The sequence below is a fragment of the Triturus cristatus genome, chromosome 10 (assembly GCF_964204655.1).
Source record: "Triturus cristatus chromosome 10, aTriCri1.1, whole genome shotgun sequence".
NCBI classification, from domain to species: domain Eukaryota; kingdom Metazoa; phylum Chordata; class Amphibia; order Caudata; family Salamandridae; genus Triturus; species Triturus cristatus.
The window spans coordinates 442,715,226-443,003,583 of record NC_140593.1 but is presented as its reverse complement, the minus strand read 5'-3'; the positions used below and the strand labels follow the sequence as shown (position 1 = coordinate 443,003,583).

Sequence of the window (288,358 nt, the reverse complement as noted above, 5' to 3'; positions counted from 1 at the left end):
AAGGAGAGTAAATCTACCTTGTCTGTCGCACACAACAAAGTGCATTCACCATGGCAGCTCCTTTCTGATGAGGAACGTAACTCCAGGAACATAGCTGGAATAATAGGCTACATGTCGTTCCCGAACCCATCTAGCATGAAGTCGTGCTTGTGTTCCCTCTGTAAGAGGTACCTCCTGCCGGAAGAAAATGTCTATAGAGTGACTTTGCAGATATGCAAAGACTTTGTGCTCCTTACATATGTCATTTATGCCATGGATGATCCACTTTACAGCTTTAATTGCCTGCATGAGTGGTTAGGGTGGTGACAGTGGAGCATCTATTTTTTCTCCACATTTCAGCGTGCAGTACCAAGAAAAGGTTATGGCTGAGTGCCACTAGGAAAGGAAAGTGGAAAAATATTTAGCAGCCAAAGGTGGCAATTAACAACGTTAGTGAACATACCCTCCCACCACCCACTTTGGTTCCCCAAATGAACCAAATACCCCGATGCCTCCAGCCCACAAATTCCCAACAGCATTGTAAAAATATGTTATTGGGACTCATCCTGTGAGGGGGAACTAGGAGTCTGGCTCACTACCAAACCAAAGAAGGCTGGGTGGCTTGAGATACAGTGTGAGAAAGAGCATAGGCCCTCCTGGGCATTATAGGCTTAATCAACATGTTGCCTAGGGTATCAGCAAGCAGTAGGAAACGATCGCAGCAAGATAAGCAGAAGGATTGCGGCCCGCGGCAGGCATCTGCCATCCATCTGATTCAGCCCCACAAAGGGCTACCCCGGGACATCACAGAGGTCAATGTTACATCATATAGATCATGTAAGGGTAGGTAAGTGGCGAGCGTACAATGATCTTAAATGTCATAAGGTGTCATAAGGACTGAGGGGCAGATTTATGAGGCCCGTTGCGCCATCGGAACATCACTTTTTGTGACGTTCCGTGGCGCAGAAGCCTGCGTGATATTTATCAGGCAGCACTGAGCCACTTTTTGTGGCTTAATGCTGCCTCATAAATATCAGTCCCTTTATCAGTTGGCGCAGGCAGCCCATTGTGCGCCGGCGCAGGGGAAAAGGACAGGAATGCGCCGCATTTTATAGATACGGCGCAACCCTGCCCTTTTCTTTTGCTGCAGGGAAGCGCAGCAGGAAGGCCTGCTGCGCTTCCCTACGGCAAAACCTCATAAATCTGCCCCTGAGTGCGTAGGATGGGGTTATTCAGTTTCACTGAGGTGTGCAGCTTCAGTCTCTCGATCTCTTGAAGGTGATCCTCCTGCTCTAATCGGGATGGTTTTGACAAACGTGGTGGCCTTTTTAGGATCAGTGAACAAGAGAGTTTCCCCTGGGTGTGTAATCCGCAGCTTGGCAGGTTACTGGAGTGAGTACTTGGCTTCATTACGTTGGGGGGCACGCTTGATGGGTGAAAAGTCTCTCCGTCCAGTCTACACCAACATAGCGAAGTTCGGGAACATGAAAGTCTTGATCCATTTATAGTGGAGTGATCGTTGCTCCCTCGCCAGCCGTAAACCTGTGACTCTATCGCGATAATTCAATAATCGAGTGATGATGGGGCTAGGATATGTTCAGGGCAGAGGTCTGGGACAGAGTGATTTGTGAGCCCTCTCGACCGCAAGCATTGCAGAGAGGTCAGCTCCAAACAGTGTGCGTAACATGTCTTCAACTTTGCCATTTTCTATTGACACCAGCACTCCAATTATGAGCTAATTTTTCCCCTTGGATCTTCCAAATCCTCATTTTTATTTTGAGTTACTTCCAGTACTTTCGCCATAATCAGGGGCTTTTGCCTTGCCACAGAGTGCTCATCTTCAATGTCAGATGGGCAACGTTCCAGTACGATGCGGTCATCGTGCTTGACAACCTTTACTTTGAGTCAATCGAAACTGCCCGCAAGTAGGTTAATGTTGGTGTCGATGGAGCCATGCTCTACTTCAGATCTAAAAGAATGGTGCGGCTATCGAGGTCGAGAGGTGGTCCCCCCTTGCCCTGTACAGCCATCTATGCATCGTCAGGGGGCAGTTGCGATGCACGTGTATGCCTGCCGTTATAAAATGAGATGTTGAGTTGCTTGGCATGTCTTTTCCCCATCTTCGGATGTAGGGCTTGCACTGGGCTTAGATGCCCACCTAGTAGCCTCATTGGTAATTGGTCAATCAACGTATCAGTGTCAGCAGGGCCATATTTGCTGTGTTAGTGCTCAAACAAGAGGTAAGATAGTACCTCACTTGCTCTGCAACATGTAGTGGCGTTCAGGCACTAGTAAGGTACTCCAGTTGTCTCAGCTCAGTGCGAGAGTCAAGTATGGAGTTCTGACCCCGCCACTCCTTGAGGTGCTGCAGGGGGCATAGAGCAGGTCAGTATGGGAGCTGTGACAGAGTGTGAGGGAATAGCGCAGTTCAGGGTGCCTGTTGTAGTGTGAACATTGGCAAATCAGATTTGGGTGCAACCTTGTGGTCTTTTGGAGCATGGTAAACTAGTCGGTTTCAGGCACCGCCACGCCCCAGATTGGGGGGGGGGGGGCATGAGCAGGACCACTGGTGTTGCACAGTATCACAAGTTCAAATCCAGGACTCAGCAGGTACCATGCACTGAACTAGGGGCAACTTGTAGTGGGAGGCAGTCCATCATATAAGTCCATTGCCAAGAAGTATATGCTCTTGTCTGTAAGTAGGGGCCTGGTCAACTTGGTCACTGTAGTTATATGGTGCTATGCAGCGCTCACGGGGTCAGTGCACTTTATAATGTGCCGTTACTACCAAGATTGGGTCCCATGCCCACCCTCCAGCTCTAGTGATCCTCTCCTGCTGCCTTCTCAGCCTTCAGGGGTGGTCTTCCTCCCTATCCGCATATGGTCCCCTCAGGCAGCCAGAAGTTGCAGCGCTCCTGGGCTAGGGCAGTAGCAACCGCGCTTCAAGCTTCCTCTAATCGCAGCATGGTCTCCGTGCACTTACCAGGCAGTCCCAAGGAGACATTTGCCATGTAGATCCCAACCGGGGGGACCACGTTGCCATGGCATCCAGGCAGCACACTGCAGGGAAGGACTATCCCCAAAGAGTGAGCACAGGTAAGGTGCCAACCAGGAGAGGTCATGGGGGAGCGGCTGATCACTCAGCAACCAGCAATCTGAATAGCTCAGTGCACAGCCTGGCGGGCCGCAACCAGCCGGAGTCTCAAGCCAAGCCTAGGGCTCAGCTCGGGCCGCAGTGAGAGGTGGCGCCAATATCGTCCATAGGTGTCAGCATCCACTTAAAAAATCGATTAAATGATGAGGCCAGTAGCTGGGACTGCACAATCAGTCAGCGGGGGTCTTGATGTCCCCAGGAAATTAGATTAAATGGCAGATAATTATCTCCAGCTAACAGAGCTTCAGATGTGTGCGACCATCTTGCAGCTGGGCTCTCTAGCCCCCCCATGGGCACAGAGGTTGATATGAGAATGCCCTTAAATATATATGGTGGACATTAGGTAACATGAAATCTGGTGATTCCAAGTTATTTCTTTCTTTTATGGATAGTTGGTTAAAATAATATAGTTTTGGGTGTGTATTGCTTTGGTTCTAGTTTGTCTCATTTCATAGTGGGATGGAGTTACTGTTTTTGTCAGTATGGTGGGTCTCAGAATCTTTGGAATTATTAGTCATCTCTTAAAAAAGATAACTCTCAGAATCCCAAGGGGCCTTAATGCACAAAGAGCCTCGGGCTGGAATGGTGTGTCCGCTTGCTGCACCCCCAGGGCACATTGGTTTTACAGATGGGGCTGTAGATGTTTAGCCAGTTCAAGTTCCTTCTGTAATACAGATGACATGGTGCGACATGTGTGCCAGCTTGATCTCAAGGATCCATCATGTGCATGGGGCATGCCTTTATGCAAATGAGAAAACACTTTGTCTCTGTACAAACACTGAATTACGGATGCAGGGGCAGAGGCAAAAGAGGTGTCAAAAAGCACACTGACTGTGTGCCACAAAGAGGTGACACATAATCAGTGCACCCTCTGGGGACCCCCTTGCCAGGGAAACGGGAGTCCCAGAGAACCCCTCAGGCATCTCCCTGCAGGCAGCTGCAGCCACTCAATTAACCCTCTTCAGTTGCAGCTCTGCCGCCCCTTTCAAAGGCAAGTTGCATTCCTGCCTGCACAGTGTAATCAGGAACCAGCTGCTTCAAACTGCTTGTTCACCTTTGAAAATGTGCTGCCACCAGGGCAGGCAAGAGTTCATTGCTGCACTGGGGGAGTGCATTAACTGTAATAAGACACATTGGTCCATTCTGCACCAAGCACACCAAGTTAAAGGTGCACCTTAAAGCAGAATGAGGCAGTGCCCTCTATACACAATATGGACGTAGGTGAGCAAACAATATGCTCCATTTGCTGACCATAAGTTAAAAGGACACTAGATACAACTAGTGTTCTTTTGTTAAAACTGAGTTATTGGATTTGATAATGTATTTTTATGTTGTGCTGTACTGTTACAGCTGTTGTGGCCCTGTCTCACAATATTGCTGACTCAAACTTACTTTCGTAATTTGTTGTTGAATGGTGTTAGTGAGAAACACTTCATTATTTGCTATTTACCACAAGGATATGTAATGGTACTGAGCAAAACTGTTTTTTGATGTGGCTCATACTTGTTTAACAAAAGTGTTATTCTGGTTTACTTTATTAGTCACGAACAGATCCCGTTTTAAGGCGGGTTAGGGAGTTTGGGCATATGTTGCAGACATCTATGTATCCATGAAAGTTTCAGGGTTTAATGTTAGCAAGATAGCACCGATGGCTAATAGACACTATGCACCCTCTCTGCCAAGTCTGCTTGATCACCACATCACCCTATGTGCTCATGCCTTCAGCCTGCCTGTTCTCCCAGCTCTTCTTACATTTGTACCTCTCTCTGCCATTTCTCCCCACAGCCTGGCAGCTCTCCTCCCAGTATACCCAGTCTGCTTGTTCTCACTGTTCTCTGCACGCTTGTCTAGTCTCCACAGTTTACCTGCTCTTCTCGGAGCTAGCTGATATAACAGGAATGGCTCCTGTATAGTATTATAGAAGTGAACCCCTGACATGAGTAACTCATCTGTATTATTTACTGGTATTTTGATTTTTGGGCACAGCTTGCACAACAGCCTTATGCACATGCTGAGGCCTTGACTGTGTGAAAGGTTCTGAGACCCAAAAAGTGGATCAGTGGTCAGAAAAGGCACAGCAAGCATGCCCTGCTAAGGCACAGGACTCCTGTGCATGCCCCAGGATATAATCTTAAAGCTGTGGTGGCAGCATTCCGTGTTTGTGATCTTTAATGCAGGACAAATGGCAGCATTCTGTTTTTCTAAGCTGTAATGCAGGACACACCTTTTTCCTGTCTTTGAAAACTGATGCCCATTAGTTGTATGCAGGTAAATTGCTGCTACCATGAGTGGCCAGACCCTGCGCGGTCCTTTCTGACTGTGAGGTGTCTGCACAGGTAGTATTTATTTTGATTTGTGGTAGCAGGTTGTGCAACTCCATGTTCAATGCAAGTGTGTGAGATTCTGAGGCCAGTGGAATCCATTTTGGATCGGTCCTAGTAAAACCCTAGTGACAGCCTCCCTAGACTGGGAATAGTGTATTACTGGAATTCCTGAGCTTTGTGTTATGTATCAGGCATTAAGGTGTGGTTTGGGAAGATGAAGACTAGGTTGCTTTCGCTATGCAGCAGTGAACCTTTAGTAAAGGCCTGCTAATTATCTCTCCCATAGCACCATAATGTGGCTTGATGAAAGCTGCGGAGGGAGTGGAGACAGCAGTCCCCTTTGTCATGCAGAGAGAATCACTCAGGCAGCACCTGGTCTGCTCCTTGGTCTCTCCCAGAAGCGCACGCGGGACCGCAGCCAGGTGCAAGCTCTTCATGTATGACTGTGGTCATGTCTTGGATGCTCTAGTTTGAGACACCACTTGTCACTACTTACTGTGGTTATCATCTCCTAAAACAAAGATGGAGTCTGCTCTACTGAGGAGAGATACACTAATATAGAGAACTACTTTGGTGCAGTTCCAGGACCCTGACAGTGGAATCACCATTAAAACAAGCATTTGTAATGCAATCGGTCTCGCCTTTGGGACCTCATATGTATTTAGCTATAGCCTTTCAGCGGGAAATGGTATAGTCCAAAACTCTGTTTTTAATATAAAATCAGGGCCTTCGGAGGTCATATCACTGAAAATACAAGATTTGAAAAATATATTGTCTACGGGTGCCCGTGTTAGACAATTTCTATGGAGTGGAATCTAGAGAATGCTAAAGTGATTCTGTTTTTTTACTGACCTCTGCTGGTCGTTTTCCATCAAGAAAGTGAAATAGAGGCAGTTGCCATAAAATTTAAAAAAAGAAAGTCCCTAAGCAGAAAGTAATTCTGGTATTATACTGACCTCTACTGGTTGTTTTCTATCAACCAATCAATCAATCAACGGCATTTGTATAGCGCACTACTCACCCGGAGGGTCTCAAGGCGCTGGGGGGGAATGTTACTGCTCGAACAGCCAGGTCTTGAGTTGCTTCCTGAAGGCGAGATGGTCCTGGGTTGTCCGGAGGTGGATGGGGAGGGAGTTCCATGTCTTGGCCGCCAGGTAGGAGAAGGATCTTCCTCCGGCGGTGGCTCTGTGGATGCGTGGGACAGTGGCGAGAGCGAGGCTGGCGGATCGGAGCTGGCGGGTGGGCTGGTGGAAGGTCAGGCGGTTGTTGAGGTACTTGGGGTCCAGGTCATGGAGGGCCTTGTGTGCGTGGGTGAGGAGTCTGAACGTGATCCTTTTGTTGACGGGGAGCCAGTGGAGGTCTCTCAGATGTCCGGAGATGTGGCTGTGGCGGGGGATGTCCAGGACGAGTCGAGCTGAGGCGTTCTGGATCCGTTGGAGTTTCTTCTGGAGTTTGGTGGTGGTGCCGGCGTAGAGGGTGTTCCTGTAGTCCAGCCGGCTGGTGACGAGGGCCTGGGTGACCGTCTTCCTGGTCTCGGTGGGGATCCACCGGAAGATCTTTCGAAGCATTCGCAGGGTGTTGAAGCACGAAGACGAGATGGCGTTGACTTGTCTGGACATTGAGAGGGAGGAGTCCAGGATGAAGCCCAGGTTGCGTGCGTGGTCCGTAGGCTTGGGGGTGGCGCCCAGGGCAGGGGGCCAACAGGAGTCGTCCCAGGCGGAGGGTGATGACCCCAGGATGAGAACCTCCGTCTTTTCTGAGTTCAGTTTCAGGCGGCTGTTCTTCATCCATTCGGAGACGTCTTTCATCCCTTCGTGTAGGCTGGCTCTGGCGATGTCCGGGTCGTTGGTGAGTAGAGGATCAGCTGGGTGTCGTCGGAGTAGGTGATGATCTTGAGGTTGTGTTGGCGTGCGATGGCTGCGAGGGGGCTCATGTAGACATTGAAGAGGGTGGGGCTGAGCAGGGACGCCGCAGACGACTTCAGTGGCCGTTGACCGGAACGAGGGGAGGCAGACTCTCTGGCTTCTTCCAGCGAGGAATGAGGTGATCCACTCTAGGGCCTTCCCCTGGATTCCGGTGTTGTTCAGGCGTTGTACCAGGGTGATGTGGCAGACGGTGTCGAATGCTGCGGAGAGGTCCAGGAGGATGAGGGCTGCTGTTTCCCCGTTGTCCAGTAGGGATCTGATGTCGTCTGTGGCTGCGATGAGGGCGGTCTCCATGCTGTGGTTGGCTCGGAAGCCGGACTGCGTGTGGTCGAGGAGGCAGTTGGTCTCAAGGAAGGCGGCTAGCTGTCTGTTGACGGTCTTCTCGATGACTTTGGCAGGAAACGGAAGGAGCGAGATGGGGCGGAAGTTCTTGAGGTCGGTGGGGTCTGCTGTAGGTTTCTTCAGCAGGGCGCTGATCTCGGCGTGTTTCCAGCAATCCGGGAAGGTGGCGGTGTTGAAGGAGGCGTTGATGATGTCGCGGAGGTGGGGTGCGATGATGTGGTCGGCCGAGTTGAAGATGTGGTGTGGACAGGGGTCCGTGGGCGATCCGGAGTGGATGGTGTTCATCGTGCGAGTTGTGTCTTCGGTGCTGACCGGGGTCCAGGTGTGGAGGTATGCGGTGGGGGGCGTCGGTTCGGTGGTGGGGTTCGTGGTTGGAGGGCCGAAGCTGTTGTGTATGTCGGCTATCTTGTCGTGGAAGAAGGCTGCGAGAGAGTCGCAGAGGTCTTGCGAGGGAGTGATGTTGTTGTTTCCGGCGTCGGGGTTGGAGAGCTCTTTGACTATGGTGAAGAGTTCTTTGCTGTTGTGGGTGTTGTTGTCTAGTCGTTCCTTGCAGGCTGTCTTCTTTGTGGCGCGGATCAGTTGGTGGAGTTTGCGGGTGGCGTGTTTGAGGGCAGTCATGTTGTCTGTAGTCTGGTTGGTGCGCCAGGTATTCTCCAGGGAGCGGCAGTTCTTCCTGGAGGTGATGAGTTCGTCGGTGAACCAGGAGGTTTTCTTGCTGCCGCGTCTGCTGGGGGGGTTCTTCAGTGGTGCAAGGGCGTCTGCGCAGTTGGTGATCCATTGAGTGAGGTTGTTGGCGGCTTCGTTGGGGTCCATTGAGCTGGTGGGGGGGTTTTGGCTGAGGAAGGTGGTGAGCTGGTCGATTGTGGTCTTGTTCCAGTTCCTACGAGGGGGTTGTTGCGGGCGGTGGTGGGTCGGCGTTTTTCTGAAGCTGAAGTGGATGCAGCTGTGGTCGGTCCACTGGAGTTTGGTGGAGTGGCTGAAGGCGACGTGCTTGCTGGATGAGAAGACTGGGTCAAGCGTGTGGCCGGCGTAGTGGGTGGGGGTGGTTACCAGTTGCTTGAGTCCGAGGTTGGCGAGGTTGTCCAGCAGGGCGACGGTGTTGCGGTCCTTGTTGTTCTCCAGGTGGAAGTTGAGATCCCCCAGGAGGATGTAGTCGGTGGAGTTGATGGCGTGTGGGCTGACGAAATCAGTGATGGCTTCGCTGAATTGTGTGTGTGGTCCCGGTGGTCTGTAGACGAGGGTGCCTCTGAGAGTGGTCTTGGGGTCGGTGTGTATCTGGAAGTGGAGGTGTTCGGCGGAGGTGAGGGTCAAGACAGTTAAATAGAGGCAGTTGAACAGAAACAAAAGTCACTTAGCGGAAGCAGACAAGTCTTGATTTAGAGCTGGAACCGGCATGCCCAGTGGGATATAAGGCATTCCATAAACCAAGATCCAGGGGTCGGGGGGGGGGGGATTGGAATTATTTTTAAAGAGGCACTGAATATTGTCCCGCTGGACATTGATGAAATCACCTGCGCGGAAATATTGGGCTTCTCTGTTAAGGATCCAAAGGGACACTCTCTCACAGGCATGGTCGGTTATAGGCCACCGGGAGTAGCCAACGCACAACAACAGCAGGAATTGATTGATGCTATTAATAACATGGCCCTTACCGACAACATGCTTTTAGTTTTGGGAGACTTCAATCTGCGGGCTAATGGAAGAATGGACATTTAATAACCTCATTCAGTCTTGCACAAACCTGAGCCTGATACACTGGGTGACAGAGGCCACATCCTAGATATGATATTTACTGAGGAAGGCCTCATTACTATGGGGAAAATGCTGCCAGTGGGGTGGTCGGACCACTATCTGGCCAATTTCAGCGTATCTCTTATGAGTAGGATGAGGCCCTTAAACAGGCAAGAAAGGACCTATCGTGGTAGGGACTGGAAAGGGCTATTAAGAAAAGCAAATATGGGCTCCCTATTTCAGACAGGGACCCTGTTTAACCCTGAGAAACAGGTAACAGAGAACTACACAGCCCTCTGCGAGTACTTAACCAGGACAACCGACCAGTTTGCCCCTGTAAAAGATATTAGGAAAAGAGGCAGACCCTCAGCTCCAAGGTACACGGAGACATTAAGGGATCTTAAGCTGATCTGTAAAATGGCAGAAAGACAGTGGAGAAAGGATTACGCGCAAAACGATAAAGCTAGCTGGAGGATTACTTTAATAAAATACAAAAGTGAAATAGCAACCTCTAAAGCAGAATTCTTCGCCTCCACTATTCTCAAAACTTCCAATAAATCTAGGGACATCTTCAGGATAGTTAGAGAGTTGACCCATCCTGACTGTATAAACAGTAAAATCCAACCCACCCAGGAGTTGTGCGATGGGCTGGCTCTCTCCTTCCAAGAAAAAACTACTAAGATCGTGGAAGGCCTGAAATACGTGACCCTACCAGGTCCCTCAGACCAGGAAAAGGGGGAAACATCTAAGAATAATCTTAACCGGGATAACAATTTTAACCCAGTTATCCCCAAGCCCACCTTGGAGGTATTTCAGATGCCCTCGGAAGAGGAGTTTACCCGAGTGGCCCTAGGAATTTCCTCAGGATCACCCTTGGATCCTATCCCTCATAAGATAGTGAAAGAACTCGGAACAGAGACCTTTCCTATCCTACGTCAGCTGTGCTGCCAGTCCCTCAATAGTGGAGAGGTGCCACCCAGCTGGAAGCAGGCTATCATTACTCCGCTCCTGAAAAAACCCACACTGGACCCAGGTTGCCATAAGAACTATAGGCCAATCTCCCTCTTGCCATATCCAGTTAAGATCTTGGAATGTTTGGTAAGTAGGGCACTGTCCCTCTTCTTGGAGACAAACAATAAATTGGAAGATGAGCAATTTGGGTTCAGGCCTGGGCACGGAACGGAGACAGCCTTGGTGACCGTCTTAGATAATCTCAGAATGCGGGTGGACCGGGGACAATCGGCAACCTTAATACTGCTAGACCTGTCCGCCGCATTCGATACGGTCAATCACGCTATTCTCCTCTCGAGGCTGCAAACCCTGGGAATGAAAGGTGTGGCATTGAGATGGATGCACTCCCACCTATCTGATAGATGGCAAGCAGTAACACTTCCATCGTATCAATCGGAGTTTGTAAAAAATGAATATGGGGTACCTCAGGGGTCCTCAATCAGTCCCATTCTGTTCAATGCATGTATGCGCCCACTGCTGGAGATTGTAAAAACGCATAACATCATTGTGGTCAACTACGCCGATGACACCCAGCTTATGGTGTCTCTGGACGGCGACCACACGGACTCCCGGGAAAGTTTTCACACATGTATGTTTGAAATGGTGAAATGGCTGAGGGACAACTCACTACAATTCAATAGCGAGAAAACAGAGATTCTACACTGTAAGGTGGGTGGGATCCCTCGAGGATTACCAGATGATTTTTGGCCAATAACCTCAGATGGCCCTCTGACACCAGTGAGCAAAGTACGCAATCTCGGGGTCAGTTTTAATGAAAAGTTGACTCTGGAGTCCCATGTTAATAAATTGGTAGGAGGTTGTTATACTCTTATCCGAGGACTCCGGAAAGTGCTACCATTCTTGCCAGTTCAGGCAAGAGCTACGGTTGTAAGGAGCATTATACTGAGCCGCCTGGACTACTGTAATGCTCTGCTCTTAAAGTCCCCAGGTTATCTGATTACTAGACTCCAGAGTATCCAGGCGGCAGCAGCAAAGCTTGCTCTGACTCGAGCATGCCGCTCCTCGACGACACAAGCGTTGGCGGAGCTGCACTGGCTTCCAGTGACTCAAAGGATTCTGTTCAAATCCTTATGTATTGTGTTCAAGGCACTTCATGGACAAGGGCTTAAATTACTCCAAGACAGATTTAAATGGTATGAACCTATACGCAACCTTCGCTCATCCTCTGCTAGTCTTGCCAAAATTCCTAGGATAAAGAAAGCAACCCTGGGGGGAAGAGCTTTTGGAATAGCTGCTGCCCGCCTTTGGAACCGTCTTCCACTGGAGATTGGGAGTATACAGAACATAATGCTGTTTCGTAAGAGAGTCAAGACGTGGCTCTTCCCCAAAGTATGATCCTCTGATCTAGCCATGTAACCCTTTACATCAGCTCTCTCTCTTTATGTCTCAGTGCCAGGATGCCCGCAGGGTTGCAGTGCGCTTTATAAGTGTTAAAAATAAATAAATAAATAAGTCCTAGGGCTGATCTCCAGAGCCCACAAAGTACATACACATTTAAGTATATACTGAAGTATTGTTGTGTGTAGATTTCGATTCCGTATACAGGTTTCCCGATTTATGCCCTTATATAGGTACAATTCATATTGCCCTTACTTAGGCATAAAAAATCCAGCCCTTATTTAGGCATTGTCCATGCTAACCAAATACAGGCATGGTCTCTTACATCCGTCCATCCACGTCACAACGAGTTGTTGGAAAACCAGACTCTTAAGCCTTTAGGAATTTCCCTTGCTTGGATATTGATTTCTCCAAGAACTCATTTAGTATGCATGAACATCTATTCCTTAGGGGTTCGTACATGACGTTCCGATGCCTGACTCTTACGTCAATAAAGGTATTCCTAAACACCTTCAAGGTATAAATATACCTGCACTTGCCCTGGCAAACCCTTGGTTCCGGTACGGTCCAGCTCAACTGCCTACTTGCGGTTCGCCATGACAAATTCGGAAGGCGATCGAGTCCCAGCCTGATGCACTGACCAGACGCTGTCATCCTCCTCGCAGAGAATCCAGCTCCAGTGTTTCTGACTCCCCTTGCGGGGTGCTAGATATCGAGTCCCGGAAAGAGATTCCAACCTCGCAAATTCTAAGGTATGGAGCAGACTAGAACTTAGAGAAAAGTTTGGCAACTCTTGGCAAAACTATAGCTATAGCTAGCTATACTTTGGAAAACAGCACCTACTTCTTACCTCGTACTACACTTAGGTTAGGTACACTGGGGTAGAACTATTTAGAAGCATCAGATAAGTATTCACATTTTAGCCTGTGTTATTTATGTATGTATTTTATAAATATATGTCATAGCTACAAACCTTGCTATTGCAGTATTATTTTATCTTACTGCTAACTCTGTACATATTGTACTTCGCAGCCTGCCTTACGATTGTAGCAGTTCATATCTCTTGCATGAGAAATAAGACTGTTAAATAAACCCTTTTTATTGAAACGCCCAAGAACAGTACTTTTGCCGCCCCTTGCTGGTAAAAAAGGAGAAACGATTTGTGTCCATCGACCTGATCAAACTACACTATGTGGCCGATACTAAGCAGTAGGCCAAGTGGACTCCGCCAATGTAGCAGACGCACTCCTCTAGCTACAATCCAAGAGGTTCAAACTGAAAGACTCATCACCTTTGAAGATTCTACTGTGAGAAATAAAGGACTAAGCAACACAGCTATGGAACTCGTCCCTCTTGAAACCCAAATAACAGTTTGTCCTGATACATCTGTCTACAACGAAGTAACAAGTGATCAGCTGGTTCCATCGAATTCAACAAATCCTGATGCAATTTCAACCATTGACAGAACTGCCTCTGGCTATTTCAGTAACTTTGATACGTTTTCAGAGGATCCCAGCGAACCTGAAACGACACCAGCACAAAGAACTTTCAAAGAACAAGCAACAGAGTTTTTTCATCTCCTGAAAAAGACTTATCTGGTTTCATCATGGATTGAACTATGAATTGTTTTGGGAATATTCTTCTTTCTACTTTGGTTAGCTCTGGTATTAACTCTGGGTATGCTGATAAATGGAAGATATATTCAAATGGACACAGCAAGTAAAAAAGTGAACTTACTTCTCCAGCCACACAAATCATCGCATTGTGAAGCAAGAGACTTGTCAGCAGTGAACATCACAGCCATTCCTATACATGATGGTATAGTTTGGGACCAAACTCAATATGACATTTGTGGCCCGTCGGAGCTTTTGAAGATTCCACATTTATTTAAGATTTCATTAAGTGACTTTATTACCTCTAGTACCTTTTCTGATGATTGGGACTTCGAGACTGTTAATAACATGATGTCTGATCTAGAGATGTCTACTGTATTCACAAATCATGAATATTTAGAGGGTTCATCAGACTATGAACAAATGTATTGTTATAACCACTATGGTCATCATTTCTTGCATAAATCTGCAACACCTAGAAAGGTATTTATGTATAACCAATGGGAACATTGTCCTACACCTCCAAAGGGTAGTTCGAAAACTTTTGCTATGAAATTTCCATATTTTTCAGGCTACAATTTGTCTAATCGAGAAACGTTTTACTTTAAAAATGTGAACAAAACAGGAACGAAAAATATGTTAACCAATACAAAACAGATTTATTCTGCAGCCTTTATTGCCCAACTGTCTAGACAGGGTTTCGACTTTTGGAAAGACGACATTAAGACAAAAACTGTCTGGGGTACAAAAGATTGGCAAGTACAGGGGGTAGAAGCTTTGTTTAGAGCCTGTATCATCCCTGAGCAAATTATGTTTTTGAATGACACTGTCCAGCAAACGTCTTGCCTTGGATTAGCCTGGATCAAAGACATGAACACACCGACCATACCTATACCTGCAAGTAACAGCACTACACGGGGGGAGGTTGACGTACATAATATTTTGCATCACAACAGATCAGATCCAGAATGGAAAAAATGGTTGCTCTGGCCCACAGACACAAACAACTGTCAAGATCGATTCCTGAACAAAACAAAGGGTTTCACTGTCAATAGGCCAGACCCGCGCTATGTTCAAAGACAGCATCCAGGGGTAGTAACAACATACAGTGTAGGGAAACTCTGCGTTGATTGGCTACAGAAAGCTACACTAAAGGATGTAAAACAACACTTGACTTTACTTCAAGAAGGCGCAGACCTTAGGGAATTCTTGCTAGGACCAAAAAACCTGTGTCAAAAACGTTTCATATATGCCGGTATCTACGCTGCTTATAATGAAGCATGGAAGGTTATCCAAGCAGAGACTGCAGAACGAACACGAGAAATTTATCGTATTAATTTAGAGAAAACTCTCTCTGTAGTAGACAATGGGTTAACGACTCTGTCTTCCACAATATATTCATTGGACAGCACTGTGTCTTCTGTCATAGACATCATGGAACAGGACTTGGTCATGTTGCAACATGTTCAGTCTCAACTGCGTTCTATCATGCTATTTGGCTGGACGCTACAAAACTTGCGTGCGGGCTATGTGCCTTGGCGTTTAATCAATACTACGTCACTGTTTTCAGAATTCATTCTCACTGATAAACAGATCAGACTGGCACAAAAGAGCGCAGACTATACTATGCTGAGCATTGAAAAACTGGAAAACTTACCATTCACAGTGGCAGAAAAACCAGCTACTGAGTGGATCATACATGGTAAAATTACTCTGCCTGTTAAAACTTTCCATTTTCAATATTGTCTAAAACATCTACCAGTTGGCAAATATGAAGGTTGGGTAAAGGATACATCAAGACATCCTGGGATTTACCTTACATACATAGATGTTGGAGTGGGGAACGTGAAGTGTTTCTTAGTGGTGAAAACTGCGAACACACACTAAGTGGTTCTCTCCTTTATCAGGGTATTAACTTACACGGGCCTGTGATGGTTCCACGACAAACTTATCCTGTCACCTGCAAGGTTCACCAGCTGCAGTGATTAATCCAATTTTTGGCCAACTTTCTAATGAGAGTTACATTATGTTGAATGATCACAGCTGCTGTGGCATGTAGCCAGGTATTCCATATCTAGTTACGGTTACATCCAGGGTCACTTGCTGTATGCAAGTCTTGTTTCCACAAATAGAGACAGTCAGGGAGTCGCCTCTATGGCCTTCACTGAACATTTCTTCTATACGAATTGATACTCTAAGCAGAATGAAAGCCATTCTTTTACTAAAAACAGTGCCATTGACCTCGGCCAAAGAAACCTATGATCTCCAAGTCGCAAGGACTTCTGCGGAGATACATACCCTTTTGTATACAAACTGCCCTGTACATTTCACAGAAATGTTAGGTCGTATCTTAAACATGTCTGATACGAGCGGTATTATACATGTATTTAAGAAAAGTGTGTGCAGGACTGTTAGCACCTTTTCAAGCAGTCCTCTGAATTTTTCCAAACTTCGTGCACTCTGTGTTTGGTGGACTGCCGCGCCTTTTTAGCACTCGTTGCAGGAATCCTTTTTTTGCTTTTACTGCTACGATATGGCAAGCCAACTCACCATCGACACCCAATTCACCATGGAGAGAGCTCTATTGGAGATGAAGTGTGGTGAGCGCATCGTACAAATTTTGGGTTTACCTCGTCTACGAGAATTAAACACCACATGGTTTCTGTCATTCAGACCAATCTGGCAAGATTGCATCTTACCTGTTCTACGCTGCCTGCTCTGCGGTGAAGAATGCGTGCCGGACATCTGTCTAACACTCCCATCAGTCATGTCTACGGATATCGATACTCTGCTGGACCCGGTAACGGCCCATGCTCTGTGTTGTCCCCAGCGGCTACCAATCCTGATGACGGCATTCATTGAGATCTCACAGATTCAAATTGCTACTGCTGAGGTACAAGAAGAAACATCATGCACCAGGTAACATACGATTCGAACATTACTGATGCAACCAATGCTGAAGGCAATAGTTCACATCTAAGTGCAGTTAATCTTCTAAACGAGGTATTCCAACGTTCACCTACAACGGTAGACGACTTTTTGTCTACAGGATTAGAAGATTTCATGTTTTCTCCAGGCCCACAAACTGACTTTTGATTCAGGCACATAGACATAGTGTTCCGATGAGACTCTGAATTTGGCCTTCGTTCTTTTCAGACAAGGGACTAACTTTGGAACTTTTTCCTATGATTAATTTTTTTTTCAAATTTGTATTTTTTTCATTTTTTGGCACAGTAATCTGCTTATAGTAGAACTATTCATAGAGAACAGAATTCTTTGAAAATCTTCCAGGGACATTATGTCACCTTATCACATCAACAATTGATTTGTGTTAACCTGATATGAAATGGTTTCGGCCACTTTTTCTTCTGTTTTAACGAACCATTACATCATATGTATATATTTCTGGTTCATTCTTGTTGGCATCTCCAATGCACACATATGGTTAGAATGAAACATTGCTTTTAATATGTACAGCACCGTAAGCATAGCAATGTTTTTTGTAATGCATTCTTAGGACATATGTTTTAGATATGTTTTAGCATGTTTTAGATTATCACGCGATACTCTCTTTTAGACATGTTTAGTATGTTTAGGATTTAGTAATGTCGTTCATACGAAACTGGAGTGGGTGTTGTGTGTAGGCATTGTCCATGCTAACCAAATACAGGCATAGTCTCCTACATCTGTCCATCCACGTCACAACGAGTTCTTGGAAAACCAGACTCAAGCCTTTAGGAATTTCCCTTGCTTGGATATTGATTTCTCCAAGAACTCATTTAGTATGCATGAATATCTATTCATTAGGGGTTCATACATGACGTTCCGATGCCCGACTCTTTCGTCAGTACAGGCATTCCTAAACACCTTCAAGATATAAATATACCTGCACTTGCCCTGGCAAACCACGGTTCCAGTACGGTCCAGCTCGATTGCCTACTTGCGGTTCGCCACGACAAATTCGGAAGGCGATCGAGTCCCAGCCTGATGCACTGACCAGACGCTGTCATCCTCCTCACAGAGAATCTAGCTCCAGTGTTTCTGACTCCTCTTGCGGGGTGTTAGATATCGAGTCCCGGAAAGAGATTCCAACCTCACACATTCTAAGGTATGGAGCAGACTAGAACTTAGAGAAACTTTTGGCAACTCTTGGCAAAACTATAGCTATAGCTAGCTATACTTTAGAAAACAGCACCTACTTCTTACCTCGTACTACACTTAGGTTATGTACACTGGGGTAGAACTATTTAGAAGCATCAGGTGAGTATTCACATTTTAACCTGTGTTATATATGTATGTATTTTATAAATATATGTCATAGCTACAAACCATGCTATTGCAGTATTATTTTATCTTACTGCTAACTCTGTACATATTGTACTTCGCAGCCTGTCTTACGATTGTAGCAGTTCATATCTCTTGCATGAGAAAAAAGACTGTTCAATAAACCCTTTTTATTGAAACGCCCGTCTCTATGCAACTCTGTAGAAAAGAAGCATGCACGATTGACTGAGTGAAACTGTTATCTATTGTTTCCACGGTTCTGAGATTGTTCCGACTCTAAGGGAAACAAAGTTGTCATGTTTATGCGGTTGTCAGAAGTTAATTCCTTCTTGTATATTCGAGAAGTTTCTAGTGACCTCTGAGTTAGCTGGCACACACCAGTAATTAAGTTTAATGTACTCGATAGAGACATACTGACCTCAGTCCTATGTCAAATTATAGTGTATATTATTCCAATGCGCAGAGCCTATCAGGGATATAGTATCTACACTGCAGTATATACAAGAGGTCTCGAATGCTCAACCTAAAAACTGGGTCTGAAACATCCCTCAGTGAACAAAGAGGGCTACTCTACAGATGATAGTCTGAGATCTAGGGCAGATCTCACTGACAGGCAAGCTCCCAGAGGTGCCCCGAAAGGTCTGCAGATAGCTGCTGGGGAAGCTGTGGGACTGCCTTGGTGCCACCGCCAGAGTGGGCTGCTGAGAGGAGAGCAGAAAATATGTCTACAGAAGAAGACTACTCATAAGAGCAGGCTAGCAGTGGAGCAATTCAGGAGTTGATAGATGTTCTAGAGTGGTTTTCTGTCTCCCTGATTGCTGTTAACTCACTGCTCCCAAAACAAAGGAGAGGGAGCAATGCAGAAGCTTCCTTGTGTACTTGTATAGGTCTCCCTGGCTCCAGATAATTGCTTAAACAATAACCATTATGCTATGGCAAACAAAAGAAAAGAGCGAAAAAGCATGACTGTATCCGTGGCCTCCAAAGACTGTGCCTGACACCCTATGTTCTCTGTTGACTCTGCCAACGAGAAATGGATCAGCAAAGATTGAAAAATCATTGGCACCTGAGGTGGGCTCCCGTTTTGGAGGGGGATTTGTTTTAGGGCTATTCTGACATTGGAGCCTGGCGCTACATCCACTCTCCAGTCACGATCTGCATGGAGCTCCCAAATGTGGACGTTGCAAATGCACTCCAGAGTGAGAGCATTGTTCTGGGGAACTCATTGCTCCTGCTCTCAACTCTGACACTTTTGAACTTGTGCTCATCTGACACTGGGGCTCATTTGGCTTCTGAAAAAGCTATAATGGCTGTTGCCAATATCTAGGGCAGTGAAGGACTGGCACATGGGTCACCAGAACAGAAATCTGCTTACACTAATCACATAGACAATTAGCCTAGAGCTGTGAAATTATTCTAAGCAAGGTACATTGTGCCTATTTTCCCTGTAGTACCTGTTATGGCCCCCCTGTGCAAATCCTCCTTTGAGTGGTATTTAATTTTAATTAAATAAAGTATTTTTTTTCATAAAAGATAAGCACTGAATTGGACAATTATTATTGCATGTTATTTGGTTACTGTTGAGTTGATTATCTGGTCTGGGATTACTTTTCTGCTGTTCGGGGCTGCACCAGGCACTACAGCCCCCTATTACCACTACGAGCCCAGGATGAGGGCTCCAATGACCAGGGAAGCGCTGTTCAGTGCGCTGAGCTCCAGCGGGATGACTTTTCTGCTGCTGGGGCTGCACCAGAGACTACAGCCCCCAGCTACCATAACGAGCTCTGGAGGAGGGCTCCAATAACAGGGGAAGAGCTCTTCAGTGAACTGAGCTCCCCCGGATGCAGGACGCACCTAGGGGCCGTGCCTGGGCCGAAACCAGGCCAAGCTGCACTTGTCCATGGCCTTATGAGACTTGACTGGGCCCTCTCTCTTAGCCCCTCCATCAGCACTTATAGTTGACACGTGAAAATTGCCGCCATCTTAAGTACAAGGTAAGCCCAGTTCTTCAATTTCAAATTATCTGATAAATGTCACGGGCGCCCTCGATAAAGATATAACCACTATCAAACAGAGATTAGGATCTTGTATATTGGATATGCCCAAGATGGCCGCCCAGTGAGGAGCTCTGGCCGGGGGCTCCCGGCCAGCCATAGCCTTTTGGGCTAAAATCCCTGGATTCCCACCTCCTCATGGGATAAACCTACTCACCTGGGTTTCCGTCCTCAACTGCTTTCCTCGATGCTCCATTCCTGCGCTTGTGAGCATGAGATTCTCGTCAGAATTTGCACTTGAGGCTTTCTCCCAGGGAGTTCCAGGACCAGCATGGCCGATGTCCGGTGGAGCCGCTCTATTCAGCTAAAGGGGGGTCTGGCCCAGGTATCTCGCCGCGGCCGAGACCTACCCAGCCGGGCATCGGGCACAGCTCTCCTCTCAACTCTGGTGCTCGTCTTCCTCCTCCCCCGTCTTCTCTCTGAAGTCCCTGGTGACCAACGTTCGGCGGAACCCTTTACAACGCTGCCGATGCCTCTCTGATCTCTCCGGATGGCCGCAGAGGAGCCGGGCGGAAGTTCTACCCTCCCGACTCTCCCCCTGCCTCCGAGCTTGATTACCGCTGCCTTCCCCTTCAGTTAACTTGCCTACTGCACCTCCCGCAAGTCAACTGGGACGATTTGGGATTTAGCGGAGGTAAGAACTATCAGCACAGCTCTGCGTGGCGTTCTGAGCATGTCACTTTCCCGTCCGTGCCTCTGGGCTTAGCCCCCCTGGCTTCTGGACCTGGACCCTTATACTCCCCGCCATTTTGGGACTATCTCCCACTGCCTCTCCTACCCTCGATCTGCCATTTTAGCAATCCCTGTCCCATCCTCCGTCCCCGCTGGTCTCCTGCTGGGCGACATCGCCATTGTCTCTCGTTTGCCACGGACCTGCTCCTCGTTTTTCTATTTCTGTTGACATCTCTGGTGCTTTTCCGTTTTGTTCCCCTCTCACCTTCCTGTCCTTATCTGCTATCCTTACCCTTTACTTTCTGTGCTCCCCCTTTGTCTTCCCCTGCCCCTTAGGCTGTTTCTTGCCACCGCTTTTACTGTTATTCCTCTTGTTGTTTGTTGCCTCATCATGTGTCTTCTCATTGCCATCCTCGAGTATTCTCATATCCTTAACTCATGTTCTTTTTTCTATTGTGTACCGTTGTGTTATTGTTTTGTAACTTTATGTAACTTGCTTCGTGCTGATACTCTGTAAAGCGCTCTGATACCTCCGGGTCTAGCCAGCGCTATATAAAACTCAAAAAATAAATAAAATACAAAATAAATAAAACATTGGAGCCATTGAAAGCTCCCCTTACATCGCTGCCTCTACCACGAAAGTTCCTGGGGACATTTCTGTTCATATGGTCTCCAGCTCAATTCAGATGTAGCTAATTCAATTTCTCCCTCTGAATCATTTTCAGATTCCACTTAAACGCATGAAAATTCCGGATCCCCCTATGTTTATATTAACCAGGCCTGTACAGGAAGGACTTATGCAAACCACCAAAGCTGCTGTTAAGCCACGCATGACTGTTACCAAAAAGGGCAAATTGACCAACACCCCAGCTGCCAACGCAGAGAATTATAACTGTTTATTTACTCTAGTGCAAGCATTAGAAATTTCTGTCAAATCTACTTTGGATTCTCTGTCTGCTAGACTAACTTTAGTAGACAAAACTACCACCAGTTGCCTTGAAATGTTGCAAGCCAATGGCAAGCATAGTATTCTGCCAAATTCAAGTTTGTCTACTATGCCTCTTTCTGTCGCTCCATCTTCTAGTTCAATTGCTTGCAGCAACCATCTTCCTTCCTGACACACTACAGGATTGAGCACTAGAACTCCATGTAATAGCAACTATGCTCAGCAGACCTTGTGTCTTAACATCCAATCTGCTAAACCTAAAGTCACTTCGTTTGATACCATGATAGGGAGACCATCGAGAATTCTGGAACTTCCACCAGAAACTACACCCTTTGTGGTGAGTCTTGGGAATGTACCAACTCTTACCTACCCCAGTTCCGAATCCTGGGAGAGCCTGAAAAATAAGTAAATACACTAGGTGGGTAAGAAAAAAAGCATGATTAATGTCCTCTTTGAGAATTTAAAAATGGTCAGAAGGATCAATTGGACTGGCAGAGTCAAATCTCTACCCAGTGACTATACATTAACGTCTTTTACATCTCCTCTTTTGGTACAGTCTGTTTTGAACAGACCCAGAGTCAATTCCACACTTCCTTCTCAACAACAAGTGATTACCCTCCCGTTGAGGTATTTCTACCATCCCCCGAATTTGGAGGGGGGATTCTATCCATCTCAGGGGTCAGATCTTGTCATGCCTTTTGTTTGTCATCCTTCTATTATGCAGAATCGTTTTTCTTTGTTGTCTGAGATGGATGATACTGATTGACTTTTACCAGTGACCGGGAAGACTCCCCTCCACGTTGCTTATCTGTGTATGGATCCCGAGTCCCCCACGTCAATTGCAGAGATTTAATTGACAACAGTGTTTAGCCACGCTCCCCTAGTTTCCATGCCTGTGACCACGACCTCCGATTTGTCCCGTTTCTATAATTTCCTCTTTCAGCATGTGGTGGGAATACGTTCCAAGGTTCCTCTCTCTGCCTGGATGAACTTTGTCATTAAGTTTTGGCTTCTTTGCTTTCAGGAGACCTGCACATTGGAACCTACACATATTAACAGATACAAGACCTTCCATCAGCCTGCAGTCCCATCTACACTGGCAGACCTAAGGGGGATTGTCTATCTATGTTTCAAACTTGTTTCCTCATCCTATCCACAGAGTCGAATCATCTTCTCTTTACTTTTTGATAATCGTTTGTGACCTTTTGCTTATCAAAAGCCTTATTATTGTGGATTTTACAACAATATTCCCCACCTTAAAATCAACCGGGTTCCCTCCCAGCTTGAGCAAGAACTGGAAAAAAAGAGTTGCTGTGAAGGGAAGGAATCTTTTATATTGTGGGAAAGTGATTTTAATATACATTTATGTTCTTTTCCAGCTAAAATGGTTTGTGGTATGGTGAATTCAACTAACAATGATCAATTTAATTGTTTACATAGTAATTACTGGCTGAAATTGAATGATTTAATGTCAAAATGTAACCTTTTTTTTTTTTAATTGTGTTTTTCCCCTATTCCCTTCAACCGGACATTCTTTGGAGGTGGACATAATTCTGTTATTGATTATATTCCATGTTCAGTCAATTGTGAGCATGTCTTGATGATTTTATGGCCCATTCCATTTGCATGAGCAAATATTTTCACCAGAACATCAAGGTTATACAGGAGTAAAGTTGTACAAATATCCATGTTGAACACATCTTTGACAACTCAGTATTAACAACTCGTAATAGCACTTCTTTGCAGTGGTCTCTGGCAAACCAGACAATTGCCTTGATAAGTTGGTTATCGCCAACTGGGATGCCTTTAACATGTTTGGATATTTCCTCAAGTGACATTGATATTAAGGTTTCATTTAGCCCGATTTCTGGTGGTATCAAAGCCACTCTAACCAGATGTCATGATCAGTCCTTGAATGCCTGCACCTGAACTGAACATCAGTGGACTACCTGCATGCCTACATTTCTTTGCACCTGAACTGAACATCAGTAGACTACCAGCAAGCCTACATCCCTTGGTACCAGGCACTGAATAGTTAAAGCCTGGACCTCAGTGATAATGCCTATGAATGCAAATGACGACAATGCCTGCAGATTCATAATGACGACCGGTACCTTTTTGATTAGTGATAATGAGCAGGTAAACTTGGACATCAGTGGTAATGCCTGCAGATGCATACCTTATTGCAATGCTCAAAGATCCTGAGTAAGTGCTAGCCAGATCCTGCTGGATAAAGGGTTAATGGAGGACATAAATAGAATGCCGTAGTCCTCTTTCTATGTTGTCTCCTCAGTAGTGGTTACTGATTGTGTCCTTTGTCAGTTTCAGTGTTTACTTGTGTGGACGTCAACGTGCCTAAATCGCGACTATAAAGGGAAAACACGTCCACTGTTGGATGCGGAGTATTGAGGTCCCGAATCCAGGAAGCCAACACACCCCGTTTGGTTGCGGACCTTCGAGGTAAACACACCTGTTGGCGTAGTCTTAGAGAAGAGTAAGGCGCCTAGGAACTATAGAGAGGAGCAGGTAGAAGTCGCCTGTTTGTTTATTTTTGTTTACGTTCCGTGCTGCAGAGAACGGACCAATGGCGTAATCATCCGGTTCTTGCAGCACTTAAGAATGAATGTGAGTTCTTGAACACTATTGACAGGTGAACTTTGAGACTTGGCCAACGTATATACACAGAAGATTCCTAACAAACTTTTCACCTTTGGGCATTTACGGTCTTGTGACATACCTCACAGGGATCATTGGGATTTCCTGTGTCATTATTATTACACAATGTTTATGAACGTGATTATTGGCACTACTTATTGGCATAAGCTTGTTTCTTGGAATAATCTGAGCAAACTGTGAAATCTCTGTGAAAACCAACTGTCAACATTGTGTATAAGGAGAATTTCTAATTGATGATAATATATAGAAAACCCAAGGCGATCCCTAAAGAAAAAAAACAATGAAGACTTCCATAGTATTCTAACTTGAGTCATAGAAGCAGTTTTTCCTCTCCTTACAGGTAATAGTTCTCCCTCTTTGCCTATGTTGTCGAGTCAGTTATATATTTTAAGACGTACTTAACTAGTTATCCTAATAGCCTGCTCATTCTGTTCCAGATCTCCCTCCCCGTGTTACCCTCCCTAATTCCCTTCCCCACATCAAGCCATTCTGAACCTGTTTGTATACAGACGCAGAGTTAAAGCTGCTGAAAGGTGGGCCTCTTGATGGTACTGCTCCTGAGCAACAGTGATCGTGAATACAGCACCATTTAAATAATGATAGGCCTCGGTAGTTCATTGGTAATTGTTCAAAAGCCCATAAGCACCTCAAGATAGCCCTTCTTAAGCTGCTCCATTGTCCCACGGAGGTGAAAAGGTGCAAATTAGATTGTAATTTAGCATTTCAAAAAGGAAGGATGAATTTTGCCCGGGAATCCATGATTGTCACTAGTGCATCTAAAGATACCTCTGCTTTTGGCGAGTTATCAATGGCCTTTTTTTAAAGTATGATTACGCCCCCAGTTTGGAGGCAGCAATGAATGAGACTGAGCGGGTTGCCCATTTTTCCAAGATTTCTTCTAACTCTAGCCCTTTGTCTATGGGATTAGACCCTTCTTCTACTGAAGTTTAGACCTTTGATTTCAGTAATTTATGCTTCTCTGTAGACAAAATCAATATGACAATAGCAAGAAGCAAAGGCGGTAAAGCCCCAGGCCCAGGCGGCATTCCCATTGATCTGTTCAAGGCCAATGCGCCACTGTGGGGTCCATTTTTAACTAGGGTATTATGGGCTTGCTCCACTCTGCCATCATTGAAACCTGGTCAGAAACTATAATTGTACCAATCTTTAAGAAAGTGGATCGTGCCAATCCCGCTTGTTACCACTCTTCAACTCCTTGGAAAAGGGACAGGGAGAATTTTACTGAATTGTTTAGAAGAGTGCGCTGAAACCCACAACATTTTCTCCGACCTTCAGTACAGTTTCCAAAAAGGCCTGGGTACTACGAAGCAGGGTTTAAATCTTAATTCAGTTATTGGCAAATATACCGTTTTGAAGAAGGGCCATTTGTTCTTCGCTTTCGTCGACTTATCGAGCACATTTGATTGCATCCTACGTAATACATTATGGGCAATTTTATTAGAGCTCAGGTTGGGCCCACCGATTATGGCCCTTCTTAGAGATATTGGGCCATATGTTTCAAGCAATATTGAGGTCACAAACGCTGCGAATCGCTAAAAAACGGTATTTGCGATCGCAAAATTGCCTTCTCCAATGTATGTCATTGATTCGCATCGCAAAATAGAGATTCGCAAAAATAGCAAATTCCAATTTTGCAAGGCCACCGTTTTGCGAAAAATCAATTGCGGATTTGCAATTACCGTGCTGCAATCTGCAAATACGCTAAATTGATTGTCGGAAATTGCAAATTCGCAAACAAATGTATCAAAAAATCACAATTTGCGAATAGCTAGAATTCACAATTTTGCACCTGGAAGTTACCACCAACTCAAGCCAGGTGGTAACCAAGTGCCACCTATTTAAACAGGCCCAGAATGCCCCAGTGACGTCCACAATGGCAGCGCTGTATGTCATAGCCAGGAGGATGCGGATTGCAGCAACACAGAGAAAGAGGGGACAGGAACGGGTCTTCAGAGTGCGCATCACTCTGCTCCAGCAGACAGAGGAGGAGATACATGAGAAGTATAGGCTGGACTCAGCTACCATACTAGACTTGATTGCTGAGCTAAAACCTATGCTTGAACACACAACTCGCAGGACACAAACAATTCCACCACATGTGCAGGTCCTCTGTTCACTGCACTTACTGGCATCAGGGAGCTTCTAGGGGGTGATAGCTACAGCAGGCGGGGTGTCCCAGAGTTGCCTGTCATGCTTCTTCCATGTATTCTTGGATGCAATGGTCCAGAGGATACACCATCACATCATATTCCCCAACACACAACAGGCATTGCGGCAGACCAAACTGGACTTCTACCAGATTGCCCAGTTTCCCCATGTCATTGGTTGCATAGATGGGACACATGTAGCCCTCTCACCCCCCTCTGACAATGAGTACATATTCAGGAACCGAAAATCATTTCATTCACTAAACATACAGGTCATCTGCAACGATAAACACATCATAACTGATATAGGTGCAAAGTATCCTGGCAGTACACACGATTCCTTCAGTTTTAGACACAGTGGAATATACACACGTCTCACTGGGGGCGAATTTGGCGAGGGATACCTGCTAGGTAAATGCATGTCAACCACTCTGATATACACTTTAGAGCTGCAGTGATAGGACATTGAGTAACCATATGTCTTTCAACCCGTAGGTGACAGTGCATATGCTGTGCGTGCATTCATCCTCACACCGTACCTCAATCCGGCTAATCCGAGTGAGCGAAGATGCAATCGCGCACACAAGTCAACGCGATGTGTAATCAAGCGGACATTTAGTATACTGAAGAGTAGTTTCCGCTGCCTGCACAAGAGCGGAGGAGCACTGCAATATGGGCCAAAGACCTGCTGCAAGAATGTGGCTACTTGTGCCATGCTGCACAACATTGCGACGAGGAAAGGCATACCAGTGGAACTCACAGATACAGAATCAGATGAGGTTGAGGTACCAGGTCCACGTCGCAGACCAGGAGGTGGTGTAGGGGCAGCTGATGGCCGACACAGATGTGCAGAAATAACACAGAACTATTTCTAGGTGAATAATGATGACACAAAGCCAATAATGATTTGAGATTGACTGTGTTTTAATGTACCATAGCATCAGGTAAATTGCATTCACACAGCCCACAAACACGTGTTATATGTGGCACTTGCTGTTGCATTTCACATCTCATGTACACAGGACATGAGTAATGTTATGACAAATGTACATATGCCATGGGTTACTTCACCCATTAGCATCCAGCTGTGGCAACACTGTCTATTTTGTCTGTCCACGTCCTGCAGTTGCACACTCAGTGTGCTGACCGACCTCCCTTGATGAGGCATCTGATGGAGTTCCCTGCCTCACACTACGCCGTCTGGGTTCTGTCATTGGTGGTGTGTTGCTGCTGCGGCTTCAGACCTCCTCACTGTCCTCTGCCCCCAGAAGACCTGTACCACCTATATTTGCTGTCTGCAGCTGGTCAACTGCATTTGTGACCTCCAGCAAACCTTTAACAACATCCTGGCTGCAGGGTGCCATTTCTATCTGCATCTCCACTGTGCGCCTAGACAGTACAGAGGTGGCATTGCACAATCGGTTTTCCGCCTCACTGTAAACATCCAGACGGGTGAACAGACGTTGTTTTTCCCTGCGACTGGATGCATGGTCCTTTTGCATAGTAGCACAGAGCTCTTTGATTGCTCCAGTCATTTAAATAATGCTGTCTGCACAGGCCTTATTGCCCTCTGCAACCGTGTCATTGAGCTCTCTAATGCCCTCCTTCATGTCTGTGAGATTATGGTTGACAGACACCAGCTGCCTGTTTATTGATCTCATGCTTTTGGCTTGCAGACACTAGACCTTGACCAATGTGCCTTCCAAGCCTAAGAATACAGAAGGATCATTTCCTACCACCGTGCTGGTTTGTGCCCTGGGCCTGCCTCTCCTGCAACTGTCTTCCCGACGGTGCATAAGGGGCTGCTCATGTTCCTGGCGTGCCTGCTCGCCTTGCTCTGGACGTGCCTCATCCTGTGTGTCTTCGAGTTCTACCTCCAACTCCGGGAGTGGAGGCACAGTGTGACGGTGTTTACTTGGCAGAGGTGTTGGCTGTGTGGTCTGATCTGTGTCCTCTCCCCCTGCCTGGTACTGTGGCTGTTGTGCCTCCTCAGGTTCTGTGTTATCACCCTGTGTTGCAGGTTCACCTGTAAATACAAAAGCACTACTTATTGTGTGTCCTGCTTTACGTTGTTCACTGAATAAACTTGGTAGCAATTTGGGTACCTACGTACTGTGTTACATTTTTGGTTGTACTATTTAATGTCAACTGCAGAATCATTGCTGTGTGTCATTGCTCAACTGTGTTATATGTGTGATTACATCTCCCATGATGCATTGCTGGGTGGGCAGGAAAATGTGGAATGGAGTTACATCCTAACTTTGAAATTGGGACTTTCCTGAGTGTGTTCTAAAGTGGGCAATGTGTCAGGGCTGATTTAGCATGCATCTTACCTTGACTGGTGTTGGCGTGGCGGAGCCGTCGATATCTGCGACCCCGCTGATGCTTTCAGTCCGTAGGGTGGACTCCACCAACTCCTCAAGGGGTGTGGACGCAGGCTCTGTGGATAGACCCCCACCAGTTTTCTTCGCCTCATCAAGCCTGGTGTCAACTTTGTCCTTAGACCTTGAGCGCATGTCATACCATCTCTTGCATAGCTCACCGATGGAGCATTGTGTCACACCTATGGCATTCACCTTAGCCTTAATGTCCAGCCAGACTTCGCGCTTTTCAGACTCTGGAATGTGCAGGGATTTCTTTCCAAAAAGCACTTCATGTCTCTTAACCATCTCCTCAATGAGGACCTACTGTTCCTTCTCACTAAATTTCTGTTTTCTCTTCCTCCCAGCTGCCTCCTTTTCCTTCTCCTGTGGGTCCATTGTTTTTTGGATAGTGTTGCAGTTCAGAGTGATGTGCTCCTGCTCCCAGCCTCTGAAACAGCCTCAGACAATCAGGAACAGCATGGACAGTCCCACTTACTGGTTGTGATGTCATCAATCTGCTCTAGGTTAGCAGATTCACAAATTTGCGATTTTTTAATTGCGATTCGCAATCAAGAAATCACAATTTTGGTAATCGGTAATAGCAATTGCGATTATTACCGAATCGCAACATTTTTGTGAATATTTATTTACATTGAGATTGCCGATTTCATTACAAGACCGAAGAGGCTATCATTATGCATTAATCCTTTAATGCAGTCACAGACAGCCGCACTACATCATAAAGAAAGAAACAGTTCTAGAATGTAGTGATCAGGATACAAATGGCATGAGGCACAGACTGCCTCTTTTAAATGCGGATCACAGAAAGATAAGTAACATTTCTATAACTCTCTTATTACTATTGTCCTTAAGACTTTGTTTAAACTTAAAAAAAAATAAAAAAGATCTACCTTTTCATCTTAATTACCCTTTGATTTTAATGCTGAATGTTATGCCAATTTCTCTCATATATTGTGTTTACCCCAACTGCCCCGCTATATGCTCAACCGACTAGGGGCTCTACCCCCCCTTTCCCCTAACCCCCCTCCCATCGACTTCCTATTGAGGTTGTCCTTCCTTCACCCACAATTGTACTTCATTACATATTTTTTTTCAAATAAGTAAGCCTTTATCTCCGTTACCTTACGAAGCCTTCCCTTTCTTTGCCCGTTACAACGCGTTAACTATTTATGACCAATTTTTTACCGGAACTCGACAAGACGACATCCAAGCGAGCGCGTCACTACCTTGGAGGAATGCACCTTAAGAACGGTGCACGCTCACAAGCCTGTATCTAAGGGTCTTTCCTCTAATTCCGACGACTCCCTGACAACAGCTGATCTCGAGCGAGAGGTTCAGTTACTCCGCTCGGATCAGCTGCTGCCAGAAAACGCTCTTCAAGCAATTCAATGGAAATACTTCTTAATAACAACGAAACAAGCAAATCAATTCAAATTCTACCAATAATTATTAACAAATTATTTCTCCAGCCTTGCTATCTCCAAAAAAAAAAAGGGGGAGATTTAATATTCATCTAATTAATTAATTAAAATAGATAAAACTTTAAAAAAAAAAATAATAATAATATATAAATAATAATCTATATAAAATCTTTAGTATTTAACTTATCTTACCTCCTTACCAGCCAAATGTCAGACCTTGACTCGGACGATGCTACTGCTAGTTCACCCCTCCACAATAATGATTCCTTTAAACAATTCCTACAAAAAGAAATGCGATACTGCATGCTATCTACCTTTAAAGAAGTGATGTCTTGCAAAAGATCTCTCCCCTCTGGTCAGGATGACCCTACCTACGACACCATTACTCACGGAAAAAAGAATAAAAAATCAAAATACTGCGAACATCCTGCTGATTACATCACAAGAGGTCGTAGTGCCTCAGTTGACCTAGCAGGTCCTAGCACCTCATCTATGTCGGGAGGCCCTCGCGCCTCAAATGAGAACGGTGCCCCTCGCGGCATAAATTTGATGGGTGCCCCTAGCGGCACAAACTTGACTGGTACCCTTCGCGGTACAACCCATTATGAAGGGAAGGATGACGCAGACTCTGATTCAGGGGAAGAAAATTTCCACAACCCCTACAATGAATTCGTCTTGGATCTTGACGACCCAAACCAAGATCTAGATAATTTTGGCAAAGGAGAATCCCCCTCTTCTTCCGATAACATTATACTCAATCCGTTAGGAGAAGAAATGTTCTCCCCCCTAAGTATTTCCCACCCTAACAGCTCAAAGTGGTTCCCTCAAGAACACGTCTCTAAATTCATTAGGAGATGGCTAAGGAACTCTCTGGAAAGAGAAACTAGAAATACTCTCAAATCAGAGTGCCCGAGACCCACAATTCATGACAAGGTCTCTCAACCCCTAACCTCGACCCGACCTAATATAATTCCTATTTAAACTGGGAAAAGACCCTAGAAGAGGTCTGGAGAGAGCACTCAAGGGCTGCCAGGACCGCCTCCTTGACGTCCTCGGCCACCTCACAAGGATCCTTGACCTTGCAGAGGAGTCACACATTTCAAATACCCCCCTGGATACAAACCTCCTTCGCGGATGGAGCCAAAGAGCTATTGTTCTCCTTGGCAATGCGAATTCAAGTCTAAACATCGAAAGAAGGAGAACTATCCTGACGAAGATCAACCCCAAACTCAGTGACATGGCAGAAAAAGAACCATCTGACAACCCTAAAGGCCTTCTCTTCGGAGAGGACATGATCAAATCAATCGGGAAATATGTTGCCACCTTTACCGCCCTGGACAGGGCTCAATCAAATATGAGGCGTGTCTTCAACACAAACCTTTTTGGACAGGCCGGAAGAAGGGGCCGTTCTTCCAGCCGGAATAGCCAGCGGCCCTTCTCATCCTTCAGAGGCTCTGGTAGAGGCTTCTACCCCTCAAACCAACAATTCTACACCCATCCTGCCAGAGGACCTCGTAATAGAGGCTACAGATCCCGCGGAAATCCAAACATCTCCAACCCTCTTCTTCCTCCTCTTTCCTCTTCTTCCCAAGTAGGGGGCAGACTAAAACTATTCTACCATATATGGGAGTCCCTAACTCAAGACCTTTGGGTTCTAGAGACCGTCCAGGGCTTCAAAATAGACTTTATAGAAATTCCCTTTCAATCTCATCCCCCAAATCCTATAACTCTTTCAGTCGATCATCAGAAGATCGTCGAAGAGGAAATCTCTTCAATGCTCAAAAAAGGAGCTATCATACAGATTCCTTGGTACTTAAAAACATTTATCAGCACCCTTTTCTTAGTTCAAAAAAAGGACAAAGGATGGAGACCAGTGATAAACCTTCAAGAGGTGAACAAATACTTAGTTTACAGACATTTCAAAATGGAAGGTATTCACCTTCTGAGGGACCTTCTTTTGAAAGGAGACTGGTTGGTAAAATTAGACCTCAAGGACGCCTACTTTACCATTCCTATGGCACAAGAACACCAGCGCTTTCTCCAGTTCTCCTGGAAAGAACGTCTGTACCAATTCAAAGCTCTCTCTTTCGGCCTCTCATCCGCCCCCTGGTGCTTTACCAAGATCATGAGAACTATTGTCTCTATTCTGAGAGAGAGGGGTATCCGCCTCATTATTTACCTAGACGACATTCTAATCATGACTCAAGTCTACTCCCAAATTCAGAAAGACCTCAATACCACCATCCACCTTATCGAAAGTCTCGGTTTCATTATAAACAGGGAGAAATCTATCCTTACACCTTCCAAATCCATAGAATTTCTCGGATTCACTGTAGACACTTCAAGCTGTCTCCTCCTTCTCCCTACCAAGAAAATCGCCAAAATTCGGAAAGAAATCAGGTATGTTCTAAAACAAAACTCTATAACCCTACGAGAACTAGCCCGTCTTATAGGTCTCCTCTCCTCCAGCATCCAAGCTATCTTTCCCGGACCACTCAACTATCGTGCCCTTCAGAGATTAAAAGGGAAAGCTCTCAAATCTGGTCTGTGGTACGAGGACTCTGTGACTCTCGACAAAGAAGGGAAATTAGAACTTTCCTGGTGGCTAGAGAGCCTAGATGCCTGAAATGGCAAAGCAATTTTCGGCTCCGTCCCCGAATTTGTCTTGGAATCAGACGCGAGCCTCCACGGTTGGGGCGCTCGCTTCCTCGATCAAAACACTGGTGGCGCATGGTCTCCTGCGGAATCTTCCCACCACATAAACTTCTTAGAACTCACAGCCGGTTTATATGCCCTAATGAGCTTCAGACACTCTCTTCAAGGCAGATCTGTTCTTCTCAAGATGGACAACATCTCTGCAGTATCGTATATCAACCGCCTTGGCGGTACCAAATCTGCAGACTTATCTGCTTTAGCGAAAATACTCTGGATGTTCTGCCTGGAACACAATATTTCTCTGAAAGCGGAATACCTCCCAGGGAAATCGAATCTCTCTGCAGATTGGAACTCAAGATTCCTCTCAGACCGTACGGATTGGAAACTCAATGTGAGCAGTTTCAATACTCTCTCTCTCTTTTGGGGTCCACTAGATGTGGATTTGTTTGCAAGCAGATTGTCTTTCCAACTCTAAAAATATTTCAGCTGGATGCCAGACCCGGGAGCTCTAGCGGTGAATGCCTTTCTTCAATCCTGGTCAAACCTTCAAGGTTACGCCTTCCCTCCCTTTGCTATGATACAAAGGGTCCTACAGAAGGTCAGAATAGACCAATGCTCCTTGGTCTTGATAACCCCATTCTGGCCCTCTCAGGCATGGTTCCCCACCACACTCGAACTTTCTTGCGACATCCCCTTCCTCATTCCAGCGACCAAGGGTCTGGTCACCAACGCAGACGGAGAAGATCACCACCTAATCACTTTAGGGAATTTGAACCTTCTTGCTTTGAAAGTGTCAGGCAATCCAACGAACTGTCTGGCCTTTCGTCATCAGCTCTTTCCCTCCTCGGAGAATCATGGGCACCCGGAACACACTATAGATACAATAACATTTGGAAAAAATGGGTTTGTTGGTGCATGGAGAGGAATTTGGATCCCTTGGATGCTCCTATCGTCTATATAGTTAATTTCCACGTCGAACATTTCGACAGGGGTTTATCTTATAGATCTATTAATTGCTACAGATCAGCAATCTCCGCTGGACACTCCCTAGTCAATGGTAAGACGGTAGGTAAGAACAATATTATTTGTAGAGTGATGAAAAGTATCAGACTAAAAAGACCTCCCAGACCCAAATACCAATCCATGTGGGATGCTAAAGCTATCCTAGACCGTTTCTGTTCTTGGCCAGATAATGCACACCTCAACAGAAAATACCTTTCTTTTAAACTTGCTCCTTTGTTATGCCTAATCTCTTGTCGTAGAGTTTCAGATGTTAAATGTCTGGATATTTCCTATAGATCTTACGATATGTTTGGAGTTAAGTTTGACATATTTAGAAGAATTAAAACCATGTCGGATTCTATTTTTTATCCTCGTTTTGACCTTTGCAAGAAATTGTGTGTCATAGACTGTATGAGAGAATATGACTTGAGAATGAAGGACCTTCGTCCTCTAGATGCCAAACAACTCCTTATCTCATTTGTTAAACCCTTTAAACCAATTGCTTCCTCCTCCATCTCTAGATGGGTCAAGTCCATAATGAATCTAGCTGGAATTGATCTTTCTAAATTCCAAGCTCATTCTCTCAGAGGTGCTATGGCAAGCAAATCCTTCTAGTCTGGAGGTAAGTTAGATGATATTCTTAAAGCGGCCGATTGGTCTAATGCTTCAACCTTCGCTCATCATTACTGTAAACCTATTGAACACATGTCGGATGTAGTACTTCATGGCTACCAACATGCATAATGTAGCCTCCGGTCTTGTAATGAAATTGCGATTCTCCTATTAACATGACCAGAGAATCTGGATTTCATTAAAGACAACGGAGGCTATCATTATCCCCCCCCTTTTTTTCTCATCCACTCCCTTGGTTGGTATAATTCTTGAACTATATACTTTTATGGTGTGTATTTGCACTGTATATCAAGTCATGACTCTTCTTTTATATTATCATATTACTACTCTCCTTTTCCTTTCAGATAATTCTACATGATCATCTAACCTTCATCTTACCTCTCTTCGGACTTCTCACCACCTTCAGTTTCAAGATCAAATTGGACCTTACCTACTTCTGAACTTTATTTACTTCGTTGCATTTAAAAGAGGCAGTCTGTTTGTGCCTCATGCCATTTGTATCCTGATCACTACGTTCTAGAACTGTTTCTTTCTTTATGATGTAGTGCGGCTGTCTGTGACTGCATTAAAGGATTAATGCATAATGATAGCCTCCGTTGTCTTTAATGAAATCCAGATTATCTGGTCATGTTAATAGGAGAATCGCAATTCTCAAATAGCGATTCCTTAAAAATCACTATTTGAGACTCGCAAAACACTTTTTTGATACATATGCCCCATATACTCCAGTGGCAAGCCTAGAGTAAGTTTTGGTCTCAGGGGTGAATGCTCTAGCACTTTTGATATCGGGAGATGGGGTCAGATAGGGCTGTGTACTCACACCCTTTTAATTTACCCTGTATATTAAAAGGCTAGAGTCTGCCCTAAGTACTACTTGCAGGGATACTCCCGAGATTGGTCACAGACCTATACCTTGTCTGCTTTACGCCAACACTGTACTCCGCAGGGGCTTCAGCTGCTACTTAATGGCTTAGTCAGATTTATGTCTGATCTCGGCCTGATGGTTAATACAGGGAAAACTTTTGTAGTAAATTGTGGGAGGCAAATCCAGAAGTGTAGTGATTTTATTATAAGAATGTTAAGTTCAGTTTCCCCCCAAGCTTTTGTTACCTGGGTATTTTATTTGACGATTGTGGTTCCTGGGCCCTAACCGTTGACATAAGACAGCATTATTTTAATAAATCTATCTCTGCGTTGCTTCTTTGCTATCAAGTTAGGCAATAAGCCGATTAGAGAAATGTTAACCATCTACAATACAAAATGTGAATCTGTGTTTCTAGTTTTTTATGGTCTGTGGTACTGTTAACCCCTTCAGCGCTGGGCGAATTCCGCCGCGGTGCTGAAGGGTTCGAGCGCGGGCGGGCTCATGACGGAACGGTTCCGTCATGAGCACAGCTCAACCGTGGCTCATGACGGAACCGTTCCGTCATGAGCATGGAAGGGGTTAAGGAAAAATATGATTTGCAGTAATTATGACTATCAGTCCTTTTTTATGTTTACTGTTTTATGACTATAAAATGCATATTTATTCTGTAACTTTTGCTTCTATAGTTTCTTTTAAGATAATCGAATAAAGTTGACTATGAGTCTCCGCTCTCCACACTATGTCCTGAGAAGCCTTGGAGTACTTGCTGTTGAGCGGCAAACTCTAGAGTGTTTAGTTTACAGTGCAATAGAAGGTCAGACATTGGGGCAGCAACAGAAAAAGATGTCAACCACCACAATTGTGGCCCAGTTACCACTTTTGGCACATTGGACCCTTAACAAATTCTGATACGAGTCCACTCACGCCTCAGCTAGACATCTGGGACAGCTCATGTAACAGTCTTCACTCTCCCCTCAATCTGCTGGCTCACTGCCAAAGGCTGTCCCAGCTGTTCTACCATGGTGACCACTCTCTGCTACTTCTTCCCACATCATGTTGGTTCTCCTCCCAGTAAACCTGCTCTCTTCCTACTCACTCCCAGGCTTGTTTGCCCCCCATCCTACCTGCTGCTCTACAGCCTGCTCACTTTATCCCTCAGCCAGCCCACACTTCAACTGTTGAAATAAAGTGCCCACTTTCTGCAGTCTGATATCTCTTCTCTCAGCCAGAACACTCCCTGTCAGCCTACCGAACCCCCCAATCTACCCTCTCTCCCCTCAGCCTGCCTGCTATCATCCTGAGTCTGCTTATTCCAATACTCTCAGCCTCTTGGTCTCCTCAGCCTGCCCTTTCACCTCCTCTGTGCTCCTGTTCGCCTTCTCAGCTAGCTGTTCAAGCCAGTCTGCCCCATCTCCCAGCTCTTCTTACACTGTGCAAACGCTACCCAACTAATGCTTCTTCCCTTGGTGTGTCTGCTTTTCTCCCACTATGCCCTTTGTTGTCAGAATAGGCCAGTTCTTATACCATTCTGCTCTCTCTTACAAGCCAACCTGCTGCCGTCCAGCCAACCTACTCTTCCCCTCAGTCTGTCTGCTTCCCCCTCAATCTGCCTGTTCACCCCTAAGCCTGCCCATTTGCCCCCTGGGCGAGCCTTCCTCCTCGTCATGCCTGCTCCATCTCAATCTGCCCTTCCAGTCATCTTGTTAGAGCTGTGTGGTATTCTGCTTTTATGTCCATCCTTTCTGTGCCTTGTATTGCACAGAGGTTGCTAGGTTGTGTTCTATTGTGGAACTCTCCCCCTTGAAAGAGAATGTTATTATTGGAAAGCTTTTGTCAGTTCGCTTGGACTGTTGGTGGTTGAGGTCCCTTGCATGAGATGTACACTAAACTTATGCTGTTTCCTCAACTACTTTTGGTATCCTGCCCGCTATTTATCCTGAGGAGAACACCTCAAGCTGCTCTCTCCCAACTTGCCTGCTCTGTCCCAGACTCCCCAGTCGCCTATAAAATTGACTCCTCATCCCTAGGCTGCCAACTCACCTCCTCATCGAGCCTGTTTTTCAAGCTCCTCTAACACTGTGCCTACTGCTAAGTCTTAACTAGCAAAACTGCTCTCCCCTCCACCTGTCTGCTCTCCCTTTAGCACGCTCACAAATTCCCCATTCATTCTGCCCATTTTCTCCCAAGTATGCCCACTCTCTTAATATGTCATCTTGTTTCTCTGTCTGTTTGGCTTCCCTGTGCTCTCTTCAGCTAGCCCGCTCTCCTACAGCCTGCATGATCGCACCTTGCCCTACCCCCTCTGCTCTCAACCTGCCCACTCAGCCCAACAGCTTACCCACCTTACAGCTTTTATAACCCTTTGCCCCCTCATCCCACCACCCGCCCACTCTCCTTCCAGTATGCCTGCTCCCACCCTTGCTCACACTGCTCCACCCAAGCATGTCTAATTTCCCCTCCCTGCAGTGTGTTCTCTCATGCCCTCTTGCTGCCTCCTCAACACTGCACTGACTCCACTGACTCCACTCCCAGATCTTCTAAAGCTGTGCCCACTCTCCGTCACTCTGCCACTTCTGCCATCACCCTGCCCACTCAGCTCCCAATCTGCCGAGACACCTGCTAATCTCTAAACTCTCCAGCTGCTCTCTGCCCACTTTAAACATTCTCCCAAGCAAAACTTCTTTCCACTGCATGTCTGCTTTTCTCTTCAGCATGCACACATTCCCTTCAGCCTTCCTGTTTTTCCCTCAGCATAACACCTCTCCAAGATGGTTTAACACTGTGGAAACATCTTCATACATCCTGCCTGCTCTGCTCTGCGGGTAAAAACACAAAAGAGAGAGCCTCAAGAGTCCAACAATTGTATTGTAGAGTCTGTTCTCTTTTTTTCTTCTTTCATGAAGTACACACAGTTCAATGGAATCAATATCAATGTACTCATCAAGTATTCTTCTTTAAAAGAGTACATTGATATTGACACCATTGAACTATGTGTACTTCATAAAAGAAGGAGAGAAGAAACAAAGAGAACAAACTCTACAATACAATTGTTAGATTCTTGAGGCACTCCCTTTTGTGCGTTTTTTATGGTTTAATGTATTTATGGTTTTGGAGTAGTTTGGCCATTAGAGGGTGAGTGACGCCCACTATTACTATGTGGAACTAGCACCTGTGCAGCTGTCTTTAGCCAGAGCTACTTTTGCTTTGGGATTATTTCTTCACTGAGGGTGCCTGCTCCCCACAGTCTGCCAGTCCTTCTTCTCTCACCTCAGCCTTCTCATTCTCCCACTCAGACTACCCCCTCTCCTCTCCGCCACCCCGCTTGCCCCCTCAGAAGATTTACTTTCTGCTCTGTCTGCTTTTTCTCCCTGCCCTCCTCTCAGATTCTTTTCTCTCCCATAAACCTTCCCCCTTCCCCCCTGCATTCCTGCTCTCCCTTCAGCCTACCAGCCAGTGCTTAATTGTATCGTCGGTTGGGCCCATCAGCACTCGCTTTTGGACACCAGGACTTACTTTTTATAGTCACTTTGACCCAGAGCAAGTGAGAGAAAGGCACAAGAGGGATAAAGGAGGATGAGAAATGACGGAAAAGAGTGAAAAATGGAGGAAGAAAAGATGAAAAACAACTTGCAAAAGTGAGATAAAGCATCAGAAAGGTGAATCAAAGAGGAATGAGGTGGAATCATGATTAGAGACTAGACAGCCTTGGTTATCGGCAAACCTGATATTCTGTAACCCTGGTGATGGTCTTCAGAGAGAAACTTTGGACCCCAGCACGTTTTTTGTGTGTGTGTGTTTTTTTAACAAATTAAGCTCTGTACACGCTCTCCCCTGGGAGTAACGGCTCAACCACCAAGCCAACCTGCTCACCCCCTCAGCTTGCCCTCTCAGACTACCTATTTTCCACCTTGTCTGTTTCTTCTTCCTGCACTCTTCCAGGTAGCCTACTCACGTCATCGGACTGTCCACTCTTCCATCTCTTCTAGCACTGTTGATTCTGTCTGTCACTTTTTTCCTCTGCTTGCTTACCTGCCTATCCCTCAGCCTACCACACCCCAGCCTAACACTCACCTCAGCTTACAGCTCACTCCCTCAACATCTGCTTGCCAACTCACTCTCTTACTTCGTCTAACACTCACCCAGTCTATCCATTGTCCCATTAGCTCTGCTCCCCTCCCGTGATGCCTGTTCTCCTCTTAGTATGCCAGGCCTACTGGTAGTCACTCAACTCCCCTCTGCTTGTTCTACCTACCCTGTCCTCCACTTGCCCACTCTTCGCAGACTACGGGCTCTCCCTGAGCCTACCCATTCTGCTGAGTCGTCATGCTGTCCCCTCAACCCAACCACTCAGTCCACCTATCATCCTTCCAGTCTTTCTGCCCACTATAACATAACATAACGTGTATTTGTAAAGCGCACGTTCACCCAAGGGTATCTTGGTGCTGAATAACAGATGTTTATTGTTACCCTACTCAATGGTACTCATTTAACGACCTAAGAAGGATGAAATGCTGAGTGGACCCGCCCCAGTCTCTCTCCTCATATGTCAGCCTACCTGTCACCCACCCACTATGCCAGCCATTCTAGCACTGCTCTCCCCCCAGTCTGCCGGTCCCCTTTGCTCCAGGTATACGCGCCCTCACGCCAGCCTGCCTGATCTTCCTGCTCTCCCTTGAACTTGCTCTTATTCACCTCACCCTGCATGTCTGGAGCCTAGAAATCACAGAGAAGGAGGAAGAAGAGCACTCACTCCAGCTATATAACTTGATATGTTTCTCACAGGATGCTGCTTTGTTAATATGTACCCCCGAGAGTTCCTTCATTTGGAATTGGATGCTCCACACAAGAATTACTTTGGAAGTAAAAACACATCAATTGTAACGTCTTAGTGTCTGTCTGAAATTATTACGATCGAAAACGAAAGCATTTCGAACTGTATTAAACTGCATTCATTTTCTCAGAAATGCTAAAGGCAGGAGGAGATGCTTTCTTTTTCCTTAAACCGAAAATGACAGGTGATCATGTCCCAAAATAGAAAGTCGCTACTGGATGAAATGCAGCTCCTAAAAGTGTGCACTTTCCAGAGAATCTCTAATGGGAGACAGATTTTTGGACTACTTTTCGTCTTTGATAGTGTTTCCTGAGCCAGCAGTCAGATGCTGACTTCTGTCTGCTATTTTCCCTCTGGCACAGAAATGAAGAATCCATATTGATTATCCAGTGACCAGCTGAGTAGGTACTCGACTGTGAGATTTCGTCTGATGGTCGTAGAAATAATGTGGCAGTGAACATATTTAGCTGTTCGGAGGCAGAATAGAGACATTCTCTCTTCTTTCATTCCCAATGCTATATCTTGTTGGATAATCCACTACCTATTGTATATACCTGTCAAGTCAAATTCTGTGGTTTTTTCACTCATAATAAAATGCGTAATCTGAACCCTGCTGTGCATGTTCCCCGGCTGGGGGCAGTGGCGTCCTGAACGCCCTGCTCTAGCAACTTAAGTGGGAGCGTCACAAGGTCTGGTTAACTCGTTCCACTAAACATGAATGAAGGCTTGATTTAGAGTTTGACGGATGCGTACGCCCCCCCCCCCCCCAAAACGTGTTTATCTGCTTACCCCTCCCCAGCCATGGAGGTCCATCTGTCCTATTTAGAAGGGGGGTTTGGGGGACAGCCAAGCACTGCGAGGTCTGCCCCCCGGGCAGATTGGGAGGGGGAGGGGCTGGCCGGGTAGCAGCCATTTTGGGATACTTTGGGCTACATTGGGATTAGCCCAATTGTAGCCCAATTTCAAAGCAGAGCCCAAAGTTATAAGGGGTTTTTGAGTGCTTTCCCAGCCACCATTTTAGATTTGGTGACCTGGTGGCTGGGAGCACTGCGCAGTGAGGTTTTTGTCAGAGCCTAGTGGCAGTTAGGGAGTGCTAAATTGTATTTGTAGGTGTTTAATTGAATTTAGTGGCATTACGGGAGCGGTATTATGGCCGGTGAGGATTACTGCGTTTTGGAGGCGGTACGGTTTCTTAGTGAGGCCGGCCGGCTGGACCTACTGATGCCGGAGGCCTCGAGTGGAGCACGCCCTGTGAGGCGCGTCAGCGGGGTTGGCGGCCGCCATCGTGGCTTGTTCGCCCCCCCCCCCCGGTAGACTGTTACGGGAATGGTGAGTCTCGGGGGCCGCGCTGAGGTATTGGGCGGGTGGGTCTGGGCCTTGTGGGAGCAGGGAGGGGCCCGTGGTGGCCGTTTGTCAAAGTAAAGGGGCCCGGCGGGGGAGCTCTTCCCGCGTCTCCCCGCCGAGGTCTTAAGAGTGCAGGGGCCGCTCGTATGCTAGGAGAGCGGCCCCACAAGGTGGGGGGAGTTTGTAGCGGCCGGGTATAGTTGCACCGGCACACAGGGGCAGGGGGCCCATACGGCAGGGGGAGCGGGCTGATGCAGGTGTTCTGGGGCGTCAAGGAGTGGATTCAGAGGTGCCCCTGGCGCCCGCGCAAGTCACAGAGCACCTGGGGGCTGGTACTGGGGGTCATCAGGCCCAGAAAGACATGGTGCTGGCAGCTGGGGGGTATAGGCAGCAGGAGAAGGCAAAGGCGTCTGGGGGCTCTGTTAAAGGGGCGGAGGGCAGGGGGTGTGGGCAGGGGGGTGTGGGAGGTATATCTGGGACAGGGGGAGTGGTGCCTGGGTTGTGGGGGGAGGTTTGCCCCCTCCTGTTGGACTCGGATGGCAGTGAGAAGGATTGGGAAGGCCTTGATATTTTTGCTCAAAGGGCTGAGGAGGTTGGGGGTTCGCAAGGGGGGGCGGGTTGGAGGGGTGCCACCGAAAGGGCGGGGTCGAAGGGTTCCGGGGGAGGACGAAGGGTATCCGTTAGAGGGAGCTAGTGGGGGGGTGAGGAGGGTGCTCAGGCAAGGTGGCCAGGCCGAGTTGGGCGGGGGAGGCAGTGCGCTGCAGGTTTGGAGTGGGGCGACGGGGAGGGGGATTTGGGGGAACGTGAGGAGGTGGTGGTTCTTAGCATGGTGGGGCGGGCGTGGGTGGCTAGCACATTAGGGACAGGCAGCAAACGGAGTTGGGATGGGAGAGAGAAGAGAGGTAGACCTGGCACACCAGACCATGCTTTTCTTTTTCAGGCGGTGGAGCAACGCGGGCGCCAGACTTGGCAGGGCTGGGAGCAGCCTGTTGGCACCGAGGAGAAGGGAGGGTGGAGCGTTGTGCGGCCTACCCAGTACCAGCGGCTGGCATTAGTAGGCCCAAGGCGGGCTCACCGGCCCCACCACCCACTGGGCCTCAACGGTCCGGGGGACACCCCAGAAGGAGGAGCACCGAAGACGTACTTTTTAGTAATTCTAGGAGGGTGCAGTCTGCACCCCCGGCTGTGAAGGCCGGGGTTCCAGGGAGGAGGAACTAGACTATGAGGAGGATAGCATGGAGGAGGGAGAGTTGAGAGACATGGAAGGCAAGGGAGAGGGGGGCCGAGTAATGCTGTGCATAGGGTTTTCCAGGTGTCACGATGCCAGGCGGAGCCCACGGGTCGGACATCGCGCTTGGAGGAGAGGTCGGCCCCCTTGGCAGGACGGGCAGTGGAGCAACGGGCGGAATCCTTAGTGCCAGGTAAAGAGGCGGCGAGATTGCGTCCTTTAATGGTGTCAGTGGGTGTGGGTGGGGTTGACGAGGAGGGGGGCAGGGGGTAGGTTGAGTAAGGGTACATATGTGGTAGATGTGGGAGTAGGGACGGATGACTCAAGTAAGGGGTCAGCTGAGGGCGCAGGTAAGGCGTCCGGGAGCACAGGAGACAGCGCTCCTGACACGAAAGTGACGGTGGAATTAACGACAGGGTAACCAGAGACCAAATTAGAAAGTAGAGTTCAAAATAAAACGGTTGCCTTACATGGGCATCACTAAGCCATTGGATGCGCATCTAATGCTGACCACTAAGGTACATATATGGAAGGGGGAATATGTTGAGATGCTTAAACACCTTCACTGAGAAGTTAGGACAAAAGAAGGGTCGAACGAGGAGGAATTTGAGTTGGCCAAAAAGCCGAAAGTACCTCTGACAATAGAGAATTGGACGGCGGCATTCCTTATATATGCCAGTGTGTACTGCGAGAAATACCCAGAAAGGTGTGTTGCTATGTTCAAGTACATGGACTTAATAAGGAAGGCCCAGATTACGGGGGTGGCTATGCATGGGCCCAATATGATCAGGAGTTTAGAGCACGCATGGCGTTGGACCCAGAGGCCAAATGGGGAGAATTGGACTTCATGGCCAGCGGCCTCCTGCTCGTGTATCGGCCCTTTGGCGCCCCACCTGGGGAGGGGTGGGTGGCGCTGGAAGAGGATAAACAGGATCTACAAGCGCTTGCTGGGACTACAACAAGGGATTGTGCACATGGGAGTAATGCAGGTTCAGGCATGACTGCTCGAGTTGCGGAGGCAGACATGCGTTGGTCAATTGTTTTGGGGGAGGGCAGGGGCAGCAACATCGGCACCAGCAGTGGCAGTTAGGGGGGCTGAGGACGGGGGGACAGCAGCAGCCGCTCGCAGGAGGGCGGGGGGCTAAGGGGCCTGGGCCAAAAGGCTTGCACTCCAGTTAGGACTGACAAATTGATTGCAGCCCTGCAGGATTATAGTGACATAGAGCTGCAGAACGACTGCGGGTGGGGTTTCTAGAGGGGTTTCGACTGGGGTATGACAGACCTAGGACAAGAAGGTGGGCATACAATTTAAAGTCAGCAAAAGAGCACCCGGACATAGTGCAGGAAAAACTGGATAAGGAGGTGCGTGAGGGCCGCATGATGGGACCCTTTGAGGATTGGCCTCTAAAACATTTGATCGTGTCACCCATAGGAGTGGTGCCGAAGAAGAGCAAGGACAATTCTGCCTCATACAACATTTGTCGTGGCCAGAAGGGGTTTCGGTGAATGATTTCATCCACGAAAGTGAGGCCACTGTGTCCTATTCATCAGCTGACGTGGCCATGTCACTGTTAGTGACCGCAGGCGCAACGACGATGATGGCAAAGTGCGACATAAAGTTGCCTTTCCGGTTGCTTCCAGTCCATCCAGATGATTGGGATCTTCTTGGTATCTTACTGAACGGTCACTGGTACGTGGACAAAGAATTACCTATGGGCTGTTCTATGTCTTGTGCACTTTTTGAATGCTACAGCAGGTTCCTGCAATGGTTGTTTTCCGAACGGACGGGTCACCAAGGAGTAACACACTTCCTGGATGACTTTTTCTTTGTGGGTACCTCAGACTCCACGGATTGCCAGAAGGTGCTGGACAGTTTCAATGAGATCATGAGGGAACTGGGCGTGCCGTTGGCACCGGAAAAAACAATGGGGCCCTGCAAGGCTCTGTCCTTTTTGGGCATTGAGTTAGACTCTCAATTGATGGAGGCACGCCTTTCGGCGGACAAAAAGCAGCAAATGTTGGGGCTGCTGGCGACAATGTTGTCGAAAAACAAGGTCACTGTGAAGGAGATTCAGGTGTTATTGGGCCACCTTAACTTTGCTTGTAGAGTGGTGACAGTAGGGAGGACATTTTGTAGGCGACTGGGCAGGGCAATAGCACGACAGAGACCTCCGCATCATCATGTGCGTCTGTCTGCGGGGGTGAGAGAAGACTGGCGAATGTGGCAGTTTTTCTTACAGAACTTCAATGGCATCCCCTTGATGCGGGAGCGTAACATGGTTTGGGATGTTTTCTGATGTGGCAGGGAGCAAGGGCTTTGGACTTTATTGGCAAGGGAAATGGTATGCGGAGCAGTGGCCTCCAGAGTGGGTGGTGGGGCAGGAACATAGCCTTTTTGGAATTCTTCCCTCTGGTGGTTGCGGTCACACTATGGGGAGAGCAGCTGGCACACAAAAAGGTAACTTTCAGAATTGACAACATGGCAGTAGTAGAAATTGTGAACCACCAGTCAGCCAGGGATGAACAAGTCTTGAAATTGCTGAGAGTGTTTGTGTTGGGCTGCTTAAGGCATGATATTGCCTTTCGCGCAGTCCATGTGCCAGGTGTGGACAATGACATAGCGGAAGCTTTGTCTCGTTCACAGTGGGGGAGATTCCGTGAGAAGGATTCCGACCAGCATGCCGTGGCATTTGTGGTACGTAGGCAATACAGGATGTTGCAGCTGGTTTTAGGTTCTCTGGTCCAAGAAGACAGTATACAGGACAGCATGGGAAGAATTTCACTCAGGTGCTAAGCGGCGGGACTCACCAGCGCGCCGACGGGAACACGTGATTCAGTTTATTCGGGATCTGATTGAGAGGGGACTTACTAAGGTTACGATCACAGGTATACTGGCAGGGATTGCCTTCGTGGGGAAATTGTTGTGGGGTTATGCACCATTCGCGGGAGAAATCGGGACGCGGATGCTGGAAGGTTGGGCCCGTGAATGTGGCCGTGCAGCCAGGGTAAGGAACCCTCTGTCTTGGAATCTGTTGGGGAGGGTTATTCAGATTTAGCCTGGGATATGTACAGACGAATGTGAGTTTGTCTTTTCTCCACTCTGATGTCGTGGATGTTTTTTGGGGCCTTTCAGGTCTCAGAACTGTTAGGGTCAAAATCTGGGGAGGGGCTGTTATGGAGTGAGGTGTCCGTTTTCAGGGATAGGATCTGCATTTGGCTGCGGAAGTCTAAGACGGATCAGAGGGGAGGGGTTAAATGGGTGTCGCTGCAAGCTGCAGATCCGCAGCGACTTGCCTGTGCAGGTGGGGAGTGAGGTGGAGGACCTTGGCCCCCGCTACAGTAGGGTTAGTTTTCATGCATGCAAACGGGCGGAGTGCAAAAGCTTCCCAGCTTTTAGCAGTGTTGAGAAAAGCACTGGCCGGGCTTGGGATGGAGGGGAAAGGTTTTTGGACACATTCGTTCAGGATTGGGGCGGCATCAAATGCGAGCAACGGGGGTTGGGGGCGGGGGGACATCATGAAGTTGGGGAGATGGTCCTCTGATTGCTACCAGCGTTATGTGCACAGCGCATCTGAGGTGTTGTAGCGCGGTTAAGTTGTTTTTCTCTGTGTTCATGAATGTTTCTTGTTTCAGGTTCGGTGATGGGTCCCCTCGCCAGGGAGATGTCTATATGGATTGTTGGACATTCCTTTGTGAAGTGGGCACAGGTCCAGGCCCGCGCCAGTTATTTTGGGGAAAACCTTGGTTTTAATAAAGATATGTTTAAAGTTTATTGGAGGGGCAAGGGGAGTATGCGATGGAAGGAGTTGCTACAGGTTTCAAACAGGATTTTTGTGGCTTGTAGGTGCCCCGACATGCTGTCATTCATCTCGGGGAGAATTACATGGTGAAGGAAACAGGTTTGGTATTAATGAGACACATGAAGCATGATTTGGCTTTACTAAAGCAAAAGTGGTCCGGCTGTGCTCTCATATGGACAGAATTTGTTCCTCGTAGAGGCTGGAGAGGAGCGGTAAATCCGAGAGCGGTGGACAAGGCCAGGAAAAAGCTCAATACGGAACTGGTGCATTTTTGTCGACATTTGTTTTTTTTTAGTATCACTCACAGGGACATCAGGTATGATACGCCGGATTTTTTCAGGGGGGACGGTGTCCATTTATCCAGGCTGGGCATACTAGAAATCAGGGAAGTCCTGGCCAGGTTATTGAATGAGCAAAGACGCTAACGGGTCAGACCTAGGAGGCTGGGTGGGCAGGAAAATGGGGAGGCGGCATTTCCGCCTACCCTCCCGCCTTTTCCTGGGTGGTGGGGTTGTTGAAAGTTGGCCGAGATTGACTGTAGTTTTTAGTTAAGTGTTGGTAGTTTGTGAGCAGGCGCAGGGAAAGGGTAACCAGGTAGGCTAAGTTTAGATTAGACGTTTGATAGTTACAGTTGCACAAAGGCAGGCAGGGGTTTGGGTCATTGGAGGTTAGGATTTGTAAATGCTATATTGTGTAAGATTGTGTAACATGATTGTTATGTAATGTTATTTTGTATTTGGCAGGGTGGGGGGATTAGATGTGGGGATCGTAGGTGTGGGGGGAACAAGGGGTCAGGTAATTCATGTATAGTGAGGTTTTAGTTTTGTAAGGCAGTTGCCAGTGTTAATAAATTGTGATATGCACCTGTTTCAATAAAGCGGCCTTTTACACACACACAAATTGGTCTCGGTTTGGATTGCCCCCTCCCTCCCAAGGGGACCTTGGGGGGGGCAGCCGAGCACCGCAAGGTCTGACCCCGGACAGATTTGGAGGGTTAGGGGCTGGCCGGGTAGCGGCCATTTTGGGATACTTTGGCCTACATTGGGATTAGCCCAATTATAGCCCAATTTCAAAGCAGAGCCCAAAGTTATAAGGGGTTTTTGCACAATGTCCCAGCCACCATTTTACGTTTGGTGACCTGTTGGTTGGGAGCGCTGCGCAGTGAGGTTTTTGTCCCCACCCTCCCTCCCTAGTTTTCGGGTTTCTGGGGGTGTGTTTTTATTCCTGTTTGGGTTTTTACCATAGGCCGTTATTGGAACAGGTGCATAGGGGTTTTGATATGTTGTATATTTGTTGCTTGGAACAGGTGCTGGCGGGGTTGTTGAAAGTTGGCCAAGATTGGCTGTAGTTTTTACTTAAGTGTTGGTAGTTTGTGTGCAGGGGCAGGGAAAGGGTAACCAGGTAGGCTAAGTTTAGATTAGAGGTTTGTCAGTTACAGTTGCACAAAGGCAGGTAGGGGTTTGGGTCATTGGAGGTTAGGATTTGTAAATTCTATATTGTGTAAGATTGTGTAATATGATTGTTATGTAATGTTATTTTGTATTTGGCAGGGTGGGGGGATTTGATGTGGGGATCGTAGGGGTGGGGGGAACAAGGGGTCAGGTAATTCATGTATAGTGAGGTTTTAGTTTTGTAAGGCAGTTGCCAGTGTTAATAAATTGTGATATGCACCTGTTTCAATAAAGCGGCCTTTTACACACACAAAAATTGGTCTCGGTTTGGCTTGCTCCCCTCACTCCCAATGTGGCAGTTTGACAGACGAAAATCCGTCAAATGTCAACCAATTCTGTCACTTTTTTCTTCCTCCGTGGACAGAGTTATATTCAGGACCACTGAAATTATGCGGCAGGGTTGAGTAAATCATGGGGCGAGAAAAGCCTGATTATGTGGCATTATGCAGCACATTTTCTTGTAGTATTACTTCATTATTTTAATATTTGGGATCCCTGTCTGGGCATTGGTCCCATCTCATTAGGACCGGTTTACCACCCAAATATAGCAATAAGCAACAGAAAAATGAGCAGTCAACCTTTGCAAAGGGCCTTCCACTGTGCTGCAACACGTGTTGCTCAATTTTTAGTAACCGGTTAATCATCTTAGCTATAAACAATTTTTGTTTGTTAAAATCTGCACATTAAGTGGCAGATGATGGATGATGTGGCAGATGCGACAAATGTATAATTATGCACAAAATGCCATGGCCGCACAGTCCCATAATTTGAAACGCAACAGATGGAGTATGTAAAGCCATAACTCTGCCCACCGTATTAGAGTTAGCTTTCCGTCAGTGTAATGATGGTGGTTGACCCTCCAAACTTAGTTGGCAGAACAAATCTATAAGTAGCCAAACCTTGTTAAAAAAAAACATTAGAATGACTCGAACAACATGTCCCTGATACTGCAAGGCATGGGTCTCTACCTGGGACTGCTTTATGCAATCCCCAGAAAACAGAACATACTTCTTTTTTTGTTTCTTTTATACACACAATCTTTAATGTTAATGCTAATAGATGCAACTTTTGAAAATAAATTTAATGAAATGCAAGGTAGCCATTCATCATGTCTGGCCACATATTTCATATTACAAACCTATATAGAATATACACCTAAGTCATTTGTACTGCCCCCTACACCCTAAGTAAGTTTGTGAACTAACATTTTCAAAAACAATTCAATGTTCACAATTTAATATTAAACCTAAATTATTGAAACGTATTTCTTTATAAATTTCAACATGAAATAAAATATTTGTTAATCTCTTGTAGGTAGGACACAGAGCAAACACCCTTTACTTCTGGGAGTCAGTATGATTTTACACTTTCAGAGCATGCAAAAGTAAAAATATTAAACATGAAAATGAATATAAACAAATGTTTTTATTTTTATTTAAAGTGATACCAAATGTGAACATTCTATAATTTGAAAAGTATATTTTTTAAAACAAATAGAATTAAATAATGCCAAAAAAGTATAAGCACCAATGTTAGTCTATAGAAGTGTTACAACTGGACCTAGGTGCCATTTCAGGCCGACCGTGATGGAGCCCAGGTTGGCTAGAGAAAGCAGGTTCATACTGGTCAAATATTTTACCATCATACTTTGTCATATTTATAGAACTGTAAATCTTCCACCTGAAAATGTATGCAACAAAGTACCATCGAAGTAAGACATTTCTTTTCCGCATGGTCCAGCTGACCAATCAGTTGGGCTTAGAAGTCTAAACTTTATTTACGTCCCAACTTTTAGTTTTTTTTTAGCAACTCCCCATCGTTACTTCTTAAGGGACAACACTTTTGTGGCAGGACTTATTCCACTAGAGATCACCAGCAAGGTCCAATTCAGGTACAGTTGAGACTGGTCAACATATTGATTCAGGAAAAAGGAAATGTACATATTTTTAGGTCTCTCTAGCCACTCGAGAGGTCAGTTAAGTGACACTTATAGTCCACTTCTGCATCCTAGCTACAAGAGAGCAGGTCCAGTCCTTCAGGGCAACTCTCAGTTGTCAAACAGCAAGTCCAGTCCTCTTCTGAACTTCTTCAGGTCCACAAAGTGTTTGCAGAAAGGTGTCTTGAGATTCACATTTATGATCTACACTAACCAATGGGTGGGGGTTCATCTTGGACCCTATCTAAACAACGCTGAAAAAGGTCTTGTAGCCAACCATCTTTTGTACTTTTGCAGCACATCCTGTTTGCCTTACCACTAACGTTTCCACATGGTACCATTCTCAATCAGGAGTGTAATTATTGAAATGAGCAGTCATCTCATGTGGGTCCACCCCAAACCAGTTATTTGGGTAGCTTCACTCCCAAGGAGTTTGGGGGCTGCCTGGCTATTTAGCGCCTTGGGGACAAAGGTTTTCCCTTCTTCATGTATCACATTACACTAAATTATAAATGGGCAGGCTTCACCTCTGTCCCTTTCAAGTTAATTATGCTCATGGCTCTAACCCAAATGCCCAAGCTGGGCTGACAGGGATCAATTTCATCGCGCGTAGTCCATTCCGTCACCAACACTAAGCCTTTGTTATCCCCCAGAAGCCCTTTGCACTGAAAAGCTAACTTCATAAATATACAATTTCATTTTTAATTTTTAATTCTATCATTCACAATGAATTATATTTTTAATACATTTCAAAAATCGTCTTTTGATGTGTTTCCTGTCCAAAGGCAAAGGTTTCTAATGTGTACTTTCAGATTTTCTATTATCCAGCTACAGCCATGCCATTGTAAAGAGCTGTTGACGGGTAATCACAGAAGAAACATGACAACTTGAAATTCACACATGTACCAGTTTTAAAAATCGAGTACCCTCCCTTCCGGCCAAAAATATAAATTTAGGGGTGACTTCTTGAGGACTAAAAGCAGGGTTTACCCACTATCAAAAAAATGTTCTTTTGACTGTTTAACAATAGGTTTTTATTCATGCTGCAGTTTCACTACGCATAGTTGACCTAAACCATGTTTTACAGGCCAACTTTGAGTATGGCACAATAGGTGCTGAAGTTGGCATTTAACTACCAGGTCCTGTGTGTATTTTCTACACCATTTACTAGGGACGTTTAGGCAAAATAAAAATACCAGTCATGGCTAACACAATGTAACTATTTGTAAATGGGAGCAAAGCCACTTTACTCCTTCTTAGCAGGGGTAAAGTGCACAATGATCACAAACCAACAAAAATAGTGTTACGAAAAAGTAATACAATCTGGAGTGACCATGCCGAACAGGGGGATTTATTAACCATATGGCACATTTTAAACGTTTTTCACACATAATATATCTTGAAGGAAACAGCAGATTATTTTTGCAAGATTTAATTTTTAATTTGAAGAAATGGGAGTAACTAAAAAATGTATCCATTGGGAATTCTGGAAACAAAACAAAAAAGCAACGTCCGGGGTGGAAATCAATAGTGCCCTATCAAAGTTTGAAAACAATAGTTCAGATTCCTCCAGGCGTGGTGCTGGCCTTCCCAAAACAGGTAGCTCCTCCTCATTTGGATATCCATTTCCCTGGAGCTGAAGTCTTCTGAGCACCTATTCCTTAGGCAAGACTGAGGTCTTTAATATTTTGGGTGTTTTGGTGTGGAAGGGCCAGGTTGTTCTTGAGAAGTAGGGTAATGGAAATGGTTAGGTTTGGGTGCATGTGGTATGGGAGAGTTTGGGGGTAAGGGAAAGTTTGCTATATGGGAGAGTTTGATGGTATGGGATAATGGAGGTGCATGGGAAGGTTTTGTGGGATGGGAGGGTTTTACTGTATGGGAAGGTTTGGTGGTATCGGAAGGCTTAGAGGTATGGGAGGATGTAGATGCAAGGGAGGGTTGGGGTGTATAGGATGGTTTGGGACATGGGAGGTTTTTGTGTATGGGAGTCTTTGGATGCATGTGTGGGTTTCTGAGTATGGAGATGGAGGGTTTATGAGTTTTGGGTCTGGTTGGTGCAATTGGAATGTGGTGAGAGGTGAAGAGATGGTATGAGAGGTGGCAATGGGGTAAGAGGTGGAATCGGGTCAGGTGTTTGGATGTAGGCTGGGGGAATGTTGTCAGGGGTCAAATGTGGGCAGTAGTAGTAGTAGGTATAGGTGTGGGGAAAGCACTGGTGTAAGGTGAGGCTCTTGTAGTAAGCAAACCTCTCTGTAAGGCACACAGTGCAGACTGCATGCCATCCAGGATGTTGATTACTTACATCAGCTGTTGACTGACACCCTGAATGTCATTCAAGAATGCTGTCTGCCCTACAGAAAGGCTCTTTAAGACTTCAAAGGCCTCCTCTGAGACCAGTGTTGGGTGGATGGGGGGAGGGGGCGAGGTGCCTGTACCAAAACAGCCCATCTCTCTACTGGGTGTTGGCTACTTTCTGGAGATACAGGAGTGAGGATGCTGGTGGTACTTATGGTGATGGCAGACAAAGGACAAGATATCACATCCTGGGATGTTTTCTCTGCATCAACAAAGTGCTGGCCCTAGCCAAAGTCCTCAGATTCTGTAGATGTTGTGGCCTCCTGGCCAACCCCATCTGTGTTTGTAGATCCGCCTTCAAACTCCCAGTGGCTCTCCTTTTGCTCCCAAGAAGTCTTGCCAATGTCTCCATTGCTAGCATCAGAAGTAGCTGAAAACACACATATGCACCATCAGTTACAGAAAACCTAGAAAAATAAAAAGATTTAGACATATCACAGCGGTGTAAACATACATACTTTTATTAGCAAAATCAATTTAATGGACACACAAACATTATTAAGGCCATGATCACAAAAGTGAAATACTGCTTGTTCATTCACAAATGTCAAGGATATTCTGATACCCTTCTTCTAACTCTTTTTAATGCTATTGCACTTATATTAATGCTGAGAGGATATATGTGGCATTTGTGAAGGAGTGACCCAGCAAAAACTCTATAGGTAGATCATATTATTCTTAGTTTTTTTTTTCATGGGAAGCGTCACAACCAAGTGATTCATCACTGCTCAATCAGTCAATACCCAACAAATAAGCTGAATGGTCCACTTTTAAACTAGACGACCACAAGGACATCCTTAAAACCTTATCAGCCATTAAGCCTAGCAACCACTACAAAGATCCACTCCCTGCAAAACTTGTGCCATACATTAACCAGGAGATCATCCCCAGTTGGACATTGATAGTCAATGCTTCCTTGTCTCAAGGATCCTTCCCAGACTGTCTAAAGATGGGCCAAGTCATTCCCATCATTAAAAAACCGACAGAGAATCCCGCTGATCCTAGCAATTTTCGACCAGTATCCAACATTCCACTATTAGCTAAAGTGATAGAAAAATGTGTTCATCAACAACTAAGCCAGCACATCTCTAAATTCCCACTACTAAACGATTGCCAATCGGGATTTAGACCAAATCGTAGTACGGAAACGGCAATACTGCACATTGTAGATGACGCATTACTCACGCGGGACCAAAACAAATCATGTTTTTTAATCCTTCTTGATTTATCATCAGTGTTCGACACATTGCTAGAACATCTAGAGAACAGAATGGGTTTTTCTGGGAATGTTCTTGACTGGTTCAAGTCTTACTTGAGGAACAGATCACAAAGATTTCTGGTGAATGAAAACCTGTCAGCATCCTCCCCCATTCAGATAGGGGTCCCACAAGGCTCAACCCTCTCCCCTTCACTATTCAATTTATATGTGGAACCACTAACGGATATACTCCACCATGCCAACATCTTTTTCCACATGTACGCTGATAACACCCAGATTTACATTAAGATTTCCTCTTTGGAGGAGATCACAATAATGAACAAGGCTTTAAGGGCGAGGATGCTATGGTTAACAAGCAATCAGCTTAAACTAAACGCAAAAAAAACTGAATTCCTCCTAATATCCCCCACCTAAAGCCCGCCCATTTTAAAAGAATGGACCAACTTGAACACCGCACTCAACTGCACCCCGATCATTGTAGAATCAACCAAATCTCTAGGAATCACTCTAGACCAGAGCCTAAACATGCAATCACACATCAACACGTTGGCTAGAAATGCACGATTTCACCTGAGCTATCTTAAGAAACTGAAACCATTCATCAAAGCAACAGACCTCAAAATGGCAGTTTAGGCATTAGTAATATCGAGGATCGAATACGGATGCACAACACTTTCTGGGCTCCCCATATCTCTCCTCACCTAAAAGCGCAGAATTGGCTACCTTATGAAGCCAGAATTCAGCTCAAACTGGTGTGTATAACACACAAAGCGCTACACTTCAATTCACCGAGATATCTAGCTCAGAAATTGGAAATTTCTGAAGGAAGCAGACAATCAAGGAGCCCCAGAGATCTAGTGCTGAAGCCACTGATTTTCCGCAAACAAAACAACTCATGACAGAGCGCTCTCAGGTGCTGCACCGAGAATATGGAACTCACTACCTCCAAGCATCAGAAGGTTACCCAACCCCGCAACATTCAAGAAAGAAACCAAGATCTTTCTAATGAGCTCATTCCTACCGTAACCAATACAGATCAACGACATAAGATTCACCTAAATCCTTTCGCTTAGAGACACAAGAGCTTTTTGCCACGAACCAAGTTCACCGGTTCAATATAGGTTCTTGCTTCTACTGACGATGTGGTTCCTCTAGACTTACATTCTGTGAATGTGCTAAAGTATTTATCAAGGGAAGTGGCTGTAATAACTCAGAACTTACAGTAAGTTGCACACGGTTGATATCTCAGCATTACAACATTCGTCTAAATAAAGTACATTTTAATGAACAACATGAGACAAAAATTACAAAAACTGAACAAGTAGTCTAATTTTGCTAATGAAACTTTACTCTAGTTTTAAAATTTAGTTTGGGATGTTTATTGTTTGGTGTTTTGACTTTATATGTGTTTTACTGTACCATAAATACTTTACACATTGGCTTAAGTTAAGCCTGTCTGTCCTGTGCCTTAGCTACCAGCGGGTTGAGCTCATTTAAATTAGTGACTTTAAGGGTCTACTCTAAACAGAGTTGTTAATTATTGCTTGATTTGGGCAGTCGGTCACCCAAATAATAATCCATTATCTTACAATACTTATATTCAATGTTCTACATGAACTTTCTGACATTTCTGTTCTCTGACTTCAGTGGGTATGGGAGATATTTATATTTAGGCAGACTAATGTGACACATATCCCATTATTACTAGTGCATAGTATTTTAATGCACTTGTAGTAAACTGGATGTCAGATTGTTCACATTGTGAATCACATCAGCAAACATTCAAACGGTGTTACAATTCTGTGGCAATAAGCATTTTAAATAATGCCCCTTCACTTTTGAAGATTTGATATGTGTCAATATACAGATTCACAAACATTTTGAAATTTTAGTCCCTCACAAATGCTAGATGTCACATAATTATTTTACCTACTGCATTCGATCCTGTGCCATTTTGAATAAGGTGAAGGTATATGCATGATGCTCGAGATAGAGTAACCTTTGCCAAAACTCTATATCAAACCATAAATACCAGGCTCACATTTCTGACATGAGTGTAGAAGCAGCAAAATGTAAAGAAAGTTAAATAACAACATGGAAAGTATTATAGCTTACTCCCTTAACATTGCTCCATGGCCTTCAGTTCTCTATCCAAGTCAGCGTAGGTCACCACCAGAATGTGGAGCAGCATTGGGGTCTGCAACCGCCACACCCACTTCTTTTGTATTACAATTTATTTTTCATCAAAACACAATAAGTAACACACTTATGACTATATATGTACAATTGCTAACAAAGAAGAATGTTTTTGAATGGCAGTTGTTGTTATGTATTTGTTTGGCATACCTAGCACAAATACAATCCAACTTACTGTACATATATGGTGTGCAATATAGTTTTCTTCTGGTGGATGTGATACCTGTTACCTTTCAATTCAATTGATTGTCAAATATTATATACAATTACCCAAAACATATACTTAGCATTTTATTTGCCAAATGTTTGGTAACTCTTTATGTGACCATAACCCAATGTAGTGTCATGACATTTCTGTGCAGATTCATGCATAAGTATTAATTTTTATTTTAATGTTAATGCATGCATGAATGTGTGATTAACGGGCACTATACCATACTATTATTGCCTTTAAAATGTTTTATTATTTGTTTCTGTGAATGACCTCTATGTCTCATTGTGATGTAGTAGGCTTTATTTCTCTAAGTGACTATAGATCAGTGCTTTCCAAACTATGGGTCGTGACACGATTTTAGGTAGGTTAGGAAATTCAGAGCAATAAATAACAAGCATTTGCAATGCAATAGGTCTCGCATTTGTAAATGCGAGACCTATTGCATTGCAAATGCTTGTTAATAATGCTTTGTGATGGTGGGGGAAAGGAGGCCCAGTGATCTGAGATCACTATCGGACTTGCATGGCAGCGTAATGATTCAGGAACAATCAGATGTGCGATACAATGACGAAACGCGCCAACATTACTATCACTGAACCCCGTTCACTCTAACCGGGAGCGGAAATAAGAGCCACGGGGGAGGGCTGCAAAAGCTACATTCCAATTTGCCTGGTCAACAGGATGTTGCAGTAAGTATCCGGCATGAGACCAATCCGGAAGTAGGTGAGCGTGCTAGTACACACAGAGGACGTGAAACCTCTTGATAAAGGGACACAGCGAATTAGCGTTGCTGGTGCGGCAACAGCTTTGCGTACATGGCGAGCTCACCGGAAAGGAAACCAAGGGTGTTAAAACGCGTATACCGCCTCGAAAAGTGGTTCTGGAATTATATTACGCTGGGGATCACCCGTGTTATGACCATGAATAAGAAAACTGTCTAATTCACACAAACGAGGTAACAGAACATTGACGCAGTTAATTCGCATACCAAGACGCCCCAGAGAACAACCCAATACAACGCGAATCAATGGAGAAACCTTCATTTTGGAGGGCAGGAAGGCACGAACAATGGGAAGGGAGGCACGGGAAGAAATTGTGCACATGCAACATGAAGTAAAGGGGCCAGTAACCATTGAAGTGGGCGTGGCTTCTCCCCCGTACTGTACTACCACAGATTAACTCCAGAGCAGCGCTTGTGCGCTGGCTTAAGGTTCAACCTAAAAACGACTTATAATTCTGTGTTTATCTCTTCATATTTGCCTATGCTAAAAGACTGAGGTCAAATGTCATGCTATTTCTTCTGACAAATTGCTTATTATTCTTTGCTGTTCCATTTCTTTTCTCTGACAGCAAACTGAGATGTGATTTCAAAGGCAATTATTGTACAATTTTGCTGGGTTACAGGATGTGTGAAAGGAAAGGCTGTAGGGTGTCTTTTTTTGCAACACACAATGAAATATAAATACTGTAAATGAATTGCATGAATTAAGCAGTTGGAAAGCAAAAATGAAGACACGTTACTTGGTGATACATAAATGATAAATATTCACAGAAACCTGATTCCCAGGTGTGCTATTAGTCTTATCAGTTAAACATTAAACCTGGGCAAATTATATTACCCATATCATTGGAAAATGCGCTGTCCGTAAATGACAATGTACTACCATATGATGCTTTAGTTACATTCAAATATGTCCTGCCACATGCCAATTAAAGGTAGGAGGGTCGCAAAAGCGTGACATTCTAAAAATTGGGTCGAGGTTCTAAATAGTTTGGGAAGCACTGCTAAAAACCCTTGTATTTTCTGTATACATGTTTGCTTTTAAAAATGGGACTACAAAGAACACTTGTATCGTCATTGTTAAGTTGAGTTTAAAAACTTTGATTGGCACAATAAAAATTATGTTAAGTAGAATAACATCATTTTCCACAACCAAAGTATCACTTGACTCATCTACTGCCACTTCAAACAACATATAAGTCATTTGAACAACATTCACAGTTGGAAATGCAAAAATATGCAACCCCATGGATTTTCTATTTGTATCACTGTTATAGCAGCTCTACATATATAATACAGAGCTAACCCATATCACAGGCTTGGCCGCCATGCCCTCAACAATGTTCTTCTGTTCTCATATTCAGTCAATCATTTTAAAAACCAATTTGGGACGGTGGACACCCTAAAAGGTGGGTAGAGGCCACATTTATTAGACCATTGTCCATGACGGATATGTCAGTTATCTGCCATGTTACGTCTGCCAACATAAACCTATATTGTCATGTTTGGTTAGGCATGAAAACAAGGTGGACCAGTCTCCCTAATTCGATGCAAGCATTCACCATCCGTGACATTGTTTCTGTCAAAATGACATAGAACGTCTCCCTTAAAAAATATACAGGTAAATCGTCCACAGTGTAAAGTATGTCTACCTTGATGGACTTAAACCCCCCAAAAAAATTTTTATTACAAATAAGAAGCTTTAGTGTCGGAGGGATGGGCAGAAACAAAATCTAGGAGGCCGAATGTAGTGCTAAATTTTGACTGGTTTATTGATTTTATGGCAGTGAATAGTATTTCTCTACATGTTCTTTTCTTTTTCTTCTCTGGTTTCTTTTTGTATTTTTAATTTTCTGATTCCTTTGGTGTCTTGACTAAAACTTGGCCCTGCTGTTCACGCGTTGATTTTTCTCTTCTCTCTTTCTTTACTTTCCCAGGTTCTCAGGCGGGAGAGGGACGCACCCCAGGAGGCTCGAAAGAAAGGAGAGATGACAGTGAGTAACCAAGGTAATTTTGACCCTTTCAGGATAGGCCTCCACCACACTGATTACGTGTTCCAAAAAATAAAACAAAATCTATATAACTCTTTAGTGGGAGTGGAGAAGGGTAGGGAAGTGATAAAGTATTTTAAAAAAAGGAATGTAATGCACACTGAGGGAATTCTTTACTTCTCTTATCCCGCTTTTGATCTTTCTCTCTTCTCATAGATTGTAGTTGCCTTCCATTAAGAATTCGAACTGGTAATAGTGCTTCCCCAAGAAAAGAATTTAAAAAAACTAATTCTAATCGCAGACATACGATAATAAAGGATCTCCTCCCCCCCCCCCCCCTTTTTTTGTTGTTGTTCTACAGCCACAGACAAAATAAAAGAAAAGGAGCAAACATTGAGAAGGCACCAACAACTCCCTTTTCTGGTTGTTTGGTGCTTTATTCTATTAGCCCCGTATCTTGTTTGGCATCCGAGAGGATGTTAGACAGTTGCCCACCCTCCTCCCTTTCACGGTCACTCACTGCGGTAGCCGCAACTCTCCTGAGTTGCGGCAGCGTTGTACCAGCTATTCTGAGGTGTCCACCACTCCTCAGACCAGCGCTCTGTCATCTCGTCTTCGGCGTCTTCTCTGTCCTGGACTCGCTGCAGGACTTCTGTTTCTTCCGCGGCTCCTGGCGTCTTGTTCCCGTCGTAGCATGACAAATTTGAAACAAAGTATCTCAAGTATGTGAAAAAGGATTTTATATAATATATATATATACATATATATATATATAATTTTGAATTATTGTGATTTTATTATTTACAGTCCAACACCTGTGTGTAAACATACAATATTTACAGACTATATTTTGCAGATATGTCCATCCACCAGTACACAGAAGACTACAAAGAAGGCAGCGTAAGGAGTCTACAAAGCACGTCCTGATCTGGAAACCATGCAGGAAAAACACATTATTAAGAAGTACATGCTGAACCATGCCACAATTCAAGGCTAAGCTCTACAATTTAGACATTAGAAATCCAATTGGCATCCCATCTATCGTGAAAATAATGGCAGTGATACATTTCTGTGCGACTGATTCCTTCCAGTGAGGTTAGCTACTCCAATGACTACATCCAATTTCCTACAGATAATGCTACACTAAACAATATCAAAGCCAAGTTCTGTGGTGTGGGAGGTGCAGCACATATTGTTGGTGCCGTAGATGGAACTTACATTCCATTGGCGTCACCTCATTACCGGAAGCCAGTGTACCATAATAGTAAGTATTTCCGCTCCATTGATGTGCAAGTGGTTTCTATATCACCAGTGTATGTGCACGATTTCCTGAGTCAACCCATGACTCATTAGTGTTACACAACAGCTGCATAGCACAGCTGCTGGCAGACCTTGCAGCAATGATGACCTGGATTTTTGGTAGGTGTTAGCATTAGTGTTGAAGTGATATTAGTTGTTCAACTTTTGCCATTCAGTCATAGTTAAAGTTATGTTTCTATTTTGAATTACATTTTTCAGGAGTCTATCCTAGCTGCACATGGCTTTTAACATCACTGTGAAACCCAACAAAATCTTGAGAAGTCTGCTTCAGTGAAGCCTATTTGGAAACAAGTGGTCTGCTGGATCCTGAAGATCAGGTTCTGTGCCTAGACAAGCCTGGAGGGAGCCTCTTCCACTCCCCTGGGAAGGTTTACAAAATAGTTGTGTTGTTTTGTATGCTACACACCACTGCCCTGCAGAGGAACAACCCCTTTATCCCTGATCCCAGTGGGAACACCAGGGTGATATTGGTGAGATGTTCCAGCAACCTCAGGTGTGAACTCATTGAAAGCATCTTTGTCTTATGGAAAATGCAATAAAGCACAATGACAATATATAATTTAAAAGCACATATTCCATTTTACAATGTCTGCTACTAATGCTACAACGCTTTTCAGGTTATATTAAAAAAACGTTGTGTATATAAATGAAAATAGTATTGTAGTTCTATTGTCATTAAATCACATTATGATATAATTAAATGTGACATATAAAGATGGACTTGTTATGTGAGATGGTATATGTTATAGCTGTTCATGTGGATTATTTATAATAAATTGCTCATTTAATTTTTATAGGGCAAACGTTTTTCACAAACATATTCATATATATTCTTAATCCATCCAAATTCATCTCATCCCTTCATCTGCTGGAGCACTAGCAAGTAATTGGTGGGTTAATTATAGTCTTGCACAGAAAGTGATGATGGAGAGATGGTGGCAGGATCTGGGTTGCAGGTTGCTTGAACATTGATGTGATTTGTTTGTAAATAATATATGTACACTTCCTCTCAGTCATAGAGTGATTCCAAAGTTATTTAGTTTAATCTAAGGTACATGTGTATGTCTCAAACTACAGATCTGGTTCTTGAGTCATTACTCTGTAACATATCTATAGAAATCAGATTTATTTTATGACTACATCTAAACATAATTTGTATGAAAAACATACGGACAGACCCTAACTGTGGCTGAAGGCTCCCATTGGTATTGCTAATGTATTTGGAGGACTAGTTGCTACAATAATGTAACAATTACTTATTTCTGCATAACAGGTGTTTTTCTTTTCATTATAGCATCTAAATCTTTTGTTAGTGGAGTATTTCATAATGTTGTGTCTTTAATGTGGCCAGTATTTGTAAAAGTATACTTCTCTCTCGCTGGTGAAATTTGTACCACTAAGACTATTATATTCACAAACATTCAATCAATCCATATAGCTGAACTTCTAACATATGAGATGAAGTCATTTATTGTGTTATTTGTGGTGAAATGTGTCAACTTTACTACACATTTGGTATGTGTAAAATATTATGAAAGACGTACTTTCCATGAATCAGAATAATTTCCCAACACACATTATCTTTATTATCCCAAATTATGCAAACAATTCACACTCAGAAAATGAGTTAACATGTATGGTAGATGAAAAATGAAAGATACAATTGGCTAGAGTCCTTTTTCAGGCAACAGTTCATGAGTGGACTGCAAATGTAAGGACAGAAGGCGGCTAGGATGAATAGTCCAGACACTTTCTGTAGGAGGTTGGCTTAGTATATGGTGCAAACTTATTCAAGTGATACACCTTACACTAATCCAGGCAACCCTTATGGTGATTTTAGTGGTCTTTGATAACTATAGAAAATTCTCAATGTGGTAGCTGTGGAGAGCAGCCTTCAGGCTTATCCTCAAGGAGTGTACAGCACCTTGTTTTACCACATTTAATCAACAGTGTAGATTAGATGAAAAAGAACCACACAGTGTCTTATAAAAAAGTATATTTATTACACAACACTATCACTAACACAGAGATATCAACAATACACACAAGAATACTTCAACATAATCAAGTAAGCAGCACAAATATACAGTGATCCCCTGGGGGAGACCAAACCCTATACTAAGAAAGTGGAATGCAATCTGCAAAGGAGAAAAGGACTTGGATCAGATGACTCAGAGGAGCTGGGGACACAAGGAACCACTCAAGGTAAGTACCCGGAGGCTATGTGCAGAGTTGAAAACCAGCCGTGTGCCCAATGGAAGTCAATGGAGAAGTTATGGTTGCAGTTTTAAAGAAGAAGGACTCTTCCCAGAGGACCCAGAAGAAACCCTGTGCAAGACAGAAGGTTGGCGAGCCACCCCACCCGTGGATGCCCCTGGAACCAGGTTACCTGCACCAAGGAAGCCGGGTGCATAGGGGTGAAGTGACGTCGGAACCTGCCATAGACGACAATGCGAGACTTCGAAGAAGATGTCCCTAGAAAAGCCTGTGAAGGAGTCCAGTGGAACCCAAAGATGGATTCTTGAAGAGGAGAACCTGCAAGCAGAGGGGACAGAGTCTATGCCACTCAGAGGTGACCTGGAGGCACAGAAGCACAAGCCCCACCGATGTAAGGAGGCTCAGAAGTGAAGACTGTGACCTTGTAGCTGCAGCTGTGAGGACCAGGTGACGCTAAGGAAGACCAGGAGCCATGCATGAGTTGTCCCACGTAGGATGTCAGTGTCTAGGTGAAAGGTGTATGGCGGGAGCACCAAAAAGCCTTAGTAGCCGCAACTGACAAGGAAAGCGAAAAGATGCGAACATTGGGACCAGCAAGGTGCAAGGGACTCACCAAGTGCAGGAGAGTCAGAGTAGGCCCGAGCAAACAGGGAAGCCCACTAAAGCAAAGGAAGACCCTCAAGAGGACCCAAAGGCTGAAGGCAGAGAAGTCACACAAGGACCTCTAGCAGCTCACCAAAGATGGACCCCCACTGTGCAGAGGATGCAGTGAGGATTCTGATCTTCACAGGATGAGGTGCTGGGTACTGGAGGCTGGAGCTTCTTGTAGCCCGAGGATCTCTAGAGCGCAGAGCCAACAAACCTTAGCAATGGCAAGTCAACGTGGTGCACAGGGGTTGGGTCCCAGTGGCTCCGATGAGGGATACTATCCTCACAATTGCAGAGAAGACAGTCAGGCGTCTAGGGAGCTGCAGAACCACCACCTGTGTTGCTGAACCTCAGGAATTTTGTAGGACGACAGGAGTAGCATACCGGTCAGCTTCATTGCAGTTCCTGCAGAGGCAGGGGAGTGACTCCTTCACTCCAAGGGAGATTACTTTGGATGTCCTTGATGCCCACAGGCCTTCTGGAGAACCTGAATGAAGCACAGACACAAACGGCGGGGAAGACTTGAAGAACAGCAAGACCAGGAGCAGCAGGAGTCTTCCTTGATGTAGTCTTGGTTCCAGTCGAAGTCCAACAAAGTCCAAGTGTCCAGATAGTCGAAGAGTGTCTTGGTTTCAGAGGTGAGTCTTCTTCCACGATGAATGTAAGGACCCACCCACAGGGGTGGCCTTAAGTACCCTAAGGAAAGGGTTGGAACAACTTGGGGGTCCCTTCCAGAAGAGGGGCTGTCAGAGGGCAAGATGCTCCCCTGTCCTTTGTCCAGTTTCACACCAAAGCGGGAACCAAGGGTTCTGAACTGGCTCAAACCAGAAAATGCAAGGAGGGCATCAAATGTGCCCTTCAAAGCAGTCTGGTGGTGCTGCAAATCACCTCCACCCCATCCCAATACACTAAGTCCTGTCTGGATGGTGGTCACACCTCTCTGTGACAGGAAACCTATTGTTCTACCTTCCCCATCTCAAGCTCAGCTCAGCAGCAGGAGGGCAGAATTGTGTCTGTGGTCGACAGCATCACTAGCTTGCTGGTAGACCTTGAAGGCTGTTACCGAGAGTACAGTGGGTCCCTTAGGGAGCCCCCCAATACATGGGATCATACCGAAATTGGTGCTGGGGTTATGTTTCCAAAATGTTTGATACCATATATGACTAGGTTTGGTGCAGCCATTATAAAGTTAGACATCTCGTAATGAGTGATGTCCACTACATATCTTAAAATGGCTGACCGCACTTACAACGCCTAGAAAATCGACTTTGGGTCTGGGGTTTGTAGGGGTGTCCTACTCTTGGGGGGCACCCTCACACTTGTAACCAACCACCCTGACCTCATGACTAAAGAGCCTGCCAGAGGGGTGACATATAGCTTTTAAGTGCAGTGACCTCAGATGTAAGGAAATTGATATCAAGCACCAATTCACACATGGTGCAATGGCAGACCTATAGTCAAAGTTTCAGTGGACCCTCATGGGTGGCACAATGCATGCTGCAGCCCATGGGAGACTACTGGTATACCTATGCCATGGGTACCTCCGTACCATATACTAGGGACTTACAAGGGTACAGTAGTAGCCAATTGTGGAGGCCCTAAAGTATTTAGCAGAGCCAATTAAGGGGACAGAGCACAATCGCTGGGGTCCTAGTTAGCAGGAACCCAGCAAACTAAGTAAAAAACATACTGACACCAGGCAAAAAGTGGGGGTAACCATGAAAGCCGTTCCTACTTTCCTACAATTACAGAAGTTTATTTTTGGTGCTTCTTGATAGTGTTTTGCTCGGTGTTGTCCTTAATTGAGACAGATAAACAACCCCTCCTATGGTGTGTCAACTTGGGAAGATGTGACATGGGGAGCAGCCAGCTGGAGATGTTTCTGGAACCAAGCTGGCAGCAGATGTTGCTTGACCATGGAAAGGGACAGCTAAATTGGGCACTGGTACACATGATGATCTAAAGCCATTCTGCACCACTCCAGAATGAAAGTTACAGACAATTGTGCCTCTCAAGTAGATCATTGTGGCTCCTCTGGATCTCATACTGGGCCCTCAAAGATCAAAGATCATGGACCCTTAGAAGACCCATAATCTGGCTCGCTGGTCCTACTATCATGTAGCAGCACAGATCAGGTTTTGGCCCATGGTGCTCACATTTAAATCTGCTCCTTCAGCATCCCTCCCCCAGCAGGTTCTGCCTTAGTCCTGTTACAATGGCCCTGTGACCTTGACAGTCGCAACAGCTGTTGGCTGTCCTGGTTACACAGCCGTTGTACTGGCTGTTGCTGTCACAGGAGGGGGCAGTTGATGGTGGTGTGAAGACACAAGTGTCTTGTGGGAGCACAGATGTTTCAAATGGGGACAGGAATCTGCTGCCTGTAACATGATAGCATCTTAATGGAGGACGGTAGACTTGAGGTGCTTAGCACACAAACCTGATGGACCCAGCTGCTTTTCAAGATGTTCTTTATTGGCAGGAGAGCTGCTCCCACTGAAGTCTTCGGGAGGTAGAGTGTCCACTAGATTAGAAAATGTTGAAACAAAGTTGGAGTGGTGCACTACTCAGGTGAATGCTTCGTTCTGCACCTCAGAACCTATATTTGCTGGCCCTTATCAGGGAGGCCTTCGCTATCGCATCAATTTGCGTGTCCCCAACAAACATGTTTGGCAACTAACACCACGAGCACACGTGAACAAGCTCGTTTTTTGCTCTTGAGATAACATATGGGGATCTAAGGACCATCTCTCCCCACCGATCACACACCATCCATTGCCCTGAAGAAGTTCATTTTCAAATGAACGAAACGCGTTGGCTGGAACTTTTTACTGTCGGATGGCATTGAGAATAAAGGATTTATTGACACAATAAAACAAGTCTACGTGACTTATTGAGAAATTCACCTGAGTAGTGTACCACTCCAACTTTGTTTCAGTTCTTACTCTGCCTGGCAGCTGGCACCCAACGACGGCAGGTACAGGAGTTGCATATGCACACTGATTTGGACTACCTGTGGATATAATTACAACGGGAACATAGCAGGGAAGTGCGGTTACCTGGTCTGCCGTTGCTCGCCTTTGTTTTCATTTTAGATTAGAAAATGTTGTTTATGATCTGGAAGGTTGACCTTGAAAAAGAAAACAAAAATTAAATGATACTCTATGATTGATTTAAAAAAAAGTATACTTCTTATCACTTGTGGCCTGATTTACAGTTGGCAGACATGTTAGATCATCACCAACAGAACATGTATCCACAACTGATCACATTGAGTATCTTTGCTGATGTTTTTTTAAATAATTAATCTTATTATTAAAAGATTTACTATACATTTATAGGGGCTGATTTCCAGTTAGGTGGGGGCTTGCTCCTTCCCCAAAGTGAGGCCTATCCCATCAGCATTTTTAAAAGTGACATAATGTAGAAGGTATATCCCTCATCTTTGCACAGGCAAAGCTATCCAACATATTCTAAATGTTAGCCATTGTGAGTGTTTTGATTTGAAATGTGGTTTCACAGTTTGGGGCTGTAGGGGTGTTTTAGGGCTTTAAAAAGACAGTTTTGTTGACTCTCCTGTCCAGGCTCTATCATACTATGCATTAGCAAACGTCTGTGAAGGAGAATCACTGAACCATTTTTCAGTCAATAATAATATTTGTAACCCATCCTAGCCTGGATATGTATTTCATATAGGACATTCCACTCTATGGGATAGTTAGGCTGATGTTTCTAAAAATGTTTTTTTCAAACTTAATGAAAAGACTGACATACGATTTTGGATTATTTGGGGTGTGTGACTGCCTACCTCAAGAAATAAAAACACTTCTTGTCAGGGTAAACCCCTAAGTCACTAAATTACCCTGTGTGCAATACCCTGGTAGCTATGACACCAAGCGGACAGGCTGCACCTAAGGCAATGTGCTAAGTATTTACGCAGTACCAAAAAAGTAATACAGTCAAAGCTATAATCAATAAAAATATAAACCTTAATTATAAAAATAGAGTGATAATGAACAAAACGAGACCGAAACAAAAAATCCACTGAGTGGAACTGGAGATATGATTTTTTTTAAATTCTAGTTAAATATGGTGCCAAAACGGGAATGTGCCAATTAAATTGGCACCTGTAAGCAATTTGAGGCTGTCCACGATGGACCACAGTTTGGATACCCCGAGTAGATTGGTCTCACTGAAGCTCTGTAATTTTTAAGGTTTTTGTTGATGATTTTTCAAGGTCCTAATTCAGAAAAGGAATTGGTCGCTTTTTTCAGTTGTGCAGGGACCTCTAAGTGGGACGAATCTGAAATTCAGTCCAATGCTGTCGGACTACCAATCTGGTATTTTTTTGTGGCAGGCCTCCCTGAAGCTCTTGAGGGAAGCTCTTGAGGTTTTTGTAATGTGATTTTGCCATATTTGTTTTTAGAAAAATGCTGAAATTTCTCCAAAGTCCCTTCTCCCATAGGAACTTTGACATTATGTGGAAAATTGTGACTTCCAGACTTGCACTGGGACCAATCAACTTGGTGTATATGACCAGAGCTTCATCGTGGTCGGCTTCAAATCATGTCGAGGGCCTGGCCTTCCAATTCCATAGAATACCATTAATGCTTTCATGCTTTCGGCTTTTTGAGGCTATTTTCACTTAAATCTTTTAAAAGTCCTAAGTTCACCCTATTGATATTTTGTCATTTGCTTATTATATTTGTCACTATTTTGAAGAACTGGAGTGGAGTTTTTACTGTGTTGTGGCTTTGACGTCTTAGCTCTTTTGGTACTTCTAAATTCTTTACGCATTTTCTTCAAAATACACCTGTCAGCTCGGTCATAGCTATCAGGGGTTGAGCTCAACCTTATGGATCAATTCTGTTTGTTCAAGCCACATCAAGTTGTGCATATACACAGCTAGGTGCCTACAACCCAGGATGCCGGCAGCATCCAAAATAAATGTACAGGCCGAAGCATACACAGCTGTCTGCCTACAACCTTGGGGCCAGCAGCGTTATGGAGGCAATTTTAATGCAGTAAACAAAATTAAAACCAAAGAAACAACCCACATCCCACCAAATTCCTTTATCAGAACCAGCAAAGTGGTTGATGGCAAAAGTATGTCGAGGAAAATGGTGAAGATTTAATCAGTCAAGAGATTGGGAGACCTAGGTTGGGGCAGACTTATCGTTAGGCTCGGTTGTTGGGAACAAACAGAGCAGTTTAAGGTAAAATGGACATGTTAATTTGTTGAATTCGGGTAAGGGTATGAGAATGAATGGAGCCCACAAGTCGGGTAGGAGTCACTCTTTTGGTCATTAGTTAGAGACAATTTTTCCATTCCAAATATAAACCATGATTTGTGTAGGCAAGCAGAGTAATCAGAGACCTTCATGCTGCCCCAGAGGGCGGGAATCACTTGGTGGGCCCCCCTAGTGCCAGGGCAATTTGCTTGCCACGGGAAGGGAGAAGCAGATATGCCCGGGGATTGGGAAGTCCCAGAATGGTGTAGGCTGGAAACCTTGATTTGAGGTAGCGATGGCTAGGTCAATGTCATTAAGTACACGCTCGCAATAGCGGGCTAGTTTTGGACAATGCCACAGAAGTTGGAGTAACGTGCCTGGTACCCCACAGCCCCTCCAGCACTCCTTCGAACGTTCAGGGTTCGAAGCCTGGAGCCTTGCTGGAGTCAGATACCAATAGGACACTATCTTGTAAGCCATTTCAATGCTTGCCATGTTATGGGCCATATGCCGGTCTCTATAGCAAATGTCGTCCCAATTGGCGTCAGAGAGCACAGCCGCCCATCTAATTTGTCCCGCAGACCTAACGGGTGCCCCCCCTTTTGGTCCAGCAAAGTGTACAGCTCGGTTATGAGGCATTTATTGTCTTTTTTAAGAAGTAACTATTTTTCCAAGGGTGTGAGGGTCCTCTCTGCATGCGGCTTGAAAGAGGGCTGCATCACCCAGTGGCAAAACTGTAGATATTGGATACAATCTCATTCTTCAAGGCTATAGTCAGATTTTAGGTGCTCAAATGGAATAATCCTTTGGAGATCAAACATGCATCCAATTTGTTTGCATTCAACCTCCTGCCAGCGCCAGAACCTGTCCAGTTGCAATCCGTATTGGCCACGATTAGGGTCATGGGGGATGGAATGAGATCAAGCCTGCCTTATTTGCCACTGCATCCCACACACGGAAAACAGAACTTGTCACAGGTGAGGAATAGAGTCCCATGCCCTATGTTTCCATGGGATCCAAGGTTCTTTCCAGATATGTGAGCTTGCTACTGCCTGTTCCATGAAGCACCAGTTCTTCTCAGAGAGCAGCCAGCTCCATGCAACTAAAAAATGGAGTTGAGAGGCTTGGTAATATTGGAGCAAAAGGGGCACTGCAAGTCTACCCTCCTGTGTCGGGTAGTATAGTAAGTGGTTCTGAAGGTGGGGTTTCTTCCCATCCCAGATAAATGTATTAATTTCTGTTTGCAGGGACTACAACGTGTGCCTCAGTAGGGTCAATGGGGGGGTGTGAAGAGGTAAAGGATACGAGGGAAAATTGACATTTTGATGGCTGCAACTCTGCCTAGCCATGACAAGTGAAGGTGGTGCCAAGTGTTAATAGCAGTTAGAATTTGCGAGGAGAGGGCCATGTAGTTGAGTGTGATGGTTTTAGAGACAGAGCGCACCAGTTTGATCCCGCGGTGGGGTATAGAATCCTTCATCCACTCAAACTGGAATAATGAACGGAGAAGGGTTTCCTTTGGTGGAGTTACCGAGAGGTTTAAAATCTGCGACTTTTGCATGATTACTTTAAAATCGGATAGATTCCCAAAAGTCTGAAGTTCCGTTACGAGTGTGGGGAGGGATGTCATTGGATCAGTGATAGCTAGGATCACATTGACTGCATATAGGCTGATAAGATGTTGATCGCCGCCTAACTGGATTCCAGAGATACCTGGATTGGACTGCAGCCGCTGTGCCAGGGGTTCTTTGTATGAGGCAAAAGGGAGAGGAGAGTCTTGTGTTGGACAGAAAAGGGCTGGGACGTCACCCCGTTAACTCAGACTGCTGCCTTAGGTGCCTTATAGACGCTGTGTATCCATGTACAACATTTATCGCCAAAATCAAAGTGTACCAGAGTCTGGAACAGATAGGCCCAGTGGACTCTATTGAACGCTTTCTCAACACCTACAGAGAGAAGGGCATCTTTCTGGGATCTCCGGATTTTGTCCAGTAAGTGGAGAATGCTTTTGGTGTTTTCTCCGTATTGACGGACGGGTATAAAGCCAGCCTAATCTGGGTCGATCAGGTCTGGCATTAAAGGATTAAGGCGGCAGGCGAAAATGCTAGTAAAGATTTGGCATCAATGTTTAGAAGGGAGATGAGTCTGTAGGACCCACAGAGAGCCAGGTCCTTACCGGGCTTCAGAATGACGGAGATTGAGGCTTCGAGCATGGACTCATTGAGACAGCCGGTGTCAGCAAAGGAGTTATATAGGCATGTGAGAACAGTGACTAGGTCTTGGCAAAAGACCTTGTAGAAATGTGAGGAGAAGCTGTTAGGCCCAGTAGAATTCACCTGTTTCAGGCAGGCAATAGCCGATATGACCTTCCCTATGTGTATGGGTTTGTCTATCGCCTCTGAGTCATGCGTTGTAAGGGGGGTAAGCAGGCTGTCTGCGAGGTTAACTGAGAAATGTGTGGAAGTGCTATTTGAGGCTGTGTATAGAGTGCTATAGAAATTCCTAAATGTGTATACAATTTGGGGATCCATGCGCGCCTCGGTGGACGGGCTGGGACAAATCACTTGGACTGACCTGATATGAATTTTAGCCCGGAGGCAAAGCGCAAGCATCCGGCCACAGTGGTTACTCCCGAGGTAGAATTTGTGTTTTAGGCGTGCCATTACATACTCTGCTCTGTTTCAATCTAGGCGCTTGAGGAGTAGTTGTGTTTTTTCCATTTCCCTCAACACACTGGGAGTTCTGGTGCTATTATGTATGTCCTTGAGTTCTAAGACTTTCTGCTCAAAGCTCAGCTGCTTCTCTATGAGTTGTGATTGTCAGACGCAGATTTGGCTACGCATTACCCTCGTACTACTAGTTTTAGTGTCTCAAAAGAAATGCCATTGATGTGTCCCCATTGTTATTGGCTTGGAGGTAATTGGTGATGACCTTGCGAATGGATGTAACTGTGGATTGGGATTGTAGGAAGATCTCTGGAAGGTGGCAATGCGTTGTCCTAGTTTTAGCGGTGTCAATACGTGCCACCAGGGTCAAAGGAGCGTGATCCGATAATGATCTGAGTGCAATGAAGACATCACAGACAAGGGCCTGCAGGGCTGGGGTTGCCAAGAAATGGTCTATACGGGCATAGGATTTGTGGGCTGCAGAACAGAAGATATAGCCCTGTGTGTTGGGATGAGAGAATAGCCAAACATCGCTTAGGCCACAGTCAGCTAACCATGGGAGTCCTGAAGGTGAAAAGGCACCAGCTTGGTCAGAGCAATTGTCCATCACTAGATTTGCCAAATGTTGGCCAGAGTTAAATGGAAAGTGGCCCCTAAGAGCCTGTAAACTAGGAGTTGGTCCTTGATTTTGGCAATTTTGGTAAAGATCTCCCCTTTAAAAATTGCTATCCCCACTTCGAGAAATTGGAGGCCCATAATTGGCATGGGGTGCCGCTCGAGCTTGGGACTTTGTTTTTGCCATTTCCATCGACATCGCCAGTGCTTGTTTGTGGGCGTGAGGGACTGCGAGGCCTTCCAGCGGAGTAATTCTCATCACCTGAGGTCTCTTCCCGGACACTCCCCCCTCTTCCTATTGGCACGCTATAAAGATTAACTAGCATTACGCCCCGCGGAACGCCCGCGGGACGCGCGCCGGGCGAAGCCCGCGCCAAGGGCGGGCCCGTTTAAGCCCGTTAAAGACCGATTAAAACCGGACCGGGCTATCCCCCTAACATTTTCAATTCTATATACTGTAATTATCTTATTTTCTCCCGCTTGTATTTGGCAATCTGTTGTTTTACCATTTATAGCAACTATGGCAACCACAAGAGCAAGAGGTAGTAGGAGCAAAACAGCAGCGGACTCAAGCAGTATAACTGGCCCTTTGGATAACTTTATTGTTAGAGCTAACTCTGTCATTGACCAAGGGATCGCACTAATGGAACGTAGAGTCTCCCAGGAGTTGGCACTAGCTAAACGTTCCTCTATGGGTCATTTCGCTTCAGTTAAAACTCCAACTAAACAAATTAATGATTCGGTTCCCATAGATACTCAGGCGGTACGCCAGAGCCTCCCTAACATGGTGGACCTGTCAGTATCAGCTTCCGAATTCATTTCGGTCTTAGAATCAGACAGGTCTTCGATTTCTTCTTGTGATCCTTTGATAGAAGTTTCAACTGATATTCAGCGGAGGGGGATTAAGGAGGGAGCCATATCTAAATCTTTAAAAAATGCCAAGAAAAGAAAAACCAGAAATGTTAAGAAATCTAGGAAATACCAGAAACTGACAGTGCCCGTGGAAAAGGCGACCCACGAGCTACCTTCAAACGTTCAAGAGGGGGGACAAAAACAATCAAAGGTTGTGCGTAGCAACTCTCGGCCAGACATGAATAATGTTACCATGGACACCGAACGTATAACCGTCTCCCCTAGTTTGACTCCAACTACTACGGTCACCGAGGCAGATACTAAAACCTTTGACCATATGAGCAAATTATTTAAATCGTATCTCTCTCCATTAGAGGCTAGACTAAAGAGCGTTGAAAAACAGTTAATTGAATTGACTGCTCTTATTAAGCCTCTGATCAAGTCCGGACTACAAAGAGATGGAGAAAGGAAGCTAATTATTAATAATAATTCAACGGGGGATATGCGGTCAAACAAAAGTCCACTTTTAAAAGAGCCTATCTTAATTATTGATCCCATCATCCCAGAGACAAATTCACCTAATAATGTTAGCAAATCTATTCAAATCATTAGGCAGAAGGCTACCTCACCTAGAAATACTGTTCTGGCCCCTAAGGGAAACCATATTGGAAGGTTATCGTCGCAGAAACTACCTATGGACTTGCCCCCGGAAGTAACCCCATACCTGGTGATTCTGACAGGGGTACCAGAGCTGAGGGAGGATGTAGAGGAACCTATAGGATCTTTGAAAAACAAGGTACAACATTGGCTCAATTCACGACGGCCATTGCCTCCCAACAGGTCAAGTAAGATCCTAATGGTACGTAGAGTACCATGGGTAGGGCAAGGTAAAAAAACTATCGAGGGGGACTGCATCTTGGTAAATTTTGACAACCCGGATACGGCCGAGTATATCTGCTCATGGGACAACCACTTTAACAACGAAGGTATTGCAACCAAGCGTTTGTCCTTCTTTTATCCACCTAGAAACTGCCATGAACCAGCCTTCGACCAAAACAGGGGAATGGTAGGCCCTCAAGATAGAGTAGCAGATAGATGGGTCCGGGGTTGGCAAACAACCAGACAAGTACGCCCAATGGATACTTGGAGAGGAATACCGACCGAAAACAGGTTTAGTTCCTTGGAACTGGTCGATTGACTCCCTTTGTCCACTACTTCCAAGGGTATCTCCAGCGGGGATTCTAGCGAGCCAACTATAAGAGGAAACCACTTACCAAATGAAAATCTAGGGATTATATCCGAGAGGCCAGAATCCGAGGTAGAAGTGAGGTTTACTACTCCACGTCCTCCCGCAGGAGAGTCATCTTGTGGTGACCTCTCAGGACCCATAAATATTGGCCCCGAATATGTACTGCCTAGCCAACAATCTCGATCATGCCGAGGAAGGGATACAGGAGCTATACCCCTACAGTTAGAATTAGGTGGTGGGATCGATAAACACCCTGTTATGGAGCAGATAAGAGACCCCCAATGTAGCAAACTAACCTTGTTATCATGGAACATTGCGGGTCTATCAAATAAGGTAATGGACCCAATTTTCAGAGACTTCATTGATAGATTCGATGTTATTTGCCTGCAAGAGTCTTGGGAAAATAAAGAGATCCATATCGAAGGGTACCGCACATATTCCACTCCTGCAGTTCAGTCTAGGAGGGGCAGATCCTCGGGTGGCCTCTGTACATATATTTCTAACACCGTAAACGTGACCATAAAGCTCCTGACTAATGACGGTCATGTTTTTTATCAGATCCTTTCCCTCCTTTTTGGAGGGAAACGACAAATCATCCTAATAAATTTTTATAATAACATTCCAAAGGAAGATTTTAAATGTGTTTTTGAGGATCTAAATAATTTGCTTCATTATGGGACAGACGTGGACCATAAAGACACGTGTATTATTTTTTTAGGTGATTTTAACTGTCATTTATGCCAACATAGTAGTACGGGTGCCTGTGGATTGTTAAATCAATCTGGTGAATGTTGCACTCATTTTGAGCACTCCTCGTTAGGCAATCTATTGAACGTTTTAATTTATGATTGGAACTTGGGAATTGTGAATGAGCTTTGCAACCCACAAATTAGTTTTCAACCCACTTTTAATGGCCATGGACTGTGTTCTACAATAGATTTTATACTAACTACTACTAGCCATTGCCACAAGATCCTCACGTTTAATACCGAAGATATTGCTATGAGTGATCACTTTCCCATTAGCACTACATTTGATGCGGGGTTGAGCAATGGAAAAATACCAAACATAGTAGAAAATCTCTATGGTTATTCTATCCAACTGGCGAAAAGAAACGGATACGCTATAAAATGGAAAATGGTTGATCCTGTTAACTTCCTGCATAGCTTAATTACTGATCAATATCTTAATATACTGACATGCCTGGATGATTCCCCAGACCCCAATGCGGTCATTAGAGCTTTCCAGGAGATCGCTACGCAAATATCCAATAATTTGACCGGAACGCTTAGAGGAGGGGGAGGATCAAAAACAGAGGGCTGGTTTAATTCTGAATGCAGTAAAGCCCACGCAATCTTGAAACAATCCCTAAAAAAAACGCCTAGAAATCAATCAGAGGTCAGAGAAGCCAGATTAGCATATAAACTTACATTACGCAAACGAAAACAAGAGATCAAGGAGAATGCCTGGGCTGCCTTAGTAAAGGCGTCTTGTTTGAGAGATAACACTGCGTTTTGGAAAGCAGTAAATGCTCCCTTTTTCGTGGATAGAAAAGTTGACGTGATAGACCTGGCAATTGAACAATCTGTTTGGGTCGATCACTTCACTGAACTTTATAAGAAGGACGATTTGCCTAATCCACTAACCACCTACCAAAAAGAGTCGAATAATAGCGTGTCCACTTCAAATGTTGGCTTCCCTCTAGAGATCTCTTTTTCTGTCACGGAGATGGAATTAGCTTTATCTGAAAGCTCAAAAAACAAAGCCCCGGGACCGGACGGGATCCCCATAGATCTTTTTAAGGAAAATATCCCCCTTTGGGCCCCGCTCCTAACCAACTTATTAAACAGCTATAATAAAAAGGGTTTTCCTACGACTTGGCAGGAAGCGATAATTGTCCCTATCTTCAAAAAGGGAGATCGTAACGATCCTAAATGTTACAGACCTATTTCGCTGCTCGATTCGCTGATGAAAGTAGCAGGTAGACTCATCCTAAACAGATTGCAAATATGGGCTAATGATAGTAACATTCTTTCTAAATTTCAATATGGCTTTAAGGAAGGATTAGGCACAGTCGAACAAGGACTCAATTTAGCTATAATAACTGCAAAATACACTATAGCTAAAAAGGGCAACCTCTTTATGACCTTTGTCGACTTAAGTTCAGTCTTTGACTGCTTAAGCCATGAGGTTTTATGGGCTACTCTAATCGCACTTGGCATTGATTTGAACATTTTAAATTTTATTAAAGAGTTGTATCGAGGAGCAGGAGCAATGGTCCGTTTTGGCAAAAAAGGGGAATGCACTAATAAATTTCCAATTATGAAAGGTGTACGCCAGGGTTGTATCCTGGCTCCCTTTCTTTTTAATTTATACATAAATGGAGTGGCGGATTTTTTACTAAAGCAGAAAGTAGATTATCCCCAAGTTAATGGTGAGGCTGTTCCTATCTTATTATATGCTGATGATGCGGTTATCATGGCTAGAACCCAATTAGGCCTCCAAAAGGCGTTAACCAGTTTTTCAGCCTTTATGTCATCTAGGGGTCTAAAAATCAACATTGGGAAAACTCTTACCAAGAGCTGTACATCAATGACTAAAGTTGCTTGCAATACTTTTTTAAATCAGTCGAAGATAGAAATAACACATACCTTTTCTTATTTAGGGATTTTATTTAATTATAGGGCACTTGGACACCAGCAGTTAATACTAGGAATTTAGCATTTGCTCGATCAATTGGTGCTTTGAAACAGTTCGCAAATAAACTGGGAGGAAGACCTGTCCGTATTTTAATGGACATTTATAAGGCTAAATGTGTTTCAATTGCTACTTATGGGGCTGGTATCTGGGGCATTGCAGACTGCCGGGAAATCCAAGTAAGGGAAAATATTTTCCTCCGGTATTTGTTAGCAGTTCCCAAGTCCACTTCTACGTATGTGTGCCACAAGGAATTGGATATAATTTATATATCTGATCTGATCAAAATTAGTCCTTTGCTGTTGTGGTATAAGATATGGACTTCATTAGCTACCACCTTAAATAGAGCTGTTTTATTTGATTGCATTAATCTTGAAAGAGCAAAATATATTCAGTGGCTATCATACATAAAGGTCTTTTTAACAAACATGGGCCTACTAGATTACTTTAATAACCCTATTTCACTTTCTACGATTTTGAGAAAGGAATTTAAAGGCCGCTGCCTTGCCTTCTTGGAAAATCAACGGTGGCTTAAAGAAAGGACTAAAAAATCGGTCTCACAACATCAGTTACTCCTCCAGGGATTTGGACTACAGTTTTATTTATCGCCAGACCAAACTTGTTATGACAGAATGTTATTGGCCCGCTTGAGAACGGACTGTTATTATAGATTAATAACATTCCCTGATATAAACAACTGGTCGTCACAATTAATTAAATGCCCATGTGATGACCTCTCCGACCAATCAACTATTCATAGTCTCTTGTTTTGTAAATTTTATGCGTGGGGGAGGAAGAGACACTTGATTCCTTTATTAAAATTCTGGGGCTTAAGGCAGTGTAGACCAGCTTTTATAAAACTGCTTATGCTCGAAGATGAAATGACTATTAATGCTGTATCTAAGTTTTTAAAATATGTAATTAGATGCAGATCTTCTATGTCCTAGTTCCCTTTAATTTTATGTCTAAATAAGAATACTTTATTATGATGTAATTAATTGGACTTATCTGTCTACTTTTTTTAACATGTGAATGTTGTATTTACTGTGCTTTTATGGTTTTAAATATGAAATCGAATAAAGCTATCTTTGACTTGACTGGCATGGGAACCATCGTGACTGCATCTGATGAATATCTTTGGATAGCAAGTGGGTCTCCTGTAGGAGACATATGTCGTTACCCAAGTGTTCCAGAAGGGACAGAACTGCTGCACGTTTGGCAGGATTATTGAGGCCTCTTACATTGAGGCTTTTTACTTCCAGGAAGGTTGGTCAGAGGGATGGGCAGAATGAGCAAGTGTGGGGCCAATGGGTGTATCGGGCTATATGGGAGCGACATGTGGAATGCCTGATCATTCAAATGTGTCATTCGATGCGAAGAATAGACCACGTGGAGTGAAGGTATAAAAAACCTCTACAAAAACATTTCCCTAGAATCAACATGAGCATAACTATAGCTTGAAGACGTCCATTGTCGACGGTAGCTTGCATGTCGGGCAGGGCCAGGAATATTGAGGCGCTAGGTCAGTAGGCATGTGTGGACAGTCGGCCCTCCACTACCGCAGGCAGTGTAAAGAAAAAAGGGAACTGGCCTGGATAATGGTGCCCAGAGACAAGCTGAAAGTGGAGTGCTTGTTATGAGATGGCCCCACCTGTACCAGAGGACAGGCTGTTCAGCACAGCCCGTAGCTCCTGTGTGCTCTCCACCGGTCCAGGATGAGGGTGCTGCTTGCGCTTACTGTCCTTTTGCCAGGCTGGGGTTTGGGGAAAGTCCCTTGGGGAGAACCAAGCATGAGTTGCGGAGATGACTCGTCTAACAAGCCATTGACACGGCGGGCGTCCCTGAGTGTTTTGAGATGGTGGAGCTGACCCTCCCATCGAAAAACCAGTCTGAAGGGGTGCCCCCAGCCATAGGATACCTCTTTGGAGTCTAGGGAATCGGTTATCGGTTTAAACTCCCGCGGCACTGGAGGGTGTGAAGTGAGACATCCTGATAGAGCCCGATCATGTGGCCGCAGAAGTGGATAGGCTGCTTGCTTCTGGCTGCAGTCAGAATGTCCTCTCCTATTTGGAAGTCATTCACACAAGTCAGGATTTCAGGCAGCCTGTCATTGGGGCCCCCTGGATGGCCAGGCCGGTGGGCTCAATCAAGCTGTAAGTCCACTTCCTCCTCCCAATCCAAGATGGAGTGAAAGAGCGCCCTGTATATCCTCAGTTGTACAGCCTTCCAATCCCGTAGGGACCTCCCTGAGGAAAATATTGTTGTGCCGTGACCTATTTTCGAGGTCCTCTGCTTGGGCTACGATGTCCGCCTGTTGTCATTTAGGCAGATGATTTCCTGGCACAACATCTCCACTTCCTCGTCTGCTGTGATTTCACTATCCTCCAGGGTAGAGACACGTTCCCCCACTGAATACAGGTCCTTTCATAGATCTTACAAATTTTGGGTGAGGTCCTTTTTGACGGATTGGATGTCAGACCTTACCGAGTCAAAAGAAAAAGAAAGAGGCTAGGAACCAGGGCTTGTTCGGAGTCAGATACCCTTTCTGGTACATACTGCATGAGGGGCTGCGAACTGGGGACTGAGTCTTTGACAGGAACCAGAGTGGAGAAGGTGAGCATTTCTCATTGCTGACTGGTCCCGTTTATTGTTAGCCGTGACCATAGAAATGGTGAGGTCATGCTGCGCATCCGAACACTGTGCGCTCTGGCAGGTCTGAGGGCATGCCCGCAGCACTCTCTTGCAGGCTGTCGTATGTAGGAAGAGTCGGTGGGGTGCGATCCTGAAGTGGTCTATGGGGCTGGGAGATGTAGCCAGCTCCAGTTGTGGGCAAGAGCCCAGCTGGTGGGTCCGCTTCTCCTGCTTGGAGAGGAGAATCTGGCACAATGAAAGTGGGAACCTGATTCCACAACTGTAATGATTCCCACTTGTTATGAATTCTGCACAGTGTACTGAAGATTACCCAGAGCCTGGGGCCCCACTCCGGACTTGTGGTTACGGCACCGTGTGCTCTGTCCAATCATGGTCATTTGCGCAACTCCCTCAATACAAGTACAGAATGTCGTGGTATCAAATCCAGGTGCCCCAGGGCACTACTTCGGGCAGTATGGGCCACAAGCAAGATGGGGCCAAAAGGGCCTGTTTATGTCCCTTTTCACCGCCTTTGCACATTGAACTACCCTGGGTAAAAGGGCTTTTATAAGTGGGCTCAGGGTGGTAGGCAGGGAAGATGGAATCTAGGCTGGAGCCCCTTCCGTAGCACAGTGAATCTGAAAACTGCCCAGGTGTGTGTAAGGCCCTCACTTGTCAGCAGGACAGTGTCGGTATTCAGCAGGACCCACTCCAGAAGGGAGTGCCTTCCACTCATTGCATTCAAAGGGGCAACGAGAAGCGGACAGCAGCGGCAAATGACAGGGCTAGCGGGTTGCCCGGATGATCCAATTGGGGGAAGGGGTACATCAGAAAGCAGCAGATGCTCTTGATGTTGTGCTGGAATGTTTTGATGCCTGCGAAAATGTCCTCAGACATCGGGCCCCACGCCCTCCAGGCATGACTCACCGGGCTCTGTGCGTGCTCTATCGCACTGGACGTGGGCCCCTTCCGTGGGCAACCGGCCACCAGCACAGCTTAGGAGGCAATCCCCACTTCCTCAGGTGTCACCAGGACGGGGTGGGCCACAAACCCATCCGTCGCTCACCCCAGGGGCCCTCGATCAGCAGTCGAAGTTGTGGGGGCATTGTACTTGATTTGGAATGGTGCAACAGTGATCTTCTTATCTATAATGAAGTTGAGGGGGCAGTCGGGATGATAGGGGCCCCACAGGGCCCTCCATCGCCCCTGTTGCAGATGCAAACTGGTGGGGCACTTGCCAGAATTCCAGTGGGCTCTCAGGAGGTAAGACCGGTGCCAGGGGTCTCACGGCTTCGTGCTTGACTATAAGATGGCTGGGCATGGACCTTCACTGTAGCTTATGTAGGTGCTGATGGCCGAGGTGCTTAGTTGAACGATGTCCTGGGAGACGCCAGGTGTCACCAGGTCATCGCCGTGGCAGGAGAACAAGGACAGGTGGCAGTTATGAGGGAGGGGAGACATTGTGGTGAGGTCGCCAGCTCACATACTCGTCCCTCGGGGGCCTAGTTGAAGGGCTTCTCGCCGCGGGGACGGGCCAGGAAGACTCGGGCATCTGTCATCTTAGAGAGTGCGTGGCTCGTCTGCCTGTCCGTAGCGGGAGTCGAAAAATGGCTCAGCAGGGAAGTGCACTCTACCTCTAATCACTGGAACTTTTCTGCAGTTCGGGCTGAGAAATGCAGTGGCTAATGTGAGCCAAGAACACTGCTGGGCACTGTGAATGGAGGTCTGGGCAGTGGAGGAGCGAGAAGCACATCTTACTCTGCCACTATCTTGGCGACGCCACCTGATCTCAGCTTTAAATTACTGAAATCTTGGACTTGACATGACAGATTAGTGCCTTTATTACTTGTGGTGAACTATCATCCACTCAAATTACTAATTTTCTTTCTTATAGTGAATAGTTCTGATGCATATTAGTAGTGACAGACGTCATGTTTGAAAGTTGGGTTAATAGGTTGCCATTAGTTGACAGCTTTGAGTTAAAGAATAAGGTGGAGACAGTGTGAATTGGTTAGGGCTAGAAAAGTATTATTTGGACATACCAGTCTCAACTTCGCCACGTATTCCTACAATGCCTTCAGTGTAGAGTTTGTACAATACCTACTCTTCTCAGGGCATGAGGTTGAGGGGCCTGGTAGGGCCACCCACTAGTTGTCAGGGCATTTTGGTATGCCCTAGAAGCGAGTGAGCATACTCTTACCCTCATACCATTCCAGCACTTGTGAATATCCTCCTTTGAATGCCTGATGTTGGAAACAGCATTCACCTTACCTACAATTCTATACCACATTTGCCTTATCTGACCAATGTTTCTTCTCTAATTATCTCATCCACCATAACTGTTAGCTTTTTTTTTTTTTTTAATTTTAGGGGTTCTTCTACCAGATATTTTTGAAAAAAAGAAGAAAACATTACTGAAGTGGCTGTGCAGCTGCAGCTAGTCTGAGGTAAGAGTAGTAAATTGTGCCTCTGGTTAGAGTATTGGCTTTTGTAGTGTGAGTTGCAAATGTGGTTGATAAGATGATGTACGGCAGCTGTACGTGTTGGTGCACGTGTCCAATGTCTGGAAACATGCTCCACATTGCTGTACTCAGTTGTGATGTTCCCAACATCCCTCTCTGACAGCAGGCAAATCTAAATATGATGCCCACATGTACACCAACACTGATGGAGTGTTAACCATCACTGTAGACTGTGAAAGCGACAATGAAGTACTGAGGATCAACTGACGGACCCAGCTCTATTAAGACAGACTGCGGTCCTTCAACATTAGCTTTAAATATGCCAAACAGTATTCCGTCTGTTTGATGGACAGATCAGCTCTTCCGTGACAGAGGAACGACAGCCCATACTCAAAACTCTAAATCAGGCCCATAGTTATTTACAAGACTACTCTGTCCGCAGCTTGGCAGGCAAATTATTATAAATAACATTGTCAGGGAATGTTATGATAGAGGGCTGTGGTTTTTGGGCTGACATGTACAGTGAAGAAAACAAAAAGAGAAATTATGAAAACAGAAAAACAGAAAGAGAGGATAATGGAAAAAAGTAACTGTGAGAGAGAAAGAAAAGAATATAAAAGTAAGGAAGGGACAAAAAATAGTAAGTAGATGAAAGGTAGACTGGAAGGTTAAAACAAAGGGAGGGTGATCTAATGGAAGGGAGGGTGAAAGGATGCATAGATCGAAGGAAAAAAGAATGGATGGAAGAGTGAAAGGAAGAATAAAGGTTAAACGATGGACTGAAGAGTGGAAGAATCAATGTGAAAGTATGGAAGAATTTAAATATGGGTGGAAAGATGGAGGAGGAAAGAAAGGATGAATGTGTAGAAAGATACATGGATTTATTGATGGGTGAAAGGGTGTGTGTGTGAGTGAAAAGCTCATTATTTGAAGTATGAATAGACAAATAGATCGAAGAAAATACAAATGGGTGAAAAAATGGCAGAAGAAAGAGTAAATAGATGGATGGTGGAAAGATAGATATATGGATATATTGATGAGTGAAAGGATGGACGTGTATATGAAAGCATGAAAGGATTAATGGAAGAAAGTATAGTTGGATGAGTGACTGGATGGAAAGGTGAAGGGAAGAACAGATGGGTGGGTGAAAAGATGGACGGATGACAGTATGGAGAGATATATGTTTGGAAGGAGGGAGAAACTGTGAATGGAACTGTTCTGAAAGGATCAGGTTCGCTGGCTTTGCATGCTCAGTGTGACAACAGGTATGATTCAAAGTGGGGGGTATTTAAATTTTCTGGCTACTACCTTGCCCTTGCTGTGAGGTGTCAGCTGCCTACACTGTCTTGTTGTATATGAGATCAAAGCAACATATGGGGCAACCATAATATACCTAGGCACCAGGGTGACTTCAATCATTAAGAACACAAAGTTCCACAGGATTCATTTAACAAAAATATTTTGGGGGGAGCCTCAAAAGGTCCTATTTCAATATCCCAATTTACAACATAACAGAGACAAAAGCAAATTTCACATACCATACATATATTGTGGACATACTATATAACCAATATTACTGTAGGATAGTGAAGTTCAAAACATAATGTGCTTCCGGTGGTGGCGCAGTGCAAGTGCAATGGTGTAATAAAAGTGAACATGTGCACGAGAACAATTTACATAGAAAGAAATAGTCCACTGTTCACTGAAATTGACCAGTTCCAATGCCTGACAAAAAACCACTCCAGAAATGAAAAGTTCAAAGCTTGTACATAAACCGTGGTCATCAGTTGACATTTTGACTCTCTTAATTTCTGATACCAGGTCTTCTTCAGGACAAGGTACAGGTAGCATCCTATAATTAAAAAAAAAGTTTCAATCCCATACATTTCAAAATGTCCATAATTGTGGTAAGTAATTGGATGGTTCAGCTGCATATCAATAAGTACCTGTATAGTGTTAAATTCTGAACAGAAAGCTAATAGGATATCTTTGTCCCATGTCAGATGTGAAAAACTCATTTTGTGTTGTCTTTGCATTTTATTCATTTTCTTTCTGGCAATTTATTTTTTTTACAATCTTTTATTAAACACGTCAAACATGCTTCAGATCAACATCATATAACAGCGTATATTTGAAGGATTAACGGTTACAACAAGTATCATAAAGTGCATAAGATATTGTTCCCAGAGGTCCACTGCTGTGATCAGTACGATCCGAATATCGGGCCACCTCACAGATTTGTCAGGAGTCCTTGACATTCTTTATAACACGGATCATTGGCCTCTGTACTTTGCCCATGCACCCCAAATCTTTTCCAATTTGCGTGGGCAGCCCCATCTCTGGTAAATCGATTGCTCCGCCCTGTGACACCAATCCATGTCTCTCTTCCAGGTTTCCAGTGACGGGGATTGCCCTGCTCCCCATGCCCGGGTCATGTTTCTCTTGGCCACCCCACCTGCTAAGGCCAGCCATGTCCTGGCCCATTGTGGCCATACACTCTCATCCTGTTACTCCCAGGATATGCTCCGTCGGGACCGTCGCTCCCACCACTGTTGTCATTACTCGGGTCAAGCCCTCCCAGTACATTTGAATTCTGGGGCAGGACCACAGTCTGTGAAAGAATGCCCCTTTCTCACCGCAGCCCTTCTTGCACTCTTCGGACACACAACTACCCATATGAAATTGCGCCATTCGGGAAGCATAGGATCAGTGTAGAATACAGAGCTGAATATGCCTGAATCATGCCCTAATAGCTATTTCCCTGGGGCTCTGTAGTGCCTCGAGCCAATCATCGTCCTCAAGCAGACCCACATCCGACTCCCAGGCCTCCTTCAGAAGTCTCATGCAGTCCGGAGAGCTATTCACAAATTTTCTGTATGTGAGGGATATAGCTTAGTCAATCATGGGGTCCAGGAGGAGTCAGTCCTCGAGTGGTGCATATTCTGGTAACAGGTCCCCTTCCTTCAAATAACAGTGAACCGCATGTCTTAACTGCCGATATCGAAGATACTCCCCCCATTTGGAATTCCTCCCTCAAGGTGTTGAATTCAATCATTTTCCCTCCCTTCCAGACGTCTCCCAGTCGGTCGATCCCTATGAGGCTCCTTTTTCGCAAGCCCTCTAGCCGCTGCACGTCCCCCAGGCAATTCCCCTTCCATAGTGGTGTCTGCTCTGTGAGTTTAGTCTCCCAGCCAGTCATTTTTGTTGCCTTGTGTCATACCTCTATTACTATCAATGTGTGTATCAGGAGATGTGTATTTCCTCTCTACCTTTGCGCATTGCCCATCGGTCCACCCTATATGCCGACTCCTCGAGTGGTGCGAATACCCAACCATTGATATTAACAAGTTAAGAGGCCCAATAATATTGTCTAATATCCGGAACGGCCAACCCCCCTTCGTATACTCCTTTCTGAAGTTTCTTGAGTGTGATCCTGGGGCTGCACCCCCCCCCCCCCCCACACACACACAGCAGCGCTCGTTGCTCGGACTCAATAGCTCAAAAAAAAGTCTCCGGTATCTGATATGGGGTGTTCTGTAATACACTTTCTGGCAATTTTAGTTTTCCCATTATAAATGTGGGTTTCTAAGTATCAGAACACAAAGGAATAGGAGGGCTGGGCAAGCTACTCAATCCTGATACATGACTTCTTCTGTAGGCCGAGCGCTTACAAGCGGTTAATAGATGTGTTAACCAAGGCATTACTAACATTGTCAAGCTTTCTGACTTCATGTAGGAGTAGCTCACACAAGAAAGCTTTCCTCTATGCATTCTAGCTCTTGTAGTCTTGTTCTTCTATATTATTATGAATTATATACTTCAATTACTAAATTGTAAAGGAAATACTGCACTCCATGACTTATATATGCAGGGAACTGCGTAGTTGGAGTCTTCAGACATTGCCTGTTTCAGCTGTGTGCTCAAAGATTGTTTCAACATTACCCGTATGAGAGAATAATGAGAAAATAAACTACAGATGTATGCTCAGGGCCCTCATTAGTCATTTCTGTGCACATCCGAGGGGAAAGATACCCTCCCACTGCTGGATGTGCAACCCCTAATCTAACTGATATGCATGTTTTCATTCACAACACTTCCTAGTACATAGAAATGCTAAGTTTCATTGTGAGTTGTAGGCATACAGTGAGAGGCAAAAAGTAAGCAATTCCAAACCATTCTTTGTGTGAGTTTTTATAAACATTATTTAGGGGTGGCCAAGAGTAATCAGTGGCTTTTCCTTTGGTACAGATGGCACTGTCCTTGCCTACCTTGGCCTCAGGGGCTATGAAGGAATCAAAATTACAGAAAGCACACAGGATTCTGAGTTTACGTTTGGTAGTTTCCACACCTTGCTTTTCCCATAGAACCTTAAATTAGATAGGAGGCTGTTTCTAGGATAAGGGTTGGACAAGAGGTTAACCTTTTGTATGTGGAGGCCTGAGGCTGGCTACAGAAAAACAGCCAAAAACAGGGTCCGTACACAGCTAGATCAGTGACAGCCACGGATGCTGTGTACAGGCATGACCACTTCATTTATAGGTTTTGTGAAGACACACTTGGAAGAGCCAAAGTGTGTCATATTAATAAGGGTGGCGCTGTATAGGTATCCCCAGGACATTTCATCCCTTCCAACATTTCAATCAACACAAAACATCCCTAGAATGAGAATGAGAGAGAGAGAGAGAGAGAGAGAGAGAGAGAGAGAGAGAGAGAGAGGCGGGGGGGGGGAAGGATGTTTAAAACAAATGTGGCACAGTCAGGGTTGATGGATGCTCATAGTCTCTGTTCGACTGAAACTGTGTTGGATTGGGTCTCAGCCAATAAGGGTGCCGGACAGCTTGTGGACTGGCCTTTCCCTCAGTCAAAGTTGAAATCTGACCACACAAATCATCAGTTGGGGACATCCTCACACTGTGAATGGTTGTGAAGTGTCTTGTCCAGATCCTGTTGGGTGAGACTGATAGATTGTCAACCTAGGTAAATGGAGACATTGGTGCATGATGGTGGTCCGATTCTGTTACTCCACTTGTGCTGAAATTCTTTTAAAATTAGAGATGTTTCGAGTGATGTGTGCACCACCTTGAGTTGCTGTCACTATGATCCCAGTAACAAACCACGGATGGGGTTTGAAATGCGGTTTGAACTTCTCTTTTCCTTAACGGATGCGCAGCAACACAGGGTTACCAATACTGAGTGAGCGAGTCTTTGCATGCCGGTGCCGCCTTGTAGCTTCATTGTTCCTCTATCTGCCAAGTCTGATGGCTTCTGAGATATTAACTGGGGGAACCCATGACGGGTGGTTCAGGACAATTGCATGTTTGTCATCTCCAAGCATGGCAGCTGGGGATGTCTTTGTGCTTGCACACAGGGTGTTTCAGTAGTCTTGTAAACATGGTATATTGCCAACTAGTCATTGTCTACTTCTGCAATCCTAATCCATTTATTGAGGGTCCACATGAACCTCTCTATGCCCCCGTTCGATGGGGCCACCTCTGTGTAATCCTCTGCTGTTTAACACCTATAGGGCCAAGATATGCCAAAATATGCTGCCATTTCATTCCGCTGAAAGGGAGACCCATTGTCAGTTTTGATATTTGTTGAAATCATTACTACCAGGAGGGGTTGACCCTCTGGCAAGGTTGTGAAGTCTGCACACAGCTGGGTCCACGGCGAAGTGGGAGCATCCTTGGAGATGATAAATTCTGGTGGGTCTGGCTGTCCTACTACTTGGCATCATATACAAATTCATCAAGTGTCCACATACCAATCATAGTCATATCACCATTTAAAAACACAAAGGTGTGTTCCAGCATACAAAATGTCATCATACAAAATTTCTTGAAAAATATTTTTTGCAATAAGTACAAAATAGGCATTCAAATACATATAATTCAATCATAAGACCACTTATCAAGCATTAACATTTTTTAAAAGAGCCAATGGGGCTTCCTAAAACCATTTCAGTTAAACACTACATTTTCCTAATTACAATTTTAAAAATGTCTTTCAAAAGGTTTTTCAACCTATAACAAACTTTTATTGATGGGGGATTCATCATATGGATTAACGTCTCCTCATACATTTCACAAGCATATTTTGCCAGCATTGAGTTAATTTATTTATTTCTCTAGATCCCAAGAACAGACAAAAAAACAGTACATGTGTTACATCTTGCATCATGGCATTGCAAAATTGACAACTGGTGACCATGTGTTCCTCCGTATTTTACCCACATATTAACTCCTAAAGGAAGCGACCCAAATTAACATTTTCAAAAAAGACTCACAACTCGCAGGTATAGGTTTGCCCTTAAATAATAATTGCTATAAACCACACCTAGTGAAGAAACAATTAATTTGCAGTCTTGCAATCTGCCAGCAGTAACCTAGATTGCTTTGATAACTTTTAGACTAATCAATTTCTTCAAATTAAAAGACAGAAATTTGATTGAGTTGTGTGCAAAGATTTCTTCTCTCAAGAGATTTAACTTATCAGTGGAACAAAAAAATTATTTTATAAAAGTAAGAACTGTATGTGAATAGTGGGTAAAAACTTTCCAGATGTATTTTTTAAAACAATTTTCCAGGCTAGAGAACAGCTGATACCCATAACGTAAAATCTGACTTTATACTCTAAAATTAACCTGCTAAGGATAATTCTAAGTGAATCATCTCAATCGTAATAAACTGCTGCATACCTAGATACATTTTCCATAATTTAGATTCAAAGCTAACATACATTTTAAGGGTAGTGATTGAAAAATATTCTGCTGCATATAAAGCTAGAGAAGGAATTTGGGCTATAAAAACCTGTAGTACAGAGGGGATATCACTATTCCTGACAGAGCTGGAAAACTTCTTAAGGCCAAACATAATTGTTGTTGCTTTAGTACTTTGGCCATCCTGGTTAAATTGTTAGAAATGTGCACCCCTAAATAGTTACAAACTTTTCCTATTTGGATCCCTTATAGTACCACTGATTTTGGGAATTCAAACCCTAGGCCCCCATTATCATAATGTGTTATGTTTACCATTCAATTGTGATTTTCTGAGAAAGGCGCTAATAACTCTAGCTCCTTTGAAGGCAAATAGGAGTAAGCAACATCAAAACTAAATCATCTGCATACATTACTAATAAAACCATATTAGTGCCCAACGTTGGAGGATGTGCATTAACTTCTTTAATCTTTTTAGGTCAGGAAATACAGTGAAAATTACAGAGGAGATAAAATGCATCCCTGTTTCAGGCCATTAAGAAGAGTTATTCTGGAAGTGAATTCTGACTCACATCCTAATAAAACGTTAACCAATTTTCAGAATGCAAATTAGCCAATAGGCGGAATAAAAGAGTGAGGGCTGACCCAATTTTTTTGTTTTTGCCACAGCATCGATCAGTCAGCTTTATCAAAAGTGTTACGAAAGTTGACAAATGCCACATGTCATTTTTGACTTTCTTATATTACTGTATTTTTCAGCAATCATCATTAAACATAAAATAATAGCCATCGTAAACATCCCTCCCTAAAGCCGCATTGTTCGATTAAAAGAAGATCATTTAGATTTGCCCAGGTGGACAGTTTTGTTAAAAGACATTTGCATTTATTTTTCCTGTTATGTTCAAGATGGCTATCGGATGATAACTTTTAGGGTTGTTCTAATCGCCTTTTTTTATATAAAGGTATAATTTTACACCCCTGCCAGGAATTTGGAATTGAGCCAGTTTTTAAACAGAAACCAAATAATCATCTATGATAGATTGCCCAAGAATTGGGACACGATTTTTATATGTGAACAGAGATTTAGTCTGGGCCTACAACTCTTGATTTTTTCAGCTCCATAATACTTTGCAAATTACTTTTATCAATATTTAGCCCCATAGAAAGTTACTAGATAAAGGTTTCATTATTTCTAATGATGAAAATGTATGCTGGTTACTGTGTACCACTGTCTACCACTTCTCTATATGCTTTTCATCTAATGGAGTTGGGTTTTTTCTAATGATCTTTTAGTTGGTGGCATTCTGGAGATGGCATGGGCTTTTCAGTTTTTTTCTCAAGGTTCTGTCGTATCAATTGGGACATTAGCAATGGCTCAGTGTGAGCAGCTCTTGTGTCTGCTAATTCATGAGCATATCCTGAGGCGATAATCGATGCTAGCGTCATCTTGGCATTCTTCAGAATTTATTTGCAGAGGACAAAGGAATGGGACCCTTGATTGATATGGTTCTGTAACTCCTACTCCATGTTTGGAAACTCACATGTGCTCACCAGACCTCTTAAGAGCTTGTAGAAGACATCTATAGACTTATTTGGGCCATGTTTCACCCGGTGTAGGATTTCATTGCTTGTTGAACTGCAAGTTTAGTGCAGTCAGCAGTGCATTATACTCATTGTCTGGGCCAATATTACATTGCATATTGAGCACCAGGAACATTTTGTGAACTTCTTCCCCTACTAGGTGAAGGAGGATAGACTTTTTTTGTTGATAGTATATTTTCAATCGTCACAGTTACGTATTTTTCAAATCTTATTATTCACATATTCCATTGTCCTAGCCTTTTGTTCGGGCTGGACTGTTCCCATGAGGCACAGGGTCATGACTGATTTGAGTATGGTCAGGTCTAAACTGGGGTGGCATGGTGAGCAAAATAATGATGTATTTAACCCAGATCTCTTGAATGGGGGTGAATGTTTTGATTTGTTCTGCATTCCATCCATCAATTGTGTGTCTTTGGCCCTAAAAATGGTGCCGGCAGTATGTCTAACGACTTGAGGGCATTCACAGCCTTGTAAAGCATAGTAATCAAAAACAGGGGGCCTCAGCAGGCATCACCATCATGACCCGTTCTTACCTACTTCTCCAAGATGATGCCAGGTTACAGTGGTAAGGTTTCCAATGGATGTTGTCACTGTGTTGGGTGGCAGTCATTGTATTGAGTACACTAGGGACAGAGTTCAGATTCAGGTTGTGGGGGGGAGGCTGGACTCATATCATCCCGGTTAGGATCACTGCTGAAATTTCATTGGAACCGCAGTACCTGGAGGCACCACTAGGGGGAGTCAGGGACAAGATCCACAAGTCTGCAAGGTCTCACAGAGGAGAAACGTGACGTGCCAGATGGGAGAGCACCAAAAGGCATGCTGGATGGCAGGCACTGCTGTGAGGAGAGCAGGGTGAGGTAGCAAAGGGCCTTTAGGTTTGTGCCCTTGTCGATATGCTGTTGTGGAGGCTCGGGTCTGGTCGGCAGGAAGACAGCTAACAAAAAGGGTCTTCACACAGCTTGGTCAGTGATAAAAGTAATGCACGGCTGTGAGCAGGCTTGCTCAATTTATAATTTCTGTGATACACACTTAGGAGAACCCAGGTGTGTCATATCAATAGGGGTGCTGTTGGTCAGCTATCCACAGGACATTACGCCTGTGGTGTCACATGTGGTAAGATGATGAGTGATATAATATCGACTACCATTTATGTTTTTTAATGGGGTGAGATCCTGGATGTTTCCATTCTTCACTGTAAAGTTAGTTCTAATGTTACTGACCCAAGCTGTTTTAAATGCACTGTTTTCCCAACATTTACATAGGAGAATCTTGCAACTCTTATAAATAGTCTTTAAAGCACATCAGTTTTGATCAGTTATACTGGTCAAACTGACTTTAAAATGTTAAATTTCCCCAAATTAATTCTATAAAGCACCTTGAGAGGACACACACCCTCCTCCTAAAGTGGTCTTAAAATAAACATTTGGGATCATGTCACAGGGAAATGGAGAATCCAAGGTTAGGATTTCATTGGAAGGAGTTAAAATATTCTGGTAGTGGTAGTCTTGTTTCCCTTTAATAGAACAAATTGAGTAGCAAAACCAATAGAATTTGATTTGAAAATGACACCTGCAACAGAATAGGACATATGGCCAAATAATTGCAGCTGCCGACCTTGGAATTGGGGAATTCCAGCATCGGTACAATATCCAGTGATTCTGGGCAAATCACTTAGGGCCTGATTTAGATCTTGGCAGACATGTTACTCCATCACACCGGTGCCGGAAATTCCATCCACCAAAAAATAAATCCCATAGGATTCAATGGGATTTATATTTCGATGGCACGGAGTAACCATCCCATCCACTGAAATATAAATACAATAGGATATAAAAGGGTTTATATTTCGGCAGACAGATTATCTGTCACCAATGTGACGGAGTGACCTGTCCACCAAGATCTAAATTAGGCCCTTAATCTCTCCGTGCCTAGAAAAAAATTCATCTAACCATGTGTAATGTAATGTGGTTAGAGTTGCCACCATTCACAGGGAAAAATTTGTTTTCCGGTAAAGGCATGGACATGATACTTAAATAGAACTTTACATAAAACCGCCTGTATTCATTTTCAACATGGCTTTTCTGTTTTGTTTACTTTTATTATCAATCAGGGATTGTCAAGGAATCCCTAGAACACATTTTGACGTGCTTTCTTCTTAAATGTACATCTTGAAGTACACAGCTGCCAAGTCTTTGAGGTGCTTATGTGGGTTTTTTGCATGTTTACAATGTGCTTATACATGACATTTCAATGCCTTATGTGTGACACTCTGAATGGCATTTTAACATAAGTAGAGCAAGGTACTCAAGTCAATGTAATTTGATACATTTCAGAAATTGCCCCACATTTTTGCAAAGGAACAGTTTAGAATTTATTTTAAAACAGCCTTCATGTTCCTGAAATGCCTATGCAAGTGGAGCAGCATGTTGTGTCCGTTCTGTAGCTTATTACCTATCCCTATTTGGTGCCATTAGGGATGAGCTTTAAACAGTCAAGGCCTATCCATTTCCCAGAATGCAGCAGGTTATGAAAGAAGAGGCCAGTTGTAAAGAATGTGGCTTGCTCACATGGACTGATCTGCTTCAATGGGCAGCAGCCAACTAAACAATCCTGTCAAAAGATGTCAACTACAGATTACTGAAACAAATAGTGCAAACATTGCTACTCGAGACAACGGGCTCAGATACATCATCCAAATTCCACAATGGAATGCCAGGTGATGTGGCAGAGAATGCAGGAGGGTGAAGAGGCAGCTGCTGATGGTTGATGACAGTGGGCTGGGGATGGCTGAAGTGTTTAATAAAGTGTATACCACCCACCATTTCTGGGCGCTCTCTTCTCTTTAGGGATGGTTACACAACATTACACTGGCGACAAGTTCGACAGAACACCTCAACATGGAGGGATTTGGCAACAACGGTCGGATCAGAAAACATACTGCAACTGTGCCATTTTTCAAGAAATAACAAGTAACTGAGCTATAAAGAGATTGCAACCTACCGCTTAGAGGCAGTGAAGGCTTTTCAGTGTAATAGACGTACTCTTTTGAATAAACCATAGTTAATGATTAAACATGAATTGTCTCTTGACAGAGATATACTATTAAGGGGAACCAGAACAGTACTCCCAGAAAGTGAAAAGTTTTTACCCACTATTCACATACAGTTCTTACTTTTGAGAGGTTGATTGGTAGTGTAAGCACAACTAGGTCACCTAGGAATAGTTACGACCAAGGAAAGGAAGAGCAAACTTTTGGTGGCCTAGAGTGGCATTGAAGTGGAAGGGTTGATCACAGGTTGCCCCAAATGTAGAAATTGTGATTTTTTTACCAGGTTCACCAAAGAACAGAAAGTGGTGAATGTATTTTAAAATGCCATCAAGACCGAGAATGGTAGAACCTGCAGAGAGCCGGGTGGTTGTTCTTGATAATGTCTCTCCTAGTATGAGTCGGAGGAACTAGTCACAGACAAATGCAATTGAGTCCTGTAATTTGAGCTGTGAGAGTGAAGACTCGCACAATGAGAGTTGTGTGTCAAAAAGGAGTGGTAGGGTATGCAAAAGATCAGATCAGCAAGACTTTATTTCGATCACTTTAAATCAAAAACGTACTACACAAGACACAACACAAACAATCATATATAAATAGCACAACACACTCTTGAACAGATAGAACTGGATACATAAAAAAGAAAGATCTTAAGTATTCATTTGGTAATCCCTTTGAGTAGCAGCATATGAAAAAGACTCCTCTATAAAACTTTAAAATTACATCTTTTAGACACATTTAAAATAAGAACATATAAAAGATAACATTCTTCTACAAGAGCTAAAACACAGTATTAGCAGCAGGACATTAAGATAGTAGTATAAGCGAAATGGTACCCAAGAGGGGTGAAATTTAAGAACTATTATATACATATTTCTTGCGTCTGATCCACATTGCCATCAGAAATTTAGCCAGGCAGAATACCACAATTCGGCTTGAATCTGACTGCAATATTCTGAACATTTCCTGGTGCTTCCTGGTTCCCAGCCTTCTACAAAGGGAGGCAATCCATTTAACTTGAGACCGTTTATAAAAAGGACAAAAGAACAGTACGTGGTTAAGCGACCCGGCCCCCTCTCGACAGAACATACAGGATTCATAAACAGTAACCATTTCTTTGTGCCAATTCCTTCTTAAATCAAAGGCAGGGATCCATACCTAAATTGTAGATATAGTTTCCTTGCCAGTAGAGGAACCATTTCATCAACAGGATTTTCATATAGTGGCATAGATTTAAAATCAATAAAGTAGCAGACAATGAACCCTTACATTTCAAAATATTGTCCACTGCAACACTTTGCTAAATACAGGTTGTAATACTAGACTTTAGGATTGAGCACAAGGTCTCCAGAGAGACCCAGTATGTATTAAGGCTTAACCGCTGGAGAAGGCCCTTTACAGTGCAAAGCCATAAGATGATCTTCCTTACACATTTCAGAATCATGAGGTCTCTAAGGCCCAGCCTGTAAGTTTATAGAGCTGTTTTAGACCAAAGCTGATGACAATACATTAGGAGTCTGCACTCAATCTTTTGAGTATTTTTAGGTCTCGGCCTGGCGAAAAGCAGCGCATGCGCTGCTCTGCCATGCAGAGGACCTTTTGGAATCAATATGATTCCAGCGTGCACGCGGGGAGACAAACGAGACAGAAGATGTCCACGCGGGGATTGGCCCCTTTACTGGCGGCGTGACACTCTGTGGACTTTTTTTTTCACCGCCAGTAAAGCCAGTCCCCGCGCGCACATCTTCTGTCCGTCCCATGATGGGCCGCGCTTGTTGTTGACTTTGTCATAGCTACTGTGCAATGTGCTCATATTGTCGCTAGATGGCAGTGAAGGATAGCGTCCTCTCATAGCAACCCCAAGAGCTTCTGCCACGAAACGTAACATCCCTTCGGAAATCGACGAATTCTGTCATGATATTAAACGCCTAGCCACGGGTATCAGTTAGACATATCTTCAAGCAACAAATGATAGACAAGTAGACGCTAAATGTCAATATCAATAAGTCTGTTCATAAAATGCGTTTAAATATTCAGTCAGGTGTTTTCCAAAGTCCAGGTATTTCTATCTTTTCACAGTTCTTTCTTTCTGCTAGGCCTGCCACCGCTAATGATTAGTAGAATGTCATTCCGTTGACTATAACAAGAATCTCTCCCCGTCTGCTTTCAAATGGCTTGTTTACATTTCTAAATTCGCAAAATAGATGTGAGCACGTACAAAATAAATAAAATGTGTGTGTACGCGTATGTTGGCTCTCGCACATCTCGCCCAATCGCAGATTGGAACTTCTTGTCGAGCCGGGTCGCGAGGCAGGTGCAGGACTGTGCCCTTCTCACATTCACAGTCCTAGGCACAGATCGCCTGACACCCCGCTCGCTCCTGTGTGTGACCAGGGATGACGCAAGGCTACCACAGGAGAAGGAAGGGCACGTTTGGGTCGGGTGGGAGTGGGGAGGTACAAGGTGTTTGAGTTCAGAGGCAAGTCACTGCTTTTATATAGCCAGCCAGGGATTTGGCATTTGTTTTCTAGGGCGCTATGGCAGGTAGCCGTCGTTGTCTCCGCCCTTCTGCAAGGCTCTTGGACAGTGTTGAAATGTAAAGCAGTGTCCATGTTTCTTACCTTAACATAAAGGATAGCCCAGAGAAAGGCAGCTGCCAGCATGACCCGGCCCCTAGATCCTTTTATGACGATGGATCTGCATGTCATCCCTACCAGGTGCATACCTCGCTACTAAGAGCCCTCTACATGGAGTGAGATAAAGTGAAAGGTACAGTAAAGAACCCTGCTAGATTTAGCATCGCGGTTAGGATATGCACTAGTACTGGGGACAGGTAGGAGTCCGCTTTAGATTAGGTTTGGGGTTAAAGTATGGAATAATGTTAGGATTTGAATTTTCCGGTATAGGAGATTTTGAATTTAAGATAATGTTTCGTTTTTGATATGCTGCCAATTTATCCCTGTGCTTAAGGTTAGGCTTTTGCTCACGCAATGTCATAGTATTCTCAGTAATAGTATTGTATCACTGCCTATATCTGACCATTTTGTGTGCGTATTGAAATTGGCACCTATTGCAGATTGAGACTTGCACATTTGATATGTAGAGCTGAGCAGACTTGCTCAATAAACGAGAGGTGATTAAATGCTGCCTGGAATTTAATTCATAGAGCTGTTGTGAAGTTCATAGGCTGCATCTTTGTGACACTATGCAATCATTTAAAATCTGAGGTCTTAGGCCAGGTTTCTTAGAATGTCCCCTAAGTGAAGCAAGGCCTAGACCCCAACATTCAGACAGATGCTCTGTTCATGGTAATAGATTGGTGGTTTCGGATTCTTGGGTGAAATGGTTTTCTTAAATGGAAACAAAAACTGCTTAAAATACCATCCCTGTGTGAACAATTAAGCTTAACGAAACTTGCTTTAGTGAATTTGTTACTGTACCGTTTGTTGTGCCTTGTTACTAGCCAGGTACTGTGTCTCCACTTACTTGCGAGTGTGACTCCTTTCATTAGGGACGCCACAATATGTGGTGACTAGGCTCATCCCTGCAGACCGATGCTCAGGGGTGGACACCCAGTGAGTGCCGAGCAGCTGCCACTCACGAGGGGAACTACAAAGTTGGATGCAGCACAGTGGGGACAGCTTGCTACTTTGAGGAGCTTGAGAGCGATGAAAGTGAGGGTTGCACAGGTGCTGATTTTCTCAGTACAAATAGTGAACAAATCCTGTACTCATGCACTGGATGCTGTATTTGGAGGAGAAGTGGTTCTCGAAGCATCACCAATGGACACAATTGATTCAGTTGACATCGGGTGTGAGTTGTTGTACCCTGCAAGGAAAAACTCTTGCTTAACGTTTACGTTGTATGAGGACACTCAACATATTTTTTTTGTGCTGAGAGTATGCTGTTTCATCCCTATTGTTGTGCTGAAAGCAATCAAGTGTCGCTGGTGAGGAAATAGTATGACACGGCACCCAGGCCCTGTGGGTGTTAGAGTTCTAAGCTAAACCAGGGAATTATGTTCTGAGAGCGGAGGGTATACTCTCATTGTATGATAAGCTGTTGCAGACGTGTTTGTACCGGATTGCTTACCAACGACGGTACATGGTACTGAATTGTCTAAGGGGAGATTTTCTTGGAAGGAAGTTAAATTGAACTGGTGGTAACTTTATTAGGATTAACTCTCTTTGACCACCTAACTTGTTGTTAAGAACTTTAAGGTGCTACAATTTACACAAATGGAACCAATATTGAGGATTGACAGTGCATTTAATTCCACACCTGTGTCCTACACAACTCTCGCATTATGCCTCCAAACCATTCCTTACTACACCTGGAGAATCCTTATTAAAGTGGCAAGAAAGGAAGAAAGACTGTTTGCATTGCAATTGATAGATTTAACTATTTTCAGGAGAAAGCAAAATAAAACGGCATCTAGAAGTTTTGATTTTTGATTGAGCTAATTGTGTGTCAGATAATGATGCAAGTCAATAATGAGTATGTGCAATAAAAGCTATGGGTGCATGGTGATCTGCGGTATCTAATAAGTACGGACTAAGGAAATTATTGGAAGAGTTGAGCTCAAGAGAGAAAAGGGAACGAATCCGAAGGTAAAACAAGCATTTGCAAAGCAATTGGTCTCTTTTGGGACCTTATAAGTGTTTAGCTATGAAGCAAATTATTGTGGGTACAGCAACAAAAATTCCAGATAAGCCTGAAAATAATAGTCAATCAGAGATTATACATAGCGACATGGTGATTTAGGGCAGTGGTCGAATTGCATTAAAAAAAGTAAAGGGATCTTTGATATTGTGTGCAATGGGGCAGGGTCAGTGCGTGAGGGGGCAAGGTTAAATGTGTGGTTAAAAAAATATGCAAGCAGCTTGCATGTCATTGCTCGTTTCTGAGGCAATACTCCATGGGAGTTAACTTGTAAGAAAAGGTGGGGCATTCCCAAACTATTAGCCATTTGCAGGCTATGATTTTGGAACGACCCAGACATAAGCCAATCCAAAGCAGTGGGATGGGTCAGACCCCACAAAGTACATACAACGGACCAACTGACAGCTGTGCTGTCTAGGCTTGACAAAAAACAGCTTCTCTGGCGATGTAAAGTTAATGAAAATGGGACTTCAGCATTCCTACAACGCTCTGGTTCACAGCCGCAAATGTGTGTAACGTCATCAGCATGGGGGTAAGAACTGGGGGAGGGGAAGCGAGCTTCAAGGGGGGGATTACCACCCCACATTTTTTAGGTCTCGCCTGGCGAAAGCAGCGCATGCGCAGCCCTCGCAATGGAGAGGACCTTTTGGAATCGATTCAGCCAAGGCTGAATGCACGCGCTTCCAAAAGGACAAAGATGGCTGCTCTCTCCATCTGCAAAGCTAAGCATGCACGCGTAGGGACAAAAAAATGCATGCGCATGTGGACAGCTCGACGCCATCTTTGTGCACACGCACGCGCATTTTTTTGTCCCTACGTATGCATTGCGGCGTGCTCGCGTGCAGCCACTGCTCGACCCCAGGAGCTGGCGCGAGGCTTCCAGCGAGCATTGCTTGTTGGTACTTAAAAAGGAATTATTTTTATGTCCATGACCTCGATTTTTGTCTTTGCTCTATTGCTTGCACATTTCATCAGGTAAGCAAACTGCCCCGCATCGCTTGAACGAGATTTGCTACTGTAGTACGAGAGCCCGCTCACGCTCTACTAGCCCTACGCCTCGATTTAAAGTCTTCACTTATTGCATGATTATATATTGTTGCAAAAGCAAGCTCCCACTCGACCTCTATTGCTTTACCACTGGCTTATTAAAGCTCGAAACCTGGGGCATATTCAAATATTGGTCTCCACACATCAACTTTGTTAGTTGTTATTTCATGTCTTATTTAGAAAAAAAAAATTGGGGGGACTTCATATTTTTTTAAATATTGGAAAAACACATGAAATAACAACTAACAAAGTTGATGTGTGGAGAGCAGTATTTGAATATGCCCCAGGTTTCGAGCTTTAATAAGCCAGTGGTAAAGCAATAGAGCTCGAGTGGAAGCTTATAATTGTTTTTTTCCCCCTTCTCCCAGACCTATTGAACAGGGGGTTGCCTTTCCTATATTGATTGTTCTTATTGCATATGATGCCATGTCAAATTGAAGCAGATTCCCCAATCCATGATGGCTGAACATAGGAGGCAGTTCCTTGCTGTTGATCTACGCCTCATTTTCAGAAATTGGTTTCGCAGCTATCCATTGGTCGGCTATGAGAATACCACGCCCCACCGTGGATGCTCACTCCATGGGAGCATGGCTGTGCATGGGTGTTGGTGATGTGGCACTATCGCGCAGGGTTGCTGTGTGTTAGTGACTGATGGCTTCTCCGGCGACCTCACCTGGTGCCCTCCGCTCCGGATCTCCGGTCGTCCCGCTGCCCGCCCACATTTTCGGTCCGGAGGAGGAGGCCTCGGATAGCAGTAGCTCGGAGGGCGAGGGGGCAGGGGGAGGCAAACCCGACCTCAGTTCCAAGGTATTGGGGGAGGGGCATGGGGGGGCAGTTGGGGGTGAAAAGGGGGTGGGGGATGATAAAATGGGGAGGTTGGGGAAAGCCGTGGAATTACACACATATGTGGATGGGTTGATAGCGGAGAGAAAGAGCCCTAGCGAGAGAGGGTGCAGAAAAGAGCAGGGACCTAGCATGTGTTTCAATGTAATTGTGTTTATATAGCACTAACTAACACTGACGAGGCGTTGAAATGCTTTAGGGTGAGTATCCCGCTATTCCCAAGGTTAGCAGTTAATCTAGTGGTTACTGCGATTAGTTATGTGCAAAAAAATACAGGTATTTACTCCAGTTACTTAGTGATACATTATATTAATAATAGTTAGGTGTGATCATTAGTGAGGATATGTGGTTTCAGGTGAATGGTTGGTTGACATAATTTAGGTAATATAAGGTTACAGTGATAGGGTTTTGAAGATGAGGGGATGTGATCTATGAAATGTGTTATCAGCCAATTGAAGAATTATAGTAACAAGCATTGAAAATGCAATAGGTCTCGCCTTTGATTAAGTTAAAGCTATTTGCTTTGCTAATGGTATTGTATAGCAAAGCAAATGGCTTTAACTTAATAAAAGGCGAGACCTATTGCATTTTTAATGCTTGTTTTATCTGTGCCAAATCTAGATACAGGGGAGTCAATGGGGTACTCGCTGGAAGGTTTAGTAAGGATCTCAGAAATGTGTGCTCCACTACAGACAAGCTATGGGTTTTTGTACTACCCCATAGCCCCACACTATATAAGACAGGCCGTAGAGCTTAATACTGTAAATCTCTAGTGCATGGGCCACCCTTCTAGATATAGTTTTTCTATTAATTGTTGTTGCTATATTTGAGGTGTGCCCTTTCCACTTGCATAGACCAACATAAGATTTCTTGTGAATTTTATACCTAGTCAAATTTGGCCGCAGCTTCAAAGGGGGTGTCACCCTCAAGCACCCGTCTCTTGCAGTGGGTCGTCATCTGTGAGGAAAAAATCATACATTTGGTCTGTAGCTATTGAGCTTCAAGCCCCACGCAAGGCAAAATAACTGAAAGCCATTTAAAAGCTGCTGGAGTCCTTTCGGCGATGTAGAGATTAGCAGAGTGTCATCTGCAAAATTGAGTGAGCGGGCACCCCTGTCTTATCCCTCGATCTATGTGGATGGGTTCCCTCAATGCCCCTTCCTCCCCCATCCCACTTGAGCCAAAGTATCTGCATGTAACCTCAACAAAATGTCTAGGAGAAGATCGGGAACACCCATGTCCTCGAGTACTCTACATAACTTGTCTCTGGGGACCATATCAAAGGCTGAAAGAAGAGCGACAAAGGTAAAATATAGTTTACCACTGTTGATGATCATCTCCTTCCCATAAATACAAACAAACCAAAATATCTGATCTACAGTACTCACATTGGATCTAAAACCTGCCTGCCAATCCAATAAAATATGCTCTTCACTAATCCAATCTTGGAGATGCTCCAACACCTGCTTACAAAACGTTTTTTATAATTAGCTGGTAATGCCTGTTCACCCTTCATGAATATAGTAAGAATTTTGGCTAGTTTCCAAGAATGGGGAATGTTCATACCAGCTAAAATACTGTAGGAGAGCAGATATATATATATAGCCTCCAAATCTGGTGTTTTCTCTATACTGATAATTTGGTACTCTATCTGGGCCCAGGGCATATCCTGGGATTCAGAAACTGATCGCGTTTATTGTTACGTTTAACAAGAATTTCAGACTAATAAAGATGGGTAGGGCTCCACTATCTAGTGGCATACCGTAAACCTTTGCAGTCTTACACTTGTCCGTATAAAGCTGACTAAAAAGCACTGCCCACTCATTAGGTTGGATACAAAAATTCAGCTTTGGTTTGCAACCATTTATGGTCACCGCAGCTGTTCTCCAAATTGTCTTGGCAGTCTTATTGACCAAAGCTTCATACAGATTCATAAATAGTGAACTCGACTAACTCCCTTTTTGCATTTGTCAATACTTTCCGATAGCGAGTCCCAGATTTAACTACCTCTACTTGAGATTTTAATTTATTAGCCACAGGGAGCTCCCTTTTGGCCACTCTACAATCAGCATTATACCAGGTATCAGGCTTTGGGGAGAACTTCCCTTTCCCTCTATCTTTGCCCAACACTTTCCATATCTTGTTAAATAGCTTGTCATGACTAGATGCCAGCTCCTCATTTTTAGACTCAAGAGGAAGTTTGCACAGATGCTCATAGTCTGCGTTGACACTTTACTTTACAATATCCAGACCTAAAGGGTTCATTAATACCAAGTCCCACCTAATAGATGTTAAGTTGTTATTGGGCAAGAGTTCTCCTAGCACTCTATTGCCTCTGCTTCCATGAACTGGAACTGATTTAACACACATTGTCAAGCTAAGGGTATTATAGTCACTATCTGCTCGATCTATCACTTCCATATCCAAGATGGCAGGACAAAGCTTAACATATGCCAAGAAATAGTTGATTCTACTACTGTGGCCTGGCCCAGTGAATCTCAACTTGCTCTGTCGATCTGACGAACATCTACCATTAGTGAAACTAAGGTCAAAGTTTGTGTTGGTTCCATCAACTGACCAGCTTTATGTGTCCATATCACTGTTGGAAGATCTATCTGCGTTATGCCCCACTGGTTATCCAGTTCACAGGTTAGCTCAAGGGGTGTAGCATCCATCTGCTCAAAGGTAAAGTTAAGATCTCCTACCGCCAGAGTTAGATACTTCCCCACATTTTTCAGAAGCACTTGCTCTAATTGGTTAATAATAATTTTGTATCCACACTGTTAGATCTGGGGGTCTCTAGTTGGCAGGGTAGGTACCACTGTCCAAGTAGGGACCCTTGCTTCTAGTCAGGGAAAGGGGGATACACTGTTAAGATAACCCCTGCTCACCCTCTAGGTAGCTTGGCCTGAGCGGTCTAGGCTATCAAAGGCAATGTGTAAAGTATTTGTACCAACACTCACAGTAACACAGTGAAAACACCACAGATTTACTCCACACCAGTTTTAGAAAAATAAGGTATCTTTACTAAAAACTTCACAAGACCAAATACTACAGAAAAACCAACATACAATTAAAAAGGTTACTTTAAAGATAGTTCAAGAGTTTGCAGAAAGTACTCCAGGATGTAAAAGTCAGTGTCCTGCACAATGCGACTCTCAATGCACAAAATGCGACACTCTCGTGCCCAACAGTACCTGTAGTTGCGATAAGGTTCCCAAAAGCTATAACAAGGAAGATGGCAAAGGCGATGCGATACTCCTGAGATCCTGGGGAGGATTTGCAGCAGCCCTGCTTCACGCAGCAGAGGTGGATGCGCCGGCTCCGATCTGTAGGGGGAGGATGCGATGACTTTGGCTTTCGTTGCGTAGGTTTCTTAGGGGGAAGCTTCACGCACAGGTTCGATGCGACACTCTTCGATGTGGCACGATGCGCGGCGCAGCGTTGACTTCCGGCGCCGCAACTCTCGATGCGCCACGGAACGGGACTCTGCGTCGACGTACGCAGCGACTGGATACTTTCACGCACCGGCAGTGGTGCGGCCCGCAAACTGGTTCTGCGATGACCCTCGCAGCGTCAGGAATCTTCTCGCACCGGGACGATGCTCGACGCACTCGGCGATGCGGGGACTCCGGGTGCTGCGATGACGCCGCGATGAAATTCTCCTCACACTCTCGTTCTTGCGACACGCAATCGGATGATGCATTGGGTACCAGTTACTCTTTTTCACGCTTCTGCTTCCCAGCTCCCAAACACAACAAAAACGACCTCCTGAGGCCCCAAGACTGGGCAAGCACTCCAAGGCAGGTCAGAACTCCTTCAGCAGAGTTCCAGGGGAGCTGGTGGTGAAGTCCTTTTGTTCCTGGGACTTCTTAACAGGAAGCCAGCTCTTCTCAGGCCCTTGGAGATCAGAATCAAAAGAAGGGGACACAGCAAATTCCTTCCCCTCTCCTTGGCAGCAAAGCAAAACAGCAAGCAGGCAGTCTTCTCCTCTTCAGTCCTTTTCAGCTTTCTCCTTGGCAGAGGTTTCTTCTTAGTTCCAAAGTGATCTAAAGTTTAGGTGTCTGTGGTCCTCTTCTTATACCCCTCCAAGTCTTTGTCTCTCTGTGTTTCAGTGGGGGGGATTCCCCTGCTCAAACCGGTTCCTGGGTGTGCTCTGCCCTGGAGCACCTGGTTCCTTTCAGAGTGAGGGGCAGGGTCGTTAGACGCTCAGCAGGAGGTGGAGCCTTCTTTGTGCCAGCAGAGGCAGAGTCCTCAGCCTGGCCAGCAGGAGGTGGAGCCAGCATGGTGCTGGCAGAGGCAGCCCTATTCAACCCCAGGGGCTACTCCTCCCACCCATCTAAAGCTGATCTCCCTATTCACCCTGCTGCTGACTCATCCAGGCTCCTGGAGCCACCTAGCCCATCACATGACACCAGTCAGCCAACCAGCACACAGGCACATAGGAAGGTTAAACAGGAGAATGGCTACTTTCTAAAAAGTGCTATTCTCACACAGTGAATTTAAAAACCATCTTGCTAAAAAGATGTATAATTAAATTCTGAACACAAAGATACCAAACTTGGATTTTCTATCTTGCCCTTATGGGAAGATAGGCATGTAAACAGCCTCCCCCATTCTATCCTATGGGCAAGATAGCCTCTCATCAGTGAAAAACGAAAATGGCTGTAATTCACTACCAGGGCATGTTACACACCTCAGTACATGCCCTACCTTTCAGATACACTGCACCCAGCCCAGGGGGGTACCTAGGGCCACCATAGGGATGCCTGACATGTACAGAAAGGGAAGGATAAGGCCTGGTCAGTGGGTGCACTGGCCAGGTCGACATGGCAGTCCTGGACTGCACATAGGCACTGCAAGCAGGCCTAAGACATCACTTTAGCGCTACTCCTGTGGGTGGCACAATCAGTGCTGCAGCCCACTAGTAGCATTTGAATCACCAGCCCTGGCACACGCAGTGCACTTTACTAGGGGCTAACAGGTGAAACAAATATACCAATCATGGATAACCAATCAATATAACAATTTACCAAGGGAGCACTTGCACTTTGACACTGATCAGCAGTGGCAAAGTGCCCAAAGCATCTAAACCAGCAAAAACAAAATCCAGCATAGCATCAAAAATACAGGAGGTAGAGGCAAAAAGTCAGGGGTAACCACGCCAAAGATGCCAGGTCTAACACGTGTCCCCTCCAGCTGAAAGTGGGGAGAACTACCCACCCTCTTGGGAGTTCTCATCGCTAAGGCGGAAAAACCTGGACAGACCATCAGCGTTGGCGTGTTCTGTACCGGGGCGGTGTTCCACCGTAAAGTCCATCCCCTGTAGGGAAATGGACCACCTCAACAGCTTAAGATTCTCACCCCTCATCTGCATCAACCATCTGAGGGGCCTGTGGTCCGTCTGAACCCGGAAGTGAGTCCCAAACAAGTAGGGTCTCAGCTTCTTCAGCGCCCAGACCACAGCAAAAGCTTCCCTTTCAATCGCACTCCACCTCTGTTCCCTGGGAAGTAGCCTCCTACTAATGAAAGCTACAGGTTGGTCCAAGTCCTCATCATTTAGTTGTGAGAGCACCGCTCCCACTCCATGCTCAGAAGCGTCTGTCTGCACTATGAATTCCTTGGAGAAGTCAGGCGCCTTGAGTACAGGTGTTGTACACATGGCCTCCTTCAGGGCATCAAAAGCTTCTTGGCAGGCACTGGTCCAAATCACTTTCTTCGGTAACTTCTTGGAAGTTAGTTCTGTCAAGGGAGCAACAATGGTGCCATACCCCTTGACAAAACGGCGATAGTACCCGGTGAGTCCTAAGAAGGCTCTCACCGCTGTCTGGGTCTTGGGGGGTTCCCAGGCCCGGATGGTATCTATCTTGGCTTGTAGGGGCGCCACCTGGCCGCTTCCTACTTGGTGTCCCAAATACACCACCGAACCCTGCCCTATCTGGCACTTACTGGCCTTGATAGTGAGGCCTGCACTGTGCAGAGCCTTCAACACTGCGCAGAGGTGTTGCACGTGTTCTTCCCAAGTGGAGCTGAACACAGCAATGTCGTCCAGATATGCGGCACTGAATTGCTCCAGCCCGGACAATACCTGGTTGACCAGTCTCTGGAATGTGGCAGGGGCGTTCTTCAACCCAAAGGGCATGACACGGAACTGGAAGTGCCCCTCTGGCGTTGAAAACGCAGACCTCTCCTTGGCCCCATCAGTTAAGGCAATCTGCCAGTACCCAGAAGTTAAATCAAACGTACTGAGGTAGTTGGCAGCTCCCAACCGATCCACGAGCTCATCAGCTCTGGGGATGGGGTGTGCGTCAGTCTTCGTGTCCGCATTTAGCCCACGGTAGTCCACACAAAACCTAAGTTCTGGAGTGGCACCTGGCGCAGCAGCTTTCGGTACAAGTACCACTGGGCTAGCCCAGGGGCTGCTGGAGGGCTCAATCACCCCTAGTTCCAACATCTTAGAAACCTCCTTCTTGATGCTGGCCCTGACCTTGTCAGCCACCCGGTAAAACTTCTGTTTCACAGGCATGCTATCTCCCGTGTCCACGTCATGGACACACCAGTTGGTGATACCGGGGGTCAGGGAGAACAGAGATGCAAACACACATGGTGACAGTCCCTCTGCTGTTCTGGGGTCAGGGTGGGCGAGAGGACCACTCCATCCACTGACCCATCTTGCTCCTTCACTTCCAGGAGGTCAGGAAGAGGATCGCTATCCTCCTCCATCCCTGCATCTGTAGCAAGTAGCATTGTGATTTCAGACCTCTCAAAATGGGGTTTGAGGCGGTTCACGTGTAGGACCCTCATGGGGTTCCTGGGAGACTGCAAGTTGACCAGGTAGGTCACTTCACTCTTGCGCTCCACCACCTCATATGGCCCAGTCCACTTGTCTTGGAGTGCGCAAGGCTCCACTGGCGCCATCACCCACACCATCTGCCCAGGTTGAAATTCCACCAGAGTGGTATGCTGGTCATACCACCTCTTCATCTCATCCTGGCTGGCTTCCAGGTTCGCCTAAGCGAGGGCCCGGAAGCGCTGTGTCTGGTTGCGGATGGCCAGCACATAGCTGAACACATCCTGGGGGGTTTTCCCCGGTGTCAGAGAAGTTGCGCCAGAATCCCACGGAGGCAGAATGCTGCTAGCTCCCAATGCCCACCTCCCGGAACGCACTGTGTATACAATGGCTCCAGGCAGGGGGAAAGGGGAATGGGACAAAGAAGAGACACTCGAGCGTTTCTGGACTCCTTCTTCTATTCTTGATGAAACTGTCTTGGAGTACCTAATGCACAGAGGGAGATATCACTTCAATCTTATTTACTCTAATTACCTGGCCGTCTCTGCTCTAAACATCTTTATTACCTCCCCTACCCAGATTCGCTGGTGTTTGGGCTCCTCTTCTGATTCAGCTGACTAACCTCTGGTAGATGTGATTCTCAACCTAATGCACAAAGGAGATATAAGTTTGATTATGTGGTCACCTATTCTACTCACTCTGTATTCTAACTGATCTATCTCCCTTTAACTCTTCTCTTACCTTGTGTTAGTCTGTCTGAATGGCTATTTAGTTACTCCTGCCAGAGAGGACTGCGTAGCAGTTGATAAGTTGATCTCAAAGTCTTTAGTGAACCTTAGTTCTGGTCAAGGCGGTGTGAACAACTGGAAATATTTGGCTTCAAGAGGAAAACGCACAAAAGGGAAGTATAGGAAAACAAGGAAGGAAAGAATAGGTAAGTACGCCAGGGAAGGACAGGGAAGAAGCCAGCGTGCGAGAGTCCTTTCTTCTGTCAGCAAAGTCTAATACATGAATTCAAATCTTATTTAGAATCGTTCTTACTTGTTTCCTTTCTTGTTCAGTCTCAAGTTCTTGGCCTCCCTTAGCTCGACGATAATCCTACCGGAGCAGAGTGAGAGCCCCTGTATACCTTCTGGAATCTTCTTCGGCTTCCTGAACTCCAGGAAGACTGTTGCTCTCTTCTAAAGTGAATCTTTGCCTCACTCGAAATTCCTCTGGAGAATAGTTCCACTAGGGGAATATAGGAATTTATTCCCCACAATACCTTGACTCTGGACTCCTTCTTGCAAGGACGACTACTCCTTCGCAAGCGGACAGTAACTCAGCTGAAAGAACGTGACGCGCACTAGAATTTACTCATTTTCTGCAGCGCGCGCCAAAATGCAGCTTCCCTCACTGGAGTCAAATTGAATTGCGCATTAGAACGCTCGTTGCCGACGCACGAAACCTCGTTTCTCACGAGATCTCGAGCGTCAATCAGTCATGTGGATAGATCTTGGGGAAACAAGCGGCCATCTTGAAATGGTGTGGCTAGACCTAATAGGCAGTCATCCAGACATTGCAGCAGGAGGGCTTAACCGTTACTCGAGATCTTTTCTCATTCCGATTAAAAGAAGCAACGGCATTTGCCTTTTTCCTGACAGTACCCCCTCTCAAAGACCGATTTATCGGTCCTGGCCTCAATGGGTATCGCAAATGAAATTGTTTTATCAGTCTTGGGGCATATACATCTTCTGCAAGTTCCCAGGTTCGTTCTTCTGGTCCATAACCTTTCCAATCTATTAGATAGACTAACTTGCCTCTCACCTTCTTAGAGTCTAAAACCCCTTTTACCTCGTATTCGAGATGCTCTTTGATCTGCAAAGGAGGTGGCGGTCTGTCTACTCTGAGATTAGGAGCTGTCTTTTTTAAGAGGGATACATGAAAAACTGGGTGAATCCGCAACTGCTTGGGTAGCTTCAGTTTACAAGTGACAGGGCCAAGAACTTGTTCTATAGGGAATGGGCCTAAAAATCGAGGCTGAAATTTTCGATTTCCCTTCAACCCAAGATGTCGGGAGGATAACCATACACAATCTCCCACCTGATACTGTGGGGCCTTTCTCCTATATCGGTCGGCCTGTTTCTTGTAACCCTCTTTTGCCTTCAATAGATTGGATTCCGCAGCCTTGCGAGCAGAAGCCAATTCCATTAACAGGTTACTAACAGCAGGAACCCCGAAATCTCCCTGATTACAGAAGGGGTTTGGGTGTCTCCCAGAATTTAAAAAGAATGGAGAGTAACCCGTTGAAACATTCTTTGCATTGTTGTGTGCAAATTCTGCCATCCACAGTAAATCTGACCATTCACCACCCCGATCCAAAAGATACAGACGCAGATACTGTTCTAACTCTTGGTTCACCCTTTCAGTCTGGCCATCTGTCTCAGGGTGGTAACTGGTAGAATGTCTGACTTCTACACCAAGCCCTCTCATAAAAGCCTTCCAAAAGTGAGACACAAATTGAGGGCCGCGGTCTGAAATCAGGATCTTGGGGACCCCATGAATCTTTACAATATTTTCCCTGAAAAGCTTAGCCAACTCAGGGGCGGAAGGAACTCCTTTTACTGGGATAAAGTGGCTCATCTTGGTGAAGGTGTCTACCACTACCAATACCGTGTCATATCCCTTACTCCGTGGAAGGTCTACAATCAAGTCTAACGTGACCGTATGCCAAGGGTGTCTGGATGTGGGTAACGGTTGCAAAAACCCCTGAGGGGCCTGTCTACTTGATTTCCCTCTGGCACAGAGCCCACAAGACTCCACATACTTCTGAATTTGAGGCTTCATATTTGGCCACCAAAAATAACGCTGGATTAGGTTGATAGTCTTCAAGGTACCTTTATGGCCAGCTAAAGGTTGATCATGACAGTCTCTTAGAACTTGTTCTTGAATCTCTTTAGTGGGCAAGTACAGAGCCCCCTGTCGATAAGGCAAAGAATCCTTGATGACTCTTCCTTCCTCTTGACTTGCCCATTCGGTCATTTCTGCTGCTGACATCTGTCTGCTAATCTCTTCTTTATAGTTCGTAAGAGAAAGGGTGCACACAATCTTAGACTCTGGAATGATTGGTTGTGGAGTTACCAAATGTTCAGTACTTTCTGTCTGGATTCTGGACAAGGCGTCCGCCTTGCCATTCTTACTCCCGGGGCGGTATGTGATCACGAAGTCAAAATCTGCAAAATAAAGGGAGCAACGCAATTGGCGTGGGGTTAGTGTCTTTGCAGACTTGAGAAATTGAAGGTTCTTGTGGTCCGTAAACACTGTTATTGTGTGTCGGGCCTCGAGTAAGTGATGTCTCCATTCAGTGAATGCGTCCTTCACAGCCAACAGCTCTTTTTCTGCAATGGTATAATTAATTTCGGCTGGATTCAGTTTCCGAGAATGATACGCCACAGGGTGCAGCTGTCCAGTTGATTTGTGCCGCTGAGACAGGACTCCTCCAATAGCTTGATCAGAAGCATCTGCTTCCACAAAGAAGGGCTCACTTGGGTCTGCATGAAGCAAGATGGGTGCTGAAGTAAAGCTGGTCTTAAGATATTCAAAATCTTGTTCCGCCTCTGTCGTCCAAAAGAACTTCACTCCTTTTTTGAGCAATTTCGTGATGGGGATGATTTTCTGCGAGAATCCCTGGATAAATCGACGGTAAAAGTTAGCAAATCCTAGAAATCGTTGAATCTCCTTTACATCTTTTGGTGATGGCCAATCCACCACCGCTTGAACCTTCTTAGCATCCATCAAGATTCCTCCTGGAGATAAAACGAATCCCAAGAACTCTACCGTCCGGACACTGAAAGCACACTTCTCCAATTTTACATAGAGCTGGTGCTTACGAAGTCTCTCCAATACGGCCTTGACGTGCTCGGGATGTTCTTCAGTATTCTTAGAGTATATCAAGATGTCATCTAGATAGATCACTGCCACCTTATCCACCAGATCTCCCATAATGTCATTAATAAAGTGTTGAAAGGCGGCCGGGGCATTACATAGGCCAAAGGGCATGACCTGATATTCAAATAGCCCATATTTGGTCCTAAAAGCGGTTTTCCATTCATGCCCTTCTTTCATGCGAATCAGGTGATATGCCCCTCGAAGGTCCAACTTGGTGAATATTTGAGCATCTTTTATCTGGTCTAGGAGAACGGAAATCAGTGGCAGCGGGTAACTGTTCTTGACAGTGACCCGATTGATTGCACGATAATCGATGCACGTCCTCAGAGAACCTTCCTTCTTCGGAATGAAGAAGAGTGGAGAAGACACTGGAGACTGTGACGGTCTGATGAACCCATTGGCCAAATAGCGATCTAAGTACTCCTTGAGATAGCCATTCTCTGCTTCCGTCAATGCATAAATTCGACTGCAGGGCAGTGCTGCTCCTGGTTCCAAATCAATGGTGCAATCGTAAGAACGATGTGGCGGAAGTCTTTCCGCTTCTTTTTCGCTGAAAACTTCTTGGAATTCTAGGTATTCTGTTGGAACTTCTAAGGTGTCTATGACCCCAATTGATTCTCCACTGAACGATAACAAGGTGGCCATGGATGGTTCTGGAACCTTAGATGGGGAAGCGAAGCAATGTTCAGAGCAGAAGATCGAATCCATATCGACCGTCCGATTTTCCCAATCTATCATTGGATTATGCAACGTAAGCCAAGGAAGACCCAAGATTATCTGAAACTGTGGGTCGTCAATCAAATTAAATTGAAGGATCTCATGATGACCATTTGCCTGGATCAGTTCCACCAATTCTGTGTGATGCGTGATTGGGCCTGAAGAGAGGTTAGTCCCGTCCACTGCTCGAACTGACTCCTTTTGTTCCTTGCGCATAGCCTGAATTCCCATCCTTTTTGCATATTTAATGTCGCAAAAATTGCCTGTGGCGCCTGAATCAATCATAATGGCCACTCCATCTATCTCTTGATCTCGGAACTTCAAAATCATTTGCAATATTAAATGTGGCGTATGGGTCTGAAGGGTATTCATAATATGATGAATTCCTGGAGTCTGGTCTTCTATTTTCGCCACCTGAGCGACTCCGCCTACAGATGGTTTTGAGAGTTTCCCGAATTCGTGGTCTTCGGTCTTTTCGGACACTCTTTCACAAAGTGTCCAGAGCCCCCGCAATACATGCATAACTTCTTTTGTCTTCTTTGTTCTTTTTCTTCCTTGCTTAAAGGCCCGCGAACAGATCCTATCTGCATGGGTTCACTATCCGCTGCTCCTCCCAGACCCTTACTCGTATCCGGCTTCGTTCTGTCAAACCGAGGAAGGTTCCAACGAAAATCTCTCATTTTTCTTTCTCCTCTTCTTTCCGAACTTCGAAAGTCAATTTCAAGGACTAGATCTACCAGCTCAGAGTATTCTGTGGGTCTATTAGGAATCTGTGCCAGAGTATCCTTGATTTCATCTCGTAATCCCCGATAGAATAAGGCTGATCTCTTCTCCTCGGGCCAGTTGGTTTCAACCAATAATTTATTAAACTGGGTTAGGTAGGTAAGAAGATCCCTGTTCCCTTGGCGCAGTTCTAACAACTCATTATCAGTGGCCTGCGAAATTCTGCGCCTATCAAAAATTCTAAGGAATTCTGTCTTGAAACGTTCAAAATCATATAGGAAGGGGTCATCTCGAGAAACTAAAGGCATGGCCCAATTCGCGGCATCGCCCCCCAGGTAGGATAAAATAAAAGCTACTCGTGACTGGGCATCAGGGAAAAGAGTGGAGCTACACATGAAGTGTAATGAACATTGTGTTAGAAAGAGTTGAGCCTTTTGGGGATCGCCAAGAAATCTTTCAGGGGGGGCCAAGGGAATCAAGGGGGAAACCGAATGGATTACTTGAGCTACAGTGTGCGGATCTTGAGCTGGCTGGGAACTACCAGAAAAAGTTGGGGTTGGAGGTGTTCCAGTGGAGATTTCACTAACTCTCTGTGACAATTGCAGGGTTTCTTGACGGGAAGTTAACAGTTCCTGTCTTAAATTTTTATTTTCTTCACTTAGGGCCCCTAACTCCCGCTGAATTCCCTCTAACATTTCTCCTAATGCCTTTAAACTAAAACCCTCAGCCATTCTGCCCAAGTGGGGAAATTTTGAAGGCACTTCAATCTGTCAGAGAAGTTGCGCCAGAATCCCACGGAGGCAGAATGCTGCTAGCTCCCAATGCCCACCTCCCGGAACGCACTGTGTATACAATGGCTCCAGGCAGGGGGAAAGGGGAATGGGACAAAGAAGAGACACTCGAGCGTTTCTGGACTCCTTCTTCTATTCTTGATGAAACTGTCTTGGAGTACCTAATGCACAGAGGGGGATATCACTTCAATCTTATTTACTCTAATTACCTGGCCGTCTCTGCTCTAAACATCTTTATTACCTCCCCTACGCAGATTCGCTGGTGTTTGGGCTCCTCTTCTGATTCAGCTGACTAACCTCTGGTAGATGTGATTCTCAACCTAATGCACAAAGGAGATATAAGTTTGATTATGTGGTCACCTATTCTACTCACTCTGTATTCTAACTGATCTATCTCCCTTTAACTCTTCTCTTACCTTGTGTTAGTCTGTCTGAATGGCTATTTAGTTACTCCTGCCAGAGAGGACTGCGTAGCAGTTGATAAGTTGATCTCAAAGTCTTTAGTGAACCTTAGTTCTGGTCAAGGCGGTGTGAACAACTGGAAATATTTGGCTTCAAGAGGAAAACGCGCAAAAGGGAAGTATAGGAAAACAAGGAAGGAAAGAACAGGTAAGTACGCCAGGGAAGGACAGGGAAGAAGCCAGCGTGCGAGAGTCTTTTCTTCTGTCAGCAAAGTCTAATACATGAATTCAAATCTTAATTAGAATCGTTCTTACTTGTTTCCTTTCTTGTTCAGTCTCAAGTTCTTGGCCTCCCTTAGCTCGACGATAATCCTACCGGAGCAGAGTGAGAGCCCCTGTATACCTTCTGGAATCTTCTTCGGCTTCCTGAACTCCAGGAAGACTGTTGCTCTCTTGTAAAGTGAATCTTTGCCTCACTCGAAATTCCTCTGGAGAATAGTTCCACTAGGGGAATATAGGAATTTATTCCCCACAATACCTTGACTCTGGACTCCTTCTTGCAAGGACGACTACTCCTTCGCAAGCGGACAGTAACTCAGCTGAAAGAACGTGACGCGCACTAGAATTTACTCATTTTCTGCAGCGCGCGCCAAAATGCAGCTTCCCTCACTGGAGTCAAATTGAATTGCGCATTAGAACGCTCGTTGCCGACGCACGAAACCTCGTTTCTCACGAGATCTCGAGCGTCAATCAGTCATGTGGATAGATCTTGGGGAAACAAGCGGCCATCTTGAAATGGTGTGGCTAGACCTAATAGGCAGTCATCCAGACATTGCAGCAGGAGGGCTTAACCGTTACTCGAGATCTTTTCTCATTCCGATTAAAAGAAGCAACGGCATTTGCCTTTTTCCTGACAGTACCCCCTCTCAAAGACCGATTTATCGGTCCTGGCCTCAATGGGTATCGCAAATGAAATTGTTTTATCAGTCTTGGGGCATATACATCTTCTGCAAGTTCCCAGGTTCGTTCTTCTGGTCCATAACCTTTCCAATCTATTAGATAGACTAACTTGCCTCTCACCTTCTTAGAGTCTAAAACCCCTTTTACCTCGTATTCGAGATGCTCTTTGATCTGCAAAGGAGGTGGCGGTCTGTCTACTCTGAGATTAGGAGCTGTCTTTTTTAAGAGGGATACATGAAAAACTGGGTGAATCCGCAACTGCTTGGGTAGCTTGAGTTTACAAGTGACAGGGCCAAGAACTTGTTCTATAGGGAATGGGCCTAAAAATCGAGGCTGAAATTTTCGATTTCCCTTCAACCCAAGATGTCGGGAGGATAACCATACACAATCTCCCACCTGATACTGTGGGGCCTTTCTCCTATATCGGTCGGCCTGTTTCTTGTAACCCTCTTTTGCCTTCAATAGATTGGATTCCGCAGCCTTGCGAGCAGAAGCCAATTCCATTAACAGGTTACTAACAGCAGGAACCCCGAAATCTCCCTGATTACAGAAGGGGTTTGGGTGTCTCCCAGAATTTAAAAAGAATGGAGAGTAACCCGTTGAAACATTCTTTGCATTGTTGTGTGCAAATTCTGCCATCCACAGTAAATCTGACCATTCACCACCCCGATCCAAAAGATACAGACGCAGATACTGTTCTAACTCTTGGTTCACCCTTTCAGTCTGGCCATCTGTCTCAGGGTGGTAACTGGTAGAATGTCTGACTTCTACACCCAGCCCTCTCATAAAAGCCTTCCAAAAGTGAGACACAAATTGAGGGCCGCGGTCTGAAATCAGGATCTTGGGGACCCCATGAATCTTTACAATATTTTCCCTGAAAAGCTTAGCCAACTCAGGGGCGGAAGGAACTCCTTTTACTGGGATAAAGTGGCTCATCTTGGTGAAGGTGTCTACCACTACCAATACCGTGTCATATCCCTTACTCCGTGGAAGGTCTACAATCAAGTCTAACGTGACCGTATGCCAAGGGTGTCTGGATGTGGGTAACGGTTGCAAAAACCCCTGAGGGGCCTGTCTACTTGATTTCCCTCTGGCACAGAGCCCACAAGACTCCACATACTTCTGAATTTGAGGCTTCATATTTGGCCACCAAAAATAACGCTGGATTAGGTCGATAGTCTTCAAGGTACCTTTATGGCCAGCTAAAGGTTGATCATGACAGTCTCTTAGAACTTGTTCTTGAATCTCTTTAGTGGGCAAGTACAGAGCCCCCTGTCGATAAGGCAAAGAATCCTTGATGACTCTTCCTTCCTCTTGACTTGCCCATTCGGTCATTTCTGCTGCTGACATCTGTCTGCTAATCTCTTCTTTATAGTTCGTAAGAGAAAGGGTGCACACAATCTTAGACTCTGGAATGATTGGTTGTGGAGTTACCAAATGTTCAGTACTTTCTGTCTGGATTCTGGACAAGGCGTCCGCCTTGCCATTCTTACTCCCGGGGCGGTATGTGATCACGAAGTCAAAATCTGCAAAATAAAGGGACCAACGCAATTGGCGTGGGGTTAGTGTCTTTGCAGACTTGAGAAATTGAAGGTTCTTGTGGTCCGTAAACACTGTTATTGTGTGTCGGGCCCCGAGTAAGTGATGTCTCCATTCAGTGAATGCGTCCTTCACAGCCAACAGCTCTTTTTCTGCAATGGTATAATTAATTTCGGCTGGATTCAGTTTCCGAGAATGATACGCCACAGGGTGCAGCTGTCCAGTTGATTTGTGCCGCTGAGACAGGACTCCTTCAATAGCTTGATCAGAAGCATCTGCTTCCACAAAGAAGGTCTCACTTGGGTCTGCATGAAGCAAGATGGGTGCTGAAGTAAAGCTGGTCTTAAGATATTCAAAAGCTTGTTCCGCCTCTGTCGTCCAAAAGAACTTCACTCCTTTTTTGAGCAATTTTGTGATGGGGATGATTTTCTGCGAGAATCCCTGGATAAATCAACGGTAAAAGTTAGCAAATCCTAGAAATCGTTGAATCTCCTTTACATCTTTTGGTGATGGCCAATCCACCACCGCTTGAACCTTCTTAGCATCCATCAAGATTCCTCCTGGAGATAAAACGAATCCCAAGAACTCTACCGTCCGGACACTGAAAGCACACTTCTCCAATTTTACATAGAGCTGGTGCTTACGAAGTCTCTCCAATACGGCCTTGACGTGCTCGGGATGTTCTTCAGTATTCTTAGAGTATATCAAGATGTCATCTAGATAGATCACTGCCACCTTATCCACCAGATCTCCCATAATGTCATTAATAAAGTGTTGAAAGGCGGCCGGGGCATTACATAGGCCAAAGGGCATGACCTGATATTCAAATAGCCCATATTTGGTCCTAAAAGCGGTTTTCCATTCATGCCCTTCTTTCATGCGAATCAGGTGATATGCCCCTCGAAGGTCCAACTTGGTGAATATTTGAGCATCTTTTATCTGGTCTAGGAGAACGGAAATCAGTGGCAGCTGGTAACGGTTCTTGACAGTGACCCGATTGATTGCACGATAATCGATGCACGTCCTCAGAGAACCTTCCTTCTTCGGAATGAAGAAGAGTGGAGAAGACACTGGAGACTGTGACGGTCTGATGAACCCATTGGCCAAATAGCGATCTAAATACTCCTTGAGATAGCCATTCTCTGCTTCCGTCAATGCATAAATTCGACTGCAGGGCAGTGCTGCTCCTGGTTCCAAATCAATGGTGCAATCGTAAGAACGATGTGGCGGAAGTCTTTCCGCTTCTTTTTTTACTGAAAACTTCTTGGAATTCTAGGTATTCTGTTGGAACTTCTAAGGTGTCTATGACCCCAATTGATTCTCCACTGAATGATAACAAGGTGGCCATGGATGGTTCTGGAACCTTAGACGGGGAAGCGAAGCAATGTTCAGAGCAGAAGATCGAATCCATATCGACCGTCCGATTTTACCAATCTATCATTGGATTATGCAACGTAAGCCAAGGAAGACCCAAGATTATCTGAAACTGTGGGGCGTCAATCAAATTAAATTGAAGGATCTCATGATGACCATTTGCCTGGATCAGTTCCACCAATTCTGTGTGATGCGTGATTTGGCCTGAAGAGAGGTTAGTCCCGTCCACTGCTCGAACGGACTCCTTTTGTTCCTTGCGCATAGCCTGAATTCCCATCCTTTTTGCATATTTAATGTCGCAAAAATTGCCTGTGGCGCCTGAATCAATCATAATGGCCACTCCATCTATCTCTTGATCTCGGAACCACAAAATCATTTGCAATATTAAATGTGGCGTATGGGTCTGAAGGGTATTCATAATATAATGAATTCCTGGAGTCTCGTCTTCTATTTTCGCCACCTGAGCGACTCCGCCTACAGATGGTTTTGAGAGTTTCCCGAATTCGTGGTCTTCAGTCTTTTCGGACACTCTTTCACAAAGTGTCCAGAGCCCCCGCAATAGATGCATAACTTATTTTGTCTTCTTTGTTCTTTTTCTTCCTTGCTTAAAGGCCCGCGAACAGATCCTATCTGCATGGGTTCACTATCCGCTGCTCCTCCCAGACCCTTACTCGTATCCGGCTTCGTTCTGTCAAACCGAGGAAGGTTCCAACGAAAATCTCTCGTTTTTCTTTCTCCTCTTCTTTCCGAACTTCGAAAGTCAATTTCAAGGACTAGATCTACCAGCTCAGAGTATTCTGTGGGTCTATTAGGAATCTGTGCCAGAGTATCCTTGATTTCATCTCGTAACCCCCGATAGAATAAGGCTGATCTCTTCTCCTCGGGCCAGTTGGTTTCAACCAATAATTTATTAAACTGGGTTAGGTAGGTAAGAAGATCCCTGTTCCCTTGGCGCAGTTCTAACAACTCATTATCAGTGGCCTGCGAAATTCTGCGCCTATCAAAAATTCTAAGGAATTCTGTCTTGAAACGTTCAAAATCATATAGGAAGGGGTCATCTCGAGAAACTAAAGGCATGGCCCAATTCGCGGCATCGCCCCCCAGGTAGGATAAAATAAAAGCTACTCGTGACTGGGCATCAGGGAAAAGAGTGGAGCGACACATGAAGTGTAATGAACATTGTGTTAGAAAGAGTTGAGCCTTTTGGGGATCGCCAAGAAATCTTTCAGGGGGGGCCAAGGGAATCAAGGGGGAAACCGAATGGATTACTTGAGCTACAGTGTGCGGATCTTGAGCTGGCTGGGAACTACCAGAAAAAGTTGGGGTTGGAGGTGTTCCAGTGGAGATTTCACTAACTCTCTGTGACAATTGCAGGGTTTCTTGACGGGAAGTTAACAGTTCCTGTCTTAAATTTTTATTTTCTTCACTTAGGGCCCCTAACTCCCGCTGAATTCCCTCTAACATTTCTCCTAATGCCTTTAAACTAAAACCCTCAGCCATTCTGCCCAAGTGGGGAAATTTTGAAGGCACTTCAATCTGTCAGAGAAGTTGCGCCAGAATCCCACGGAGGCAGAATGCTGCTAGCTCCCAATGCCCACCTCCCGGAACGCACTGTGTATACAATGGCTCCAGGCAGGGGGAAAGGGGAATGGGACAAAGAAGAGACACTCGAGCGTTTCTGGACTCCTTCTTCTATTCTTGATGAAACTGTCTTGGAGTACCTAATGCACAGAGGGGGATATCACTTCAATCTTATTTACTCTAATTACCTGGCCGTCTCTGCTCTAAACATCTTTATTACCTCCCCTACGCAGATTCGCTGGTGTTTGGGCTCCTCTTCTGATTCAGCTGACTAACCTCTGGTAGATGTGATTCTCAACCTAATGCACAAAGGAGATATAAGTTTGATTATGTGGTCACCTATTCTACTCACTCTGTATTCTAACTGATCTATCTCCCTTTAACTCTTCTCTTACCTTGTGTTAGTCTGTCTGAATGGCTATTTAGTTACTCCTGCCAGAGAGGACTGCGTAGCAGTTGATAAGTTGATCTCAAAGTCTTTAGTGAACCTTAGTTCTGGTCAAGGCGGTGTGAACAACTGGAAATATTTGGCTTCAAGAGGAAAACGCGCAAAAGGGAAGTATAGGAAAACAAGGAAGGAAAGAACAGGTAAGTACGCCAGGGAAGGACAGGGAAGAAGCCAGCGTGCGAGAGTCTTTTCTTCTGTCAGCAAAGTCTAATACATGAATTCAAATCTTAATTAGAATCGTTCTTACTTGTTTCCTTTCTTGTTCAGTCTCAAGTTCTTGGCCTCCCTTAGCTCGACGATAATCCTACCGGAGCAGAGTGAGAGCCCCTGTATACCTTCTGGAATCTTCTTCGGCTTCCTGAACTCCAGGAAGACTGTTGCTCTCTTGTAAAGTGAATCTTTGCCTCACTCGAAATTCCTCTGGAGAATAGTTCCACTAGGGGAATATAGGAATTTATTCCCCACAATACCTTGACTCTGGACTCCTTCTTGCAAGGACGACTACTCCTTCGCAAGCGGACAGTAACTCAGCTGAAAGAACGTGACGCGCACTAGAATTTACTCATTTTCTGCAGCGCGCGCCAAAATGCAGCTTCCCTCACTGGAGTCAAATTGAATTGCGCATTAGAACGCTCGTTGCCGACGCACGAAACATCGTTTCTCACGAGATCTCGAGCGTCAATCAGTCATGTGGATAGATCTTGGGGAAACAAGCGGCCATCTTGAAATGGTGTGGCTAGACCTAATAGGCAGTCATCCAGACATTGCAGCAGGAGGGCTTAACCGTTACTCGAGATCTTTTCTCATTCCGATTAAAAGAAGCAACGGCATTTGCCTTTTTCCTGACACCCGGGGATTTCTCCCAACCCTCCTTCACCAGACTGAGAGGTCCTCTAACAGGGTGCCCGTACAAAAGCTCAAAGGGACTGAACCCTAGAGACTTTTGTGGTACCTCCCTGTAGGCAAATAATAGGCATGGCAAAAAGACGTCCCACTTCCGTCTCATGGGCTCTGTCAGCCCCATGATCATGCCTTTCAGGGTCCGGTTGAACCTTTCAACCAACCCATTTCCTTGAGGGTGGTAAGGAGTGGTGAACTTATAAGTTACCCCACACTCCTTCCACAGAGACTTCATATACCTGGAGATGAAGTTGGTACCCCGGTCAGATACCACCTCTTTGGGGAAACCCACACGGGAAAAGATCCCCATCAACGCACGGCCCACCACCGGGGCTGTGGTTGTCCTGAGAGGGATAGCCTCCGGGTACCGGGTGGTATGATCCACCAGGACCAGGATGAACCTGTTGCCTGAGGCTGTCCTGGGGTCCAGTGGCCCCACAATATCTATTCCCACCCGCTCGAAAGGGGTGCTCACTACAGGAAAAGGCTGGAGAGGGCCTTTGCATTTTCCTCCAGCCTTGCCACTTGCCTGGCAAGTCTGGCATGATTTACAAAAGGAAGCGACGTCCGTCTTCATCCCGGGCCAGTAAAAGTGGGTGGCAAGCCTTTGTCGGGTCTTGTCCTGCCCGAGATGTCCTGCAAGAGGCACGTCGTGAGCCAGACCCAGTAGGAAGTCTCTGAACCCTGCGGGTACCACCAGGGTACGTGATCCACTGGGCTCAGCAAACCTAGGCTCACTGTACAACAAGTCATTCTCCCAGTAGAGAAAGAAGTTCTTCGGATCAGCACCTGCTGCCTGGTCTGCAGCCTGGTGCCGCAGACCTTCAAGAGTAGGGCAGGCCTTCTGCGCTCGGCAGAACTCCTCTCTGGAGGGACCACCCTCTTGCTGCCAATGGGTCAGCTCAGGTATGTCTCCCAGCTCAGCTCTGTTCCCCTGTAGGCTCCAGGGCATCCCCAGCAGGTTCTGCTCCTTCCTGGACCATGGGAACAGTGGGGGTGGACGCACCACGCCCCTTGCCCTTCCTCTTTCTGGCAGGGACCTGGGCCACTGTTTCAGGCTCCAGGTCTGCTTCACAACCCTGTCTGGCTGCCATGGACCGGGTGGTCACACAGACCCACTCAGGCAAACCCAACATCTCCAAATGAGCCTGGCGTTCCACCTCCTTTCATGGGGAACTCTCCAGGTCATTACCTAGCAGACAGTCTACTGGCATGGATGGACTCACAACAACTCTGAGAGGACCTGAGACCCCCCCCCACTCAAAGGGAACATGTGCTACCTTGCAAAGGCGCACAGAGTTGTCAGCTGACACTAAAGGGTGAAGTACATCGGGAATGATCAGATCCTCAGGGACCCACTGACACCTGACCGTGGTCACACTGGCTCCAGTGTCCCTGAGAGCCTCCACCCTCTTCCCATTGATGGTCACCCACTGCCTGTACTTCTTAGTGTTATCAGGGACAGGGGTTTCCTGGACCATCTCTGTGTCTCCTAAAGAGACAAGGGACATAACTGCTAATCCCTCCAAATCGCTAGAAATTAAATCTCCACCAAAAGCTACACTTGCTATACCCGGTGTTGGAGCACCAGAGGGTGCCTGGGATTTCTTGGGACACACAGGAGACTTGTGACCCAATTCCTGACAGTGATAACACCTAATGGGACCCTTGTTATCCGACCTGCCCTTAGGGGGCCAGGTTGGTTTGGGTTTTGACTTGGGGGGCTGGGACTGGTTACCCTGGGAACTGTTTTGGGGCCCTTGTGAGAACTCCTTTTGGTTACCCTTGTCCCCCCCACTCTTCTGCTGGGGACCCTGCCCACCTTTGGCAATGGTACCCACAATTCCTCTGTGGACCCTGGTACTGGTCCAGCGGTCCGCCTCCTTAGCAAGCTCAATGGGGTCCGTCAGCTTGCTGTCTAAAAGATGCTGGCGCAGCTCTGGAACACATAGACTACTCAAGTGCTCCCAACTAATTAAATGTAACAACCCCTTATAATCAGTTACCTAGCTGCCCTTCATCCAACCTTCCAGTGCCCGCGAGTACAGATTCACACACTCCATCCAAGTCTCAGACTCTTTCTTCTTGGAGTTCCTAAACTGCAGTCTATACTGCTCTGGAGTAAGTCCATACCTGAGACATAGGGCCTCCTTCATATTGGGATAGGTCATGGCACCTGCTAATTCTAAGGGCTCTAGAGCACTCCTCCCAGAAGCCTCAAAATGTTTCCACAGGCCCGCCCCCCAATGCTGTTCAGGCACACCATTCATTCTCAATGCTATTTCATACGATGTAAACCAGGCATAGATATCTTCACTCCTATTGTAATTCTGTACTAAATCCTTGGGGATATATACTTTACCCCCCTGCACTGGCTGTGCGCTGCCACCATTCGAACCGGACTCCACCTGCTTGGCCTTGATGTCCAGTTCTCTCATGCTCACTTCATGAGCCAGAAGCAATTTCTTCTCTTCCAAGGCACGGGCATTCTTGCTCTCCTCCGCCGCCTTGTCCTTCTCTACTTCCAATTGCTTCATTTTCATTATTTCCATTTCATGGTTTCTCATCCTTTGATTCTCCTCCAACTCCTTTGGAGTGAGCCCCCTACTGGAATGGGAGCTGCCAGCCCTTGAGACTGCTCTGCCCACGGGCAGATCTTGGGGAACAAAACCATCCTCTTCATTTGCACCACCTTCCTCTTGGGCCTCCCACCAGGCCTTCAAGATTCTTTGTAGAACATCTTTTCTAGCTCCGCTTTTCACAGGGCAACCAAGGTTTTTGCAGAATTGTTTGAGCTCCTAAACTTTGTATGAATATAAATCCGCAATGGAAAACTCCAATTCTGCCCTCTCACTTGTTGCCACCTGAGACATGATGCTCTTGAAGAGTTACTCAAAAATAGAAAAATACAGTATGTGGTTGTCTATTGGTCTGCACTCCTAGTGATGTACACCAATTACTGTGGGTCAAGTACAAATATAAGTTCAATCCTCACCGCTGACCACCAATGTTAGATCTGGGGGTCTCTAGTTGGCAGGGTAGGTACCACTGTCCAAGTAGGGACCCTTGCTTCTAGTCAGGGAAAGGGGGATACACTGTTAAGATAACCCCTGCTCACCCTCTAGGTAGCTTGGCCTGAGCAGTCTAGGCTATCAAAGGCAATGTGTAAAGTATTTGTACCAACACTCACAGTAACACAGTGAAAACACCACAGATTTACTCCACACCAGTTTTAGAAAAATAAGGTATCTTTACTAAAAACTTCACAAGACCAAATACTACAGAAAAACCAACATACAATTAAAAAGGTTACTTTAAAGATAGTTCAAGAGTTTGCAGAAAGTACTCCAGGATGCAAAAGTCAGTGTCCTGCACAATGCGACTCTCAATGCACAAAATGCGACACTCTCGTGCCCAACAGTACCTGTAGTTGCGATAAGGTTCCCAAAAGCTATAACAAGGAAGATGGCAAAGGCGATGCGATACTCCTGAGATCCTGGGGAGGCTTTGCAGCAGCCCTGCTTCACGCAGCAGAGGTGGATGCGCCGGCTCCGATCTGTAGGGGGAGGATGCGATGACTTTGGCTTTCGTTGCGTAGGTTTCTTAGGGGGAAGCTTCATGCACAGGTTCGATGCGACACTCTTCGATGTGCCACGATGCGCGGCGCAGCGTTGACTTCCGGCGCCGCAACTCTCGATGCGCCACGGAACGGGACTCTGCGTCGTCGCACGCAGCGACTGGATACTTTCACGCACCGGCAGTGGTGCGGCCCGCAAACTGGTTCTGCGACGACCCTCGCAGCGTCAGGAATCTTCTCGCACCGGGACGATGCTCGACGCACTCGGTGATGCGGGGACTCCGGGTGCTGCGATGAAATTCTCCTCACACTCTCGTTCTTGCGACACGCAATTGGATGATGCGTTGGGTACCAGTTACTCTTTTTCACGCTTCTGCTTCCCAGCTCCCAAACACAACAAAAACGACCTCCTGAGGCCCCAAGACTGGGCAAGCACTCCAAGGCAGGTCAGAACTCCTTCAGCAGAGTTCCAGGGGAGCTGGTGGTGAAGTCCTGGGACTTCTCAACAGGGAGCCAGCTCTTCTCAGGCCCTTGGAGATCAGAATCAAAAGAAGGGGACACAGCAAAGTCCTTCCCCTCTCCTTGGCAGCAAAGCAAAACAGCAAGCAGGCAGTTTTCTCCTCTTCAGTCCTTTTCAGCTTTCTCCTTGGCAGAGGCTTCTTCTTAGTTCCAAAGTGATCTAAAGTTTAGGTGTCTGGGGTCCTCTTCTTATACCCCTCCAAGTCTTTGTCTCTCTGTGTTTCAGTGGGGGGATTCCCCTGCTCAAACCGGTTCCTGGGTGTGCTCTGCCCTGGAGCACTTGGTTCCTTTCAGAGTGAGGGGCAGGGTCGTTAGACGCTCAGCAGGAGGTGGAGCCTTCTTTGTGCCAGCAGAGGCAGAGTCCTCAGCCTGGCCAGCAGGAGGTGGAGCCAGCATGGTGCTGGCAGAGGCAGCCCTATTCAACCCCAGGGGCTACTCCTCCCACCCATCTAAAGCAGATCTCCCTATTCACCCTGCTGCTGACTCATCCAGGCTCCTGGAGCCACCTAGCCCATCACATGACACCAGTCAGCCAACCAGCACACAGGCACACAGGAAGGTTAAACAGGAGAATGGCTACTTTCTAAAAAGTGCTATTCTCACACAGTGAATTTAAAAACCATCTTGCTAAAAAGATGTATAATTAAATTCTGAACACAAAGATACCAAACTTGGATTTTCTATCTTGTCCTTATGGGAAGATAGGCATGTAAACAGCCTCTTCCATTCTATCCTATGGGCAAGATAGCCTCTCAGCAGCGAAAAACGAAAATGGCTGTAATTCACTACCAGGGCATGTTACACACCTCAGTACATGCCCTACCTTTCAGATACACTGCACCCAGCCCAGGGGGGTACCTAGGGCCACCATAGGGATGCCTGACATGTACAGAAAGGGAAGGATAAGGCCTGGTCAGTGGGTGCACTGGCCAGGTCGACATGGCAGTCCTGGACTGCACATAGGCACTGCAAGCAGGCCTAAGACATCACTTTAGCGCTACTCCTGTGGGTGGCACAATCAGTGCTGCAGCCCACTAGTAGCATTTGAATCACCAGCCCTGGCACACGCAGTGCACTTTACTAGGGGCTAACAGGTGAAACAAATATACCAATCATGGATAACCAATCAATATAACAATTTACCAAGGGAGCACTTGCACTTTGACACTGATCAGCAGTGGCAAAGTGCCCAAAGCATCGAAATCCAGCATAGCATCAAAAATACAGGAGGTAGAGGCAAAAAGTCAGGGGTAACCACGCCAAAGATGCCAGGTCTAACACACACTTTCCGCCACCAATCCGTGGTAAACGTTTAAAATGTTTAGGGATAAGCCAGAGGGAAACACCAACCTAAGCGCAAAGATGTCTGGGTAGTCATTGAGTACTGTATTAATTCTGCATTGGAGTACTGTTCTAACCCAGATGACCAACCCCCCTGAAGGTCTATCCTTTGCAGACTTGCCCGCATTCACACAAGAGATTGTGTACCCACTTCTATGAAAGGATGATTAACACCATGTTTCTTCAAATAAACAAATATCGAAGATATCAATAAATTGGCGCCACTCAGCCTCAGACAGTAATTTAGATAGTCCCGCTACATTCTATAAAGTATTTTTTATCAGTGCTTCCGCCAATAAACTATTTTTGTCAGAGACTTGGGGAATAAAATAAATATTGGTATTCCTTTCATTACTGACATCGGGGGGATTGACCACCTGTAATGGTACCTGTCCCAAGGGGCAGTTACTATAGACCCCTGCATGATTCCCCCTATCCAGGGTATGTATTTGTTTTGGGAGCGGGTGTGCCAACATGCCCTTCTTACAAGCCCTTACACTCCTAGTAATATCGCAAGGGGTCTTGATCTCCAGTCAGGAAAGGGCCCTATTGCATCCACTGTTTCCTTTTCCAACCCCTCTGTCTACTCTATTACTCTGTGAACCCAATGGCTCAACTGGGTCTCGAAATTTAAGCTGTATATCGGTACTTGCATTACAGATTGTTCAGGCATCAACAGCCATTAAACTCTCAACTAGATCTATGCTTATAAAAAGGACCTACACCTCATCTTGCAAATCATCAGGAGGTGCAATTCTCTCTGCTTTAATGTCACTCCTAATAACTGAATAATGTGTCTAATCTCACGAAACCAACAAATAACTTTATTTACTAGGGAATTATTATCTTCTCTAAAACCAGGAGACAACTTAGGGAAATGGACAAGGAATACCACTGCCATAGTTTCCCGTCTCTTCCTAGGAGCATAAATGACATTTTGGATCATCCCTCCGGAACAGGACCACCAAGATCTATCAGTGGGGTTTACACATGTCCCCTGTTTTCCTCACCCCTGCCCTGAGTTTACAACTACTTCCTTTTCATATTGTCTCCCGCTGCATGAGGAATGTCATGAACACGCCCTTTCCACATTTGGACCTAAACAATGATAAACCATAGACAAATCAGAGGGAGGCTGGGCAAGTGTTCGCTAATAGATAACGTGGAGCAGCTGAGATAGATAAATTACATGGGCCCGCATACCTGGAAGAGAGACCCACCTTTTCCCCACCGGGCAGCAGCACACTGTGCTCTGAGATCCTCTGGTCAAGTACAGGCCATATTTTTTTTTTAAAGTGCACAAAAAAAAGCACAGCACAAAATGCAATCGTATTTGTCTACACACATACAATGGGGGCGGTGTGCATCCCGACTTAAAACACATTGTTGTACCAATTTTTAGGTTGAGCCTAGAGTCAGCACGCATGCCCAGCGCTGCAAGACTTGCTTTATTCCTTCTGTGGAGATTGAACAACGCCCACAGCTTTTTTTATTGGGTGCTTCGTCTGCCTTTACAAACTGCATTTGTCTCATTGGTAAATAGTGTACATGTGTCCTGCCTTGTGGTTGTTTTGTTCCTGCCCTGGCTATTGGCCTGCTACATGGATCCTGTCATTAGTAGTTATATGTTTTGCTTGAGAAAACTACTTTTTCTTTAGCCCGCTCTACGCACAACTCTGCTTTCAGTTCACTTAATCTCCTATCACCCCCACCCCTTGAAGCATCTTTTCTTTAGCCATCTGCTCGCCAGTGCACAGCGCTGCTTTCAGTTCACTAAATCTCCTAGTGCCTCCCACCCCCACACAACTCCTCCCACCCCTCGCATTCTTTTCTTTAGCCCTCTGCTCGCCGGCGCACAGCGCTGCTTTAAGTTCACTGAATCTCCCTGTGCCTCCCCCCCACAACTTCTCCCACCCCTCGCAGCTTCTTTTCTTAGCCCTCTGCTCGCAGGCACTGCTTTCAGTTCACTGAATCTCACCGTGCCTCCCACCCCGTCCACAATTCCTCCCACCCCTCGCAGCTTCCTCCAATATAACCCAACAAATAAAACCTCCCTCATGCTCCTGCTGCTTTCGCCTCAGCCGAGCTGCAAACCTTACAGCAAACAGAGGTGTGTATACTCGATGCACGTTCAGTGAGTGATTTTACATTTTTGTAGTGTCCATATGAAAAGAGTGGCCACTTCAAGGAAAGAGGTAGGAGAGGGCGCACTTCGTTTTAGGAAGAGGGAAAGGTTTCCCAAAGAGGTACAGTGCAGGCAGGATATTGAAGTACAGGCAGGTAATGGACTGACTTATTGGTGTTCGATGTTGGTTGCTGCCTGACATGCAGGGCTACTATGTGCAGCAACAGTCAGACGGGGGTGCGGGCCGTGTCATGGTCTCTGAGGCCCTGCGAGGATGTCGGCAGGGCGCAACAGTAACCACAGTAGAGAGCCTGGTGCAGTAGGGACTGTCCAGAAGGGGTAGGCAGAGGGTCCCTAAGCCGCCCCACAGGCCAAGGGATCAAGTGAAAATGCCATTACAGGCACCGCTAAAGCACAATGCAGCCAATGTAATGAGGTTGGTGTGGCAGGGGCAGGTCAGGAGCAGCAAGTTGCAGGCCACCCAGAACGAAAGATGGCTTATCCTCGTCATCTACCTTCCAGTCGTAGCACTCCCCGTGCTCAGGCGCCTCTGGCTGGAGGGAGGGTCCACGCCAGATTACATCAGCAGCTGTACCGCAATCATTGTGTGGCCGTGCCACTAAATCAGTGGCTGGGGATGGGGCTGTACCGATACAGCAAGAATGGCAGTTTGTGTGGGGGTTGAGGTGTTGTGCAGACAAGACCTCCCAGTGGTCTCTCACCGTTAATCACAAAAAGGTAATCACCAGTCCTTAGTAATTGATAAATAGTTGATGTTATTTTTCCTCTTCTTAATTCCTGCACTGGGGTCTCCATGGCAGGGCTTCATGAGGGATTTATGTTGATGGCGATCCCCGTCCCTAGAGGCATCCTGGTAGAGCTCCTTCACCGCCTGCCATAAGTTGAACGGGTTTCTCTCCACAGCGTGTCCCGCTTGTGCTGACGTTAAAGAACGCTGATGGGAGAGGAAGCAGTTCCCATTTCTTTGTTTCTTTAATGTTGGAAGAGTCAACAATAGTAATTTAATTATCAGCCACCCACACCCCTTTTCCAGGCCTCATTCTGGCTCCTTCTTCCCCAAATAATAAACCGTTCCGGAAAGGGAACTGAGATGTGCTAAAGTTAGCATCTGGTTTGGTGATGGGTAATTTTGTGATGGCACAAATGCCATCAGAGCGGGCAATTGATGGAGCAAGGGCTTGTATAAAAGAGACTTGCTCAGATGCAATCCTCTCATATAACTCGTAACACTGTATTAATAAAGTATTGTGTAAATTAATATGCAGCTCATTACATATTTTAGCAAGATGAAGCTTGCTTACGTGTTTCACTAACAAGTAACCCGACGGAAACTTAAAAATGGCTGCTAACGCAGGAGACCGTACTGCGCATGCGTCAACTGCATCTACGCAGAATGACGAGTATTTGCTTGGAGGGAAATCTCTGCACCTGCAGAGTCGCTCTAAAAATGGCCACTTGAAAGCTCACATGCTAAGCATCTGCTTTTCTGAAACTAAAACAAGCTATTTTACTAAGTGCTAATATGGGGAGAGCTTTTATAAGTAAATGGGATTAGAATAGAGATAGGTGGCATACAGTGAAATCATTTTATTTTTAAATTAATATGTTTCTTTTTGACCTCTCTATTATTTCGTATTTGGGCCTCCGAGTGAAACAGAAGTCCATACCACACGTGACTTTCAGGCAGGCGCAGTAATAACAAGCCGGGAGGCCATGATGTCGTTTTTGAAACTCGTCCAAGGCCATCATTGTTACATGTCCTGGGAACATGATGGACATCCTGAATGTTGAACAGAAATGAACATCACATGTATACTTTTGTCTGATAAAGATGTGAATACGGGTGGGAAATAAAGCTTGGGAATAAGAATTAAGGGGCGGGAACATTAAACAAAGAACCAAAGAAATGTATCAAAACTTAGCACGGTGTGATGATCATTCCCTTTAGCCTGTCCAATCAGAATTAGAAGTCTCATAAAGTTGAAACATTAATGGGTGGTACATTCATTAGAAAGGTATAATTGAGGTAGTTTAGTTAAGAACAGTAGATCGCAGCAAGTCCAGAATGCTGAGAGACCGGGATGCTGTCCGAGAGCTGAGCGAATGCTGAAGAAGAATCAATTTGCAGACTTAGAATTTTAAGCCAAATAATTAGAAGATCCTAGAAGAATCGAGGAGAAAATAATTAGAAGAAGATCACAGAAGAATCGAGGGGGAAGATAGTGTCAGAGAGGGGTGTGAAGCGGGCGTCGGAACAAGAAGAGGTCACCTATCCTGAATCCTGTTCTAAACCTGTTCTGAAGTCTTTGTCACCTGTTCTTTCCGAGGGGACCCTTCCAGCTCCCTGGCCAAGTGGTTGGTTTCCATACCGTTATAGGTAAATATACTTCTGTGTAGTATGGCATTGTAATGCTCTCTCTCCATCCTCTCTTTCCTGAGTACTGTCATTGTGAAACTTTGTTCTAATTTAGGTGACTGAATAATGAAATGATTGACTTTTCCTTCCTTGGAGAAACGGAGTTCTTACTGTATTTTTGATTTTGGCTCACATGAATTTAACTAGATAAAACATTTAAACTTTTCCCGAGTCTGTGGTTATTTAAAAAATGATAAGAAATATAATTCTATGTCATTTCACCATCAACTAGTTCCAACTAATAGGTCCATTGACCAGAGGAAAGAACTTTTTGATCCGTGAAAGATTAGTTAAAATTTGACAGGTAACTAATCTCATAAAAAGGCATTTATAAAATTGACCCCCAGCGGTATTTACTAGCCTATGTGAATGTGTGTTTATGGGCCCAGGTGAGTATATGGTGTTTGAGTACCTGAGGATAGTAACCCGCTGGATCACAGGGTCAGTACAAATTATTGCTGAATGAATGATTTGTATGCATTTAGATTCGCAGGTGGAACACGCCACATGCATATATTCATTCCCTAAATTAAAACTTTAATAAAGGCTGTCACTCTCTTCCTCATTTGAGGCATCTTTTTCTGAAAGCCTCTTTTTGTGGTGAACTGCACGATTCAGGGTCAGTACTGATTATTGCTGAATGAATGATTGATATGCATTTAGATTCACAGGTGGAACATGCCACATGCATATATTCATTCCCTAAATTAAAACTTTAATAGAAAACAACACCCACAACAGCAAGGAACTCTTCAACATCGTCAAAGAGCTCTCCAACCCCAGCGCCAGCAACAACGACATCACACCGTCACAAGAACTCTGCAACTCCCTCGCCACGTTCTTCCACCAGAAGATCGCAGATATACACGACAGCTTCGGACCCCAGACTCCGCCTCCAGTCACCGAACCAGCAACCCCCACCACCACCCTCAGCGCCTGGACTCCCATCAGCACCGACGACACCACCAACGTCATGAACTCCATCCACTCCGCCTCCCCCTCAGACCCATGCCCCCATCATATCTTCAACAAAGCCGACACCATCATCGCACCCCATCTCCGAAACGTCATATACATCTCGCTCGCGTCAGCCGCCTTCCCCGAGAGCTGAAAGCACGCAGAACTCAACGCCCTTCTGAAGAAACCCACAGCGGACCCCAAAGACCTCAAGAACTTCCGCCCCATCTCTCTTCTCCCCTTCCCAGCCAAAGTCATTGAGAAGACCATCAATAAACAGCTGACTGCTTTCCTCGAGGCAAACAACTCACTCGACCCATCCCAGTCCGGATTCCGAGCCAACCACAGCACTGAGACTGCCCTCATCGCAGCCCCCGACGACATCAGAACCCTGATGGACAACGGAGAAACAACCGCCCTCATCCTCCTGGACCTCTCGGCAGCCTTCGATACCGTATACCATTGCACCCTAATAACCCGCCTCTTCAACACTGGGATCCAAGGAAAGGCCCTGGACTGGATCACCTCGTTCCTCTCCGACAGAACCCAGAGAGTCCGCCTCCCTCCCTTCCGCTCAGAAGCCACCAAGATCATCTGCGGCGTACCCCAAGGCTCATCGTTCAGCCCTACCCTCTTCAATATCTACATGAGCCCCCTCACCGCCATCGCACGCAAACACAACATCATCTCCTACGCCGACGACACCCAGCTGATACTCTCCCTCACCAAAGACCCAGCCACCGCCAAAACCAACCTACAGGAAGGATTGAAAGACGTTGCAGAATGGATGAAGCTCAGCCGCCTGAAGCTGAACTCAGACAAGATGGAGGTCCTCATCCTCGGACCATCCCCAGCCGCCTGGGACGACTCCTGGTGGCCCGCAGCACTGGGCTCCGCACCGACACCCTCGGACCACGCACGCAACCTGGGATTCATCCTGGACTCCTCCCTCACGATGACCAAGCAAGTCAACGCCGTCTCGTCATCATGTTTCAACACCCTGCGCATGCTCCGAAAGATCTTCCGGTGGATCCCCACCGAAACCAGAAAGACGGTCACCCAGGCCCTCGTCACCAGCCGACTGGACTACGGAAATGCCCTATACGCAGGAACCACCGCCAAACTTCAAAAACCACTACAGCGCATACAGAACGCCTCCGCACGACTCATCCTCGACATCCCTCGCCACAGCCACATATCCGCCCACCTGACAAAACTGCACTGGCTCCCCGTCAACAAGAGGATCACATTCAGGCTCCTCACCCACGCACACAAAGCGCTCCATGACATAGGCCCCGAATACCTCAACAACCGCCTCTCGCTCTACACTCCCACCCGCCAGCTCCGCTCCGCCAGCCTCGCCACCGTTCCACGGATTCGCAGAACCACCGCCGGAGGAAGATCGTTCTCCTACCTGGCAGCCAAAACATGGAACTCCCTCCCCGCACACCTACGAACAACCCAGGACCATCTCACCTTCAGGAAACTCCTCAAGACCTGGCTTTTCGAGCAGTAGCAGCACCCTCCCCCCCCCCTTCAGTGCCTTGAGACCCTCACGGGTGAGTAGCGCGCTCTATGAATGTTTCGATTGATTGATTAATAAAGGCTGTCACTCTCTTCCTCATTTGAGGCATCTTTTTTCTAAAAGCCTCTTTTTGTGGTGAACTGCGCGATTCTGTTTATGAAAAGTTAAACTAAATTTAAGTGCATGTTAATTTTGCCACTTTGACCAAACCCTAAAGTTTTACATTATATTTACTGTTTGCCTTACTTATTATAAGACCATTCTCTACGGAATGCAATGCTACAAAAAATTGACAAACTTACATTTTGCATGGCCTATTTTTATGAAGTACACTTTTCAAATGCACTTTTCACAACATTTATTAGCAATGCTAATGCTTCATTTTGAGCTAGTAAAGTCAATGCAGTTTTAAAACAACAATGAACTTGTAGTAAACTAAGAATATTGGTCCAAGGTGTGTTAATGGATAGTGTAGGCACAAAGGTGGCTCAGTGAAGGGTTTAGAGTTTAATAACTTACAGGATACAAGTGAGAGTTTGAAATTTACAAAGTCCCCTTGATGTAAATAAAAATAATAATCAATATGAAGCCATATCCTTTAAGAAAATTGTAGTGTGAGCCCCAAGATACAGGGCCATTGTATTCCAGATCACTAGTGTTTGCAAAAAAAAAAAACTAAGTGCTCACTACTGAAGGTGTAATCTGCATGTCACATGTAAGCTGCTATAGTCTGTATCCTATTTTACCTGTTATACAGGAAGGACACGGGAACCCTGTCTCAACCAGAGGCGCAACTAGAGCCACATTTCGGGGGAGGGCTAAGAAAAAATTTCCGGGGGGGGGCGGAATCTGTAAGCAATAGGCAGGGTGGAGCTGATTTCGTGGGGGGGGGGGGGCTAAATCTTTAAGCAATAGGCAGAATGGCGCTGCAGGGGCTCTTAGAAGGGGTGAAACAACAGCAATGCCTCATTAACATGCAAATGGTCTTTTAAAGAACTGTGAAGTGGTCGGGCGCGGCTGTGTGTGCCCCGGGAAGCTGTCTCATCCCGGGCTGCCACACACGACGGGGGGGCTGAAGCCGTTTGAGTCCAATGGGTGTTGTACGCCTGGTCTCAACTGACTCAATTTGTCATTTTTAAGAACTCAATAGTATTGGTACTCTGCAGTTTTATAGTAAGTGCATCTTTCCTAAAGCTGAAAAAGGTGCGCACAATTATCCTTAGACCCGTTAAGGTCTAGTCATATTTAATCTGTTTTATAAAGAAATCCATTTAATCCATTGTGTTTATGTTCATTTCATTTATTATTCTTATTCTTCAAATTGTCACGTTTACTCATTTCTTTAGTAAAGCAACTAAATCTTTTTACATATTCACATGTTCACACTACCCAATGCATTTCGGGTCAATGAAAAAGACCCTTCTTCAGGGGTCTGTAACAGAAAAATAAAGGAAATATAATGAGCAATTCAGTCGTCTAATCATACTCTTTCAGTATTTGACTCTATCTAATATACAAAAATTGTCAATGTATCTCGTTTATAATAAGGTTTTCATTATTCTGTCAGTTGGCGAAGTCTAAAAATCTTTACAACTCTATACCTTGAAAATCCAGTGCCTGTATTACCCCTGTCAATGTTTAAATAAAACACCTGAAAAGATAATCCTAATGAAATAAAGTTCGTGCTAACTACAATTCATTAACATTCAAATTGCAAAAAATATATCTGAAAAATGAAGACTAAAAGCTAACATATCTAAAAGATGAAGGCTGAAAGCTAGCGTAACTATTCTTTGCAAGTCTGCCGGTTACTTACTTCCATGTGCAACACGAAGTTCCCAACTCTCCTTCAATGCGAGTTCAGTTTACAAAACAGCCCTAGTGTGTGATATTTATACATGACTTAATTGGTTGAAAGCATGATGACACATCGTGCCTACAGCCAATCATATGTAGTGGTTACCAGAACCTATCAGATTCTCTTATTCGTGTAGGTGAAGCTCCCGCCTAATTTCAACCTATCAAGAATCACTTGTCAATTACACAAATGTTGTTGTAACTCGGTAGAGGCGCGCTCATTGGTCGCTCCTTTACGAAGTCAAAAACAAATTATACCTATAGTAATGGTGATTCTACATAAAGAATAAATAAATAAATGTTGTGGAAAACGAACCATTATTATAAAAATTAGAATTTAAACATTCTTCAACAGGTAATAATAAATTCGAACTACTGATATCTATAGTAAATGACCAGTTTTGTCAAACATCTTCAAAGGTGTTCTCTATGCAGGATGGCAAACAATATATCCTCACAGGTTTTACAAAAAACACGAGACTTGCAAAGAATAGTTACGCTAGCTTTCAGCCTTCATCTTTTAGATATGTTAGCTTTTAGTCTTCATTTTTCAGATATATTTTTTGCAATTTGAATGTTAATGAATTGTAGTTAGCACGAACTTTATTTCATTAGGATTATCTTTTCAGGTGTTTTATTTAAACATTGACAGGGGTAATACAGGCACTGGATTTTCAAGGTATAGAGTTGTAAAGATTTTTAGACTTCGCCAACTGACAGAATAATGAAAACCTTATTATAAACGAGATACATTGACAATTTTTGTATATTAGATAGAGTCAAATACTGAAAGAGTATGATTAGACGACTGAATTGCTCATTATATTTCCTTTATTTTTCTGTTACAGACCCCTGAAGAAGGGTCTTTTTCATTGACCCGAAATGCATTGGGTAGTGTGAACATGTGAATATGTAAAAAGATTTAGTTGCTTTACTAAAGAAATGAGTAAACGTGACAATTTGAAGAATAAGAATAATAAATGAAATGAACATAAACACAATGGATTAAATGGATTTCTTTATAAAACAGATTAAATATGACTAGACCTTAACGGGTCTAAGGATAATTGTGCGCACCTGCTACTTGGAAGTGAGAGACGTCACTTTCCCCTGATTTCATGTTTCATAAATAGTGTTCCTAGACAAAACACTAAAAGAGGGAGCAGCACACCATAAATAAGACGAAATTACCAGAAAACGTTAATAAGAGTGCCGGATGGATAAATAAACTAAAGCTGAAAAAGTCATTTTTTTTAATCAGTATTGTTTAATTAGCTATTACTATTGTATTGTATTTAGTCTATGGCTGCATGGATAAATACTTAGAAGGTCCCAAATGCGAGACCGATTGCAGTGCAAATGCTTGTTTTTTTACTACGGGCTGTCCTAGGTACCGCCCGTGAACAAATACAGATAGGCATGCTCCTAAAGCGAAGAGAGACGTTATCAAGAAGTTGGCGCATGCTAAAAACCAAGTTGACTCAGGGAGCCGCTGATCTGGTCTGTGTAATACACTGAAAATTGGATTACAACACTCCTATCAAAGAGAGGCGGGGGTTTAGAATGAGGTCTTCCTACGAGGCAGTACTGATGTTGGCGTGGCCGATAGCGAGAAAGGAAGCCTAAAGATAGCTGAAGTGCAAGGTTACACGAACTATTAAACACAACCTCCACTTGGGTGTCATTCGCTAACCTAACGGCCGCTGACCCTCATCAACACGAAACGAAACGTGATGCCGTCGGTGAAACGCAAAGCGTTTCAAACAAAACGCACATCCGGTAGTGCCGGAAGTTACGTCTGTACTCCGTGCCGTTTGCGGAACAGTACGATGATGAGAAGATCGTCTGGTTGTTTTGAAAAGGAAAGCTATGGCTATTCCTCCTTTTATGTTTTAATTTCTGCCAGCTTTAAGAATTACATCGCTACAGGGAAATATTTTGACAGTAATCGGGTTACTATCTGTCATTTTAAGGTAAGGGGCATGTATCCCCCCCCTTCCCCCCGCGGTTAGAGATTTACCCTTCTGCCCAGTACTAACCTTGGTGTTTCCTTGGCCAATTAGTTTGTTTCATCCACCGCTTGAGACAGATTTGTAATATAACGGGTTTTTTTACGTCTTCCTTTCCATTGTAAGTATATTGACATTTGCTAGCTATTCGGTAATATCCCTTCATGGAAAACAGCTGTTGTGGTTACAGTTTATTTAAAAAGTCAGGCTCATGTTTAATTTTAACACACTTTCAAAACCTTTGTGTTGTTTACCTGTGGTGTCACACCACGCTAGGCTCTCTTTTCGAGGTTGTGATGCTATTAAGGCCTCTTCCTATTGAAAGTCGTTAACTGTCGGAACTGAAATTTTGCCTTCCAAGCTTAGCATTTGATTCCTTTATATGAAAGCGATCACATGATTCAAAGATGTAAATAAGTTTGGTCTTAAATTATATCTGTTCAGCATCCCCAGAGATCTGCTTCTTTATACGTTTGTCAGGAGCTTATCTCTTATGTGTCCTGAGTTCTTCCTCAATCTGGCTTGATACTCCTTTCTTGTTTGCTCTAGGTATTTTGCGTATGGCTGCTTTCCTATAGTTCGTGGGGTCTGTTGGTCATATTCATATATTCCGTGGGGCCTGTTATAGGGAAATAGCTATCACTCTATAGAAGTAGCTGTCATTCAAGATAACGTGCCTATAACAACATGCTTGGGTAATTGAGTACATGAACCAGAGATATGTTATCTGTAAATGTTTTGTCGTCATTGGTTTTCCTTACCTGACATTCAAACGGCTTACTGTTCTGTGTGGTCTGGTTGTTTAAAAGTATGTAGAAAACGGAATCTCGCGTTTAGAAAATGCCAGTCTACCCGGGGAGGAACCGCGTCACAGAGCTTTGTGACCGTACTCCTGTTTTTTCTCTCTCTGTTTTTTCTCTCTCTGTTGTAATCTTTAATTTTGTCATTTGTAATACATTTATATTCTGTTTTGTCAGTGTTCCGTGTTTAGGGTTTGGTTCACAGCGCATCTGTCTCAGACGTTATGTAATCAACAGAAAAAACTCTTTAAGAGGCACTGCCGAAGAGGAGCTTTTGCCCTCTATATGTTGATTTCCTTAACTACAAAATTTGGTTGGACAGTGGCTGTATATTACCTTTTTCTTTCCTCCCTGGAAAGCTTATGCTCATTGCGGCAGACCTGAATTGACTATGATGACAAGCCAAGGATTCCTTCTGTTACATGCCATAAATCTGATCTGGTATTATGAAAAGTTACGAAGAAGGCTGTAGGCATGACATTTATTGTAAGAAGCATATGTCAGGCCTCAAAGGTTGCATTATTGCTACACCATGATCATGTCCACTGGAATTATGCAAGTCTGTGGCCTTTGCTTTTTTTTTTTTTTTGCACAATTAAGGATCTGCTACTTTTTCCCTATAATCTTTGCCCAGACAATATTAGCATGTGTAGAAATTACAATTATGAATAGTATCTAAAATGTCTCATTACGCAGCATAATTTGGCTTTTCTTGCTGCATAGTTTAGTCATACTGCCCACATAATTTGTTGTGCCCCTGCCACATACTTCCAATGACTCTGACTATGGTAAAACCTTGACAGAGGTATTTTAATACATGTAATCTTACAGATTGCAATAGAAAGCAAGGATATTTATGATTATTAACCTTTCTCACAAACCCTTGGAAGTACAATATTTGCACTATAGAAATCCCTGCCAGGCCCACTTAAGAGAAGAATGTAGTTTTGCTAATTGTACTGTTATACATTTTAAATTTTATGACTGTATGCAAAGGTTTGCCTTGTAGGAAAGCATACAGTGAGTTGGTATGGCGAAAAGCCAACGATAAAGGCTTTAGGCATCATTTGTTCCTTTGGAAAAGTTAGATCAGTTGTTATATAGACAGTAGTGCTGACCTATTTATTGTGAACAACACATACTACAACCAATAGACCTGGAAAGGTAGAATGTTGGTACAGTGTGTTATAGCCTATAGACCATTTTTTTAATGCAGAATCTCACAGATTACCATACAATGCAAAGGGTTGGGTGTTGGTTACCCCCTCTGAGAAACCCGGAGGGTGTAAGATTTACATTGTGATAATCCTTGTTTAGGACATGTTGGGATGACTTGTATATTGTATTGACACCTGTGAAGTAGTATATATTTGTAATTTTATGATTGTTGCCTTGTGGTAAAGCTTATTTCAATGTGGTAAAACAGTTTGCTAGTTATTTTGACAAGCCAATGACAAAGGCTATGGGTCTTAATGGTTTACTGGGAAAACCTACGTCTGATGCCATGGTCTCATCTGTTTATTATGAAAGGTTACGACATACGCAGTGGACCCGATGTGTGAAGGGCATTTGTCAAAGCCAATAGGACTAAAAGGAGATTGCTATTTCATGTGTTGAAAACTGTAAACAGATATGTTGCCACGTGGAATCTAGGATTTCACTGCAGTACGCTAAAGATTTTTGGCCAGATATATAATTACACTGGCTCAATTTTCGAACAGTGTGTGCATTTGCAAACCAACCTATGTAATAATAGGTTAGGTCATAACATTCAGAATCGGAGTGGTTTGTAATCTGACGTACCTCATTAATATTGACGGGGTAGGCCTAAAAAATGCAGATCACTTTGGGCACAATCAACTGGCAGGTGGCCTGCAAGAGTTAGCTGACTAACCATGTCTGTGATATGGTTTAAGTAAGGAAAACGTGCATTTTTAATGCAGCCTGTATTCCTTTAAGCAAACAGGGGTGCCTTTAAAAAAAAAGCTTTTTTTCTTTTTTTTTTTTTTTGCTGCTAATTAAAAAAAAAAAAAATAGTTGTCAGTAGTCCTGTGGTCCACTGCCTACTCTCCCTGGAACTTTTTTCAACATTCACAGAAGTGGACCCTTTCCTTTTGAGAAAGGGTAACCCCTCCAACTTAGGGGATGAGGGGTTGATAACTTTTCAGTGGTTTGCAGACGGAATGCCATTACATAATATTTTGGTACTTGGAAGGGATGCCTAAAACACTTCCCTTCCAAATTCTTAATTGTACCCAGTTCCATTCTGATTTTAGGAGACAGTAAAGCTTGACTTATTCTTTAAATGGGGTTTGGACATTGGAGAATAATTTTTTTTGTCTCAAACTCAGAGTTTTATTGTTTGCAACCAAAACAACGGATAATAAATCTGGCCCTACATGTTGTTTTACCTCTACGACAAACGAGGGATAGAACATTTTCTCTTTGATATTCCCACGCTGCTATCTTGGTCTTTCACCATTTCATGTTGTGAAAGGAGTGTATTAAGTCAAGTAAATGCATCTGCCTGTTATTTAAACCAACAAAGCGTATTTTCTTTTTGTCGCCTCCTGTGTGCGTATAGGGTGTGATAAAATCAATATTTGCACAAGTTTAATTTGCTATTTTGCAAACTGGTATTGTTAGATAAATGTAGGTGTGAGAGACCGACTCACAAGGGTCATGCACAGTAGTTGAAGTAAGTCTTAGAAAAGCAATAAACTGTTCTTTCGATCGTGAGCCATTTTGCTAAACACCTTTTGTGCATAATCGTTTTGATGTTACATTTGCATTTCTAAAAATCCAGCCCTTAAATTCAACAGTATACTGCTACTAAAGTATGAATATATACATTTTAACTAATGCGTTTTCCTCTTTATAGGCTGCTACCTAAGGGACCATGGAGATGCCTACTAGATAAACCACAGCACCAGAACACGGAGTAAGAAATATAGTCTAATGGTAAGTCTTACTACGTCTTGATTTCTCCATACTTTGATTTCACTTCAGATATGTTGCTGTTTAGTATGCTCAGCCTTACAGTGACCTAATGACCACTAAAGCATGTGTGTGGACCTTCGTAGAAGCATTTTCACACATTATCACCCTTTTCTGTGTCACATTGCATTGAGAGTGATCTTCATGCTGTGAAGGCAGGGTTTACTCCAAAATCCAACTCGAAGGCCAACAAGTGTGAGTGCAGGTCGCCACAAAAAAATTCTGATTTTAGCATATGGAATTCTTGCACCTGACATTGAAATAATGACTCATGTTGAAATAATGACTCATGAAAAAACAACATTCCTAGGCAGCAAAGGATATAGATAAATAAATCTAAATTAACATGACACCTAAAAATTGAATCAGTGTACTCGGAGATAAAACTATCAATCATTTTATTTATTTTGAATAAAAATGTAGCTTTGTGTACATGAAAGTACTGCAAACAGGTTATAAATATACCATAGACAGTTACATGAATCCATCATAATGACGAATACCAACGCAAAAAAGTCAATACATAACAACATGTATAATACAACAATGAATAGCTTGAAAAGTAAACTGAAAAGTAATTTTCAGTAGAGCGGTGTAATTTTCTACGCGCGTTTCGGCATGTAAAACGCCTTCTTCAGGAAAAGGAAAAGTAATTCTAGGTCCCAAGCGGAGGTCAATGCAGCGACAACCGGTGATAATAACAGGGACTTGTACTGGATATGCAGAGGCCTGATGGTAACGATTCAAAGTATTTATCTAGGATCCTGTGCATGTATCCCAGATATAGATTATGTTAATGGCAGGAATCTCGAAATATTCTCATGTTTCATGGCTGTCAATAGATCAGTCACGACGGGCGCTTGAAAACAAGTCACTAAGGGATACCAATGAAGATGCTAATTTAAGCAGCTATATGTCCTGTGTGTAAATGCCAATATGTCTTCAGGTAAGAATTGGGAATCTCAGGCGTCAGTTCAAGGATCAATAGAGATAACGAAGGATTCAGAACGTGATGTCGCACGCCCGTCTGGCATCCAGTAATTCGATAAAGCATTGAAATAATGACTACCTATTAGAATGGCTGATAATTTTCTTTTTAGAGAATGTGCCTCACACATCAGTGTGAATCTAATAGTGCCTTAGAGAGACCTAAACGGCCTGTTCTGTAAAATAAAAGGAAGATAACTGTCATATCACAGGTGACAGATATATTTCTCCAACAAGACATCTAGACCACAAACCAGCAAGGACTGCTATTTTACGCCTTTCAGTGATGTAATTCTGGAGTAGGCGCTTGCATTTCTTGTATTTTCAGGCACTACTTATGGAAATAACAGTTCCCTTAAATAAGAAATCTTAGCTAACTAAATGGCAGATCTAGCTGCCTTCATCTTGCTCTCAATTCAAGGGAGTACAAAACTTCCCTGAATCTGTCCTGAAAGATCATGACAGTCTTTTCTCCTTGCATCACTTCTGTCCTCACTTCGTGATACCCATTCCTGAAGCCACTCTGGTGAAACTATTGCACTCCCCTTCTGCCAAGGTGGTAGATTATCTTCATTCCTTCTAAAATCATCATCTCTTCCTTGGGATATTGGCCATTGCGCCATACTAACAGCCCCGTCTACATAGTCATTCCATCTAGCGTCATCTGTATCTCTCTGTTGTGGGGTAAACATTCGCTCCCTAACTACCCTTCCTGTTGCATTTCTCTTCTGTAATACATGTTATGTTGCTGATAAAACATGCAACTGATTGTACTCATTGAGTCATAAGGAGGTGGGAGAGCGGACAGGGTACCGGGGGTATCAATATGTAAGGAGTCCATAGACTTCTCACAAAAAACTTGACATAAAGCTAAGGTGGCTTCTCGCTTCTGTAACTTAGCTCCTGCATATTTTGTCTTCAAATGTCCCTTTTAAATGTGCATTTACGTCGCATCTGAGTTTACCTTTGCCAAAGAGACCAGTTATATAATATACAAAACATGAAACCAAGTCTGCATTGTCCTCACCTTAAAGACTGCAATCGCCGGGTCGAACCATCCCCTGTGGGAAAGCAAGCAGAACTTTAGGCAATATGGTGTCTGCTTGCCTCATCAAAGATGCGCAATGATCTATGCAGCGGGGGTAGGCTATACTCCGGTGCCGGCAGTCGGTTGAGGGCAAATGGTACTTCTATCTGGCTCGCCAACTTTTGCGGGGTAACTGAAATAAAGAAAATACAAGACTCCTCTTGGCAAGGCAAGCACAAATCTTTACTGTCGTGGCAGGGAGAGCAGCTGTCTCCACACAGGTAAACATCCTGTCTCAATTTGTTGCTTCACAGGCACCACTTAAATAGTGTCATGAACAATACTTCTGGCAAAAGGTCAACTAATAGGTTACTTAGCAGTTACATTTTTGTTGCAGAATTTAAATACCTTCACAGACTCTACCATACCCCTGCATCACTACACAAGATGGGCTTGAGGGGCAATGACAAATGTATGCACTGCTCGGCACCCTGCGCAAATTTCACGCACCTGGCCTGGCTGTGCCCCGGGGTCTCCTCGTTCTGGGTGGAGGTGTGCACTGCCATTAGTAAAATTACACTTGAGTGCGTCGCCTCTGATCCCCTGTTGTGCCTCTTGGGTTATGTTAAGCACTTGTCAGATGCTATTCGCAAATTGATTGCAATGCTCCTGGTGCTTGCCAAACGCCGGGTAGCCATGCACTGGGGCAGTAAGTCGGCACCCCAATCCAAGCGCTGGTTGGATGATGCTGCCCACTGTCAGACTCTCCTTGGCAAATTCTGGGATTTGAGGCCTAACCTCTTAAACTATTTTCTACGCATTCTTTATTGTAATTCCAACAATACTTTACAAACCATTTATCTACTTCTTTTGAATGTGTGTATATATATTTGCATATGTGTTTTTTCGTTCTGCTCCCAAGACTACTTCTAAGATTCTGTGTACATTTGGATAATTCAATCACCTGCTCCTATTCTTCAATCATGTTTTCAATTTACTGGGACAATAGAATACGTGCTTGTGCTGGAACCATAAATTCCTTTAAGCTTACAAACACAGGTTTCTACTGGTATCTGCTGTAGCGTAATTTCTTCATGTTTCATTTCCTCTCCAACACAGTTAGGAATGAGCAAACTTCTAATCTCGTTGACAAATTGTTGCATGGCTGTTTACAACACTTCCTGGCAAGGTTGAAGTTTTGTCTATTTGACTGGTCCGCCGTAGGAAATTTGGAGGTGCAGCCCTAAATGTTTTCTCTATGGAGCAACTGATCCGATGGGCTGTTCCTCGCTGGACAGTTCTGCTGAGCTCCTTGCTCTATGTTATGTTTCAATGGGGTAACCCGATAGACCACTGGACTCGGGTGTATAGATTGGTATATGAAAAAACAGTCACAGTGGAGCAGTTTATCTTAATAAAAACACAAGTATGTGAGTATACACTTAAATCGAGTTATGACAACACCTTATTGAGATACACAAATGACCTCATTTAATCATATTCAGCATAGAAAAGGGTCAACATTTCAACCTATTAAATAGACAAATGCATGTCACAATCATCATTTTCAATTACTACGGGTGTAAGTGAAGTGAAAAGTGCAACATAAATCGGGATAAGTGCAGACAAAGTGAAGGGGAAGGTCGTGTGTTTTAGAACATCCAAAATGAATTTGAAGACCTAACCTGCCACTCGAATGGCAATAACACAAATGCAATAACATTAGCAAGAAAAGCAGTTGTACAATCACTGTCAGTCTTGTGTATTAAACAAAGGGAAAAGTCGTCGACGTTTCGACCCCTAATCGAGCCAGCAATTAGGAAATCTTGGAAGCGGGGTCTTCTTCAGGACCAGCGGGGGGTAGGGAAGAAGGACTTACACCAGCAACAGCAAGGAAAACTCATGCTGGATTATTTGTGGAGTGGGCCCGAACGGCTCCATTCAATGTTGAACAACCGGTGCTATTGATGGCAATATTCTTGTCGGTATGTGATGAATCACAGTGGGCAGTGGTTCAAAAGTAACCAACGCTCCCAGGTAGCGTCGACAACATCTGACAGCTAACATTGGGGCAGTGTTATCGCAACTCAACGAAGAGGGTCTGGATCAACCCGTGGTCTTCCTATCCAGGAGACTACTTCCCAGGGAACAGAAGTGGAGTGCAATAGAGCGTGAAGCCTTTGCAGTGGTATGGGCTCTGAAGAAGTTGCGGCCATACCTGTTTGGCTCGCACTTCCTGGTTCAGACCGACCACCGACCCCTTCGTTGGCTGATGCAAATGAAGGGGGAGAATCCCAAGTTGTTGAGGTGGTCTATTTCCCTACAGGGGATGGACTTTCAGGTGGAACATCGGCCTGGAGTGGACCACGCCAATGCAGACGGTCTCTCAAGGTATTTCCGCCTTAGTGATGAGAACTCCCAAGGGGTTGGGTAGCTCTCCCCACTTTCAGCTGGGGGGGACGCGTGTTAGACCTGTCAGCCCTTTGGGTGGTCCCTCCTCATCATTATTTATTTTGTCCCACTTTTGCCTCAAACCCTGTTTGACTTTTTCCTTTTTGGGAACCACCAGACTTTTTCGTGTTGCTACAGATTCAGGGAGCCATTTTGGCTACCCCTGAAACTTCTGTCTGAGGGCCTGAAGCACAAAATGGTGGCCTCCTGTGACATCACCAGCATCCACTGGAACCTACCAGCACCTTCCAGAACCTTCCAGGAGATTCCAGAACTGTGTGACAGTTGGAAACCGTTTAGAATGTTGGGAGGATAAGAGAGGCAGTTGGCAGTTGGAGCTGGCAGTTGGCACCTGACTGGTGAAGAGAGAGGAGCACAGCAGTGAAGGAGGAAGGAGTGAAGCAGCAGGGGTGGAAACTTGTGCCTGGAGTGGGGCCCATAAACCCACCCTTGATACTTGTCCCTACTGATGGATCCCAGCCTATAGCCCTGTGTGGGAAGAAGACAGAAGAAAACCATCCTAAGGACCTGGACAGCAGGAACAGGCCTTAGAACCAAGAAAGCAGCAAGATTCTGACCTGAGAACTGGTTTCCCTGGAGCCTGGCGTCGAGTAGCCGAAGACCTGGAGCCCGAGGTGGAGAAGCGGCGCTGACTGAGGTAGCAGACGTCGTACCCGGAGCCGCCTGAGGTCGTAAGAGGGCGCCGGCGGAGGTCGAGAGGAATACCAAGGGTCGGGAAGGAGGTGAACCGAGGTCGAGTGAGCGGCGTCATCGGAAAGGTGAAGTCCGCCCTCCGGAGTCGTCGGAGACCGAGGTAGAGGAGCACCGGAGGTCGGGAGTGAGGATCGCACTCCGGAGTCGCCCGGAACCTGTGAGGAAGAGCACCGGAGGTCGGGGGTGAGGATCGCACCCCGGAGTCGCCGGAAGTCGACAGCGAGGCCAGGCCGGCCGACGTCATCGGAGCCGAGAGCGCCATCGGACCGGAGCCGCCCGAAGTCGACCTCGTGAAGAGACTGCCCGACGCCATCGAATCGGAGGTCGAGTTCGAACCGAGGCCACCGACATCGGACCGGAACCGCCTACCGGCGTCGTCAAAGAACTGACATTGTGCCGAGGCCGCCGAGACCGAACCGGAACCGCCTCACGGCGTCGACACGACTCCAGCGGCGTCGGAACATCAGAAAAGGGCAGTAAGTGGAGTAGAGGGCGCCTAAGGCCCTGTGGAGACCTGAGAGACTACTCTAAGGGGCTAGGGAGGTGCTGAAACCCACCTGACTGTGCCTGGGGTGAACTGGGACTAACCTAGAGAGGTTGTGTGGAGAAGGGAAGCCAGGGCATTGGAATTCCCCCCTTTGATCTACCTCAGTTTAGGCCTCAGCCTTTGCCTCAGCCAGGGAGTAGAACCCCCCAAGCCTTCCACACCCTACAAGCTGTGCCTGGGCCAAATCAGCCCTTAAGTATTGAAGTGTCATCTGATTCATGAGTGTTACTGTATACTTCTAATTATTTATTGGGGAAACTGTATTTATTAAGTTCTTATCTATTTAATACTGCACTGTATTTATCGGTCCACAGGACTTGTTGGTGAACAGTATTTATTGGTACAGTATTTATTGGTACAGTATTTATTACCTCAAAGTATTTAATTGTCTGTATATATTGCACTTGTATTTATGCCCTGTTATTTATGATCACCCCTATTTATTTCAGCAAACAGCAAATATTTATTTGACCTGCTCTATTTAAGAACTTGTACATTGTGATTGTTATTTATTTTCCCAATCAGCAACTAAGAGAAAAAGATAAAGAGGAATATTTTCATAATTTTTACGGTGTAGAGTCGTTTTTGGAACGGATGCACGCATGGTTATTGTATGGGTATATTGTATGCTTAGCACTGCGCCTGTTTCCTGACCACTCGAGCCAAGCTACCACAGTGTGCTGGGAAGGTCCACCACCACCCTGCGGAGTGGGAGTGGGGCTGTTTCCAACATAAATTGGTGTTCAGTGGTGGGATAGAGCTGTGCCTACATATACTCAACAATAACTGTGGGTAGTCCATAGGCCTACACCGGGAGTTTTCTCACAGCGGCCTTCCAAATTGTGGGTTTTTGTTTTTTCCAAATTTACTCTGGTGGTGGGAGGAGGTATTATTAAAGGTACCCCCCTGCATTGTTACTGCACAAAACCTGTCCTCTAACCTGAGTGGGCAAGATGGAGTTTGTTCTTGAAAATCTAGACACGTACACTGTGGCCCAACTCAGGGAGTTTTGCCAGCGAGAGGGGGTGTACTGTCCCCCAGGAGCAAAGAAGGGTGCACTTCAAACCAGCTTAAGGGCTTGGGGGGAGGCACGCAGGGAAAGCAAGGCTGAGGAAGAAGACAGGGATGGAGGGCCTGACCCCGAGGGGGCTGAGATGTACCAACCTGAGGTGGGGAACCTGTCCGCAGGGCCCAGGACACTTTCTAGGGGGGGCAGCCGTGCCTCTAGCGGGGGCTTGTCTGAAGTGGAGTTAGCAGACCGGAGGGAGAAAAGACAGCTCACATGGGACTTAGCAAAGCTGGAGAAGGAAAAGGAGGAGCAGAGGATGGCCCATGAATTGCGCCTGAAAGAAATAGATCTTCAGATTTTGCGAATCGGGGCACAACCTGTTCCCAATGGTGGCAGCCAAAACCAAGAGTCCACCAGGGAATCCAAACCTTACCTGCCAAAGGACATTGTAGCGAGCTATGGGGCAGGTGACGACATCGCCAAGTGGCTAGCAGCCTATGAGGTCTCATTGAGGGCCCATGGGGTTCCAGCGAAGTATTGGGGAGGGGGACTGTATAAATACATGCCTCCAGCTGGTAGGGATGCTTTATTGGCCCTCGAAGAGGATGAGCAAACCCACTACCCCACCATGAAACTGGCGCTCATCAGGAAGTTTGGACTTACTCCGGAAAAGTACAGACAGAAGTTCAGGGGTAGTCACAAACTGGGCACACAGAATTGGGTGGACTTCCTGGACTATGCAAAGAAGGCACTGGAAGGTTGGATTCAGGGCAGTGAAGTAAGGAACTACGAGGAGCTGTTTGACCTAGTGTTGAAGGAACACCTACTCGAGAAATGTTTCCCTGAACTGCGGCAACACCTGGTGGATAGCAAGCTGACCAGTCCCCGGAAGCTTGCTGAGGAGGCGGACATTTGGGCTAGTACCCGGGTGTCCACAAGGGGGACTGGAGGGGATACTCAAAAGGCCGGACAGGGCGCCCCCCAGAAGAAAGAAGGAGGGGAAAAGAAAAAGGAGTTCTCCAAAGGCCCCCAAAATAACTTCCAAGGGAAGGGAACCGGATTCACCTCTAAGGCTAACCCTCCCAGAAACCCTAATCCTGGCCAGAGTCAGCAGCCAAGGGTTGTCCATTGCTACGAGTGCGGTGGCGTTGGACACTATAAAGGAGATCCGAAGTGTCAGAAACGCTCACCCCCTCCCACTGGAGGAAAGCCCCCCGGAGTAGCTAGTGTAGTGCTCGGGGAGGAGATGCCCTTAACTAAGGGAAGGGAGTGGGCGGGTGTCACTTTAGTGTCCCTGGGAGAACGGGAGATGGTTCCTAAGATCCAGGTGCCCGCAAATACTGCAAAGTATGGGCAGTGGATCACCATCAATGGCCAAAGAGGGGAGGCTCTGAGAGACACAGGAGCCAGTATGACTATGGTACGTAGCCAACTGGTGTCTCCAGAGCAAGTCATTCCCGATGTACTCCACCCAGCCGCGATGGCTGACGGCAGAACCGGCCACTATCCCGTGGCTGAGGTTCCCTTTGAATGGGGGGGGGTTGCAGGTTCACTTCGAGTTGCCGTAAGCCCTGCCGTGCCAGTCGATTGTCTGCTGGGCAATGACATGGAGCACAACGCTTGGAAGGAGGTGGAATACCGGACTCACACCGAGATGCTGGGTACACCTGACTGGGCCTGTGTTAGCACAAGGTCCGTGACTACCCGAAGAGGGAGTTCATTCCGGCTGGAGCCTGGAACAAAGGCCCAGCCAGCTGCCAGTCAAGGGAAGAACCGAGGACAGGAGGAGCCTGCCTCGGCGTCTCCACCCCGTAGGACGGATAGGCCACCGGAGGTGGTGGACCAGGAGTCTGCGGAGGGGGACGTTACCAACCTGGAGGACCTACCCATCCCGGCCGAGTGGCACGTGGAGGGAGGCCCGTCCAGGGAGGAATTCTGCCAGGGCCAGAGGGAGTGCCCTACCCTTGAGGGGCTGAGGCGACAGGCCGAAGCCCAGGCAGCAGGGAACGTTGAAGGGAACTACAGTGTTTACTGGGAGGATGGCCTCCTCTACAGTGAACCCAAGGCACCCCTACATGGATCGTCACGAGCCTTGGTAGTCCCTCAACGTTATCGAGCCTTCCTTTTAGAGTTGGCTCACGAGATACCATTGGCAGGACACCTGGGGCAAGACAAGACCTTCGCCCGTCTTGTCCCACACTTTTATTGGCCTCAGATGAAAGTGTCGTCCGATACCTACTGCCGGACATGTGTGTCTTGCCAAGCCAGTGGGAAAACAGGGGTGAAGCTGAAAGCTCCCCTGGAACCACTTCCTGTCGTTAGCACCCCCTTTGAAAGGGTGGGCATCGACATTGTGGGTCCGTTAGATCCGCCAACATCAGCTGGTCACAGGTTTATCCTGGTTCTGGTGGATCATGCCACACGGTACCCAGAGGCAATACCTCTGAGGACCATAACAGCACCTGTTGTGGCTAGGGCCCTGATGGGAATCTTTACCCGAGTGGGTTTTCCCAAGGAAGTTGTGTCCGACAGGGGGACCAACTTCATGTCGGCATATATGCGGGCAATGTGGAAGGAGTGTGGAGTGACCTACCGGTTCACAACTCCTTACCACCCCCAGACCAATGGTCTGGTGGAGAGGTTTAACAAAACCTTGAAGGGCATGATCAGAAGTCTGCCTGAAAGCCTGCGGAGGAAATGGGACGTCCTCCTACCCTGTTTACTTTTTTCTTACAGGGAAGTGCCACAGAAGGGAGTGGGCTTCAGCCCCTTCGAGCTTCTGTATGGGCACCCTGTACGTGGACCTCTTAACCTGGTGAGAGACGGATGGGAAAGAACTCCCAGAAAGCTCCCCCAGGATGTGGTGAGCTACATGCTGGCCTTCCGGAGCCAAATGGCTAAGTTGTGGAAGCAAGCTTCTGACAACTTGGAAGCCAGCCAAGCAGTAATGAAGGCGTGGTATGACCACAACGCTCACCCGGTGGAGTTGGAGCCTGGCCAGAAGGTGTGGGTGATCGAACCGGGAGAGCTTAGTGCCCTCCAGGATCGCTGGTCAGGACCCTTTGAGGTGTTGGAGAAGAAGGGTAAGGCTACCTACTTGGTGGACCTGAAGACCCCTCGTCAGCCCCTGCGGGTGCTGCATGCCAACCGCCTCAAACCCCACCACGAGAGGCCCGAAGTCATCTTGATGATGGTGACTGACGGAGGAGAGGACGTGGAAAGCGAGCCTCTCCCTGATCTGTTTGCGTCTCAAGAAAAGGATGGGTCGGTGGAGGGAGTGATTCTCTCCCCATCTCTAACTCCTGAACAGCAGGAGGACTGTCGCCAGGTCCTGGGGCAGTACTCCTCGTTGTTCTCCCTTGTCCCGGGTAGGACTCACCTGTGCGTCCATGACGTGGACACAGGAGACAGCCCACCTGTGAAGTCCAAGATCTACCGGATGTCAGACAAGGTGAAGGCCAGCATTCATAGTGAGGTCACTAAGATGCTGGAGCTAGGAGTGATTGAACCTTCTAGCAGCCCCTGGTCCAGTCCGGTGGTGCTAGTACCGAAAGCTGCACCACCGGGTGCCCAACCAGAACTGAGGTTCTGTGTGGACTACCGGGGACTGAATTCAGTGACAAAGACTGATGCTCATCCGATCCCTAGGGCGGATGAATTGATTGACCGTCTGGGAGCTGCCCAATATCTAAGTACCTTTGACCTTACTTCAGGGTACTGGCAGATCTCGTTGACTGATGGAGCAAGGGAAAGGTCAGCCTTCTCCACGCCCAATGGCCACTACCAGTTCTGTGTGATGCCCTTTGGGCTCAAGAACGCACCTGCCACGTTTCAGCGCCTGGTAAACCAGATCCTCACCGGAATGGAGAGTTTCTCTGCTGCTTATCTGGATGACATAGCCGTCTTCAGTAACAGCTGGGAGGATCACTTGCGTCACCTGCAAGCTGTTCTCCAGGCCCTGAGACAAGCTGGATTGACGATCAAGGCCAGCAAGTGCCAGATCGGGCAGGGGTCGGTAGTGTACCTTGGACACTTGGTGGGTAGGGGAACGGTGCAACCCCTCCAGGCGAAGATCGAGGCCATCATGGCCTGGGAACCCCCCAAGACACAGACTGAGGTCCGAGCATTTTTGGGCCTCACGGGATACTATCGCCGCTTCGTGAAGGGGTACGGTACCATCGTAGCCCCTCTCACGGAGCTCACGTCCAAGAAACAACCTCGACGGGTAGTCTGGACGGAGGCTTGTCAGCAAGCCTTTGAGAGATTGAAGAAAGCCATGTGCGAGGCCCCGGTCTTAAGGGCCCCAGACTTTTCCAAGAAGTTCATTGTCCAGACAGATGCATCAGAACATGGCATTGGGGCAGTGTTATCGCAACTCAACGAAGAGGGTCTGGATCAACCCGTGGTCTTCCTATCCAGGAGACTACTTCCCAGGGAACAGAAGTGGAGTGCAATAGAGCGTGAAGCCTTTGCAGTGGTATGGGCTCTGAAGAAGTTGCGGCCATACCTGTTTGGCTCGCACTTCCTGGTTCAGACCGACCACCGACCCCTTCGTTGGCTGATGCAAATGAAGGGGGAGAATCCCAAGTTGTTGAGGTGGTCTATTTCCCTACAGGGGATGGACTTTCAGGTGGAACATCGGCCTGGAGTGGACCACGCCAATGCAGACGGTCTCTCAAGGTATTTCCGCCTTAGTGATGAGAACTCCCAAGGGGTTGGGTAGCTCTCCCCACTTTCAGCTGGGGGGGACGCGTGTTAGACCTGTCAGCCCTTTGGGTGGTCCCTCCTCATCATTATTTATTTTGTCCCACTTTTGCCTCAAACCCTGTTTGACTTTTTCCTTTTTGGGAACCACCAGACTTTTTCGTGTTGCTACAGATTCAGGGAGCCATTTTGGCTACCCCTGAAACTTCTGTCTGAGGGCCTGAAGCACAAAATGGTGGCCTCCTGTGACATCACCAGCATCCACTGGAACCTACCAGCACCTTCCAGAACCTTCCAGGAGATTCCAGAACTGTGTGACAGTTGGAAACCGTTTAGAATGTTGGGAGGATAAGAGAGGCAGTTGGCAGTTGGAGCTGGCAGTTGGCACCTGACTGGTGAAGAGAGAGGAGCACAGCAGTGAAGGAGGAAGGAGTGAAGCAGCAGGGGTGGAAACTTGTGCCTGGAGTGGGGTCCATAAACCCACCCTTGATACTTGTCCCTACTGATGGATCCCAGCCTATAGCCCTGTGTGGGAAGAAGACAGAAGAAAACCATCCTAAGGACCTGGACAGCAGGAACAGGCCTTAGAACCAAGAAAGCAGCAAGATTCTGACCTGAGAACTGGTTTCCCTGGAGCCTGGCGTCGAGTAGCCGAAGACCTGGAGCCCGAGGTGGAGAAGCGGCGCTGACTGAGGTAGCAGACGTCGTACCCGGAGCCGCCTGAGGTCGTAAGAGGGCGCCGGCGGAGGTCGAGAGGAATACCAAGGGTCGGGAAGGAGGTGAACCGAGGTCGAGTGAGCGGCGTCATCGGAAAGGTGAAGTCCGCCCTCCGGAGTCGTCGGAGACCGAGGTAGAGGAGCACCGGAGGTCGGGAGTGAGGATCGCACTCCGGAGTCGCCCGGAACCTGTGAGGAAGAGCACCGGAGGTCGGGGGTGAGGATCGCACCCCGGAGTCGCCGGAAGTCGACAGCGAGGCCAGGCCGGCCGACGTCATCTGAGCCGAGAGCGCCATCGGACCGGAGCCGCCCGAAGTCGACCTCGTGAAGAGACTGCCCGACGCCATCGAATCGGAGGTCGAGTTCGAACCGAGGCCACCGACATCGGACCGGAACCGCCTACCGGCGTCGTCAAAGAACTGACATTGTGCCGAGGCCGCCGAGACCGAACCGGAACCGCCTCACGGCGTCGACACGACTCCAGCGGCGTCGGAACATCAGAAAAGGGCAGTAAGTGGAGTAGAGGGCGCCTAAGGCCCTGTGGAGACCTGAGAGACTACTCTAAGGGGCTAGGGAGGTGCTGAAACCCACCTGACTGTGCCTGGGGTGAACTGGGACTAACCTAGAGAGGTTGTGTGGAGAAGGGAACCCAGGGCATTGGAATTCCCCCCTTTGATCTACCTCAGTTTAGGCCTCAGCCTTTGCCTCAGCCAGGGAGTAGAACCCCCCAAGCCTTCCACACCCTACAAGCTGTGCCTGGGCCAAATCAGCCCTTAAGTATTGAAGTGTCATCTGATTCATGAGTGTTACTGTATACTTCTAATTATTTATTGGGGAAACTGTATTTATTAAGTTCTTATCTATTTAATACTGCACTGTATTTATCGGTCCACAGGACTTGTTGGTGAACAGTATTTATTGGTACAGTATTTATTGGTACAGTATTTATTACCTCAAAGTATTTAATTGTCTGTATATATTGCACTTGTATTTATGCCCTGTTATTTATGATCACCCCTATTTATTTCAGCAAACAGCAAATATTTATTTGACCTGCTCTATTTAAGAACTTGTACATTGTGATTGTTATTTATTTTCCCAATCAGCAACTAAGAGAAAAAGATAAAGAGGAATATTTTCATAATTTTTACGGTGTAGAGTCGTTTTTGGAACGGATGCACGCATGGTTATTGTATGGGTATATTGTATGCTTAGCACTGCGCCTGTTTCCTGACCACTCGAGCCAAGCTACCACAGTGTGCTGGGAAGGTCCACCACCACCCTGCGGAGTGGGAGTGGGGCTGTTTCCAACATAAATTGGTGTTCAGTGGTGGGATAGAGCTGTGCCTACATATACTCAACAATAACTGTGGGTAGTCCATAGGCCTACACCGGGAGTTTTCTCACAGCGGCCTTCCAAATTGTGGGTTTTTGTTTTTTCCAAATTTACTCTGGTGGTGGGAGGAGGTATTATTAAAGGTACCCCCCTGCATTGTTACTGCACAAAACCTGTCCTCTAACCTGAGTGGGCAAGATGGAGTTTGTTCTTGAAAATCTAGACACGTACACTGTGGCCCAACTCAGGGAGTTTTGCCAGCGAGAGGGGGTGTACTGTCCCCCAGGAGCAAAGAAGGGTGCACTTCAAACCAGCTTAAGGGCTTGGGGGGAGGCACGCAGGGAAAGCAAGGCTGAGGAAGAAGACAGGGATGGAGGGCCTGACCCCGAGGGGGCTGAGATGTACCAACCTGAGGTGGGGAACCTGTCCGCAGGGCCCAGGACACTTTCTAGGGGGGGCAGCCGTGCCTCTAGCGGGGGCTTGTCTGAAGTGGAGTTAGCAGACCGGAGGGAGAAAAGACAGCTCACATGGGACTTAGCAAAGCTGGAGAAGGAAAAGGAGGAGCAGAGGATGGCCCATGAATTGCGCCTGAAAGAAATAGATCTTCAGATTTTGCGAATCGGGGCACAACCTGTTCCCAATGGTGGCAGCCAAAACCAAGAGTCCACCAGGGAATCCAAACCTTACCTGCCAAAGGACATTGTAGCGAGCTATGGGGCAGGTGACGACATCGCCAAGTGGCTAGCAGCCTATGAGGTCTCATTGAGGGCCCATGGGGTTCCAGCGAAGTATTGGGGAGGGGGACTGTATAAATACATGCCTCCAGCTGGTAGGGATGCTTTATTGGCCCTCGAAGAGGATGAGCAAACCCACTACCCCACCATGAAACTGGCGCTCATCAGGAAGTTTGGACTTACTCCGGAAAAGTACAGACAGAAGTTCAGGGGTAGTCACAAACTGGGCACACAGAATTGGGTGGACTTCCTGGACTATGCAAAGAAGGCACTGGAAGGTTGGATTCAGGGCAGTGAAGTAAGGAACTACGAGGAGCTGTTTGACCTAGTGTTGAAGGAACACCTACTCGAGAAATGTTTCCCTGAACTGCGGCAACACCTGGTGGATAGCAAGCTGACCAGTCCCCGGAAGCTTGCTGAGGAGGCGGACATTTGGGCTAGTACCCGGGTGTCCACAAGGGGGACTGGAGGGGATACTCAAAAGGCCGGACAGGGCGCCCCCCAGAAGAAAGAAGGAGGGGAAAAGAAAAAGGAGTTCTCCAAAGGCCCCCAAAATAACTTCCAAGGGAAGGGAACCGGATTCACCTCTAAGGCTAACCCTCCCAGAAACCCTAATCCTGGCCAGAGTCAGCAGCCAAGGGTTGTCCATTGCTACGAGTGCGGTGGCGTTGGACACTATAAAGGAGATCCGAAGTGTCAGAAACGCTCACCCCCTCCCACTGGAGGAAAGCCCCCCGGAGTAGCTAGTGTAGTGCTCGGGGAGGAGATGCCCTTAACTAAGGGAAGGGAGTGGGCGGGTGTCACTTTAGTGTCCCTGGGAGAACGGGAGATGGTTCCTAAGATCCAGGTGCCCGCAAATACTGCAAAGTATGGGCAGTGGATCACCATCAATGGCCAAAGAGGGGAGGCTCTGAGAGACACAGGAGCCAGTATGACTATGGTACGTAGCCAACTGGTGTCTCCAGAGCAAGTCATTCCCGATGTACTCCACCCAGCCGCGATGGCTGACGGCAGAACCGGCCACTATCCCGTGGCTGAGGTTCCCTTTGAATGGGGGGGGGTTGCAGGTTCACTTCGAGTTGCCGTAAGCCCTGCCGTGCCAGTCGATTGTCTGCTGGGCAATGACATGGAGCACAACGCTTGGAAGGAGGTGGAATACCGGACTCACACCGAGATGCTGGGTACACCTGACTGGGCCTGTGTTAGCACAAGGTCCGTGACTACCCGAAGAGGGAGTTCATTCCGGCTGGAGCCTGGAACAAAGGCCCAGCCAGCTGCCAGTCAAGGGAAGAACCGAGGACAGGAGGAGCCTGCCTCGGCGTCTCCACCCCGTAGGACGGATAGGCCACCGGAGGTGGTGGACCAGGAGTCTGCGGAGGGGGACGTTACCAACCTGGAGGACCTACCCATCCCGGCCGAGTGGCACGTGGAGGGAGGCCCGTCCAGGGAGGAATTCTGCCAGGGCCAGAGGGAGTGCCCTACCCTTGAGGGGCTGAGGCGACAGGCCGAAGCCCAGGCAGCAGGGAACGTTGAAGGGAACTACAGTGTTTACTGGGAGGATGGCCTCCTCTACAGTGAACCCAAGGCACCCCTACATGGATCGTCACGAGCCTTGGTAGTCCCTCAACGTTATCGAGCCTTCCTTTTAGAGTTGGCTCACGAGATACCATTGGCAGGACACCTGGGGCAAGACAAGACCTTCGCCCGTCTTGTCCCACACTTTTATTGGCCTCAGATGAAAGTGTCGTCCGATACCTACTGCCGGACATGTGTGTCTTGCCAAGCCAGTGGGAAAACAGGGGTGAAGCTGAAAGCTCCCCTGGAACCACTTCCTGTCGTTAGCACCCCCTTTGAAAGGGTGGGCATCGACATTGTGGGTCCGTTAGATCCGCCAACATCAGCTGGTCACAGGTTTATCCTGGTTCTGGTGGATCATGCCACACGGTACCCAGAGGCAATACCTCTGAGGACCATAACAGCACCTGTTGTGGCTAGGGCCCTGATGGGAATCTTTACCCGAGTGGGTTTTCCCAAGGAAGTTGTGTCCGACAGGGGGACCAACTTCATGTCGGCATATATGCGGGCAATGTGGAAGGAGTGTGGAGTGACCTACCGGTTCACAACTCCTTACCACCCCCAGACCAATGGTCTGGTGGAGAGGTTTAACAAAACCTTGAAGGGCATGATCAGAAGTCTGCCTGAAAGCCTGCGGAGGAAATGGGACGTCCTCTTACCCTGTTTACTTTTTTCTTACAGGGAAGTGCCACAGAAGGGAGTGGGCTTCAGCCCCTTCGAGCTTCTGTATGGGCACCCTGTACGTGGACCTCTTAACCTGGTGAGAGACGGATGGGAAAGAACTCCCAGAAAGCTCCCCCAGGATGTGGTGAGCTACATGCTGGCCTTCCGGAGCCAAATGGCTAAGTTGTGGAAGCAAGCTTCTGACAACTTGGAAGCCAGCCAAGCAGTAATGAAGGCGTGGTATGACCACAACGCTCACCCGGTGGAGTTGGAGCCTGGCCAGAAGGTGTGGGTGATCGAACCGGGAGAGCTTAGTGCCCTCCAGGATCGCTGGTCAGGACCCTTTGAGGTGTTGGAGAAGAAGGGTAAGGCTACCTACTTGGTGGACCTGAAGACCCCTCGTCAGCCCCTGCGGGTGCTGCATGCCAACCGCCTCAAACCCCACCACGAGAGGCCCGAAGTCATCTTGATGATGGTGACTGACGGAGGAGAGGACGTGGAAAGCGAGCCTCTCCCTGATCTGTTTGCGTCTCAAGAAAAGGATGGGTCGGTGGAGGGAGTGATTCTCTCCCCATCTCTAACTCCTGAACAGCAGGAGGACTGTCGCCAGGTCCTGGGGCAGTACTCCTCGTTGTTCTCCCTTGTCCCGGGTAGGACTCACCTGTGCGTCCATGACGTGGACACAGGAGACAGCCCACCTGTGAAGTCCAAGATCTACCGGATGTCAGACAAGGTGAAGGCCAGCATTCATAGTGAGGTCACTAAGATGCTGGAGCTAGGAGTGATTGAACCTTCTAGCAGCCCCTGGTCCAGTCCGGTGGTGCTAGTACCGAAAGCTGCACCACCGGGTGCCCAACCAGAACTGAGGTTCTGTGTGGACTACCGGGGACTGAATTCAGTGACAAAGACTGATGCTCATCCGATCCCTAGGGCGGATGAATTGATTGACCGTCTGGGAGCTGCCCAATATCTAAGTACCTTTGACCTTACTTCAGGGTACTGGCAGATCTCGTTGACTGATGGAGCAAGGGAAAGGTCAGCCTTCTCCACGCCCAATGGCCACTACCAGTTCTGTGTGATGCCCTTTGGGCTCAAGAACGCACCTGCCACGTTTCAGCGCCTGGTAAACCAGATCCTCACCGGAATGGAGAGTTTCTCTGCTGCTTATCTGGATGACATAGCCGTCTTCAGTAACAGCTGGGAGGATCACTTGCGTCACCTGCAAGCTGTTCTCCAGGCCCTGAGACAAGCTGGATTGACGATCAAGGCCAGCAAGTGCCAGATCGGGCAGGGGTCGGTAGTGTACCTTGGACACTTGGTGGGTAGGGGAACGGTGCAACCCCTCCAGGCGAAGATCGAGGCCATCATGGCCTGGGAACCCCCCAAGACACAGACTGAGGTCCGAGCATTTTTGGGCCTCACGGGATACTATCGCCGCTTCGTGAAGGGGTACGGTACCATCGTAGCCCCTCTCACGGAGCTCACGTCCAAGAAACAACCTCGACGGGTAGTCTGGACGGAGGCTTGTCAGCAAGCCTTTGAGAGATTGAAGAAAGCCATGTGCGAGGCCCCGGTCTTAAGGGCCCCAGACTTTTCCAAGAAGTTCATTGTCCAGACAGATGCATCAGAACATGGCATTGGGGCAGTGTTATCGCAACTCAACGAAGAGGGTCTGGATCAACCCGTGGTCTTCCTATCCAGGAGACTACTTCCCAGGGAACAGAAGTGGAGTGCAATAGAGCGTGAAGCCTTTGCAGTGGTATGGGCTCTGAAGAAGTTGCGGCCATACCTGTTTGGCTCGCACTTCCTGGTTCAGACCGACCACCGACCCCTTCGTTGGCTGATGCAAATGAAGGGGGAGAATCCCAAGTTGTTGAGGTGGTCTATTTCCCTACAGGGGATGGACTTTCAGGTGGAACATCGGCCTGGAGTGGACCACGCCAATGCAGACGGTCTCTCAAGGTATTTCCGCCTTAGTGATGAGAACTCCCAAGGGGTTGGGTAGCTCTCCCCACTTTCAGCTGGGGGGGACGCGTGTTAGACCTGTCAGCCCTTTGGGTGGTCCCTCCTCATCATTATTTATTTTGTCCCACTTTTGCCTCAAACCCTGTTTGACTTTTTCCTTTTTGGGAACCACCAGACTTTTTCGTGTTGCTACAGATTCAGGGAGCCATTTTGGCTACCCCTGAAACTTCTGTCTGAGGGCCTGAAGCACAAAATGGTGGCCTCCTGTGACATCACCAGCATCCACTGGAACCTACCAGCACCTTCCAGAACCTTCCAGGAGATTCCAGAACTGTGTGACAGTTGGAAACCGTTTAGAATGTTGGGAGGATAAGAGAGGCAGTTGGCAGTTGGAGCTGGCAGTTGGCACCTGACTGGTGAAGAGAGAGGAGCACAGCAGTGAAGGAGGAAGGAGTGAAGCAGCAGGGGTGGAAACTTGTGCCTGGAGTGGGGTCCATAAACCCACCCTTGATACTTGTCCCTACTGATGGATCCCAGCCTATAGCCCTGTGTGGGAAGAAGACAGAAGAAAACCATCCTAAGGACCTGGACAGCAGGAACAGGCCTTAGAACCAAGAAAGCAGCAAGATTCTGACCTGAGAACTGGTTTCCCTGGAGCCTGGCGTCGAGTAGCCGAAGACCTGGAGCCCGAGGTGGAGAAGCGGCGCTGACTGAGGTAGCAGACGTCGTACCCGGAGCCGCCTGAGGTCGTAAGAGGGCGCCGGCGGAGGTCGAGAGGAATACCAAGGGTCGGGAAGGAGGTGAACCGAGGTCGAGTGAGCGGCGTCATCGGAAAGGTGAAGTCCGCCCTCCGGAGTCGTCGGAGACCGAGGTAGAGGAGCACCGGAGGTCGGGAGTGAGGATCGCACTCCGGAGTCGCCCGGAACCTGTGAGGAAGAGCACCGGAGGTCGGGGGTGAGGATCGCACCCCGGAGTCGCCGGAAGTCGACAGCGAGGCCAGGCCGGCCGACGTCATCGGAGCCGAGAGCGCCATCGGACCGGAGCCGCCCGAAGTCGACCTCGTGAAGAGACTGCCCGACGCCATCGAATCGGAGGTCGAGTTCGAACCGAGGCCACCGACATCGGACCGGAACCGCCTACCGGCGTCGTCAAAGAACTGACATTGTGCCGAGGCCGCCGAGACCGAACCGGAACCGCCTCACGGCGTCGACACGACTCCAGCGGCGTCGGAACATCAGAAAAGGGCAGTAAGTGGAGTAGAGGGCGCCTAAGGCCCTGTGGAGACCTGAGAGACTACTCTAAGGGGCTAGGGAGGTGCTGAAACCCACCTGACTGTGCCTGGGGTGAACTGGGACTAACCTAGAGAGGTTGTGTGGAGAAGGGAAGCCAGGGCATTGGAATTCCCCCCTTTGATCTACCTCAGTTTAGGCCTCAGCCTTTGCCTCAGCCAGGGAGTAGAACCCCCCAAGCCTTCCACACCCTACAAGCTGTGCCTGGGCCAAATCAGCCCTTAAGTATTGAAGTGTCATCTGATTCATGAGTGTTACTGTATACTTCTAATTATTTATTGGGGAAACTGTATTTATTAAGTTCTTATCTATTTAATACTGCACTGTATTTATCGGTCCACAGGACTTGTTGGTGAACAGTATTTATTGGTACAGTATTTATTGGTACAGTATTTATTACCTCAAAGTATTTAATTGTCTGTATATATTGCACTTGTATTTATGCCCTGTTATTTATGATCACCCCTATTTATTTCAGCAAACAGCAAATATTTATTTGACCTGCTCTATTTAAGAACTTGTACATTGTGATTGTTATTTATTTTCCCAATCAGCAACTAAGAGAAAAAGATAAAGAGGAATATTTTCATAATTTTTACGGTGTAGAGTCGTTTTTGGAACGGATGCACGCATGGTTATTGTATGGGTATATTGTATGCTTAGCACTGCGCCTGTTTCCTGACCACTCGAGCCAAGCTACCACAGTGTGCTGGGAAGGTCCACCACCACCCTGCGGAGTGGGAGTGGGGCTGTTTCCAACATAAATTGGTGTTCAGTGGTGGGATAGAGCTGTGCCTACATATACTCAACAATAACTGTGGGTAGTCCATAGGCCTACACCGGGAGTTTTCTCACAGCGGCCTTCCAAATTGTGGGTTTTTGTTTTTTCCAAATTTACTCTGGTGGTGGGAGGAGGTATTATTAAAGGTACCCCCCTGCATTGTTACTGCACAAAACCTGTCCTCTAACCTGAGTGGGCAAGATGGAGTTTGTTCTTGAAAATCTAGACACGTACACTGTGGCCCAACTCAGGGAGTTTTGCCAGCGAGAGGGGGTGTACTGTCCCCCAGGAGCAAAGAAGGGTGCACTTCAAACCAGCTTAAGGGCTTGGGGGGAGGCACGCAGGGAAAGCAAGGCTGAGGAAGAAGACAGGGATGGAGGGCCTGACCCCGAGGGGGCTGAGATGTACCAACCTGAGGTGGGGAACCTGTCCGCAGGGCCCAGGACACTTTCTAGGGGGGGCAGCCGTGCCTCTAGTGGGGGCTTGTCTGAAGTGGAGTTAGCAGACCGGAGGGAGAAAAGACAGCTCACATGGGACTTAGCAAAGCTGGAGAAGGAAAAGGAGGAGCAGAGGATGGCCCATGAATTGCGCCTGAAAGAAATAGATCTTCAGATTTTGCGAATCGGGGCACAACCTGTTCCCAATGGTGGCAGCCAAAACCAAGAGTCCACCAGGGAATCCAAACCTTACCTGCCAAAGGACATTGTAGCGAGCTATGGGGCAGGTGACGACATCGCCAAGTGGCTAGCAGCCTATGAGGTCTCATTGAGGGCCCATGGGGTTCCAGCGAAGTATTGGGGAGGGGGACTGTATAAATACATGCCTCCAGCTGGTAGGGATGCTTTATTGGCCCTCGAAGAGGATGAGCAAACCCACTACCCCACCATGAAACTGGCGCTCATCAGGAAGTTTGGACTTACTCCGGAAAAGTACAGACAGAAGTTCAGGGGTAGTCACAAACTGGGCACACAGAATTGGGTGGACTTCCTGGACTATGCAAAGAAGGCACTGGAAGGTTGGATTCAGGGCAGTGAAGTAAGGAACTACGAGGAGCTGTTTGACCTAGTGTTGAAGGAACACCTACTCGAGAAATGTTTCCCTGAACTGCGGCAACACCTGGTGGATAGCAAGCTGACCAGTCCCCGGAAGCTTGCTGAGGAGGCGGACATTTGGGCTAGTACCCGGGTGTCCACAAGGGGGACTGGAGGGGATACTCAAAAGGCCGGACAGGGCGCCCCCCAGAAGAAAGAAGGAGGGGAAAAGAAAAAGGAGTTCTCCAAAGGCCCCCAAAATAACTTCCAAGGGAAGGGAACCGGATTCACCTCTAAGGCTAACCCTCCCAGAAACCCTAATCCTGGCCAGAGTCAGCAGCCAAGGGTTGTCCATTGCTACGAGTGCGGTGGCGTTGGACACTATAAAGGAGATCCGAAGTGTCAGAAACGCTCACCCCCTCCCACTGGAGGAAAGCCCCCCGGAGTAGCTAGTGTAGTGCTCGGGGAGGAGATGCCCTTAACTAAGGGAAGGGAGTGGGCGGGTGTCACTTTAGTGTCCCTGGGAGAACGGGAGATGGTTCCTAAGATCCAGGTGCCCGCAAATACTGCAAAGTATGGGCAGTGGATCACCATCAATGGCCAAAGAGGGGAGGCTCTGAGAGACACAGGAGCCAGTATGACTATGGTACGTAGCCAACTGGTGTCTCCAGAGCAAGTCATTCCCGATGTACTCCACCCAGCCGCGATGGCTGACGGCAGAACCGGCCACTATCCCGTGGCTGAGGTTCCCTTTGAATGGGGGGGGGTTGCAGGTTCACTTCGAGTTGCCGTAAGCCCTGCCGTGCCAGTCGATTGTCTGCTGGGCAATGACATGGAGCACAACGCTTGGAAGGAGGTGGAATACCGGACTCACACCGAGATGCTGGGTACACCTGACTGGGCCTGTGTTAGCACAAGGTCCGTGACTACCCGAAGAGGGAGTTCATTCCGGCTGGAGCCTGGAACAAAGGCCCAGCCAGCTGCCAGTCAAGGGAAGAACCGAGGACAGGAGGAGCCTGCCTCGGCGTCTCCACCCCGTAGGACGGATAGGCCACCGGAGGTGGTGGACCAGGAGTCTGCGGAGGGGGACGTTACCAACCTGGAGGACCTACCCATCCCGGCCGAGTGGCACGTGGAGGGAGGCCCGTCCAGGGAGGAATTCTGCCAGGGCCAGAGGGAGTGCCCTACCCTTGAGGGGCTGAGGCGACAGGCCGAAGCCCAGGCAGCAGGGAACGTTGAAGGGAACTACAGTGTTTACTGGGAGGATGGCCTCCTCTACAGTGAACCCAAGGCACCCCTACATGGATCGTCACGAGCCTTGGTAGTCCCTCAACGTTATCGAGCCTTCCTTTTAGAGTTGGCTCACGAGATACCATTGGCAGGACACCTGGGGCAAGACAAGACCTTCGCCCGTCTTGTCCCACACTTTTATTGGCCTCAGATGAAAGTGTCGTCCGATACCTACTGCCGGACATGTGTGTCTTGCCAAGCCAGTGGGAAAACAGGGGTGAAGCTGAAAGCTCCCCTGGAACCACTTCCTGTCGTTAGCACCCCCTTTGAAAGGGTGGGCATCGACATTGTGGGTCCGTTAGATCCGCCAACATCAGCTGGTCACAGGTTTATCCTGGTTCTGGTGGATCATGCCACACGGTACCCAGAGGCAATACCTCTGAGGACCATAACAGCACCTGTTGTGGCTAGGGCCCTGATGGGAATCTTTACCCGAGTGGGTTTTCCCAAGGAAGTTGTGTCCGACAGGGGGACCAACTTCATGTCGGCATATATGCGGGCAATGTGGAAGGAGTGTGGAGTGACCTACCGGTTCACAACTCCTTACCACCCCCAGACCAATGGTCTGGTGGAGAGGTTTAACAAAACCTTGAAGGGCATGATCAGAAGTCTGCCTGAAAGCCTGCGGAGGAAATGGGACGTCCTCCTACCCTGTTTACTTTTTTCTTACAGGGAAGTGCCACAGAAGGGAGTGGGCTTCAGCCCCTTCGAGCTTCTGTATGGGCACCCTGTACGTGGACCTCTTAACCTGGTGAGAGACGGATGGGAAAGAACTCCCAGAAAGCTCCCCCAGGATGTGGTGAGCTACATGCTGGCCTTCCGGAGCCAAATGGCTAAGTTGTGGAAGCAAGCTTCTGACAACTTGGAAGCCAGCCAAGCAGTAATGAAGGCGTGGTATGACCACAACGCTCACCCGGTGGAGTTGGAGCCTGGCCAGAAGGTGTGGGTGATCGAACCGGGAGAGCTTAGTGCCCTCCAGGATCGCTGGTCAGGACCCTTTGAGGTGTTGGAGAAGAAGGGTAAGGCTACCTACTTGGTGGACCTGAAGACCCCTCGTCAGCCCCTGCGGGTGCTGCATGCCAACCGCCTCAAACCCCACCACGAGAGGCCCGAAGTCATCTTGATGATGGTGACTGACGGAGGAGAGGACGTGGAAAGCGAGCCTCTCCCTGATCTGTTTGCGTCTCAAGAAAAGGATGGGTCGGTGGAGGGAGTGATTCTCTCCCCATCTCTAACTCCTGAACAGCAGGAGGACTGTCGCCAGGTCCTGGGGCAGTACTCCTCGTTGTTCTCCCTTGTCCCGGGTAGGACTCACCTGTGCGTCCATGACGTGGACACAGGAGACAGCCCACCTGTGAAGTCCAAGATCTACCGGATGTCAGACAAGGTGAAGGCCAGCATTCATAGTGAGGTCACTAAGATGCTGGAGCTAGGAGTGATTGAACCTTCTAGCAGCCCCTGGTCCAGTCCGGTGGTGCTAGTACCGAAAGCTGCACCACCGGGTGCCCAACCAGAACTGAGGTTCTGTGTGGACTACCGGGGACTGAATTCAGTGACAAAGACTGATGCTCATCCGATCCCTAGGGCGGATGAATTGATTGACCGTCTGGGAGCTGCCCAATATCTAAGTACCTTTGACCTTACTTCAGGGTACTGGCAGATCTCGTTGACTGATGGAGCAAGGGAAAGGTCAGCCTTCTCCACGCCCAATGGCCACTACCAGTTCTGTGTGATGCCCTTTGGGCTCAAGAACGCACCTGCCACGTTTCAGCGCCTGGTAAACCAGATCCTCACCGGAATGGAGAGTTTCTCTGCTGCTTATCTGGATGACATAGCCGTCTTCAGTAACAGCTGGGAGGATCACTTGCGTCACCTGCAAGCTGTTCTCCAGGCCCTGAGACAAGCTGGATTGACGATCAAGGCCAGCAAGTGCCAGATCGGGCAGGGGTCGGTAGTGTACCTTGGACACTTGGTGGGTAGGGGAACGGTGCAACCCCTCCAGGCGAAGATCGAGGCCATCATGGCCTGGGAACCCCCCAAGACACAGACTGAGGTCCGAGCATTTTTGGGCCTCACGGGATACTATCGCCGCTTCGTGAAGGGGTACGGTACCATCGTAGCCCCTCTCACGGAGCTCACGTCCAAGAAACAACCTCGACGGGTAGTCTGGACGGAGGCTTGTCAGCAAGCCTTTGAGAGATTGAAGAAAGCCATGTGCGAGGCCCCGGTCTTAAGGGCCCCAGACTTTTCCAAGAAGTTCATTGTCCAGACAGATGCATCAGAACATGGCATTGGGGCAGTGTTATCGCAACTCAACGAAGAGGGTCTGGATCAACCCGTGGTCTTCCTATCCAGGAGACTACTTCCCAGGGAACAGAAGTGGAGTGCAATAGAGCGTGAAGCCTTTGCAGTGGTATGGGCTCTGAAGAAGTTGCGGCCATACCTGTTTGGCTCGCACTTCCTGGTTCAGACCGACCACCGACCCCTTCGTTGGCTGATGCAAATGAAGGGGGAGAATCCCAAGTTGTTGAGGTGGTCTATTTCCCTACAGGGGATGGACTTTCAGGTGGAACATCGGCCTGGAGTGGACCACGCCAATGCAGACGGTCTCTCAAGGTATTTCCGCCTTAGTGATGAGAACTCCCAAGGGGTTGGGTAGCTCTCCCCACTTTCAGCTGGGGGGGACGCGTGTTAGACCTGTCAGCCCTTTGGGTGGTCCCTCCTCATCATTATTTATTTTGTCCCACTTTTGCCTCAAACCCTGTTTGACTTTTTCCTTTTTGGGAACCACCAGACTTTTTCGTGTTGCTACAGATTCAGGGAGCCATTTTGGCTACCCCTGAAACTTCTGTCTGAGGGCCTGAAGCACAAAATGGTGGCCTCCTGTGACATCACCAGCATCCACTGGAACCTACCAGCACCTTCCAGAACCTTCCAGGAGATTCCAGAACTGTGTGACAGTTGGAAACCGTTTAGAATGTTGGGAGGATAAGAGAGGCAGTTGGCAGTTGGAGCTGGCAGTTGGCACCTGACTGGTGAAGAGAGAGGAGCACAGCAGTGAAGAAGGAAGGAGTGAAGCAGCAGGGGTGGAAACTTGTGCCTGGAGTGGGGTCCATAAACGCACCCTTGATACTTGTCCCTACTGATGGATCCCAGCCTATAGCCCTGTGTGGGAAGAAGACAGAAGAAAACCATCCTAAGGACCTGGACAGCAGGAACAGGCCTTAGAACCAAGAAAGCAGCAAGATTCTGACCTGAGAACTGGTTTCCCTGGAGCCTGGCGTCGAGTAGCCGAAGACCTGGAGCCCGAGGTGGAGAAGCGGCGCTGACTGAGGTAGCAGACGTCGTACCCGGAGCCGCCTGAGGTCGTAAGAGGGCGCCGGCGGAGGTCGAGAGGAATACCAAGGGTCGGGAAGGAGGTGAACCGAGGTCGAGTGAGCGGCGTCATCGGAAAGGTGAAGTCCGCCCTCCGGAGTCGTCGGAGACCGAGGTAGAGGAGCACCGGAGGTCGGGAGTGAGGATCGCACTCCGGAGTCGCCCGGAACCTGTGAGGAAGAGCACCGGAGGTCGGGGGTGAGGATCGCACCCCGGAGTCGCCGGAAGTCGACAGCGAGGCCAGGCCGGCCGACGTCATCGGAGCCGAGAGCGCCATCGGACCGGAGCCGCCCGAAGTCGACCTCGTGAAGAGACTGCCCGACGCCATCGAATCGGAGGTCGAGTTCGAACCGAGGCCACCGACATCGGACCGGAACCGCCTACCGGCGTCGTCAAAGAACTGACATTGTGCCGAGGCCGCCGAGACCGAACCGGAACCGCCTCACGGCGTCGACACGACTCCAGCGGCGTCGGAACATCAGAAAAGGGCAGTAAGTGGAGTAGAGGGCGCCTAAGGCCCTGTGGAGACCTGAGAGACTACTCTAAGGGGCTAGGGAGGTGCTGAAACCCACCTGACTGTGCCTGGGGTGAACTGGGACTAACCTAGAGAGGTTGTGTGGAGAAGGGAAGCCAGGGCATTGGAATTCCCCCCTTTGATCTACCTCAGTTTAGGCCTCAGCCTTTGCCTCAGCCAGGGAGTAGAACCCCCCAAGCCTTCCACACCCTACAAGCTGTGCCTGGGCCAAATCAGCCCTTAAGTATTGAAGTGTCATCTGATTCATGAGTGTTACTGTATACTTCTAATTATTTATTGGGGAAACTGTATTTATTAAGTTCTTATCTATTTAATACTGCACTGTATTTATCGGTCCACAGGACTTGTTGGTGAACAGTATTTATTGGTACAGTATTTATTGGTACAGTATTTATTACCTCAAAGTATTTAATTGTCTGTATATATTGCACTTGTATTTATGCCCTGTTATTTATGATCACCCCTATTTATTTCAGCAAACAGCAAATATTTATTTGACCTGCTCTATTTAAGAACTTGTACATTGTGATTGTTATTTATTTTCCCAATCAGCAACTAAGAGAAAAAGATAAAGAGGAATATTTTCATAATTTTTACGGTGTAGAGTCGTTTTTGGAACGGATGCACGCATGGTTATTGTATGGGTATATTGTATGCTTAGCACTGCGCCTGTTTCCTGACCACTCGAGCCAAGCTACCACAGTGTGCTGGGAAGGTCCACCACCACCCTGCGGAGTGGGAGTGGGGCTGTTTCCAACAGTTGTTAACTATTATTTCTAATGATAAACTACCTGACTGATATATCTAATCCAAAGCGATCAGAGGCTTCCTAGTGGTGGCTTGTCTCACTTTACAAAGCCCCCAAAATAAATACATTAAATGGATATGTGCTGCACCGTCAACTCTATATCCAATGTGTGAGTAAGAGAATATCCAGTAGTTCTGTATAGTCAGTGTGCCTACGGGCAAAATCGAAACCAGTGTTTTTTAACCTGGGAAGGAGAACAAGGTCTGCAATGGTTTAGAAAATGTAATAATAATAATGAAGTATATAAACATAAAGCAACATTGAAAATTTCTAAAGGGTCTGTAAATGTGAAGAAATTAAAAATTGCTGTCTGAAAATGAAGCCGGTATTGTATGCTCGATATAGTTAAAGTAGTGCAAGTACATCAAACCCAATTTAGTAGATTGGTGGCTTCAATTGAAGCACTGGTACGTGCCAACAAAAAGAACATGCATTAAGAGCAAAAAAAGGAGAAGGCAAACCAAATTTTGAAAAGTTCCAACCTTGCCATTAAATTAAAATATCAATTATGTTTACTTTTTGTCTGTGTAATAATGTACTTCATAGATTGTAAATTGGTTTGCTATGTATGCTTGTTTTTGTGTGCACTGTTTTGGCATTCAAATTGTAAAATTCACTTATTCAGGGATTCCCAACTTTCAGTAGTGATTCACTGGGGATTCACAGAAGTCAAAGTTTTAAGAACCGCTGATCTACCATCTTTTGCAAACGGTTATATCAAACTGGGTGTCATTTAATTCAATGATATTTTGCATTTCAATAATCACAGAAAGCCGACTTGAAAGTAAATCTCACATCTTGTACAGAGCAACTGGAATCACAGAAGGAAGAGCGTAGCATACTCTAGAAACACAAAAGTGTGATGTGAAATCTGGGAATAACATAGACAGACTGCAAAAAAGTGGACTTCCTGATTGTACTTTGTAGAATTATCCACATGGGAACATACGCCAGTTGCCATAAAAGGTTAAACATTTCTGAACATACTGGGGCACCTTCTATGTTATATTTACAGTTCTTTCTCGATTGTTTTGCTTTCTGTTGAATTGAGCGAATGATCTATTCCAAATTACAGCTCAAAATAATATGCAGTACACTAATATTTGGCATCCTGGGTGAAACAGGTTGGTGTCAAAGCTAATTACGCAAAACATAGCATACCTTTAGGGTAACATTCGAATTTGTTGATGATATAAAGACAATTGAGAATCAAAAGGAATGTAAGCACTCAGTATGACAGATTAAGGCAAAGTTTGTGTTAGCTGTAGCAATTTTAGCTTAAAGACTGCATAGTTCAATTTATTCTTTCTATTAAGTGTTGGTGGTAGTAGCAAGGAATGATTTCTTGCTGCCAAGATAGCTCCACCCTCATAAGCCTGTGCAGTTGACTGTGAGAAAGTGGCTCTGTATATACTGTTCCCAAATAGGTACAGTGTGTACAGAGTCCACAGTCCCCAGAGGTTTGGCAGAGGCTAAAGTTAGATATAACCTTACTCTCTAAAGTGGTAGCTTGGTCAAGCAGTAAGGCAGTATCAGAGGACAGTGTAAAGCATTTATGGCACACACTCAGCCAGCAAATGGTCTCACACACTCAATAACTGAACTCTAGGCCAATGGTTTATATATAAAAAAAATATATGCTTGTTTTATTTTAGAACCAACAAAAGGTATTAAAATATACTTTCTCAGAATGAGCTGCTTTATATAAATACTTTTGCAATATGCAATTGACTTTTGTAGAAAGTTACAAGTGGTTGCAATAGGCAAAACAATTCTAAACACAATAATGCATTGAGTTCAATGGACGTTTCAAGTTATTTGCCACAGATTACTCTTAGGATTACTTTTGGAATTCCAGGACTGGATCCTAGATTTAGTCCTGGGTCAGTACTTGGAATCAAGTGATAAAAGTCGACTTAATTACTGTGATGATTTTAAGACCATATTTTAAAAGTTGACATTTAGAAAATATTTCATAGAAAACAGTCAATGATTCCCTATGGCAGAAAATTCAAGTTCTAGGTATAGTATGTTCTCGTTACTTTTGTAATCCAGTACTGGGTGCCTAGGCTCAGTACTGGGACCTTTATCCAAAACAGGTAAGTAATTACGTTTTCAGATTTATACGATTTTTAAAGAATATTTAACATTTGCAGAAATTGACACTTAGAAGAAATTTCACAGAAAAACAGTCAATGATTTCCTATGGGAGAAAATTGGGTTACTGGTAAGTACAGTTGTAAGTATTTTTCAGAGTCAGTGCTGGGCACCAAGATCCAGCACTGGGAGCTCACCTAATAGCAGGTGAGTATTTTCGTTTTCGTTACTCAGCTGATTTTTGGTGAATATTTTACGTTTTGAAAAGTCCACACTTAGAAGAAATTTCAGGAAAAGCCAGTCAATGTTACCCTATGGAGAAAATTTAGTTATCGGTTTAAAGGTAAGTACTCGACTGGCAGAGTTGAGGTTCTGGGCATAGACTCGGGGGTCTCCCAGGGTCAGGTAGGTAAAGTTGGTTCACCCTCAGCGGCACAAGGGCGGCCGGGTGCAGAGAGAGTTAGGCCCAATGTTATCCTATGAGAGGTAGGGGGGCCTTGGTTGGTGACTGCTGGCTAGCAGGCCACGCGGCTGTGGGAGCTGGGCTCCTGGTCACTTACTCAGGGCAAGTGGGGAAGTAGATAGGTGTAGGGGTTGCACTGCCAGGGCCACTCGGGCGGCTGGGTGCAGGGTGCTTTTGAGCCTTCGGGCGCTCAATTGATTTCAATGGGTAATCTCCAGTTTAGAAAAAGACTGCAAGCTCGGGGATGAAGAATCTTCAGGTGCCACCACCACTTCGAGAGTTAAGTTTGGTAGTTGGAGCATAGGTAGGTACCCCAGGATTGGGCACAGGGGGCCCGCGGAGCGCCGGGTGCCTTTTGGTGTCGGGAAATCTTACCCTTTGTTGATCGCGGTTGGGGGGGGGGCGCATCTGGTTCTGAGGCTACAGGCTTCTTCAGGACTGTCGAGGGAGGTCCTTGGGTGCCGGACTCGGGGTCACAGTCGCCGTGGGGTCGTCCTCGTGGTCTTTGTTCACTCCGGCACAGGCCAGACTTGGCGGGTGCAGAGTGTGCTGGGTTTGCGGTCCCGGCCTGCTGCCAGGGATTAGAAGTAGTTTTTGAGTAGAGCCTCTTCTCATGGGAGTCCCAGGGGGCTTAGAGTCAAAAGGTAGCCAGGTCCTCCGGGGTTTGTGAGGTTGCTGGCCACAAGAGATGCCGGGTTGGAGCAGGATCGAGGGTCGACAGGCCGGTAGGGCTGGGGCCAAAGCAGTTGGTGTCTTCCTCTTCTTAGCAGCTGCAGGGCAGGTCTTCTTTCTTCTAGCTCTTCTTCGGATTTAGGAATCTGGAATCTGCGGAAGGAAGGTTCAGGGTGCCCCTAAATACCAGATTTAGGGGCGTTACAGGTAGGTGAAGGGCAGGGACCAATGGGTGCCTGTCCTGGGGTGGGTACACCCCCTATCCTGCCTCTCTCCTGTGGGAGGGGGGCAGTAGCCTAGTCCCGATTGGGCAGGGCTTCCCATCTTCAAGATGGCGAGAGCCTGGAGATGTGCTTCACCTTGCCCCCCCACCTGAGGTGTGGGGTTGGCAGGCTGGCACATCCCCTGTCCTTATTTGGGGTTTCCGGCCAAGCTTCCCGCCAGAGTGGGGGGTTGCAGTGGCCTGGGGAAGCTCACAGAGGCGGCATGCCTTTGAAGCTTCCCCCTGCCCATCCTGGGGGAGGAGATTTAGCACCTCACCCAGGATGTGCATTGTTGCAGACCCAGGAGAGCAGGGGCTCTCCTACCCAGGGGTCCAGCAGCATGTCTGCTGTGTGGCAGCCTCAGAACAGACGTGGATTGGAGGTTAGGTTTCAGGGGGCATCTCTAAGATGCCCTCTGGGGTGCTTGGTACATTAAATCCCACACTGGCATCAGTGTGGGTTTAATGTGCTGAGAAGTTTGATACCAAACTTCTCAGTCTTCAGTGTTGCCATTATGGTGCTGTGGAGTTCGTGTTTGACGAGCTCTCAGCACCATATCCTCTTAAATGGCAGCCCTGCACTTACAGTGCCCAGGAATGGACCTGGGTACTGTAGGGGCACAGGGCTCCTGCGCCCACACCATTGGCATATGGCACCCAGCTAGAGGGGTGGCTGATGTATGCCATGGCAGTGTAGGTGGTGGCCATGGCACACAGGGATGTGTGCCATGTCGACTGTTTTGTCTTGTACCCAGACACTCAGTCTGCAAGGACAGTGTGTGTGTGTAAGGGTACAGGGCCTCCAAGGGTGGCACAATGAGTGCTGCAGCCCTTAGAGGCCTTCCCTGGTCACAAGGACCTGGGTACCTGGGGTACAATTTACCAGGAGCTGACATGTGGCCAGAGTTTGCCAATTTGGATTTTGTGTTTTAGGGAAGGAACATAGGCCTTGGGCACCTGATTGGCAGGAGTCCAGGGCACACTCAGTCAAAGTACATTCAGCAATTCAGCAAAAAGTGGGGGCATACCATGCAAGAAAGATGGCACTTTCTCACATTGACTATGCACTAAAATTAGACAAACTACAGCCATAAATGGTGTTTGTAACTCTGAGATTCAAATGCCATGGGCATAAGCCAATATAAAGAGAGAAGCTAATGTAGTAAACTAACAACTAATGTTACAGAAGATTGCACCCAAGTAGATTGACCACATTCACTGTCTCACATTTGGGCCATGAAGAAAGTGTGGAGGAAGATAGCGTTTGGTGGGACTACAGTACTCTCCTGCCAAGTTTCCATTTTGTAAACTGGAATTTTTCTGGAAAATTGAAGGACAACTGGGCAAGAATGAAAATGTACCTATCTATAGTGAAGGTAAGTTTCTTTTCTATTAAGGAAATGGAGGCGAGGATTATGGTAATTCTCACTTTGTTAAAAATTTCAAAACAGCAGCAGTTTTCTGAAGTCAACAAGGAAAGAAAGCTACTGTTCCCAGAAACCCTTGGGATGTCCATCTTTTAATCAATGCAACTGGTGCCAATATAGTCTGTCTTCTAATTCCAGGGCTCCCTCTTTCTTCACGCGAATCGCACTCAATTGGAGTCATCATGCATCTTGTTTCAATTGATCATTTCTTAGGCAGAGAGGAAACCCGTAAATGACCATTCTGAACAAGTTTGTCAGTGTCGAGACTTCTGTTAGAATTAGAATGCAAATTGCCATAAATAACATATGAACCTGCCAAAAGTGTTTCAACAGAACCACATAATGGCATTACTTGTATATTTCACAACGTTGAACATGAAAGCATTACTTAATGCCAAATTGGGAGGGCCAGTGTTCAAATTAACCACTGGTTGGGCTAATCCTCGCTTCCGTGTCCTTAATAGAATTGAAATATTATCTTCACTATAGGTAAGCACATTTTTATTCTATGTCAGGATCAGAGGCAAGGATTATGCTAGTTTAAAGCTTACTCACCACCAACTGTGCAACATCCAGTACCTGCTTAAAATAGAACCTCTTGAAGGTGGAGTCTGAGGACCAATCACGCTTTATGTTCACCAAGGGAGCTCCAAGGCAAAACGCTTTAGAGGCCATCGCCCCTCTCGCTGAATGTGCTCCAAGCATTTTGGTATCAATACAGGCCTGCATAACCTACTGCACCCAGCGGGCTATAGTGGGGAAAGACACTGCTTTGGTTTTCTTAAGGCAGTGAGGAGTGTTGCGCTAGTCCCAAGAAGGGGGAACCTTCTGTTCCAATTTTCCACAGGAGCGAAGATATTGCTCTCCACACTTTCAGAAGACAACCCTCAGAGTGAGACATGAAAACTCTCTCGTGAGATCTTGTTTGCTAAAAGTGAGGGGAATAACCCAGGAGTGACCACCACTCTTCCCCTAAGGTTTTTTTGTGTGTCAGGCAATGATGGTAGTTGATCAGGGAAGACCTGGAAAGGAATACAGGGAGAATTTGAATGGTCTGCCAACAAAACATTAATACATGTCCACTCTCCTCATATGGCTCCCTTTATTCTAGTGAGTCTTCTGTAAAATAGAATAATCAGATGTGCCTTTTGAAGTCAGGTAGACCAATGATTAGGCTATGAGTCTCTCCAGGTCGCCTTGAGGTCTTAAAAGGAACGACTCCAAAAAGAGGGCACCTTCACATTCATACACACCAGTGTCATGGTTCGAATAAAGATTCTATAGCCAAAAAAAGTTCTAAACTAGCAGGGTTATGTTATGGTGTGGTGGAGAGTGGGGCTCAATGCTGAGGTAGTCTGGGGTTCAATCACACACTTCTAAACCCTGAGTGCAAAGACCAGTCCCGCTGGCCGGCTCTATCAGTGTCTACGGAAGAGCGGAGCAGCCAAGACTTGTTGGAGCATGTCCGAATGTCGTGTTGGCCGGCTCCTGTCAAGCGCCTACAGGAGCGGAGCAACCACGAACATCGATACTACCCAAACAGTCCGGACGGGAGCGGAGCAGACAAGGTTTCCCCACCTCCCAGGAAACTCGCTGCGCTGACCGGCTCAAAAACTAAAATGCGAGCTGAGCAGACAACAAACACGCTTACCTGAGAAGCGGTGCACCTCACTGGCCGGCTCCGGTCGGGACTAGGCATGCGCAGGGGCAAACACTCCCACTGAGGTATGACACAGAACTTTTGGCCACCGCGAAGGTGTATACTCGTAGCGTGGCCAACTCTGATGAAAGAGTGGGGGAAAGTCTCCTTCAGAAGTCGCGTGTCAGACAAATGTGTAAAATATACAAAGCAGAAACCGGGAGGAACGAGGCTAGAGTAAGTTCATAAGTCGGAGTAGCACACAACGACGAGTTGAACGTAGGGGGCGTGGTCACCATTCGCAAGACGGATCCGTAAGCCAAGCACTGATTCGTGGAAGCGACTTCAGTTTAAAGAAGTAAGGGAGCGTCTCTAAATTACGTACTTTCATGGAGGTCTAGGGATCCTCTCAAAAGTACATGCCCCTGTATAATGAACCAATGAGAGTGTGGAATATGCTTCAATGTTACAACTCATCGTACAATTCTGTGTGAGCTAACGGGGAACCCTAACAGTTCTCCCACCCAAAGACGCTCTCCCGGGGAGCGGTTTAGCAGGATGGAGGGCGTGAAATCTACGGATTAGGACAGGAGCATGGATGTTTTCCACTGGTTCCCAAGATCTATCCTCTGGTGGATGTCCTACCCAGTCTACCAGATACTGAAGTTTTCCCTAGTGTCTACGAGAATCTAAAATCTTATGTACTTCAAATTCTTCTTCCCCTTGTACTGTTATGGGTGGTGGGGGTTTCTCAGGATTCAAAGGAGGAAGATATTTCTTTAGTAAAGAACAATGGAAAACTGGATATATCTGTATGTCATCTGGTAACTGAAGTTTAAGTGTAACTGGGCTGATTATTTTAGTAATGACATAGAAGCCTATATACCGGGGTTGCAGTTTTTTGGGTCCTGCTAGTCTGAGATTTTTTGTTGATAAAGCAGACTTTGTCCCCCTTCTGATAGGCTGGTTCTGGACGTCTGTGTTTATCTGTCTGTTTTTTCATGTTTTCTGTAATTCAGTTATGGCTTTTTCCCACACAGACAAGTTTTTATGGTGTTCTTTGAGTGCAGGGATGCTGTCTAGTTCTTTGGGGAAAGGCACTGGTATGAATTTGGGGTGATGGGCTGATGTGAAATAGAATGGTGTAACACCTGTGGAGGCATGTATGGCTTTGTTATATGCGAATTCTGCCAAAGGGAGTGTCTCTATCCAACTACTTGTGATCGTGGAGAGAAGGCATCTTAAATATTGCTCTACGGTTTGATTGGTGCGCTCTGTTTGTCCATCCGTTTGGGGATGGTAAGCAGTGGATAACCGATGGTCTATACCCAGAGCTATACACATGCCTTGCCAGAATTTTTAAACAAACTGAGCCCCTCTGTCTGAGATTATCACAGAGTGTAATCTGCAATCTAAGGATATTAGCTGTAAACACTTGCACTAGTTCTTTGGAAGTAGGCAAATTCTTTAAGGGAACAAAATGTGCCATTTTGGTTAACATGTCGACTACCACTAGAATAGTAGTATGCCCTTGACTCTGAGGTAAATCGGTGATAAAATCCATACTTATGGAATGCCAAGGAGCCGGGGGTATCGACAGTGGTTTCAATAGGCCGGTGGGAGCACAATGAGAAGCCTTTTGCCTTGCACAGGTAGAACAAGAATTCACAAAAGTGACAACATCTTTGGACATTTCTGGCAACCAGAACCATCGCTGACATGCGTGGAGCGTTTTAACACTGCATGGATGTCCTGCTAAGGCTCTATTGTGACACCATTGCAACAGTTGTTGTTGTACTTTCGTTGTGGGTAAGAACAATTTATTATCGTGATAATAAAGTCCTTCGTGGATGTGGTTTCGAGGATCTTTGTTCCACTCGTCTTGTGGGATTTCTAGATATATTTCTTTTAGTGTCTCTAGAAAATCGTAGGATCTAGCGCTCTTTTGATATCCTGCCCCAATGATCTTGTCGTTAGAAATGATGGGGGTGCTTTCATTCTGTATAAAGTTCTTCTCCTGACCCAATCTAGAAAGAGCATTCGCTTTACCCTTCTGAGAACCAGGACGGTACGTGATCACAAAATCGTATTCACTAAAAAATGCCACCCAGCGCATCTGTCTAGGGGTAAATGCTCTGGCTGTTCTAAAAAAATGGAGATTCTTATGATCAGAGTAAATGGTAATCACATGGGGAGATCCTAACAAATAGTGTCTCCACTCTTGGAACGCTAACTTAATAGCCAACAATTCTCTTTCCCCGATGGTATAATTTTGCTCTGCGGGTAAGAGAGTCTTGGAGAAGTTATGTTATGTTATTTAAGCTTATAGCGCGCACAGCTACTCCAAGGAGTGTCCCGGCGCGACAGGTAAGCAACGGGATGTAAGCATCCTGAAGTTTTATCACGTTGTGAGAGGACACCCCCCTACTGCCACCTGTGAAGCATCTGCTTCTACGTAATACGGCTGTGTGTTGTCTGCATGTTTAATAATGGGTGCCTTGGTGAATCTTTCTTTTAATAAAGAGAAGGCGAGCTTAGCCTCTTTCGTCCAGCTGAAGGGTGTTCCTTTCCTTACTAGTCTTGTTATGGGTTTCACCACGTCGGAAAAGTGATGTATGAATCGACGATAGAAGTTGGCAAAACCGATAAAAGACTGTACTTCTTTAACGGAACTAGGGTTAGGCCACTTAACTAATGCCTCTACCTTCTTTGGATCCATATGCACCCCTTCAGGCGAGATCACAAATCCAAGGAATTCCACACGTGTGGTATGGAACACACTTTTATCGAGTTTGGCAAACAGCTGATTCTCCTTCAGTTTCTGAAGGATCTTCTTCACATGGATGACATGCTCCTGCTCGTTTTGAGAGTATATCAAGATGTCATCGATTATATACAATCACAAAAATATCGAGATACTCTCGCAGTATATCGTTAACAAAGTACTGAAAAGTCGCAGGAGCATTGCAAAGACCAAACGGCATTACACAATACTCGTATAGTCCGAATTTGGTACGGAAGGCTGTTTTCCATTCGTCTCCTTGTTTGATTCGAATGAGATGGTAAGCCCCTCTCAGATCTATTTTGGTGAACACTTTGGCTCCTCTGACCTGGTCTAAAAGAACAGGTATAAGGGGAAGTGGATACTTGTTTTTTATGGTTGCTTTATTAAGAGCGCGGTAATCCAAGCAAGCCCTTAAACCCCCTTCTCGCTTCGGGATAAAAAAAAAAAGAGGAGAAGAAACAGGAGATGTAGAGTGTCTAATGAACCCCTTTTTTAAAATATTGTGGATATACTCCTTTAAGTACTCTGTTTCAGGTGCTGTAATGCATAAATGCGACTCACCGGTAATGTGGCTCCGGGAATCAAATCAACGCGGCAGTCATAGGACCTGTGAGGGGGTAGAACAGTGGCTTTTGCTTCGTCAAAAACTGAGCTGTACTCCTCATAAATAGCAGGAAGGCGCGGAGCTAGGGAGTCTACCCTTGAGGCACAGCACAACAAAGTAGTCCATTCGCTAGCTTCTTGATAGCAATTCAGTACGCAGTACTGGGATCTAAGTGTCACGGTACGAAAGTTCCAATCTATGTGCGGATTATGTTTCTGCAACCATGGAACCCCCAAAATTGCTCCAAAGTTAGGGGCACAAAGTGATGAGCCCCGATGATAATTCGGACCCATCCGCTGCCCTTACGGGTTCAGGTAGAGGCTTACCCAAAAAAGGAATACCAGCAGTTCTGGCTACCTGAATATCCATGAAATTGCCAGTGGCTCCTGAGTCAAGTAAAATAGACAATTGTTTTCGACAGTGAGGTGATAGGACCAGAGTGACAGACAGTGTAAAATGTTTAGGTGTCAAAGGTGGGTTCTTTTCGGTGGATGAGACCTTAAAAGACGCTATGCTTGAAAAATCGGCCTCTACCTTTTCCAAGCTTTCTAGTTTCCCACTTCAGTAGAATAGGATTGACTACTGGCAAGGGTCTTGTCAGGGGAACGAGGATGGACTGGGCACTCTTTAGCAAAGTGTCCTCCCTTTCCACAATAGAGGCAGAGGTTGTTTCTTCGTCGTTTGTCCTTCTCTTCCAGAGAGAGCGGACCTCTTACTCCACCAATTTGCATGGGTTCGGGTATGTCTTTTCTGTTTTTCCCAGAATATATCGTGGAGGATTTATACATGTCTTTTCGCCTCTCCTTTCATGAAGACGGTGATCCAGCTTCACGGTTAGATCAATAAACGCTGCGCAATCCTCTGGGGGATTGACTATTTGTGAGAGCAGATCCTTCAGTTCATCCCCTAACCCTCGATAGAAGAGCGAAGTTCTTTTTTCCTCTGGCCAGTGAGTTTCTGCAATTAATCTATTGAAGTTGGTAATATACGTTAGGAGGTCTTTGTTTCCTTGCTTAAGATTGAGGAGGGCATTATCACTAGCTTGTATAAAAGTGTGTTTAAAAAAAAGGCTTTTCATTTTGGCTTGAAACAAGGAAAAATCATACAATAAGGGATTGCTCTTTTCTACTAAAGGAACTGCCCAGTCTGCTGCATTACCCACTAAATAGGAGATGACAAATGCTACCTTAGCTGCATTATCAGGAAATGCTGAGGCTTTACAAAGAAACTGCAATTGGCATTGATTCATAAAAATACTATATTTGGTGCTGTCTCCATTAAACCTCTCAGGCATTACTAATGGTACTGGATTAGTGGTATGCACTGTCAGATGAACTGGAGAGACTGAACCATCACTTCTGCTATGAAAACCCACACTAGTGGAGGGAATAGTGAAATGGGCCGGTTGTATATAATTTCTTCCACTTTTGGGAAATGCACCGGGGTCTCTGCTTTCTGTGGGGATTTGTGTCCTTAGTTGTACTACTTCGGCCTGTAGCCTTTGGTTCTCAGTCCTTAATCTTCCCACCTCCGATTGCAGGTCTACCAATGCCACGGCTAGGTCATCTATAGAGGGGCTCTGCATGGTATTGAGTAGAGGGGGAGATGAAGGGGCCCCAGCCCCTTCTAGATTCATCTTCGCTCGGGTAGAATAATTTCGTGGGCTTGGCTTTCTGTTGCGCTAGTCCCAAGAAGGGGGAACCTTCTGTTCCGATTTTCCGCAGGAGCGAAGATATTGCTTTCCACACTTTCAGAAGACAACCCTCAGAGTGAGACAGGAAAACTCTCTCGTGAGATCTTGTTAGCTAAAAGTGAGGGGAATAACCCAGGAGTGACCACCACTCTTCCCCTAAGGTTTTTTTGTGTGTCAGGCAATGATGGTAGTTGATCAGGGAAGACCTGGAAAGGAATACAGGGAGAATTTGAATGGTCTGCCAACAAAACATTAATACATGTCCACTCTCCTCATATGGCTCACTTACTTCTAGTGAGTCTTCTGTAAAATAGAATAATCAGATGTGCCTTTTGAAGTCAGGTAGACCAATGATTAGGCTATGAGTCTCTCCAGGTCGCCTTGAGGTCTTAAAAGGAACAACTCCAAAAAGAGGGCACCTTCACATTCATACACACCAGTGTCATGGTGAGAATAAGGATTCTATAGCCAAAAAAGGTTCTAAACTAGCAGGGTTATGTTATGGTGTGGTGGAGAATGGGGCTCAATGCTGAGGTAGTCTGGGGTTCAGTCACACACTTCTAAACCCTGAGTGCAAAGACAAGTCCCGCTGGCCGGCTCTATCAGTGTCTACGGAAGAGCGGAGCAGCCAAGACTTGTTGGAGCATGTCCGAATGTCGTGTTGGCCGGCTCCTGTCAAGCGTCTACAGGAGCGGAGCAACCACGAACATCGATACTGCCCAAACGGTCCGGACGGGAGTGGAGCAGATAAGGTTTCCCCACCTCCCAGGAAATGTGCTGCGCTGACCGGCTCAAAAACTAAAATGCGAGCGGAGCAGACAACAAAACCGCTTACCTGAGAAGCGGGTGCACCTCACTGGCCGGCTCCGGTCGGGACTAGGCAGGCGCAGGGGCAAACACTCCCACTGAGGTATGACACGGAACTTTTGGCCACCGCGAAGGTGTATACTCGTAGCGTGGCCAACTCTGATGAGAGTGGGGGAAAAGTCTCCTTCAGTAGTCGCGTGTCAGACAAAAATGTGTAAAATATACAAAGCAGGAACAGGGAGGAACGAGGCTAGAGTAAGTTCATAAGTCGGAGTAGCACACAACGACGAGCTGAACGTAGGGGGCGTGGTCAGCATTCGCAAGACGGATCAGTAAGCCAAGCACTGATTCGTGGAAGCGACTTCAGTTTAAAGACGTTGGGGGGCGTCTCTAAATTACGTACTTTCATGGAGGTCTAGGGAGCCTCTCAAAAGTACATGCCCCTGTATAATGAACCAATGAGGGAGTGGAACATGCTTCAATGTTACGACTCATCGTACAATTCTGTGTGAGCTAACGGGGAACCCTAACAAGGAGTTGTCTTTCACGGGGGAGGGGGCGAGCCTTCACTGTCATATCTTCATATGCATTAAGGCACTGAACCACACGCACAGTTAGGGTACATCTGTAAAGGCTGTGTAGGAAATTACACGGTATTAGACTTGTTCTGTCTACTTACCTTAAATAACACCCCACCTGGGGAAAAGACTCTGCCTGAAAGGTCTGGGACTCTCATATCTGACACCCGCCTGCATGATACAAGGCAAAGATGCATTTGTAACTTAGCCGACAATTGCTTCCGTGATAAAAACCTTTTCGGTTGCCAGGATAGAAAAAGGTTAAGGACCTGATTTATGCCCCACAACTCCGAATAATGAGGTTTTGGCAGGAGGTAGACTCTTATCCCCTCCCTAAGCAGCATACAAAAGGATGTTCTCCCTGCGGGCTGCCATCAACTGGAGTGTGCCCTGCCGAAATGCCGGACCTGAAAGCATTAATAGACCGATAGGCCAGCTCTTCCTCAGCCAAGGTGGACAAAAAAATCTAGAATATGGACAACGCCTGCGCCCAAGGGATACACACAATGGTGCAGAGCCCAACGCACCAATCCTGTCCAGACTGGCCAGTAGCTTATGGTTGTGCTATCCACCCAGGCCTTAGAGAGGAGGAACACAGCATGTCACGAAAGCCCCGGCAGCATCCATCGTATCCTGTAAAACGCCAGGCCATCGGCTGCAAGGAACCTTCCGTCACTAACCTGTGGGGTGGGAAATCCAGACTCCGCAGAATCTGAGGATAGATGGGGTAGTGGGATTGGAGAATCCCATGAAAAGCCAGAAGCCACTCTTAAGATCTCCACTTGGGTGTCACCAAGACCACCTCGGCCTTCTGGTGCAGTCTGGGCTGACATTGAAAAGGGGGAAATGCATATCCTTTCTCCTGGGACTAGTCGTGGAGAAATGTGCCCGTTGCCACTGCCTGAGGGTCCGGCCTCCAGCTGAAGAATCGGGACAGCTGGTGGTCGAGCCGCGATGCAAAAAGGTTGATGGAGAATGGGCCTCGCATGTCTGAGAATTGCAGGAAGACCTGCGGGTCCAGTTTCCACAGACTTACATTGTGAAGGTTGTGAGAGCGCCAATCCACCACCTGATTTGACTGACCTGAAAGGCACTCCACTGTCACGGACACATGCTTCTCCAGGCAAAAGTTCTTGGCCTAGGCTGCCGGCGCTTTGGATCTTGCAACCCCATGGAACCTTATTATAACGCACCGCGGATACATTGTCCATCTTCAGGAGAACCCAGGATTGAATCCTGTCTTTTGTCAAACAACGCACTGCGAACAAGCCTGCTTGGAGCTCTAAACAGTTGGTATGAAAAAAATGTTTGTGTGGTGACTAACTTACTCCTGTGTAAGATTCCCTACACCCAGCGCCTCAACCGGACTGGCTTGCATCAGACTGCACCACCAAGTCGGGGGTGGATCCAACGATTGTACTCCCATTCCAGAACTCCATGTGGGCTAGCCATCAATCGATTTATTCTTTTGCTTCGTCCGATAGTGGGACTGACTGGGATTAAGTAAGACCCTTGCGCAGATAATTGGCCTTGAGGCACTGGAGTGCCCTGTAGAGCAGAGGGCGAGGATAAATTACCTGAATGGCTAAAGACAGCAGACCCACCAGGATTGCAATCTGTCTGAGCGAGGTTTTGGGTGTTACCAAGGTCTGGCGCAGTTTGTGCCAAATATGCACCATCTTTTGTGACGGAGTGCTGAGGGTGGACATAGTAGAGTCTTTCACCATCCCTAGCAAAGTTGTTTGCAGAGCTGGCAACAGAAGCGACTTCTTTTCTTTGATCACGAAGCCCAATGCCTGCAAGAGGTTTACTGCTGTCCTGAGCTGCTGGATCAGCCTTTGGGGACATTGGGCCAGTAGCAGAATGTCGTCCAAATAGGTGATGAGTCTTTTCTCTTGGGCCCGAAGGAACTGTATTGCTGATTCGAGTACCTTCGTGAAACACCACGGAGCAGACGGCAGCCCGAAGGGAAGAGTGGTAAACTTGAATGTCTGGGTGCGCCAGACGAACTGGAGAAACCGGCAGTGAGGCGGGAAGACGGGAATAGTTAGATGGGCATCCTTCTGATTGAGGTGCGCCATCCAATTCTTGGGCAGAATGACATCTTGGAGAATGTAGATACCTTCTATCTTGAAGTGGCGGTATACCAGCCACTTGTGGAATTCTTAGATTTATAACCGGCCTCTGGCCGCCATCGGCCTTGTCCACCAAAAAGATGTTGATGAAACGATTGGGATGCGTGAGGGAATGGCAAATGCCCCTCTTTAGGTCGAGCCTAGCGGCAGCGTGCATGAGCTGTTCGCTCTGCGAGACTGCTGTAGTAGAGTATGGGAGAGAAGCAGCGCCCACACTCCTCCCATATTTTTCATTGGCTTGTATCATTATCTTTCATAAATGCTGCCTTCAAATTTAATAGGCTTGTTAGTCCCTCCTTAGTACGGCCTTTTCTTCATTTGTATCCTCCCATTGCGACTGGCCCCTTTACTTCGGTTGTTTCACGGGACCTGTTTAGTCTGTAAGCACTGTTTACTTTATTACGTTTCTCTTACTGCAGGACGGACATGCGCTGCTTCAGCTGAAACCGCCTGCGTGTTTTTTAAGCAGCCGTAACACAGGTGCCTGCTTTCAGGCATTTTAACCCAGCATTATCTTGTCTGTTTAAAAAAAAAACCCAAAAAAAACCTTCTACCCCCCCCCCCCCCCCCCCCAGTGTAAAATTGATTTAGAAATGAATCGCGAATTAAGTAATGCGAATTCTAGGTAGCACATAATCCTGTGCTAAAGGGCTGAAGCTGACAACAGCAGATCTGTGTTGGATGTCATCTGCACTAAAGGTTGTTTTCAAAAGCCTGTTTTATCACCACCACCACCGCCAATACCACCACCACCAATGCCACCACAAACAAATACCACCTCCACCCCTACCACCACCACCAATACCAGTACCACCACCTCAGTGCCTCTTGCTCACTAGTAATAGCAGGGGCACTGTATGAGGCCAGAGCTGCAACCAAGACCATCCCTTCCTCCCTCCATGTCTGCCATAAAGCACAACCCGGCCTGCACCAGGAGGTGAAGCCAGGGCCCTACTACAGCTAGACTGTTTTTTATTAGGATTAGGCCAAAGACAGCAATGACCTTACAAAACGCCACACTGCACACTCAAATCGGAGAGAGGGCATGAAATTACCCCGCCTGCTCTTCCTCCTGAGACACGGCAGTGTAATCACAGTGCGAAAGGTGTTGGAGCGCTTTGTTAGTGTTTATAGAGGATCATATGTAACTCTCACTTCACACTTTGTGTCTGTGTAATTTACAACACTTACACTTCTTCACTGCACTATTTATCACTACTTTGAAGACGTCGCAGGCCTGTCTCTTCATCTGATATCTAACAAGCGTTCGAGAAGGCCCTTTATTGCAATACAATAGGTCTCGCATTTGTGAGAGTTTAAGCTATTAGTATTGTAAATAATGCCTCTTATTTATGTTTTAAAAGCCAAAACATAAATAAAAGGCATTGTCATTTACAATGCCAATAGCTCAAACTCGCCTGAATGCGTGACCTATTGCATTGCAAATGCTTGTTTAAAAGAATTCCTCTACCTCCCTGTCTATGAGCTCAGCGACTTGCTAGTATAAGCAAATCGGACGAGGTCTTGAATCCCTGTACAGTTTGCAACACCCATGCATCTGATGTAATGGAAAACCATGCTGGGAAAAACAGTGTCAGGCGCCCCTACCCTGTTCTGGGCAGAAGAAAGTGCACTTACCGTTGCCGGCCTGCCATTGAAAGCAGACTCGTCTGGTGAATCGCTGACCACTCTTGGGGTAGAAGTTCATGTAGCGAGTTTTATTTTGCCACTGTCCATGTACGGAGCCATGTCCTCTGGGAGGCAATGTAGGGTAGGGAGCGGCAAGTCATGTGACCCCTACCACGACCAGCCACTTGGAAAACCCTTGGATTAAAAAAGCACCTGATGTTTGTCTGGGCCTTAACAAGTGACGTGAAGGTCAACACAAATATGCCCAACTCCTTCACAAATGGGTCTCCAAACAATCCCCTTTGGCTCACTGGACCTGCCTCTGAGGAGGCTTGATCGCCGAGTTTGGGATCGACGTTAATAAGTAGTGTGGGGCGACGCTCTGTTTTCCACAATTATAATTGCTTGCTGTGCCCATCCTAAGAGCATGTCTGATGGAATGACGGAACCAGATGCCTTAGCCTCTTTCGCTATGACCAGGATCTTAGTCATGGTGCCTATGGCGTCAAGAAGTTTGTCTTGACGTGACCTCTAAGAGCGGTCAGTACCCTTCTTAGGGTCTTTGATGAATTTTGATTAAAAGGTGGGCATCTTGGGATCGATGACTTGGGTAAGGGTAACTTTCCCCTCAAGTGAGGGTCGAAGGCTCTCTGCTAGTAGATGTGCTACCACATACCTCACGACCTTATCCAATGGAACCCAATTGGTGGACCTGGGTTGGATAATATCATCTGGGTTAAGCATGTCAGAATTTCCTTCGTGTTTGTGAGCCTGTTCTGAGTAAGGGCGCAGGGGCCTGGAAGAGCCCGCATCCTCCTCTGACTCCCCATGGGACTCATGTGGACAGGGCTGGTCAGGAGAGGTTGGCAGTGAAGGCTCGGGATAGCGGTCTGCCGGCTCCCCTGACACCTCAAGGGGGGGCATTGGGCCAGGAAGGCCGTCTGAAGGCGCACAAATGTATTGTGGTCCACCCCTTCTTGGAATTGCTTCTTTGGGGTAGGGGGTGGGCCTCAGAGGGAGCATCTCAAGGCGATGAGGGAGGAGGTGCAGCGGGGGGGGGGGGGGGGACGTTTAGAAGGCGCCTGTGGAGGGGACTGAAGGATTTTTGCGCACTTGCACGCAGTTTTTTAGGTTTCGCCTGAGCCAGCGCATGCGCTCCTCTGGCAAGACATGTAGTGAGTGGGCTTTAAAAAGCCCAACCACAGCTTTTTGGCTGGCATAGAGAGTGAAGTTACGTGCAGAATCACGAGCAGAGGCGACATCTGGCTTTCCTCTCTCGTCATGGTGCGCGCACATCGCACACCACTCGCCAGCCTGCTTTCACTTATGCCGTCCCGCTCATCGCAACGCCCCCATCACCACTCAGTCATGAGAGAGTAGCTTTTCGATTGGCTCTCGGTGGCTTCAGTTTTGCAGCACTTTCAAGTCGAAAGCAAGACAGAAGCAAATGCAGTCGGATATTTAGGACCCTCGTCGAGAGACTGGAGGTAAGCTTAGTGTTCTGGAATCTGCTGCCTAATACGTGGTGGTATTTAACTGTAGTCGATGATCATAAATCGGGTTCTACCATGCACACCATGTGGTGATACTGTCGAAACATGACTTAACTATGACCTGTGACTATCTCACATGTTCATTTCCTGTAGCCTCCACATGCCATACTGTATTTTATCCATTCTCCTATGTTCTCACACATTGTATTTCGCGCATTCTGTCTCTCCTTAGTACCCCCTTTATCACGTTACTTTATCTACTAAATGATTCTAGCTGACCTTCCATAAACCCTTTACCGTGCCCTTTCGATCCTCTTTTGCCCCATACTTCCATTCATCACATATCTGTACTTACATTACTCTAACCTCTTCAGTTATATATACTTTTCATTATGTTGCTCAATTTCTTTTGTAATCACTTCTTCGCTTTTGATCGTTTCTTTCCCTCCTAAATCTTATAACTACTTTTCATCTGTTACGTACTCTTTCTGGTATATTACGTTTCCCTTTGTGTCTCCCACATATGGCTCAGTATTATCTTCATAAGTCGAATTCCCATTCGCTCTGTCACTGCCCGAGTCCTATTAAGACTGCCACGTCCTATCACTGCCACTCTGTCATGTTCTTTTCTGGTCGCAGCAATTCTAATATTTCTGGTACTGCCATTCTGCCTGATTTCTCCCAGTCCTCTGTTATGATTATGGCTCTTGCCCCATCCCACTGCGCCTGTCATGCTGCCACTGCCATCTCACGTGGAACACAATGTTGTTACTTTTTACACAACCGGAGATCTTAGTAGCTCGATTAGTGGCTCAGAGAGAACACAGATATTAAACAAAAGGCATAATATTCCCCCAAAAGACCAAGCACTGTAAATATTCTAAACATTAATGTCCAAGCATTGGCATAGCCAATAGGTCTTGCCTTTGGGACCTTATAAGTGTTTAGTTATCCAGCACAATATCCTTGGTGCAACAACATCAAGGGTTGCATGGTTAAACACATATAAGGTCCCAAAAGCGAGACCTATTGGCTATGCCAATGCTTGTTCAGAGAGGTGCTGCTCAAAGGGCTCCATGGCTGTATTGATCGAGGTGCCAACATCCTCGCAAAATTCATTGGCCCATTGGAGGAAGGACAAGGTGTCTTCCTACTGGTAATTAGCATCACATTCCATGGTGCGTAGTGCTGTATGTAGCACCAAGACTGGGGCACCAGTCCACTATAAGAGGCCCAGAGAAGGCCAAGATGTACAGACTGACCCTAAATTTGGGACACGCAGGGTGTGTAAATATGGTTTTCGGAGTAAGCCCAGAGGTTATGGGTGTCCAGAGGCTCACAATAGACGGGCGCAAGCCCAAGGGACACCAACACCCCACGGGTCACTGGGGACAAGAACTGCCTGCAGAGGAGTCCCAACTGGCCTACGCGGCCTTGCAAATACTGACCCTAAAGGGCATCATGAAGAGGAGGAATATAGACCCCAGAGGGGTGTCATAAGGAAATATTGGGCAAATTCAGACCCCCCAAGGGGCGTAGCAGTCGTAGTCTGATCAGACAGACTGCGACATCACAGCATTGATGACAGCGTTGTGAGGAGAAACATGCCGCTGAGCAGTCGAGACTTGCCGCGCCCCACTAATGTGCGGCGGGTTGCACCTTCCATGTTTGATCGAAAGTCACGTTAGGTGTGCCGAGGCGGACCCGCAACGGTTAAGGGGACCGGTTAGAGGAAAAGTTCAGCCAACAAACTGCACTAATTTTTTTGTTTACCTTTGTTTTATTGTTTTCAAAGTTTGACAGTAGATCCCATATGCATAGTAAACATTTCCATTCGCAGTATAACAGTTGACGTTGCAAGATATTCATTGCATTTTTTTGTTTTGTTTCTACAGTTTGGTCAGCTTCGTTATATTATAAGTTCAGTATATCGGAACAAGAAAACGGGAGGCGAAAGAAGAAAGGGAAAAAGAGGAGAACAAAGGGTAGAACAAAAAGAGTCGTAGCTAGAGCTGACAAATATTATATTGAATAATAGACACTGCATCCGTCGCAACCATACATATTGTAAATACGCCTCACTGCAGCACCAACAAACTGCACTCGTATGCCACAATTCAAAAAGATCATTGCAGAGAGCAAGAAAACGACACTTCACTGGGCTGCAGCAGTCAAGAAAGAAGGAGCCCTGGAAATAGAAGATGGGCGATATTGGCATCAGTTGTGTGGATTAGAAGATGGACTTGACAAGATTCCATAGGGTTTCTGGGAATAGTAGTTTTCTTTCCTTGTTTACTTTAGAAAATGGGTGCTGTTTTGACATTTGTAATCAAGCGAAGTGAGAATTAGCACAATCCTCGCCTCTTGTCCTGACATAGAATTCAGTTTCACAGCATCTTTAATTTAAGTGAAAGTTTTACCTGCCACCTGGATATTTTATCTAGGCACTAGAGCTTTACTAAATCCGTAAAAATAATCATGGTAAATAGAATATGTTCTTAAATGCCCGATTGGGTTGTTGCTTTTCAATAATGGTGTGCTGACCTTTAGTTGACAAGGAGCATGCAGTGGTCTGTATGAGTCTACTAGAATGAAACCTTTGTTTCTGGTTAGTATCACAATCCACCAAGAAAAAGAAAATCATGTGTTGTGATTAACAGAGCTCGGCTTGTCGTCCTACTCATTGCTGTGGGTACATGCTTGTCCTGCTCAATCTAAAATTAACAAATAGCATTGTCCTTTAGTTCTGATCTCTTGTCACACTTTCCATGGTGAGTTCCTGAATGTGAGATTATCTTTAAAAGAGCTGAGTCCTTGTGGCTTCAGTGTCCTTAGACAGGAACCAGTATCCAAACTCTATCTTAGAGTAATCTTATAGGGCAATTTGATTTCTTCTCAACTATGAGTGTTTTTCCCAAGCATTGACTTTCGGTCCGGTTCCTTCTCAATTGTCCTTGTGGAGAATTCAATTAAGGCAAGAAAGTTCTTCAGGGCTGTTTCCTTTCGCTGCACTGTGGTTCTTCATATTATAGTGGGAGTTCTAAAATGATTTATTTTCTACTAATTGGTGGATATTGTGGGGCAGACTGACTACAGAAGAAGAAATAACCGCATCATTTGGTTGGTCAGAAGAAATCACCAGGTAAAGGTTCAGCCACCAGAAGAAATTACAATGGACCTATATTTAAATGTAGTCCTGCCTTTTGGAGAAAAAACAATTTGGGGGCTGATATCTCCACTCTTCTTGCCTGGCTGGACACCAGATGGGGCATTTATAAATTCTTCTTCCCCCCTCGCAATTCATGAATGAGCTGCCTAAAATGTCTGGAAAACTTTGAAGCCGCTCATCTCAGAACAGCTTCGCTCTCAAAATTTGCACTGCAGTCACGGGAGGCTTAATTTATCCACATTAACTTCCTGCATGTGGCTTCTTTACTCCAATTTTTTTGAAATGTTTTGGATTTCTTAAGAAAACCATTAAATAAAATAATGGGCAAAAATTACATGGTCACTTCTGCTCTTGCCCCTCCACCTCAAGGGCTCTAAGTACATTGTAGACTAATGTGGACATGACAGTACTATCCCTGTTGCTGCTAAAGGCGCACATGTATCATGTGTATCTCACTTGTATGTAATAAAAGGGTATATGTATGATATTGATTAAGAACACTTGACATTACTCTGAACCTTATGTCTTAGACAGATTATCTAGACCAGTTTAGTACATTTATTCTGACCAGAATTTATCTGTGAGAAATTTTGCATCTGATCATTTGTTTTCTTTTGCTTTGTGTGCCTTTAATTTATATTTGGTGATTGATTTTGCAGGTGCCCATTTTCCCAAACTGATTGTGCAGAACATCGTACAAGACCAAAAACTATGCTGGGTCAGCAAACACCAGAACATTGCCCGGGAAAGACCAATTCCACAGGTATTTATATTGTACAGTATTAATAGTATTACAGTAGTGTTTATTTAGCCAACATGCTGCTTGTTGTGCTCTAGTTAATGATTAGTGCCAAGAATCTGAAAATAAAAGGGGTTTTGTAGCTGTTGAAGATGAGGCAGAGTTGTCTATTTGATAAAATGTGCCTGCAGCTACACTTGCATGCATGTAAGAGGCAACAGAAGTTTTGGAAATGGCCGACCTGTAGACAGTGTATTAATTTTCTAATGCTTTGCAACTTTTAGTTTGTTCACTGTATGCCATTACATTGATGCAATGTGCTGTGGGCAGTCCATGGTTATGGACACATCTAGTTAGTCCAATGCCTGGCTGCTGTATCATACTGCGGTCTTAGCACTGTTCAGCCTATTCTCTAATCCCACATAAAGAGCATTACTTCCCTGCTTATCTTGTATCGCTATGGATTTAGTTACTAATTCACCACTGCTATTGAAAGGACATCCCACACATACAGTGCCCTTTCTGTTCCGAAACATTTTGGGATTTATTCACAAAAAACTGTTTTGGAGTATGAAGTAATAATACTTTACATACTCCAAAATTAAATTCACAAATCTCCAGTGATTGGAAGTGGGAAGCAGTTGCTTCAAATGGGTGGAATTAAGGCAAATTGGAAGTTATGGGGAACTGGAAGTTCTCAAAGGATTGTGCCTAACAAAAAAAAAAAGTGTCCATCTGTAACGAAACTGGTGCTCATGTAAAGCTTTCTAATATCTGATTTCTTTGGGTCTAGTTCGCGCTATATAAAACTTTAATAAAAAAAACAAATACTCACATTAATCTGAACAGATTTAACAAGGCAAGTCATGTAAGTGGCTGTGTGTTAACCGGTTTGGATAAAGCTCCCTATATAGGCTTCCTAACAACAAAAGAAGAGAATCAAACAGACTAGAACTTGAAAGACGTTGTGGCCGCCATTGATGAGCACAGTATGAAAATAACCTATGCGACTAATGAGCTAACTAGCCACCTGAAGCTGCTCTCTGTAGAAAAGTGATGGTTTGTGTGTTAAAGGTGCAAATGCAGACTGGGGAAGTGAACATCAATCCATTTGTGTGTAAATCTTTTTACTATGCATTTTATGTTTACAAAAACATTACATCTGCCTGGCAAATGACCCCCTTACACGTAACAGCGTACAATCGCTTCCATTTAGTTGTGAAGCCAAGTGGAGTGTCATTCATGTTGTTAATTAATTCTCTTTGACCAGAGTCGACCAGGAGCCTGTTATGTAACTGAGCGATTGCCGAGGTCTCCCTCTTTTTCCAGTGGAAAGCTATTGCTAGGTGTCTAAAAGGGGCGGGCCAGAGGGCACTCACACCCGATATGAATATCTTTGCCTCTGGCTCTGCAACCTCTGCAGCATTTGGAATCACTGTTTGGAAACATTATGTGCAAGCTGGAAGGGGTGTAGTGCCAGTTGAACCAAATTTTGTAGTGAATCTCGCTACAACAGACTGAGATGATGAATGGATATCCCTACTCAGCTGCTTTCACTGTTATGGGGGCTCTCTGAATAACTAAGGCCATTCCCATTCCTTATTACGTTGCCAAATTCAGGGAGCCTCCCAGGCAAGAAAGATATGGTTTTATAGAAATAGTTTAGGGAACAGGATTTCCAGTGTAGTTTTATCTTGTGTTGCACTCTGCCGAATACCCTTGTTAATAATCCAGTGCTTCAGTTGTGCATATTGTAAGCGGTCTCTCTTGGAGAGACCAAAGTCGGTCTTGCATAGGAGGAACGTTCTAGACGTGGAGGCCTCAAACATGTCAACAAGCATTCTGCGGGCCCATATAGGGTAATTAATAGGGGTACACGGATATGGTGAGAGCTATGTTACCAAATTCTGGGCTACTACATAGGTATCCGATACCCAGAGGGTGGAGGCTACTGGTGTGCTGAGAAATTCATTTGGTGGCCTAAGCTTCTATCCAGCCACACCAAGTCCCGCAGTAGTTTACAAGCAATGATGTGATGAATGTGTCTCCAGTTCTTGTGTGATTCAGTCATGGACCATTCTACCACAGTCCTCACCTGTAAGGCTGCATAACTAGAGAAATATCTGGCAGGGCCATCCCACCCACCCGTGCACCCGCCCTTGACCCTCTGCTCTGTGTCAAAAGCCTCTTAGACACCCTGGGAGCGTGCCCCTCCCGCGCAAATAAAACCCAATAGATGTTGTATTTAATTAAGGTATCTTTTATCAAGCCAGATTGGGAGAGCCTGAACATACAGAGAAAGCGTGGAAGTGCATTCATTTTAAATATATTGATCCTGCCAATCCAAGAGCTAATCAGGCGGCTCCATAAGTCTAAGTCTCTGTGTATTGAGGACAGCAGAGGGGGAAAGTTAGCCTGAGAAAACTCCCCCGAAGTTTTAGTGATCTGCGCTCCCAAGTGGCTGATGGATTACGTAGTCCAGCGTTAAGGAATTGCCCTACGCTTAGAGACTACCTCTTCAGCCGGTAGAGTTAAGGAACTCCGATTTTATTTACGTTGATTTTATACCCAGAAACGGATCCAAAAACCCTCAGAAGGATAACCCACCACTTACTCAAATTCCTGGATATGGCAGGCCAGGGGCTCCTTGAAGAGGTTGAATAAAAATGGGGATAGGAGACACTCCTGTCTAGTGCCCCTGTATAGGCAAGTCATTGGCAATCTGGCCATTAAGGGCAACCCGATCTGTAGGGTGAGCATAGTTAAAAAAGGCCACCCACTCAAAGGCTTTTTTGCATCCAACAATAGCAGAATCGCTGGAATTGCTTGACTGAAGCCTTTTTGATGAGGTGGAGGACTGCCCTTTGTTATCATGGGTTTGTCATCCTTGTACTAAATCGCTGTAGTCCGGGTGTATCAGGGTTGGAAAGACTTCATAAGCAGACATGCACAATCTTTGTGTATAATTTTTATCAGTATTCAAAAGCGCAATGTGACGGTTGGAGAAACACTTCTGCACATTTTTGCGTTGCTTGGGGCGAACTGAAATTACTAACTTTCCCATGTGGTGGGGAGGTGTGGGGGGGGGTCATATAACCGATCTCAGTGCAGAAGTAAACAGATCTGTTAATTTGGAGATTAGTTTGCACGAGAATACTCTATAAAATTGTGCTATGTAAATATTGTGCCCCACCATTTTATTATTTTTCAATGTCATAGCTGCTTTAACTTCTGCTTTGTCGGCCTGTCAACGCATTCCTTTCGCCTCTGGTAATTCGGTAAATCTTTATTTCCTTGAGGTGTGCCTCTTGTTGAGCCAACAAACACGCCTCTCCAGAGTACAAGTTCAAATGAAAATGGCGAAATCCATTTAAGCTTCTCCACATTATTGGATAGGACACTGCCACTAGGAGGGATTCATTTTATTTACATTTTTTGTTTCATATCTGCCCTGTAACAGTGTAGCTAATTGCGTACCGACCATCTCTCCTTTGACACAAGACCTCTCTCTTTTTTATGTAGAATTTTACGCTTGGTATAATGCAGGCGAAAGTGCCCTCTCGCTGCTAGTAGTTTTTGTGCATTCTGTAGTGTGGGGTCTTCCGCCCATACCCGTTTTAACTCTTGTATCTGTTTTTCAAGTTGCTGGTCCTCAATTTTCTGGAGACTTGGAAAAAGGCTGCACATGGCTTCTGATTACCACCTTAAAGGCATCCCAGACCACACCAATAGGCACCCTGGAGCCCTCATTCGCAAATCAATGGATATCTAAGAAACGAGGCGTGAAGGAGCCCAACCCTTCAGCAGCAAACATGCAGATACATGCACATAATCAGAGACCCCAATCCTCGCATCCGAACCTCCCACAAGAGGAGGGTTACAATCCATACAGGAATGGGTCTAATGAACATGCGAATAGTATATATAATTTTTCGTGGGTCCACCTCGATCCGGGCATCCCAAAGGCCTAATTGTGCTATGCTAGGGTGTATCTTATTCGTTTAGAGAACGGGCCATTTGTCTCAGCCGACCCATCTCCTTGTCCCACCGGGGATTCCACACAGCATTGAAGTCTCCAGTGAAAGCAATTTGGCCCTTAGCCACCCAAGCTAAGGTCTCAAGGAGCTGTAAGAGGTAAACAACTTGAGGTGTTTTCGGAACATACACTGTAGCCAGTGTGGCAAAGCATCTTTGAAGAGTCCCAATTAAAATTAAGTCGCACGCCTGCCCGTCGACTTTGGTCTTCAAGAATACAAAAGGGAAATTACACCTGAAGAAGACCACCACCCCTCGCTGTTTTTTAGGTGCAGAAGCGAGAAGGCAGCACAATACGCCCTGTTCCAGACATGAGCCTGGTCGATTTTTACTAGATGGTTTTCCTGTGAACATACAGCGTCTGGCTGCTGGTCCCCAAGAGTCTTCCATATTGCCCCAGTCCTCTTATTAATGGAGTTTAGACACTTACCATTTAAGGTAGTAATGGTTGCCATGGTAATCACAAGAAGTGGAATATCTACAGAAGCAGGCAGACTGATGAAATACACACACAGGTTGGAGCATCAAATTCACATTTCCCGCTTTGCGGTAACGATACCAAAAGGAAAAATGGAAAAAACAACTGTAGAAAAGTTAACAGGACCAAACCTCCTGCATGAGCATCACTCTGGGCATGCCCACACACTGAGTTTAACGCCGTTGAAGGCAAGGGTTACCCACTTTTCCCTCTGGCACAACTCTGCTGCCAGATTCCAAGTAAAGAAAGGATCAACCCATCTGCCCCTCGCTGCTCCCTTACTCGTGCCCCCTCTCACCCTCCTCGTCTCGACCCAAAGCCCGAAATACTCACCAGTCCTGCTTACCGTCCCTGGGGCCAGTGTTCAAAGTAGAATGGACAAGTAGGCCCCACCCCCCATTCGGCATAAGGTAAAGACCACAGCCCTGCCCGCCCCCCAACCTGCACCAGTGTGCCATAGCAGATGCTAGAACATGAATTCCACTTTAGTCAGGAGCTGCCAAACCCATCACATGGAAAATCCATTACAATTAGAGCTGTTCTTGGTCCCCGGAACCCTGTCTTGTAGAGGTGCAGCACCTTGATAAACTTCAACCAGCCCAGTCTTGCTTATAGAAGACATTTCTGAGTCATTTCGCCACAATGAAGGGTCTGAGGTGTCCTCTGGGATGCTGCTTACCACTCAATTCGAAGGAGAGGCCAAATGGATACGTCCAACCGTACCTGACTCCATCTTCACACAACTTCTGAGTGACCTCCAAAGCTTTGCCCTATGTTTTAGAGTGGCCGGAGCAACTTCCTGGTGTATTGAGCATGTAAAATCCTCAAATGAGACCTTGCCTAGCACCTTGGCTTTCTTGAGAACTTCCTCCTCTGAAAAGCAGTGACCTGGATTTCTCTAGGTCTTCGCATATCGCCTGATTACTGAGGGCCTAATTTATGTATTGTGTCCAGATGTACCTGTCCATGGTCTTCTCCAGCGTATTAAAGAACAAGATAGTCACAAAGGCATCTAGATTAGGCTCCCAAGACTTCTTCACTCAGGATGCGTATCTTTAGGTTCTCCCTTCGAAAGCAGTTCTGTAAGTCCTCAAGTTTGTCCAGGACGAGTCTCCGTTGCTTGTCTAGCTCTGAAGTCGCTGAGGCTGGTGATGCTTGCTGCTCCCAGAAGGAGCCAAAACGCCCCTCCACATCTAGAATGCGGTGGTCCACTCAATGTCCCTGCACAGTTCCTGTATTTTGGATCCCAAATCTGAATGCATGTCGGCTAGACTTTTATCAAAGCCATGGCTTCAGTAAATCTTTCAGCTCTATTTTAAAAGTGCAGAGGCTGACATGAGGTCCTACTTCGTAAGAGCCTTGTCACCCCAGCTAGAGATAACTGTTGAGCTTGTAGTGGTGTCTCACCACCAGTGTCACTCACTGATCTGTCCAGACACTGATGTAGGCTCCCCATACCTGTATTCTTCTAGGGGACAGATTGGGCCCTCACACAGCTCTGCAGCGTCTGGGCTGCTGCACTAAAAGCACCTCGAAATATCCACCAGAGCATTCAGATCCCAATGTGGTGCAGCTGGCTTCCCCCAGTGTAATCTCAGGCTTCCTTCTGGGCCACAAGGCAGCATTGGCTTATTTCTCCCCAGCACACACAAAGTTCACTATTTCACTGCGCCTACCGCCTTAGAATGCATCAACCGCAGGAAGTCCAATATGCTCAGGGCGGGGTCTCCTGTTTGATGGTCCCAGCTGTTTATCACTGAAGCCATTGATCAGTGGACTGGGCGTCCTCCACCAGGGGGCAGAGGATGCCATTATTCCCTCATCAGTGACTCGCCCTCTGCAAGAAGGAATCTGGCCATGCACCCATTGTTAAAGGGCCCAGAGACATTGAGGCTGGCCCCAAACACAAAGGCAGGGCCGGTAGTGCGATGAGGTGCATGTCACAGGCCTTTCAATAAAAACAGAGTCCAGAGGTACAGTGCTTTAACTTATTTGCTAGGTGTTCAATGACCGGGTTGTATCCATTCTCCATTACTGACTGAGCCATCACAGAGCCTGACAGTTCCTCCCCCCGGCTCTTAGGAGCCATCCTTCATAATTTTTTGGGTCACAGAGATGGGGGGTGAAGTGTTTCTGGCCACCAGGCTGCAAAAGGATTTTGTAAGCAGCTCAGCTAGACTGTCCCATTCTGATTTCATGTACAAACAGTGGAGTAAATGGTATAAACAAGATTCATAAGATGTGTAGGAAAGTAGGATCTGCTTTCATGGTTACCCCCATTTTTTCTTGGTGTAGGAATGTTTTTGGCCTAGTCTAACTGGGATCCTGCTAATCAGGACAACAGTCACTGTGCTATCTCCCTAAATTAATCTTGGTAAGTACTTTTGTACATCCACAATTGGCTACAGGTGTACCCTTGTAAGTCCCTAGTATATGATACTAAGCTACCCATGTCATAGGTACACCAGTGGTCTTCCATCGGCTACAGCATGTATTGTGCCACCCATAGGAGTCCATTTAAACTGTGACTACAGGCCTGGCATTGCAGCCTGTGTGAGCTGGTGTTAGCACTTCTCACGACAGATATAAGTTTCTTTATATCTGAGGTCACTACACTTAAAACCTATAAGTCATCCCTATGGCAGGCTCTTCAGTCCTGAGGGCACGGTGCTTGGTAATAAGTGTAAGGAAGCAATTCTCCAGACTTTGTAAGTGTGGCCAGCCATTTTAATACATATAGTGGACATTAGTCAATTTGAGATGACTAACTATATAGTGGCTGCACCAAAACGGGTCATGTTTGGTATAAACATGTCAGAATCATACCCCAATACCGATTCCAGTGTTGGAAGTATGATCCCATGTACCAAGGGGCTCCCTGGGGGTACCCCCCTGTACTCCTGGTAACAGCCTTTCAGGGTCTGACAGCAAGCTAGTGCTGCTGCTGACAACTACAGACACGATTCTGCCCTCTTGCTGCTGAGTCCATCTCGAGCAGGGGAAGGTAGAACAATAGGTTTCCTGTCACAGGGAGGTGTGATCACATCCCAGACAGGACTTAGTGTATTGGGCTGGGGTGGGGGTGCTTGCCAGCACCACCAGACTGCTTTGAAGGACACATTTAGGCCCTCCTTGCATAGGCCAGTTGGAACCAGTTCTGGAAGCCCTTGGCTCAGGCACGAAACTGGACAAAGGACATGGTAGTATCCTCCTCTCTGTCCAGCCCCACCTCTGGAAGCGACCCCGGAGTCGTTGCAACCCTTTCCGTAGGGTACTTAAGGGCTTACCTGCAGGTGGTTCCTTAGATTCGTTGTGGGACAAGATTCAAGCCTGAAACCATGTCACCGTTCGACAGTCTGGACACTTGGACTTGGTTGGACTTCACCTAGAACTGAGACGGCACCATGGAAGACTCCTGCTGCTCCTGGTCTTGCTGTTCTGAAAGTCTTATTCGTCGTCTGTGCTTCTTCCAGGATCTTTACCAGACCTGTGGGCATCAAGGACATTATCCGTATTCTCCCTTGGAGTGAAGGAGTCAATCCCCTGCATCTGCAGGCACTGCAACAAAGCTAACCAGTCTGCTGCTTCTGTCGTCCTACGAACTTCCCAATGCTCAGCAACACATGTGTTAGTTCTGCAACTCCCTCGAGGCCTGACCTGTCCTCCCTGCAATTTTGAGAACAGTATCCCATGTCGGAACCCCTAGGACCAAACCCCTGTGCACCGTGTCGACTTGCCGTTGCCAAGGTTTGTTGGTTCTGTCCTCCAGAGATCTTTGGGCTACAAGAAGCTCCAGCCTCCAGAATCTCTTCCTGCCAAGTGCAGCGTCCTCACTGCATCCTTTGCGCTGTGGGCCTTCCTTCTTGGTGAGCTGCTCGAGGTACGCTTGCAAATCATGTGCCTTTGACCTGTGTGTCCTCCTGAGAGTCTTCTCCTGCTTCAGTGGGCTCCCCTGCTTGCTCGGGGCCTGCTTTGACTCCTGCGGTTGGTGAGTCCCTTGAACCTTGCTGGTCCCAGCGTTGCTTCTTCGTTGTTCTCCATGCCAGTTGCGACTACTAAGGCTTGTTGGTGCTCATGTCGGACACTGCGCCCTTAGTCACCGACGTGGGACAGCTCTTGCACGGCTCCTGGTCTTTTTCAGCGTCGTCCAGCCCTCCCAGCTGCAGCGACAAGGTCACAGTCGACTCCCCTGAACCCCCACGACATTGGTGGGCATTGTATCTTAGTGCCTCGTGGTTACTCCCGAGTGGCATGGACTCTTTTCCCTCTGCTTGCAGGTTCTTTACTTTGAGAGTCCACCCTTGGATTCCATCGGACTTCTTCTCCAGAGGCATTTCTTCTATTGTCGTCTACAGAGGTTTCTAATGTCTCTTCACCCCTTTGCACCTGGTTTCCCTGGTGTAGGTAACCTGGTTCCAGGGGTATCCACAGTGGGGTGGTTCTCCAGCCCTCCATCGTCCAAGTGAATTCTTTAGGGTCCTCTGGGAAGGGTCCTTCTGCAAAATTGCAACCGCAACTTCTCCATTGACTTCTATTGGGCACACAGCTGTGGTCCCACTCTGCATAGTGCCTATGTGGGGTTCCTCGGTACATACTATGGGTGTTTCCATGTGTCCCCGGCTCGTCTGGGTCTTCTGGTCCAAGTTCCATCCTCCTTTGCAGTTCGCTTTCCACTTTATTAGCATATGGTTTGGTCTCCCCCTGGAGACTACTGTATATTGTGCTACTTACCTTATTGCATTTGAAGTAATTTTGTGTATTGTGTTGATATCTCCGGGGAGGAAATGTGGCAATGTGTGATTGAGTGTTGTGTTATAAATAGAAGTATTTTTATATAGACACTGTGTGGTTCTTTTTGGTTTAACCTACACTACATGATTAAACTGTTAAAACAAGCTGCTTTACACTCATTCAAGATAAGTCGGAAGGCTGTTCTCCACAGCTACCACTTTGAGAGCGTTCTATGGTTATCAAAGAGCACTAAAATCACCATAAGGGTTCCTTGAATTAGTGCAAGGTGCATCACTTGAATAAGTGTGCACCATATACAAAGCCAGCTTCCTACAAGATGTATGTGAGGCACAAGAACACACCTCAAACTTGGATCAATCTAAATCTCCAGCGTTTGTTGCTTTCAGTATTTTAATAAATGTATGCAAAAATAGACGAATAAAGCCAAAGTGCTCGCACTGTGACATTTAGTGCAGTGAAAAAATGTGTACATACCTTCCAGGGGCATCATTTAGAAAAGGCGAGATCTAAACGGGACAATTCATAATTCATGTTTCTGATGGCATAATATTATCGACCAAGTGTCAACTGCTTCTTAACTTTATGAATTATTGAAGAACTCATCATAAGGATATAGCTTGAGGGACAGAACCCAACAGGAGTTGTTATAGCATGATAATCAGTCAGTCATAAACCTTTATTCAGCTATTGCCATTAAAGTACACCTTATCAAATTAAAAAAACATGCAGTAAGAATTAAAAATATCTTGGCTTTAACGGAAAGTTTCAATTCTGTTAAGAACACGAAGGCAAGGATTATGCTCTTCTTCTTTCTCCACTTTATTTTAATTGAAGCTTTAATAAAAGAACAAACTACTCTTCCCAGGAATCCTTTTTATTTTTTAATTTTTTTTTTTTTTTTTACAATCTTTATATTTATTTTTCCAAAATAACCCCCCCCCCCCCCTTACTCCCCTCCACCCTCCCCTGTCAGACAGGTTTAAGCACATAGAGTATCAAACATTAATTCAGTCGACTGTTAATCAAAGTAACAGTTAAATATCTTCCTCTTAACATATACTTCTATTTTTTTATTTTTTATTATTTATTTATACTGGTTAGGCAAAGAAGAATACAATTTACATAGTTTATATACCGATACTTATACATGTTCCATACTTCAAAGACATTACATTAATTGACATATACAGCATGTTCCGTTGTTTGGTTGATAATTTCCATCGTCATCTTCACAACACAACATGATACAACCCCAGTGTCCACAGCCTGCGGTATTTACACTCTTCCACCCCAATTATGGTGTCCCGTTGATGCAGTGTGTTTTGTATTCAGCCGTCTGTTTGTGCGGTTCTACGGTATTGTACAAATGGTTCCCAAAAATCTCTAGGCCTGGAGGCCTGCGGCAGTTCCCCTGCATATGTCTCCAGGGTCTCCCTTATGTATGTCAGGTCTGCAATCCAATCCCTGCATCGCGGTGGGCGCCTACTCCCCCAACTGAGAGCTATGCATCTTTTGGCCAGTAATAGTGCTACAGCCAGAAACTTTCGTCTACAGGCTAGTATTATCTTACATACCATCAGCAGGCACACTAGTGGTTCATTGGATATCTGTTCTGACAGCATCAGAGAGAGAGTGCCAGTTACTTCCTGCCAATATGGTTGAAGGCGAGGGCATGCCCACGCCACATGCAAGAAATCTGCCCCAGGGGCACCACACCCATGACACTTGTCTTCTGTGCGTAACCCGTATTTATGCAATTGCGCTGGTGTATAATATACTTGGTGTATGAATTTGAAGTGTATAATGTGCAAATTGCAGTTCGGTTTTAACATTTACATCAGTGCGCAGCTGTATTCCCAGTCCTCTTAAGCGATAGGGTTACCAATTGCCTCCTCCCATTTCTGTAACGTTTTTTCTAGGGCTCGGAATTGTTCGCCCTGGACCGCTTTATACAGGCGTGTTACTAGACTTTGTCATGTGGGCGCCGTTAGTAGGATCTGTAGTGCATTAGGTGTCAGTGATTCATCTGGGAACAAAGGGTATAATTCCCTTACTGCCATATGCAGTCGCAGATGCGCAAACATCTTGAGCGGTGCGCGATGCACACTAAGGGAGGTGTCAGTCTGCGGTATGAATTGGCCATGTGGGAATATATTGCTCATGGTGCTTAGGCCCATTTCCCCCAGCAAGGACAACATGTTCTTTTCTTGTGTGACCGTTATTTGTGGGTTGTGAGAAATGGGCAGCGCTGGTGTGTATACCGGGAGTTTCTTTGCGTGTTTCGCCAGTATGAACCATGCCTTCGATGTGCAACTAACCGGGTTTATCACGGCTCTTGGGATATTTTGCCTCGAGTCTGATATAAAGGTAATCAATGGGGTCGGTTTCACACACTCATGTTCTACCACTATATGTGGTATTTGGTCGTGCGGGGTGTAGCCAGTAGTGGGCATATTGCGCCTGCTCACAATAAAAATATAACTGCAGATCTGGTGCTTCAAAGCTCCCCTCGATATATGGCCTGGTCAGTTCTTTCCTGACCATGTTAACCTCGACAGGGCTGTACGTAGTTTAGTAAATACTGTTTGCGGAAGCTATATTGGTATATTCATGAATAGATAGAGGAATCTGGGCAATATAACCATCTTTTGTATAGCTATTCTGTCAGCTAGTGACAGCTGTAATTTGATCCACCCTTCTATCTGTTCTTCCAATTGCGTTATGGCTCTGACATATAGTTCTATGCATGACTACTTTCAATGGGGTGGATAAACCCCCTCTACCTACTCATTACTTTGAGATTGACTCCACTCAAGCAAGGGAGACCATATTTTCACCTCTCTTCTACATAGCTTACTACCCTTTCATGTGTGTGTGTGTGTGTGTGTGTGTGTGTGTGTGTGTGTGTGTGTGTGTATATATATATATATATATATATATCTGCTACTGGCGGTTGCCAGTAGGTGATTGTAGTTACACCCTAGTTCTCCATAGGAAAAGCAGTTTTTGATTTGCTAATAACTTTGGCGTCGTTTGACGAATCTCCGTGAAATTCTCCCAAAAAAAAAGTCTGTTCAGCTCCTATCCTGAAAGTTGGGGGGTGATTCGTGAAGCGGGGGCTGAGAAAAAAGGGGGGTCCCAAAACACGTTTTCTACATGTTAACTTCCATAGTAAATTTTGCGACGTGCTACAGCCGAAACTACTGAAAGGAATTAACCCAAATTTGGCACAAAGGTAGTGCTTGGATCAGAAAGCGACCTTTTTTTAAATTATGTAAATCCGTTCAGTATTTGCAGAGAAATTAGAAAAATAAAAGTTTCGATATCTGGGCGGAGCCTAAGTCCCGGGCACGAGCTTCACTGTGATTGGCTGCCAACACTCCAAACCAGGAAGTGTTGTCAGCCATCTTGTAGAGAAACAAAGGTATAAAACAAGAGAAGGGGGCAGGGTAGAAACACCCTGACCCCCTAGGCCTGCTCATGGGGTCCCAGAAGGACCCCAGGGCCCAAAATAAAAATATATATATATATATATATATATATATATATATATATATAATTTTTATTTTTTAATTTTATTTCGGCCCGTTTGCACAGTGGTGCAGGGAGGGGGCGGGGCCTGACTTAGCAAGTGTGCAAGCGCACCCCCTGGCACATTGTAAATTGGGGGATTAAGTCCCCTTCAATCCTGAGGGTCCCTGGGGGCGAACTAGCCCACCAGGTACTTCCAGTATGCGCCTGGGAGCTGCATTGCAGAGAGGTGGTCCAATGCCACTCCCCCTTTTTACACCACTCTGCAACGCAGCTCGGTGGCGCTTACTGGAGGTAGCTGGTGGGCTAGTTGCCCCCCAGGGACCCTCAGGACTCAAAGGGATTTAATCCCCCTATTGACACCGCTCCAGGGGGTGCGTTTGCACAATGGTGCAGGGAGGGGGCGTGGCCTGATGTTCCAAGTGTGCAAACGCGCCCTGTGGCGCGTTTTAGGTTGGGGGATTAAGTCCCCTTGAATCCTGAGGGTCCCTGGGGGCCAACTAGCCCACCAGGTAGCTCCAGTAAGCGCCTGGGAGCTGCGTTGCAGAGAGGTGGTCCAAGGCCACGCCCCCTTTTTACACCACTCTGCAACGCAGCTATGTGGCGCTTACTGGAGGTACCTGGGGGGCTAGTTGGCCCCCAGGGACCATCAGGACTCGAGGGGAAATAATCCCCCAACTTAAAACGCGCCAGGCGGTGAGTTTGCACAGTGGTGAAGGGAGGGGGCGGGGCCTGACATAGCAAATGTGCAAAAGCACCCCCTGGCACATTGTAAATTAGGAGATTGTAGGAAGGTGGAATCTGACTGCATGGTTGCCCCCACTTTTTTCCTGGTGTTTTGATGGTTTTTGACTTAGTTTGGCTGGGAACCTGCTATTCAGGTCCACAGCCTATCTGCTTTCTCTTGTAAATTGATTCCATGAACTTTAGGTACACTCCAGATTGGATTCTGGGGTACCCTTGTGAGTCCCTAGTATATTGTATACTATGTACCCAGGCATAGGTTATGTTATGTTATAGAGGGTTTTATAGCGCGCTCAAATACTCGAGAGAGTCCTGGCTCATGCAGTTACCAAAGCCCAATGGAGTGGAAAATATGAATTGGCTAGTTGAAGAGAAGTTTTAAGTTGTTTCTTGAAAAATCTAAAATCCACAATATGCCGCAATTCCAATGGGAGAGAATTCCAAGCCATAGCCGCTTTAACAGAGACGGACTGACCTCCCAACCGTGACCTGCAAAATCGGGGGATAATCATCCGACGTTTGGCGGCTGAGCGCAAAGCTCTGCTGGGGACATAGAAGCCAAACCGCTTCCTAATGTCCAATGGCCCCAGACCATGCAGGGCTCTGTGGGCCAACGTGAGAGCTTTAAATTGCACTCTTAGGGCCACCGGAAGCCAATGCAGGTCTCGTAAGTGCTGTCTCACGCTAGATCTTCCAGAGATGTTAAAAACAGGAGTCTAGCCGCGGCATTTTGTATGGTCTGCAGTTTTCTCAGCAAATATCCTGGGATACCAATATATAGCGCGTTGGCACAATCAATGCGAGAAAGAATGAGTGCACAGGCGACAATTTCCTTGGCAGGTCTGGGAAGCAGGGGGAAGAACCTTCTGAGTGACTTGAGAGTGCCGAAGCAAACTCCGGTGAGTTTCTTAATTTGCACAGAAAACCGAAGGTCTTCACCAAACCTGATCCCCAAATTCTTTGCAGAAACGCCCTCTGAATTAGTTCGAGGAAAGTCTGGCGGCCACATAATTTCTCTGAAGGCAGGTGGAAATGAGCCATACAGAAGGACCTCCGACTTTTCCTCGTTGCACTTCAGTTGGGCACAAGCAAGCCACTGAAATACAGACGAGGGACCGTTCCGAACCAAAGTTGTCGACAAGTCGGAGTCCTTCCAGGTGAATAGGAGCTTCCAGGTGAATAGGTACCCCAGAGGCCTACCAGGGGCTGAAGCATGTATTGTGCCACCCCTGGAAAGACATCCAAAATGACACCAACGGGTCTGCTACTGCAGCCTTGGTAAGGTGGTGCATTCCCCCCTTACTGAGGTATAGGTTCGCAATACCTCACCTATAACTGCACATAGAAACTTATCAGTCACCCCTATGGCAGGCCTTATCAATCCTGAAGGCAGGGTGCTTGGCTATATGTGAGAGGGTGCCCAAGCATGAGCTGAGCCCCTCTGCAGCCTTCAAAATCTCTTCCCCGTCAGTAGTGCAGCCTGACCATATACTCTTAAGTGCATTATATCTAAAACGGTTCATGCTTACTTTGGACTGGCTGCACGGAAACATGTTGTTGTGTTTGGTGCCAAACACCTTGGAATCATACCCCTGCATCAATTCCTGATGTGAAAATATGATCCCACCCTTCTAGAGGGAGAGACATGGCAGTACTGGTATACCAGGTAGAAACTTAACAGAGCCCTGGCATCACAAAATGGATGCTGCTGCCACAGACACGGGTCTGGCCTCCTGCTGCTGACCGAAACTCCGGCAGGGGAGGCCTGGACAATAGGTTTCCTGTCACAGGGAGGTGTACCACCTCCAAGACAGGCTGATGTGTATTGGGGCTGGCTGGGAGCACTCCGAGTGCTCTGAAGTCCTGCACTGGGGGCACATTTGGTGTCCCTGTGCATAGTCCAGCTCAAACCGGTTCAGGGGCTTCTAGCCCCTGCTCTGGCGTGAAACTGGACAAAGGAAATGGGTGTAGCCACCCCTCTTACCAAACCCTCCCATAGGTGGGTCCCTAGAGTTAATCCAACCCATTCCTTGGCTATAAGTAAGGAACCTCTGTAACCAGAACTTTAAATATCCCTGGACGAAACTCTGAAGCTCAATCCTGGAACTTCGACGCTCTACTAAAGACTAGAGGACTGAAGAAATCTCCTTTGGGGTCAAGGAGTGACTCCCCTGCTTGGCAGGCACCAACGAAGCAATTACCGGTTTGCTTCTCCGAAGCTCCTGCCGGACTCCGAAGTAATTGCAGCCCAGGAAGAGGATTTCCAGACATCTCACACGCCGACTGAGTCTCCAGCAAAGCTGAAAGCTGAGACCCGCAGCCCTCGTGAGTAGCGTGGAACCGGAACTCCTGGTCACCGGGCACTATTGCAAGTGCATTGACTTCTCGACGTCTGTTGAAGTCGTGCTTGGGGTTACTTGTAGCCCCCTCCTCGAGCAGAGAATCCACCGAAGATTATCGGCCTAATCACCCCGAGTGACCCGTGGGCCGTCATTTTGTGTTTCCTCTTGAGGTCCCTTCGCGATCCCTTGTCCGTCGACTGGTGGGTCCCTGAGAAGGTAACTTTGATTTTACTTGAGCTTCCCTGGTTGCTCCAGACGTGCCCCGACTCCCTACCAAATGGTGAGTCCCTCAGACCTTGTTGTTCTGCACCGAAGCATTTCTTCTTTCTCAGTGGGTTGCTGTTGCCAAGGCTTGTTGTGTCCAATCCGGGCACCGACGCTGCAGCACTCGACATCCTTCGTGGGACAGCTCGAATCCAGCTCCTGGTTGTCCTCGACACTGAAGAGTCAAGCTTCACCTTCTTCACCTTAAATCACCCGACATCGGTGGTCATCCGCCGATCGTCCTCCTGGTCACTGGCTAGTGACCCAGACTCTGTCCCCTCTGCTTCCAGGTTCTTCTCGACTTCGATCCAGGCTTGGATTTCTTCGGACACTTCGCATCTTCCCGGCAGCAGCACTTCTTTGCCAGCTCCCATTGAAATCGACGACCCAACACCATTTGACACCTATGCACCCGGCTTCCCTGGGTGAGCTAACTCGAGTACTCCGGTGCTCCCGTGGGTGTTGACCCTAGAACGTCCCAAGGGGTTTGGTCCTTACTCATTTCTAAGTGTCCCTAATCTTTAACAATCTAACAGCGACTTTCCCCATTGAAGCTAACGGGAGCTCGCAGCTGTGTTCTCACACTGCACACAGGCCCCCTGTGTCACTACCTTGGGTGGTTCCTTGGGGTCCCAGCGATTCTACAAGCTCTAGGCCTTGTGTCAAGTTAAGTCGTGGTTCTTATACCACTATTTTAGTATATGGTTTAGCTCGCCCCTAGGGCCTGACGTGTATTTGTGCTATTTTACTGTAATATTTGAAGTGTAACTTCTGTGTTTTGACCTCTAGCCTCATAAAGAGACTAGGAGGGTGTGTTTAGAAATAAATACATATATTTTATATATATATATATATATATACCTGGTGTGGTTGCCTTTCATTTAGCCATTCAAGAGATTATAAACTGGTAAAAGAAGCTGCTTTTCATTCCTTCAAGACTTTGCCTGAAGGCTGCTCTCCATAGCTACCACTAGGATAGCTTTCAATAAAGGTTGTCTTTAACCTATCATCAATAAGGGGTTGTTTGGACTGGTACAGGGTGCCCACTATAACTAGTGGAAGGCATATACCAGGCCAACTTCTCACAGGGATTAAGACCCTTCAATCCTGAGGGTCCCTGGGGGCGAACTAGCCCCCCAGGTACTTCCAGTATGAGCCAGGGAGCTGCGTTGCAGAGAGGTGTTGAAAGGTCATGCCCCTTTTTACACCTCTCTGCAACGCAGCTCTGTGGCGCTTACTGGAAGTACCAGGTGGGCTAGTTCCCCCACCAGGGACCCTCAGGATAGAAGGGGACTTAATCCCTATGAGAAGTTGGCCCCTCAGGACTCAAGGGGATTTAATCCCCCAATTTACAACGCTCCAGGGGGCGTGTTTGCACAATGGTGCATGGAGGGGGCGTGACCAATGTGCAAACGTGCCCCGTGGCGCGTTTTAAGTTGAGGGATTAGGTCCCCTTGAATCCTGAGGGTCCCTGGGGGCCAACTAGCCCACCAGGTACGTCCAGTAGCCACAGAGTTGCATTGCAGAGAGGTGTAAAAAGGGGCATGGCCCCAGACCACCTCTCTGCAATGCAGCTCTATGGCGCTTACTGGAGGTACCTGGTGAGCTAGTTGGCCCCCAGGGACCCTCGGGATTCAAGGGGAATTAATCCCCCAACTTGGAACCCACCAGGGGGGCGCGTTTGCACAGTGGTGAAGGGAGGAGGCGCGGCCTAATGTGACATGTGTGACTTATGCAATCAATCCGCCAAAACCAAAGCACTTATAAATTCACCATGCACTCTCCTTGTAGTACTCTAATTATCCAGTCACTACCCATGCACTAAATCATGTACTGCTACAATACCCTGAGCAGTACCCATGCAGTCCAGCCATCGCCCTGTCACTACCCATGCACTCCTCCAATCACCCAGCGGGCACCATGTACTTATCCAATCACTCTGCCAAAACCCAGGCACTTATAAAATCACCATGCACTGTCCTTGCAGTACTCTAATCTTCCAGTCAGTACCCATGTACTCATGGAATGACCCAGGCACTAACACATGCGCTGCTGCAATCCCCTGTGCACTACCCATGCAGACCTCTAACCACCTACACATTACTGATTCCCTCCTCCAGTTACCCAGGTTGTACTCATGCAGTCCATAAATCCCTCTGTCACTACCCATGCACTCCTCAAATCACCCATCCAGCATCATGTACTTATCCAATCACTCCGCCAAAACCCAGGCAGTTATAAAATCACAATGCACTGTCCTTGCAGCACTCTAATCATCCAGTCACTACCCATGTACTCATGCAATGACCCAGGCACTAACTCATGGCAAATACAGAGGAGGTCATGCTAATCACAGGGGTACCCCAACGCATAGTGTTCCCTAGTGTATGTAAGTGTTTTCACTATATTCTATGTGTCTTTTAGCATAGCACTGGCTCCTGTTCTGGTTAGTAAGAGTCAGTTACCACCAGTACCCGTCAGTAAAAGTTGGGGGCACGGGAGGACTTTCTGCTCCTCTGTTGGTTCTTTCTGCACATCTCTTGCTTCTTCCTGCACTTTTGTTCGTCTTTCTGGACTTCTGTTGACTCTTTCAGCATTTGTCTTGCTTCTTTCTGCGCTTTTCTTCCTCTTTCTTCACATATCCTACCTTTGTAGGCATAGTTAGAAATTAGCATTTAAAAAAAACATTGAAATTCACTGAAAAAACCATAGGTTTCAGGCACGTTATAGTTAGAAATTAGCATTTAAAAACCTTAGAATTTAACTGAAAACACCATAGGTTTCAGGGACGTTATAGTTAGTTGGACATTTCACTCGTACAAAACCATAACTCGTGCCCCCGCAATGCACTGCTGATGACGTCACATATTGCATCATTCATGACATGGTCAGTGACATCCCTGATGACATCACTGATGACATAATTCATGTCAAAATCTGATGCACCTCCTCATACTCTAATATAACCTTTAATACACCCACTGTAAAATACAGACTACCATTTTCGAAACCGTCGACACAACAATACCACTTACTACATACGCACTCACTGATTCCTAGGTCTACACACACATCCACTCATTCACCAATACAATCACACATACTTACATTCACTCATCAATACAACACTATCATATGCACTCATACACCTATACAGACACTCATCCACCGCCACTCATCCATCGAGTTACTCACACACCTAGTCAGTCATGCAAAGAATCAATCACACTCCCAATTCCTCACCTATACAGTTATACACACAACACCTCACTTATTCAAACATATAACACATACTTACTCTGTTATACAATCACTGATACCAGTACACACTCATCCATACAGCCACTCTCACAATCACTGACTCTCGTGTATAGTCATTTATATTCTCCAACTCTCACATACACTGCCTTTTACATATGTAGTTACTTGGACATGTACCACTGAGACATCCAATCTCTCACTAACACCCCCATACACACACTCACCCACCCATACAGCTATTTCCACATGCACTCATGAACCCATACACCCAGTGAATCAACCACTCACACATCTATGCACAGTAACACACCTCCCACCCACCCACACTCAGTCTCCCATACAAATACTCAGGCAACCAATCAATAACCCATATAAACACTCATCTAGCTACTGACCAACACATGCAGCAGCTTACACAACAACAGACATACTGATACACACATTCAGACAGTTTAGTCACTAACCCATGCATTCAGTAAGCCACATTTAATCACTCACTTATACAATCAATCAGTCACGCACCTACTAAATCCTTCATCCAGACACTTATACACCCACTCATTCTTCAATACACCTTGGCATATATATAAAACACATTTAAACTTTACAGAAACAGTCACTGGATGATGTCATCAGTGATGTCACTGACCATGTCATGAATGATGTAATATGTGACGACATCAGCAGTGCATTGCGGGGGCGCAAGTTATAGTTAATGCACATTCTTAATGCCGCCATAGCAATAAAGATCAATTCATGTCCTGTTTTTTTTATCATTATGATCCGCAGCCCCTAATAAAATGACATCATTGGTCAATATTATTTCAGTTTGTAACACCTCAGTCAAAAAATTCCCCTTATCTCGCTTCAATTTTGTTAACTCATTACATGATGCAAATATATGAACACTATCTACTTTAAAGATTGTGCATCTCGGGCAGAATGTTCCCTTACCACTCCCCCATTTAGCAATTTTATCAGGGGCGTAATACGAAAAAAACATGTTTTAAAAAACTGTGCCTGTAATCTCGTGGACATCAAAATAGTTTGTCACATCTCATATTCATAATTAAATTCCTCATTTGAGATCCCTACCTTCTCCTGCCACTTCTGTGAATATTTATCCAGATCATCTGGTAGTGCAGCATTAATAAGTGTATATATCTCACCAATAGTGCTTAATTTATCCTGAAGTAGTTTTTCAACAATTCCAACGTTCTCAAATTGCACCTTTCTCCCCTCCTTCTCTAACAAAAAAACGCTAATTTGAAGGTACTTAAAGATCCCTCCCCCCCCCCCCCCCCCCCCTCCCCTCCTCCTCCAGTCTAGATTAAAGTCCTTTTTCCGCTCCTCATCCATTTTTGCATACAAGATTCTCTAAAAAAAATCTCCGGGGGAATTTGATTGTCAACTAAAGGAGTATAAAAAGAAATTCTGCCAATCCCAAACATTCTTTTTAGTGTACTCCATGCTTTAAACACACTAAAAAGGGTTTTGAACCAGACTTTTTTTTTAATAGTAGCTGTCATGTAGTTGACGCCATAGATAGCCACTACTCTCACTTCCCAACACAAGTTCAAAAATAGATGGCGTTGCATCTGGCCGTACATCCTCCCTTTCATTCTGTAGTAACTCCCTACTATAGAGTAATAAAGAGGTCCAATAATATATGTGAGAAAGTGGCTCTGTATATACTGTTCCCAAATAGGTACAGTGTGTACAGAGTCCACAGTCCCCAGAGGTTTGGCAGAGGCTAAAGTTAGATCTAACCTTACTCTCTAAAGTGGTAGCTTGGTCGAGCAGTAAGGCAGTATCGGAGGACAGTGTAAAGCATTTGTTGTACACACTCAGTCAGCAAATGGTCTCACACACTCAAGAACTGAACTCTAGGCCAATGGTTTATATAAAAAATATATGGTTGTTTTTATTTTAGAACCAACAATAGGTATTAAAATATACTTTCTCAGAATGAGATGCTTTAGTTAAATACTTTTGCAATATGCAATTGACTTTTGTAGGTAAAAGTTACAGGTTGTTGCAATAGGCAACACAATTTCAAACACAATAATACATTGAGCTTAATGAGAGTTTTAAGTTATTTGCAATAAATTACTTTCAGGATTACTTTTCTAACTCCAGGACTGGATCCTAGATTCAGTCCTGGGACAGTTCTTGGAAACCAGTGAGTAAAGTCGACTTAGTTACTGTTGTGATTTTTAGGCAAAATTTTGCTATTTTAAAAGTTGACACTTAGAAGAAATGTCATAGAAAAACAGTCAATGATTCCCTATGGAAGAAAATTCAAATTACAGGTATAGTATGTTCTCGTTACTTTTGTAATGCAGTACTGGGCTCCTAGGCTCAGTACTGGGACCTCTATCTAAAACAGGTAAGCAATTACGTTTTCACAGTTGGTGCAATTTTTAGAGAATATTTGTAGTTTGCAAAAATCGACAGAAGAAATTTCACAGAAAAACAGTCAATGATTTCCTATGGAAGAAAATTAAGTTAATGGTAAGTACGGTTGTGAGTACGTTTCAGGGTCAGTGCTGGGCACCAAGATCCAGCACTGGGATCTCTCCTAATAGCAGGTAAGTGTTTTCGTTTTCGTTACTCGGTTGATTTTAGGTGAATATTTTACGTTTTAGAAACTCCACACTTTGACTGGTTTCTTCTGAAATTTCTTCTATGTTACCCTATGGAGGAAAATTGGGTTATCGGCTTTTGTGTAAGTACTCGACTGGCAGAGTTAAGGTTCTGGGCACACACTCGGGGGTCTCCCAGGGTCAGGTAAGTACAGTTGTTACACCCTCAGCGGCACAGGGGCAGCCGGGCGCAGAGTGAGTTAGGCCCAATGTTATCCTATGGGAGGCAGGGGGGCCTTGGTTGGTGGCTGCTGACTAGCAGGCCACACAGCTGTGGGAGCTGGGCTCCTGGTTATTTGCTCAGGGCAAATGGGGAAGTAGATGGGAGTAGAGGTTACACTGCCAGGGCCACTCAGGCGGCTGGGTGCAGGGTGCTTTTGAGCATTCGGGCGCTCAATGGATTTCAATGGTAAAGCTCCAGGATGAACAAAGGCTGCAAGCTCGGGGACGAAGATTTTTCAGGTGCCACCACCACTTCAAGAGGTAAGTTGGGTAGTTGGAGGATAGGTAGGTACCCAGGAGTTGGGCACTGGGGGCCGCATTGCGCCGGGTGCAGGGGTGCCTTTTGATGTCGGGAAATCTTACCCTCTGTTGATCGCGGTTGGGGGGGTACCTGGTTCTGAGGCTGCAGGCGTCGTGGTGAGTCCTTGGGTGCCGGATTCGGGGTCACAGTCGCTGGGGGGTCGTCCTCGGGGTCTTTGTTCACTCCGGCACAGGCCAGGCTTGGCGGGTGCAGAGTGTGCAGGGTTCGCTGTTCCGGGCTGATGCCAGGGGTTAGAACTTGCTTTGAGCAGAGCCACTGCTCATGGGAGTCCCAGATGCTCAGAGTCACAAGGTAGCCAGGTCCTCCGGGGTTTGTGAGGTTGCTGGCCACAAGAGGTACCGGGTTGTAGCAGGAGCACGTCCGAGGGTCGACAGGCCGGTAGGGCTGGGGCCAAAGCAGTTGGTGTCTTCCTCTTCTTAGCAGCTGCACGGAAGGTCTTCTTTCTTCTTGCTCTTCTTTGCTTTTTCGGAATCTAAGGAAGGAAGGTTCAGGGTGCCCCTAAATACTAGATTTAGGGGCGTTACAGGTAGGTAAAGGGCAGGGTACACCCCCTATCCTGCCACTCTCCTGTGGGAGGGGGGCAGTAGCCTAGTCCTGATTGGGCAGGGCTTCCCATCTTCAAGATGGCGAGAGCCCGGAGATGTGCTTCACCTCGAGCCCCCCACCTGAGGGGTGGGGTTGGCAGAGGCTGGCACCTCCCCTGTCCTTACTTGGGGTTTCCGGACAGTCTTCCTGCCAGAGGGGGGGGGGGGGGGTGTCAGGACCGGTGGGGGCGTCAGGACCGGTGGGGGCCAGTTGCTGAGTACAGCAAGTGGCCTGGGGAAGCTCACAAAGGCGGCATGCCTTTGAAGCTTCCCACTGCCCATCCTGGGTGAGGAGACCTAGCACCTTGCCCAGGATGTGCATTGTTACAGGCCCAGGAGAGCGGGGGGCTCTCCACCCAGGGGTCCAGCAACATGTCTGCGGTGTGGCAGCCGAGGCAGCCTCTCAGACCAGACGTGGATTGTAGGTTAGGTTTCAGGGGGCATCTCTAAGATGCCCTCTGTAGTGCTTTGTACATTAAATCTCACACTGGCATCAGTGCGGGTTTAATGTGCTGAGAAGTTTGATACCAAACTTCTCAGTCTTCAGAGTTGCCATTATGGTGCTGTGGAGTTCGTGTTTGACGAGCTCTCAGCACCATATCCTCTTAAATGGCAGCCCTGCACTTACAGTGCCCAGGAATGGACCTGGGTACTGTCGGGGCACAGGGCTCATGCGCCCACACCACTGGCATAGGGCACCCAGCTAGAGGGGTGGCTGATGTATGCCAGGGCAGTGTAGGTTGTTGGCATGGCACACAGGGATGTGTGCCATGTCAACTCTTTGTTTTGTATTGTACCCAGACACTCAGCCTGCAAGGGCAGTGTGTTTGTGTTAGGGTACAGGGCCTCCAAGGGTGGCACAATAAGTGCTGCATCCCTTAGAGGCCTTCCCTGGTCACAAGGCCCTGGGTACCTAGGGTACCATTTACCAGGGGCTGACATGTGGCAAGGGTTTGCCAATTTGAGTTTGAGGTTTTTAGGGAAGGAACATAGGCCCTGAGCACCTGATTGGCAAGGGCAATATGAACCCAATTGATCTGGAGGTTTATTCCTTTTTTGGAAAGACTACAATTTTCGCCCTTGACCAGGAGCTCGGAAGTTGCCCGCCATTGAATATATGTACCATTAGGTCGAAAAGAATAATTTTTAATTGATCTTAATTGATCTATAAAAGTGACATAGAATTCAGTCGGAATGCTATCCATTCCAGTCGCTTTCCCATTTGCTAAACCTTTAATAGTCATTAAAATTTCCTCCACATCAGGTGGACAATCTAGAATTTCTTGATCCTCAACCTCAAATTTTTTACATGGTATATTATCTAGATATTTTTTAATATCCTGCTGCCCGCACACCACATTTGCTGCATATAGATCTTGATAAAACCTCCCGAAAGCTTCTCTTATGAGTTCAGGGTTAGTTATTTGGCCCAGCATAGGATCATTAATCTATCGGATCAAATTTAGAGAGGTCTGTTGTGTCATACACACCGCAAGTTGGTGACCAATTTTCTCATTCAATTAATAAATTACTTCTTTTTGTGCTATAGCTTTTTTACAGCCTGATCAGTAAAAATTTTAATAATCGCTGCTTTGGCAATTGCAACCTGTCTTTGTATTCTCTTTAGATCCTTATTTGCTATAACTGCCCTCACCAATTCCTCTTCTGCCGTCCTCAGATTGTCCTGTAATATCTTAATGGATTGCCTAGCTTGTTTATTAGCATTTAAGGAGTATCGTAATGTTTCACCCCTGATTCCAGCCTTTAAGGCATCCCACACTATTTCAATTGCGGTGCTCCCTAGGTTATCTTCTAAAAAAAATTCACAATCCATTTTCTCATATGTGTAAGATAACCTATATCTAAAAGCAGTGTTGTCCCAAATGTCCAAGACCTTACGTTAGGATTGACCGTCTCTACTTCTAGGCTGCATATTAATGGATTATGATCCGACAAGACACAAGGTAATTTCTCTATTAAACATTTTGTTTTTAAAGAATTCGAGATGAACACATAATCTAATTTAGCATGAGTAACGTGTGGATTAGAGAAATAGGTGTACCCTGGATCTGTTGAATTTCCAGCCTGCCAGCCGTCCACTAATCCATGTGCCTGACACATATTTTTTAGTGCCTTAAATACCTTAGGCTTCCTACCCACATATGGCCACCCCTCCTCCATAGACCAGTCGCTAGGAATGTTAATATTAAAATCACCACAGACCATCAATGGGTAAGTTCACTTGAGATATCATCCAGCACCACCGGGTCATCACAGTTACTTCCATATATTGTGTAGAGTGTTAATTTCTGCCCTACCCCTTATTGGCATTCAGTAATTGCCCAGCAACCAAATTTATCATGTTTAGATTGACTAAATAGCCCATTGCCTTTAGCTAAAATTGCAACCCTTCAAACCCTGGCATCTTGTGTCGTTGCACTTATCACCCTGAACCCTAGTGTTTTCAAAACATGTATTTGTGTACCCTCTATATGGGTTTCCTGAAGACATACAATATTAACCCCCGTCGTTTGTAACCCTACCGCCACTTTTTGTCTTTTTTTCTTTTATATCGTTCAAACCACATATGTTAATAGACACAACCTTTACCATCCCCATACAATTAGATACCATATTCCAAATATACGTACCCCTCCAACAATCAGTTTACATTTTTTATCCACAGTCATCCCTATTCTTTTTGCATACATGATTATATCACAATTTCCAGTCTCTAGCAAATTACGAAAATTTCTCATGTCCCTTTTAATCACTTGTCTGACCACTCCACCCCCACCCTCTCCCACCCCTCGTCCCTCCACCAATATCTAGGCAACCAGGCTCAAGCATGAGTCTGTGTGAGGACGTCTGAATCCATCTACCTCCCTCCTACAATTATACCTACATCACAATATACATTGATCCCGTGTTTGTCCTAAACACTATCTGCTATATTTATTTAATCTATTGAGTTTACTCTCAGCTTTCATATTTTGGAGCCCCTAGCCTCTGTCACAATGTCACCCAACATTTTTTGAGCTTGTAGTTTTGAATTGAGGTTGAAATTCTGTCCCTTATTAACCACCTTGAGCCTAGCCGGATTTTTGAGGAATACCCGCGCTCCAGCCTTTTGAAATGTGGTCATTAATTGCCTAAGCTGCCATCTATGCCCCACCGTTGCATGAGCAAAATCCGGCTTCGCAAAAAAGGCAAATCCCTCAAACTGTCTCTTGGCATTGGGTCGAGCTATATCATAAAAAGCCAGACGAAGTAGAAAGTTGCCAAAATATACCAATATGGCCCGGGGTGGTACTTTTGCGTCAGAAGCATGTTTGGCTTGATTTAGTGGAAATCGGTGAGCCCTTTGCACTTCTTTCTCCCAATCCCAAGATGATAGTTCTGGTAGGGTTTCTTTCAGCATCCTGACAACAAATGTCCTCGTGTTGTTACCCTCAAGGTTCTCGGGCACCCCCAAGCAGCTGCAGATTATTCCGGCGCCGCCGGTTCTCATAATCCTCCAGTTTCCACATAACATCTTTGATAGTTTTATCCTGTAAATTGGATTGTACCTGGAGGGTTTCCACAGTTTTTTCCAGAACCTCTGTGCGTGATTCTATCATACTCCTCCGTTGTGCGATATCTGAGCAGATCTTCCCTACTTTCCGTACCGATCCTTGTAGATTTTTAGTGTCTTGCCTTGCTTCTCGGTTGTCCACTTTAATATCATATTGGAAGGATCTCAAGGATTGTAAAATCAGAGCTAGTGAAGATTCAGGAGGGGGGTCCCTCTCTTACTTCGATCTGGTTCTCCCCTAGGGCAATTGAGTGCTTCCCTTCTTCCCCCTCTCGGGTCTCTGGGGACAGTATTGATGATGCGGAGTAATCCCAACCCATCTCTTCCACTAGTTCTTGTTCTTGAGGGGTATTTTGTCAGATGTTTCCCCCTGATGTTCGTTTGGGTTTTTTCTTGGCTGTAGTGAGCTTTCCTGCTGGGGTGCTGTCATCTGAGGACCTCGCCGCTATTAGATATATCAATATCTGATACCTCAGATACTTCATTGAGGGAAAATAATTTTTCCCGTCACATCCAGGGGTTGCTCACATTGTTCAATAAGCCCCTTAACCACTGCACTCCGGGGGGCAATAGGTTGCCATAAATGTCTGATTCCATCTTTGTCAGCCTGATTACAGCCTATGGTAGAAACTTGTTCAACGGTTATATTCTTCGCCACCGCACCTTGGTCAATAGTCAAATTCACTTCTTCTGAGCCCTCTACCGTGCCGGTAATTGCTACCGTCGTCTGTACTGCCCCTAGCGATGAGCTATAATTTATTGTTTTATCTGATTCACACTCTGGGCTTCCAGTAGCATTTTTTTCCATTTGGCATACATTCTTTGTATCACTTATAGATGAAAATAGACTTGTAATAGCAGGTTGAGTTTTTTCTGGCTCATAAGATATTTTGTTTCTACGATTGGTTAATTTTGCCAAGGGGTCAATTTTCTCAGATACAGGTATAGTTTTGACCTGTTTTTCAGTTCTGGGGGGAGGGGGGGGGGGGGGGGTGAGAATCACTGTTCTTATTCTCCATTTTAGGGTCGGCTCCCTCTTGCCGCCCCGTAATGGCTGTAGACACTCGCTTCCCTCTCCCTCGAGTTGCCATTGAGACCGGGAACGCTCTGGGTTTTCTTGCAACCACAATGAGGCGTAGGCACAACCGCCTCCAGCAACTGCTGTCAGCAGCAGCCGCGCTAGAATCTCCCAGCTCCCTTCACCTAAGCCCGAGCTTCCGCCAAGGCTCCCGCAGATGTACGTATTGTGTCCGCCCCACTGCGAAGCCAATCCGGAGCATGGCGGGGCACCACGATTCCTGCCACTACTCGCGAATTCTTGCATGCCGCTCCTGTCGCCGAAAATCACGGGTTATACTTCAGCCAGGTAGGAAAGAGGTGACGGAGGTTTGTAGACCGACTCAATCTTGCCCATAACCAGCCGTGGGCACAAATTTCATGTAGGAAACTTGTCCTGACTTTTCCCAGGAATCTTAAGGGAAAGCAGAAAAACTAAATATCAACCAATCCGTAAACAGTCCCCATTTTATAGTCCATCGACAATGTTCATGACCCTCTCTCTTCATACACAGTTGCAGTCCAAGTTGTAAAAAATGCATATACACTCTGATTATTCTTGCTTGGAGACCTCATTACCTGATAGAGAATCACTTCTGTAATTCACATCCATAAACAGGTGATCATATCAGCTAATAAAATAGAAACTTGAAATAGTATAAACACGATCCTTTACCCCTAAACTGTATAGGAATGAGCATTATAAACCAACAAGCCATAAGCAAACATGTTCACTGATAGAGAAGTAAATGATCATAATTAGAAAATACTTCTACCTTAAATGGTCAAACTCCAAAGCGGTTATCATCCCTTAAGTAGGGAGGGTACAAGATACTTGATATGGGTGGGAATAATCCTCGCCTCAGGGTCATTAATAGAATTTAAACTTTCTGTTACAAATGCTTGGAAATGTTTCATTCTTTGTCAGGGCCAGAGGCTTGAATTATGCTCGTTCAAAGCTTCTCCACTGTGGTAGGAAGAGGGGCTTGCAGGAATGATGATTAAACTAAGGATTTTATTTTAGGAGTGAAATGCCTGTAACCGGGATTACCCGGCACCCACGAGCCTCACCTGCAATTGACTAACGTTGTTGTGAGTACCGGAGCATAGCATACAAGTTGATCGTAATCGAGGCATAGAAAACATCAGAAAGCCTCGAGACCAATCACCTGTAAAGACTCATGAACACGCAAGGCTACTTACAACCTACTGCAAGATTTCCTCCCTCGACAACATAAATCAAGAAATGTAAATTTGAAATGGCAAGAATAAATAATAAGATATCACAGTATATAACATATCACAGGTATGAAAATTAATACTATAAAGTGATGCATAGTTAAGCAAAGACACAGGCAAGAAAAGAAAAACGTTACCTGATTACCCGAATACACAATATTTGCAAGGTAGTCTTCTTTGACGCCCCCCACTCCTGACCTCGATTTCCACACCGCCTGGGTTCTGAAGGGCAAAGGTGTCGTCCGTCAGACCCGAGTCACCCTCTGAAGTGACTGCTCCTGAAACCGATTGGACCTCTTTACCTTGCAGCTAATTAAACCGCTAGTGTCACTCACAGTATGTTTTTTAAAGATGTCCACTTGTGGACTGGTAAGGTGCGCCAGCATCCCCTTGTTCCACCAGGCCTTATTCGCCAAAATAGCCGACCCTTTGCTCACTTGCTTGACAAATACAGGTGACGAAAACTTAGACATCCTCTTCAAAACCTTCCTTGGGTTTTTTATAAATACCCAATCACCTATTTGTAATAGCACATCCTTAAAATGCTTCCCATCATCAAACTGGGCTCTCATGACCTCTTGCCTCTGAAGTACGTGTGACCTGAGAGTATTCGCAGATTCAAACTCCAGGCTGTTTTCCCCACATAACCAATTGGGGAATAAGCTGGTGTGCACCTTTCTACCTTTAAGCAACATGAATGGTGCCACACTAGTGGTGCTGTGGGGAGTGATGTTGTAAGACCATATTTAGCTGCGCAAAAATTCCTAAACATTCCGTCTAGAGGAAATTGCTGTTTGTACACCCCCTTTCGCTATTCTGTTCACCCTTTCAACAAGGCCATTGAAAGAAGGTGAGTAAAGTGCTACCGTGAGATGTTGACTACCGTGTCACTTAAACGTGCACATACGGTGCGAATAAAAAAAAATGTGTACCATTATCGGTGACAGTGATTTTGAGTGACCCCTCTAACATGAGATATGCTTGAGAAACTTAATGGTGTCCTCAGTAGTGGGACCATCACAGAACAAGTAATACATTCACTTAGTATGATAATCCATCAACAAAATCAATTATCTATTCTCATAGGAACCAGAAAATTCCAGTCCAAGCTTGTCCCAGGGTTCTTGTGGAAATGGAACAGGATGCAGTGGCGTATTTGAAGTTTTCCAATGTTTGTCAGATAACTAAACATTGTGCACACCCTTCAATCATCATAACGCTTACTTGCCACTCAAGAGAAGGCCACCAATAATATTGTTTGAGACATTGAAATGTCTTAGTGACCCCCCCCAATTAGAGTTATTACTTATGTTGACCCACACCTGAAACATACTAAAGACTTCTTAACAGGCTGTTTCCATGTCTTGTTGCCTGTATTTACTACACTAATGGTATCATCACCAAGTGTATTCACCATGTTAACAGATTGACCTTCATGAATGGTTCTTGAAGAAATCATGTAACGCTCAATCCCCTTCACTAAGTCAATTGTTTCTAATAAGGTGCGGTTTCTGCAGCCGAGCAACAGCTCCTGAATGTTATTTGAGAAACATGAAAACACAAATTGGTCATGTATACAAATGTCAGTGCTTGCGCCAAAATCACAGGTTGGCGCAAAAATTCTCACCACTTCAATATACTCCCTAACACGTTTATCCGCGCTTTGCTTCCTTTTGAAAAAGTTATGGCGTTCAAGCATGATACTTGGCTCGTCTGCCTCCTTGTATTGATCCCGATCATCTCCGAATCATCCTGGGGCACAAACTCCGATAAATTGTTAAATACCTGCTGCACTGCTAAACCCATACAGCTGTACAACATTGCTACTTTACATGCTGGTATGAATTTCACATCAACTGCCACAAGGTAATTCAAAAAGGCGGGCGACTGTGTAATCTCTTGTCATAGACATACTATGGCATGGTCTAGCTTTAAAATAGTTAATAAATAACACGTAAGGCTAAGATACAGTGAGCGGATCAGTGATATGGAAATAAGGAGCGTAAATAACACAAAGAAAGTACTTGTAAGTGGAGGAAATCCAAGGAGACTTACTTAAAATGATGCCCAAACCTCTACCTGCTCCTCAAGGCAAGCAGTGCACAGTAAATTCCTAAAATAAGCAGCAAACACACTTGTTTGTGCAGAAAATGTCCTTAAAGAGCACTGCCCTTTGCAGCGTCTCAGCGTACTTGACCAGCCTTATCCACAAGTGCGCAGCGCGGCCAGGAAACCAGGGGACGCCTATGACAAGTTGATTGGCGTGACGCTGAGGACACTATGTGAGCACATGTGGAAGTGCACGCTCCAGTTGAATGTACGTCTGCAGCACATGATGGCCACAAGTAGAGAAAGCTGCCCAAATATACTTGTAGTTCACGGCAAGGCCTCAACTGAATGAGGCGGCACCAGGGCGCAAAGTGCTGTAGGGTCCTGAGAATACTCCCACAAAGAAGATGACTGTGAGGATAGCAAGCGTGGTCCTTAACAAATAATCCACCAAATTTGAGTGGGTGGGTGTGTAGAAGGTTCTGCCCATCGCCAGAATGTGGTACGATGCGGCACATGCAGGAATGATGATTAAAAAAAGGTTTTTATTGTAGGGGTAAACACAAGGAGATGATGGACGGAGCACAAACTTTTCAGACACTCTCCCCCAGTCACAGACCTTGGTTTAATCCATCATCATTCTTAAGCTCACTTTCCACCCCAGTTCAGACCCAGCCATATGCAAATCGGTCTTGACCCTGTGCCTCATGGAAACAGTCCAACCCGAACTGCCAAGCGAGGTCTTCCCTAGACAAGAAACAAGCATCCTGGGACTGGTTTCAGGGTAACACTCCTCATCAGCCAGGCTTAAACAGGGGTGGGGAATTCCTATCTCCCGACGCCCGAGACATCTAGATTTCTTACAAGGGCAAGAGGTTTTAATTTCTAACTTGTCCAAAGGACAAGTAGACAGGCTTACGGTAATCTGATACACAGCAGTTTAACCCTATTGGTCACAGCCAGTTAATAAGGAGCTCTGAGCAGTTCATTGGCAGTAAAAGGGTCAATTCAAAATCTGGGGCCTGCACTTTAATTTCACCAGAGCAGAACAACAACATGATTGAGCTGAGCTCAAAGTTGCAGCTCCATATAAAACATCAACAGCACTGTCAGGTAAGAGTCATTTTGCTTTCTCCCCGAGGCTTCCAGGCCCTCCTCTGGCCCTTTCCTTTCCTTCGAGCATAAGATGCAGCTCCAGAACACTCACATCACTGGAATGTAAGAGGCTGGGCCTCTTGGCTCATGCTCTGACTTTAACCTTGTGACCCCCTGCCTTTTATTCTGTGCTTCACCCTTCGGCCTCAAATCGGCCCCAAGATCCCTCCTGCCCTCGCCTCCGGGGGCCTACAGTAAAGCCCATGCTTTCTCTTCTCTTGCAGCCCCTGCACAACCCTCTTTTGCACTTTGCCTTTCCTGTGCACCTTATGTTTCACCCAGTGCCTGTACTTGCTAACCCCGCTCCCCTTGGCCCCTCATATTTTACCTAATCCGGGGCTTACATTAAAGCTCATTAGTTTACCCATGGGGAATTCACGCAATCCTCAGGCGCACCCTAATTTCTCTCCTCGCACTGGGCCTCTCCTCTCACTTTGTGCATGCACCAGGGGCATCTGAACATGCCACTGTAGCTAACAGCAGCTGTGGAGTTCTTGATGGGCCTCTTCTTTCTACAGTTCCAGACAAAGGTTCATAATTTACTTGAAAGGGTTGATGGTTATATACATGGATGGATGGATGGAAGAGCGAAAGGATGGATGGAAGAGCGAAAGGATGGATGGAAGAGCGAAAGGATGGATGGAAGAGCGAAAGGATGGATGGAAGAGCGAAAGGATGGATGGATGAGTGAAAGGATGGATAAGTGCAAGGGTGAATAGATGGATGTGGTGAAAGAGGATAGATGTGTGTGGATGGATGAGTGAAAGGGTGAATGGATGGGGTGATAGTGGATGGATGAGTGAAAGCATGGCTGGATGAGTGACAGGATGGATGGTTGAATGAAAGGGTGGATTAATGGATGAGAGAGGGTGAGTGAAAGGATGGATGGTTGAATGAAAGGGTGGATTAATGGATGAGAGTGAGTGAAAGGATGGATGGTTGAATAAAAGGGTGGATTAATGGATGAGAGAGAGTGAGTGAAAGGGTGAATGGATGGGGTGAAAGTGGATGGATGGATGGAAGGATGGATGGCTGGGTGGATGTGAAGATTGATTGATGGGTGGGTGGATGGATGAGTCAAACGGTGGATGGATGGATATGAGTGAAAGGGTGGATGGATTTGAGTGAAAGATAGAAGAGCAAAAGGATGGATGAATGGAGGGATGAGTAAAAGGGTGGATGGATTTGAGTTAAAAGGAGGATGATGGGGTGAAAGACGGAAGAGCAAAAGGATGAATGGTGGGATGAGTGAAAGGGTGGATGGATTTGAGTGGGATGGAGGAGTGAAAGATGAAAGAGCATAAGGATGGCTGGATGGAGGGATGAGTGAAAGAGTGGATGGATATGAGTGAAAAGGTGGATGGAGGGGTGAAAGTGGATGAATGGATGAGCGAAAGGATGGATGGATGAGTGGAAGGAGGGATGGATGAGTTTGAATGATTGATTTGGAGCTGGAAGGAAAGGTTTGGCCAGGGGTGTTGTGAACCACTCACTTTAGCAGCTACAGCGGGGTGGAGCTCTTGATGAGCCTCTTCTGTCTGGAGCTCGGCAGACAAAAGCCCATAAGTAACGTGTAAGGATGAGTGAGTGGATGGATGTGAGTGAAAGGGTGGATGAGTGACGGGGATGTTGGATGGACGATGGATGTGTTGATGAAGGAAAGGGTGAAAAGATAGATGGGTTGCAGGGTGGATGGATCAGTAAGCGAAAAGATGGATGAGTGAAAGGGTAAATTGATGGATGGATGAGTGGAAGGATGGATGAGTGAAAGGGTAAATTGATGGATGAGAGGAAGAATGGGTGAGCGAAAAGATGGACGATGGATGGCTATGTTTGGGGATGGATGGGTAGATTTGGATATGGATGGGCGGATGGATGGATTGACAAGCAGAATGGTGAAAGGCTGATTAAAGAATGAATGAAAGCTAATGTAAAGGTGACATGTTAGATATCAGTGGGTGAATGAAAGGATAAATGTGTAGGTCTACTGAAAAGAGGCAAAATAAGGAAATCACTAGTCTTCAAATCCTTCTATACTATGAGCCTGACATAACCAGAGAGGCTATTATCCGAGCTCTTCTATGAGTGCTGCCATTATTTGACGGTGCACATCAAGGCACCAAAGGGACAAGTGGATTTTGTACAGGACATGTAGATTTATGAAGCTACCTGTCCCATGGACAAGTAGATATTTTACTAAATTCCACACCCCTGCAGGCTAGCTTGAATCCAGTGGCAAAGTGAGCAAGAGACCCATGTCTGGGCAATATAAGGCACCCTTTTGCTTGGTGTCTTTGGCCATGTCTAGGATTTTGGTGAGGGGCCCTGTCACGTCCAACAACTTATTCTGCCACCTTTTCACTGGGGGACCACATTGAAGACCTGGGGTGGAGCAAGTCATCTGGATCCAACATATTTGCCACCAGGTTGTCCTGCGGAGCCAGTACAGAGCGGAGTCCCACAGCCTAATCTGCGGACATTCTTCACGGCATAGAGGGGTCCGGATCGCTGTCCGAATCGCCCTGAGAGCCCTCCCTTAGCTGCTTGGGCAATATGTGTTAGATTTTCCTCCATGGTGGCCTCCTAAAACTTTGATGGAGTGTGATGTGGGAAGATTGCCTTCATTTGTTCCAAAGTATTGATGCCTGTACCAAGAACACCCTTCTGCTCACTTGCGACTTTAGAATTTCAAGGTTCAAGTAGTCCTTGATCCTTGGAATGTATGACTCTATTTTGTGTTGAGTGAAGGTTTCTTTTGTAGATGGTTGTTCCCAGTAAAGTCAGCAACTTGATTGGCGGTTGCAAAGTACTTGGAAGTCATGGGTTGCTAATCATGTGTGGTTAGTCTGCAGAACATGTAAGGACCTGATCGCATTTTCTTGGTGCTTCAGTTGGCACATAATGCTCGCTGTTGTGTTCTGTATCTGTTGATGGTGATCATCATTTAGTCTAATAACCCCAGATGTGCTCTTTTGGCATAATCTATTGTGTTTAAAGCAAGAACCATAACTGCCTGAGTTTTTTGATGGAAAAGTTCCTCAATGCTTTTAGACTGCAAAAGCAAACATTTGAGACATCAGATACCTTTAGCTTCCGGGACAGGTTAGCATCCACCTCTAGATGTATTTTAAAATGTAGTAGAATGAAAAACATTTGATACCTGATATAGGCAAAAACACAATTGATGTGTATAGAACACTACATCATGGAGATGCATTACTGATTTGAATACAGAGGGGACTAGCCAATGTAGTCCCCGTCTTCGCTGTTTTGATAAGCTTCATTTAGAAGTACTTAACCTCTTCAGCGCTGCGCGGATTCCCGCGCAGTGCTGAAAGATCTGAGCGCGGGCGGGGCCATGACGGAACGGTTCCGTCATAAGCACAGCCCAACCGGCGTGCATGACGGAACCGTTCCGTCATCGGCATCGAAGAGTTTAAATGCTGTGTCCATTGATATTCAAATTGCGACCTAAAGTGGCTACAGTATTTAGCATATGTTTGTGGCCACATTAGAGCTTCCGTTGAAATCTACACTGTTTCAAAAGTGCAATGATCTTTGGTTGAATGTGGCAAAATGTAAAGTAGAAACAATTCCACTTATCTGTTTTAAGTGCATGATTTTATTGTTGATGCTTTTTTTTTTTTAATAGATTTTTGTTTTTTTCCCTCCCACAGATGAACAGACATCTTTCACTTGGAAAATACACACAAACGTTTTGTCAAATAAAAGTCACTTTAGAAGTATTGCTCCTAAAATGGCACCAGCGGTTATAACGCAACATATGCTGAATTCACATCCTTCTTCTTTGCCTGATGTACAGAATAATTCAATTTCTCTGATGAGCCCCAAGCCAGTGGTAATGGCCGCACAAAATTATGCTTTGATGCAAGTAGCAGGTCAGGAGGGAACATTCTCCCTTGTGGCTTTGCCTCAGGTTCCCCCGCAAGGGTCGGGGCAGCAGCAACGCATAACTGTGCCAGACAATCTTAAATTGCCTATTCCAAGATATCAGTCTGCTAGGAAGAGAAGTTCTGAGAATAATTCAGCTCGTCATTCTATTCCTGGATCTTCTTGCAAGACATTTCAAACTAAAGTACACACAGAGGCTCAGCTAATGACTGTTGCCCCTGTGGGCAGTTCTGAGCCATTGTCAACCGAAATTACTTCAGAAAATGTTGTATATATAGATTCAACATCAACCGAAGTTGTTGATACTTCACAAATTGAACGTGATACAGTGATCTCTGTTCCAGGAACAGAAAGTGCAACAACTACTACTCAGACTTTTGCAGAATTGGAAAGAGCCTCTCCTGAGCCTGTCATCATGAAGCAGAATTCACTTTCAGTTAGTACTGACAGTGAGGATGTAAAAGATTTGGTTGTGGTATGTCCAAAAACTGATGTAAACATGGATTCTACAAGTGCTGTTAATGTTTCTTCTGCAATCATAGGCAACACAGTTCAGGTCATTCAGTTTCCACCGGCAGGAAAGCTTCCTGTATTACCATATTCCAAAATAGAAAACACAATATATTCACACTCCGAGGAAAGCTCTGAAATGGATGGGAATGTAACATTGTTAACGTCAGCGGCCAGCAACCTTCCAGCATTGGTTGAAAACTCAATCATAACTGTTGCAGATTCTGGTGATCCACAGTCCACTTCTTTCTCGGATATCTGCAAATCTCTCAATTGTGAGAGAATTTGCCCACCTGCAAAATGTCACATGGAAAATTCGAAGCAACAAAAAGTTTGGACTGGGAAGAGGAGAGGAAGAAAAAGGAAAGTGCCTGACGGAACTTTGACATTGCAAACAAAAAGAAAAACATATAATTATAATAAAGGTGGAGACAACAAAGACAAGGTTAAAGTTGTTTCACAGGAAGCAAAGCAGAAAAACACTGAAGTGTCTAAAAGGTATCGTAGCATTATGCCAAAGGTAGTATTTCTTGTCCAAGCTTTACCTTCAGAGAGAGCTTTTAGCTACAGACAGACAGATGACCTTTCCTCCGAATCTGGGATTGTCTGCAAAGGCATTCCGTCTGCTTCAAAGCCGTGGCACAAATGCCATATCTGCAATCGTACCTTCCAGCTCAAGCATCATCTCGAGGACCATATGAACACCCACATGAACAGGCGGCCGTACAGTTGTCGACTGTGTCGTAAGTCCTACGTACATTCAGGTAGTCTCAACACACACATGAAACTTCATCACAGTGAGAGTCGTCTGAAAAAACTTATACCTTGTGAGTTTTGCAGTAAAGTATTTGGTCATGTAAGAGTTTATTTTGGCCATCTCAAAGAAGTACATAAGGTTATCATTGGCACTGAAGTTACCACAGCTCAAGAGGTTGGTGAAACAATGAAGAAAAGTGAACTCATGGTGGTAAAAATGGACGAGAAAGATGCATCCTTAGAGGGGTAAATACCTTTTTTTTGCCTTCTTTTTATGCGTTTTCCAGGTTTCAGAGAGTATTATTGGGTCTTACAACTATTCTTATTTTTTAAATATGAAGTATGTTACAATATTGTAAAGGTATGTGCTGTTTTTGATGCCTTTATAATCTTATATTATAAAGAACTGTGGCACTCTCAATTGATTCCTAAATTGATTGTAAGCATAAACTAGCCACACAATTCTAATGCATACCTTCTATTATTGTTCTGTTTTAAGAACCCTTTGCAAGGCATGGTTTTTAAAATTACAGTTGTCAACATCCGTACTTTCTATCGGGGATCTTCAATTTATTTAATTTTTTATTCATTTTTAATAGTTTTTATAGCTCATACATGACCCTTGCAGTCAGAGCGTTTTACAAATTTACAGAGAGCAGAGCAGTTATAACAATAGTATCGTATTTGAGGGGAAAAAAAGTACAGGAGAGGGTAGTACCCAGAAAAGAGGGTGCACTTTACAATGTTCAGAGAGCATAGGAGATAAAACAATGGAAACAAACTATCATAATCCAGAAAACTACAGGATCAGGCAGTGTTGAGAAAATGGAGGGTCATGTTAGGACGGTTAAGTCGAACACTAAGGTAGCCGGTGAGAAGTAGTCATGCGTGTGATTGAGTAATATAGTATCTTAGGATCTAGACAAGAAATGTGTTCAGAAGCAGAGTTTTGACTTATTTCTTGAAGGATCCAGTCGAGGGATTCAATCTAACTTCAGGAGGCAATGTGTTCCAAATTCTCAGGCAATCTTTGAAAAAGATCGGTTGGTTGCAAGTTTTTTTTCTTGTGGAATCTGTGAGGTTTCAGAAGTAAGTTGTTGGAGCTTCTGGATGATTAGAAAACCAACAACTCTGTAGTCATAAGGTAGACTTCACTCTGCACATCTTCACGTGTGGTTTATGCAGTGGCATTTTTTAGTTTGTGTTTGTTTTTGAAAAAGTTCAGTGAGGCAAAATCTCACTGAAAAGGCCTTATGACTTCTGTCGTTTTAGTATGGAAAGTAATTGTAGACTCCAGTTTCTGAAGCAGTGTTTTTCTCATGTTGGTTTTGTTGAACTGTGAAAACATGGACGTTGACCTTTGCAGTGTAATGTGTGTTTAGTGGTGCAGTTGCTATAAATAACGTTTTTTTTAGGGGGGGGGGGGGGGGTGTCTTTGTGTCCCTCAAATCCAGAAACCATGCAGATAGCGCAATAATTGGGAACAGACCACTCCGTGTTTCGACCGGGAAACCCGATCTTGATCATATATACACAAAATGTCATTAGCACACACTCTACTGTATCAGATAGTACTTTGGAGGAATGGGGGTGGATGAGTTCTTTTTCATTCATTGATTTTTTTTTTTTTTTTAATCCATGGTAAGTGAATGGGAAACTTCGGCCAATTCCACCATTTGTGCTGGTTTTCAATTGCTTGTCCCCAATTTAACTAAAGAACAAAAAAGGTAGCATACAGTCGGAGTGCCGTGCAGCGCAAGAATACCAAGTTCCACAATGTGAATACATGGAACGAGGAATACTTGTTCCTGACAGCACTTTCAGGCCTCCAGACAATGTAATTGTGCAAGTGGTACCTCCATCAAGTTATTTCACTGCCTGCGTGCTGACAGTCCATAAAAGCAAGTTCCCTTTTAGGGAATCCTCTGTTTTGCACCTGCCTGCAATAGAGCCAGGTGGATCCTGCTGGCAGACTCTACCCACAGACTTCTGGGCCGTGGAAGTATATGTTTAAGTTCACTTTCAGGGGTGCAAAAAATGATCACATAGTTAAACGCATTGTCTGGCCCCTCGCACTGATCCTATTAGCAACTGTCATGGGCTTTATTTATGCATACTGGCAACTTTATTCGGCTGCTAAGGCAGAAAAAAAGACACATTTCACCTGTTTCGAAATTCACCTGCATTTTCCCCTCCCTGGGGTGAAAATATCCTTTAGCATGTTGAACATATCCCATAATAACTTCTGCTATCATAAATAACTTGTATTTGAAGCCCTCTTAGTTTCATGTTAGTATAACGTTTTAAATTGCTTAGCCTAATGTTGTTAGATTTCACACTGTTGGAAGTTCTCAAGGTAGGGCCGCATTTGTGCTTTTCTATGTGAGTACGTTTGTGTGCTGCAGTTTGGGGCAATTATGTTTTTGCCCACGTGTCTAGTGTTTGTTTGCTCCATTTCATAATTAGAAGAAACTGCAGCTTGCAGCCTTTGGAATGAGTAACTTAATTAATATCGAGGTAATTTACAATCTCTTTCAGAAGTGGTTATGCTGGCTGGGTTCAGCAAAGAAAGCATGTGACTTTTGATAGATGTGGTTGAGGTAAACTCGGGTCCCATAAATGGGTGGTGGATCCTTGGGTGCTTTTTAAAAATCATTGGTAGAGACCAGGCTTGCAGGAGTGGATGTTCCAATCATAGGTCTGATTTTATTCGGGATTGCTGGTGTATTGATGCTGTGGCAAGTTTTGTCGTTTTTGTTTGCACCCTGCTTTCTTGCAAGTGGCATTGTTGCAAAATTAGTAACATTGTTTTTCTCATGTCCTTCTTGAAGGTAGCCTTCTACAGTGACCTTTTTGTTGAAGATTATTCTACCCGAAAGTATGCTTAACCTTTGTACTGTGTTTATCTTCTTATGATCATAAAATGTCTTGTCAATTTTCTACCTCTCTGATCTTGTTACAGTGATTCTTCCAACCCATTTTACTTGCCCACGGTACACATCTCGGTGTGTGAATAAGCTGTTCTGGGCTCGAAAAAGGAATTGAACATCCCGTCTGGCTGATGAGCTCCTTTTTTGGTGTGGCTTTTGCTACTATCTGTGACTCTGTTTTGCTTGGTCTTTTTCTTATGTTATTTGTATGTTATTTAATCTTATACCACGCACAGATACTCAGAGGAGTGTCCCGGCATGAGCCCAAAGAGAGAAAGAACAGATACAGGGATGTAGGATTGAATTAGTTAAAAAGGTGGGTCTTCAGTTTTTTTGGAATAGGCATAAGTCCTGAATACTGCGGAGAGCCAGAGGAAGTGAGTTCCAGGCCGTAGCCGCTCTAACAGCAAGTGAGCAGCCCCCCACTCTTGTGAGCCGGAAGAGAGGGATATGGGCCAAGAACTGGGAAGATGATTGAACGTGTCTGGCGGGGGTGTAAAACAAAAACCTCTTCCGGAGGAAGGAAGGGCCAAGGGCAGGCAGAGCGCGATGGACCAAATCACTGTTTCCTTAGCTGCTCTGGAGATAAGTAGGGAGACATCTCCTGAGGGTTTTAAGTAGCCCAGAGCAGGTCCCCACTAACTTCTTAATCTGGGTAGCAAAAGATAGATCTTCCTCAAACCAGACTCCCAGATGTTTTGCAGGTTGCCCCGATGAGGCAGGCACGGGAAACTCCGCTGGCCATAGAGTTCCTCAAAATTGGGGGGTAGGGCCCCATAAAGGAGAATTTCTGACTTATCTTCATTGCATTTAAGCTGTGCTGAGTAAAGCCATTGAAAAACTGCAGTTTTTAGCCAAGGACGTGGAGCACTCAGATTTTTCCCAGGTAAACAACAGCTGGGTATCAACCGCATATGCTATAATTTTGGCCCCCAGGCTCTTCAGCAAAATAAATCAAAGGGGTTACGTAAAGATTAAAAAGAAGGGGGCTCAAAGAGGACCCCTACGGCGCCCCAGTGGTCACCTTCTGCTGTCGGGAGCAGAACGGGGGAAGCCAAACCTGTTGTGTACGTCCCTCCAAAAATGGTTTAGCCAGCTCAAAGCAGCACCCGAGATCCCCACTCCCGCAAGGCGGGTAAGCAGCAGTAAGTGGAGGACAGTATCAAATGCTGCCGAGAGGTCCAACAAAACAAGAGCAGTCCTCCCGTCAGCATCAAGACACTCCCGAATAACTTCTGAGACTTCCACCAAGGCCGACTCCGTGCTATAGGAGGATTGGTGAAGGATTAACCCTCATGTTACAATAGTGCTTCAGATGGTGGCCTAGGGTCATGGTGTGAGGCATGTCGTTGATAGTAGTCAAATATGAAACCTTTCTGTAACAGAGCTACAAGTGAATTCTGGGAGAACTTCCAGAAGATGCATCAAAAAATAAGAAGTATACCCAAAAATGCCACCATAGAGCTGTGGTTTCTTCATAATTGTATTTCTTGAATTTATAAAAACATTATAATAGTGCTTCCTATCTTCAGGATTGTAAGTACAAATTTTTCTCCCTTTTTCCCTCAATTGGTTTCTTTTGGACACCATAAACTACATTGGTTTTTAAGCTCCACGTTATTTCACCCCATAAGAGAAGAAACAAAGCAGGGAATGCAGCTGATAGATATCACTCTTACTTGGAAATTCTTTGGTTCTCCTCTGGAGATATTAAAGTGCTGCACTCTCCCAGAGTGTACAGCAGCTGGGGGCTTATATTTATTATTGATAAGACATGTTAAAAACAGAGTTTGGTCTTATAGGCTTGTTCACGAACAATCCCCTTTTAAGAGATTTTAGTGCCTTCATTTTAAAACTCCTCTATCAAAATTGTTCTATTTACCCTTTTAGGCAGAGAGTTTAATTCATCTCTTTTATCAAGAAAAGCCTCTACTCAGCTTTCTGAATCTCAGCTGTTCAAAGGGGTTCAGAAATTGATTCCTGCACCTAAGAAAATGAGACTCACTCTTGACAGTCCTGTAGGATCCCTCGGAGCAATAGCACCATCATCCATTCCAGCTTCGGATAAAGGCTTCCATTTTGAGTGTTGCCCTGGCAACAGGTATAACCTTGAAGCACTGTGCTCTGTTTAGGCCTGCCTTGATGTCTCTGGTTCATAATAATTTTGTAACTTGCCATCAAGAGGTTTGAAGCCTTGGTGTCATTCGTTTTTGACCATTCACTCATCCTGCCTCAAAATTCAGGCCAGTGATGGAAGAACACAGGGAAGCTGAAGAGGTAGGATACTCTCTCTGCCATCAGGACATAAAGAACTACCTGCATAGACTCCAGATGCCAAACATTTGACTCTTCAAGAGAGTGACCCTCTTCGTTCAGCAGCTGAAAATGGTGCCTCCACCATAATCACTGCTTGTACCTATGCCTCAATGAAAAAGATGCTGTAGGGCAGATGCCTCACCATCAAGAAAGGAAGATCCTGTAAATGCAGGCTTGTTTTTAGAGATTAGTCTCTCCGACACAGGGACTGCATAAGATATAGAATGACAGAACGACTGCTCCTGATACAGGTATCATACAGTCATGGACTGAGAAGCTGCTTCTCTATCTCATGAGTCCGTCCTGTGTAGAATCTCTCTACTTGACAGTGTAATGACCTTCCATGAGGTTACAAATACATCAGCAAGAAAGGTACATATTGATACTTCTGTCCTGTAAGTACATTCTTCATTTGTTTTTCACACCTGTACCTTAAAACGAAAGAAAGACCTTTAGTGTCCAGACTCCTGAATCCAAACAAAGATGCTACATTCTCCAGTAGAGCTGCAAAGGAAGGGCTGCATAAGATGTTAAAGTCTCTTCGCTACATACAAAAGAAGCTAGTGACTAGGAGCTAATGAAGGTCCAGTACCCATGTTCCGTAATACTTTATCACTTATACAAGAAGGTACTGTTCTATAGTGGAAAAGGAGAAAGTAGTTGGAGAATCCTAGGGGATCCTGATGATTATTCCTTGGTGCTCTCACACATCCAGAGGATGTCATGCTTCATCATAGGGCATGCTTCTTATAGTGCCGGTGCTGCAGTCCCCTACGGACCCTGCGAAGAGTCCCTTTATCGGAGATTGTTTTATTTTTAGCCTTAATGATACATGCATGTATGAGGATGTGGAGTGTGTAGGGTGGCGTTGGTGCATAAAGTGGAGTGAACAAACGTGAAACTAAAACTGTCTAGTGCATTATAAACTATGTTTAATATGGTGGTTACCTTGACAGACTCAAAACCAATGAAAGGAGGCTATCAAAAGGGCTCAATGGACTAAGGTAGCCTAGATGAATGGGTGCGGTCAGGTCGACATATTTCTTGCCTAATTGTCCAGCGGGATCCCTTGCATTTCCTTAGGACCTAAAAATATCCCTACCACACACCTAGGATGTGATGTTTGGTGCCAGGTATTCCCCTATAGGAAAATACTTAGTATTTGATTGTCCAACCTAGATCAAATATAGAATATAGAGAGACATTAGAAAGATCAATTTTTAGAATACATGACCAGGTGCTTTTCAAGTTGCAGATTACTTGCTTGTTTCTCCTCACTGTAGACATACTCGTGCTTTTGTTGGCACTGAAAAGTTGCTGCAGCGTGAAAGTGTACATACATACAGCAAGCCAGGCAGGTGGACACACATCTATAACCAACACAAGGCACTAGTTTTAGGACATACAAGACATAATAGAAACATAAATGGGGTGGTGAAATCTCTAAAGGTGAAAGCCGGATCTTACCTTTTGGATCAATCAGTAACTCCCCTTAGGTTGAAAGCAGTAGGTAGTGGATTGCTGCTAAATAACTGATCAAACATAAGAAGGAGGTGTTCGCAAGTAAGGGTAACAGTAAGAAGTTCTCCAGAAAGTATGGAGAGGCGCTACCTATTGATGGTTCAGGATGATGATGATGATGGTACGCGCGTGGTCCTGCGTGGAGAGCGCCAGAGACCTAAACCTCCTCTGCTCACCTGGACTGGGAATGAGAGGAGGAAAGTGAGCGGTATTTCAAGTGCCCTTAATTGGCCTGATTGCAGCTGAAGCAGACACCTGATGATAATCGCTCGGTTTAAGCAGATCACATGTTTGCCACCAGGATGTGGGCCAAAGCAGTAATGGTTTGGTTTCCCTCACTTAGCTAGACTATGCTCGCATCTGAAGATTCAAGATCTTACATTTTCTGGAATCACACTTCTTTGGTCTCTTGCCGATCTCTAAAATTAGATCGTTAGGGCAAAAACTGAAATTTGTTGTATTCAAGTAGGCCACCTAAGAAGAGTACACGTCGTATGGCAAAGGCTTTTTCCCAACAGCTGGTTCAAACTTGTTACTGACAGAATCAACTAAAACAAAATAAAAAACACCTTTAGAACATTTCATGTAATCTCAGCGTTCAGGGAAACTGATGCATTTTTATTTTTCCCAGATGCTCTCTGTGAGACATGCTTCACCTGAAAAGAAATGTCTGAGTAAAAGCAGATGTGGACAGGAACTTGTAGGGTATAGGATGGGATGCTCCTACCAAGGGTATGTCAGGAATACTACTCAGCAGCTTTTCTTCAGATCCAGAATTAAAACTGGACCAGAAAATAATATTTCCCTGGCTTTGGATGCCATCTTCTACTACATACAAACATTGAAAGGGCAGTGCCTACCTCTTACGCTTATTACTGGTCCCATACACCTGCACCGCAGCTGGGGAAGCTATTTTCCTAATTTGGCCTCCCTGGGCAGTGAAGCCTAAGTCTCTTTTGGACTGGCAGGGGCCATCCAGTGGATCCTTATTAAACAACTGTCATGTGTAGGATACCCAGTTAAAAAGGGCTGACGTTTCTGAAACCTGCCCTGCAGCTTTCTGTCAGAAAATAACTTTGCAGCACCGCAGTGTCCCCGTAGAGAAAGGTGTGCATCAGGGTAACCTACTAAGTCCATCCTGTCAATCCACTATAAACTAGTGAATAGTCTTGGTGCACTATAGGCATTGTGTGGTAATTTCTGTTAATATTGGTTTACAGTATTTGGGGCCTGATTATGATGTCGCTCAGAAACTATTCGGACTGAATCGGTTTCGGAATAGTTTACAAACTAATCAAGTTCTGCGAGTCTGACCGACCGATTACGATACTTCCCAACATCGTTTGGTTGGACTCACATTGACTTCAATGAGAGCCTGTGTTCCGAACGAGAGCACAGACTCCCATTGAAAAAAGGGGTGGTTGGGGAAAACCCTGCACCCTGTGGCGGGCACCCCATGGTTCTGCCACACTGTGCATGGTTTAACAGGGGGATCCCTTGGGTACCCCCATGGGCACCATATGGAGGCCTATGAGTGAAGTGGTGGCCTGCTATGGGTCCCTAGAGGCAGATTCTGACAGCCATTTCGAGTTGGGTAGACTGAATTGGAAGGGCTGGCCGAATCGTTCATCATAAACGCTCGCTCGGAAACCTTGTCCATAGAGCTGTACGATTCGGCTCCAAAAGACTCCGGCATTCCGAATGCCTTTTGAAAAGGACAACCCGAACGGCTCCCGTGCATCGTAATCTATCGGTTGGAAATGTGTATGATTCGGTAAGAAACATGGGTTCCAAATCTGATTCTGAGATTCCGAATCAGATTTAGAGCCTTTCCGAACGACCTCGTAATCCGGCCCTTAATGTTTACTTAACCTTCCAAAAAAAGGTTTAGGAAAATTCTTATCCAAACGTTGCACCTCACCACCCAAGTGTAGCCAAATGTGTTAAAAGATGCTTACCTTTCCAAGGACTCTTCTCCTCCTATGATAACCCTTGCCCATTTCTCTCATTCTTTATTACATTTGGGTTTTTTTTCTTAAAAGGGAACTTTGTAATTTTTTATCTATCTCACTATATTGTTGCTTAGTTGAAGGAGTGTTTTCTGTGCATTACCTTGTTGCACAGGACAAGCTAGCGCAGGTAAACCAATTATACTATTCTTAAATTCTGGTTGCCTTTCCATGTCTTCCTCTTTTGGACAGTTTGGAAGTTTAGTCTCTGCTCAGGTGAAGACTGACCTCTCTTTTCTTGGGCCCTGCAGTCCTGTTGTCTACATTGGCTTTCAACAAACAAATGTAAAGTAGTCTACTAAGGCCAGAGAAAACCAGCAGCCGACTTCAGTAAACACTCAGCAACACAAACCAATCTCATTTAAAAAGCACAGCTAGAAGGCAGTAGTGTAACTAGGAAGCAACCTACCCTGCCCCCAACCCTTTCCTGCCCCAAGTGACTAAGTCCAGCCTGGCACCCACCTTCTATAAACAGTTACCCTGATGCACACTCTTTTACTAGTAACATTTGAAGACGTTCCAAGGACTGGGCAAGGCCTCCGCAATCTCTAAACTACAACAGTGGCATCAGCCTCGCTTCCCCATTGAAGTACCTAGATTTTTACAAACAAATGCCTTAAGTGCAGCCTGTTCATCTTCTATGACAGTTACCCTAATGCACACTCTTTCCCTGGCAATATTTGCGAGCATTCCAAGCTTGGGGAAGGACTCCGCAGTCACCAAGCTACAACAGCGACATCAGTCTGCCTTTACCATCAATTGTCTTATTGGGAGGAAACTAGCCACCTACCTCTGAGAATGGCTGGGTATAGCAGAAGACAAATTAATACAAGATATTGTACAGAATGGCTACAATACAGTCAAAACCAGAGGACCTGACATGCCCATCTAACATCAGGGATATTTTTCCTAAACAAACAAAAAAAGAAAAGAAAATGTAGTGATCTGACATTACTGGCAGACCGCATGACTTTCTCAACTCCAACCCATCTACAGTATACCTCTTCTTAGGGAAAAGATTGGGAATGTTGTATCCATGTATTGTGCAACCTTACTTTTGCATGATTCTTTGCATTTTTCAGAATGTTGTTAGATGGTGGTATTTCCTGAAATGTATGTATTCAAAAACACAGAATTGCGCTTCCAACACAACAAAATATTTATCAACCTCCAATCCCACACTCCTCCATATAAAAATACTTCCCCACATGTTTGGATGAGGATTCTGCAGAGGTACAAACGGTGAACACTGTACATGTTGCATGCATTTGGGCAAAGTTTTCAAGTAAATATGATAAGGGGTATTGTCTCCAGCTTATTACCTGCAGAAGCTACCAGCCTAAGGAAACAATATTAACACAAACTAAAATAAAGAAGTGGGTTGAGGAGGGCGGTAAATATTGAAAGGTGTGGCTTAGGTTGATAGTACCCTGTTTGCTACCCTCAACAGTCTCAAAACCTCAGTAAGTGTGCACAATAAATATTTTCTGCATTTCTGAGTCTTAACTCTACTCATCATGCAGGATTCCATAGGTAACATCTAATGTACCCGCATCCTACATACTCGAACTCTTTCCAGTCTAAAAGATAACTCTCTTGCATGGATGTATAAATGGCATTGTATAGCCGATGGTAAGAACTACAGCCATGTTCAATATAGTTAGCCATTTTCAATTGGGGACTAGAAACCAGGTACCCTGCTGGGAAACTGACACTCGGCAACACCATGCTTTTATGATTAAAATCTTTTTATTGAGTTTTTCTATTGTAAAAACAGCCACCACTTCCATCCATAGGCCGGTGGGGAATAGCAACCAATGTGAGAGTTAAAGTCAAATCAGGGAAAGAGAAGCAATATATATAAAGAATAATCGGGAAGATAAGCACTGGACAGCCAGAAATGAAAGTCGAAAGATGTGTTAGACCAGCAGCCGTGCCACAGGAGCCCAGTTCCAGTCACTGCCATTTGTAGTGCCCGAGTGAGGTGGAGTACCCGCAGAAAAATAGGACACATTCTGTCGCTAAGAATTTTATTGTGGAGCCTCGTGTTTTGTCAAAACGTGGTACAGTGTGTGCAATGCTGGCTGTAAGTTTCTCCATACCCACAAGTTCCCATATTTTGTATAGCCAATCCAATCGGGTCGGGATTACGTGAGTGCCCCAACAGGATAAGAGGATCTGTTTGGCTGCTCCCAGTGCCAAGTTAATAGCTCTCCCACAACAGGATCTAAGGGAGTAGGTCAAGGCATTAGGCAGACCCAGTAATATATAGCTTGGGAATCTAGATAATTCTGTCTCATAGATGGTGTCAATATTGGACAGGACAGCCGAATCTTATGGCAGTCCCACAGCAAATGAGTCAAGGTGCCCTCCTGATCGCAGCCATGCCAGTACCGTGGATCTCCTCCCACCTTCCAACGGGCCACTCGTGCTGGGGTGTAATACCGCTAATGAGAAATTTTGAGAGCATCTCTTTACCTGCCGTGCTGCATGAGGAGGCCCTTGCTCTGTAGTCCCTATCCTGCCATTCTTTGAGAGAGAATTTGCGCTCACATTCCCATCGACGCTGCGCTGGAGTTTTTGTATTGTTGAGTGGTGTGGTGAGGAAGGAGTATATGTCTGAATGAAAGCATTTATCAGAGTGGCGGGTGACAAACCATTTTTCAAAGTCAGTCAAGGGGCTGCGTAACCCAATGTTCGAGGGCAAGATACTGCCAGTAGGCATCTTGGGGTAAGCCATATTCAGTGCGGAGCTGGGAAAATTCTGCCACCCCTATTTTGTCAAAGAGGTCCCCCCAACTGCTTACAGTTGGCTGCTTGCCATTTAATGTAGCCCTTACCCTTCAGTGCGGGTTGAGGAGGGGGGGGGGGTAACTCCGGGTGGCCGATGAATAAAGTGGCCCTTGTTACAGGTGAGATATACACCACCTCTGGCCGGTATTTCTTCGGCAGCCAGGGAACTTTCCAAATTTGGATCCCAGCAATTTCACGATCACCAATGCTTCTCCGACTCGGTTCGATACCATTCTACCATATAGCGCAGTTGAGCTGCCTGTAGTACCTTTCCAAATGGGGAACTTCCAACCCTCCATCCTTCTGTTTGAGGTGTCTGTTGTCTGGCCATGTGGGGTCTTTTGCCTGCCCACACAAATCCTCCAATGAGGTGCTGCAGTTTAGTGAGGACTGATAAAGGGGGCTGCCATGGTAGTGTCTGCATGACCGACAAGATCTGAGGGAGTAGAGTAATATTCACTGTCGCCAGCCTGCCCAGCCAGGGCAAGGTGTGTTTTTCCAAGCCATGAGTTCTGCTTTCGCCATGTTGAGCAGGGCGTCGTAGTTTTCCAGAGACATACGCTCGGGCGTGGAGAAAATCCATAGTCCCAGATACGCCACCCCCTCCGACGCCCAGGCGAAGGGAAAAAGAGTTGTCAGGCGCGCTTTGTCGTCCCTGGCAATCAGGCTAAGAGCTTGCGTCTTCTGAAGATTAGCTTTGAAGCCAGACACCGCCCCGAAGTTGCCCATGGCCTGAAGTAATGGAGGCAGAGACAGGAATAACTCAGTCAGAATCAGCAACACGTCATCTGCATAAAGTGAGATTTTATATTCCCTGTTTTCCATGCGGATCCCAGTGATGTCGGCCTGTTGACTAATCCGCTCTGCAAATGGCTCCATGTAGAGCGCAAATAGCAGGGGAGATGGGGGTCATCCCCGTAGTGTTCCACACAAGATCTGAAAGGTATTGGATGATGTTCCCTTCACACGGACCTTAGCGACTGGGAAAGTGTAATTACATTGTATCTACTTCCTAAGTGTCCCACCCAGCCCAAAAATGGCTAGCACTGCCTGCAGGTAGGGCCAATGTACTCTGTAAAAAGCCTTTTCTGCATCTATTGACAGGAGTAAAGTAGGTGATGGGAACGTTGTGGCTTGTCAAGGAGGTGGCACAGGTGCCGTTGGTCATCACTAAAACTCTTCTCGAGTATAAACCCATTCTGGTCTATGTCGACAAGACCCTGCATGTACGGAGCTAAATGGGCCGCCAGTATGCTAGTACGTAGTCTAGTAGAGAAATGGGTCGTTAACAACGCACATATCTTTGGTTCCTTTCCTGGTTTTGGCAGGACCACAATTGCTGCAGTCTGCATGGAAGGAGCAAGACATCCGGTAATGCTAAACAAATTGTAGAGGTGGCGAGGAAGGGGGCAAGGGTAAGCGCAAATGTTTTGAAGAAGTCAGAAGTAAAGCCATCTTCTCCAGGTGCCCTACCCAGGAGGAGCCTCTGAATAGCTCAGAGCACTTCCTCAGAGCTTATGTCAGCGTCCAGTTTGGCAGCTTCAGATTCGGGGACTGTGGTAACAGGAGACTGTGCAGCATAGTCTACCGCTGCTGCATCATCAAGCGGCTCTGCGGTGTAGAGTGCAGATTGAAAGCGTTCGAATTCGCCTGCTATCTGATCATCAGATCTCGGCTCCTCCCCCTCTAGGCCTACCAGTTCCTATACTCTACGTTGTGTTGTCTGCGCACTGAGCCTATGAGCCACTGTTTTGCCCACCATCTCTCTCCCTTCATAATACTTCTGCCTGGTGCGCAGGAGTGCGTATTCTGCCTTGTCCATGTCCAGTGCCTTCAACTGTTTACTTGCTATAGTGAGCTGGCATCTTGCCTAAATAGAGCCAGTGCGCCGATGAACCCCCTCCAACTCCCTAACCCTGTCCTCTGATTGTACCCTCTTGCCCTGTCTGTCCCCATCGAGCTTAGCCGAAATGGCAATGAATTGACCCCTGAGTACCGCCTTTAATGTGTCCAACAGCGACCCGATCGGTGAACAGCCGTCGTCATTGAAATCCAGATAGTCCTGTATGGACTTCCGTGTTGCTAGCACATTGGGGTCATATGTGAGTAAATTGTGGTTCAGCCGCCATATGATATGGGGGGGCCCTTTGAAGTTTCGTCAGGATGGCGATGGGGAAGTGGTCCGACAGTGCCACCACCCCTATTTCTGCCACCGCAATGGCCCGAGTCATGCCTGGGAAGGTCAAGAAAAAATCTGTTCTGGTGTATGTTTGGTGTACGGCTGATTGAAAAGTGAATTCCTTTATAGAGGTATTTCGAATGCGCCATTTGTCTACCAATCCCACCTCATCTAGCCATCGTCGCATGGCGTCCAAGAATGCCCCTGACCTCCCGGCCCTCACCACCGACTTGTCCATTTGGGGGTCCTACAGAATATTGAAGTCCCCTCCTACTATTATATCCTAGTCTGTGGACCTCCGGACTACCCCTAGTGCGTTCCGGATATATGCCTCTTGTGAGTCATTGGGAGCATATAGTGACGCAATTGTATAGGTGAGATTTCCCTAACCCAACCCGTAAGGACAACAGCCTGCCTGGGATGTCAGCCTGGGTTGTGACAATCTTCCCCTGAAAGAGTGTCACCAGCAGGATGGCCATCCCTGCCCTTTTCCCAGCCATGGAGGAGAAATCCTGGTGGTCAAATCACCGGAACCATAGGCATTTCCAGTCAGTACAGATTAAGTGTGTTTCTTGTAGTAGGCAGATCTCACAACCATACCTCCTAAGACAAGCAAGCAGTGCCAGTCGCTTTGCTGGGACATTAAAGCCCCGGACATTGAGGCTAGCTATTTTAATGGGTTTCATGAGTGTGATTTTGGTTGTGTAAGTGAGTAAGACTGAGGATGCAGCTCTTGCCAGGGATAGCAACAGGGCTAGGCGGGCCAGCGGACCCGGCGAATGGGGAAGAAGGGGGCTGTCGAGAGAGAAAAAGGGAAATCCTCTTGCTACAGGTTGAAAATCCGGCACCAGTGATGTGCAGCATATGTATTACCAGTTAATTTGTGTCGCTGCACTCCAACGTAAGGCACAGCGTGCCAAGAGGGGTTGAAAAGACTTCCTCTTCCAAGATGGGCAACTGTCCGCAATAGCGGGGAGCAATTGGTTTCAGAAAAGTGGCTTCCAAGTCGGCTCCTAAAACATGCAGTAGAGGTCATCCCAGAGGGTTGAGCAAGGGGAACAGAAGAAAACCCAGAAAGAGTTAACATCAACAAGTATATCTAGAACGTATAAAGGATCCCAAAAGTGGGAAGAAATGTCACCAATTAAGGAGGGTCTGTCTGCCTGGCGATCAGCCATCACTGCAGCTCAGGAACAGAATGGAGAGTAGGGCTCCGCCAGACAAGACCCCACTGAAGGGACCTCCCTTCCGCCACTTGGGCAGGGCAAAGACACACCGAGTCATCTCCATTTGGAGCCAGTGGATTCTGAGGACCCTTCCTGTTGAAGCTGGCGTAGCAGAGCTACTCTTTTCCGGAGGCTTTCAGCATATGAGGGTTTCGGCAGTGGGTCTTGGCCATTGCGACGGCGGCATCTTGACTTGTTCCCGGGATGTGTTGCGGGGCCACCTTTTGTGGTGTACCCATCTATAGCGGACACCCTTCTCCCTCAAAAAGGTTGTGGCCGGCTGTGAGGCTTTCCATCTCTGAAGGGTAAGTGGGGAGAGATCCTGATATATCCCAACCTGCATGGCCTCGAAGGATATGACCGATGGGTCTCGAGTCGCCACCATGATCATCTCCTTCTGTGGGTAGGAGTGGAGACAAGTTAAAATGTCCTGTGGTCGTCCCATACCTGCAGCCAGACGCCCAGCTCTGTGCGTGCGGTCCATACGTATATCTTACCCATCAGTGCTACATGTCGAAAGAGGCACACCACCAGATCCTCCAGCTTCCCTGCATTCGCCTGTAGATGGACACCCTTAATATGGCTATTTGATTGTCTGGGCCTGTTTTCCAAGTCCTCCAGTAGCACATTCTTGTCTTTAAAGTCTAGTAGTTCCCGTTCATGGTCATGGAGTTCCTCCTCATCACGATGATCTCTGGCACTTTCCAGTGAGTCCACCCTGTCACCCAGTTCGGAAAGATCATCCTTGATGGTCTTTGTCGGTGTCAACATCCTGTCGCAGGGTCGCAAAGTCATCTCTCAACAAGCCGAACAACTGTTCCAGGAAGGTGCGAGTGACTGGCTCCTCTTGTCTGGTGTCCTCCCCCACTGAGTACTCTCTCCTAGGCTTTGGGCCCGGGCTCTTTCTCCAAGCACAATAGGGCGAGCCAGGCTTTCTTGCAACTCCCCAGGGCCACACTCCTCACCTCCTCTGCTCCGTTGTGGCTGTCACTTCTCGGGCTGTACTCCCGTGGCAGTGCACTCGTGGCTCCTACCAGGGTCTTCCGGACGGAATGCCGCCCATTGTGAACGGAGCCCAGTGCCCATCCGCCGATGATGTGCAGCCGCTCAGGCCGCAGTCAGTGCCGTGTCAATGACTTTGCGCACTCCTCTGTCAGGGGCCTGCTCCACAGCCGTTCAGTCCCCCCTCCTGTGGGGATAATTCAGTGCACCCAAGATTGTGGGGCCACAGCTTCACCCATTGGTCACACTCCCAGGCCGCCTTACTGCCTTCACTTACCTCGAGGCCGCCTTGCGTGACAGGCCGCCTCGGAAAGGTCCTTGTTGCTGTCATCTCCCACCGGAGAGCTCCTCCGTGATCCTGCCCACACCAGGAATCCACTTCACCCCAGCGAGGGCCAGGGAGGCCCATTTGCTGCTGCTAAAATGCCTCGTCCAGCGGAGCTTCACGGATGAGCTGCTACACCGTCACCATCTAACAACACCATGCTTTAAAAAACACATTAGCTGGGATTCGAGAGCAGTGTGCTCTTGGACGGTAAGGTATGTTGCCATTTTGATTTAGAAACCTGATCTATATCTTGATTTCATTTATGTATACATAGGTTCCATCGCAGTCCTGAGTGTGAGGAATTGCACAATAATCTGTCCAGTGATGATAAGAGCTCTGGGGAGGGGAGGGAGAGATGTCTGCTTCTGTAAATAAGCTTCTCCTTTCAAATCTTCAGATAATATGTAAGCCTGAAACCCCAGTGCATTTTTGAAAGCTAGATATTCAGAGAATTTCAGGAAGGGTCATTTGTTCTCCACTAAAATAATTTGTTCCTGGAATTTCTTGGAGGAAAAAAACAAGTGGTCCCAACACTGCCCCCCCTCCACACCAAATCTCCAGAATGCCTTACTCTTCTTATAAGTGCATGCAGCACATCAGATGTCTGCATATAGATCTCCAGACTTTCCAAGCGCTGCACAGTTTGCAGTGTGCCTTCTAGGTATTCTCCCTAACCCCGGGGAAGACGACATTAGTAGAACACGAGAAACACACGATTCCCGGGAAAATCGTACGCTTAAAACCCTACCGTATACCCGAAGCTAGACTAGAGGCTATTAACCAAGAAATTCTCAAAATGCTGCAAATGGAGATTATTGAACCCTCCAAAAGCGAATGGTGTTCCCCCAATTGTATTGGTACCCAAACCAGATGGGTCTATAAGATTCTGTATAGACTTTAGGGAGTTGAACAAAATTTCACAATTCGATGCTTATCCCCTCCCTAGAGTAGATGAGATGGTAGAAAAACTTGGAAAAGCACAGTATGTCAGCACGCTTGACTTATGCAAAGGATATTGGCAGGTACCGTTGAGACGCCAAGATCAAGAAAAAACTGCCTTTTGCACACCCCAAGGATTGTACCACTTTAAGGTGTTACCCTTTGGCCTACATGGTGCTCCGGCGACTTTCCAACGCCTTATGAATAAAATCTTACAGCCCCACCAACAGTACGCTGCTGCTTACTTAGATGACATCATCATCTACAGCACTGATTGGGAAGAACACCTTCATCATCTGACACTAGTCATCCTATCCTTAAGAGAGGCAGGACTAACCATCAACCCGGCCAAGAGCCATCTGGCCGCCAGGTCCGTAAAATACCTGGGATTTAAATTGGGAGGTGGGTGTATGAGGCCCCAAGAAGAAAGTCGCCACCATAGCCCAATTTCCATTTCCCAAGACCGACCTCTGGGCCTTTTTAGGCCTACTCGGTTATTACAGAAGATTCATCCCGAGTTTTTCTGAAATAGCCTCTCCTTTAAACAGACCTGTTTAAAAAAAAAAAAAAAACAATCAGACAGAAAGATGTTTGAGAGATCCATCCCCTTCATTGCTAAAAGCATTCCAACAATTAAACATTATCACTTCCAAACCCCTGCTTATCAATCCCGACTATAAAAAACCATTCCTATTAGACAGACGCATCTGACCATGGTATAGGTGCAGTGTTGTCCCAAGAAGATGAGTGGACAGGAACATCCCATTCTCTTTATTAGTCGGAAGTTGTTTCTGAGAGAGACCCGTTACGCTGTCATCGAAAAGGGGGCTTTAGCCATCAAATGGGCCGTGGAAGCCCTTAGGTATTATTTAGACGGGAGAGAATTCCAGCTATTTACTGACCATGCTCCTCTCGAATGGCTCTCGCGGAACAAAGGTCACAATCAAAGAATCCTTAGGTGGTTTTTGGCCCTTCAACCTTTCAGATACACTGTGCACCACAGAAAAGGGAAATAACTTGCCAATGCAGATTTTCTGTCTAGGTATCCATATGAACCTTTTCTTGTACACAAGAAAGTTAGGGAAGGGGGATGTGAGGGAATCCCCGGGGCCAGCCCTGCCTATGACGACATGAACACACCGCCACACACTCAATGGAGCCCTTACCGTCTACAAGATGAAGACATCCCAGGAACGACGCCGCTAATGGAAGCCTCTCCCCTCCTCCCGCAGAACGCCAGAAGTAACCCGGAAGTGGTCCCTCGGAAAGGCGGGACAGGAAGTCATAGGAACCAATCAGAAGCACCGGCAAGAGGTCAAGACTGGCAGAAAAAGGGCGGAAACAGGACGGAAGGCGCGTCCGCTGAGGAGAATCAAGGAGGAGACGACCGAGAGACAGAGATACAACCCCGGAGCAACGCCGACGCCAGAGAAGCAGAAACCGAAGAAGAAGAAACCCCCGAGAAGTGGAGTGAGGAGTGGTGGGTCCCAGAGGACGTACGAGCTGCCACAACTCAGGAGAGTTGTGGCTCCCAGTGGTACGTGAACGGGACAAGGGACTGAGGGAAGAGGAGGAGAGTGTAATGCAGGGTAGGGGTGGGGGATGGGCGTTTGTAGCTGAACGGGACGGCACCCTAACGTACCGCAGAGTTATAGACCATCCCTGCTATTGCCTGTTTTACCTTTTCCCTGCACTCCCTTACCTGACTTCCCGGCGTAACTGCACAAGTGCTGTCTTTCACAACTGTCCCTCTTCTACAAGTGGGGATCTGGTGACGGTATCCACGCACTCAAAAGTACCTATACTGACCGCTACCTTTTTTTTTTTTTTTTAGCTTATTCCGGGACCTGCTGAAACCCATAATAGGTTTCTTGGTTGCTACGGTCACTACAGATGGGAAGAAACCCGTAATAGGTTTCTGGACACCTGACGAAACCCGTAATAGGTTTCTAGAACCTCACAGAGCAGTAACCTGAAGAACCCGTAATAGGTTTCTTGACCCCCACAGAACAGCAACCTGTAGAAAAGAAAAACATCAAGAAGCTCCAGTCCTGGGAAAAACAGAAACCCTTTGAAGCTATTTTCCCTCAAGAACAGTTTATCCGACTATCCTTGTGTTTCCAAAGTTTGGCATTTACTTTCAATAAAACCCCAATATTGAACACATCCAGCCTCCTCACTTCTGTTTCCGACCATCCCTCCGACAATTTCTTAAAGTGGTAGTTTCCAATTTAGGAATAGATTTAAAAGGATAATTATTCAATTCCCAGCACATGCTTGATTAATCATTTCATTATTAATGATCACACAAGGAAATTGTTTATTTCTCTGGTCTTTGTCTTTAATTTTCTGTGCCCATCCAACGGGTGTTTCGTCGATAGGGGAATACCCCGCAACTTCTTCAGGGCTATAAGAATATGATAAGACCAATTAAAATTTCCATCAATATACAGTGTATTGCACACTACATTTGAAACATGATGAATAACATATCACCACTGTGAAGTATCCCTCCAGTTCACATCTAAAACAAAATGAATGAACATCAGCTTTCATAAGGTGGAAACCCATATATAATATATTCTTTTATGTAAATACGTATTGTTCTAATAGAATCCCATGCTTAATTAGACCAACTGTACTTCCCCGTCTGTGTGCCTACAAGCGTCGTGCCCAATTCTCTGTCTATCCAGTTCATCATGTATTCCTAGTGACGTGAGCTTGAGAACACCAATTGACATGCCCCCCCCCCCCCCCCCCCCCCCCCCCCCATCCGAATGTATAATAAATGAGCCTACCTGTCAGGCTCACAAATTCTACCTTCTATTCCACCTGCAATGGAGAGCGAATCAAAACCACACCAAACATTTTAGTCCGTTTATCAGATTTCCTCTTAAAACATATAACCCAGCTCTCCATATTCTCCAAATATATCCAACTCTTTACCTCTCTGCCAGTTCTACTTCTGTCCCAGCTGTCCGTATATTAATATCCTCTATGGTATGTCGTTCTACTTCAATGAAGTGTTCCCCTGTCAATGAGATGTCCTATATCACTCTCCTAATTTGTCCGTAAAGCACCACTATAATACATGTCCAAATATCATTGAAATGTATCCCATCTTACCCCTAATAAGGGTGGCATTCCAAATATCTTTGATCAGGTTGAATGTTCCGGAATCTGCTCTCTTTAAGGTCCTAATTTGATCTTCTCCAAATCATTGCACCACAAAGAGCAGTTTTAGACTTCTATCACATACCTGTCTGCGAGTACGCCGGACAGAAGACTCCCGGCGGTCGTGTTGCTGTCGGTGACCCGGAAGTGGAATCTACTTTCTGATCCGGAACTATTTGAATTTATACCCATCTTAACAACTAGACTGCAATCCTTCTTGCCTGTGTGTGAAGGCCTCCAAAGTGGCGGTCTCTGTAGACCTCGTCTATATCTATCATTAGTGTACTCCGACTCCATAAATGCATCTATGGGGCACCACATATTAAACCTCCTTAAATATAGGCTACTCGACTCACGCTTGTCGCATTGACCTCCTTGTCGTATGTTGATTGTCTCACACCATAGATTGTTTCCTTATAATCCTGAATAAACAATATCATTATGAGCAAATGGTTCCAGTGATGTTACACATTTATCTTAACACATTTCAAAAATCATTAACACCAGTGGGTTTGCTTCACTGCAGCCAAGATGCTGCCATCAAATTAGGTTTTAATCTAAGATATAGACTGGTGAAATCGTACAAAGAACCAAAGACCTTGTCAGTTCTGAAGGTCAATACAACCCTTATGGTGATTTAAGAGGTCTCGGACAACCTTGGCAAGCTATCCAAGTGGCAGCTGTCGAGAGCAGCCTTCAGGCTTAGTCTTGAAGGAGTGTAAAGCAGCTTGTTTTACCAGAATACAATCTTGTAGTATAGATTAAATGAAAAAGAACCACACCCAAGTATTTATAAAAATATTTATTTTATAACACTATCTAGTACGTTACAGTATCTCCTACACAGAGATAGACACAAAGCACACAATACTTTAGCAAAGAAATCACTGTAAATAACTCTTAATACACAGTTGGCTCCAGGGGTAACCAAACCATATACTAAGAAAGTGGTATAAGAACCACAACTCGAGTCAGGCCAATGTCGAGAGGACCTAGAATTACTGGGGACCCACAGAATCACCCAAGGTAAGTAGATTGGAACCCCACAGAGAGCGTGTGCAGTGTGTGAACACAACCACATGCTGCGTAAAAGTCTGTGCAAGTTGGGGTTGGACTGTTAGATTAGGGACACTTCCCAGTGGACCCTGAAGAAACCCCCGGGGACGACAGAAGGTTGGAGAGCCCCCCACCCCCCACCCATGGATACCTTGGTACCCAAGTTCCCTATCCCAGGGGAACTGGTTGCATAGGTGTGACGTGGCGTCGGAAACCGCCGTCAAACCCAGTGCAGGACTTCAGGAAAGTGCCGCTGCTGGAAGAGGAGCAAGTGTCCAGAGGAATCCAAACGTGGATTCTTGAAGAGGAGCACCTGAAAGCAAAGGGGACAGTGTCTGTGTCACCCAGGGGTGACCAGGAGACTTAGAAGACGAATGCCTACCAATGGCGGTTGCTTCAGGACAGATGACTGTGATATTGACTCTGCAGCTGCGAGGACCAGACGACGCTGAGGACGACCAGGACCCGGATACGAGCTGTCCCACGAAGGATATTAAGTGCTGAGGGGTCGGAGTGTGGCGGGAGCACCATCAAGCCTTGGCAAAGGCAACCCACACAGGAAGTTAGGAGGGTGCATGGTTGGGACCAGTAAGGTCCAGGAGACTCACGACAAGCAAGGGAGCCAGGGCAGGCCCCGAGCAATCAAGGGAGTCCAAGGAAAACGAGGATGACCCTCAAATGGACCCACAGGCCAAAGGCACAGGAGTCGCGAGAGGACCTCAAGCAGCTCACCAAAATGCAGGCGACGATGCACACGATGCGATGTGGCCAAAGATTCTGGTCACTGGAGGTGCTCGAGGTTGGGGCTACTTAGAGCCCAGGGATCTTCTGGCAAAGATGTCAATAAGCCTTTGCAACTGCAAAGGGGGCGCAGTGCCCAGGCGTTCAGTTATTGCAACCCTCACAAGGCCTACTGGCCTCAAACTTGAAAGAGGGTAGAACAGGCCTCTGGAGCTGAGGAAATCCACCACCTGTGTTGCAGAGCCCACGAAGTCTGGAGGAGCTTGGTCGTCTTTGTTGCGCTGCCTGTGAATGCAAGGGAGTGACTCCTTCACTCCAAGGGAGATTACTTTGGTTGTCCTTGATGCTTCGCAGGACTTGGAAGGTTCCTGTATTATGCACAGGCGCAGACTATGCAGTAGACTGGAATGGAGATGAAGTCAGGCCCAAGCGAAGTCCAGAGTGCCCAGATGGTAGAAGTACAGTGGTTTCAGTTCTGAATCTTATCCCACGACAAATCTAGGGACCTACTCCCAGGTAAGCCTTAAGCACCCTGGGGAAAGGGTTGGTAAGATTCAGGGGAGAGGGTCTGGACAGGGGGGAGGTTACTCCCATGTCCTTTGTCCAGTTTCGCACCAGAGCGGGAGCCAATGGCTCCCAGGACTGGTTTGAACTGGACTATGCACACGGACACCAAATGTGCCCATCATGGATACTTTCAGGTTCTGGCAAGTGCACCCACCCAGCCCTAATTGACTAAATCCTGTCTGGGAGGTGGTCAAACCTTCCTGTGACAGGATGTCTATTATTCTACCTTCCCCTGCTCGACCTTGGCTCAGCAGCCGGAGGGCAGAAATGTGTGTCTGGTCGGCAGCAACCATTTTGTGCTGTCCGGAACTAGAAGGCTGGTACCGGGAACACTGAGAGCCCAACAAAGGGCTCTTCTGGTGCTTGGAATCATACCTCTCACACCGTTTGATTCCAACATGTTTGATACCAAACATGATAGGATTCGTTTCAGACGGTTTCGAGATGGACATTGTGCGATTACGCTGTGCCCCTCTTAATAGTATATGGCTGCTTCACTGACAACCCAGGAGGATGGACTCTGTAGGCTGCAGGGGTGTCCTGCTCATGCAGAGGCACTCTCTCACTTAAAACCAAGCACCCTGCCCATAGTATTTTAAAGGCCTGCTATAGGGGTGACCTATAGGTTTTAAGTGCAGTGACCCTTAGATCTAGTAAACCTATATCTTTTGTAAGTGGTGCATGCATCAACTTACACTGGCTGCAATGGCAGGCTTGTAGTTTCATTTTGAATGGTCTCACATGGGTGGCATAATACATGCTGCAGCCCATGGGAGACCTCTGGGGTACCTATGCCCTGGGTACATGGCTACCATATACTGGGGACTGACCAGGGTACCCCAGTATCCAATCTGGGATGTACCCAAGTACATAACACAACAGTTTAAGGAGAACGCAGATAGACTGGGGTCCTAATGAGCATGATCCCAGTCAGACTAGTCAAGAACAGCATCACATCAAGCAAAAAGTGGGGGTAACCATAAGAAGCAGATCCTACTTTCCTACACTGTCCCTGTGGTTTTAAACACTTCGGGAAAAGCATATAAGCAGTGCGACACAGGATCTTCCCAAAAACAATTGAAAATCCACTGTAATGTACAAAATGCACCAGTGCCATCATGATGTCTACAGATTACTCGCACGGAAGGTGAACAGATGAATCTGGCTATTTGATTTTTTACGTAAGGGCCTAAATCAGTAAATTTAACGGCAGACACTGGCTACTTTATGAATCCCTTTGCCTTAGTAGTACCTTTGATATTAGCAGCAACATTGACTTGGAGCTAATTGATCCACTTGATGGCTTTTCTTTCCGATCTCTCCTGGTTTTTCTGAATTTTCCGAGTGACTGGAGTTATGCCTGTTGTACTTGGATATTGTTAACCTGTTTCTTGCTTACCTTTTCCGGCTGTATACATCTTTAGGATTTACATGCTCCCTTCTTATTTTCGAAACATTGCAGTGACCTTAGAATTGTTTTAGATGATGATCAGTTTATTTTTCCAAGAAATCAATGGGATTGAAGACTTTTTTTCTTCAATGTGGCATGTCGTTTGATCTTCCTATGTGGTATACCTATTCTTGAGCCACTTTAAGATGCGGAACTTTGTATCTTAGCCCGCACGCCAAAGTTTGTACTGTCATGACAGACACTTAGGACTCCAATATTTCAATGCAAGGCGACACAGCCACTATTACAGTGGTATGTTTGTAGGAATGAGGGCGCCGCTAAGAAGAAATCCACTACTGAGTAATATAGATATCTTATATCTGGGTGACGGTGCTCGCAGGGTAGGGAGAACCACTGACCTCCTCAAAACTAAAACTTTGTGACCTAGGGCAACAGAATTTTTTTTTCAAAATTCATGTGCAGACCCCCAGCACTCGTCCTGACAGTAATTTCACAAGTCATAAATCAAGGTACATCAATAAGTATAAAAATAAAAATATCTCTGCTGACTCGCGTATACGAGGTCAGCCTAGATTCTAGTGAGAGTATTTACGAAAAGAAAATTGGTGAATAAATAGAAATCTTTAACTTCAGTCTTAATAGCTAAAACACGATTTAGAGGCATAGGCAGTATAGAAGAAACTATTAAATGATAGAAGGAGCTAGCAAAAATAAGGCGACTAAGTAAGTAACTAGAGTGTCAAGAAAAGAAGAAAAAAAACTACTGCTGCACTTACCTGAGTCCTCCTGGACTTCCAGTGGAAAAGACACTGAGTAGTCTGCACTTCTGAGTCGTAAGTATACCCTGCAAGAGAAAACAAGGTTATGTTATTAATTCTTAATGAAAACAAAAATATTAACTATGCGCTTGAATAACATCACAATAATAACGCATTAGAGGAGAGGCAATAGCCAAGAGTAGCACTGGTAAGAAATTGTAAACAGAAGGTGAATATGAAAGTAATAAAAAGAAGAAAAGTGTTATAAGTAAAAGATTGTTGTTATGTTTACATCTTAAAAATAAGAAAGATTGGATAAAAGAAGATAGAAGAACGAACAGCTAGCAGAGCACTCCCCATCCCCCTTTCCCCAAACCTGTATGGGAGACTAGACAACCTAAGAGGGGTGTCCTGGGAGGGGCATTGGGAATTAGGCGTTGTTCTGCTCCTGTGCAAGTTGGCTAACCATATAAAGGTTACCTAGTCCTGACACCCCTATCATTTGTAACTAAGGACATTGATGCTTATGATTGACAATGCATTGACCATGTTCAACATACGGAAGCTAGGTAGCACCTGTTCAGTATCCCTGTCCAGAAAAGCTGTTTGTAGCCTTCAGACTGTCCCATCTGGGGCAAGAAGTTGCTATGGCAGACAGGCTACTGTTCAGGAGAGTTACTGTCCACTTGGCAAGAAAAAGGGCCACCACAGTTTCTTTCATGACCAATGTGGTGCTTGTGTACATCTGCAGTCTCCACTTGGACATTGCCCTGGACCTTCCAAGGGAATTATACTGAGGTGAGGACCAATGCTGTTGATTGGTATAACTGGCAGCACCAGAAGGGAAAATCCTAAATGATTGTTTCATGGGCTTATTCTACTTGAGCCTTTTTGAGGACCTCTCTGGACGTTTGTAGTTCTGGGCTTTCGGGTTGAGATGGGTTCATATTCTGGTAGTTTTTTTTCTTGTGCACAGATGTGGTTTTATTCCCTTAGATCACTTTCACAAACAAAAACTTCACTATGAACGCAGTATCTGAAAGAAACACGTTAGTTAGATTCCTCACCTTAGAATATCCCCAGGCGTCAGTCTGGATCCGGAAAGATTTTTGTAGCAATACCCCTTGCGCGTCGGTAGGCGTCGTCTGCGGCTCCGTCGTCTGCGTCGTGTGCCGGAATGACGTCGTCGGAGTACTTAGACGCCGCCCTCGCGCGCTGTCAGTTCTTCTTTTTTCCACGCCAGTAAGCGAAGATCCGGGAAGAGCTTACCCCTAGTCATTTTTTGACTAACTTTTTTGACTTCTTTTGGTCTATCGACTCGACTCTGGTGCCGGTAGGATGCCTGGTTTCAAGGCCTGTGACGCCTGTCATCGCCTGATGTCGGTGACGGATCACCATCGCCGGTGCCTTTATTGCCTGGGGGCCGACCATGACGCGGAGTCGTGCCTCGATTGCCAGGCCTTGACGTCGAAAGCTAAGCGGTCCCGTAAGCTTCTCGAGCTTCGGCACTCGGCTCCGCGCCGCTCTCGGTCCCGGTCCAGGAGGAGGTCCAAGGACCGATCGCGGAGCCGTAGCCATAGTCATCGCTCGTCGGGGTCTTCGGGTAAGTCGAAGCACTCCAAGAAGTCCAAGAGACGACATCGCTCTTCGGACTCCCCTCGCCGGTCGCGCGACTTGGCTGAGGGTCAGGGTGGTCCCACCCCCGCGGCTCCGTCGGAGCCGCGTCCGTCCCCATACCCGCCGGTCCCTGGGACTGACACGACTCCGGCGGAGGTCAGTGCCTTCCTCTCGGCCATGAGGGACCTGGCTCCGCCGTCGACGCCTGTAGGCGTGCCTTCGGGCCCCGCAGGTTCGACTGGGCGACCTCGCGTTCCGGCGGCTCCGGCGCCGTCGACGGCTCCGGCCCCGACGCCGCAGGTCCCCGAGGGATCCAGGCCTGGATCTCGGTCGGCGCCGATCGACCTCACGATGCCTCGGACACCGGTTCCACCTCCGGCGCCGTCTCCGGACGACGCCGTTCCCCGGTTCAGCCCCTGTCTGGACCCGACACCGGTACGGCGCCGTCCGGCGCCGCAACCGACGTCTATGGATGACCATTTCATCTACCGTCCGGCTCCGATCGTTCCTCCTGTTTATCAGGAATCGAATGACGGGGGCGACTGGGAGGGGTCTGAGGACCCTATGGCCCTCCAGGGCCAACTTGCACAGGAATGGGCAGACTAACTGGGGGATGCCAGTGGTCTGGACACTTAGCCGGACGCTGGCTTCATCTCTCCTCCGACTGTGGCCTCGGAGGAGGGTGCAGCTTTTTCAGTGGTGCTGCGCAAGGCGGGCGAAGCCCTAGGGCTGCAGTTGCCAGCTGTGGCCGTGAGGACTAACGTCCTTACAGAGGTCCTTCAACCGACCGCAAGCTCCACTGAGCCTCTGCTGCAGTTTAATGAGGCCCTCATAGACGTTCTGCAGGGCACTTGGTCCAAGCCCTCCACAGTTCCTCCTGTGGACCGGAACGTTGCCCGGCGCCACCGCCCTGCTCCGGGCGACCCCAGTTTCCTCTCCCAACACCCCACCCCCGAGAGCCTGCTATCCAGGCCTCCACTTCCCAATCCTCCTTCCCGTCCGCTCCTCCGGATCGGGAATCCAAGAGGCTGGAACAGTTTGGCAAGAAACTGTTCTCGTCCCTGAGTTTGGGGCTGCGGTCTTTAAATACCGCTTGCCTTTTGGACCGTTATTCCCACTCTCTGTGGGATGCGGTGGAGGACGTGCTGCCCTTGTGCCCGGTGGAGGCCCGGGCACGACTCACTCAAGCACTTGCTGACGGTCGAGATGCAGCACAGCACGCCATACGGTGTGGACTTGACACCACGGACTCGCTGGGTCGGGCGATTTCCACCACGGTGGCGCTTCGGCGTCTCGCCTGGCTGAGGTCTACGTCATTTTCAGGGGATGTCCAGAGTTCCCTCATGGACATGCCCTTTGATGGCACTCGCCTTTTTGGTGAGAAGGCGAACAGTGCGCTGGCTCGGTTCAAGGACTCCCGGGCCATGGCCAAGTCCTTGGGTCTTTCGGCCCCGCGGCCGCAAACTTCCGCCTTTCGTCCCTTTTCGTGACCAAGGAAGGGGCGCCTCCTCACGTCCGCCCAGCCACCGGCCGCAGAACCAACCTGCACGCGGATGTGGATTCCGCCGAGGCGGTACTGGAGGTCAACGTGCCGGTCAGTCCACATCCACCCCCGGCAGCATCCGCCTCAAAGCCCTCCTAGTCCGAGCTTTCAGGCCCATTCAACGCCAGTGGGCGGCAGAGTTTGCCATCACCTGCTCCACTGGCACTCCATCACGTCGGACAGGTGGGTGCTGCAAATCGTCCGAAGAGGCTACTCCCTCCCCTTCGAGACGACCCCTCCAGCCATGCCGTCGCTGAACATCCGTATGTCGGGGGATCATTTGCATCTTCTACGAGAGGAAGTTTCGGCCCTCGTGGCCAAAGAGGCCGTCGAGCGTGTTCCTGGTCCAAAAGTAGGTCGTGGTTGTTATTCCCACTACTTTCTGGTTCCCAAGAAGGGCAAAGGGGGCCTACGCCCGATCTTGGACCTCAGGAGCGTGAACTCCTTCCTCCGGAAGGACCGGTTCAAGATGGTCACTTTAGCTCAGGTTCTGGCTGCCCTAGACCCTGGAGACTGGATGGTAGCGTTGGACTTGCAGGTCTCTTATTTCCACATCCCCGTCCTGCCGGCCCACCGGCGTTACCTGCGGTTCACGGTGGGTCAGGAGCACTTTCAGTTCACCGTGCTCCCCTTCGGCCTCACCAGTGCCCCTCGGGTGTTCACGAAAGTGATGGCGGTGGTCGCAGCTCATCTGCGCCGATCAGGGGTTCCAGTCTTCCCCTATCTCGACGACTGGCTGTTGAAGGCGGGCTCGCCCCAGCAAGTCGTCTCCCACCTCCAGACTACGGCCGACCTCCTGCACTCGCTGGGGTTCCCCATCAATGTGCCGAAGTCGCACCTGAGTCCCTCCCAAAAGCTCCTTTTCATTGGGGCGATTCTCGATTCGGCGCAGTTCCGGGTCTATCCGCCGGAACAGCGGGTCCGGGACATTCAGGCCCTGATTTCCATCTTCCGGCCTCTGTCCTGGGTTTCGGTCAGGTTGGTGCTGCGGCTTCTGGGGCTGATGGCCTCCTGCATCCTGTTGGTACCTCACGCCAGGTGGCGAATGCGGGCTCTGCAGTGGGACCTGAAGTTTCAGTGGGCCCAGCATCGAGGCAACCTGTCCGACCATATCTTGATCTCGGAGGGCACTGCGAACCAGCTGCAGTGGTGGCTCACGAATCGCGATTGGGTCAGCGGCAGATCCCTCTCCCTACCCCAACTGGAGCATGCCGTAGTGACGGATGCGTCCCTCCTGGGATGGGGGGCCATATGGGAGAGGCGGAGATCAGAGGACTCTGGTCTCCAGCGGAGACTCGGTTCCATATCGACCTCCTTGGAGCTGAGGGCGACCCGACTTGCACTAAAAGCCTTCCTTCCCTCTGTCCGGGGAAGTGTCGTGCAGGTGTTCACGGACAACATCACCGCCATGTGGTATTGCAACAAACAGGGCGGGGTGGGGTAGTGGACCCTTTGTCAGGAGGCTCTGCGCCTGTGGACATGGCTGGAACATCAGGGCATCACCCTGGTGGTTCGACATCTGGCGGGCTCTCTGAATGCCAGAGCAGACGAACTCAGCCGCCGGTGCATGATGGATCACGAATGGCGTCTAAACTCGGACGAGGCGCAGGGCCTCTTTCGGCAGTGGGGAGAGCTTTGGTTAGATCTATTCGCCACCGAAGAGAACGCGCAATGTCCACAGTTCTGCGTGTTGGAGTTTCCAAGGCGGCACTCGCTCGGGGACGCCTTTTGTCACGAGTGGAGTTGCGGTCTGTTGTACGCCTTTCCGCCTATACCACTTCTGCCCAGAGTGCTGAAGGAAGATCAGGCGCGACCGGGCCCAAGTCATCTTGGTGGCTCCGGATTGGGCACGAAGGTACTGGTATCCCGAGCTACTCAGTATGTCCATCGATCCCCCGATATGACTGCCTCTTCAGGAGGACCTTCTGTCGCAGCAGCAGGGGACGGTCCTCCACCCGAACCTGTCCAGCCTCCACCTCCATGCGTGGAGATTGAGCGGCGACAGTTGATGCCATTTGACTTGCCTCCTGAAGTCTGTGATGTCATTCTGGCAGCCAGGCGTCCCTCCACAAAGACGGTATACGCCTGCCGGTGGAACAAATTTGTGGCATGGTGCACAGCAAAGGCTGTGGATCCCCTTTCTGCCCCTCTTTCTGAGGTTCCCCTTTTTCTTCTTTCTTTGGCCCAGCAGGGCTCTGCTCTGGGCACCTTGAAGGGTTATCTTGCTGCATTCTCTGCTTTCTTAAGGCTTCCTGATCAGCCTTCTCTTTTCAAGTCCCCTGTTGTCTCATGTTTTCTCAAGGGCATTACTTATATGTTCCCTCCTGTTCCATTTGTAATGCCTCAGTGGGACTTGAACCTTGTTCTCACTTTTCTGATGTGCGCTCCCTTTGAGCCTTTTCACAACTGTCCAATTCATCTACTGACTCTGAAAACTGCCTTCCTGGTGGCTATCACCTCCGCTAGGCGGGTGAGTGAGCTCCAGGCTCTGTCAGCTAAGCCTCCCTTCCTTTCGGTTCATCCGGATAAGATAGCCCTCCGGACACGTCCTTCTTTTCTTCCTAAAGTCGTGACTCCCTTTCATATCGGGCAATCTGTCACGCTGCCCAACTTCTTTCCACCTCCGCATCCTTCAAAAGATGAAGAGAGGCTCCACCGTCTGGACCCAAAACGTGCGCTGTCCTTTTATTTGGACCGCACAAAACAGTTCCGGGTGGACGACCAACTTTTTGTTGGATATGTAGGTGCTAAGAAGGGTAAAGCTGTGCACAAGCGGACCATCTCGCGATGGGTCGTGTTGTGTATTAAACTCTGCTATTCCTTGGCGAAAAAGGTCCCTCCTGTTGGGCTGAGAGCCCATTCCACCTGGGCCACAGCGGCGACAACTGCCCTGGGATGGGGAGTCCCCTTGCAGGTCATCTGTCAGGCGGCGACGTGGGCTTCACTGCACACGTTGGCCAAGCACTATTGCCTGGACAGCCAAGTCCGGAGAGATGGCCACTTTGGCCGTTCTGTTCTCCAGGACTTTCTGGTGTGATCTTGGTTCGCAGGCCCACCTCTGGGGTTGGTATTGCTGGGGTATCTATTCTAAGGTGAGGAATCTAACTAACGTGTTTCTTTCGGATGAACAAGTTACTTACCTTCGGTAACGATGTATCTGTACGAAACATTAGTTAGTTAGATTCCTCACCGACCCACCCAGCCTCCCCGTTCTGCGAACCGACATCTAGGGTTAAGGTTCTCCCTTTCAGGGCCCTAGATTTTTTTTTTTTTTTGGCACCAGTGTCGGGCTCTTGCATGGCTCAGCTTCCCTGGCGCGGAAAGCTATGTATAAGAACTGACGTCAGCGCGCGAGGGCGGCGTTGATTAAGTACTCCGTCATTCCGGCGCACGACGACGGACGCGGAGCCGCAGACGACGCCTACCGACGCGCAAGGGTTATTGCTACAAAAATCTTTCCGGATCCAGCCCGACGCCTGGGGATATTCTAAGGTGAGGAATCTAACTAACTAATGTTTCTTACAGATACATCGTTACAGAAGGTAAGTAACTTGTTCTTTAGGACCACAAATACAGACTCTCTAAATGCACGTTTCCATAATGTAAGAAAAACCCAGAAGTTTGTTCGAACTGGCCACTTACTTTGTGGTCTACATGCTTCCAGAATCCTGCGAAGCCCAGTTTACTAGCCGCTCACAGATTACCATAGCTGGGTGTGGTGAACCAGATGCTTTCCGGCTGTACTAGCAGAATAAGCTATAATGGCCTGTGGCCAGTGAGAAGGCTGCTGTTCTTGTTACTGCCAGTGTAGACTCTAGGCTTGATTCTGACTTGTTGCTGGGCTGCAGTGCCCTCGCAGGGCATGGGAAGTCTGGCAGAGCCTCACATCTCTGGCTCCCTTCTGCCACCTCAGAACTTTGCTTCTCAACGGAGGTTGGGAAGCATTTGAGGGCACTCTGCCAAGAGGGAGGTAGCCAGTAAAAGGTTCCTCATCAGTGCTTCGGGAACGCAGCAGAGCGGCCTTGACCCAGGAGCAATGGAATTAAACGATGCCTAGTGACCCGTCAGCTCAACACTGCGTTGCAGGCAGCCAGAGCAACCCAACAGATAGCCAGAGGCAAACTACACTGGTTGTGTACAGTCTGCGCATGTCCACCGCTCTTTTCTGCCTTTCCAGGATTATTTTTGAGTCGTTTCTACAGTATGTTTAAAGTGTGCCTGTCTGTTGCCAGAATATCTCTCTTGCCCTGCACAGTCACTTCCGTTTAATTGGTCGCTAAAAAGCTGAAATGAGTGAATGGAATAATTTCAGCTGACTGTATATAGATTCATAATCTCTTCTTGTATTAGAACAAACTGCTATTTTAATTAGTAGGATTAGCAGTACAGCAGAGAGTGTGTTTTATATATAGTGATGTGAATTTGTGGAAGTCTTAAAATGCACGTGTTATATTTTTTATAATGTCTTAGGGCATTTTTAAGTAAGCTGCATTTTAGGTAGGGTTAAAGTCTAATAACGCACAACAATTGGTGATGAAGTTTTTTCTGCCTATACCTTTAATTGGTTTGCCTTGCAAGTGGTAGTATTGGAGGAGTTGAACAGTTGTCTATTTGGGGTTTATACATATTTATGATAAATAAGTAGTCGTTTATCATACTTAACACTTTGTTTGTCTTGGTAGGGAAACCACTTCTAGCATCGAAGATGACTTCTTACAAAATCAAGGCAGCGAAGACGAAGTTAAATTGCAGATGAAATGTGGTCGATGCCACCTCAGTACTCTCACGTTTTCCGAAATGAAGTTTCATTTGTTGTATGATCATGGAGAGGAGATTGACGGGCATCCCAAGGAAGGCGTGGTGCAGACTACCGACGGAGGGCAGGAAGAATTGTTGAAGCATGCGGCACTCCACTGGAAACAGTGGAACGAAAGACGAAGTCTTGTGAAATGTGACCACTGTGAGGAGTTGTGCTCTGGATCTAAACTAAAGAAGCACATGTCCCTTTTCCATCCGGATTTAGTAACCACTCCAGTGGAAAGCAAGGCTGTTATATTGGGAAATAACGAACCAGTTCAGGAATTACAGGAAGTTGACACTGCCTTGCAGAACCAGAACCCTACGCTCTATTGTAATTCGGGTTTAAACTGTGTTCTCTGCAAGCAGATGTTTGCACGGAAAGAGGATCTTTTTTCCCACTGGCAAAATCAGCACAGTTGCGAAGAACCCTCTGTTCTCTGGACTATTTTCAGTTCCTATTTCGAGCAAAAATAGTTAAGTACTTGTTAAGATGACTCAATGTTACATGTTGTCTATTTATTGTTGAAAGCTCGGTGTATGGGGGGCTATTTGTTGAACCCACCATGAATAGTTCTCATCACAAAAGTGTGATACTACAGTACTCCCACAATAGTTCTATGAAAAGCTTTTCCCTGTTTTGCTGGATGGACTCAGCTCTATTAGGGCGTCTTCCTCTTGCTCATTCAGCACTTTGGCACCTAAGATATTCAACTGTATAATTATGGTCCATGACATCTGCAAAGGCTACTGTCCGATACCAAAGCCTACTGAAAAAGGTCGTCTAATTTCCAGTTCTGTTCCATGCTTGGGGGCACCTTGTTGACGGCCTAAGTAGGAAGGGGCAGTCACCTATGAATGCTCTGCATTTCCTAGCTACCTGAAATTAAAGTTGGTGTAACCAAGCAATTCCAATTCAGATTCGGTAAGTTTGTCTTTTCTATAGTGGTGAGGAAGGTGTTTAGCGCACGGCACTTTTTTGGGAATAATTGTGTCCCAGAAAGCTAATGCAGAATGTATGCCATCACTGACTTAAATGTCTGGGAAAGTCTACTGTACAGTGGAAGTGCCTGTTCAATTTTGTGATTCACACGGGCCTGTTGCACGAAATCGTGCCATTTAAATGTTATTTCAGCAGTTATGTCAATAGTAGAACGTTTTTAAAACCTCGGTTTCCAGTATTATCGATTTATTTTAAATTACTGAGAGGCTTTGCAGTTGACTTTTTTCTCCCCCCCCCCCCCCCCCTCCCCTCCCCCTAACGGTATGAGGTTTGTGTGCATACTAACTATCCCTTCGCCTATAGAAAACCCCTTTTCATCGCCATAAAGAAACTACACTAGCGTGTTACTCTGTTTATATAGAATTTAGGTCTCATTCAGAAATCAATGCACCAAAAATTGTTCTCCCTTAAAATCGTGTGCTGACGACATTGTATTTCTGCCCTGTAAGAGCAGTTAGTGTTACTGCCACTCCTCGGTATTTTTCTCTCTGGCTACAGTTGACTGCTGGCAAAGAGGCATAAGGGTGTTAGCGGATTTTTGGGGGGATTACCGGCATTTAAATAACATTGGCCATTGGTACACTATAATGTTAAATTTGGAAAATAAAGTTCTGATGTACAGAAAGACTATAAAAACTAGCACTGTGAGCAGGAAATTTGTGATGCCTTGTTGCTAATGTTGTTGAAAAAATAGCTCTAACTATTTGTGATAAAATGTAAAATAAAAAAGCGCTTTATTTAATTTTGCAATAGTTAAGCATTGAAACACCGACTTGGTGTAAACGGTCTCAATACAATCTATATTTCAAACTAGTAATTACTGCACAGGCACATTCCAGTGGTTGCAGGGTATCATTATTTGGGATCGTAAATCACATGTTCGTCCATATATATGTATAATTAGTGTTCTGGTTTGACTTTTTCACCTTCTTTTAGATTATTCCATCCTTCTCACTCTTCCCAAATTGGTAACTTGATGATCATCTGTAGAGTGATTTTATTTGTGGTTACCTGTATTCTCAATCTACAAGCCATGAATTTCACCCTCTATTCATGCGCTTTCATCATCCACATTTACTTCATAGCTAATCCAAATGTTCTTTACATCTAAATGTATCTTACATCCACATTTTCTGAAATGTTATTTCGTGATGTCCTTCTTACTTTCCCATGCTTAAAAACATTTCATGATTATTATCTGTTGAAAGCCCAGGGGACCATATTATCTCATTTCGAAGTAGGTGTGCCTTAATTGCATAACATGAATGCGGTTGTTCTAGTTTTCAAGCATACATACTTTTTACCTTTTCACCCAAAGTTTTATGATATTTTTTCAATTACTTTATCAGCGATTAGCTCTTATTTCAAAAGGATTACTCTCCCTATCCTCCCTTTGACATACAGTTGGTAACAGTTGCTATTGGTGAGCAGTTTCATTCTAAAAGTTCCTGATACCTGCACTGCCATCAGCTGTTGATGTGATGTAGTATAAATATAACTGTAGTCTTTGATAATCTTTTTGTAATTATGGAATATGTTAAGTGACACTGAAAAACAATACAAAGTTGAAAAATCCACATATGCTTAGTAGATAAGAAAATGTTAAAAGCATTATTTAAAGCATTGCTCTGAATTTGAATATTTTATGGAAACAATCCTTTCCATAAACTTTACATTTTCTAGACGGTATGTATGTTTCCTTCTACTTGCACTATCTCCAGAAATATCTGTTGCCTAACTGTTTTGTTTAGAAAAATGTTATTAATTTCACAAGTTAACAGTGCTGAGCTAATTTATAGTGCCTGTTTTAATTTTGTAGTTTTTATGCATTGATAATGTTAAAATATTATCACATTTGTCATGCAAAAGAACTTGCAAATTGAATGCGAGAAGGCAATATGTTTTTGGGAATTGAAATCCTGCACTTAAATCAATTCAGAATTGTTTCTTACAGTGTTAATTCCAGCTGTTAAATTGTAACCATCGCAGACCTTTTAGGCTGAAAATACGGTAGCACTTTCTTGTTGTCATGAAGCACTCGGTATGGTTTGCAGGATCCAAGCTCAGAAGGTATTACAGGTTTTAATTCATATCTTGTTTTTTTTTTTTTATTTGAGCGGTATGTAACGAATGCACAGGAAAACTTGTACTGTGTTAGATATTCAATATGTTGGCTACCCTGTCCTGTTTTTAATGCTGTTTGAAAGTAATGTTTGCTTATACTTTTGAGTTGACATGTTAAATACTATGCTCATTTATACTTTTCTGCACAACATAGCATCAAAGTATAAATAGTCAAAATCTGAAAGTTTATCTTAAAGTATAACTCATTGTTTTTCACTCTTCATAAATTATGTTTTCATGTATTACATTACTCGTGTTTTTCTTTTTTACGGGGGGGGGGGTGTTTCATATCACATCTGTATAGATTCCATACATTCCTTTTACCTTTTAACCCATATCTTTTTCAAGCTATTATAACAGAAATGTATACAGCATTAAAAACACAAGCTTGGATCAGTTGCGTGGTTTCAGAGTATTGCCTTTCTCCGTCTGCATCTCCACCGTTGTTCTTAATCACCAAGACAAATTGTTTGTCATTGGATTTGATCTTTCACTGGTTGTTTTGGTATGAGACACTTCTTGTATGAATGAATAAATGGCATTTATGAAGTGCACAGCTGCTTTCCAAGAAGCGTCCCGGTGTAATGAATGCCTTTTTTAATGAAGCCTTGAAATCCATGTATGTATCTGAAGCTCTGAATACTTTCGGTAGAACTTTCCAACTTTTTACTGTCAGATAGGCGAAGGAAGGCCCCCACCCCAAAGAAGCATCCTGGCGCTAAAAGCCTGTAAGCAAGGGAAAGGTAACTTAAAGCTCCCTGAAAAGATGCCCTTTTAGGTCTTCTTTAGGCAGCGCTTGCGCTGTCTCTTCGAGAAATGTATTCAGAATATGGTCACTAAGCTCAACCCATTTTCCTGCTCATTTATTTTTTTGGCTCTTTTGTTCGAATTCGTTTTTTTCTCATTAGTTAATTTGCTTCATAGACTTTTCCCCTGTTGTAACCTCCCATGAGGACTACCCCTGTTACATGTATTCCATATGTGTTATTTCTAGTTTGTGAGCACTGTTTTCTTAGCACTATACACTCTCCTGCTTCCAAAAAGCATAGTCCACGTGTTTTCCTGGCTCAGCGTGGAGCCCGATCATGGATGCAACGCTTTATATTTTAAAGACGCTCCCTTCCTTCCCCGCTACACGGCCGATCGGCATGGTATCTCTGTATGTGTTTTTTAAAGCAGCAAGGCACACCACGCGTCATCTGTAACAATGAAGGCGTGGCTCGCCAAACTCCTTTTTTTTATATTGTATGTTTTTTTTAAACTGCGCAGCACACCCCACTTCACTTCAACAATCGCAGCAACGCGCCATTCTTTTCTTATGTGCGGCTCGCCCAACCACTTGTTTTAATATTATATGTTTTTCAAACGAGCACAGCACGCCACTCTTCCTATTCAACTATAGATGCCGCACATCTTTCTTTTCTTCAGCGCGGCGGCTCGTCCAACTCTGTATACATCTTTACCTGGGCAAGGATGCTGATATTTGGAAGCTCCCCAGGGTGGACAGAGGACCCCAGCCCGGAGGAGCAGCTCAAGGAGCACCTCAAGTTACTTCACCATCGCCAAGCGCAGATATAGGGATGTGGAGTGCTTTTCACTTTGTTCTTTAAAAAAAAAAAAAAAGTGAGATTTGCCTTTAAAACACAATAGCTTTAATAGACAGCGGGCTGATGGTCAGAGCAGAGGCACCGCAATTTTTTCAGTATGACCATGCCTGCAACCCTCCTGTGCGACTCATTATCCACCACTACCTTGTGTATTGACTAAACCCTCCACAGCATTTGACATGTTTTTATAAGCAGTAATAATAACACTTCACTTTTGCTGCTTTACCTTCTTTTGGATCGGCAGCAACATACTCTGATGTGCCAGTGTGCATTAAGTCCACCCGAACTGCAACTTTGCAGCAAGGCTGTAATAATTTGAATGGGACAGTAATGCAACTTTGCAGCAGAGCCCCTGCACTGTTAGTTCAGCAATCCTGGCACTTCTCCGGAAGGAGTGCTGCTCATTTGTCAGGATTACACTGAGACTCCTCAGCAGAACTGATTAACTATTCACAGGTCAGTATGATCTGGTTTTTAGCTGCTTTTCTTCTTTTTTTGATAATCAACTTTATTGACTTTAACAGGTAAACAGCCAGCAATAATCAAAGGCATTAGCATACAGCAATTATATGACCTCATCGTATTACCATACAGTGGACGCATCTGAGAAGCATGATTTACGAAGAGGAGAGCAGAGCAAAGTCCTGCATCAAGCTCACAGGTACGCAGGTGTAGTGCTATTCGTCTAGTACCCCCAGCCATTTGCCCCAGACTCTACGATATTTCACCGGGCACCCCCTGGCTTTGTACATAGGTCTCTCTTGTGCCGAGCACCAGTCCACCCCTCTCTGCCATTTTGCTATGGTAGGTGTAGCAGGTTTAAACAAGTTAGCCGCAATGTCCCTCTTGGCCACCATCATGGCTGTGTTCAGGAATAATTTGTAGGCTCTAAACCCGTCCAACCCATCAGTAATTCCCAGGAGCACATTTAATGGCTTATGTGGGACCTCCCATCCCAGAACCTCTGTGAGCTCTCTCTCTATGGCGTCACAATATCGTGTAATGACTGGGAAGAGCCATACCATGTGGAAGAAATCTTCGTGGTGGTGGTTGCAGCGTGCACACGTTGCATCTGGTCTAAGCCCTGCGCTGTGAAGGCGTTTTGGTGTTAGGTATGCGACATGTATATAGTACAGGTGGACGACACGGAGTCTAGTGGAAGTGGTGATTGTTTTGGGTCCCATCAGTGCGTCTCTACAGTCCTCCTCTTCCAGAGGCCCGATCCATCCCTCCCATTGGTTCCTGAGTCGGTTTGATGTATTGGGAGTATTGTTAAGGATCGGTAGATTCAGGAGACTCCTCCCTTCCCCAAGTTGCCTGTCATGATTTGTGCCTCGGGTGGACTGTATTCAGGCAGTGAAGTGCCATCTGGTATGTGGCTGTGAAAGGCATGGCACAACTGGAGGTAACTATAAAACTGGGAGAAGTGTAGGGAGTACCAGGTTTGTAGGTTTTGAAAGGTGCGCATATGGTCACTTCCCAATATCTCCCCAAGTTGCAAGATGCCAATAAGATCCCAGGTCCTGAATCCTTCTAGGCTGCTGACCTCCTGGAGCCATGAGCCCTGCCAGAGCTGCGTGTATCGGGTCAGCGTATTTGATCGTTGGGTATGATGCAGAGAAGCTCGCCAGGCCAGGAGAACCCCTTGTGTCACCATGGTCAAAGATCTAGAGATAGCTCCTCCGTACATCATCTCTTGGATCCGAGGTAGGCGGAGAGTACTCAGTTCCACCCTGTAGGCCGGGTCCGATGGACCGCCGTTGAACCAGTCGTGTATGATGAGCAGTCGGGTGGCTAAATAGTTAAGGTATAAGTTGGTCATACCCATTTCCCTGTCAAATGGTGGTATCCAGCACTGGAGCAGGGCCAGGCGAGGTCTCCGTCCCCCCCCAAAGGAATTTGGTGGTCAGGCTGTCCAACTCTCTGAAACAGGCACGCTGAAAAAGGAAGGGTTTATTCTGAATTGCGTATAAAAACCTGGGCAGTATCATAATTTTGAACAGAGCTATTCGTCCCAAGGGGGTTTAGCAGTAGCGTCTGCCATCTGTGGCGGTCAGTGCGCGCTGTTTTTACCAGTGGGGTAACAAGCGATCATGCAAGGTCAGAAAGCAGGGCGACCCAAATTCCGAGGTACTTAAAGGACTGCCTCCTAATCGGTATTGTGGATTGCCAGTTGAAGCAGTCCCTCGAGATGTGGAGGGGAACTACGACGGACTTGATGGGATTTAAGTGCAGGCCGGAGGCTTGCCCAAAGAGGTGCAATGCCCAAAGACAACCGGGGTCCATATTGGGCCGGCTCGGCCAGAAAGAGCAAGACGTCATCTGCATAGAGAGCGATTTTATCCTCATCTGAGCCTGGCCATTTCCATCCCATAAAACGATCATCAGATCGTATGAGGCAAGCCAAGGGCTCCATTGCTAAGGCGAATAGGAGCGGTGAGAGGGGGCATCCCTGTCTCATCCCTCTCCCAATGGTAATCGGCCCGACACCCCGTTGACAAGTACACATGACTGTGGTCTGGCGTATAGTGCTTAACTAGATTGCGAAAGTGCTGCCCCAATCCCAACTCAGCCAGCACATCCTCCAGGTACCGCCAGTCTACGGTATCAAAAGCTTTCTCAAAGTCGATGAGAAGAAGCGCTAAGTAAAGGGGCAATAACTGGCTGTTCGCTAGAGCCAGGTGGAGGCGTCTAAGGCAGTGCCTTTGTGCCTCGGGTTGGCATAAAGCCACATTGGTCGGGGTGGATCAGCTTGGCTTTGTACGGGCCTTAGTCGAGTGGCTAGGACTGACGCGAATATTTTAACCTCCAAGTTAATGGGAAAAATAGGGCGATAGTCAAGCAGTGCCCAGAGGGAGGCTGGGATTTAGGAGCTGCTTTTCCTCTTATACTGATACTTTGCACATCTTGATGTGCATGCCTCACTTCAAGTGGAACAGCACTAATACTTCCCAGTAGGACTGCTTTACCTTTTAATAACACTGACTGTTCAGGCATATTTTTTGCAGGTTATATATAGCATGAACTCAAACCGAAGGTATTGTAGCGCTTTACATCGCACATGTTATATTGCACAGGGGCACATAAATTCATTTGTAGGTCGAGCTAGGCAGCGCGCATGCGCTGTCTGCAACACATTTTAGGTCGCGTATATCCTGCTTATTTTAGTGATAATTAGGAACAAGTAATAAACAAAACATGAGTGAGCTAGCCGTGAGGAGGTTCGAAGGGAAATCAGCCGATTTCCGTAACCCAGGCTGGTGACTTAAAAGGTGACTTTATAACAAACAGTTGAAAATACGTAAAAGTTAGATCAGCATCTCCTACTCGTTCAACAGATATACAATAAGGTATTGAGTTTAGAGACGTAGGTCGACGACGTTTCGATCCCCATACGAATAGTGGGATCTCTTCAGGACAAGGCGATGGTAAGGGTGCCTGGGAAGTTAGCGTGACATAAATAAAATAATTGTATTCATCATTTGCATTGATCCCTTTTTTGAACTCCAATTCCTTATTTTATTAATTGTGATATTTATTCTTACTCCTGTTGAATGGGACCACTGCTTCTTAAAAATGTTAATAATGCCGGCTACTCTCTGTCCAGCAAAATGACCTCTGCTTCTTTACCTAAATCTCAATTAGATTTGACAAATTCTGCCACCTCAAGAAGTGCTGCCTCTGTACTAAAACCTTTACGAAAACCAGATTGGGAGGGATGTAATGAAGCATTATTTTCAATAGTGTGTAATCTGGCGATTGACTAACTGTTCTAGAATTTTAGAGGGAAATTAGTCTACCGTAGACCATAGTCACCTTCCATGATTAAGGGAAGATGCCCATTTTTAATGATTGATTAAAAAGCATATTAATTTGTTTGCTAAGCACTGATGACACTAACCATAAAATACTAGGACGACAATGGTCAAAAGAAGAACCAGATTTCACTGAAGCCAGAACCCTCTCGGTATCTTTGAAAGAAATGCTCTTGGATTCTGATAATATGCGTCTTGTCTGTGGAGATGATGCTAAGATTGGTACCTTAGGCATTAATTTCAGTAGGCAGCACTTCCTGATAGAGATCAGGACCAAAGGCCTTATTATCCAAGCCAAAGTTACAATACATGTTAATATTCTCCTGAAAAAAGTCAGAGGGATTAGTGCTTAGGTCCTGGGTTGCTATTACATTTTTAGTACTAGATGGAGAGAGTAAAGATTTAATTATGTGAAAAACCACTTTGGTTGCGTTACTCTCTCCTTATCAATTGGATCTGAGATGGGCTTAGATCTAGATTGGAGAATTTTCTTACGGAATGTCATTAAGACTGCTTTATAATGGCCTTGTCATTAGAATCATAACCCCTCCTCCTTTTTCTTTCTAGGCGTTTACAAAGCCTTTTTTCATTATTCAAGTCTTGCATAAACCAAAAAGCTGAAGGGGACTTTCGTTTCATAGTGCTTGGTTTTATGGGTGCCACTTTGTCCAAAGCCCCCAGGAGGAGGTTGTTGAAACGTATGACCTATCATCTAAGTCAGGCCCTGTCTCCAACATAGTTTTATTAAGTGAATCAATTTGATTATCAACCGTAATTCTGTGCCAGGGATGTTTTTTTAGAAGTGGCTTAACATCAGATTTGACCATCGCCGAGGAGTACCAGTAGAAAGGAACTACATAATGGTCTGACCAGATTAATGGATAAGGAATATTACAGACCAGATTGGGCAAATTAGAAAAAATTTGGACCAGCGAGTGTCCTTTAATGTGAGTCTGGCATTATTTTTAAGAGGAAGATTTAAATCCTCCATTGATTCTTTCAGCTGTAGAGCCCCTTTGATGTTAAGTTCCTTTATCTTCCAGCTGATTGGTGGTAGAATGATACGGGGAGCAATGAATTATTGCTACTCCTCTCCCGACTTTGTTTTCACAGCTAAGCGAGTTTAAGGAGTAACCTTCAGTTAGGGCAAGTGCAGTATCGGGGCGTGAAGTATCATACAGCAATGTCTCAGTAATGAAAACAACATCCCAAACGTGAAAATCTATGGAATTTGGGATCATGATTTTAAGGCCTCTTAGAGAATGATTTTGCAGATAATCCCTCCCTCCCCCAAACACTCATTTTAGTGTATAGCAGGATAATGAGAATGTAGGTCCTCTTTGGAATAAAAGAAACAAAAAGCAGTGATATCGGACTTCGGAAACGCCCATTTGAATCATTATAATTTTTCTGCTTTAACTTTTTTATAAATGAAAACTGATTTCAAACTGCAGCGCTCAAATGAAAATTGACTTTTAGTTCAAATGGACGTAACTAGTCCACATTGCATTCTTTAGTACAGAGCGTTCTGCGCCAGGAAAACCATTTTGCCATACAATATTCTGAGCTGCTAGAGCATGGTTCAGGAAAATCAAGTGCTTAACAGATTTGACGTGCATTCAGGAATTTCCTATTTCCACTGATTTATTTGCATTGCAGCATGTGTTGTAGATTGCATTCTTTGCACTATCCTGCCATCTGTTGGATTCACAATGTTAGTTCTTTACTAAACGATGAATTTTGATCTTGTGATTGTTTTGTGATCCCTTAGCCGAAAACCAGAATGCATCCGCAGTCATACTCTATCCCAGATTACACTTACCACAACCACCCCTTACCACCATAGGACTTGACACAGTGTTGAAACTGCAAAACTGTTTTTTGAGCGCTGCAACAAAGAGCATATGCTATTGACCAACATCAACGAGATCTACAGCCTGTCAGAATCAAAAATATTGTTTGACCTACATATCTGAAAGAAACGAACAAGTTCTCTTCCAGGGGATCCTCATCAATAGTCATAAGCACTGAATATTCCCGCCCATGTGCGGGGACCCCGGAAATAATAAAATTATATATGTAAAAAACATACATACATACAGCTCTGTATATGTATAAACATATATCATTTTTTCCAAGCAAATGCAGCCCCTATAAAAAAAAAAAGGCTAGGCAATGTATAAATACACATCCAATAATACATATAGGTATAATAAAACACCTAAATCTCTTTTTTTTTTTTTAATGAGGTAAACACTCATGAGAAAGCAAAAAAGAGAAAAACTGTGGGAAACACAGATCTACAACACATTGCTAGCCTGCAGGCTGCATTGCAATACAATACCATAGAGACTGAAAAGCCCTGTATAGGTAAAAACTGGCACCGTGCCTTTAAGGCAGCCCTGGCTTCCATATCCCATCATGCCTCAGGGGTGACAGTTAGGTCAGTTGTTCTTTCCGGCTCCTTCAGTCAGGACCCTGGAATTCAGCTCTCTTCTTTTTTGACTTTTTAGTCAAGAATTATTTGCATTATAGTAATTTTTTGGACTTCCTCTTATTAATATCTTTATTTATTCCATGTCCATCTTGTGGAAAAAAGAAGGCCTCTTCAGACACACATGAGGTGTGTATTGTCTGCCTGCCAGATTCTCACTCTCCAGCTACATGTCATCATTGTAAAGACCTTTCCAAAAGGACTTTAAAGGAGAGAGAGAGGATTAGACTCTACGGCTTATCAGAACGGTCGACTTCGAGGCAGCTGGTCCCTGTTTGCTCCCCATCGGCGTCGGGCTCGGCGTCGAAGACTCCAGCGGCGGGATCGTCGCTGAGAGGTGAGGAGTCCAGGGGTAGTCATGCTGCAAAAAGAAAATCGTCGTCGACTTTAGATACAGCGACTAAGCGGATGCGTTCGTCGTCGGCGACTTCGACGTCTAAGAGATCGGCGTCGAGGGATCGGCGTCACAGTTCGACGTCAAAAAGGCATCTTTCGACGTCAAGAGAGGATCGCTCGACGTCAAGACAGAGACATCGTTCGACGTCGAAGGAAGGACATCGTTCGACGTCGAGAACTGCAAGAGATCAGTCGACGTCGCAAGAGGTTCGTAGGCGTTCGACTCCGAAGTCGACGTCGAGACCAAGATCGCAGTCAAGACCAAGATCGCCGTCGAGAAAAGATCGATCGTCGACGAAGAGACTTGCGATGTCAAGGCATTCGTCGTTGGAGCATTCGACGTCGAGGCAGGCGCCTCCGTCAAGACCGACGTCGAGGCAGGAGCCTCCGTCGGAGTCGACGTCGAGGCAGGTGCCTCCGTCCTCACAGGTCTCCAAGGCTTTGGAGAAGTCCATAACGTCGAGGCGAGATTCCCCGTCGGGGTCTAGACCTCCGTTCAGACCAAGCACTCCGTCGACGACGAGGTTCTCAACGTCGAGGCAAGAAAAATCTCCACTGATCCTCGAGGAGTCAAGTCCAAGGTCTCCGGTGATAGGCCTATCACCATCGAGGCGGCCCTCTGCAGAGGGTTCTCAGAAGGTGTCGCATGTTCGCCTTACGATCCGGCCAGTCTCAAGGCGCAAATCCCCTCATAGACTGGTGTATACAACTTCTGAACATGATTCACCACGTCCTATATCTATCTCGCCTTCAGGATCAGAGGGCTCGAGTTCAAGATCCGAGTCACCGGAAATTGTGCATCAATCTCCAGTGCCTGCAAGAGAAAATAGTCCACTGGAAGAGGGAAATGCTGTACCTCAAAGTCCCGCGAGAGAGATGCCTCAGGACTCTGCTATGTCTTACGCAGTTAAGGCCTCACTAACAAGGTTAAGAGACATGGACTTCCCAGCGAGACCGGTCAGATCACGTTCTCGGGGAAGAGAATTTCGACGTCGCTCTCGAACACCAAGGAGGCGATCCAGATCCTCCTCTCACAGGAGAGAGTCGACCAGATCGGAGAGAAGGCGCCGTAGGACCCCTTCCTCCTCCCCGTCATCTAGATCATCCAGAAGGGATTATTCGCCGACACTCTCGGATACACCACCCTCTAGGGTATCTCCGGTGGATGATATCTCTACTTTTCAGGAAGTGTTGTGTAGAGGAGCTTCAAAATTAAATATCCCAATGCCGGTTCAGGAGATCACCTCCTCCATAATCTTTGAAACTCTTCATGAACAAGCAGTGTCACGCCCACTGTTCCCATTAGTCCCTGGTTTGCTACAACCAGTAATGGATATTTTTCTCACGCCAGCGACCACCAAATCTGCGCCGGCGCGGATTCTAAAAAAGTACCGTCCGGCTCCGGAAGATCCTCTGTTTCTAAGATCAGATCCTCCACCGGATTCTGTCATCACCGCTGCTGCCAGAAAGACGCATGCAGTAGCTGGGTCTTCAACGGTGCCCCCAGATAAGGACAGTAAGACGCAAGACTCTTGGGGGAGGAGAGTTTGCAGCTCGGCATCTTCTAGCTTAAAGGTGGCCAGCGCCTCAGCGCTTCTGGGGCGCTATGATAGATCATTATGGGACTCTCTCCAGAGGTTCATTGAAAAAGTTCCATCAGAGGACAGACGGGACTTTGAAGAAATTTTGCACGAGGGAAGTCTGGTTTCTAACCAGGTGATAAGTGCAGCGGCGGATGGGGCAACCCTAGCAGCGCATTCTTATGCCCATGGAATCACAGCCAGAAGATCATCTTGGCTCAGATTGACGGCCTTGAAGCCGGACGCGCAGGCGAGAATACTAAATCTGCCTTTCTCGGGTAGTTCACTTTTTGGGTCTCATGCAGACGAAGAAATGGCCCGTATGAAGGCAGAGCTGGAGACCATGAAAGCCGTGGGGCTTGAAAAGAGGAAAGAGTTTCGACGCCGCAGGGGAAATGATAGGCGTAACTACCAGCAGAGGGTTCAAACCCCTCAGTGGCAGAAGAACCAGGACCCGCAAGGTCAAAAGAAACAGCAATACCAGTCCCGCAGACCATCCAGGGGACGTGGTAACAACAGGCAGTCAAACGCTGGAAACAAGGCTCCAGGGAAGCAATGAGGAACTGCTTCCTCCGATGCTGTCCACCGCTCCGGTGGGAGGAAGTGTTGCGCATCATCTTCCAGAGTGGCAATCCATCACAAAGGACAAGTGGGTTCTGAATATACTGCGTCATGGGTACTCGCTTCGTTTCCGAAGCCACCCTCCATCGATTCCTCCTGTTCATTCATCCCAGCATCTAAAGCAGCTCAGAGAAGAGGTGGCGACTCTTCTGCTCAAATCTGCAATAGAAAAAGTACCCAAAAACCAGAGGAAAGGGAGTTTACTCCAGATACTTTCTGATTCAAAAAAGGAGTGTGAAGGTAGAGTTCAGACCCATTTTGGACTTGCGGATACTGAACAAACACATAAGAAAGGAAAAATTTCGCATGCTGGCGCTCCACCAAATATATCCTCTTCTCCAGTTGGGCGATTGGATGTGTTCGCTGGACCTTCAGGACGCATATTTCCATATTCCCATCCTACGGAATCATCGAAAATGTTTCAGGTTTGTGGTAGGGAACTCTCACTATCAGTTCAAGGTTCTTCCATTTGGCCTGAAGTCAGCTCCTCGAGTATTCACAAAATGCGTGACAGTAGTAGCGGCTGCTCTGAGGCGCGCAGGAGTCTTCGTCTATCCCTACCTAGACGACTGGCTAATAAAGGGTCCATCGCCTCAGAGTGTTCGATCGCAGCTGTCGCTTTGCCTGAACTTATGTCGCAAGTTGGGTCTCAGAGTGAATTCCAAAAAGTCCAATTTTTCTCCCAACACAGAGGATCCACTACCTGGGTGCAACTATAGACTCCGTAGTAGGAAAAGTGTTTCCTTCGGAGGAAAGACAGTCATCCATTATCCCCAAAGGCAGACAGATTCTATCCAAAAATCTGTCGTCGGCAAGACAAATCTCATCTCTGCTAGGGGCCATGGCATCCTGCATTTTCCTAGTGCCCAATGCCAGGTTAAGGATGCGTCCTCTCCAGCAAGATCTCGAGGACAAATGGGATCAAAGGAACTCCCTGTGGGAAGAAAAAGTTTGCCTTTCCTCAGCGGCCAGGCAGTCAGTCAAGTGGTGGCTGAAGCCACTGAATCTACAAGTGGGGATCCCCTTCCATCAAGAACCCCCAACTCAGACCTTAATCACCGACGCATCCCTTCAAGGCTGGGGTGCGCATTTAGAGTCTCTACAAACTCAGGGAAGGTGGTCCAGCAGCGAGCAGTTGTACCACATCAACATGCTGGAGCTCAGGGCAGTCCACCTAGCCCTCAAAGCGTTCCTGCCTGCGATCAAGACGAGTACCATTCTAGTACAGACGGACAATACCACCACAATGTACTACCTGAACAAGCAGGGGGGTACTCGATCCAGGACGCTCTCGCTGGAAGCTCAGTCCCTGTGGCACTGGATCCTAGCAAGGAACATCTCGTTGAAAGCGGTGCACCTACCAGGAGAACTCAATGTGCAAGCGGACTTACTCAGTCGTCATTTTCAAGAACCAGAGGACTGGGTACTAAACGACGAGGTGTTAGAAGACATCTTCGGGGAATGGGGGCGTCCGCAAGTGGACCTCTTCGCGGACGAGCACAACACAAAATGCCGAGGCTTCGCCTCAAGATACCATCGGCCAGGATCCCTAGGGAATGCCCTTTTGATCAATTGGTCAATGACATTTGTGTACGCTTTTCCGCCTCTCCCACTATTCCCCAAGGTGGTGACCAAGCTGCAGAATTCATCTGCCAAGATGATCCTCATAGCACCGGACTGGCCGAGGCAGTGGTGGTACACGGATCTCCTGCACATGTCGATCCGCCCCCACAAACGACTGCCGTGCAGGCCGGACTTGTTATCCAAGATGCAGGGGAAGATTTACCATCCCAGCCTTCCCTCGCTGAGCTTAACAGCATGGCTCCTGAAGTCATCCAGTATGGCCATCTGAACCTCCCTTGAGTGTATGTCCATACTGAAGGAAGCCAGGAGGCCTTCGACAAGACACTCCTACTTCTGTAAGTGGAAAAGATTTTACATATGGTGTGCTCAGCATCATTATGATCCAACAAAATGCCATGAGGATGTTATTTTGCCCTATCTTCTACATTTAGCGAGGGCAGGGTTGAAATTTTCATCCATAAAAGTTCACCTAGCAGCCATTACAGCATACAGGCGATCGCCTTCGCAGCAGTCATTCTTTAAGTTGCAGGTGGTGAAGGATTTCTTGCAAGGTCTCAAAGTCTATCCTCCTGTTAGACCGCCCTCTCCTTCCTGGGAGCTAAACTTGGTTCTGTCAAGGCTCATGGGTTCTCCTTTTGAGCCTATACATAAGGCTACCCTACAGCACCTCACATGGAAGACAGCCTTTTTAATAGCCATCACTTCAGCACGGAGGGTCAGTGAGATACAGGCCCTCTGTTCTAAAGAACCCTACACTACGTTTCATCTGAATAGGGTAGTGATGAGGACTCATCCTTCATTCCTACCTAAGGTGGTATCGGACTTTCATGTAAATCAAGCCATCTCCTTACCAACCTTTTTTCCCAACCCCTCCTCTCCGGCAGAGAGGGCGTTGCATTCTTTAGATGTCAAAAGGGTCCTAAAATTCTATCTAGATTGGACTAAGAATATCCGGAAATCTGGTCAATTGTTTGTGAACTATGGTGTTGTCCGTATGGGCTTTGCTGCATCCAAACGTTCCATTGCTAGGTGGATAGTTTCAAGTATTACAGTGGCATACCAACTGGCTCAGAAACCGTTGGTGGAGTGCCCTAAAGCGCATTCTACAAGAGGAAAAGCGGCTACCGCTGCTTTTCTCAATCATGTCCCACTCTCCGAGATCTGCAAGGCAGCCACTTGGAGATCTGTCCACACCTTTACCAGACATTATTGTCTGGATTCGGACACCAGAGCAGACACTCAAGTAGGACAAGCCTCCTTCAGGAATCTGTTCCATACATAATCATTTTCATGATTTTTCTTACTCCATGTGTGGTACAATTTTTTTCATTTGCCTGCAGGTGGAAGGTGGGCTTGCTACTCTATTCAGTGCTTATGACTATTGATGAGGATCCCCTGGAAGAGAAGGATAAGTTACTTACCTGTAATCCTAGTTCTCTTCCAGGGGTATCCTCATCAAAGTCATAAGCAACCCACACGCCTCCCCAGGCAAATGAGAAGAAGTGTATTATTCATTATGGAAAGGATACATCTTTGTGTTTAGGACTACGGTCCCGCAAAGAACAACTGACCTCACTGTCACCCCTGAGGCATGATGGGATATGGAAGCCAGGGCTGCCTTAAAGGCACGGTGCCAGTTTTTACCTATACAGGGCTTTTCAGTCTCTATGGTATTGTATTGCAATGCAGCCTGCAGGCTAGCAATGTGTTGTAGATCTGTGTTTCCCACAGTTTTTCTCTTTTTTGCTTTCTCATGAGTGTTTACCTCATTAAAAAAAAAAAAAGAGATTTAGGTGTTTTATTATACCTATATGTATTATTGGATGTGTATTTATACATTGCCTAGCCTTTTTTTTTTTATAGGGGCTGCATTTGCTTGGAAAAAATGATATATGTTTATACATATACAGAGCTGTATGTATGTATGTTTTTTACATATATAATTTTATTATTTCCGGGGTCCCCGCACATGGGCGGGAATATTCAGTGCTTATGACTTTGATGAGGATACCCCTGGAAGAGAACTAGGATTACAGGTAAGAAACTTATCCTTACTTACCTTCGGTAACAATGTATCTGTAAGAAACATTAGTTAGATTCCTCACCTTAGAATATCCCCAGGCGTCGGGCTGGATCCGGAAAGATTTTTCGTCAGCAATACCCCTTGCGTGTCGCTAGTCGTCTGCGGCTCTGCGTCCGTCGTCGGCGTCGTGTGCCAGAATGACGTCGGAGTACTTAGACGCCGCCCTCACGCGCTGACGTCAGTTCTTGTACATAGCTTTCCGCGCCAGGAACGCAGAGCCATGCAAGAGACCGACACTGGTGCCAAAAAATCTAGGGCCCTAGAAAGGATAGCCTTAACCCTAGATGTCGGTTCGCAGAACGGGGAGGATGGGTGGGTCGGTGAGGAATCTAACTAATGTTTCTTACAGATACATCGTTACCAAAGGTAAGTAACTTGTTCATCTGAAAGAAACACGTTAGTTAGATTCCTCACCTTAGAATAGATACCCCAGCAATACCAACCCCGGTGGTGGGTCTGCGAACCAAGATCACACCAGAAAGTCCTGGAGAACAGAACGGCCAAAGAAGCCATCTCTCCGGACTTGGCTGTCCAGGCAATAATGCTTGGCAAACGTGTGCAGCGAGGCCCAAGTTGCTGCCTGACAGATGTCCTGCAAAGGGACTCCCCGTCCCAGGGCAGTAGTAGCCGCTGTGGCCCGGGTGGAATGGGCTCTCATCCCTACAGGAGGGTCCTTTTTAGCGAAGGAGTAACAAGCCTTTATACACAATACGACTCACCATGAGATGGTCCGCTTGTGTACTGCCCTTCCCTTCTTAGCACCCACGTATCCAACAAAAAGCTGGTCATCCACCCGGAACTGTTTGGTGCGGTCCAAATAAAAGGACCGCGCCCATTTTGGGTCCAGACGGTGGAGCCTCTCTTCCTCTTTTGAAGGATGTGGAGGCGGAAAGAAGATGGGCAAGGTGACAGATTGCCCGATGTGAAAGGGAGTTACCACTTTTGGAAGAAAGGAAGGACGAGTCCGGAGGACAACCTTGTCCGGATGAACAGAAAGAAAAGGAGGCTTAGACGATAGCGCCTGGAGCTCACTCACCCGTCTAGCCGAGGTGATAGCTACCAGGAAAGCAGTCTTAAGAGTCAGAAGACGAATGGGACAATTGTGAAGAGGCTCAAAGGGAGCGCACATCAGAAAGGTCAAGACTAAATTCAAATCCCACCAAGGCATTACGAAGGGGACAGGAGGAAACATGTGAGTAATGCCCGTAAGGAAACGAGAAACAGGGGATTTGAAAAGAGAAGGCTGATCAGGAAGCCTTAAGAAAGCAGAGATAGCTGATAGATAACCCTTCATGGTGCCCAGAGCAGAGCCCTGCTGGGCTAGAGAGAGAAGAAAGAGGAGAACCTCAGAAAGATGGGCGGAAAGGGGATCCACAGCCTTTGCTGTGCACCATGCCACAAATTTGTTCCACCTGCAGGCGTATACCGTTTTAGCGGAGGGACGCCTGGCTGCCAGAATAACGTCACAGACTTCAGGAGGCAAGTCAAATGGCATCAACTGTCGCCGCTCAATCTCCACGCATGGAGGTGGAGACTGGACAGGTTCGGGTGGAGAACCGTCCCCTGCTGCTGCGACAGAAGGTACTCCCGAAGAGGCAGTCGTGTCGGAGCATCGATTGACATACTGAGTAGCTCGGGATACCAGTACCTTCGTGCCCAATCCGGAGCCACTAAGATGACTTGGGCCCGGTCGCGCCTGATCTTCTTCAGCACTCTGGGCAGAAGTGGTATAGGCGGAAAGGCGTACAACAGACCGCAACTCCACTCGTGACGAAAGGCGTCCCCGAGCTAGTGCCGCCTTGGAAACTCCAACGTGCAGAACTGCGGACATTGCGCGTTCTCTTCGGTGGCGAATAGATCTAACCAAGGCTCTCCCCACTGCCGAAAGAGGCCTTGCGCCACGTCCGAGTTTAGACGCCATTCGTGATCCATCATGCACCGGTGGCTGAGTTTGTCTGCTCTGGCGTTCAGAGAGCCCGCCAGATGTTGAACCACCAGGGTGATGCCCTGGTGTTCCAGCCATGTCCAGAGGGGCAGAGCCTCCTGACAAAGGGTCAACGACCCCACCCCGCCCTGTTTGTTGCAATACCACATGGCGGTGGTGTTGTCCATGAACATCTGCACCACGCTTCCCCGGACAACTGGAAGGAATGCCTTCAGCGCAAGTCTGATCGCTTACAGCTCCAAAAGGTTGATATAGAGCCGAGTCTCCGCCGGAGAACCGAGTCCTCTGATCTCTGCCTCCCCCATGTGGCCCCCCCATCCCAGGAGGGACGCATCCGTCACTACTACTTGCTACGTTTGGGGTAGGGAGAGGGATCTGCCGCTGACCCAATCGCGGTTCGTGAGCCACCACTGCAACTGCTTGGCAGTGCCCTCCGAGATCAAGACATGGTCGGACAGATTGCCACGATGCTGGGCCCACTGAAACTTCAGGTCCCACTGCAGAGCCCGCATTCGCCACCTGGCGTAATGCACCAACAGGATGCAGGAGGCCATCAGCCCCAGAAGCCGCAGCACCAACCTGACCGAAACCCAGGCTAGAGGCTGAAAGATGGGAATCAGAGCCTGAATATCCCGGACCCGCTGCTCCGGAGGATAGGCCCAGAACTGCGCCGAATCTAGAACCGCTCCGATGAAGAGGAGCTTCTGGGTGGGTCTCAGGTGTGACTTCGGCACATTGATGGAGAACCCCAGCAAATGCAGGAGGTCGGCCGTAGTCTGGAGGTGGGAGACGACTTGCTGGGGCGAGCCCGCCTTCAACAGCCAATCGTCGAGATAGGGGAAGACTGGAACCCCCGATCTGCGCAGATGAGCTGCGACCACCGCCATCACTTTCGTGAACACCCGAGGGGCACTGGTGAGGTTGAAGGGGAGCACGGTGAATTGAAAATGCTCCTGACCCACCGTGAACTGCAGGTAACGCCGGTGGGCCGGCAGGACGGGGATGTGAAAATAAGCGTCCTCCAAGTCCAACGCTACCATCCAGTCTCCTGGGTCTAGGGCAGCCAGAACCTGAGCTAAGGTGAGCATCTTGAACCGCTCCTTCCGGAGGAAGGCGTTGACGCTCCTGAGGTCCAAGATAGGGCGTAGGCCCCCTTTGCCCTTCTTGGGAACCAGAAAGTAGTGGGAATAGCAACCACGACCTACTTCTGGACAAGGAACGCGCTTGACGGCCTCCTTGGCCAAGAGGGACGTAACTTCCTCCCAGAGAAGATTCAAGTGATCCCCCGACATGCGGTGGTACTGTGGTGGCATGGCTGGAGGGGTCGTCTCGAAGGGCAGGGAGTAGCCCCTTCGGACGATTTGCAGCACCCACCTGTCCGACGTGATGGAACGCCAGTGGAGCAGGTGATGGCGAACTCTGCCACCCACTGGCGTGGAATGGGCCTGAAAGCTCGGACTAGGAGGGTTTTGAGGCGGATGCTGCCAGGGTGGATGTGGACTGACCGGCACGTTGTCCTCCAGTACCGCCTCGGCGGAATCCACGTCCGCAACCGCGTGCAGGTTGGTTCTCCGGACGGTGGCTAGGCGGACGTGAGGAGGCGCCCCTTCCTTGGCCACGAAAGGGATGAAAGGCGGAAGTTTGCGACCGCGGGCCGAGAGACCCAAGGACTTGGCTGTTGCCCGGGAGTCCTTGAAACGAGTCAGCGCACTATCCGCCTTCTCGCCAAAAAGGTGAGTGCCATCAAAGGGCATATTCATGAGGGTACTCTGGACATCCCCCGAGAAAAACGTAGACCGTAGCCAGGCATGGCGACGAAGCGCCACCGTGGTCGAAATCGCCCGCCCCAGCGAGTCCGTGGTGTCTAGTCCACACAGTATGGCATGCCGTGCTGCATCTCGCCCATCAGCAAGCGCCTGGGCGAGCCGTGACCAGGCCTCCTCCGGACACAGGGGCAGCACGTCCTCCACTGCATCCCACAGAGAGTGGGAATAACGGTCCAAGAGCCAAGCGGTATTCAAGGACCCTAGACCCAAACTCAGGGAAGAGAACAGCTTCTTTCTGAACTGTTCCAGCCTCTTGGATTCCCGATCCGGAGGAGCGGACGGGAAGGATGATTGGGAAGTCGAGGCCTGGATAACCAGGCTCTCCGGAGTGGGTTGTTGGGACAGAAAACTGGGGTCGCCCGGAGCAGGGTGGTGGCGCCGGGCACCGTTCCGATCCACAGGAGGTACTGTGGAGGGCTTGGATCAGGTGCCCTGCAGAACGTCTACGAGTGCCTCATTGAACTGCAGCAGAGGCTCTGTGGAGCTTGCTGACGGTTGAAGCACTTTTGTGAGGACATTAGTCCTCACGGCCACAGCAGGCAACTCCAGCCCAAGGGCATCGGCCGCCTTGCGCAGCACCACTGAAAAAGCTGCACCTTCCTCCGAGGCCAGTCGGAGGAGAGATGAAACCAGCATCCGGGGAGGTATCCAGACCACTGGCATCCCCCAGTTTGTCTGCCCAGTCCTGTGAAAGGTCGGCCTGTCTGGCCATAGGGTCCTCAGACCCCTCCCAGTCGCCCCCGTCATCCGATTCCTGATAAACAGGAGGAATAACCGGAGCCGGGCGGTAGATGAGATGCTCATGCGTCGGATGCGGTGTCGAACGGCGCCGCGCCGGGCCAGGGCCGGGGCTAAACTGGGGAACGGTGCCCGCCGGAGACGGCTCCGGGGGTGGAACCGGTGTCGGCGGAGGAGGCGTCGTGAGGTCGTCCGGCGCCAGCAGAGATCCAGGCCTGGATCCCCTGGGGACCTGCGGCGTCGGCACCAAAGTCATCGACGGGGCCGGAGCCGCCGGCTCGCGAGGTCGCCCAGTTGAGCCCGCGGGGCCCGAAGGCGCGCCGGCAGGCGTCGACGGCGGAGCCAGGCCCCTCATGGCCGAGAGGAAGGCGCTGATCTCTGCCGGAGTCGCGTCAGTCCCAGGGACCGACGGGTATGGAGACGGACGCTGCTCCTACGAAGCTGGGGGGGTGGGACCACCCTGACCCTCGACCGACGAGGGGAGTCGGATGAGTGGTGTCGCCTCTTGGACTTCTGTGAGTGCTTCGACTTACCCGAAGACTTCGAGCCCGACGAGCGATGATGGTGACTGCGGCTCCGCGACCGGTCCTTGGACCTCCTCCGGGACCGTGAACGGCGCGGAGCCGAGTGCCGAAGCTCGAGAAGCTTACGGGACTGCTCCCGCCTAGCCTTCGAGGTCAAGGCCTGACAGTCAAGGCACGACTCCGCATCGTGGTCGGGCCTCAGGCAGTAAAGGCACCGGCGATGGTGGTCCGTCACCGACATCAGTCGATGACAGGAGTCACGAAGGTACTGGTATCCTGAGCTACTCAGTATGTCAGTTGCGGTCTGTTGTACGCCTTTCCGCCTATACCACTTCTGCCCAGAGTGCTGAAGAAGATCAGGCGCCACCGGGCCCAAGTCATCTTAGTGGCTCCGGATTGGGCACGAAGGTACTGGTATCCCGAGCTACTCAGTATGTCAATCGATGCTCCGACACGACTGCCTCTTCGGGTGAACCTTCTGTCGCAGCAGCAGGGGACGGTTCTCCACCCGAACCTGTCCAGTTTCCACCTCCATGCGTGGAGATTGAGCGGCGACAGTTGATGCCATTTGACTTGCCTCCTGAAGTCTGTGACGTTATTCTGGCAGCCAGGCGTCCCTCCACTAAAACGGTATACGCCTGCAGGTGGAACAAATTTGTGGCATGGTGCACAGCAAGGCTGTGGATCCCCTTTCCCCCCCTCTTTCTGAGGTTCTCCTCTTTCTTCTCTCTTTAGCCCAGCTGGGCTCTGCTCTGGGCACCTTGAAAGGTTATCTATCAGCTATCTCTGCTTTCTTACAACTTCCTGATCAGCCTTCTCTTTTCAAATCCCCTGTTGTTTCTCGTTTCCTTAAGGGCATTACTTACATGTTTCCTCCTGTCCCCTTCGTAATGCCTCAGTGGAATTTGAATTTAGTCTTGACCTTTCTGATGTGCGCTCCCTTTGAGCCTCTTCACAATTGTCCCATTCGTCTTCTGACTCTTAAGACTGCTTTCCTGGTAGCTATCACCTCGACTAGACGGGTGAGTGAGCTCCAGGCGTTATCGTCTGAGCCTCCTTTTCTTTCTGTTCATCCGGACAAGGTTGTCCTCCGGACTCGTCCTTCCTTTCTTCCAAAAGTGGTAACTCCCTTTCACATCGGGCAATCTGTCACTTTGCCCACCTTCCTCCCGCCTCCGCATCCTTCAAAAGAGGAAGAGAGGCTCCACCGTCTGGACCCAAAATGGGTGCTGTCCTTTTATTCGGACCGCACCAAACCGTTCCGGGTGGACGACCAGCTTTTTGTTGGATATGTGGGTGCTAAGAAGGGAAGGGCAGTACACAAGCGGACCATCTCACGGTGGGTCGTATTGTGTATAAAGGCTTGTTACTCCTTCGCTAAAAAGGACCCTCCTGTAGGGCTGAGAGCCCATTCCACCCGGGCCACAGTGGCTACTACTGCCCTGGGACGGGGGAGTCCCTTTGCAGGACATCTGTCATGCAGCAACTTGGGCCTCGCTGCACACGTTTGCCAAGCATTATTGCCTGGACAGCCAAGTCCGGAGAGATGACTTCTTTGGCCGTTCTGTTCTCCAGGACTTTCTGGTGTGATCTTGGTTTGCAGACCCACCACCGGGGTTGGTATTGCTGGGGTATCTATTCTAAGGTGAGGAATCTAACTAACGGGTTTCTTTCAGATGAACAAGTTATTTACCTTCGGTAACAATGTATCTGTAAGAAACATTAGTTAGTTAGATTCCTCACCGACTCACCCATCCTCCCCGTTTTGGGAACCGACATCTAGGGTTAAGGCTATCCTTTCTAGGGCCCTAGATTTTTTGGCACCAGTGTCGGTCTCTTGCATGGCTCTGCGTTCCTGGCGCGGAAAGCTATGTACAAGAACTGACGTCAGCGCGTGAGGGCGGCGTCTAAGTACTCTGACGTCATTCTGGCGCACGACGCCGACAACGGACGCGGAGCCGCAGACGACGCCTAGCGACGCGCAAGGGGTATTGCTGACGAAAAATCTTTCCGGATCCAGCCTCACGCCTGGGGATATTCTAAGGTGTGGAATCTAACTAATGTTTCTTACAGATACATTGTTACCGAAGGTAAGTAACTTGTTTGTTTACTCTCCAGATCATGTGAGAATTACTCTTTTGTGGGTGAAAGGCGGAAAATGTGGCATTTTGATTGTCCTGTATGTCACAAAGTCGGCACTATCTGATTGTCCTCAGTTCTCTAATTTGTGAATTCCTTGAGAGCACAAAGAAAACTGTTTGGTGTATCAGCATTTCAAGTGTAAACAGACTATCCATAAGTATTATGATCATAGTTGGGTTTACTCCACCACCTTGGAATGGTAAGATCCCGATGATGTGGCTTTGAGGTGTATAAGGACATTGATGCCAATGAGGACTTTTATAGTCCTTCAGAGGGTATTGAATCTGGGGGAGGACGTGCAATGTTTTGATGATGAAGTGATCAGACCAAGAAATTGTACCCTTGTTGACAAAACCACTGAGGTTTATCGTAAGATATTTAGGGAAGAGAGACAATGAAGAATCTCTAGTGCAGTGCCTTATTAGAACATCACCTCCCTTAAGGAACTACAGCGTATCCTGCTGTAATTGAACTTAACACTAGAGTGTGGGGTCACCATGGCCTTCGACCAAGATGACAGCGGCTTCCTTAATGCAACATAGTCCAAGATGGGGACATCCATTCAGTTTTTGTCAAGGCAGAAAACAGTTTTGATCTGCATTATATTTGAGTTCATAGCCCTCTGGAATCTGCGGTAGTGCATACCGCTCAAACTATCAATTATGTATGGTATTTCTAGAGCATGAACAAAGCCAGAAGGCAGTGGAGCGGTGCACAATGTCAAAGACGAGCATAAAGTCAGAAAGTGTTTGGAGAGATGGTTGGATTATGGACAGTTAAGACATTGTGAGGGAGTGTTCTTTAAAAAGGGGAGTCATCAACTCTGTCTCCCAAATTGGAGCAGCATTGGGGCAGTCTTGATGGACAGGGATGTTCTTTCATACTGGTTTTTTTCACACTTTATTGGCATAAAATAACATGCACCTTTTGACAGAGGTGTAGAACAGCATACAATTACAATTGGCATTGCTGTTGAGAAGGCGCAGGGACATAGAGGGACTGGAGAATTTGTTGCCCACCTCTTAATCTGTATTCTGGCTGTCGGTGTGCCAGGAACCACCAGAGATGCTGAGCTTGGCTGCAAAGTAAGCGGGGCTGGTGGTCCTTAATGCTTTGCAAATTATACAACTGGTTTTGAAGATTGCCCATGCTGGTACACACAATCATTGGAGTTCCACCTGGATTGGGTTGATGTGCTTAGATTTCTTCATGCCCTCAATGAGACTCAGTGCTGCTTGTAGGATACCCCTAATGGGTGCTAGTGTGGAGTCTGAAAGACCATGAATATTGTGTTACTGACATCCATATATGAGAGTATAAGGACTTGAGCAGCAGTTCTGAAGTCATTTTCTGGAAGAGACAGTTTAACTTTCTTTAGAAGTGAGAGCTGGTAGAAAGCAGTCTTTTTTTCGTGTTCTTTTTTTTTTTTTTGTGGGGGCCGTGTTCCTTGAACGTGAGGTTGGTGTCCAGGGTGAAGCCAAGTGACTTGGCACTGTAAAGGTTTGGATTTGAAGCCAGCAAAGTTCTCAAGCTTAATGGAGACAAGATGGAGTTCATGATTCTTAAATAACCATCCCGGTGCTGCAATGGAACCAGCAGGACTAAGCTAGCCTAAATGCCTGGGTGCATCACCAACCACCAAAGATCAGATACAAAGTCTGGGAGTTTGGCTAGATAAATCTTTCAATTTCAATAGCCAAGCAATCAAGTTAGCCGCAACATGTTTTGGAATCATTAGAATGCTGCGGAAAATCCTCCCATTGCTCCTGGTTCCTGCAAGAAGAGTGATAATACAGACATTGGTGCTTTCACAGCTGGATTATGGGAATTCCTTATACTTAGGCTCCACAAAGGCCACCATAAAGAAACTACAAGTGGTACAAAATTGTGCAGCCAGGCTGCTCTAGCCCACGCCCTTCCGGCAGTCAGTGAAGCCTGTTCTTAAAAAAAACTTCACTGGCTGCCTATCGGTGAACTGATCAAGTTCAAAGCATTGTGTATAGCCCATAAAACATAGTGGGGAACAGGTCCTAAGATAAATCAATCTCTTGTGGCAATTTACCACCCAACAAGAAGTCTGCGTCAGCTAACCAGTTTCGGGTGGTAACTCCAAAAATCAAGAGAGTGAGATAAGGTGGCCGCACATTCTCCCACAATGTGGCCAAGCTCTGGAATACCCTCCCGATCCGTCTGCCCCTTTCCCCCAGATTCTGGCTTTTACAGAATCTGCCATAACCAGCTGTTTTCTTTTCGCTCTCTTGTCCCGGACAACGCTGGGATGCCTTAGGGTAGCCAGGCACTTGACAAATATTTAATAATAATAATTTAATTGCGCAATGAGCAGGTTTTGTATGGTTTCTTGTTTGTTCTTGGCAAACAGCAATTCTTCCTTGGTTGGGTTTAGCTGAGGTAGGAGCTGGACACCCAGGTCTGGATGACAAGGAGACATTGTTTGAGGTGTTAAATGACTGATGCAGAGAAGCCTTTCAAATAGAGTTGTATATCACTGGCATATAGGTAATTCTCGATGCTGTTCTGTATGAGTAGAGAACCAAGTAGCTTTATGTAGAGGATGAAGATCGCAGGAGACAGTATGAGATCCTGGCGGATTTTGCTGGTAATATGGATCTTTTGGCACCTGGAAAGAAGAAACTGATGTTGGTTGGCGTGGTAGCAGGAGAACCAGTGAAGGACATTGCTGGTGCATCTCATTTGAAACTCCAGGATGTGTATTATCCAAGGGTTACCACAGAAAGGCCACCACTGGTAATGAAAGTAAATGCTTTGACATGGGGGCAAAAGAGTAGCAATGGGAACTGTTGCCTCAACGCATATCACAAACTCTCAGGCACTCCAAACTCAGTAGGATTTCTTCTATTCAGAAGGAATGGAAGAACTCCAACACCCTCCAGAAAATTATTGGAAGTGGGGCATACGTGGTTCTCTAGATGCATGCTATCGGATTAAATCCATCGTCATCTTGTGTCATAGCGCATGGCTACTTATTTCCAGGTTCTATACTGACGCGTACAATTCTGGGTTTTCCATTTGAGGTTACCCTGTTTTTTGGTCCACATGTGGTTGAGGCACTTGGAAAAAAATTAAAAGGACACTAACACTCTGAAGTCTACAGGGGCCTGTCAACAACCTCACACTTCCAGTGGCACCAACAAGTAAAGTGCAGAGTGTCTCCTATAAAATATCGTCACTAAAGTACTCGTGCTTTCAAGTCAAGAATAGCCACAACAAGTCATGCAAAACTAATGCTTTCCAAAAGTTTTTTGCTGACCCAAAGGCTGTTCCAGAGGCTCTCATTCTTAAGGGGCCTCGGCTACACGCAAGCAGTAACTGTGCGTTCCTACCAATTACACCTGTCAAGGGGAAAGGTGAGGAATTGCCCTCAACAGTGTAGGAGAGTAACAACCGGCAAATTTATGTATTCTCTGGAGCAGAATGACAACTGCATCAAGTTCAAGCATATCCCACCACATTTGCTTCCATGAAAGCAGAAGACAAACAAAGAACACATGCTACTTCTGCTAGAGAAGATTGCCTTCCATATAAGCAAATAAGCAATAGCAGAAGTACCATTACATCAGAAGATCAAGTAGTCTACTCCACGTACTTCTTAGTACCAACGAAGGGTAGGACAATTCATCTTGTATAGCTTCTGGGGATCCTAAATACTTTTCTGAAGGTGATCCATTTCAAGATGGCATTGCTGGAGATATTTCCACTTCGTCAAGATGGCAATTTTCACACAGCACTCAATCTCAAGGGCACCTGATTCCATATATCAGCGTTTCTAAATAATCACATATGTATGCTGCATGGTACGTCAAAGCATTATCAATTTACAAGTTGTCCTTTAAGGGTGAATCTTCTCTAAGAGTGTGTACAAAATGTCTTACTATGGCTCGTGTCCGCCCCAAGAGGCATGCTTATCCTCATCTAGACATATGGGGGTTAAAAGGAACATAGCTCATCAGATGGAGACTTCTGCAGATTCCTCACTGTAGAATTATCCACAGGCATCAGACTGGATCCGGAAATGTTTCGTGAACAGTATCCCTGTGTGCCCGTAGGTGTCATTCTTCTCCATGTGGTGTCTCCAGGAGCCGGAGTAAACCCTGCCCAGCTCCGTGAATTTTATGAGGTCATGCATCCCATATGTGGGTGGCCCAGCTCCGCTGGCGTGCCTTCGGGCCCTGTGGGTTCGGTAGTGTCCCCTACTGGCTCTTCGCCAGCGGGTCTCCTCGCGGTGCCAGTCAGGCCCCTTTGATTCATGAATGGATCGGACCGGCGCTGGTCGTACCACTTCAACCTTTCCTGACACCGGTCCCGTTATTTGTGCCACCGTCCCCATTCTCATCCCCGACTCTGACATGGAGCCGGAGGGGGATTTCGCCCGACTCCGGCGCCAACCCAAGCCTTGTCCTCCAGACTGGAGCCTGACACCTGTTCCTA

At 46.4% G+C, this 288,358-nt stretch overlaps 1 protein-coding gene and 1 long non-coding RNA gene across 3 annotated transcripts; one reads left to right on the top strand and one right to left on the bottom strand.

The window, feature by feature from the left end:
* Positions 1–51,117: 51,117 nt before the first annotated feature.
* Positions 51,118–133,880, bottom strand: LOC146789589 (uncharacterized). The gene is made up of 3 exons (XR_014970128.1): positions 133,496–133,880; positions 65,786–65,856; positions 51,118–52,550 (listed from the first exon to the last, which is right to left on the bottom strand). It is a non-coding gene; the product is annotated as an uncharacterized LOC146789589 (long non-coding RNA).
* A 1,443-nt stretch (positions 133,881–135,323) lies between these two features.
* On the top strand, positions 135,324–262,778 carry ZNF438 (zinc finger protein 438). 2 transcript variants are annotated; one of them, XM_085631831.1, is made up of 5 exons: positions 135,324–135,509; positions 139,227–139,306; positions 188,992–189,095; positions 225,002–226,748; positions 259,295–262,778. In XM_085631831.1, the coding sequence occupies exons 3-5, from the start codon at positions 189,044–189,046 to the stop codon at positions 259,884–259,886; spliced, it is 2,391 nt and encodes a 796-aa protein (XP_085487957.1). In that variant the 5' UTR covers positions 135,324–135,509; positions 139,227–139,306; positions 188,992–189,043; the 3' UTR covers positions 259,887–262,778. The 2 variants fall into 2 exon arrangements, with proteins under 2 accessions (XP_085487957.1, XP_085487958.1); XM_085631832.1 differs by lacking the exon at positions 259,295–262,778 and adding an exon at positions 245,580–245,839 and having other exon boundaries at positions 135,331–135,509.
* Positions 262,779–288,358: the final 25,580 nt, after the last annotated feature.

Bases quoted from the DNA above. Each gene is read 5' to 3' on its own strand.
- ZNF438 (XM_085631831.1), top strand. From the start codon at position 189,044: ATGCTGGGTCAGCAAACACCAGAACATTGCCCGGGAAAGACCAATTCC. The intron at 189,096-225,001 runs GTATTTATATTG...TCCCTCCCACAG, and splicing joins GGGAAAGACCAATTCCACAG to ATGAACAGACATCTTTCACT. The intron at 226,749-259,294 runs GTAAATACCTTT...TTGTCTTGGTAG, and splicing joins AAAGATGCATCCTTAGAGGG to GGAAACCACTTCTAGCATCG.